Source organism: Macaca nemestrina, chromosome X (assembly GCF_043159975.1).
Source record: "Macaca nemestrina isolate mMacNem1 chromosome X, mMacNem.hap1, whole genome shotgun sequence".
Taxonomy (NCBI): domain Eukaryota; kingdom Metazoa; phylum Chordata; class Mammalia; order Primates; family Cercopithecidae; genus Macaca; species Macaca nemestrina.
The window spans coordinates 45,489,256-45,777,613 of NC_092145.1; the positions used below are offsets into that span (position 1 = coordinate 45,489,256).

Here is a 288,358-nt window from a genome sequence, read left to right on the forward strand (position 1 = left end):
CAACGAAATGGTAGGTAGCCATTAAAAGCAATCTAATAGCCCCAGTTATCAGGGCCAGTCACTTCCCATAGGGCTACTTAAAAAGGTGCCATTTCAGCTGAACTGACCCTATCATCACCTCCACCCCAGCTACCCACCAAGAGTTGGCCTGAAAAGAGAATAGAGTTTGCCTTTTGAAAACTGCAATGAGGATGGGCGTGGTGGCTCATGCCTATAATCCCAGCACTTTGGGAGGCCGAGATGGGCGGATCACGAGGTCAGGAGATCGAGACCATCCTGGCTAACATGGTGAAACCCCGTCTCTACCAAAAATACAAAAATTAGCCGGGTGCAGTGGCGGGCGCCTGTAGTCCCAGCTACACGGGAGGCTGAGGCAGGAGAATGGCGTGAACCCGGAGCTTGCAGTGAGTGGAGATTGTGCCACTGGACTCCAGCCTGGGCAACAGAGCGAGACTCCGTCTGAAAAAAAAAAAAAAAAGAAAAGAAAACTGCAATGATGGTGAAGAGAAACCTGTCCCTATCCCTACTACTCCTCTTCTTGGTGAAGAGAGGCAATGGTGTACTGGTGAATGTTTAACAACTCGTTGGAGGTATCTCTGTTGTGTAAATACTCCCACCATGGCCAATTTCAAGCTAGCAATGTGACATCCATCAACTGGCTAACACATTTTCAGAAAATTTAACAATTGGCTTTCATGAGCTGGGATGAGCTGGTTCCAGTGCACCACTAGAGAGAGGCCTCAGAGAACAGCAGTGGTTAGACTTCCGCTTAATCACCAACCCTGCTTTGCAGACTAGGTAGGCCTAGAGCCACTGGAAATGGGTCAAGAACTCTAGAATAGGGTGATGGAGTTGCCAGGTAAATAGGAAGCAAAAATATTTTCCTTTAATTTCTGGTGTCCAAGAGGCATGGAAACAAGGGCCCTGGAGGAGATTGGGAGCTATGGGTTTTCCAGCTCTACCCTACTCCCAAGAAAAATACACACAGTAGGGAGTCAAGAGGCACAAGCTTCAGAGAAATGCAGAGAGAGGCCAGCAGCTAGAAGATGCAAGGGACAGCCAGTGCTTAGGGGTGTTGCTTAGCATTGATCTCCTCTACAGTGGGCCCAATTGCAGATTTGATGAGAGGAAGTGGCAAATGATAGCCTTCGCAGTGGTGAATTGTTTCCTTTCTTTCTCTGACCCCAACCCCAGAAGTACACATGTACCACAAAGGGAGTGGGACAAAAAGCAGAGAGGGAGTAAGGCGAAGGAGAACTTTGACTCAAATAGGAGATTAAAGAACAAAATGAACTAAGTCTTCAGAACAAGAATGGGCCAGCTTTAATAACCAGAAGTTACTACACTATTATGAATGAGATTGAGCTGGCTCTGGGGAGCTTGCACCCCAGGGGGAAAGCATGAAAAGGCATAGCTGGAATTTTGGAAAAATTAAAACCATTAAGTGGTACATGGAGATAATCTTGCAGTGGTGAATGTATAGTTACTTAACATTTTCCTCTTTGTGCTTTTCTTGTGTTTGCTTATTTTTGCACAACTAAAGTGTATAAAGTAATAATTTTTTTTTTAGCTTAAGGATCCATGTTACTGATGGGGACAAAGATGGCATCAGGAACAGACAAGAAGACCTAAAGTTAATAAAAATCCATTTTCTAGTGAATATAAAGTTTCTGGTAGCACAAGGTACTGGGAAGGAGGCTGGCTTCAAAAGTCCTAGGGGGCAGGCCAGGCTCGGTGGCTCATGCCTGTAAATCCCAGCACTTTGGGAGGCCAAGGCGGGCGGATCACCTGAGGTCAGGAATTCGAGACCAGCCTGACCAACATGGTGAAACCCCATCTCTACTAAAAATATGAAAATTAGCTGGGCATGGTAGTGGGCACCTATAATCCTAGCTACTCAAGAGGTTGAGGCAGGAGAATCATTTGAACTCGGGAGGTGGAGCTTGCAGTAAGCAGAGATCGTGCCATTGCACTCCAGCCTGAGCAAAAAGAGCAAGACCATATCTTAAAAGAAAAAAAAAAAGTCTCAGGGGGCATTTATGAAGAGCAAGGACCCCCTCCTGGAAGGAGAAAGTACCTGTATCACAAGAAGGCAGCTCCTTAATAGCTCTAATCCAAGGATGGAGGTCCCCTCATCCTAGTCATTCCTTAAGGGCTTCAGAGAGGGTGTTTCTGATAAATAGAGCATTACATCTTTAAATGAACAATTAGGTCTTCAAAGCAGCTTGAAGTAAGACGTAAAGGCCTCATGGCCTCTTGAATTTATTACATCACTGGAGAGGCAACATTTGATCTGAAAAGTGTAAAAAATTTTTCTGCGATTTATGCATTACCCAGAAACCTCTTGACTTCCTGGAATTCTTAATATAAATTCTATTTTCTCAGCAACAATGTTCTGGCATTGCTGCTAGCAGCTTGCTTGGCCACAGTTACTGAAGCTGACTAGTTTTGCCCCTAGCAAAAGTAATGTCATTGCCCTTGGCAATGAATCTGAAGAGCAAAGTGAAGTCATGCTTCCAACAGGTCCTTTGCCAGTTCCTTAAAATCACCCAAAACGATCCATCCATTTTTAATATCTCCCTTGGCAGCAACTTCAAGTGATTAAAAAATGTCCTGTCCATTCTAAAGCAGTCCCCAGGGAAATATTTAAATTACTCTGTTACATCTAAAATTTGTTGTAGTGCAGTCAACCCCAAAAGAGCCTCATAAACATCTTGCCTCTGTGTGGGGCCATTCTGAATTTTGAATGCCATCCGGTGATTCTTGACTGGCTGACATGTTTCTGGGATTACCTGTGACAAGGTAGAATTCAGCTTCAGTGAGTATCTGCTCTGATCACTCTCACAGGCTAGGCCTCGTCTCCCTCTCTCTCTCTTTCTCTCTCTCTCTCTCTCTCTCTCTCTCTCTGTGTGTGTGTGTGTGTGTGTGTGTGTGTGTGTGTGGTTTGTTACAAGGTGAGAATAAGTCCTTCTTTCTGTCTTTCCATTTGCTACTTACCGCCTTGGTGCCTCTAAAAGTGACCCTCATGAAAGCAGCTCATCTTCCAAGTCAGCCTTGTTCTCAATTGCCTGTGGAGTTTCCCAAAGTACCCTGTAATTGCCTCAATACTTCCCTTCACTTTAGCAAAATTGAAGTCTGTTGTAGGTTTCCACTTTTATTCTGATCCTTAGGTCTAATTACATTTACAACCTGGGCTAGGATATTTATGTAACTGTTGTTTATGCCTACAAATTCAAAATTATTTATAACATGGTAGATTGTAGAAATTTGATTTGCAAAATCTTTAGAAGACATCTAGAAAATATCATTTTTTGTAGGTTGATTATTCTCTAGGTGGAACATGTAGAGAACAATGGTATTGGAAATGAGAGCAGCTCTTCCCTACATTGCCCAAGAACCTAAAAATGGAAAAAGCTGGGTCAGCCCTCTTCTTCAGCTGCGGAGTCTATCTTTCACAGGGCCTCCAAGGGATGAATTGGCCTCTTGAATGTCAGCTATCATTCATTTAATACTCCATTGTGGGTTTATTAATAGTAGATTTTTCTGTGCTTTTTTTGGGAATGTGACTTATATTGCCAACTTGTGCTGTTCTCATGGTAATGGATTCTCTCCACTGCATAAAATCAGACTTCCCTTGATTTGGTTTAAAATCACCTCATAAACTTAAAAGACATTCTTTCTTTTTTTTCTTTTGAAATTCATTGGGCCGGGCGCGGTGGCTCAAGCCTGTAATCCCAGCACTTTGGGAGGCCGAGACGGGCGGATCGCGAGGTCAGGAGTTCGAGACCATCCTGGCTAACACGGTGAAACCCCGTCTCTACTGAAAAATACGAAAAACTAGCCGGGCGAGGTGGCGGGCGCCTGTAGTCCCAGCTACTCGGGAGGCTGAGGCAGGAGAATGGCGTGAACCCGGGAGGCGGAGCTTGCAGTGAGCTGAGATCCAGTCACTGCACTCCAGCCTGGGCGGCAGAGCAAGACTCCGTCTCAAAAAAAAAAAAAAAAAAAAAAAAGAAATTCATTGTTCACTCCACGAGGCTCTTTGTGATTCTCTAGGTTTCTAACGTGTCCCCTGCCCCAGACACAAGTCTTTCTGATTGAACAGCAGCTAATCTTTTTAAACATGCCTCCTTTATGCCATATGGCAATCCCTCCCCCTCCTGTCCTTAATCTGTTTCTATGCCTTTCTCTAGCTCTTCCTCCAACCCCTCCCCTTCTGTTAGGCAAATCTTTCTGAAAGGGCAGTGACCCAGACTGTCCCCAGGGTATGGCTAATGGGGTGATTGCCCTGACCCTGCACTCTGAGAGTTCCCACCCAGCAGCGGAGGCCAGAGACCAGGTGGTTGGTGGATGCAGGGGGTGGAGGGGAGCAGGGAAGGACAAAGAAGCTGGAGCCTTTACTCAGAGGAGTTTAAAAAGATTAATGTACTCATGAATATATTAAAATTAGTGGCTAAGTTGAGGCAGACTGCTTAGATAATGGCACTGTCTCCTTCCTTTAAACCCTCCTTATTCTGTCTCTATGAGACTCCGTGAAAGCCCCTCACCTTCTTTGGTCTCCAAGTCTCTCCTCCATGCTTATTTACCACATTCAATTTAAATAAACATACTTCTTTTTGGGGGGATGCACGTGGGGCCCACAGTTCACTGGGGGTGGTATACCAATGAAGAATAGCCTGGCACAGACGCTAGTTGTTTCAGATAGAGAGGACCCTGGTTTCTGGACCCTGATGGATAAAGAAGATGAACAATCCCTTGACTACCTTTGTACCCAGACAGCCCCATGGGCCTGAGCTTCTGTTCCCGGGCCTTGGGTATTATGATCCAGTCAAGAGCTACACTGAACAATGTGAGTCAAAAAACCTAGCAAAGTGTTCTAAATCAGCCATGATTCCAGGGATAATGGACTAATTGGTCTGAGCCACAGATTGCATTAAAGATTCCCTTAAAGGACTGCTTTCCAAAGTGACTCAGTGTTTGATTTCCTAAATGATTGTCTGGGTTAGGCTTAGAGGTGAAGATAGGGGTAAGTAAAAGTGGAGAAAGTAAGGAGGAAAATGAGCTGCTCCATGCATACACGTAGAATACACGTTTCAAGGACATCTCTTTCTCTCTGCTCCTCTGTCCTCACACCAAGGAGTCTCTCTCTCTCTCTCTCTCTCACACACACACACACACACACACACACACACACACACACACAGTCTCACACAAAAGTGATCGTCAGGATTCCCTGCAGTAGCATCTAGTCCGCACTGTTTCACAACTCATTTTTTTTCTCTGAATCTGAAGTCTAGGCTTACATGTTAAAGGAATTCCTTTCACTAAAGGCATCTTTCCTTCCTGGAATTTGGGCTAGGTACACTAAGTAGAACTCCCCCTGACACACACTTAGTAAGGCCCCATGACATTTCTCCAACAGCCACCTCTCCTGAATTATGGGATTGCACAATGAACTTACGAAAGCAAAGAATGAACTCCTACAGGAACTTTACCCAGATGTCATTTGAACTTTCCCCTAGTTTTCCAAGGAGATCCTTGTCTTGGCAAAATAGTAGGATTAGGTAAGCTGGGCAACTTTCTATCTTACTATGTTCTACTTAAAAGACACTTCTGATCTCTGGCATATCCAGAATCCCTGATTTCGTCACTTTCAACTCTAAGTTCTGTTTGCCAACTGAGTAAATGATGTGAATTGAAACTTTAAGGTTCATATTTTGTAGTGAAACATCTCCCGAGTCTTTGGTAAATACATATCAATGTTAGATTCATATTTAAGAATTGTTACATACACTTAGCATTTAGATATGCAATTATCCGAGGAAAAAATTCACTATTGTGGCATTTGATGGGTGAAAGATAATGTTATTAGAGTCATAGATAAAAGTACTGTCCTATACATTTCTGGGTTTGGAAAATCTTGGCTTTTCAAGAGAAAAAAATGCTTGTTTCACTTACTGTACGATTCAGCTAAAAAGCTTCCTGTGAACTAGACCAAGTACCACCTCTTCCACGAGGCCTGGGTAAGTTCCATTGAATGTTCTCGGAGTCACATGCTGAGCAGAAAGTTGAGCTGGATTTTCCCTGCACATCCTGGATATTATCCCATTTATCTATTCTAGCCTGATCATGAGAAATAGCAGTAAAGGAAGACAGACTACCAAAAATTGTGAGAACAAATATACTTGCGGACCGTTATTCAGCAGACAAAGTCTTATACCCAGAAGATAGATACACAGTGAGTGTGTATGGAGTTGAAGAATGATGTTTACATAATGAACTTGGTTCTATTTACCTGCCATTCAAATCTTCAGGAGGCTGCCTGGATGAAATGCAATACTCCAGTTACTACTAAGTGAAGTCCCTCAGAGATGCTGAAGAAATCTCCAGAAGATTCAAAGTATCATATTATTAATCCCACCCCCACCACATCCCCTACTGTCTCTGCAGTAAACATAGCTCTGGAGAAGTATAGACTGACCTTGGGTTTCAATTTTCCTTAAAGTTGTCCAAACACCATTTTATTATTATTATTATTTTTAAAAGATGTTTATTTAGCTCAAGGTTCTGCAGGCTGCAAAGTACAAGAAGCATGGTTCTGGCATTTGCTCAGCTGCTGGTGAGGGCCACATTGTAGGTCAAACCATCTCAGGGAAAGTCAAAGGGGAAGTGGACTCATGCAAAGAGATAAAACTAAAGGAATGTCCTGGTATTATTAAAACCCATGTTCCTGGGAACTAATTCATTTCCATGAGAACTAATGAAGTCTCATTGGAGTGAAAACTTACTCACTCACTATCAAGAGAACACCACCAAGTTATTCATAAAAGATATTCCCTGGTGACCCAAACACCTCCCACTACGCCCCACCTCCTGACACGGGCACATTGGAGGTCATGGTTCACATGAGTTTTGGAAACGCTTAATTTTAAAAGCAAGCGCCTGGTCAAATGATATGCATATGGATTTGTCAACCAGCTACTTTGAGTAATGATGATAACCATGAGGGCTGGGGTAGAGGAGGTTGGAATTTGTAATCACTGGAAAAGCAAAAGCCCTCACCACATCCAGAGCGTGACTTTCTGGTACAATAGGCTTCTGGAAATAGATGAATCTGGGTTTTTCAAGGTTGTCATCTTAGCAAGGGATGAACTTGGATTGTTCAGGTTTCCAAGGAAGCCTGAAGTATACCCAACGGTTCTGTGAAGGTAGTGATGATTCTGAGAAATCGTAGAGTCTAAAAGTTTATGGTAGAGTAGGTAAGGTATTCTTATGGTGATGTAATGAAATTGTAACTGGCCAAAATTCCAGAAAGTGTCAATGGTGTCTTCAGCCCAGGAAATGTCTAACTACTGCCCCTTTGGTTCCATGTGATTTAGAACTCTCCTGAAGCCCAAGGTTATTCTTCCGGAGGTAAAGGGCCCTAGGCAAACTATCTGTAGGTCTTGTTCAACAACTCCCACCATTTTCATTTCATATTAAGACGTGAAAAAGGAAGAGTTCTTTTTTCATTCTCCCGAAATTTTGTTTGGATAACTGAAGCAGAAGACTCCAGAGCACCGCACAAACAGAGAACGAGCACTGGGCGGATTAGGAGTGCCATTGTATGTAGGGGACAGAAGAGCATCAGTGCTCCCACTGTTACCATGGGTATGGTAGAAGTGTGGATGTGGGTGTGGCCATGTGACTCTGACCCTAAGAGGATGTGATGTCATGTCAGGTGTTTCATCATTAGCCTCTAGAAGTTGGGGGCTAACACTTCTGTCTGATCTCTGAAGCAACATACATTTCACCTATTCTCAGGGAAAGCCTGAAGCATTTGCCCTTATTTTCTTTTCATGAACAATTTTGAAACATCATGCTACTCATTAGAGCTTTGATCTCAAGGCCTATAACCTTTAATAGATCTGGTGTGAGTAGGAATGACTTGGACCAAAAGCAGCCCTAATTTAAGAAACTAACATTAAACACTGACTAAGGTTTCTACAGGGCAGCTAAAGGGGAAATGATCAATTACAAATCAGTAATAGCTAGCCAAAAGTCAGACTTCTCAGTCACAACCTGGGGGTAGGCCAAAATGTGAAGTCGAACAGTAATGTCACAAATAGTTGACTTTTTTTGCATTTGTTCTGTTAGGAAAGTCTGTCTTGGAAGATTCAGTAAGGCAGCTGGCTGGTTGGAGAAGCCATTTGTCACTTTAGCCAGAGAAGCCTGTAATCTAATAGTTTCAGTTCCCCTGGGAACAAGAGCATAGAGGCATGCCTGCTCTGGAAAAGGCAATTTGAGCAGTGCCAGGGTGCTTGGAAGAGCTTCAAATACAGGCTGTGAGTGCTGGCTCCTCAGAAGGTCTTACCCAGAGAACAGAAGCCTGGGGCAGCCCAAGGTACTTCCCACCACCTTGTTACTTGTGATGTTGAGTCACCTATTTTGCTTCCCCAGGCCTGTCTTTTTACTTGTAAAATGGGGTTAAGGATAGTAACTCATGCTTTGAGTCAGGCAAGGCCAAAGTTCAAAACTTCATTCTAACATTTCCTATTTGACCTTTGGCAGTTACTTACTCTCACTCTGAACCTCTCTGAATGATCGTTTCTTCATCCATAAAATGTGGAAAATAATGCTGATTGTGTGGCTCTTAGAAAATACAATAATGTATGTAAACACAGTAGACATTCAACAAATATTTGTTGAATTAATAGATGAATGATAGTGCCTGGCACATAGTAGGTGATTTTTAGGTGTAGGTTCATCTTCTTTCTTCCCTAACTAGATATGATATGGAATCATACAGTGAGACAAATTATTCTTACTGAGCCACACGATCCAGGTATCAGCCTAATACTCTAGAGAATGTTAAGTTTACATCTTCTAAGTTTTTTCAATTGTTTTTATAGGCACTATTCTGGTCAGAAACATGCCTTAATTGCACTGATGGAAAATATGTCATAGCTAAAGGCAAAAATAAGAAGTAATGTCATGGCCGGGCGCGGTGGCTCAAGCCTGTAATCCCAGCACTTTGGGAGGCCGAGACGGGTGGATCACGAGGTCAGGAGATCGAGACCATCCTGGCTAACACGGTGAAACCCCGTCTCTACTAAAAAATACAAAAAACTAGCCGGGCGAGGTGGCGGGCGCCTGTAGTCCCAGCTACTCGGGAGGCGGAGGCAGGAGAATGGCGTGAACCCGGGAGGCGGAGCTTGCAGTGAGCTGAGATCCGGCCACTGCACTCCAGCCTGGGCGGCAGAGCGAGACTCCGTCTCAAAAAAAAAAAAAAAAAAAAAAAAGAAGTAATGTCATGATAACCCAGCTAATATCAAAAAGGTGAACAATTCCTCTCTATAGAAAAATGTGCACACATTCATCAACACAAAGAAACCCTCACAGAGTTCGGCATGTAACCTCAAGGATCCTCCAAAGCCCCAGGTTAAGAACCTCTGGTGCGCAAGACTGGACAGGTAGGGCAACTGATCAGGTAGTTGGCATAACAACCTTGTAAAATATTTTGCAAAAAATTTTAGGCAGATGCAGATTTTAAAGAATAACATTAGCTTTTCCCTGCAAACTTTCACTCTAGTAGAACCCTGCTTAACCCTTCTTAGCTCCTATCTTTTCTTTTTACCGCCTTCCATTCCTTTTAAAGCTGGTCACAAGTCTTTCTTTAAAAAATGAAAATTACCCAGGCATGGTGGCTCACGCTGGTAATCCCAGCACTCTGGGAGGCCGAGGCGGACAGATCACAAGGTCAAGAGATGGAGACCATCCTGGCCAACATGATGAAATTCCATCTCCACTAAAAATAAAACAAAAAAATAGCTAGGCGTGGTGGCAAGTGCCTGTAGTCCCAGGTACTTGGGAGGCTGAGGCAGGAGAATTGCTTGAACACGGGAGGCGGAGGTTGCAGTGAGCCGCCGAGATTGCACCACGGCACTCCAGCCTGAGTGACAGAGCGAGACTCCGTCTCAAAACAAAACAAAGCAAACAAAAAAAAAAGAAAGAAAAGAAAAGAAAAGAAAATTATAACTGGTTTATAACATTTCCATTTGTCTTTGCTATGTTGAAGTTAGGAAGATCTATAGTTGGTGGTCATTAGCATTTCAATGTAGTTGTATTGCTCTATGTGTTAAATGTTAATATTCTTTATGGTAATTGCTGATTGGTCTCGAGTTGCAACGTATATCTGTATATAATTATATATGTAGATCTCTGCCCATGACCATTAATATCATCCATTCTCCGTATATAAAGGTTGCACTTTGATCTATAGGTTCAGCTTAAAGCTCTTCGAGAGTATCCAGGCCTTTTAATGCTCTTTCTTAGAATGAGCAGCCCTAGTCCTAATCATGGCATACCTTGTATTCTGTCTTTCTGTCTGTTGCAATTTCCCCCGGCAACTGCAGTCTATGTTTTGAAGTCATGACTCAACACATATATAGAATTTTTCTGGCCAGTGCACTGGGTCACGTCTGTAATCCCAGAACTTTGGGAGGCCCAGGCAAGCGGATCATGAGGTCAGGAGTTCAAGACCAGCCTGGCCAACATAGTGAAACCCCATCTCTACTAAAAATACAAAAATTAGCCGGGCATGGTGGTGCGTGCCTGTAGTCCCAGCCACTTGGGAGGCTGAGGCAGGAGAATTGCTTGAACCAGGGAATTGGAGGTTGCAGTGAGCCGAGATTGTGCCACTGCACTCCAATTTGTGCAACAGAGTGACACTCAAAAAAAAAATTTTCTGTTCACCCAGTTTGTGGTTAGCCCACTTTAATCTATCATATTACAGCTGTTTGAATACAGGACAGTTATCCATTTTTCCATCCTCGAGAGGCTGTGTTTTAATGATTATTGTTTCATTGCAAGTAGACGGTCTATGTTCCAGGAACTGTCCTGTCACTGCATATTGAGTACAGTTCCTGTATTATGCTGGTAAAGCAAAGGTCCTTCATTATAGCGTAAATCTACAATGTGATTCTGGGCACACATGACTGCAATTTTGTCCAGTAGCCAATACCAGAAAATTTCTGTTGGTGAATTTTGTTTCAGTGGAAAGCATGATAGCTACCCCAGGCAGCTTTTGATTTTGAAGATGGGGATGATTGCAGACTCTTTCCATACCATATCATTGGTCAAATGCATCAGACAGAATGTCCTGACCGGTTGAAAATTCCCATTTGTGAGTCACTGCTTCCTTCACTGTCTCTTACCAAAAGCTTTCCTTTAAAGTTCAACATTTGTATACTGTCCCTTAAGAGTATGAATGGTCCTATAATACCCTGCTATGTGAAAAAGAATGGTGGGAGGCAAGGAGACTGTGAGCAGCAAATCCCTGATACAGACACAAAGGATCACAGACGGCTTGAAGCTTTCACTCAAAGACCTTTTCTTCATTTTTATTCTTTAAAATCCAACCACAGATAGCTTTTTTTTTTCCCAAGGAGCTTTTGAAAGCTGTAGTACCAGCCTCCAAGAATTTTGCCAGACTGAACTCTGCCAGTCCCAGCCAATGCTAAGTACATGCCTAAATGTAAGCGATAGGGCAAGGGACAGGTGGAAATGAACAACATCTCATATTTTTACTTCCTTCTATCTTTCCCCCCTTCCACTGAGAGCTACATGTCAGAATGTCTGCCGTGGAAGGAAAAGATTGATCAAAGGATTCTCTCAGATCTAAAATCATAATGGCCACTAATGTTTGAGCACTAATTCTTTGTCTGATTGGCAGTATAGTGACTAAGGTCATGGGCTCCAGTGCCACATCCCTAGACTCAAATTCTGACTCTCTAGCTTAGTAACCTAGAGACTTTGGGACAATTGTTTTGCATGAGAGCTCTTGGTTTTCTCATCTTTGATGTGGCATTAATATCACTACCTACTTCATTGTGTTGTTGTGAGGTTTATATTAAACACCTTATATATGTGTATGTATACCTGCATGTGTCTCAAAACAGTGTTTTAATAATAATTTACTAATATTATTATTATTACCAGGGTTAAGGGCTCTTCCACTCTGCCCTGTTCTCTTACTGTCATGAATTCCCTACATTGTCCTTGGATCTTGATGCCATGTTTATTGTTCCAACAGTATCTTCAACTTTGAAGGATTAGACTACACCTATGTCCATGAGAATGTTCAACAGGCTCCTGTCCTAAATCCCCTTTGTTATGGCTCTGGGGGTCCACTTGGGGCCTTAACACCATAGCCAAAAATAAACTCCTTAATCTACAAGGGAACAAACAGAATATAAAGAGCAAGGGAGACAAAAGTCAGTAGCAAATGGAAGGCTGCCTAACACATCAAAATCCCTTCCATGCCAATAGGAAGTAGAAGACCAGAGCTATCCCTCTGGTTTGTGGTTTGCTCACTTTGTTCTGTTCCCCACTTCTTCTCTCCTTCCTATTTCCCCACCCATTTGGAAAAAAAAAAAAAAACAAAAAAAAAAACAGCATGTTGAGGTTGCTGACGCAGAAATTTGGCTTGTGGTAGCTCTTACTGTGTAGTGACTCACACTGAGGAGCAGGAATAATTTGCCTGATGGGGGAGGGAAAGAAAGTTTTGTCTGTGGAGGGTGTACAGAGCAATTGCTGGGGGGGTAAGCAGACAGCTAAAGCAGCACACCAGTCAGCTCTCCTGGGAAAAACCCTCACGGGCCCAGGGCATGGCATCCCCTTGGTGGAGGAAAGGAGTTTGGAGAGGCTGGAAATCCCAATCATCCAGTTTTGAATTTAGGGCAGTCACAGAGGACTTCGAAGCCATGAGACTTTATAGATCTTGGCTATTCCAAACCTAAATCTGGAGGATTTGTACAAAGGAGAACAAAGAGCAGACTAGCGTATGAAGTTCTACTTTCCCCTTCCCCTGTCCTCCAGGGACACAGGGCTTTCATGAGGCTCCGTGCTTCTCCAAACAACTTTCCATTCAGCACCCCCTCTCAAGTGGGCAGGTTCCCAGCCCAAGTATTGCCAAGTATTTCCAAAGTTCATCACAGTGGAAACCATGAATGGGAAGCCTGACCCACTTCATAGCAGGGCCTTAGGCCTCTACCGGGCTGCCTCCTCGGTAACTCCCAGGCAATTTCAGTGTCAACCCGTAGGAGGAGATATGGGCAGGAAGCCACTTTTCCCTGGAGGCAGACCTCCTGGAGGTTTCTTTTCCCCTGGAGGCAGACCTCCTCCCACCCGCTGTTCTTCATACGGTTCATTCACCAGGTTCCTCATAAATACCACTGTCCCCTTTCCCTAGCCTCTCCTCATGACTTCAAAGTATAGGACAACTTAAATGTAGCTCTTTCCCCCAGAGGTGGTCAGGGTTTAGGCCTGCCTTTCTCTCTTTCCCTTATAAAATTTCTCTTGATGTATACTATTTTTCTCAGTCCTCTTTTGAATGACTAAAACAGGTCAAATAATCAAATCCAGGTTTGAGTGATGATGGCAGATAGATAATAGCTCACTTTGCTACTTTTCTCAGGCAACTTATGCATTTTCATAGGATCCTACAATATGTTAGCCCATGTATTGGCACACTTTTTCTGTAAAGGGCCAAATAGTAAATATTTTAGGCTTTGCAGCCCATACAGTCTTTGTCGCAACTATTTAACTCAGCTGTTGCAGTCTGACATCAGCAATAGACAATTCATAAACAAATTGGAGTAGCTCTGTCCCAATAAAAAAAAAAAAGGAATATCATGTTTTCATGTCACAAAATATTATTCATCTCTTGATTTTTTTTTCAACCACGTAAAAATGTAAAAAACATTCTTAGCTTGGACATACAAACAAAACAAAACAAAAAACAGGAGGTGGTCTAGATTTGGTTCGTGGGCTGTAGTTTCCCAAGTGATGCCTTATGAAAGGATTGATTCAAATAAGGGTTTCACATAGTGCTGTAAGTTGAATGGGATGGAGAGAGAGAGCTTTTTAGAATGGGATTAGGGACAACCTCGCCATCCTCTTCAAATCACACCAGCTAGGTACACTGCTGCATACTTGCTATTTCATTCAACACATATTTTTGAGGAACTATATATGCCAAGCACTGTGCTAGGTACTATGTAATACAATTATCATTGACAGAATAAAATATATGTTGTCTATGCCCCCGTAGAATTTAAAGTACAATGGGGGAGATAGATAATCAACAAGCAAATAGCCAATAAACATATCTTTTCAAGTTATGATAGATGTATGAAGAAAACACAGGAGAGAAGTTGCATAGGATGACAGGGGAGGATACTTAAAAGTTGCAGTCAGGGTAGGCCGGGCGCGGTGGCTCAAGCCTGTAATCCCAGCACTTTGGGAGGCCGAGACGGGCAGATCACGAGGTCAGGAGATCGAGACCACCCTGGCTGACACGGTGAAACCCCGTCTCTACTAAAAAATACAAAAAACTAGCCGGGCGAGGTGGTGGGCGCCTGTAGTCCCAACTACTCGGGAGGCTGAGGCAGGAGAATGGCATGAACCCGGGAGGCGGAGGCGGAGCTTGCAGTGAGCTGAGATCCGGCCACTGCACTCCAGCCTGGGCGGCAGAGCGAGACTCCGTCTCAAAAAAAAAAAAAAAAAAAAAAGTTGCAGTCAGGGAAGGAAGATTTGTATATGGAGATGTTTTTTGCTAAAAAATTAGTCTGGTGAAGAGAAGCAAGCAGTAGGGGAAATTAAGTAAATTCCAGGCAGCATGCAGAAAAACCAGCATGTGTAAGGAGCCTGAGACAGGAAAGAGCTTACCTTGCTCACAGACCTGAAAGTAGACATATAACTAGTAGGACTGGAGGAAAGTGGCTACAGAGGATGTGGGAGAAGTAGACAAAGTCCAGGTTATTTAGAGCTTTGTAGTCCATAGAAAGGAGTATGGGTTTCATTTAAATGCAAGGGAAACTCTTTTAAGAGCTTACTCTGGCTAATGTGTGCAGAATAGACTGCAGGGAAAGGGAGAGCATAAACTGGGTAATCAGTTAAGTATTCATTACAGTAGTATAGGCAAGAAGTGATGGTGGCTTACAGTAGGGTATCGGCAGTGAAAATTAAAAAGAGTGGATATGTATGAGATTTTTGGCAGAGGAGCTAGAAACTATGGAACTTGCTGATTAGATGTTGGAGGTGAGGGAGATAGCAGAATCAAAAACAATTTGCTATTTCTGGTTTCAATAGCCTGGTAGATGGCTGTTCCTTTTGATGAGATAGGAAAGACTGGGAAAGGAAATTATATATAAATTTTATATATAAATTATATATATATTTATATATAAATTTGGGGAATGGGGGTAGAGAAGACGGTACTAATAAAGAGTTCTATTTCTGGACAGGTTAAGTCTGAGATGCCTTTGAGATATCCAAGTAGATGTCTAACTAGTTGATTGTGTGAGCTTACCATATAAAGTAGAGTTTTGCAGTTGGGGATATAAATATGGATGAAGTCAACATATAAATGATATTTATTTAATACCATGGGAGTAGAGGAGATCACTCAGTGAGAGTGCAGAGAGGGAAGAGAGGAAGCCCTAGAAACTAGTGCTGGGCCACTCAAAAATTTAGATATTGAATAGAGGAGGAGTCCATTGGATAGAGGAGGAGTCTTCAAAATGGACTGAAGAGGAGTAGTCACAGATACTGGAGAATTAAGAAAAATATGTATTGTCACAGAAGCTGAGAGAAGAGACTGTTGGAGGAGAGAGTAGTCAACTCTGTTGAATACTGGTGGAAGATCAAGTTAGATAAGGACAAAAGGAACACTATTGGTTTTGGTAACATGGAGGTCTTCAGTGACCTTGGCAAGAAGTTTGGGTGGGGTGGTAGCAATGACTGAGGTTAACAGAGATGTAAGATCTGATAGGATTAGCCTTGTAAGGTCAGCTGTGATCCAGAATGCATACTTGGTGGTTTGGCAGTTTCCAAGGCAGCTACTCCCTTGGGCAGTATTAAGTGGTACGGTCCTGATGGCATAGCATGGCTTTCTACTCTTTCACGGTGACTTTTTTTTTTTTTTTTTTTTTTGAGACAGAGTCTCGCTCTGTCACCCAGGCTGGAGTGCAGTGGAATGACCTTGGCTCACTGCAACCTCCACCTCCTGGGTTCAAGCGATTCTTGTGCCTCAGCCTCCCGTGTGGCTGGTATTACAGGTGTGAGCCACTATGCCCGGCTAATTTTTGTATTTTTAGTAGAGACCGGGTTTCACCACATTGGCCAGGTTGGTCTCGAACTCCCGACCTCAGATGATCTGCCCACCTCGGCCTCCCAAAGTGCTAGGATTACAGGTGTGAGCCACCATGCCCGTACTCATGGTGGGTTTTAAAAGGAATTAAATGCTCATGTATTTATTTGTTCAGTAAATATTAATTGAGCCATTAATAAATGCCAGGTACTCTAGATTCTGGAGGTAAAGTAGGGAACAAACCCCTAAAACTTCCTGCCCTGGTGGAGCCTATATTCAACTGACTAGTAAAGCCAAATAAACAGGCAAATATAGTCAGTCTCATTGAGTACTATGACATAGGAAGATACATTAGTCAAGGTAGTTCATTCTGACTTCCGTAACAAACAACCCTCACATCTCACTAGTTCAACACCATAGAAGTTTATCATTCATGTCAGATGCCAATGCAGGTCAAGTAGCTCTCCTGGGATGCTCTCTTCCAAGCAGTGACTCAGGAACTAGGCCATTTTTGTCTCATGGCTCCACCATCCCATAGACCTCTTCAGCATCCTCAAATGGAGCCTCTGTATTCTGTAGGTCAACAAGGAAAGATAGCTCACAGAGTATCATGCAGCATGATTTATGGCCAGACTTGAAATTGAAAGTGACCAGAAGCCAATCTAATGGCAAGGGATGCTGGGAAATATAATCTTCCTCTTTGTCCAGGAAAGAAATGGGGTCAATGAGAAACTAGTCTCCACCAGTGAAGTGTAGGTCAGAGGAAGAGCTTTTTTCTTTTCTTTCTTTCGTTCTTTCTTTTTCTTCTTCTTTCTTTCTTTCTTTCTTTTTTTTTTTTCTTCCTAACGGAGTCTTTCTCTGTCACCCGGCTGGAGTGCAGTGGTGTGATCTTGGCTCACTTCAACCTCTGACTCCCGGGTTCAAGCAATTCTCCTGCCTTAGCCTCCCAGGTAGCTGGGACTACAGGGGCATGCCACCACACCCAGCTAATTTCTGTATTTTTAGTAGAGATGGGGCTTCACTATGTTGGCCAGGATGGTCTCGATCTCTTGACCTCATGATTCACCCATCTCAGCCTCCCAAAGTGCAGAGATTACAGGTGTGAGCCACCGCACCTGGCTGGAAGAGCTTTTCATATTTACTTAAAGTGTCAGGAAAAGATTCCTAGATGAAGTGACATCTAAGTCACCTGAAAGATGATGAAGAATTAGCCTAGTCAAGTGAGGTTAAGAATATTTCAACCTGAGGAAACAGCAGGTGCTAATGACAGGAGGTAAGAAAGAACATGGTTTGTTTGAAGGGCTAAATGAAGTATGGCAAGGCCAAAGCATACAGCACGAGCTCAGAAATGGCAAGAGATGAGAATGAAAAGGAAGGGTCAATGGAAAGGTGAGTGCAGGCCTTTGGATTTCAAATAGAAGAGTCAAGAGATACTACAAGGTAGCTGGTCCCTGATGAAGGCTCTGGGTAGAAGTACTAGGGCAGAGGTCTCAAACATAAAGGCCTTCAGGGGCTAAGCGGAAAAGTTGAGCGTTGAAAACAGAAGAGAGCAATGGTGCCTACAGTAGGTGGAGTGTGTATTCCATGCCTAAATATGTTAAATTCAAAAACAGAAACCAACCAAAAATCCACTGCGCAGAACAAACAAACTGCATCTGCTATGGATACCGTTGCTGGTCTTAAGTTTGTGAGCCCTGGTAGAAGGTTTCGAGAGAGTCTTTATAGTCACCAAGGAGTTCAGGTCAAAAATAGGAGATGGGGATACACCAGACATGTCAGGAACAAGTCTATAGTTGCCAAAGTGCTGATTTGCAAAAGCTTTCATATTTCTTCCTGCTATTTTCAGTTAACTGGCTGGTAAGATTGCACATTTTTGGACAGTAATGGGATTGTATTACTTCATTCCAATAATAATAATAACAACAACTAAAATGCCAGGCGCTTCTTTAAGTGCTTTAGTAACCCACTAAATCCTCAAAACAACCCATGTGGTAGTTACAATGATTACATCCGTTTTTAGATGAGAAAGCTGAAAGAGTAACCTAATAGCAACTTGCCTAAGCTCACACAGTTAGAAAGTGACAAGGTAGGGATTTGAACCAAAGCAAACTGATTCTAGAGTCCATGCTCTTGCTAAAGTCTGGCTCTTCACAAACATTATTCTACACTGTCTTTCAGGAAATATTTACTGGACGCCAACTATGGGCACTGAGGCTAAATCCTGAAGAAAACGATGAATAAGACAAACCTCTACCTTCAAGGAATTATCAGTCTATAGCACAGGCCCACTGACCATGCTGCTTGTTTCTCTATGGCCCGTGAGCTAAAAATGGTTATTACATTTTTAAATTGTTGAAAAGATAATTAAAATAATAATATGACATATGAAAAACAATATATATATCATGACACATGAAAATTATATGAAATTCAAATTCACTATCCATAAATAAAGGTTTATAGGCTGGGCACGGTGGCTCAAGCCTGTAATCCCAGCACTTTGGGAGGCCGAGACGGGCGGATCACGAGGTCAGGAGATCAAGACCATCCTGGCGAACACAGTGAAACCCCGTCTCTACTAAAACTACAAAAAACTAGCCGGGCGAGGTGGTGGCGCCTGTAGTCCCAGCTACTCGGGAGGCTGAGGCAGGAGAATGGCGTAAACCCGGAAGGCGGAGCTTGCAGTGAGCTGAGATCCAGCCACTGCACTCCAGCCTGGGCGACAGAGCGAGACTCCGTCTCAAAAAAAAAAAAAAAAAAAAAAAAACGGTTTATTGGAACACTTCCACATTCGTTTATGGATTATCTATGGTTGTTTTCATGTTACCACCAGCAGAGTGGAATAGTTAGAGCAGAGGTCCTACTGTCCACAAAGAATCAAATGTTTACATCTGGCCCTTTACCAAAAATATATGGTGACCTCTGATCTATTGAGTCAGATGGATACATAAACATAATTTCAATACAAAATGAAGGAAGACAGTGTTGTTTGGTGTGAAAGTATGAGCTTTGATTCAATGGAGACTGACAGACTTGTATTTGAATCCCAGCACAATCTCTACTAGCAGTGTCGTTTTGGGTGAGTTATTTAACTTCTCTGAACCTGTTTCCCAGATAACAAGGCTAATAATGTATTTTTGCATACGTTTTTGAGAACTAGAGCTAATATATGTATAGTGTTTGACAATACTAGTAGCAATAATACAAGGGGACTTCAAAAAGTTCATGAAAAATGTGTATTATGAAAAAAACCACACATGGATTTCATTTGTTTTGCATCAAAATAAATTTGTACTAACTTGTTATAATGTGTCTGAATAGGATCTAATGTGAGGCACTAAGAAGAATAAGACATCGGTTTGAAAAGAGCCCCTATCAGAGCAACAGGACAGGTATTCTGCTAAAAGTGAAGCAAGAACAAGCACGAACTTTATGGTGAGATCACTGATGTTTCATGAAAAGTTTGTGGGGATAGTGTTCCAAAGAAATCAATAGTTTCCAAATGGACAACTCGTTTTAAGAAGGGATAAGAAGATGTTGAAGATGGAGTCCACAGTGGCAGACCATCCACGTCAACTTGTAAAGGAAAAATCCAGCTTGTTCATGTCCTAATTGAAGAGAACTGACAATTAACAACAGAAACAATCTCCACACCATAGACATCTCGGTTGGTTCAGCTAACACAATTCTGACCGTAAAATTAAAGTTGAGCAAACTTTCCACTCCATGGGTTCCCAAACGATTGCATGCAAATCAGCTGCAGACAAGAGTAGAGCTTTCAATAGAAATTTTAAACAAGTGGCGTCAAGATCCTAATGCATGTCTTCAAAGAATTGTAACCAGAAATGGAACATGGCTTTACCAGCACGATCCTGAAGACAAAGCACAATCGAAGCAATAGTTACCAAGAAGTAGAAATGGGCAAGTCAAGAGCAAAGGTTATGGCAACAGGTTTTGGGGGATGCTCAAGGCACTTGCTTGTTGACTTTCCGGAGGGCCAAAGGATGATAACATCTTCATATTATGAAAGTGTTTTGAGAAAGTTAGCCAAAGTTTTAGCAGAAAAATACCAGGGAAAGCTTCACCAAAGTCCTTCTCTACCACAACAATGCTCCTCCCCATTCCGCTTATGAAACAAGGGCAGTTTTGTGAGAGTTTTGATGAGAAATCATTAGGTATCCTCCTTAATGTCCTTATTTGGGTCCTTCTGACTTTTCTTTGGGTCCTAATATTAAAATATCTTTACAGGGCACCAATTTTCTTCAGTTAATAATGTGAAAAATATTGCATAACATGGTTAAATTCCCAGGACTGTCAATTATTTAGGGATGGATTAAATGACTGGTATTATAGCTTACAAAAGTGTCTTCACCTTGATGGAACTCAGGTTGAGAAATAAAGTTTATATATATATTTTTTTACTTTTATCTTTAATTCCATTTTTCACCAACTTTTTGAAGTCCCCTTGTAAAGTTAATAACATGTTGTGACAGAGGAGGCAAGGTGCAATGTGAACCTTGTGCATGGACACCTAAAACAGTTTAGAGGGTTTACAGAAAGCTTCCTGGAGGAGGTGACCCTTTGAGTTGGCCTCTGGTGTCAGATAGAGCTATTTTGAATCGCTGATCTTTCATTTACCAGCTGTGTGTCCCTGGGCAAATTACTTTAACTTTTGGAGTCTCATTTTCCTCGTGTGTAAAATAGGGCTAATAATACTGATAGTGATGAGTTCATAGAGTCATGATAAGGATGAAATGAGATGATGCATACGCAACACTATGTGCTTTGTTTGGCACACGTTGAGCATCCAATAGAAGTCAGTTGTCATTGTTGTGGTGGTGGTTATTATAGTTTAGGACACAGATTTTGAAAGCAGGGAGACCTGGCTTGAACTCTGATCCCGGGCAAGTTACTTAATGCCTCAGGTAGTAATTCTATCGAAGTATGATGGTTATCAGGATTAAATGATATAATTTACTTAACCCAATGTCTGGCAGGTGATAAGTGCCCCATAAATAGCAGCTGTTGTTATTAGGCACAGTGATGGCAACAGTGAGTGCCCAGTAAATATTGCTGAATGACCAACTAACTAGTGGGTACAAAGTATTCATATTCAGTAGTTGAGAGAGGAAACTCCATCAACTTCAGCTTTACTATTACAAATTGGACATGAAACCCTCTCTACCTGAAAAGCCTTGATACCTTATAGTTACTAAAACATTTTCAGAATTTCCTGTTATTTAGTAACTGCTAGTCCTCAGCTGATATGTAAATAAGACTTCCGAGTATGTGTAAAGTTACTAAACAGTATGGGGAAATGGTCCTTCTGGTTATTTTTTTCCATCAATAAATAACCCATCATTTGATGAAGCAACAAGCTCGTTTCCCTTAAAAAAAAAATAGCAGAAACAACATGACTCAGAGCTTTAAAAAGCCCGGTTTGGTAAGCCTTTGTTAAATATATATTTAGATAATGATAAACCAAGACCTTAGGCCAGATTCACAATCTCCTCCTCTGCTTCTGTGGCTATGGTTATGCAAGGAAATGGAAAAAAAATGTTCAAAGAGACCAGGGGCCCCAGTCCAACATTTAGTCTGATTGAATTTCCTAACCCCACTTCCTTCTGTGGTTCTTTCCCAGCCAGGCTAATGACCTCTATACAAGATTGACCCTTAGAAAAGTTATATGCAGGCCAACTTTGTCTTTGCTTCCTCCTAGCCTCCCTTTCCACTCCTCTGTGCTCTGTGTCTCCAGTATCTTCAGGTTCTTCTCCAGCCCCCCAAATCCCTTTCTGCTACGTCCTTTATGAAGTAGCTTTCCAGGGCACAGATAGCCCATGCCCTCCCTCCCATCAAATTGACCTGTCCTGTAGGTCACTCACCCAGGGCTCTGGCTATTGGTTGCTAAGGTGACAGGTGATCAAATTGTAATAGTATGGCTACTTCCACTGCCCCAACTCTGGCATATTAACATGCTCAGTTCCTTACTCCAAAGAACAGGTTCAGGAACTCCTCTATGAAACACTGCTAGGAGTCCCAGGTTTCCTAGTGTCAGGGTGGGGTTGCTGCATGAAACTCATATTAGCCACCAACTGCGCATTCTGCCCACAGTGGTTAGTTGGCTTGTGGCATGCTTTGTTGGAGCTCCTGCTTGGTAAAGTCAACTGGGGCAAGCGTAGGGTGCCAGTGAAATGAAGTTACATGGAGATAAGGATAATATCAACCACCACCCCCATATTGTGATGATTAAATTAACTGATAGATGTAAAACTTTCAGAACAATGCCTGGCACCGTGTAAGTGTCCAGTAAATGTTAGTTGTTGTTACTCTCACCCACTGAAGACTGGGTGGCTAGCCAGCAAGGATTCTGATCCAACACGGCTCATGACTACGAAGGGTGCATCTCTCAGTGTGCCTCTTTTGGAGCCCACTCATCAAGTCCCTCCTGAGCAGGGATAACTCCCACTCAAGGACCACATTTGGGGCTCCAGCTTCCTGCTTTTCCCCACCTCCTAGTCTGTCCTGCCCAACTGCCTGCTGCTAACCTCATTTACCATTGGCACGAAAAGCCCTAGTGCCTTATTTTCCCTCATAACAACCCAGAAATCATACACCAGCAGCAAATAGGTGCTGAGGACATTTTGTTTGGCTGACGTGGTATTTTTTAAAAATTTCAGTTGGTTGACAATATTTAAAAATCAGGAGGTTTCCTATAAAAAAGCTGAGATTTTGACTTCTTTCTTTTTCCTTTTTTTTTTTTTTTTTTGACAGAGTCTTGCTCTGTCACCCAAGCTGGAGTGTACTGGCGTGATCTCAGCTCACTGCAACCTCCGCCTCCTGGGTTCAAGTGATTCTCCTGCCTCAGCCTCCAGAGTAGCTGGGACTACAGGCATGTGCCACCACACCCAGCTAATTTTTTGTATTTTTAGTAGAGAAGGGGTTTCATTGTGTTAGCCAGGATGGTCCTGATCTCCTGACCTCATGATCCACCCGCCTCGGCCTCCCAAAGTGCTGGGATTACTGGTGTGAGCCACCATTCCTGGTCTCTTTTCTTTTCTTTTTTAGATTTTAAGATCTAACAACAGGGGCTCAAATCCCAGTTGGCAAATATCCATTGCCTCTGAGTGGTGCCTGCCCCCTTTAAACCAGCGTTGTACTCTCTGGTTTGCCACTGGCCCCACTGGCCCACTTCTCTCTTTCACTAACACTAGCAATAGCCCTTAGGGCTCACCAGAAAGAGCCTTAATGGCTTATTAAAGCTGGAGCCCTTGGTCTCTCCCCTTCCCTTTCCTGTTCCTTCCCCTCTCCTCAAAAAACAAAACAAAAAAACCAAAAACACAGAAAACTGGAGCCTAAATCAGTAGCGACAGAAATCAAGTTTCTCTTCCCTGGAGGTCAGGAAAAGTGTTTGGCATTCACAAAACTCAATTGCCTATCTCTGCTTCCTGGAGGGAAGAAGAGCTATTCCTTTTATCCTGCAGAAGGTTGCCCTTTACTGGAGATGAGCCAAATGACCTTCCTAAATGCAGAAAAGAAAAAAATACAAAACAAGCTGAAGGGGGCCGGGTGCGGTGGCTCACGCCTGTAATCCTAACACTTTGGGACGTTGAGGTGGGCTGATCGCAAGGTCGGGAGATGGAGACCATCCTGGCCAACATGGTGAAAACTCGTCTCTACAAAAAATACAAAAATTAGCTGGGCGTGGTGGCGCATGCCTGTAATCCCAGCTACTTGGGAGGCTGATGCAGGAGAATCACTTGAACCACGGAGTTGGATTTTGGGTGAGTTGAGATAGTGCCACTGCACTCCAGCCAGGTGACAGAGCAAGACTCCATCAAAACAAACAAACAAACAACAACAACAACAACAAGTTGAAGATGAGCGTGGTGGCATGTGCCTACAGTCTCAGTTACTCTGAAGGCTGAGGCAGGAGGGTTACTTGAGATCAGGAGTTCAAGGCTGTAGTGCTCCATGATCGTGCCTGGGAATAGCCACTGAACTCCGGCCTGGGCAACATAGCAAGACCCTGTCTCTAACAAAAATAGTAATTATAATAAAACAAGCTGAATGTGTGGGTGTATAATACTGTATGTTTTGCATCCTGCTACAAACTCATCTCTCCTCAGATATGTGTCTATTTCAACTAAGAAGTCCATATGTGTCTATTTCAACTAAGCTCTTTCTTCCCCAACAACTAAGGCTTTATCTATGGTGTTTAGAAGGCCATGTGTTATTCAAATACTTTGGGCTGCTTTGTGTATACACTGATGTGCATTCTCCTGGAAAACTTTCTGGAAGCTCTCTAAGAACCTGCAGGGTAGGTTAGGGAGGATACTGAATGTTGACTTATCCAAACTTCTCCAGAGGGCAAGTTAGCCTCTAGGGGAACCAGGGCAGCTGCAACCTCTGCCCAGTAGTCAGGCATTACAGGAATGCTTGTAGGAGTGCATCTGCCCTGAATGTCTACAGCTTGCTCTAAGTCTAAAGAAGGAAAATAGCAGATCAGTTCTCCTGAGCATGAGGGTAATAATAATAAACATGCAGCTTACTATGGTCCAGGCACAGTTTCATTGTCTCACAACAATCCTAGGAGAGAGGTTCCATTACTATCTCCACTTTTATCAATGGGGAAACTGAAGCCCAAGAGGGCAAGTAACTAGCTTAAGGCTGTGAAGCTAATTAGTACCAGAGAAAGGATTCTAACCCAGGCAGCGTGACTGCAGAGGTTGTGTTCCTAACCTCTACACAATGGGTCACACTATGGTCACAGGACCAGCAGCAGTAGCAGCACCACCTGTGAATCATTAGAAATGCAAATTCCTGGGCCCCACCGCATACCACATCAATGAAAGCTCTGGGGGTGGAGTGAAGCAACCAGCCCTCCAAGTGAAGCTGATGTTAGCTTAAGTTTGAGAACTGATGTCCTAGGGGATAAAGACCCCCAATAACTGTAATAGAACACTGCAGATTGTCTGCTAGAAAGAATTGGGATGGCAGAACATACATTCAGTTAGATGAGAAGTGAAAGGGGTATGGCAGTGGGGAGAAAGGTGGGATTGACCCATTAATCCAGAAATAGCTTTCCTGCCAACTTGTCCCAGTGTTTGGGAATTCCACAATTAGGCATTCATTCCTTTAAACTGTGAAGATTTCATGATTTTTTTTTTTTTTTAACGGAGTCTCACTCTGTTGCCAGGTTGGAGTGCAGTGGCGCGATCTTGGCTCACTGCAACCTCTGCCTCCCAGATTCAAGAAATTCTCCTGCCTTAGGCTCGAGTAGCTGGGATTACAGGCATGCACCACCACGCCCAGCTACACTTTTTTGCATTTTTAGTAGAGATGGGTTTTCACCATGTTGGCCAGGATGGTCTTGATCTCCCGACCTTGCGATCCACCCGCCTTGGCCTCCCAAAGTGCTGGGATTATAGGCATGAGTCACCGCACCTGGCCGACTTCATGATTTAGAAGGCATCTTTATTAATAAGTAAATGCCACTGGCAGAAGGAATGCCATAACTCACTTATCAGCCATGGAATCTTATGGAGAGTGACCATTCATTTCTGTCTGTTGGGGCTGAAAGATTTCTGCTGATGCAAGAAATTCTGCAATTAAAGGGGGACAGTCCCATTATCGTTCAAATCTACCCAGGATTAAGGTGGTTCCTTGGAGACAGGACTTTTGGTGTTAAAACCAGGGAAGTCCTACACAAACCGGGATGAGCTGGTCGTCTTATACCATGGAGGACAGAGCTGCATGTTAGAAGCATGGAAAGCTGCGTATTAGAATACAACAGTAGGCATTGTTGTATAGGATGGCTTTAGAAGCCATGCAGCTAAAGGTGCCCCAACTTTAAACATGGGGTTGAGAGGCCAGGCGTGGTGGCTCATGCCTGTAACTCCAGCACTTTGGGAGGCTGAGGTGAGCAGATCACTTGAGGTCAGGAGTTTGAGACCAGCCTGGCCAACATGGTGAAACACCGTCTCTACTAAAAATACAAAAATTAGCCAGGCGTGGTGGTGTGCACCTGTAATCCCAGCTACTTGGGAGGCTGAGGCAAGAGGATCACTAGAACCCAGGAGGCAGAGGTTGCAGTGAGCCAAGATCGCAACACTGCACTCCAGCCTGGGCGACAGAGTGAGAGATCATCTCAATTACAATAAATAAATAAATAAACACGGGGTTGACAGGAAATTTTTTTAGAGCCAGGTTGTGCCAACTTCAGCAAATGAATGAAGGTAACCTTTTGCATACAACGAAGACCCAGAGGGTTATTAGGACATGTAATACCACAGTATAAGACTCTTTCATGAAATTCAGTGCAGAATGATAAAAGATTAAGAATTACTATCCCAAAAAAGTTATACAAATGTCAGTGCATGCATAAGATGGAATATGATGCCTCCGTTTAAATTATGGTAACAAAGACTCCTAAAGGCATGGAAAATGCTTGTGGATAAAATGGTTAAAGAGGAAAAAAAAAAAAAAAAAACAGGCAATAAAATGGTAGCTACAATTTTCAGGTAGTAGAATCTCAACCATGTCAAGAAAACATGGAACAGTAAAGGCCAGGAAAGACATACCTTACTATGTTAATACGGGTTACCGCTGGACGACGGGATTATGCATGGCTGATTCGTTTTTCTGCTTCTTGACCCTTTTGTGGAGCTCTGTCTAAATTTCTACATAACCACATATCACTTTCTAATCAACAAATAATCTAAAATAAATTAATGAGGGAACCAAAAAGAAGACGACTTCTCCATGGGACACTTATTGGAGGACAGTCATGTAAGGTTGGAGGTGTGGAGGGGATGGGGACTTTCTGGGTGAAGACTCTCCCTGGCCTAGCAGCAACTGCTGAAAATGAGGTCCAGGCACCTTTGGCTGGGGCAAAACAGCATACAGACAACTCACAAACCACCTGTGGGAACAAATGAAGGGAGATAGCTTTTCTTGTGCTAGAAACAACCATTGCCTGATCCTGCAGGGACGGCGCTGCTCCGGCTGTTGTTGTTGCCATCAGTGAGGTTTGTTGAAAGCTTATCTGGGAAGCTTGGCTGGACAAGGTAGTTGGGCATAGTTTGAGATTAAGAAGTACCTTTTTTCTTCAGTATGTTGTATTTAATTTTCACAATAACTCTCTGAGTTTGAATGGATTTTCTTATCTATAATAATAAAGGGGTTTTTTTGACTAAGAATTATATTTGTCTTTTGGCCTTTTGTATATCCTGGCTTGGAGGTCAGTTCAGTTAAAGTGAAGCCATGATGGCAACATTGAATGGGGAGATAGATATTCACGGAAGGCTCCGAGGGGGCTCAAGTGCCCAATTTATATGTCCCAGATGTTCTAGCAGGGGCTTTGGGAGATTTTGGAGAAGTACCTACTTAAAGGTGCAGGCAGGACTTTTCTGATGCCCATTCGTCTTCCTGTCCTGAGGAGTTCTGCCACACTTTGATCTCCCTCAAAGGGGACTGTAATAATCTTAGTTGGCCACATGCCTTGCTGTTAAAACCATAGCCTTAACCAGAACAGGGACCGGGCATATGTGGGAATTGGAGAGTGGCCATATAGCCTCACTAAACCCCACTCTAAACTCAGTGAGGGGCACTCTGATATGCATCAAGCTTAGAATATGGGGAATGAAAGACTTCCAGTGGAGTGGGGCTTTGTAGGGACAGGAATAATGAATGGAGCCTACACTTTCTTTCTCCCTGGTGAGTTCTCTCCTTCACTGTCTCCCACATCCATTGTAAACCTGGTGCAAGAGAGTGAAGCAGAGCAAGGAGAGGGTCCAGGGAAAGGAGACAAAAACACACTCTTTGTCTTCCTATTTCAAATCTAACCCTTTTCTTGTTTAGAAAAAAAAGTGCAGCTCACTGCCAGCACTCATTTAATTTTACATAAACACGCTCTTTGAGGCTGAAGCAAATCAGACTCATTTTCAATGCAAAAATAAAATATAAAAACTGTTCTTGCAGTTATTTCTAAACAGAACTAACATCAGAATCATCTGAATCATCAGAATCGTCTGTTTCAGAAAAATCGGTTCATGAAATGAATCTTTGGCCAACAACTGTTCGAGAATGATGTTAACATCACATGTAGGAATGCTACGTTTTCTAGGATTTGACATTTTTGGTGATTTAGAATTACTATACTTTGTAAATGGAAATACCGCTACTAAAAACAGAATGCTATTAATAGAATGATGTCTTTTGTTTCCAAAGTTGACGTACTAGAGCAATGTGAAAATAATAATAAAAGTAAGAGATTTCCTGGCAAAGTTTTCTTAGGGTTAACGCTGCAGCCACAAGTGCCGAGGCAAATGAGAAAAGGGCTAAATCCTTCTGCCTGCCTTTCTCCCCTAAGAATGTTTTACATTTCCAGACCTATCTATAATTGCTTCCCAAGAGAAACCATTTGCTTCCACCAGCCTGCTTACCTTAGTGTCCCCCAAATATGCCATGAAGATCCCCAGTTTCAGGGCTGTTCACACATTCTCCCCTATGCCTAGCCTTTCTCTTTTGATCTATTCTCCCATTCCTGAACACAAAGCCCCAGCAGGCCTTCCATTTAGTCCAGTGATGCATTTTCATTGCTTTATCTGGGTCTTTCTTTTTCACCTGAACCAAAGCTGTTCATTGCTTCAGGGGTTCAGTGAAATTTTGTGACAGGAAGTATTCCTGCAGGATATATATTGTTCTAAAACTGAGTCAGCTACTTGGGGTTGGGGGGGCCACTTCCTGTACACATGAAGTGGGTTGGGTGCCCAAGGGACTGTGCTTTAATCTCACAGCTAGGTAAAGAAATTGCTGAACATCATTCATTTCCTACGGTAAAATAAACAGGCCCTCTGCAGTGGTGGTGGTGTGGGGCTTTGAAATACAATGACTTTTTCATGGGACCTGCCTTAAATAACAATCCTGCAGTACCCAGAGTTTACATAGTCCTCAGCTTCTCAGAAGTTCATGTGTCCCTTCATATCAAAGCATGCTGTCCTTAGTATATGAACATGACATCAATGACCCATTAGCAATAGGAACTAGAGTAGGCAGTAGGCTTGGAGTTGTTTTGCCAACAGCAGGGGTGAGGCTGCTGTCAATCTTTCAGGTTCCTTGCGACCAAGGGCAGCCATTTTCCAGCAACAGTTAGGCCATGAAAAGGAGCAAAGCTAATTGATACTCACGAAGTTCACTCATCTGGCCCTGTGCTCTAACCACCTCAACTAATCACCTCAACTAACCAGCCATACATGCTTTACTGTCTGAAGGCTTTTATGTTCTTTAATTTGTCACATGACTCCAGGAGTGCAGACAGACTCTGGAGTCTGACTATCTGAATTCAAAACCTGACTTTTTTTCTTAATTACTTAACCTTTCTATGCCTCACTTTCTTCACCTATAAAATGAAAACAATAGCATCTATCTCTTAAGGTTAGTTTGAGGATTAAAAAAGATAGTGTGTGTCAAGTGCCTAGAGCAGTGCCTGGCAGGTATTTACTCACTTAATGTTGGTTCTTACTATTATTCATTCTTCCCCAATGAGAATGCCAAGAGTGGAAATATCTTGCCCTGTGGACTTTGGTTTGCCAACCAAGTGAGTGCCAACTTCTTCCCCATCTATATTTATCAACCTAGATTCCTTGACAACCATGTAAGGCCCACCCATAGCCCTCACCCCCTGCCCATCTTGACAACATTGCTCAAGTGCTGTGTGTGTGTGTGTGTGTGTGTGTGTGTGTGTGTGTGTGTGGAGCAGACACTGCCATTGGTACTGTGAAGAAGCACCGAAGAAATTTTATCTCTGTCCTCAACAAGCTTAACATTCACCTGGGGAGATGGGCCAAAAGGAAGGCAACTTCAACAGCATACAAACCTATCACAGTACACACAGCCCAAACCCACTGGGCCTACAGACGTGCAGGCCCAACCCCTGAATGTGCTTTTAACCCAAAGCTGGGAAAGTTACCACAAAATGTCCAGGAAATCTCTTATAAGACATTCCCGGTTTGTAAAAGAAATTTTTTTGGTTAGTTTCCTGACAACGTAAGAAAAATTTATATCCATTAATCACCCAGAATCGTGCTGAGTACTGAGAGAATAGATTATCTATCTTCTATCTATCTATCTTATTTGAGAAGGGTACTGAGCCCTTGAAGGGTTTCCAATCTAGCAGAATCTTTGAAATATTTTTTAGAATAATGCAACAAAAGGACAAACATTATATGATTCCACTTATATAAGGTACATACAATAGTTAAATTCACAGACAGAAACTAGACCAGTGATTGGGGGAGGAGGCCTGGGGAGTTATTCTTTAATAGGTACTGAGCTTCTGTTTGAGATGATGAAAAAGTTCTGGAGATAGACAGTGGTAATGGTTGTACAACATGAATGTGTTTAACGCCATTGATTTGTACACCTAAAAATGGTTAAGTAGATAAATTTTATACTATGCATATTTCACTACAATCTAAAAAAAATGCACAACTGTTTAAAAAAATCTTCATGTGCTAAATTATGCAGCCAATGCTGAAAGTGACTTGTAGCTATAATGAACTCACAATTTAAAAAAAGCTCAAGGAGGGCTGGAGTAACTGAGAAACGTTTTATAGGAAAGGCAAGTTATGGTCAGTGCTGCAATTCTGTGTCCACAATTGGTGGGTTCTTGGTCTCACCAACTTCAAGAATGAAGCCGCGGACCCTCCTGGTGTTACAGTTCTTAAAGATGGTGTGTCCAGAGATTGTTCCTTCAGACGTTCAGATGTGTCTGCAACTTCTTCCTTCTGGTGGGTTCGTGGTCTCGCTGTCAGCAGTGAAGCTGCAGACCTTCGTGGTGACTATTACAGCTCATAAATGCAGTGTGCACCCAAAGAGTGAGCAGCAGCAAAATTTATTGCAAACACCGAAAAAACAAAGCTTCCACAGTGTGGAAGGGGACCGGAGCAGGTTGTTGCTGGCTACCTGGGACAGCCTGCTTTTATTCCCTTATCTGACCCCACCCACATCCTGCTGACTGGTCCATTTTACAGAGACCTGTCGGTCTATTTAACAGAGAGCTGATTGGTTCGTTTTGACAGAGTGCTGATTGGTGCGTTTACAATCCTTGAGCTAGACACAGAGGGCTAGACGGAAAAGGTCTCCAAGTCCCCAGTAGGTTAGCTAGACACAGAGTTAGCTAGATACAGAGTACCGATTGGTGAATTTACAAACATTTAGCTAGACACAGAGTACTGATTGGTGTATTTACAAACCTTGAGCTAGACAGAGTGCTGATTGGTGTATTTACAATTCTCTAGCTAGACATAAAAGTTCTCCAAGTCCCCACCAGATTAGCTAGATACAGAGTGCTGATTGGTGCACAAACAATCCTCTGGCTACATATAAAAGTTCTCCAAGTCCCCATCCGGCTCAGGGGCCCAGCTGGCTTCACCTAGTGGATCCTGCACCCGGGCTGCAGGCAGAGCTGCCTGCCAGTCCTCAGCTGCACTCCTCAGCCCTTGGGTGATCGATGGGACTGGGCGCCAGGGAGCAGGGGGCAGCGCCCGTCAGAGAGGCTTGGGCTGCATGGGAGCCCACCGCAGCAGGGAGCTCAGACGTGGTGGGCTGCAGGTCCCGAGCCCTGCCCCACAGGGAGGCAGCTAAGGCTGAATTTGAGTGCAGCGCTGGCAGGGCAGTACTGCTGGGGGACGTGGTGCAACCTCTGCAGCTGCTGGCCCAGGTGCTAAGCCCCACACTGCCCTGGGCCGGCGGTGCCAGCTGGCCACTCCATATGTGGGGCCCACCGAGCCGGCGCCCGCACCCTCACCTGCCGGCACTCGCACTGGCCCGTGGTGCAGCCTGGGCTCCTGCCTGCTCCTCTCCACACCTCCCCACAGAGGGAGGCAGTTCTAGCCTCAGCCAGCCCAGAGAGGGGCTCCCACGGTGCTGTGGTGGGCTGAAGGGCTCCTCAAGCCCCGCCAGAATGGATGCCGAGGCCGAGGAGGCACTGAGAGTGAGGGCTGCTAGCACATTGTCACCTCTCAATTCCAGCACTTTGGGAAGCTAAGGTAGGAATTCTAGCTGCTTGGGTGGGGTGGGGCCTTATTACAGATGGACCTGAGCAGCAGGCAGACACTTGAATTTGAAACCTTGGGCACTAGGGGTTCGTTGTAGCGTTTGTTTGTTTGTTTGTTTTTTCAGACAGAGTTTCACTCTTGTTGCCTAGGCTGGAGTGCAATGGTGCGATCTCGGCTCACTGCAACCTCCGCCTCCCAAGTTCAAGAGATTCTCCTGCCTCAGCCTCCCAAGTAGCTGGGAGTACAGGCGCCTACCACCACACCCCGCTGATTTTTGTAGTTTTAGTAGAGATGGGGTTTCACCATGTTGGCCAAGTTGGTCTTGAACTCCTGACCTCAGGTGATCCACCCTCCTTGGCCTCCCAAAGTGCTGGGATTACAGGCGTGAGCCACCGTGTCTGACCCATTGTAGTGTTTTAAAATTTAGGTTTTTTTTTTTACTGCTGATATCTGAGCAACGTCTGTATACTTAATTCTAATAAGCCAATGAGTCTGGTTTTGATAATATACAATAATTATGTAAGATGCCACCATTGGGGAAATCTGGGTGATGGGTACAAGGGACATTTCTGCATTATTTTTGCAACTTCTTATGAGTCCAGAATTATTTCACAATTTAAAAAGTTTAAAGTTAATTGTTGAAAGATTAATCTGCTATCTGTGTGCATGATAGTTTGAAAGAAGAAGAAATAGAGAGAAAGTCATTCCAAGTATGTATTTCCTTGCTTAAACACTTACCCATGGTTCATTCAAAAAAGAAGATAGTTCCGGGTAAATAAAACTCTCATTCCCACCATTTAGCTAAGGAAAAGATCTTTAGTTTATTCAGTTTTTGAGCCAAATGCTGTGTTGCTGGATGAGAATGTTTGGTCTTGTGAGTTTGGAATTGAGAGTGACTTTATAGGCAGTCACCTAGAGGTAGTCAGGCTCTGACCTGTTTATAAAGAGACTGAGCAACTCCATCCTCTCAGCTGTTGGACCAGCTAAAATAGAGTTTATTCTCTAGGAAAACACAATGAAAGTACCTCTCAAGGTCTGTAGCTCTACAAAGAGGGTATTGGGTTTGGTACAATCTTCTGCAGCTAGTGAGTGGGCATCTGGCTGAACAATATGCCCATCCTGAGTGATGGAGACTCAGAAGTCGCTCATCCAAACATCATCTGCTTGCCCAACCAAGCCTATTCAGCATCCACAATCCACAAAGGAAAAAGCTGAACACCAACAAGTAAATGTTCTCCTGCTTCCCTTCCTTGAGCTTTTTGTTTTGTTTTGTTTTCAGAGAACAGATATTGTTTGGGGTAAATAGTGAGCTTATATTTACCCCAAATAGTAAATAGGAGTTAGAGGTCATCTTTTCAAGTCATCTCTCTTATCAGGTAGCTAGTCCATCTTCCCTGTGTTCCCCCAGGATGATTGGGACCCATTAATGAGCCACTTGGAGTAAATTCCACCAGCTTGCTGCAGCTGGGTGCCAGGATATGGGCCAAAAGAGGAGGTGGCAGGGTGTCCAGAAGGAATTGGAAACACTTTGCCCTGTTTTTGTCTTTCACTAGCTCTTCTTAAAGTTTATGCCCTTCATCCCATTCTGACCCTTGCTTCAGCATTTCTTTCACAGGGGACAGGGCTCCTGCTGCCCGTTGAGTTTGTTTTCTGCTTTGGATAGCAGCTGGCTCCCCTAATGCTTCTGAGACAGCTCAATTATCTTGATTGTTGCAGTTTGGGCTGCGGAATTAAACCAGCCGGTCATGAATACACAGAGGATTTATCACTTAATAGCTGAATTGCTTGGGTCATTAAGGAGTAGGAGAGAAACAGCCAAGTGATTGTTAATCCTGCAGAAATGTAACAAGAAGATGGCTGTTAGCTTCCTGTTGCATCCTTTAACAGTCCCCTCTGTGAAAGGATGTCTTGTATTTTGCTTTTGTGATCTTTGGGGTGGGAAGCACAGTTTGGCGAGAGGTAAGGGGCATGGCAAGGTGACGGGAAAGCAGTTTTAGACTTCTGCAAGCAAGCTGTGTACTTTGGGTTTTTGCATATCCTGTCACACTAGTGTCCTCCTAAGGTTTATTCCAAAGGTATTTGCATGCTCTCCTGATAATGGTATTTGCCTTCAGCTGGGCGGATAGCTGGGTTCCAATCTTTCCCGCTGCTCCTGTGTGGACTCGGTGGGAGGACAGAATGAGTTTGCCCAGAGGACTCAAAACTTTAATGCTTGCCTTAAAAATTCAGTTCCCATCCACCTGGTGGCTGATGAGAGACCTTGACCCTGAACTATACCAGTGTTCCTACAAAGCAGAACATTTACTCCAGAGAAAAGCCATACACCAGACCAAAATAAAAAATAAAAAAAAAAATCACCTACTCTCAAACTTTGTGCTAGGGGGCAGGGATGGAACTAAGCAGCTTTTGAAAAAGGGGAATTCCTTGAGCACCTCCTAGCAGTGTGACTGTGCCCTCCTCTCAGCCTATGCCCTTTCTTCTGTGTGAGCCAGGTTTGAAAGCATCCCCTTGGGGCAGGAGATGAGTGGGCATCAGAAAAGTCCTGTGTGTACCTTTGTGTAGGTACTTCTTGAAATTTCACCAAAGGAACGTGTAAAAGGGGTGCTTGAACCCCCATCCCCTGACACACACACACACACAGAGACTTCCATGAATATCTACACTTTTAATGTTGCCATGATGGCTTCATTTTAACTAAAATGACCCCAAAACCAGGCTCTACAAAAGGTCGATACAAAAATGTAATCCTTAATCTCAAATTACACCCAACTACCCTGTGCAGCCAAGCTTCCCAGACAAACTTGCAACAAACCACAGATGACAGCAATAGTAGCCAGAGCAGAGCCGTCCCTGCAGAATCAGGCAATGGTTGTTTCTAGCACAAGAAAAGCCATCTCCTCTAGTTTGCCCCACAGGTTGTTTGTGAAAACTGGAAGTCCCTCCCCTCCTTCCCAGCCTAGTTGTCTGTGTGCTATTTGGCCCCAGTCAAAGGTGCTTGGATCTCTTTTTCAGCAGCTGCTGCTGGGCTGAGGGGTAGTCTTCACCCAGAAAGGCCTTGTCCCCTCTGCACCTCCAACACTGGGTGACTGTCCCCCAATAAGTCCACCTTGGAGAAGTCTTCTTCTTCTTGGTTCCCTCATTAATTTATCTTAGATTTGTTGATCAGAAAGTGGTATGTGGTCATGTAGAAATTTGGACCAGTTCCACAAAAGGGTCAAGAAGCATAAAAACCTAGCAGCCATGCACAATATCCCCGTCCAGCAGTAACCAATATTAACATAATAAGGTATGTCTCTCCTGGCCTTTATTGTTCCATGTTTTGTTGACATGGTTGAGATCCTACTACCTGGAAAAGGTAGCAACCATTTTATTGCCCCCTGCTTTTTTTCTCCTTAAGTATTTTATCCACAAGCAGGCATCATATTCTGTCTTATGCATGCACTGACGTTTGTTTTTTAGAACATATGATAACCACAGTGCCATATCTTTCATGAAATGTAATGCTGAAAGGTAAAATAACAATAAGTGATACTGTTAGAGAGCTTCTATGCAAAGTACTCTTCTAAGTGCCTCACATGTCTTTTTTTTTTTTTTTTTTTTTTTTGAGACGGAGTCTCGCTCTGTCGCCCAGGCTGGAGTGCAGTGGCCGGGTCTCAGCTCACTGCAAGCTCCGCCTCCCGGGTTCACGCCATTCTCCTGCCTCAGCCTCCGGAGTAGCCGGGACTACAGGCGCCCGCCACCTCGCCCGGCTAGTTTTTTGTATTTTTAGTAGAGACGGGGTTTCACCATGTTAGCCAGGATGGTCTCGATCTCCTGACCTTGTGATCCGCCCGTCTCGGCCTCCCAGAGTGCTGGGATTACAGGCTTGAGCCACCGCGCCCGGCCACATGTCTTAACTCATTTAATCCTCACACAACTCTTTGAGGCAGGTTCTATTAATATCCCCATGTGAGAGAGGGGGAACCTAAGAAGAGATGAGTGACTTGCTCAGAGAAACACAGGTAGTAAGCAGCAAGGCTGGGCTTTGAACCCAGGCGTTGTGGCTCTAGAGCCTGTGCTCTCAACAACTGCATGCTGGCCAGTATCAGCACTAAATGCAATCATTAAGGCAGCTTACAATCTAATATACAAGATACAACAACATTTTCCAGTCAAGAGAAGGGTTTTCAAGATTCAATATACATTCTTTCATTGGTTTACAATCCAGACTCATAATACTGTTTATCAGCCATAAACAACAGACCTTTCCCAATGCTGTTAGAGAACAAATGGGAAAGAGGATACACAGAGGAAAAGGGTGATTTTGCTTTCTGAAGTATTGCCCTGTATCTGCCAATCAACTTAAAACTTAATTACAAAGAGAAATCATCCTCAAGAGAGTGTGATATTACTGTATAATAGGGAAAAATTTACCATTTATGTAGTGAGCTTCCCTTTCCTCAGGATAGCATTTCAAACACCTCTCTCCCTTACAGGATCCTGTAAGTGAAATGTAGACAATTGCACTTACAGGATCCTGAATGCTCCTTAATTCCCTTTCTTTTCTCTTCTGTGCCTTAAAAACTTTCCCATGTCCCCATCCAGACATTCAACCATTTCCTTCTCTCTTCGCTGCATTCCCATCACTGAACTACTGATGTGGGTATGGGCATTTACCAAAGTCAAAGCCTCCATCCTCTCTCGTGTGCAGAGCTCCCCATAACAACAGTCGACTTGCCTAGCAAATTTCATCACAGTACATTTCCAGAAGTTTTGATTCTCTGGGTATCTCTCTGAATTTCTCCAACCCTGATAGAATTTCAGAGTCTGCCCTACGCTGTTCTGCATTTGTTTCTCATCTCCCCTCTTAGGCACCCTTGTGAATTTGTTCAGCTTGGAATATATGTCTCCCAGAAATGGAGCCCTCTCAAATGAAGTCTGCAAAGGAGCTGTTGCTGAGAAAGGGGCACCAACCTGTGCCCTCACATACCAAGGAAGAACAGCCTTTGTTTCTTCCTCACTGTTCGCCAGGTGAACTCTCCAAATTTTCTGCCCCACATTCACCCTTGAACCTTCAGCAGGAGACTCTCTCTGAAAAAAAGTCTGGACTGGATCTGCTACTGTGGGTGATGCCCAAACTTGTACTGTCAGGGGCCAGGGATGAGCCAGAACACTTTTGTTCTTTCTATTCCTCCTTTTATGTCTTCTTTTCTTCCCTACCTTTCCCCCACTGTTAGCAGCAGGGAACGTCCCCTCCAGAGCTGTAGCTGAGCATGGGACACCATCCTGTGCACTCTGACACAAAGTAGGAGTTGACATTTTATCTATCTCATCCTTGCTTTTGTGCCCCACACTGACCCCATCATTAGCAACTGGAATAGCCTCTGCAAAAATGGTCTGTACCTGAGCTGGGACTGTGAAAGATGCCCAAGCCTGTACTCTCAGAGGCCAAGGACTAGCCACAATCTTTTTGTTCTTTTCATGTCTCCCTTTATGGTGGCTTTTCTGCCCTCTTTTAATCTCCCCATTTGCTGCCAGAGAGGCCCCCTCAAGAGAGGACTGAACTGGACTTGCTGCTGGCAGCAGGGTGCCAGCCGGTGTCTTCCAAGGCTGCAAGAGAACTGTCTTCTCCTTATTATTCCTTCTTTGCTCCCTGCTTTCTTGCCCTGCATTGACATTGACATCGGCAACTGGCAAAGCCCCCATAACATAAGTCTGACTCAGAACTGGGGCTGCAGAAGATGCCCGAGGCTGTAGCGTCCGAGGCCAAGAAAGATACACAACCTTACTTTCCTTTCTATTCCTCCCTTTATGGCTATTTTTTTTCCTTACATTTCCCCCATTATTAGCAGCAGAGGACGCCCTCTCCAATACTGTGTGAACCAGAGCCACATTTGGGCCTGAGGAACCAGGCACTGTACTTGGACACAAAGTAGAATGAGACATTTCTTCCATCTCATCATTCTCTTTTTCACCCATGCTTTTCTGCCCATTTACCCCTTGACTGATGATGGGCGGAGCATCTTCAAGTGGAGTCTGAACTGGAGGTGCCACCTCTGAGGGTACTGCTGCTGTGGCTGGATCTGTGTCACTTGCCTTGGTGGTCAGAGCCTCCATATGAGCTAAAATGTCCTTTTTCATGTTTCTCTTCCTTCTAACTTTGCTTTGCTTTTGTTTCTGGATCAGGTGGAGTGTTTACCTGGAGTGGAGAGAGCAGAAAGTAATCCAAGAGACAAATATGAGTTGTAGTCAACACAAGTAAAATGTCCTTTCCGGAAGAACAGTTATAATTAAGTATTAGATCTGAGGGCTGAAATCAGGATTAGTCTCTAAGGATACCTGAAATGAGTACCGTAAAAATAGGAACTCAGTACAGGTTGAGGAGGCCATAAACAAGATAAGGATGTCAGAAGCCTGTCCTCACTGGCTGTTGATTCTTTGGTGTGGTGCTAAACCTCCACAACCTTCCACAAAATTTTCCTCTCCCACTACAGTGAATCAACTGTGGACCCTGGATGCCCTCAATATACCGATGCGTGGCGCAGTTTCAATCTTCATCAGCTTTTGAAATCCTCAGTGTCTTCTTTGAAAGCAGAGGACAACACTGAAACAAACAACAAAAATCCCACAAAGATACTTGGATAAATATTCCCATTTTCACCTAAGGGGGATAGACACATCACTTATTGGTCAGGTAAAGACTTTAGCACTGTTGTTACCTTTTCATACTTCAGATTTCAACCTCAGGAGACCAAATCACACGTGAGAAAACTATGGGTGAGCCTGTAAAATCAGAGAAAGAAAGTATCATCAAAATGAGCCTGAGAAGGTGTCTGGGAAGCCACTCTGACAGAATCTTACCTGACTATCCTAGAAATGTGGTGTCCACGTTTCTTCTCAAGCTCACTCTCTTTTCGGTCCCATGTAGAGGAATTGGTATACATACAGATGACCCAGACACTATATAATTCTGTACCACAATAGCTTTAGCAATTGATGAAGAGATTCCATTTAGGTCTCCTTCACTGATTTCCGATTCTTTGCAAGTTGAGAATCCTGGTGTGGGCTTGTGGGGGAGGGCTCATTCCATTAACCAGCCCAATTCTTCCCTCATGCATTCAGATAAGCAGACCTATAGACAGTTTCTATTTCCCAAATTCGTAAACTGTCTGGCTCCCCTGTGAATTCCAGCCCTTTTTTAAGCTTTCCACTGTACTATATATATGCGGCATAATCTTGGAACGGGCTAATTATTTACATAATCTCCTTTCTCTCTGAGCAAACATTTTTTTTTGTTGTTGTTGTTGACCTTTTGACCAAAAAAAAAGAAAAAAAGAGAGAGAGAGAGAATAAATCAAGATAGAATCAAACTTTCTTTCTGTAATTATGACTGACACAGAAAGCTTGATGAGGCCCCTGTGTTTTCCTTTGATAAGAAAGTGTAACCACACATCAGAGCAAAGCAAGGCCTGGCATTGACCTGGCAAGTTCAGAAATGGAAAACTTGTTTTTGTTTTTTAATCTGGAAAATGTTTGTATCTAGAGCAAGAGATGCATCAGTGCCTATGTGAATATGGTGTCCTCCTCAATGGATATCGGAGAGGGCTCTCTAGACCTTCTGTTGGTGTCATAAAGCGCCTAGGGCTATTTTTGCACAGGCAATATTCTCACACAATCCTTGTTCAAGTGCTCCCAATATATGATTGTAGAAAGAGGAATCACACAGCAAAAATTACATACACTTATTATCTAGCAAGATTTCTACTCTTTTTTTTGTTTGTTTGAGACGGAGTCTCTCTCTGTTGCCAGGCTGGAGTGCAATGGCGCGATCTGGGCTCACTGCAACCTCCGCCTCCCGGATTCAAGCGATTCTCCTGCCTCAGCCTCCCAAGTAGCTGAGATTACAGGCGCCTGCCACTACGCCTGGCTAATTTTTGTATTTTAGTAGAGATGGGGGTTTCACCCTATTGGTCAGGCTGGTCTCGAACTCCTGACCTCAGGTGATCTGCCCACCTCAGCCTTCCAAAGTGCTGAGATTACAGGCATAAGCCACCGTGCCGGCGCACGATTTCTATTTTTTAAAAATTTTTAAATTTTTTAAAATTCTACTTTAAGTTCTGGGATACATGTGCAGAAATGTGCAGGTTTGTTACACAGGTATACATGTGCCATGGTGGTTTGCTGCACCTATCAATCCGTCATCTAGGTTTTAAGTCCTGCATGCATGAGGTATTTATCCTAATGCTCTTCCTCCCCTTACCCCGATTTCTAGTTTTTAAATGTCTTTCCTGATGCTATGGTTGTTTTTTCATTGCTCCATGTGTAGGTTAAGGTACTTGTGGTGCTAAGGCTAGCTTAGCTCATGACCAATGCAGAGGTTATCACTAGATGAAATCCAGCTGGCTGACTGCCAAGAGGTCACACAAAGTGAAATTTACCTGGTTTAGTGCAATAGGGTCCAAGGTCTGACCCCCTCACTGAGAGTGGGCGTCTGGTGGTAGATGTGTATTAACCAATCACACAGAGCCAGGTCTATCTCAACCGTCTATCTATATCCACATCCATGTTTGTAACTATGTCTATATCTATGTGAGACACACTGTCCCCTGGATTACACGTGGAGGATGACTGCCTGCTTCAAGCTCCTTAGATTTTCCTTGCTGTGTTGACCCTTTTATTCACACAGATTCACTCATTCACTCATTCAACAAATATGTACTGACACTGCTTTATACCAAACATGCGGCTAGGTGCAAGAGAACATATAATTACTTTTCATGTTACTTAATTACAGTCGCATTCCATATGGGTTTCTCGGAGATGAATACTTTAATTGGAGTTTTAAATGTTTCCTGGCCGGGCGCGGTGGCTCAAGCCTGTAATCCCAGCACTTTGGGAGGCCGAGACGGGCGGATCACGAGGTCAGGAGATCGAGACCATCCTGGTTAACACGGTGAAACCCCGTCTCTACTAAAAAATACAAAAAAAAACTAGCCGGGCGAGGTGGCGGGCGCCTGTAGTCCCAGCTACTCGGGAGGCTGAGGCAGGAGAATGGCGTGAACCCGGGAGGCGGAGCTTGCAGTGAGCTGAGATCCGGCCACTGCACTCCAGCCTGGGTGACAGAGCGAGACTCCGTCTCAAAAAAAAAAAAAAAAAAAAAAAAAAAAAGTTTCCAAACCTCAAGTCACACATTTAGAGGCAGTCTCTTCCTTGGCTGTCATAGATGGCTATGACCATTCCTTGTGTAAGGTTTCTACTAGTTTAATTCTCAGAGGCCAACTCAAGTTACCCTTTATTGAGGTTATTGAGGCCTTTATGCACTTTTTCCCCCTGGTACTGGCAATCAACCTGTCTGATTTTTGTGTAAGAGGAGAATAACTCCTAATTCTGGTATCATTCTCTTGCTTTGTGCCATCACCAATTCCTTTCCAACTTTTCAGTAAAGAGGTAGCAACTGTTTGATGTTCATTTATGTGTGTGTTACATAAGAGTCTAATTTACATGTGCTGTAGTATAGGGATTGTTTGATGTCCCTCCTTTGATAGGCAGGAACCACTGAGTGTGGGCCTGATAGGCAGGGTCCTATAGGGGGCAAAAGATTTGAAACCATGTCCTAAAGAGGGTTGTGCACCAGGAAAAGTAGTCTCATCATTTAGGATTCTTTCATTGCAAGTGACCAAAAGATAATAAACTACCCAAACTGGCTTAAGCAAAACGGGCCATTTATGGCTCACTATAAGCATAAATGATTGGGGCAGATCCGACTTCCTGTGTGACTCAATTCAATGTGCAAATTATTTCACCAGGAACCATCAGAAATACTTGTCTTGTGTTGGTTTTCATTTTCAGGCTCTTACTAGAGACGCCTGGTACCTTCAATGTCACAATACTTCATACAGCAGTAGAAGTTGCTTCCCTAGATCAATTATTGTGGTCAAATAGATGGAATGTTCATACACTGAGTCTCTTCAAATTCAAGAGGGAATACCAGCAACTTCAGAGGCTGAGGTGGGAGGATCACTTGAGACCAGGGGTTTGTAACCAGTCTGGGTAACATAGCAAGACCTCCTCTCATTTAAAAAAAAAATTAGCTAGATATGGTGGTGGACACCTGTAGTCCCAGCTACTCAGGAGGCTGAGGTGGGAGGATCGCTTAAGCCCAGGAGTTTGAGGCTGCAGTGAGCCGTGATCACACCATGGACAGCAGAGCAAGACTTTGTCTCTAAAAAAAAATTATTTTAATTAAAAAAATTTAAAAATTTAAGAGGGAAGCTGGAAAATGAGAATGAAAATACATAGAGATGTTTGAGAAGACAGAGAAGGTGAGAAAAGTGTCACATAGAAGTGAAGAAAGCCTAGAGCAATTCCTGAATAGTAATGTAGGCACCCACACTGATCCATTTTTTATTTATTTATTTATTTTTTTGAGACGGAGTCTGGCTCTGTCACCCAGGTTGGAGTGCAGTGGCACGATCTTGGCTCACTGCAACTTCCGCCTCCTGGGTTCAAGTGATTCTCCTGCCTCAGCCTCCTGAGTAGCTGGAACTACAGGGGCATGCCACCACGCCCAGCTAATTTTTGTATTTTTAGTAGAGACGGGGTTTCACCATGTTGGCCAGGATGGTCTTGATCTCCTGACCTCATGATCCACCCGCCTCAGCCTCCCAAAGTGTTGGGATTACAGGCGTGAACCACCACGCCCGACCGACTCATCTTTTAAAATAACTTTTTTGAGATAGGATTCACATACATAAAGTTCACGCTTTAAAAGTTGTTTTTAAGTATATTCACAGAGTTGTGCATCAGTCACCACTACCCAATTCCAAAGCATTTTCATCATCCCAAATAGAAACTCTTCATTTGCTCTCCTGCTCCCAGCTTCTGGTAACCACTAATCTACTTTCTGTCTATATAGATTTGCCTATTCTGGATATTTCATACTGGAACAATATAATCACATATAATTATACAATATGTGACATTTTGTATCTGACTTCTTTCACTTTAGCATACTGTTTGCAACGTTCATCCATATTATAACATGTGTCAGTACTTCATTTCTTTTTATGGCCAATAAATGTTCCATTGTATGGATATATCACATTGTGCTTATTCATCAGGTGATAGACATTTGCATTGTTCTGCCTTTTGACTATTTTGAATGATGGGGCTATAAACATTTGTGTACAGGTTTTTGAGTGGGTATATGTTTTCAGTTCTCCTGAATATGTACCTAGGAGTAGAGTTGCTGGATTATATGGTAACTTAATGTTTCACCATTTGAGTAATTGCCAGGGTCTTCTGCAGGGGATACGCCATTTTACATTTTACATTCCCACCAGTAAGGTGTAATTTCTCTACATCCTTGCCAACATTGTTGCTGTCTTTTTTTTAATTAATGCCATCTTAGTGGGTGTGAAGTGGTACCTTACTATAGTTTTGATGTGCATTTCCTTAATGACTAATGATGTTGAGTATTTTTTCACGTGTTATTGGCCACTTCTGAGTCTTTTTTTTTTTTTTTTTTTGAGATGGAGTTTTGCTAATGTTGCCCAGGCTGGAGTGCAGTGGTGCCATCTCGGCTCACCGCAACCTTTGCCTCCCAGGTTCAAGCGATTCTCCTGCCTCAGCCTCCTGAGTAGCTGGGATTCCTGGCATGCACCACAACGCCCAGCTAACTTCTAGTAGAGATGGGGTTTCTCCATGTTGGTCAGGCTGGTCTCGAACTCCCGACCTCAGGTGACCTGACTGCCTTGGCCTCCCAAAGTGCTGGGATTACAAGTGTGAGCCACTGCGCCCAGCCTCTGTGTCTTCTTATAAGAAATGTCTATTCAAATCCTTTGCCCATTTAAAAAATTGGGCATTTTGAAATTTTTTAAATTATATTTTTATTATTTAGTTGTAAGAGTTTATTATATGTTTTGGATCTAAGTCATTTATGATACATGTGAGTTGCAAATATTTTCTCCCATTTTGTTGCCTGGCTTTTCACCTTCTTGATAGTGTCTTTTGAAGCACAAGTATTTTTAATTTTGATGACATTCCATTTATGTTTTTCTTTTGTTGTTTGTGTTTTCTAAGGACATAGAAAGTTGTCATATTTAAAGTTGTGCTTTCTTTTTTTTAAGTTTGTTTTGTTTTGTTTTGTTTTTGAGATGGAGTCTTGCTCTGTCGTCCAGGCTGGAGTGCAGTGGTGCAATCTCAGCTCACTGCAACCTTCACCTCCTAGGTTCAAGCGATTCTCCTGCCTCAGCCTCCCAAGCAGCTGGGGTTACAGGTGCACATCACCACACCCAGCTAATTTTTTTGTTATTATTATTATTATTTTTTGAGACAGAGTTTCACTCTTGTCACCCAGGCTGGAGTGCAGAGAGCAGTGATGCGATCTCAGCTCACTGCAACCTCAGCCTCCTGGGTTCAAGCGATTCTCCTGCTTCAGCCTTCCAAGTAGCTGGGATTACAGGCATGTGCCACCACGCCCGGCTAATTTTTTTTTTTTTTTTTTTTTGTATTTTTAATAGAGACGGGGTTTCGCCATGTTGGGCAGGCTGGTCTAGAACTCCTGGCCTCAGGTGATCCGCCCGCCTCGGCCTCCCAAAGTGCTGGGATTACAGGCGTGAGCCACCATGCCCGGTCTAAGGTTATGCTTTCTAAGGGTATAGAAAATTGTCATATTTAAGGAATGATGGCCTAAAAAAAAAGCAAGATTTAAGCCTATGTTTTCTTCTAAGAATTTTATAGTTTAAGCTTTTACATTTAGGTCCTTGATCCATTTTGAGTTAATTGTTGTGTATGGTATGAGGTAGGATGTCTCACTTCAGGTTTTTTTTGCACATGGCTATTCCATTATATCAGCACCACATTATTGAAAAGACTATGTCACTGTTGATTATTCTTTTTGCCACACATTGGCTTTTTTTTTTTGAGACGGAGTTTTGCTCTTGTTGTACAGGCTGGATTGCAATGGTGCAATCTCTGCTCACCGCAACCTCTGCGTCCCAGGTTCAAGTGATTCTCCTGCCTCATCTTCCCAAGTAGCTGGGACTACAGGCGTGTGCCACCATGCCAGGCTAATTTTGTATTTTTAGTAGAGACGGGGTTTCTCCATGTTGGTCAGACTGGTCTCGAACTCCCGACCTCATGTGATCTGCCCGCCTCGGCCTCCCAAAGTGTTGGGATTACAGGCATGAGCCGCTGTGCCTGGCCCACACATTGGCTTTAAAAGCAATTATTGTGCTTGGCTGGGCACAGTGGCTCACACCTATAATCTCAGCACTTTGGGAGGCTGAGGTAGGTGGATCACTTGAGGCCAGGGGTTCGAGACCAGCCTGGGCAAAATGGCGAAATCCTGTCTCTACTAAAAATACAAAAATTAGCCAGGCGTGGTGGTGCAAACCTGTAGTCCCAGCTATTAGGGAGGCTGAGGCAGGAGAATCGCTTGAACCCTGGAGGTGGAGGTTGCAGTGAGTAGAGATTGGGCCAGTTCACTCTAGCCTGGGCCACGGAGTGAGACTCCAACTCAAAACTCATAATAATAATAGTAAATAAAAATTTAAATAAAAAATTAAAAGTTAAAGCAATTATTGTACTTAATGTGTTCAAAAGGACTGAAGAAGATTAAACAAAGACACAACATGTACAGGCATGGGACAGCTTTTAAAACAGACATAGCATACTTCATGCATTCCCTTCAAAATTATCATTTTGGGAATACCCCTGAGATATGAGGAATAAAAAAATCAGGGCAAACTTGAGTATGTGAGTAGCAAACTGATCTTAGATGGTATTTCCATAGACAGAACTTGAGGCAGCAAGAGCATCAATTGATTATGCATATATCTCTCCAAGATAAGTACTTTTAAAGAAAGCACTGATTTAGATGCATACATCCTGTTCTTAAAAAAAATTATACTAATTTGAGGCAATATGCCCTAATAATAGAGAATATGGACTTTGAGATCAGACAACCTGGGTTTGTATCCAAACTCAACCACTTATTAATTGTGTGAATTACTTAGCTTTCTGATCCTTACTCTCCTGATATATAGTATAGGATAATAATAGCTATTTCATTTTTGTAAATTTTGTTTTGATATAATTTCAAACTTACAATTGTTTATATTTTGCCCCATTTACTTAATTTACTTTATCATTCTCTGTATGTATGTGTAGGGGTATATATATATGTGTGTGTGTGTATGCATATATATACACATCTCACACGTTTATGTGTGCGTCGATATATTTATGTGTGTGTGGGATGTGTGTGTGTGTGTATATATCCACATATACATATACATTTATATATATGTATGACACACATATATTTATATATTTGCAAAAATATATTTATATATTTGTTTCCTGAATCATTTGGAAGCAAGTTGGAGACATCACGTGCCTTTATTCCAAAATACTTCAGTGTATATTTTCTAAGAAGAACATTATCTTATATAACTACAGTACATTTATCTAAATGAGGAAATTTAAAATCTATACAATACTGTTATCTAATCTGTAGTATACATTCAAATTTTCAATTTTTCTAAATATTATCCTTTGTAGCTATGTTTCCCGGTTTAGAGTCCAAAACAGGATAATGCATTGAATTTAGTTGTCATCACTCTTTAATCTCCTCTAGTCTATAATAATTCCTGAGTCTTTGTGTTTCATGATGTTGACATGTTTGAAGAGTACAGGTCAGTTATTTTCCAGGATGTCTCCGAAATTGGATTTCTCTGATGTTTTATCATGATTAAAATTGAGATTATTTATTTTTGGCAAAAATACCACAGGAGCTATGTTGTGTCTTAGTACATCATATTAGGAGGGAAATCATGTCAGATTGTTCCGATATTGTTAGTATTAACTTTATCACTTGATTAGGATGATGTATTTCAGGTTTCCCTACTGTAAATTACTATTTTTCTTTTGTAATTAATAAGTAATTTATAGGGAGCTATCAGTTGGTTTCCTTGGATCAAATAAGATGACATACATGACATATTGAGCACAAAAGTCCGGGTGCAGTGGCTCACGCCTGTAATCCCAGCACTTTGGGAGACCGAGGCGGGCAGATCACCTGAGGTCGGGAGTTCGAGACCAGCGTGACCAACATGGAGAAACCCTGTCTCTATTAAAAATACAAAATTAGCCGGGCGTGGTGATGCATGCCTGTAATCCTAGCTACTCGGGAGGCTGAGGCAGGAGAATCGCTTAAACCTGGGAGGCGGAAGTTGTGGTGAGCTGAGATTGTGCCATTGCACTCCAGCGTGTGCAACAAGAGCAAAACCCCGTCTCAAGAAAAAAAAAAAGAAAGAAACATTGAGCCCAATGTCTGGTACATTGTAAGTGTGCAAAAAATGTTAGGCATCTTCTTCGTATTATCTTACTGCCACCGTTATTATTGTTAATTTAAAATGTTTTAGGACTTAAACCTAGTATTCTACACCTTGGGTGATATGAAAATAAGTCAGGAACACGGAACAATTAAAAAAATAGTGAGTTCAAGTACTTGGTGGCATATTGCACAAGAATACCTCTGTGACCTTTCAGCCTCGGGATGCTAGCCTGTTTCATGGACTAGGCTTTGGCTGATCACAAGACCCTTGAGAAGACTGTTGATACAATTTAATTTATTTTACATGGTCACTTCAAGTTATCTTTACTTCTCACTATGTTGTATTCCTAGAAATCACATCAAAGAAGGATCATTATAAAGTAGGTTAATGAATTTCTATACTAGCAACATTATAATTAGATGATATATTCCTGATTAAGCTTTGACTTAATCATAGCTATGGTGGGCAAAGCAAGCATGAAATAACTATAAATTCAATTATAATTGTTTTTATGTAAAAATATTTAAAAATCAAAGTATGAACATGTAGTAACATGCAAACAGTACAGGAGATCTTATGATGAGAAGCAACGCCTTCCCTTTCTACCCCAGGAATAGAGGTAATACTAGCAGATACCCTTGTCTTGTTTTTTATTGTAATGAGAAGGCCTCTAAAGTTTCATTATAAAGTATGATATTTCCTTTAAGTTTTGGATTGATACCCTATATCATGTTAAGTAAAGGTTCATTTCTATTCCTGGTTTGCTAAAGATTGTTCTCTTTAAAATCATGAGTAAGTGTTGAATTTTATTAAATAATTTTTCTGCATGTACTGAGTGGTCATATTTTTCTCCTTTAATCTGTTAATGTGGTGATTATGTTGGTAGACTTTTTATGTTGCAACATCTTTACATTCTTGGAATGAACTCTACTTGCTCATGATGTACTTTTTAAAAATACTTTACTGAAATAGACTTGCTAAAATTTTATTTTGGATTTTTCCATTTATATTTGGGTGTTTGGTCTGTAATTTTTCTCATAGTGATCTTATCTGGTTTTAGTTATAATATATTAATAGATTAGATTACAATATATCATATAAAATGAATATTGGAAGCTTTTCATCTTAAACAGTTGAGGTAAAATCTACTGCTAAAACAATTGGGGCCTGCAATATAAGTGGTGGGAGGACTTTTAAATGAAATTCAAATTATTTCTGGTTATTAGGTTATTTAATTGTCATTATTTATTCTTAGGCCAATTTTGTTAACTTATGCTTTTTAGTACAAAATGCCATTCATCTGTCTTCATATGTATTTGCACAAAGTTGTTTATATATTTCTTCATGCTTCTAAAATTGTGACAATTTATGCATGTATACCTATGTCCTTTTTTCATACAAAGAACAGGAATGAAAGCAGCATTAAATTTTACAGCACCAATATTAGAAACCTAGATAAAGTGCAGCACTACTTTCAAATTATTTTCATCCTATAATTCTATATTGAGCAAAGTTAGGCTAAAGTCATTTTCAGTCATGCAAGAATATCAAAGGACTTAAAAATTTTACCTCCCATTTATCCTCTGATTTGAGGATACTAGAGGATTTTCTCCTGCAAAATGAGGTTGTAAACTAAGAAAGAAGACATGAAGTCTAGTAAACAAAGGCATCAATACTGTAACGTAGTGGAGGGAAGTTCCAGGATGACAATAGTGCTGCAGGCCTATGGAACAATTAGTCCAGTTTACAGCAAGCAAATAAAAAGAGAGGCAGCTCCAAAAAGGAAGTTTCCAATAAGTAAAATGGAATTTTTACATTACCAGATACACATAGGGGTCAGAAAAAATGTGGTGGACATTTGACTGATCTGACAAAGCATTTTGATAGGTACGTAGTGTCTAAGGAAATACAATGCTTTTAAGAACTTAAAAACAAAAGGGTACACAAAAAAGAATCATTGAATCTCCTTGGTTCAACAGTGAAAGATACTTAGAGATTTTGACCACTGATTTAGCAGAATGAGTTGGGAGGGTGGAAGAAATGCTCATGTATCCAAATGGGAAGTCACTAGATAATGCGAAAAACTGATAAAAATAGCAATATAAGCTTAGCGATTACATATAGAAATATACAGATAAATACAAGAAGAACCCAGCTGAAAGTGTTGAAAGTAGTTGTCCCTGAGAAGTGTACTGGGAGGTGAGGAGGAAAAATTACTGCTGCTTTTCATTATGAATCTTTGAGTACTATTTTATATTTTTAGGTTTATTTATTTATTTATATCAGTACAGACTTATGTATTTCTATTTTGCTCATGGATTATAATCTCTTAACATAATTATTTATTTTTAATAAATCTTTTAATTTTGGCACACTTGTAGATTTACATGTAGTTTTAAGAAATAATACAGACAGGCCGGGCGCGGTGGCTCACGCCTGTAATCCTAGCACTTTGGAAGGCTGAGGCAGGTGGATCACGAGGTCAGGAGATGGAAACCATCCTGGCTAACACGGTGAAACCCTGTTTCTACTAAAAATGCAAAAAATTAGCCGGGCTTGGTGACGGGTGCATGTAGTCCCAGCTACTCGGAAGGCTAAGGCAGGAGAATCACTTGAACCCGGGAGGCGGATGTTGCAGTGAGTCAAGATCACGCCATTGCACTCCAGCCTGGGTGACAGAGTTAGACTCCATAAAAAAAAGAAAGAAAGAAGGAAAGAAAGGAAGAAAGAATAGAGATTCCTTGAACACTTAACGCAGTTCCCACCAACAGTAACATCTTGCAAAACCATAGAACACTAGTTCCACTAGAAAATTGACATTGATACAGTCAAGATACAAAGCATTTCCATCACCACAAGGATCCCTCATGTCGCCCTTTTATAGCCAGACCCACTTTCTCCTCCCACATCCAGCCCTTTTCTTAACCATTGGGAGCCATTAAACTTCATACATACTGTATGGAATCATATGTAACCTTTTGAGATTAGCTTTCCACATTTAGCATGATTCTCTGGAAATTCATCCAGTTTGTTGTGTATATTAATAGTTCATTCTAGTTCTTTTTTTTTTTTTTTTTGAGATGGAGTCTCGCTCTGTCGCCCAGGCTGGAGTGCAGTGGTGCGGTTCTGCTCACTGCAAGCTCCACCTCCCAGGTTCACGCCATTCTCCTGCCTCAGCCTCCTGAGTAGCTGGGACTACAGGCGCCCGCCACCATGCCCGGCTAATTTTTTTTTGTATTTTTAGTAGAGACGGGTTTTCGCTGTGTTCGCCAGCATGGTCTCGATCTCCTGACCTCGTGATCTGCCTGCCTTGGCCTCCCAAAGTGTTGGGATTACAGGCGTGAGCCACCGCACCCAGCTCCAGTTCATTTTTTGTATTCCTGAGTGGTATTCCATTAATAAATGTACCACAGATTGTTTAAACGTTCACCCATTGAATGTTGTTTTCAGTATGGAGCTATCGTGAACAAAGCTGCTATAAACATTTATCTACATGTTTTTGTGTGAACTTAAGTCTTCATTTATCTGGGATTACTGCCCAGGAGTAAAATTGCTGGGTCATATGGTAGTTGCAATTTAATTTATAAGAAACTGTTTCCCAGTGGTTGTACCATTTTACATTCCCACTAGCAATACATGCATGATCCAGTCTCTCCATGTCCTCAGCAGCACTGGGTGTTGTCACTATTTTTTGTTGTAACCATTCTGATAGATATATAATGATATCTCGTTGTGATTTTAATTTGCATTTCCCTAATGCCTAATGATGTTAAACATCTTTTCATGTGCTTATTTATCATTTGTATAACCTACTGGGTGAAGTATCTGCTCATGTCTTTTGCTCATTTTTGAATTTTTTTATTTTTTGCTGTTGAGATTTGAGAGTTCTTAATATATTCTTGATACTAGGTCTTTGCCAGGTATGTGGTTTGCAAATATTTTCTCCTACTCTGTACTTTGGTTTTGCATCCTTTTCACAGAGTCTTTTACAGAGTGAAAGTTTTTAGTTTTGATGAAGCCCAATTTAACAGTTTTTCATTTTATGGATCATGCTTTTGGCGTGAAGTCTAACAGCTCTTTTCCTAGGCCTAGATCCCAAAGGTTTTCTCCTATGTTTTTTCCCCCTAAAAGCTGTATAGGTTTATATTTTAAATGTGTCTGTGATCCATTTTGAGTTAACTTTTGCATAAGGTGTAATACTTAAATTGTGAATCTCCAGTTACCCCACCACCATTTATTAAAAATTCCAACTTTGCTCCTTTGAATTGCTTTTGCATCTTTGCCACAAGTCAAATGGGCATATTTTTGGGTCGTCTGTTCTCTTCTATTTATCTATGTGTCTATTCCTCCATCAATTCTATGCAGTCTCAGTTATCTTTATCTGGTAGGCTAAGTAATGGCCCCTCACAGATGTCCACATCCTAATCTGTGAATATGCTACCTCACATGGTAAAAAAGGTTTTGCAGATGTGATTAAATTGAGGATCTTGAGATGAGAAGATTATTCTGGATTATCCAGATGGCCCAGTGTAATCACAAAGAAATCAGGATAATCAAAGTCAGAGAGAGAAGATTTGGTGATGGAAGCAGAGGTGAGAGTGATGCCATTGTGAGGAAGTGGCCACAAACCAAGGAATGCACATGGTCTCTAGAAGCTAAAAAAAAAAAAAAAAAAAAAAAAAGCAAGTTAACAGATTCTTTCCAAGAGCCTCCAAAAGGAACACAGCCTTGTTAACACCTTGACTTTAGCCCAATGAGATTGATTTAGGACTTCTGACCTCCAAAACTGTAAGATAACACATTTGTGTTGTTTAAAACCACTAAATTGTGGTAATATGTTCCAGCAGTAATAGGAAACTAATTCATGTCACTATACAATAAGTCCTGAAATTGAGTAGACTGATTGCTTTCATTTTACTCTTTCTTTTCAAAATTGTTTTACCTATTCTAGTTTCTTTGCCTTTCCATACATATTTTAGATCAACGTTGTTTATATCTTCAAAAAGTTATTGCTGGGTAACCTGTATGTCAATTTGGGTAGAACTGACATCTTTACCATATTGAATCTTGCAATCTATAATAAATACAGTACATCTGTCCATTTATTTAGATCTTCATTTCATTTTTCAGCATTGTGTACTTATCAGTATGCATGTCCTATGCATGTTTTCTTAGGTTCACATGTAAGGTTTTTTTTTCCTTGAGCAATTGTAAATGGTATTGTATTTTAAATGTTGGTGTCTGTACTAGTATACATATAGTATATACTCCTAGTATATGCTATATATTCTGTTTGTTAATGGTGTTGTTGAATTCTTCTATAGTCCTGTTGATTTGCTGTCTAGTTCTTCTAACAATTCTATTTTTTTTTTTTTTTTTTGAGACAGGGTCTAACTCTGTCACGCAGGCTGGAGTGCAGTGGCACAATCAGAGTTCACTGAAGCCTCGAACTCCTGGGCTCAGTGGATCCTCTCCCCTCAGCCTCCCAAGTAGCTGGGACTATAGGTGCATGCCTGGCTAATTTTCATTTTTTTGTAGAGATGGCATCTCACTTTGTTGCCCAGGCTGGTTTTGAACTCCCAACCTCAAGCAATTCTCCCACCTCGGCCTTTCAAAATGCTGGGATTACAGGCATGAGCCACCACACCCAGCCTCTTCTACCAGTGCTTGGGAGAGGGGTGTTGAAGTCTGTAACCGTAATTGTGTTTTGTTTGTTGATCCTTCTATCTTATAACTGATATAAGTTCTATCAGTTTTCGCTTCACGTATTTTGGGCTTTTCATTAGCGCATGTAGTGCATATAGGATTGCTATTCTTCTTGGGGGAACCAGTCTTATTATCATTACATAATGTTCCTGAATAGCTCTCGTAATTTTCTTTGCTCTTAAGTGTACTTTGATATTAATATAGCAACTCTTGCTTTCCTGTGATTAACGTTTGCAGGATATAACTTTTACCACCCTTTTATTTCCACCCCACCCACATAGGTATATTTGAAGTGATTTGTTTTTTAGATAGCATATTTTAAAATCGACTCTGCCAATCTCTGTCTTTTAATGGTTGTATTTAAACTCTTTAAATTTAATGTACTTATTAATATGTTAGGCCTGAAGTATGCCATTTAATTTTGGGGGCTTTTTTTTTTTTTGCTTCTGCTTTTTGTTGATCATATCTCTTTGTTTCCTTTTCCTGTCTTCCTGTGGGTTACTTAAATATTTCTTAGAAATTCATTTTTATTATTTATAGTGTTTTGTGACATGTCTCTTTGCATATATATTTTAGTGGTTGGTCTAGGTCCTGTGTCACATATATGTATAAAACGTATCACAGTCTACTGATGTCGTTATTTTATCTGTCTAGGTGAAGTGTAGAAACTTTTCCTCCTTTAATGTGCCTTTATCCTTCCCCGTCTATAATACGATTGTCTTATGTATTTTATCTACATACATTTGGAACCACATCAGAGAGTGCAAGAACTTTTGTTTTGACTGTCAAGTATAATTCAGAAAACTCAACAGAAGATTTTTTTCCTATGTTGAACATACATATTATGATTATGATTATTATTATTAAGACAGAATCTTGCTCTGTCACCCAGGCTGGAGTGCAATTTCGTGATCTTGGTTCACTGCAAACTCTGCCTCCTGGGTTCAAGCGATTCTCCTGTCTCAGTCTCCCAAGTAACTAGGATTGCAGGGGTGCATCACCACGCTCAGCTACTTTTTGTATTTTAGTAGAGAATGGGGTTTCACCATGTTGACCAGGCTGGTCTCGAACTCCTGACCTCAGGTGATCCACCTGCCTTGGCCTCCCAGAGTCCTGGGATTACAGGCATGAGACACCACACTCGGCTAATTTTTTGTATTTTTAGTAGAGATGGGGTTTCACCGTGTTAGCCAGGATGGTCACGATCTCCTGACCTCGTGTTCCGTCCGCCTCAGCCTCCCAAAGTGTTGGGATTACAGGCATGAGCCACCGCGCCCCTCCACAAGGCAATTTTTTAAAAATCAAGTTTGCCATGCCATAGCCCTCCAAGATCTTTAACTGAGCTCTTACATGGAAACTCAACTGAAAAATGTATTAAAGCAAGTTCAGTTGTATATTTGCAAATACTCTTTTGTCATATGGTTCTCAAACCAGTATAAATTTTCTTTTTAATTTACTGTCTAAGGATTCCTCATAGGAGATGATCAAAGAACAGCAGTAGTACAGGTCGGTCTGAACAGTCTGAATTAATTTTTTGTTGTGTTCAGAGCATTGAAATAAGTAAGTCTTAAGGATGCTGGTTCAGATTTGTGTGTGTGTTTGCTTGTTTTAAAGGCCCATCCTTCTGTCATGAGATTTGTGTGCTGAATTTTGTCTTTTTCTTTCTTACTGGCTTTGAGAGCTAACTTCTTGAGTGTGGCATGTGGTCACATTTCTATATGGAATTCCATTTAGATTGGATTACATTTATGCATCTTTCAGCTCTAGGAACCCAAGAAGAGCCTCATGTATTTCTTTTTTTAAAGTTTTAGTTTAGAGTCAGGGGGTACATGTGCATGTTTGTTACATGGGTATACTACGTACCGGTGGGGATTGGGCTTCCAGTGTTCCCATTACCCAAATAGTGAGCATTGTGCCTGATAGGTAATTTTTCAACCCATATCCCCCATCACCCTCCTTACCGTCTATTATTTCCATCTTTATGTTCATGTGTACCCATCGTTTAGCTCTCACTTATAACTGAGAACTGAGGTATTTGATTTTCTGTTTCTGAGTTAGTTCGCCTAGGACAATGGCCTCCAGCTCCATCCATGTTGCTGCAAAAGACATGATTTCATTCTTTTTTATGGCTGCAAAGAAGAAATTTTGTGTTTACATGTATTATTTTTGCTTACTGTATTCTTTGTTCCTTCTTGATATTTCATGTTTCCTTCTTTTGTCATTTCCTTTCTGTTTAGAGAACATCTATTCGCCATTCTTTTAGGGCACGTCAGCTAGCAACAAATTCTCTTAGCTTCCCCACATCTGAAAATGTCTTTAAAAAATCTTTTTAGAGATGGGGTCTCGCTCTGTATTTTTAAGTTCTAATATTTCCATATGGTTCTACTCTGTTTTCTATTTTTTCTGAGATTTTTTTTATTTTTTCATTTGTTTCAAGCATGTTTATAACTGCCTGTCACCCAGGCTGGAGTGCAGCAGCACAGTCATAGCTCACTGCAGCCTTGAAATTCTGGCCTTAAGTGATCCTCACACCTCAGCCTCCAGAGTAGCAGGGACTACATGTGTGCACCACCATGCCCAGCTAATAAAAAAAAAAATTAAAGATGGAGTCTTGCTATGTTTCCCAGGCTGGTCTTAAACTCCTGGCTTGAGCATTCCTCTTGCCTCAACCTCCCAAGTAGCTGAGATTACAGGAGCAAGCCACCATGTCCAGTTGAAAACTTGATTCCCCTTCATTCCTAAGGGATTTTTTTTTTTTTTTTGTGCTGAGTGTAGGATTCACGGTTGACAATTCTTTTCTTTCAAAACAGGAAAAATATTGTTCCACTCTCTTCTGGTCTTTACAGTTTCTGATGAGAAACCATCAACTGCCATTTGAATTGTTTTTGCCCATCGGGGTGTTATTTCTCTTTGGCTGCTTTCAAGATTTTTCATTTGTTTTTAGTTTTGGGGGGTCAATTATATGTCTTTGTGTGGATTTCATTTCAGTTTATCTTATTTGAGATTTGTTCATCTTGTTGATTTGATATGTAGGTTTATGTCTCTTGCCAAATTTGGAGAGTTTTCATCTTTTTTTTTTTTTTTTTTTTTTTGAGACGGAGTCTCGCTCTGTCGCCCATGCTGGAGTGCAGTGGCCGGATCTCAGCTCACTGCAAGCTCCGCCTCCCGGGTTTACGCCATTCTCCTGCCTCAGCCTCCCGAGTAGCTGGGACTACAGGCGCCGCCACCTCGCCCGGCTAGTTTTTTGTATTTTTTAAAGTAGAGACGGGGTTTCACCGTGTCAGCCAGGATGGTCTCGATCTCCTGACCTCGTGATCCGCCCGTCTCGGCCTCCCAAAGTGCTGGGATTACAGGCTTGAGCCACCGCGCCCGGCCGGAGTTTTCATCTTTCTTTGAGTATTTTTTTAGCCTTGCTCACTTTCTTTGTTCCTTCTGGGACTCTGACGACATAAATGTTACTCTTTTGTTACGGGTCCATGAGTGCTTGAGTCTCTTTTTTTTCTTTTCAGTCTATTTTCTTTTTTGTTGTTTTGAGTGGGTAATTTCTCTTGTTCTGTCTTTCAGTTAACAGATTCCTTCCTCTGTCCCCTCCATTCTGCTGTTGAACCCATCCCTTTTTATTTCAATTATTGTATTTTTAAGATCTAATATTTTCATATGCTTCTACTCTAAGTTTTCTATTGTTTTCTGAGATTTTCTATTTTGCCATTTGTTTCAAGTGTGTTTATAATTGCATAAAGAAACAGTTTTATTATAGCTGCTTTAAAATCTTTGTCAGATAAATTCTTACATCCTTTTCGTTTTTTGTTTTTGTTTTTGTTTTTGTTTTTGTTTTTGTTTTTGAGATGGAGTCTCTCTCTGTCCCCCAGGCTGGAGTGCAGTGGCGCGATCTCCAGCTCACTGCAAGCTCCGCCTTCCGGGTTCACGCCATTCTCCTGCCTCAGCCTCCTGAGTAGCTGGGACTACAGGCGCCCGCCACTGCGCCCGGCTAATTTTTTGTATTTTTAGTAGAGACGGGGTTTCACCGTGGTCTCGATCTCCTGACCTCGTGATCCTCCCGCCTCGGCCTCCCAAAGTGCTGGGATTACAGGCGTGAGCCACCACGCCCGGCTTCTTACATCCTTTTCAGCTCAGTGTTGATGTTTTTGCTCATTCGGTTTGAGATTATCCTGGTTCTTGATCTGATGCATGATTTTTTTTTTTATCAAAATCTGGAAATTTTCACATATTAGGAGACACTGTATCCCATTTAAGCCTATTTCAGCTGGCGTTCTCTGATACCCCTCTAGAAGGGGAAGGAGTAGGGCTCCCTCATTACTGTTAGGTAAAAGTAAAAGTCCAGGTTCCCCATTTGGCCTAGGTGACACCTGAAATTGGAGACTACTTGTTGCTCTGGGAAGTTCTGGCTCCCCACAATGGTATCCATTGACACCATGGGAGTAGGAGGAGGGATCATTACTGGCTACTGAAAGTCTGGATTTCCTACTTGGCTTCCTCTGACACCATCTAGGTGGAGATGTTGAGATATCATATTACAGCCAGGTGAAAAGGTAAGTATAAACTTGCCTGTTGAACTTTACTGACATGGATAGGGTGGGTTGGCGGGAGGCGTCATCGTTTTTTTCTGCAGTGTTTGGCGAATGTGGAGCAGTTATTGTCTAAAAGTTTTCCGTTTGGCAAGGCTGCCTCTTTCCTGGTCCTTTGGCTAAAAAGAGCAGGCCTAAATGTTTAGACTGTTTCTTTCTGTACCTCTTGGTGTTTCTGGATTGCCAGCTTCTTCAGCTCCAAGTCTGGGATATGCGAGGCAAAAGGAAAATCTAGGTAAACCACCAGCTGTCATTCTTTGGTCCCAAAGTCCCTAGCTGGTCTGCTTTCTTCTGTTCACCTTTCGGAGTCTTCTTATATCTGTTTTATATGTAATATCCAGGTGTTTTACTTGTACTTGGTGGGAGGAATAAGTAAAAACACATTTACTACATCTTCCAAGAATCAGAAGTCTCCTACTTTATTTTTAACAGTGTTCCTGCTTATTTTTATCTATCTATCTATCTGTCTGTCTGTCTATCTATCTATCTATCTATCCATCCATCTATCTATTGAATGCCATGTAAGGAAGATACACCTAAAATACTTTTTCCCCTTTTGGAAGTGGAGATTAGCAATCATTGCATTTACTTTAACACTGTGCTCAACACTAAAGCAGGTACTTTGATGATAATGATGTGCTTATCACTAAATTTAATTGCTAAGGTACAAACTGACTAATATTTCTGCTCTATATTCTCTCATACTGTAAGATGTGGTTGGAGAAACAATAGTTCAGCTCATGTTGCTAAACGGTATCTGCAAAATACTGGGTACATTGAACACATACCTGAAGCTCTAATTTTGAAAAGAGATAGTATAAAAAGTACACTGAAAACAATTTCTAGCTTTCATCAGATTGCACTGCTTATGTGTATACACTGCTTATGTGTATACTGTGTATACTTATGTGAACACCAAATGAGCAAAGCTAAAGTCTAAGAATCAGTGAATCAGTGAAAGCTTTGCTATAAGAAAATGATACCATTTATTTAATTGGAAAAAAAGAGACAGTCATATGTCTGGTATTTTTTTACTGGGCAGCAAGTTCAAATGTTAGACTGTCTTTGTGAAAACCAGACAGCTGGCAACCCTGGAACCTCACCAGGGAGAGCCAGACCCACTGGAGCAGGGCAGGCAATCTGGGAAGGTTCCAGGAAGTTAAATTCAATCCACATTTATTGTGCAAAGATAGGACATCTGGACCAGTAGATAGCACATGGGTAAAGTCTAACAACAGGCAATAGGTAAATAAATAATTGGCATCAGTGACATCTAACTAGAAATTGTAGGTGGGTCCTCAGTATCCTGGAAGAGCTCATTGATAGAAGCATTTGGCTATACCCAAAGCACTGGAATAGATAATGACTATTAGGAAATTAGTAGAAGAGATTGAAGTTCAAGCAGAGACAAACAACATTAGGAGAGGTATGGCAGGGCCCCAGGCCCAGATGAGTCAGGATTCTGAGATTACCAACTCTGGTATGCAAGGATAAAAGAGCAAAGGGAGCACCAAGTTAAAAGAAACAAGGCAAGGGTCCAGTAATCAAAATCTGAGTACGAACAAAACAAAACAAGAAAAAAACCAGACTCTTCCCTCTACTCAAGCTGTGTTACATGATTTTTGTATACAAACCCACTGAAACTTGTGCTGTGGCTGGATTAAGAAAAAATGTGGAAGGCTTCTGCACTCACTTTATCTCTGGAATTTCTTCATGTTTGATTCCATTCACCCAATTGTCCTTTGTTTATTACTTTCTGGCTGTTCTTTTTTGTATTTACTTTGTTTTGTTTTACCCGATTCTGATTCCGGACTTTAGCTCTTGCACTAGTATAATTTATTAGAATGTTGCGTCTGTAACTGTACATACTGTCCTTTTGTTCATGGGATCCTCTAGGACACCTCGAAAGCCTGGATATGCTCTCTGGCTTTTCACACTATAGCCACAGAGAAATTGTGCTCTGTTATGGTTCCATTAGAGTCATCCACTTGGTCCTACACTTTGTCCAGCCCCCATCTGATAGGGGAGAGGGATCCAGTACACACTAACACCACAGTTGGCTTAATGTTGAGACTCTAGAGCTACCAGCCTAGGATTCCTTGTCTCCTTGACAAGGAATACCTTTGGTCCCTAGGACTGAGATGGGGTTGTCTGCAGGTAGGGTCTAAATGACCCAGTCAGGCAGGTCATTTCACTTACCTCCTATATTTAAAGCTCAATATCAAATTTAAATAAACATCTGTGGAAATAATAATTATTGTTGAATCACTCTTAAACATTTCTGACAGGATTCTATACTTCATAGAAAAACTATATATGACGATTACCCGATGATGATGATGATGATGATGATGATGACTAGAGACGGAGTTTCGCTCTTGTTGCCCAGGCTGGAGTGAAATGGCACAATCTCGGCTCACTGCAACCTCCGCCTCTCAGGTTCAAATGATTCTCCTGCCTCAGACTCCTGAGTAGCTGGGATTACAGGCACCCGCCACCATGCCCAGCTAATTTTTGTATTTTTAGTAGAGGTGGGGTTTTGCCATGGTGGCCAGGCTGATCTCAAACTCCTGACCTCAGGTGCTCCACCAGCCTTGACCTCTCAAAGTGCTGGGATTACAGGCATGAGCCAACACGCCCAGTCAATTACCAGATTATTAATGCAGTGTTACAAAACGTTTCTCATAGAATGCCCAAGACAGACATAAGACTGCATATGGGCTTTTGTCTTGGTATGTGCAAACACTGGTAGTAAATGTTGGATGAATGAAGAAGGATAGCAAAAATTGAAGGGTGAATGTTTATTAGGAACACCAAATGAGCAAAGCTAAAGTCTAAGAATCAGTGAATCAGTGAAAGGTAGATAATTAAAAGCCTGTGCTTTTAGATTCGCCTTCCTTGTCATGTTCTCTCAGCACCAAAGTGCCAGCCAGAATCTTGATTGAAGAAGCTATGCTTTATCTTGCCCACACACCCATATCTCAACTAGGGAGTCCCAAATAGCAACTCTCACTTACGAGACCTCACTGAAATTTTCTGAGATTGATTCATGCCTTAAAAGGAATGTTAAGCTCCAAATCGCAGACAAACTGGATCAGCATCAAGCTCTCATTTGTACCTTTTACCTGTTGCCAGGACCTCTTGCCTCTGTTCTGATCTTTGATCCCATAACTTCTAATCTGGTTTCTAATTCTCCTAACACACTCTTTGTCAGAGTTCCAAGTTCATTCTGTCTAGAGGTGTTCCAGAACTGCTCTCTGTTCTAACCTTATACATTCCTAAACTTTTGCTCTTGTCTGCGTATCTTATTCTGGCCACCTTCTTGCTCTGCCAACTTTGATATCTTGTCCTGATTCCAGACTTCCAACTTTGTCATAGCCATCTATTTCTGTGATCTTCACCAGATGTGACCTTCTTTTGTATCCAGCTTTCCTGGACTTTGTAGCCTTGGCTTTTGTTTTCCAGTCCCAGACACTCATCCTGGTCCTTGATATTGTCAGCATTTATGTTCTTAGTTTTGACACAGGGCCAATTGGATTTGGTTGTGCCATAGGTACATGGCATGTTTGGTACACTACTAAGCCCTTTCAGGATTCATATTGATGACTTTTCCTTCTGTTTCAGGGAGTCTCAGCTCACTCATACCTCACTGGTCCTTCCTGTGTCTGTACTCTTAGGGTATCCCTTGTTTCCAACTTTTCTAGGTTGTTTCCTTCCAAAAAATATTGTGTAGCTTCATGTCCTAATTTCTCACCTATACATTTTTATTCAACTAGTTCATTTTAATAGTTACCTGACTATCCCTTTTCTCCCTGCAAATCTGTATGTAGTCTATATGGGGACCTGATCTGGAAAATGCTTTTACTTGAAAGAGGAACTTTAATTGGACGTAAGGGAATTGTTAGGTACTAAAGTAGGTAGTTGTGGAGAGGCTGAGATGAGGCTCAGCAGATGGCTGAGGCTTTAGGACCCCTATTCAGTCACAGTAGCATATCTACTTTCTAAAATATTAATTTAAAATTTTTAGGCTGAGCATAGTGGCTCATGCCTGTAATCCCGGCACTTTGGGAGGCCGAGGCGGGAGAATCACTTGAGGTCAGGAGTTTGAGACCAGCCCGGCCAACATGGTGAAAGCCCATCTCTACTAAAATACAAAAATTATCTGAGTGTGGTGGTGCATGCCTGTAATCCCAGCTACTCAGGAGGCTGAGGCAGGAGAATCACTTGAAACTGGGAGGCAGAGGATGCAGTGAGCCGAGATCGCGCCACCGCACTCTAGCCTGGACAAGAGTGAAACTCAGTCTAAAATTAAAAAAAAAAAACAAAACCAAAAAACAAAAAACAAGATGTATTGTGGTAAAAGAATACATAACAAATTTTAGCACCTTAACCATTTTAAGGATAATTCACATTGTTGTACAACAGATCTCCAGAACTTTTTCATCTTGCAAAACTGAAACTCTATATGTGTTAAACTGTAACTCCTCTTTTCCCCTTCCCCCAGCCCTGGGCAACCACCATTAGGAGTATACATACTTTTGAATTGAGTTGGCCTCTGTTCACAAAAGGCTCAGTTGCGATATTAAAGGAAGACCACACTGTTTTTTTTTTTTTTTTCAACCCAAAATGATAGATAGTGTTTATGGTAGAGATCAGGGACCTGCTCTACCAATTCCATTCCAACAGGCAGGAATGACCTAAGTAACCAGGCCAGTTGACACTAACTGAAATTTGATGAACTCTAGAGGCAATCAGAAGTGCTGTGGAAGACCACTTAAAAAAAAAAAAAGGTTACTTTGGGTCTTGCAAGTTCTATGATCTTTCTCTAAATTGTAATAATTCATGTAATTATCAACCCTGGTCTTCCTCTATTTATGTAGTTGGCATTTTCAGGACATAAATACAATAATAGGCTTGACGGTGCTGAGCACAGTTCAATAAGAGAAAATAACACTATTAAGTCTATTCAGTGATGGGCATGAACTTGATACAGCCTTTCTATAGGAATTTTTCAGTTGAATTAAAAAGAAGATAAATATCTCTTAATTAGTACATGAAACGCTTTCAGCATCAAGTGAAGAAGAAAATCCAAGAAGACCAAGGGAAAGTTTGCTTGCCCAGAGGGTTTGGCTTTTGAAGCATTAATCTCCTGAAGGAAGCTCTGAATCACCTACCTGTGTGTTTTACCATCTCAGAGGAATGTGAGCACACCTCTAGAACCAAGAAAAAGCTTTAGGTCCGTAGGTTTCACTTGCTCATACTTGCCCTGTGGTAGGCTGAAAAAACGTCCTCTGTCAGGTGTGTTTGTTTTGTATCTTTTAAAATAATATAGCTATGACTTGCCTATTATCCCAAGACAATTTTCAATGATAAACTTCCATATATGAATATTGTCCATATTAATTTTTCTACCAGCCCGCACATTCTTCAAGAGGCTCATTCTGACTTCATCCAAAGCAAAGGCACAAGTGCACTCCAATGTCTATTGTATCTTCACCATGGAGTATTCAGAGACATGAAGACTGCCTCCCATGGCCTACACTTTGGGGCATAGGTGGCGTCAGGGCAGGGGTCATGCAGCAGAGCAGGAAGGTGAGGGATAAGATATTAAAAGTCAACAGAGAGAATGGGTTAGAAGACCAAGAAGTTAGACAAGGTGTGAGGGCTTCAGCCGTTCTTGGGGGAGAAAGTGAGGAGGGGTCCTAAATCCAGAAAGATGGAATTTAAAGAGCAGTGACTATGGGAACTTCATGATCTTCTTGTGTCTCGTTTTATTATCAGTAAAGTAAAATAATTAATCAATGTTATAGGTTAAGTTGTGCCCCCTCCCAAAATAATATGTTGAAGTCCTAACTACTAGCACTTCAAAATGTGACCTTATATGGAAATAAAGTCATTGCAGATGTAATTAGTTAAGATGAGGTCATAGTGGAGTAGAGTGGGCCCTTAATTCAGTATAACTGGTGTCTTTATTAGAAGAAAAGAGAAACACACAAAAAGAACTCCATGTAAAGCTAGACACAGAGATTGGAGTTATGCAGCTGCAAGCCAAGAAATGCCTGGTGTTACCAAGAGCTGGAAGAGGTAAGAAAAGATCTACTCCCAGAAGCTTCAAAAGGACTGTAGCCCTGGGCTGGCACCTTGATTTTGGCCTTCTAGCCTCCAGGACCATGAGAGAATAAATTTCTGTTGTTTCAAGCCATCACAGTTTGTGGTGTTTTGTCATGACAGCCCTAAGAAACTAACACAGTCAACATCTAAGTTTTCTTTCTGCACTAACACTTTCTCACCCTGATTTAGAAAAGAATTTCTGATGGATATTGTAGTTTAATTGTGCCAGGCATATTTAATATTCAGTGAAATATAGATGACTATTCCAGGGAGCCCAATGAAATGTATGTTGATCATGTTTTCTTTTCTTTTCTTTCTTTTCTTTCTTTCTTTTTTTTTGGACAGTCTCGCTCTGTCAACCAGGCTGGAGTGCAGTGGCGTGATCTCAGCTCACTGCAACCTCCACCTCCCAGGTTCAAGCAATTCTCCTGCATCAACCTCCCAAGTAGCTGGGACTACAGGCGCGCACCACCACGCCCAGCTAATTTTTGTATATTTAGTAGAGACAAGGTTTCACCATGTTGGCCAGGCTGGTCTCAAACTCCTGACCTCAAGTGATCTGCCCACCTCAGCCTCCCAAAGTGCTGAGATTACAGGCGATTATAAGTTTTCAAAGCTCATTTTGGAGAAAGCCACATCTTGCCTAAAAGGTGACATTTTATTTGGCTCCCTGTGGAAAAAGCAATGCTTCCAGTTGGAGATGTCATGCTGGAAGATAGCATGCTTGCTCTGGCTCCAAAAAATTAATGAGTTTTCAAAATGCCTATTGTAGTGGGAAAAAAAAGAGTAAAAGTCTGTATGATGTCTCAGGCTGAAGTAAAATAGGAAGCAAGAGTGAGATATGCCTCAGTCTGCAGTCAGGAAAAGGAAATCAGAAGAGGTGAGGGAAGAATAGTCTTTTTATTTGAGTCATTAGGTAATTCCTCAAAAGATCAAATCAGGGTCCAGAGGAAGAAGGTACAGCATGTAATGTGTGCAGATAGAAACAGGGACAAAAGATAAGTTATGTTTTACTCTGGTTCATAATAGTAGATGATAATAAAGATAATAATAATAATAACAGTTGTTGTGAGAGGCAATTCGCCATAGTTCCTGACCATCCCTGCATGCTTTTGTTGTGTATGCAAAGCCTTGCCTACTCTTTACCTGGGCCATTTCTTCTCTCCCCCTCTCCCCACCTGTTTCTCAAGTTTCCAAGGAAGGGCCATTTCTAAGACATTTGTTTGCAGTGTGCAACAGAGAGGAGACATGATCTTCAGGGACAAAGAGCAGGCTTGCTTACTGCCCATTGTAAAAGCTATAAATTCTCCAAGCTCAGTGTTCCTCCACTCTAATGCAAACCCACTGTGTACTCAGCATCTACCTGGGTTCCCTCAACCCTGTGGAACTTGAGGGCAACGGGGAACCAATGCGAATATGTTGATGCTCATGTTACTTGCTGTGCTGTGAGTAAAATCCTTTACTCCTGAACGCTCGTGTCTTCTGCCATCATCCATTAAACTGTGGAAAGCTAATTTGTTAGCTTGCCAGTGGCATAAAGTCCCAGATCCTGACAACAGTAAGTTGTCTTCATCTACTCTGATTAATAATAGTAATAGGTAATAATAATTTTTAAAACACTAATTATTCTATTGAGGACTTACTGTGTGCCAGGCAGTGATTTATGCACATTACATAAATTGCCTCATGTCATACACAGGATAATTTCACTAAGAAGTTAGATGACTTTCCCAAGGTTACATACTCTCTCTCTCATTTATTTATTTAGAGATGGAGTCACACTCTGTCACCCAGGCTGGAGTGTAGCAGCATGATCTTGGCTCACTTCAACCTCCGCCTCCTGGGTTCAAGTGATTCTCCTGCCTCAGCCTCCCGAGTAGCTGGGACTGCAGGCGTGCACCACCACACATGGTTAATTTTTGTATTTTTAGTAGAGATGAGGTTTCGCCATCTTGGCCAGGCTGGTCTTGAACTCCCGACCTCAGGTGATCCACCCACTTCAGCCTCCCAAAGTGTTGGGATTACAGGCATGAGCCATCGCGCCCGGCCGAAGGCCACATACTCTCAAGGTGTCCTGACCATTATCATTATTCTTTTTTCCTTGCCAACATCCTTTTTAATCCCCGAATTCTACCTTCTTCCTGTAATTCCTTGTTCACACAATCAAAATGATCATCGTGTAAATGTAATGTAAAAATCACTGCCCCAGAGAACTCTTTTGTGTACTCCCTTTCTTCTTCTCAGCACAGTTGTTAATAGCCCAGACCCTGGAGCCAGCCTTCACTCACTAGCTGGGTGACCTTGGGGCAAGTTATTCATTCTCTCTGTGTCTCAATTTCCTCATTTGTAAAATGAAGGATAATAACAGTACCTACCTTATAGGGTTCTTGTGAGGCTCAAGTGGGCCAATATATGTAAAGGTTTACAACAGTGTCAAACATAGTAATAATTGAGTAAGAATTAGCTACTCTTCTTCTCACTTTTTTGAAGGTAGAATAGTCCTGAATCATCTTTTCTACCATATAAATGCCTGATTGGTGGTGATGGTACCAATCATCTTCAACTTCATCATCATCATCTTCAACTGAGTGTGTACTATTTGCAAGGTAGGTATTGTGTTTACAACAGAATAATCTATTTCAGTCAGGTGCATTGACTCATCCCTGTAATTCCAGCACTTTGGGAGGTCGAGGTGGGTGGATTGCGTGAGCTCAGGAGTTCGAGACCAGCCTGGGCAACATGGTGAAACCCTATCTCTATAAAAAATGCAAAAAAAAAAAAAAAAAAAGTAGCGAAGTGTGGTGGCACATGCCTGTAGTTCCAGCTACTCAGGTGACTGAGGCAGGAGGATCGCATGAGCTGAGGCAGGAGGATTGCTTGAGCTCAGGAGGTCGAGGCCGCAGTGAGCTGTGGTGGCGCCACTGCACTCCAGCCTGGCTAACAGAGTAAGACACTGTCTCAAAAACAGAAAAAAGAATAATGTTCTATTTTAATCAAATAATCCCTCTTACCAGGGACCTAACATTGCCAGATATAACAAGGAATGCACGTGGTGACTCACACCTGTAATCCCAGCACCTTGGGAGGCTGCAGCTGGTGAATCATCTGAGGTCAGGAGTTTGAGACCAGCCTGGCCAACATGGCGAAACCCTGTCTCTATTAAAAATACAAAAATTAGCCGGGTGTGGTGGCAGGCGCCTGTAATCCCAGCTACTCAGGAGGCTGAGGCAGGAGAATTGCTTGAACCTGGGAGGTGGAGTTTATAGTGAGCCAAGATTGCACCACTGCACTCCAGCCTGGGTGACAAGAGCAAAACCCTGTCTCAAAACAAAACAAAACAAAAAACAAAACAAAAAAAAACAAATAACAAGGAATGCAAGGCAAGTTTAAGGCACTGCCCTGGCTCTAAAGAAGCTTATAATCTCCCTGAAGAGATGAAATTAGCACACATGAAATCATAAATAATGATTGATATATATTGCTCATATAAACTTATATAAGTACAATATAAGTTCAGAGAAGGGTGACAGGAGTGTGGCTGAAGCAGGCAAATACACTTTCATACGGTAGAAGTTATGAATCACAATGAGTCTTAAAGTGTGGGCCACATTTACTTCAGCAGAGGGGGAAAAGTTGAAGATTCCACATTTGTTTAACACTTTCCAGCTTGTAGAATTCTTTATTTTTAAAATTTTTTTAGATGGAGTTTTGCTGTTGTTGCCTTGACTGGAGTGCAATGGCGCAATCTTGGCTCACTGCAACCTCCACCTCCTGGGCTCAAGCAATTCTCCTGCCTCAGCCTCCCAAGTAGCTGGGATTACAGGCATGCACCACCACGCCTGGCTAATTTTGTATTTTTAGTAGAGACGTGGTGTCTACATGTTGGTCAGGCTGGTCTCGAACTCGCCACCTCAGGTGATCCGCGTGTCTTGGCCTCCTAAAGTGCTGGGATTACAGGCATGAGCCACCATGCCCGGCAGCTTGTAGAATTCTTTTCCATATATTTATGTTATGTCAAGCTCTTAGGGTAGATAGAGAGGGCGTTACTATTCTAGCCCATAGGTGGATTCTGATGTACAGAATGGTTAAGTAACTTGCCCAAGGTCTACAACTCTGACTCTGGCAAAGCCTCTGCCTGGAAGGAGCCTGCACTTGTTAATCATGACTCTGGTACAGATATAAAATAAACATGTGTTAAAGATTTTAATTAACTTATTATTAATGAGAGAGCTTGTAAGATGTTATAACCAGTTCAAAGGAGTAGTCAAAGGTACACATATTTGTATGGGATAATGTTGAAGTGAATTTACAAATGGATGGGAAACTGGCTTTTTCCGTGGTGGGGAGAGGAAAGTCAGTTAATTGAACCCACACACCAGACAGAGTTTGTATGCATGTATATGGACAAGAATTATTTTGCATTACTATCAGTTAACTACAACTTACAGAGTTTTAAAATAACTCAAAGAAAATAAAAGACTGGAATTGGATAACCCAGAAGAATCTGTTCTAAATAATGCATAGTTTCCATTGGGGACACTCAGTAATCTTTTTTGCTTTTTCCAAATTTCCCTATACACTTCAGTTAGACATAAACAGAATACAAATAAGGTAACAGCAAGTAGTACATAATCCCAGGGCTGGAGGTGGGGGTTAGGAATACGTGGCACCAAACTTTGTACTCCCAAGCTGGTCTGGAGCTTGTAAGGAACCTAAGTGTGAGGAAAGCAGTTTAATGTGACAAAGGGTCATTCAGAGAAAACTGCTCTAAGCCAGGCCAGTTTTGAGTTCAAGGAGGGTTCAAAGAAAGGTGAGATTTCCAAGTTGCTAAGTGGTAGATGGTGGTGGGTGCATTTTAGGCTGGCCAATTATATGCCACCCAGATTCAGCTCACCATTTAATTAAATTTATTTATAGCACAGCTTTAAAAAAAAAAAAAGAAAAGAAAAAGAAAAAAAAGAAAGGCCAGGCGTGGTGGCTCACACCTGTAATTCCAGCACTTTGGGAGGCTGAGGCAGGCAGATCACCTGAGGTCAGGAGTTCGAGACCAGCCTGACCAACATAGAGAAACCCCGTCTCTACTAAAAATACAAAATTAGCCGGAAGTGGTGGTGCATACCTGTAATCCCAGCTACTCGGGAGACTGAGGCAGGAGAATTGCTTGAACCTGGGAGGTGGAGGTTGCAGTGAGCTGAGATCGTGCCACTGCACTCCAGCCTCGGCAACAAAAGTGAAACTCCATCTCAAAAAAAAAAAAAAAAAAAGAAAGTAGTAATTAATTTTATGAGATTAACATGGCTACATTTTCCTTACTGCCAGAAACTATAAGTACTAGGTAAGCATAGAAGATGTTTTATTGAGGTCTTAATTAATGGTTTGTACAAACATACACTCATGAAAATTGAATTCATATCCATATATATGAATAGGTAGCTCATCTTTTTAAAGATAATTATGTACTTATATAAGGTGATACAAATATTAATATATAGACTTGGCCTTCCATATAGGTAGCCACCTACATGGTGTGATCGTTAGGGTGATCAAAAGCCTCCCTACTTTCAGATATTCCTTAGTGATCTGTTGTCATTTATGACATTCCCACCATTAATGTTACTTATTTGGGTTAAGAGTTAACTCCAGAAGGCATTTGTTAAAATGCAACAAGATTTTTTTTTAAGAAGATAACAAAAAAGTTGGGGGAAAATGTCTACAATGGGGGCAGAGAGGGCAGGCCTAAGAAGGATGCTATGTAGGCAGCTCTGGAAAGCCCTGGAGGTGCCATGGGAGCCTCTAGGCACCTGGAAGGACTATCAGTGACAGGGAAGGCAGGGAATGAATACTGGAAGCATAAGAAGAAAAACTTGAATGTTCCACAAAATTGTGATGTCCCTACCACAGTATCCAATAATACAAATACATTAAGAATTATTCCAGCCAGGCACCGTTGCTCACACCTATAATCCCAGCACTTTGGGTGACTGAGGCAGGAGGATTGCTTGAGCCCAGGAGCTCAAGACCAGCCTGGGCAAAATGACAAAACCCTGTCTCTACAAAGAATATGAAAATTAGCCAGGCCTGGTGACACGTGCCTGTAGTCCCAGCTACTTGGGAGGCTGAGGTGGGAGGATCTCTTTAGCCCAGGAGGTTGAGGCTGCAGTGAGGTGAGATTGCACGACTACACTGCAGACTGGGTGACAGAGTGAGACCATGTCAAAAAAGAAAAAAAAAATTACTTCATAGAATAACCGAGTTTCACAAAGCCAAGTCACGTATTGTATAAGAGACATCTAATTTTCCTAATATTAGTATGTTGTTGAAAAGCATTTGGCTAAGAACTGATGCTCTGGAACCAAAGTTGCAAATCAGGCATTACCAGTAAACAAGAGTGAAAGTGGGAAAACTGGTTTATCACCCAGGGTTAAGGAGCTAAACGCAAATAGCCAAGAGAGATGTTTTTACTGCCATTTGCATCTTCATCATCCTTGGGATTAAAGCAGTCATCAAATACCCGCTGGTGCACTGAGCTGTAGCAAATGAGTAAACACGTGCATGATCTCCTGCCAACATGGGATTTATAATGGTGTTGGCAATTCTGTGGTGGAAGTAGAGTAAACCCATGTAGAATGTGAAAAATTAATAACTTACATTCATTTAGTAAATTACATATTTTAATTGAGTGCAAATAGGAGGGAAAGTGCATTTACCAGAGTTGAGCAAAGGAGCTAGAACAAGGAATTACTGCCACTTTTTCAAGGCTTGTCTTGTGATAGATTTCAAGAGCCGTTTAAATGATGGGAGAAAAAGCTAGTAGAATTGGGTTGGGTGTGCTTTTGTATAATATTCGGAGGTGGGAACTAAATAAATGGTTAAATGACAACTTAGGGGAACCAACATTCCCTTAGACTTGCATGTCCTTGAGGGAATGCACTAGAGGGACGTAGTCTCTCTCCTTGCCCCTCCGTTACATCCTACTGAGTGAAGAAAGACTTATCTGAGTAATGAGTTTTTGAGAATAAATTGAGAATGCTCTGCCATTTTCAAGTAGTCTTTCTAAGAATTTTATTGTGAGGCCGGGCGCAGTGGCTCAAGCCTGTAATCCCAGCACTTTGGGAGGCCGAGACGGGTGGATCATGAGGTCAGGAGATCGAGACCATCCTGGCTAACATGGTGAAACCCCGTCTCTACTAAAAAATACAAAAAAAACTAGCCGGGTGAGGTGGCGGGCGCCTGTAGTCCCAGCTACTCGGGAGGCTGAGGCAGGAGAACGGCGTGAACCCGGGAGGCGGAGCTTGCAGTGAGCTGAGATCCGGCCACTGCACTCCAGCCTGGGAGACAGAGCGAGACTCCGTCTCAAAAAAAAAAAAAAAAAAAAAAAAAAAAAAAAAAAAAAAAAAAAAAAAATTTTATTGTGTTCCGCTGTTAGCTTGTGAGTCAGGCCTTAGCTTGTCCCTCTGTTTCCTAATTTTCTCAGAATCTTGTCCCAAATTTCTCAGAGATTAAATTTGGTGAATAGGTGTGTGAGGCTCCCTGATTCAGAGAGGTAAGGGAAGTATTAGAAAGACCGTTGAGGTTGCACATCTCAGCTACGTCCCCAGTTCAGTTTTATAACTGACATTTTGAGCTGCTATCTGATTCTGGTGTTCGTGTCTCAGTTGCTTTTAAATTAGAAAGAGGAAAGGGGACGTTACTGATCTCTTAAAACCCAACAGAGAAATGAGTAGATTTATCAGAAAGGAGTGGAGACGGCTGATAAGAAAGACAGAAACCCCCCATGAACCTCATGCAGAAGGCCAAATTTCACTATCTTCCATTTTCCTTTCTCCAGTGGTCATCACTAAGATATATTTAGTCCAGTGCTTCCCAAACTATTTTAGTAAAGGAACAGTTTTCCTTTCTTTAAAAGAAAATTCCAATCTGTCATAGACTGATACTTTATTTTAAAAATAAAAAGTTATAAAATGATATTTAATAAAAACCAAACTTGTAAAAATGCAAGCTTAATTTTTTTTAATAATTAGGTTCAACAGACAAGAATATTCTGTTACATTGCTATACATTTTTAAAAAATTCTAACTCTCAGTTTCTGACTAATCTCGTCACAGACCAGCAATGGTCTGTAGCACACACTTTTAGTGTGATTGATCTAGTTAATTTAAGTTCACAGAATACTCATCATTGTCCTCTAAAAATGGGGCACAGTGGTTAAGAGTACAGGTTCTACCAACAGACTTTCAATTACCAGTGAATGAGTGGTGAAGTCAATACTTGCCTCATAGGGTTGGTACAAGGATTAAATAGGAATTTGTTTAAAGCACTTGTCTATGTTGAGCCTCTTGTAAGTGTCAATAACTTGTTATTATTCTGGACCAGTATACATGCTGGGAGGTACACTTCTGCTTAATGTTTGTACCTCAGTGGGTACAAATAAATATTTCCATACCCTGTTCTTTAAATGAATCAGATTGTATTATCTTCTAATAATTGGGGCAATTGATCTTTGTGTTTTCTTACACCCAGAAGCTGACCAAATCTGTACAAGTGAACCAAGCAGCTTGAAGACTTTTGCTTTCAAGGCTCTATTGGTTTATCCTTGAGATAGAAACATGACTTTTCCAGCTAAGTTCTAGATTCCACGTAAGCTAAATAGTCATAGTCAAAGGTCTAGCCTCAGTAAGATCACTGTCTATGTCTCTGTGAACATTTGCAAAGCTAGTGTTGCTGAATACTGCCTCCTAAAATCTCGGTTATGTTTCCTATATAAGAGAAGAAGGCCTGGAAGGCATTCAAAGTACTGGAAAAACTTGGAGTTGGGAGGGGTGGGTTGAGGGTGCCCTGGAGGCCGGAATGTACCTGCTGAGTTGGATCAGGAAGCAAAGTGTGCCAAATGGCCTTGTAACAGGGTTAAGCAAAGATTTATACTTGTCAGAGACGTGGCTAACTGTTCTAACCTCCACCCCCATCTTGGCGTTTCCTATTATGCAATTTTCTAGTTCCAGCTAAATCCACTTCTTTTGATTGTAAAAAAGGTAATAATAAACCTACACCTGAATGGCATAGAACATTAACCGATTGTTTCCCCATATCAAGCAAACATACTTTTCATTAAGGCAGAGCTCATAAAAATCCAATTCACTCTCACTGTTCTGGTCTGTTCAGGATGTAGGGCCAAAACTGAGGCAGTTTGGGTCACGGGGGCTGTTTAGATCATTGCCTCCGGCCTCACTAGGGTACTGAGTTTCCTTCTCTGTGGTGAACCGAACTGACTTCACTTTTTCCAGTTTAGTCTGGTAAAGCTACAAGTTTCATGTTCCAAATTTACTTCAAGTTGCTGCAAAGTCTATTCCTGTGTAGTTGTAAAGGGAATACTATGTATTGAGAAAGGCAAACCAAATTTCTCAGAGGTTCAATTTGGTTTTTAGCAGAAGGAGTAGGCTCAACCACATTTGCAGGGGAAGGGGCGGTTGTAAATTCAGAGCATCAACCGGTGATATATTATGTTCATCTCTGAATTTAACAATTATGAGGCCCCATGATTTCCCACCAATGGTGGGTGTGTGCGGGGCAGGGAAGAGGCCATAAAGGCTACTAGAACGGAAGGAAGTTTGTTAGATTGTTATATTAAAAAGTAAGCTGAGTGATGAGTAAGACATCCTTCCACCTCCAGAAACAAGGCCATCCGGCAGGTCCTTGGCAGAATTGAAAATGAAACAAAGTATTAATTCTCGAGTCCTTGTTCAAAGTTAAAAGCTATTTTGTTCCTCATCTAATGAGTAAAAATGATGCATATTTACCTGGAATATAAACTGCAAATGCTTGTCTCACTGTCTTTGGATTTTTTTTTTTTTTTTGAGACGGAGTCTCGCGCTGTGTCACCCAGGCTGGAGTGCAGTGGCGCGATCTCGGCTCACTGCAAGCTCCGCCTCCCAGGTTCACGCCATTCTCCTGCCTCAGCCTCCAAGTAGCTGGGACTACAGGCGCCCGCCACCACGCCCGGCTAGTTTTTTGTATTTTTAGTAGAGACGGGGTTTCACCATGTTAGCCAGGATGGTCTCGATCTCCTGACCTCGTGATCCACCCGCCTCGGCCTCCCAAAGTGCTGGGATTACAGGGGATTTTTTGAAATGAGTAGGGAGGGTTGCTATTTTAACAATTGAAATTCAATGACTCTGCTGCTGTCACCCTCTTGCTGTGTGGTTTATCAAGCATTCGCGTCGAAATGATCCACTTCTTGGTGGGAAGCCTCACCTGGAAAATTGTGCTCTCTGTAGTCACATAATCAAATGCAGTTACAGAGACAATGAGAAATCTTAGAAGATTCGTTTGAGGAGGAAGTCAGTCTATTGATAAGACAGAACCAAAGAATTTTCCCCAGGAGGCATCACATTGCCTTGTGTCATTTTCTTTTCTTTTTTTTTTTTTTTTTTTTTGAGATGGAGTCTCGCTCTGTCGCCCAGGCTGGAGTGCAGTGGCCGGATCTCAGCTCACTGCAAGCTCCGCCTCCCGGGTTCACGCCTTTCTCCTGCCTCAGCCTCCCGAGTAGCTGGGACTACAGGCGCCCGCCACCTCGCCTGGCTAGTTTTTTGTATTTTTTTAGTAGAGACGGGGTTTCACCGTGTTAGCCAGGATGGTCTCGATCTCCTGACCTCGTGATCTGCCCGTCTCGGCCTCCCAAAGTGCTGGGATTACAGGCTTGAGCCACCGCGCCCGGCCGCCTTGTGTCATTTTCTAAAACAGCACAGCATAGCAAGCCACTAGTGAATGAGAATATCTTGGTTCTGATTCAGTAGTGTCCTTGGATAGTTTAGGCCGCAGTGAGAAAATACTTGGCTAAAATACTTTTGAAACCTAGAGCTGCTGAGTACACTGTCAAAATCACTAATGTTCCCATGGCATTTAGTCTCCACCTACACCCCAAATTCCATATGCCACAGTGATGCACCTGGCTTTGTTTCTCCCGCAACTTAAGTTTTTTGTGGGGGAGATGGGGTTCATTCATTTATGCTTCCTGGTAAGTGGCATTTATTTGTGTGGGAATCCTTTTGGTTAACGTGTGACAATCCCCTGAAGTCTTTCTAGTCTTATTTATTTTTGGTTGTGTGAACGTTCTTAGTAAGGAAGAGTCAATGGTTTTAATACTCCTCTCTCTCTCTCCCTCCACCCCGCCCAGCCGCCCCCCACCCCCAACCGCCACTTCTCTTTTGGGTCTGGATATTCTGAAGTTCTCTGAGAATTAATCCAAAGCAAACTGCCTAGGTGCAGGGTGAGCCCTCTAGATAGGGTAACTATGGTAGAAAGTGTTCCTAAATCTAACTTGACTTCCAGAGGAAATTTAAGAATCTTTTTTTTTTTTTTTTTTTTTTTTTTGAGACGGAGTCTCGCTCTGTCGCCCAGGCTGGAGTGCAGTGGCCAGATCTCAGCTCACTGCAAGTTCCGCCTCCCAGGTTTACGCCATTCTCAGCCTTTCGAGTAGCTGGGACTACAGGCGCCCGCCACCTCGCCCGGCTAGTTTTTTTTTTTTGTATTTTTTAGTAGAGACGAGGTTTCACTGTGTTAGCCAGGATGGTCTGGATCTCCTGACCTCGTGATCCGCCCGTCTCGGTCTCCCAAAGTGCTGGGATTACAGGCTTGAGCCACCGCGCACGGCCTAAGAATCTTTTCAGCTGTTCTTGGGCCCAAGGATTTGGGATGAGTATATTTAGTGATCTAAAAATGATTGTTGGAAAACAGAGGCTAACCACTATGCTACTTGCATGTAGAGAGAAAATATTTTTTGTATTCAACACTTGTATAATGATTTATAGTTTTCATTGTGTTTAAATATTGTATTACTAAATTCCTTCAACCTGTGTGGTGAGGGAGTTGATGATATTCTCACAAGGAAACTAAAGTCAGAAGATTAAATAAGTTCCTCAAATGTAGTATGCCAAACTCTTTCAACTAGAAGGGTGACTTTAGCACAAAATGGAATTTTTTCACATGACTACATGGTACCTGGCAGACCTGAACAGAGAAAGCATTGCCAGAAACCTGAGGTTCAGAGATTTTAATAAGGATTCAAAATTGCCAGAACATTCTCTCTACTCATCTTTATTTTTTCTTTCTCTGCTTGGATTCACTCTGTAGACAGTTTCCCTATATATGGTGAGAAAGATGGTGGGTGGTAGCCTACAGATGTACCCTTACGATTCATGATCAAAGTGAGGGCTACCCTTACTTCAGACACTTTTGGGTAAGACTCAATTTCACTTAGCTTAGATCATGAAATATCTCTCTTGGACCAATAACTGTTTCCTTGGAGGTGCAGTGCTACTGTCACCGGTGGAGGGTGTCCAGGTTCTTGGTGTCTTGAACAAAAAATTGGACAAAATGCACAAAAAAACAAGGAAGGAATGAAGGGATTTATTGAAAATGAAAGTACACTCCACAGTACGGGAGCGGGCCTAAGCATAGGGGCTCAAGGGCCCTGTTGCAGAATTCGTAAGAGTTTAAATACCCTCTCGAGGATTCCATTGGTTACTTGGGATATGCCCTATGTAAATGAAGAGGATGAAGTAAAGTTACAAAGTTAACTTGGCCTATGCCCTATGGAGAGGATATTTCCTGTCATAGCTGAAGTGTGAATTGGCCTTATGTTCCCTGCCTCCAGACCCTATTTTCCTGCCTCACTATGGTAGGACCAGGCCTGGATCATGTGCCCACCCTTGTAGTCGGGTAAGGGTGGGTGCACCATGATTGCCAGCTTCACCTAGAAGACAAGGAATGGGGAAAGAGTTATTCAAAGGCAAAGGGATGATGTTACTGGACAAAGAAGAATGTGTGTGAGGTAGGCAAAAACAGCAAGTATTGCAGCCCACTACACCCAAATTCTGGAAAGTCCAGGTGGCTCTTTCTAAAACACCATGCTGAGAGAGAATGAGGTGAAACAAACTGGTCAAACACAAAGGATAGCATTTAAGGAGTTTTAGAAGTTTGTTTTAGAGGTCTTAGTCACTATTTTTGAGAAGTCATGAAGAATAGCTAGACCTAGTGAAATGAAAAGTCTGCATACAACCCATGATTGAAAAGAGTGATGTTGGGAAAACTAAGAGAGCAGTAGTTCTCAAACATTTTGGTCTAAGGAGTCCTTAATACCCTTAAACATTATTAGGGACCCAAAAGATATTTTGTTTATGTGCTATCACTATCTATATTTATCAAGTTAGAAATTAAAACTAAGACATTTAAAAATATTTAGATTATTTAAAAATAAAAAACAACCCACTGTGTGTTAAATAGTATTTAATGAATAATATTTATAATTTCTTCTGCTTAATCAAGGACATTCTTAAGTGAAATGGCATTTCTTTTTCTGCCAATATGTGGTAATAAAGCACCCAATAACTAGTAGCATAGTTTGGTACCCCTGCCTTAATCCATGCCACAGCACCAGCAGTTTTACCCACCATTGCTTTTTCACCATCAATACAATTACCAACACTCTGGAAAGGCAAATAATATTTTAGCATTATTTTGAAAATAAGTTTGACATCTTCAGCTCCCTAAAAGGGTCATAAGAACCCCCAGGCATTTGTGGACAACATGTCGAGAACCAGAACTGCCGCAGTGGAGATCATCATGTAATTCATTTACCCATAGAGACTAGCATCAAGTACTGGATAGCAGTCAGCCCAGGTTCATATAAAGCAAATCATCCTATGACATTTTTTTTTTTTTTGAGATGGTTTTTCCCTCTTGTCGCCCAGGCTAGAGTGCAATGGCACGATCTCGGCTCACTGCAACCTCCGCCTCCCAGGTTCAAGCGTTTCTCTTGCCTCAGCCTCTCCAGTAGCTGGGATTACAGGCGCCTGCCACCACGCCCAGATAATTTTTGTATTTTTGGTAGAGACGGGGTTTCACCATGTTGGCCAGGCTGGTCTCAAACTCATGACCTCAGGTGATCCGCCTGCCTTGGCCTCCCAAAGTGCTGGGATTACAGGCGTGAGCCACTGCACCCGGCCCATCCTATGACATTTTAATTTTCTTATTTGAAAGAAAAAAATGGACCATGGAGTTAAGAGTGAAATAGTATCATTGTAGTGAAATCACTTTGAAACTGTTTAAAAGTCTTGTTAGGTTTTCACAATCAACATGGAAAAACATTTGTTAATCTTGCAATTCCCTAGAAGTTTTCTGCCCCTTCTAAGAGTTTATAATGTAAGCTAGTCTATATCTACACAGTTCACCACAGGAATAAATCTGTCTAAAAAGCAGATAGCAAAATAAAAGAAAACACCCCAGATTTAAACAATTGAATTAGTATGTCAGATACTCAGATCTGGTTTATTGTCACAGTCCTGTCCATGATACCACCCTCAATAGCAAGTTATAAAGACTTCTCACTATGGACAGCATGAAAGGCCACATCTGTCTGGAAGCCCACATCCCAAAAAAGAGACTATCAGTGGCTCATTATTAATCTGGAATTGGATTGGGCATGGTGGCCCACACCTGTAATCCCAGCACTTTGCGAGGCCGAGGCAGGAGCATTGCTTGAGCCTAGGAGTTCGAGACCAGCCTGGGCAACAAAGTGAGACACTGTCTCTACCAAAAATAGAAAAAAATTAGCCAGGCATAGTGGCACATAGCTGTAGTCCCAGCTACTTGTGAGACTGAGGTGGGAGGATCACTTGATCCCTCAAGCGAGGCTCACTGAGGTTGCAGTGAGCTGTGATTGTGCCACTGCCCTCCGGCCTGGGCGACACGGCAACATCCAGTCTTAAAAAATAATAATAATAATAATAATAATCTGGCATGCTGTTTCACAGGCTGAGTACTGGGGATCTCATATCAAATCCACTCATGATTGCCAAAAAGATATTGATAGAGTAATACACTTGAATGTAGTTTTTATTGTTTTGTTTTTGTTTGTTTGTTTATTTTTGAGACAGAGTTTCCCTCTCGTCACCCAGGCTGGAGTGCAAGGGTGTGATCTCAGCTCACTGCAACCTCTGCCTCCCAGGTTCAAGTGATTCTTCTGCCTCAGCACCCCCAGTAGCTGGGATTACAGGTGTGCGCCATCACACCTGGCTAATTTTTGTATTATTAGTAGAGATGGGGTTTCACCATGTTGGCCAGGCTGGTATCGAACTCCTGACCTCAGGTGATCCACCCACCTCAGCCTCCCAAAGTGCTGGGATTACAGGCATGAACCACTGTGCCGGGCCTGAATGTAGTTCTAACGTGGGCGCCTTGTTAAATTGGGACTGCATTGTGGGAACAGGCCAGGTAACTTTTTAAAAAACAAATCAAACCACTGGACAGAGTTTTGGGACATAAAACTTTTTTTTTTTTTTTTTTTTTTTTTTTTTTTTTAAACGGAGTCTTGCTCTGTCACCAGGCTGGAGTGCAGTGGTGCGATCTCGGCTCACTGCAACCTCTGCCCCCTGGGTTCAAGTGATTCTCCTGCCTCAGACTCCCGAGTAGCTGGGACTACAGGCGCCCACCACCACACCTAGCAGTTTTTTTGTATTTTTAATACAGACATGGTTTCACCTTGTTAGCCAGGATGGTCTCAATCTCCTGACCTCATGATCTGCCTGCCTCAGGCTCCCAAAATGTTGGGATTACAGGCGTAAGCTACCAACCCAGCCAGGACATAGAACTTCTAAAGGCATAACTTTGTAATTAAAGATTTGAGTGTTTATTTGTTCAATGTCTGCTTTTCTCATTCACCACAGTATCCACAGAGCCTGATGTAGAGTAGTGTTCAGTAAATATTTGCTGAATAAATAAAGCATTGATTGCTGCCATGGTCCTTGATAGTCTGACCTGTGCCTATCTTCCCAGCCCCATCTCTCACCATGCTCTGTCTGGACTCCAATCATAGTGACCTTATTTTCATCCCTTGAATGCACCATACTTTCTATTCGAAAAGAACTTATGCTGTTCCCTTTGCTCCAAATAGTTGTTTTATTGTCTAATAGAGCAACTCACTTGTCAGATCTCAGCTCAAGTTTTAGGTTCACGTTTCTCCGGGAAGCCAACCATGAGCTGCATGACTAGAGCCATCCTCCTCTTATAAGCTTTTGCAGGATCGGCCGGGCGCGGTGGCTCAAGCCTGTAATCCCAGCACTTTGGGAGGCCGAGACGGGCGGATCACGAGGTCAGGAGATCGAGACCATCCTGGCTAACACGGTGAAACCCCGTCTCTACTAAAAAATACAAAAAACTAGCCGGGCGCGGTGGCGGGCGCCTGTAGTCCCAACTACTCGGGAGGCTGAGGCAGGAGAATGGTGTGAACCCGGGAGGCGGAGCTTGCAGTGAGCTGAGATCCGGCCACTGCACTCCAGCCTGGGCGGCAGAGCGAGACTCCGTCTCAAAAAAAAAAAAAAAAAAGCTTTTGCAGGATCTAGCATAGGTACAGGTTTAAGTTTGTTCCTGTGATTATTTGATGTTTATCCCCATCCCTGTCTGATTAGATTGTACGTTAAGTGAAGGCAGGGACTAGATCTGTTTTCACTCTGCCTCATAGATCACAACACAATGCCTGGGGCATAAGTGCTTCACAATTACATGTTAAATGAAGGAGACAATAAACGAAGTTCACTGTTCCCCTGTCATCTAAGGCATCTACTACTACTTGGGATGGGAGAGGAAAAGCATTAAATAACCCATTGTTTATTCTTACATTTCTTGAATTATCCTCATTCCTTATATTCTCCTCCCTAATGTATTTGCTTTCTGTGGTTACTGAGCTTAAGTGGCCATTAGAACCCTAATAGACTAGGATCATTATTTGGAGCAGAGGTGGGCAAACAATGACTCATGGGCCAGCCCATTGCCTGTTTTTGTAAATAAAGTTTCATTAGCTATTCCCATTCATTTACACATTGCTGATGAGTGTTTTCGCCCCATGGCAGCAGAGTTGAGTAGTCACAACAGACATTGTCTAGTCTGTAAAGCCTAAAATATCTCCCATAGGGTTCTTTATAGAAAAAGTTTGCCAACTCCTGATTTACAAAAATGTATGGGTTTTTTGAAAGCCTTGTATCCGTGTTTCCAATATATTTCTGGACTTCCTAGTTATAAACTTAAAATGATCACTGTGTATGAGGGCTTGACACAAAACGATAGTCATTCCATCATTTTCACAAAAGAAGATGTTCTTTGATTTGCAGCCAGAGTTGCCTTTTTTAGACTCTGCAAATTTTGAGTCCCTTGTGCAATAATAGCTAACATTTATTGAGCACTTTCAATTTACCAGGTTCAGTTCTAAGCACCTTACATGAATTACCTCATTTATTCCTCACAACTCCTCTGTGGTATACATTTATTATTATTGCTTTACACATGAAGACAGTAATGAACAGAGAGGTTGTACAGCATGCCAGTGTCACACAGCTTGTGGAAGTTCCTGAGCAGGAATTTGATTTGAGCACTCTGATTCCAGACAGGACCTATGCTCTTAACCATTCCACTATCCTGTTTGTATGAATCCTTTACTTCAAAAGCTCCATCTTATTTCTGATTTCTAAATACAAAAACAGTTTATGTGCTATTGTTTCCCAGTGAGACAACTTAAAGTTTTGGGGTTGGGGGTAAGATATAGAAAGGTTATTAAAATCTCAATGCTTGCCAGAGTGCCAGATACACACACAAAAAATCAATCAACAAATGTCTTTATTGTTGTTAGAAGTGAGTTGATGTCAAGGAGGAAGAGGATGAAGACAAAGAAATCTCTACTAGGAGTTTTGTCTCATCCTAGGTCATTGCCAATGAATGAGGACATAGTTGTAGGTACTGGTTATAGTACTTAGGGATCTGGCTCCCTCTAAGCATGGAAGAAGTAGTAGAAATATCTCAATATTTTAACTACTTATACCTTGTAAACAAAAGCCAGGCAGTAATTAATTAACTATAGAAATAAATTAATAAGTTATACTCCATAGAGGTTAAAAAGAATAGACTGCAAAATCTGACCTATTTTATTCAGCTTTCTCATGTGATTTAACAGACTTCATCAGAACGGTTCTATCACAACTACATCCACAACAATTGGTTAGCTTTATTTTTTTCTTTCTATGTTTTTTTCATTGTTCTTATGAGCTCTGGCTAGTTCAGTAGTATACTTATGTTCCTCCATTCTTTTATTCAACAGCTGTTTATCATGTGCCTACTACGTGCCAGGCTATATTATAAGTGCTACGTATACAGCAGTGGAACAAATCAAACAAAAATATCCTGTTCTTATAAAGCTTACATTCTTGTTGGGACGAAAACTGAAAAACAAATATTGGATGTCAGGTGGTGATTAGTGCTATGCAAAATAATAAAGCAAACCTAAGAGGAGGGAAACAGACACATGGCTGGCAAGTGTTAGGGGTATGTGCTACTTTAAGATAGGAGTATTTAGGGTAGTTAAATAGGGTAGTTAGAGAAGGCGTCTGCATCATATCTCAGGCCGCTGAGACTCAAATGAAATGAAGGATGTCAGGGGGAATTGATCGCATTCTGAGTGAATAGCAGCAGTACAAAGACATTTGGTTAAGACAGTGCTTGGGTTATTCAAGGAACAGCAAGAAGGCCAAAAAGGCTAAAGCAGAGTGAGGGAAGGTCAAAGATGAGGGCAAAGACATAGTTGGGAACTAGATAATGTAGGGCCCAGTGGGCTAAGTCAAGACCTTTGAATTCACATTACATAAAAAGAATTACATAAAAAGTAATCTTGGCTTTTACATTTTTTGTTGCAGAGCTTCCATTTGTAAACTGGAACACTGATTAATATAACTGCTTATTTAGATATTCTGATACTTACTTTGTAGTGGTAGAAGCAGCTAGCTGGAAAAATAGAACAGGAATTAATACATCAATGGTGTAACGAAGTTATATCAAGACAGACTAGCTCTTGGTGGACGGCTTCCTTTTTGGCATGATAATGTCTGACATTTAAAAAATGCTTTCAAATCTGTGATCTCATCACACTCTCATAACAAACCCAAGAGATAGGGGGGACATGTGGTATTACTGATATTGAAACAGAGAGAGTTTGTATGGCTTACCCAAAGGTCACTCAGCATATGAATCATTATCAGAGGCATAGACTCCTGACTCTGAATGTATTATCCCCTCATCGCCTGCTAAAAGGACTGTTGGGTAATTTTTTGACTCAGAGGTCAAAAGGTTGAATCAACCAAATTATTAGCTCATTCCTCCCTTCCACTTCCCAAGGGCATAAAAGTATGCATTACAGAATGAAGCGAACAAAGGTGGAGGGGAAGCCCTTGCTTTTTCTTTTTCTTTCTCTTTCTTCCAGAACAGCCTTTATACTTAGAAAGCATAGCTGTATTCTTAGAGAATGACTGCGCATGTAGGACCACAACCCATCTTGAAGACCATAATAGTGGAGGGGCCATCCCTCTTCCCACCACTGTAGAAGGGTACAGCAGTCACTGTGAGTCCTACTTGTTTTGCTCAATATTCTAACAAGTTAAACCTCTGCTGCCGTATGCTCAATTTACAGTATATTTATGATCATCTTCCTAATGATATTTGGTAAAAAACTAAAGTACTCCTCAAAAATGACACAGTCCCCTTAGACAACTGGAATGCTGATTTAAACAGAGGATAGTTGTTTTTTGGGATGGTGCCAAGTAATTGAGTGACCAAACAAACAAACAAAAATTCAGGGTTTCTGAATTCCAGAAGTAGAGAAATAACCCATGTATTGTTGCAACTCCTTTCACATGACAAATGCTGGCTTTTCCTAAGGCCAAGTCCTCAATTCTCTCCCATCTCACTCTATACTGTCTCCCTAGCAAGCTCACCCATAACCACAGCTTAATTACCACTGTCATACAGATGAGCCCAATCTATATTTCCATCTCGGACTGCTCCTCTGACCTTTAAGACTGTATGTCCAACCATCTACTTGATTTCTCCTGTAGGATGTCTTAAAGCCCCCTCAAACTCAACTCACTCTCCAAACCTGGTACTCTTCCAGCCTTTCTTATATTAGTGGCTTGCCCTACCATTTTGTCTAGTTGTGCTTAGGAGTCTTTTGATACCTCCTGTTCCTCCCCTCAACTTGACACTTGTGTTTTGCCAAATTCTGCTTATTCTACTTCCTAACAAAATTCATAATCTATCTACTTCTTTCCATCTCCATTATCACTATTGTACCATCACCTCTCACCCGGAGTACTGCAGCATTTCCTAATGTCTACACATATCTACTCTGGCTCCCCTCCAATCTATTCTGATTATAGTCAGAAAGGTCTTTTTGTAAGGAATGCTTTATCATCCTCATACTTAAAACCTGTATGACTTCCCACCACCCTTACAGTAAAACACAAAACTCTTTAATGTGGCCTACAAGGCCCTGTGTGATCTGGCACATGTTTTGTTTCCAACGTCTCCTGAAACCCTATTACTATTCACACCACAGCTACATTTATCTCTAAGTTATTCATGTCACCATGCTTCCTCCTGATATGGGGACTTTGCATATTTTGAGCTTTCTTTTTTTCAGATGGAACCATTTCTCCTTTTTTTCTCACCTAACATTTATTCATGCTTCAGATCACATTTTGAGCAATCCCTTCAGGGTAACTTTGATCCCCCTCACTAGGTCAATCCAGCTGTTATAAAGTATCATAGCACTATCCTATGTCCTTGGAGCACTTGTCACAGTTGCTTTTTACATTAGTTAGTGTGATTACTTGATTATGTTTTTTCATTAAAAAAATATTTATTGATCAACACAGGGAGTAGCAGCCTGCATGGAAAGTGCCCTAGCCCTCTTGCTTGTCAGGGGCCACAACGCTAATTCCTTAGCAACCACCTGCCACCCCCACCGCTTATTTTATACAGTCAGGGTCTTGCTCTGTTGCTCACACTGTAATGCAGTGGTGCAAGCATGGCTCACTGAGACATGGCTCACTGCAGCCTCTAACTCTTGGGTTCAAGTGATCCTCCTACCTCAGCCTCCTGAGTAGCTGGAACCACAGGTGCACACCTGGCCCTTTTCTTTTCTTTTCTTTTCTTTTTTTGTAGAGGCCTCCCTATCTTGCTCAGGCTGGTCTCAAACTCCTGGCCTCAAATGATCCTCCCGCCTTAGCCTCCCAAATCACTGGAATTACAGCATGTACCACAATGCTCAGCTTGAAGCCCTTCTTTCTACGTGGCTTTGGGCTTACTCTCTGGAAACATCCAAAGAATAGAGCAATGGGGCTCCTCTGTTATGAAGACTCATTGCTGCCCCTCCAGCCTGCCTACCACTGAGCGCTTCTTGACTTCGGAGAATCAACCTTCCTTCAGAAGGGCTGACCTTCCAAGGGTATGCCAAGGAGCAGCTGACCTCGGAGACTAGCATCCCACTTCCTGATTATTTGATTATCATCTGTCACCTCTCACTAAATTGTGAGTTCCTTGAGAGCAAGAACTCACCATGGTATTCCTAGTCTTTATCACAGTGCTCAGCCCATAGTACACTCATTTCTTTTTTTTTTTTTTCTTTTTTTTTTTCTTTTTGAGATGGAGTCTCACTCTGTTGCCCAGGCTTGAGTGCAGTGGCACAATCTTGGCTCACTGCAACCTCCACCTCCTGGGTTCAAGCAATTCTCCTGCCTCAGCCTCCCGAGTAGCTGGGATTACAGGCACCTGCCACCTTGCCCGGCTAATGTTTGTATTTTTAGTAGAGACAGGGTTTTGCCATGTTGGCCAGGCTGGTCTCGAACTCCTGAGCTCAGCTTACCCACCCACCTTGGCCTCCCAAAGTGCTGGAATTACAGGCGTGAGCCACCTCACCCAGCCTGCACATAGTACACTCTTAATAGATATATGTTGCATGAATGACTGAACATGTTTAAGGACATTAGGTCAGTAATTGTTTTCTCTGGGAGCAAAGTACTAAAATTTTCAGTTTTCTCAACTTCTTTTTATTTTCCTTCCTTCCTTCCTTCCTTCCTTCCTTCCTTCCTTCCTTCCTTCCTTCCTTCCTTCCTTCCTTCCTCCCTCCCTCCCTCCCTCCCTCCCTCCCTCCCTCCCTCCCTCCCTCTTTTTTCTTTTCTTTCTTTTTTTTGACAGAGTCTTGCTGTGTCACCCAGGCTGGAGAGCAGTGGTGTGATCTCGGTTCACTGCAACTCCGCCTCCAGGGTTCAGGTGATTCTCCTGCCTCAGCCTCCCAAGTTGCTGGGATTCCAGATGCCCACTACCACACCTAGCTAATTGTTTGTATTTTTAGTAGAGATGGGTTTTTGCCATGTTGGCCCGGCTGGTCTTGAACTCCTGACCTCAAGTGATCCTCCCACGTGGGCCTCCCAAAGTGCTGGGATTACAGGCGTGAGCCATCGCGCCCAGCTATTTTCTCACCTTCTTTAAACCACTGACTGGATTCCATATCCATGTTCAAATAGTTGTGTATATTTTATAACAGTATGTTCTATGATGGTAGAAAAATAGATCTAGTCATGGCTCCCATAAATTTAAATACCAGTTTAAAGAGAGGAATGAATAGAGTTTTGCAACTGGAATTTCTGATGTGAATCTTTGAAAAGAATGTCACCTTATAGTGCCATTAGAATAACTTAAATTTTAACATTTTTCCGTTGTGTTTTGTTTTTCCATTTTGGTTTTCTTTTTTTGAGAGTTTTGTTCTGTCTCCCAAGCCGGAGTGCAGTGGCTCAATCATGGCTCAATGCAGCCTGGACCTCCCAGGCTCGAGCAGTCCTCCCATCTCAGCCTCCTGAGTATCTGGGACCACAGGCGCATGCCACCACACCTGGCTAATATTTTTTTTGTAGAGATGGGGTCTCATTATGTTGTCTGGGCTAGGCTTAAACTCCTGGGCTCAAGCAATTCTCCTACTTCAGCCTCCCAAAATGCAGAGATTACAGGCATGAGCCACCACACCTGGCATTTTTTTTTCTATTTTAAATACATTTTATTGTTTAGGGCAATTTTAGGTTCACAGAAAAATTAAGCAAGAAATTCCAGAGAGTTTCCATATACCCCCTGACCACCCCCAACCCCAGTCTCTCACTATCAACATCATGCACCAGGGTGGTACATTCATTACAATTGATGAAGCTATGCTGACACATCATTATCACCCAGCGTCCATAGTTTACATTAAGGTTCACTCTTGGTTTTGTACGTTCTGTGAGTTTGGACAAAGGTATAATGACATGTACCCACCATTAGCACAGTATACAGAATAGCCTCACTGCCTAAAAATTCTCTGTGCTCTGCCTATTCTTTCCTTCCTCCTCACTATCCCCTGGCAACTATTGGTCTTTTTACTATGTCCATATTTTTTTATTTTCCAAAATGTCATATAGCTGAAATCACACAGAATGTAACCTCTTCAGATTGGCTTCTTTCACTTATCAATATGCATTTAAGTTTCCTCCATGCCTTTTCATGGCTTGATAGCTCATTAGTTTTTAGAGTCAAATAACATTTCATTGTCTAGATTTGCCACAATTCATTTATCCATTCACCTACTGAAGGACATCTTGGTTGCTTTCAAGTTTTAGCAATTGTGAATAAAGCTGCTATAAACATCCATGTGCAGGTTTTATGTGGACAGAAGTTTTCGATCATTTGGGTAAAAGTGAAAGAGCACAAGTGCTGGATTTTATGGTAAGAATATGTTTAGTTTTGTAAAGTGTCTTCCAAAGTGGCTGTACAATTTTGCATTTCCATCAGCAATGATTGAGGGTTCCTGTTGCTCCACATCCTCACCAGCATTTAATGTTGTCAGTGTTCTGGATTCTGGGGATTCCAATAGGAGTGTAGTAGTATCTCATTATTGTTTCAATTTGTATTTCCCTAATGATATAAGATGTGGAACATCTTTTCACATGCTTATTTGCCATCTGTATATCTTCTTTGACTAGGTGTCTGTTCAGGTCTTTTGCCCATTTTTCAGTTGAATTGTTTGTTTTCTTATTGCTCTGTTTTGACAGTTATTTGCATATTTTGGATTACAGTTTTTAAATCAGATACGTTTTTTAGAAATATTTTCTTATAGCCTGTGATGTGTCCTGTCATTCTCTTAACAGTATCTTTTGAGGAGCATACGTTTTTTTATTTATTTTTTTTTTTTAATTTTTTTATTTTATTTATTTATTTTTTTTTTTTGAGACGGAGTCTCGCTCTGTCACCCAGGCTGGAGTGCGGTGGCCGGATCTCAGCTCACTGCAAGCTCCACCTCCCGGGTTCACGCCATTCTCCTGCCTCAGCCTCCCGAGTAGCTGGGACTACAGGCGCCCGCCACCTCGCCCGGCTAGTTTTTTGTATTTTTTAGTAGAGACGGGGTTTCACCGTGTTAGCCAGGATGGTCTCGATCTCCTGACCTCGTGATCCGCCCGTCTCGGCCTCCCAAAGTGCTGGGATTACAGGCGTGAGCCACCGCGCCCGGCCCGTTTTTTTATTTTAATGAAATCTCATCTATCAATTATTTCTTTCGTGGACTCCACCTTTGGTGTTGTATCTAAAAAGTCATCACCACACCCAAGGTCATCTTGATTTTCTCCTATGTTACCTTCTAGGAGTTTTACACTTTTGCATCTAACGTTTAGCTCTATGATTCATTTTGTGTTAATCTTTATGAAGGGTGTAAGTCTGTGACTAGATTCTGTTTTGTGCATGTGGATGTTCAGTTGTTCACACCATTTTTTTTCTTGTTTTTGTTTTTAAAGGTGGGATCTTGCTCTATTGCCCAGGCTCATCTCAAACTCTTGGTCTCAACCAATCCTCCCTGCCATAGTGCTGGGATTATGGATGTGAGCCACCATGCCCAGCTGAAGCACCATTTGTTGAAAAGACTTTCTTTGCTCAATTGTATTGTCCCTGCCCCTTTGTGAAAGATCAGTTGACCATACTTATGTGAGTCTATTTCTATGCTCTTTATTCTATTCAATTAATCTATTTGTCTTTCTTTTACCAATACCATACCATCGTTTTTTGGTTTTTTTTTTTTTTTTTGAGACAGAGTCTTGCTCTGTCGCCCAGGCTGGAGTGCAGTGGCCCGATCTCTGCTCACTGCAACCTCCACCTTCCGGGTTCATGCCATTCTCCTGCCTCAGCCTCCCAAGTAGCTGGGACTGCAGGCACCCGCCACCATGCCTGGCTAATTTTTTGTATTTTCAGTAGAGACAGGGTTTCACCATGTTAGCCAGGATGGTCTCAATCTCCTGACCTCATGATCCTCCCGCCTCAGCCTCCCAAAGTGCTGGGATTACAGGCCTGAGCCACCGCAACTGGCCTACCATACCATCTTAATTACCATAGCTTTATAGTAAGTCTTGAAGTTGGGTAGTGTCAGTACTCCAACTTTGCTCTTCTTCAATACTACGTTGACTATTCTGGGACTTTTGCCTCTCTTTATAAACTTTAAAATCAATTTGCCAATATCTGCAACATAACTCTCCGGGATTTTGATTGGGATTGCATTGAATCTACTCATGAAGTTGTTGGGAAGAACTGATATCTTGACAATATTGAACATGGATTATCCCTCTTATTTAGTTCTCTTTCTTTCATCAGAGTTTTTTTTTTTTTTTTTAAGATGGAGTCTCTCTCTGTCTCCCAGGCAGGAGCGCAGTGGCGCGATCTCAGCTCACTGCAACCTCCACCTCCCGGGTTCAAGCAATTCCCTGCCCCAGCCTCCTGAGTAGCTGGGATTACAGGCACCGGCTACCACGCGCAGCGAATTTTTTTGTATTTTTGGTAGAGACGGGGTTTCACCATCTTGGCCAGGCTGGTCTGGAACTCCTGACCTCATGATCCACCTGCCTTGGACTCCCAAAGTGCTGGGGTTACAGGTGTGAGCCACCGCTCCTGGCCTCATCAGAGTTTAATAGCTTTCCTCATATAAATCTTGTACATATTTCACAAGATTTATACCTGCATATTTCATTTTTGAAAATGCTAATGTAAATGGTATTGTGTTTTTATTTCAAGCTCCACGTGTTTATTGCTGGTGTATGGGAAAATGATTGACTCATGTACATTAACCTCATATCCTACAACCTTTCTATAATTGTTTATTAGTTCGAGGACTTTGTTTTTGTTTTGTTTTGTTTTTGTAGTTTCTTTTTTTTTTTTTTTTTAGAAAAAAACCACAGAGCTTTATTATTCTCAACACCAATGGCAACGGTCTTCATAGGACAAGAGAGTGAGTTCTGTCGATGGATAGGCAGCCCCTACTTGCCGGCGATAAGCGGGTTCCGCAGGACCACGATGACCGAGTCCCTGCGCAGGAACATCTTGGAGATGTAGCGGTCTTTGTTGACTGGCTTGGATTTCTTCTTGCCCTTGCCGCTCTTAGGGACCTCAGTCCACATCTCCTTCACGTTCTCCAGCACCATGTTGCAGTGCCTATCGAAGGCCTTCACGCGGCCCAGGAGTTTCTTATTGTTGCGACAGTTGATGAGCACTTGGGTGTTGTTCTTGACTGACTGAGTGAGCACAGAGAGTGGACCCGTGTTAAATTCCTCCTCCTCTCGCTTCTGCAGCTCCTCTGGGGTCATCTCACTCTTGGGCTTGTTGAGGAGGCTCATGATGGTCACTAAGCTCTCCGTTCACCCCCGTTTCCCTGTTTTTGTAGTTTCTTAAGAATTTTCTACATAGATGATCATGTCATCTGCAAACAAAGTTTTATTTCTTCCTTTCCAACTTACATACCTTTTATTTCTTTTTCTTGTTTTATTGCATTAACTAGGACTTCTGATACAATGTTGGAAATAAGTGGTGAGAAAAGATGTCTTTGTTCCATATCTTTGCAAACAAGCTTCTAGTTTCTCATCATAAACTATGATGTTAGTTGTAGGTTTTTTGTTAGCTGTAGGTTTTTGTAGATGTCCTTTATCAAGCTGAGGAAGTTTTCCTCTATTCCTATTCTGCTGAGAGTTTTTTTTTAAATAATGAATGGGTGTTGGATTTTATTAATTGCTTTCTCTCCATTTGTTGATATAATTATGAGACTTTTCTTTTTTGCTTGTTGATGTAATGGATCACATTGATTGATTTTTCAAATGTTGAACCATCCCTGTACAGCTGGTATATCCCACTTGTTCGTGGTGCATAGTTTTTCAAAAATTCTTTGTTGGATTTGATTTGGTGAAATTTTGTTGAGGATTTTTGCATCTATGTTCATGAGAGATGTTGGTTGTTGTTTTATTTTCTTTTAATGGCTTTGTCTGATTCTGGTATTAGGGAAGAGCTGGCCTCATAGAATGAGTTAGGAAGTATTCCTTCTGCTTCTATATTCTGAAAGATATTGTAGATAATTTGTATAATTTCTTTCTTAAATGTTTGGTAGAATTCACCTTGATAGAATTTACCATCTGTGCCTGGTGCTTTCTGTTGTGGAAGGTTATTAATTATTGATTCAATTTCTTTAATAGATTAAGAAATTCTCTATTCTTATTTAGATTGTCTATTTCTTGTGTGAGTTTCGGCAGATTGTATCTTTCAAGGGATTGCTCTATTTCACCAAGGTTCTCGAATAATTTTTTCATAGTATTTCTTTATTATCTTTTTTTTTGAGACAGCGTCTTACTGTCATTCAGGCCAGAGGGCAGTGGTGTGACCATAGCAGACTTGAAATCCTGGGCTCAAGTGATCCTCCTGTCTTAGCTTCCTAGGTAGCTGGGACTACAGATGCGTGCCACCACACCTGGCTTTTTTTTTTTTTTTTTTTTTTTTTGGTAGAAACAAGGTCTCTATTGCCCAGGCTGATCTCAAACTCCTGGCTTCAAGTGATTCTTCTGCCTCAGCCTCCTAAATGCTGTGATTACAGGTGTAAGCTACAATACTTGACCTCTCTTATTATCATTTTAATGTCCATGGGATCTTTAGTGATGGTTCCTCTTTCATTTCTGATCCTAGTAATTTGTGTCATCTTTTTTATCTTGGTTTACCTGCAAGGACGTTTATTAATTTTATTGGTCTTTTCAATGAGCCAGCTTTTTGGTTTTGTTGATTTTCTTTATTGATTTCCTGTTTTCAATGTTATTGATTTCTGGTCTGTCATTATTTCTTTTATTCTGTGTACTTTGGATTTAATTTGTTCTTCACTTTCTAGTTTCCTTAGGTGCAAGCTTGGATAATTGCTTTTAGATTATTCTTCTTTTCTAATATACATATGTAATGCAATAAACTTCCCTCTAAGTACATTGCTTTTGCTGGATTGTGCACATTTTAATAGTTGTATTTTCATTTCCATTTAGTTGACAATATTATTAAGTTTCTTTTGAGATTTCTTCTTTAGCCCATGTGTTATTTAGAAGTGTGTTGTTTGATCTCCAAATATTTTGAATGTTCAGGTTATCTTTCAGTTATTGATGTTTAATTTCATTGTGGTCTGAGAGAACACGGTGAATGATTTCGATTTTTTAAAAAACGTAATGTGTGTTTTATGGCTAGAATGTGATGTATGTTTCAATTTAGCTTGAGAAGAATGTGTATTATGCTGTTGTTGGATGAAATCATTTATAGATGTCAATTATAACCAATTGATTGATGGTGCTGTTGAGTTCAGCTATGTCCTTAATGATTTTTTGCCTGCTGCATGTGTCCATTTCTGATGGAGGGGGGTTGAAGTTTCCAACTATAATAGTGGGTTTCTCTGTTTATCCTTGTAATTCTATAAATTTTTGCCTCATTTATGTTAATACTCTGTTATTAGACAAATGCGCATTAAGGATTGTTATTCTTCCTGAAGATTGACCCCTTTTATCATTATGCAATGCCCCTTTGTATCCCTGATAATTTTTCTTGCTCTGTTGTCTGCTCGTCTGTAATTAAGATAGCTTCTCAAGACTTTTGATTAGTGTTAGCTTGGTATATCTTTCTCTATCCCTTCACTTTGAATCTATGTGTGTCTTTATATTTATAACCGACATATTGTAGAAATAATCTAACTGGGTCTTGTTTTTTTGACTCATTCTTACAATTTCTGTTATTTAATTGGTATACTTAGATAATTGACATTTAAAATCACTATTGATTAATCATCTGGGTTAATATCTGCCATATGTATTACTGTTTTCTCTTTGTTGCCCTTTTTATTTGTTTCTGGTTTTGTCCTCTATCCTTTTCCTGCCACTTTTGGTTTTAATTGAGTATTTTATATGATCCAATTTTCTTTCTTCTCTTGGCATATCAATTATACATTTTTTGGAGCTTTCTTAGTGGTTGCCTTAGAGTTTGCAATATACTTTTACAATTAATTCAAGTCACATTCAAATAACATTTCACTAATTCACATGTAGTGCAAGTACTTTAAAATGAATTATCCCTATTTCTTCCCTCTTGTCCCTTGCATTATTACTATCATTTATTTCACTAATACACAAGTGTACGTAACTATATATCTATACACACATAAATGTGCATATGTAATCTAACCCTTGTTGCTCTTATTATTTTGAACAACTATTACCTGCTAAATCAATTAAAAATCAGTAAATAAAAGTTTTCCTTTACTTTTATTTATTTCATCTCTAATGCTTTTTATTTCCTTATATAGATCCAAGTTTCTGATGTATATACTTTTCTTTCCCTCTGAAGAACCTTTAAAACTTTATTTATTTATTTATTTTCTTTGAGACAGTATTGTGCTGTCACCCAGGCTGGAGTGCAGTGGTGTGAGCTTGGCTCACTGCAACCTCCACTTCCTGGGTTCAAGCAATTCTCGTGCCTCAGCCTCCCAAGTAACTGGGATTACAGCCATGTGCCACCACACGTGGCTAATTTTTGCATATATATAGACACATATTTATACACAAAAAATATATATATTGTGTGTGTGTCTATATATATATATATATATATATATATTAGTAGAAACAGTGTTATGCCATGTTGTCCAGGTTTGTTTTGAATTCCTGACCTCAGGTGATCTACCTGCTTTGGCCTCCTGAATTACTGAGATTACAGCCACGAGCCACCATCCCCCAGCCTAAACCTTTTTTTTTTTTTTTTTTTTACAAATCACTTTCAACAAATTTTCCCAATGTTTTCTTGTCTGCAAAAGTCATTATTTATCCTGCACTTTTGAAGAAACTTTTTACAGGATACTTAATTCTAGGTTGGTTTTTTTTTTTCTCTCAACACTTTAAATATTTAACTCCACTCTTCTTGCTTGTATAGTTTCTTAGAAAATCAGGCGGCGGGGCACAGTGGCTCACACCTGTAATCCCAACACTTTGGGAGGCCGAGGCAGGTGGATCACAGGGTCAGGAGTTCGAGACCAGCCTGGCCAATATGGTGAAACCCCATCTCTACTAAAGAATATAAAAATTAGCCCAGCATGGTGGTGTGTGCCTGTAGTCCCAGCTATTTAGGCGGCTGAGGCAGGAGAATCACTTGAACCCGGGAGGTGGAGGTTGCAGTGAGCTGAGATGGCGCCACTGCACTGCAGCCTGGGCACCAGAGTGAGACTCCATCGAAAAAAAAGAAAGAAAGAAAATCAGATGTCATTCTTATCTTCACTCCTCTATAGGTAAGATGTTTTTCCCTCTGTCTTCTTTTAAGCATTTTTCTTTATTTTTGATTTCCTGATAATATATGCCTAGGTGTAGTTTTTTGTTGTTGTTGTTTTTGTTTTTAAATATTTATCCTGCCTGACATTCTCTGAGCTTCCTGGGTCTGTGGGATGGAGTTTGACATTAATTTAGGAAAATTCTTAGTCATTATTCCCTCAAATAGTTTCTGTTCCTTTCCCTTTTACTTCTCCTTGTTGTAGAAAGGGTCTTCTAAAAGTTCATGGAAAGTGTATATTATGAAAAACTATATATGACTTAAAAATTTTTTGCACCAAACTAAAGTCATCCTAACTTGTTCTAACATGTCTGAACAGGTTCTAGTTTGAAGAACTAAGAAGAATAAGACGTCGGTTTGAAAACAGCCTCTATTAGAACATTATGAATTCTGCTCAAATTGAAGCAAGAACCAACATTAAATTTGTGATGAAACTCGGGTGGAATAATGGTGGTATCACTGATGTTTTATGAAAAGTTTACAGGGACAATGCCCCAAAGAAATAATCAGTTAACAAATGGATAACTCATTTTCAAAAGGGAGATTATATTGAAGATGATCATGCAGCAGCAGATTATCCACATCAATTTGTGAGGAAAAAATTCACTTTGTCGTGTCCTAATTGAAGAGGACCAACGATAAACAGCAGAAACAATAGCCAACACCATAGACATCTCAATTGGTTCAGCATACACAGTTCTGACTGAAAAATTAAAGGTGAGCAAACTTTCCACTTGACGAGTGTTGAAACCACTGCACCCAGATCAGCTTCAGCCAAGAGCAGAACTTTCGATGGAGATTGTATTATGTTTCTTAAAAATTATTTTTAATTATTGTAGGTACATAGTAGGTGTACATATTTATAGGGTACATGAGATATTTTGATACAGGCATATAATAAGTAATAATCACATCATGGAGAATGGGGTATCCATCCTCTCAAGCTCAATTGAAATTTTTTTTGACATTTTCATCATCTACTTTAATCTCTTCATTTTACAAATGAGGAGAATGCATTGCCTATGGTCTCATAGCAAAGTGACGACTAGGTTGGGACTAGAATCAGTAAAGGTTGGGACTAGAACCAGGTGTTTCAACTAGTCTCGTATGTGTCCAAGTGCACCATACTTGGTGGTTTTGAATTCTTAGAGCTGAGTCTTGTGTGGTTAGGGGGTCATGTGCAACTTCGCTAGTAGGGAGTTCGCTTCTTAAAAACTTTTTTTTTTCAGCTCCCCACACATCTAAATATTTTGTGATGAGATACTTTGAAAGGGTAAGTCTGGCTCCATGAATGTCCCATCTGTATAGCTGCGAGGTATCCTGATTTAGAAGGGTCCTGGGCTCTGGCTCTGTTTACTTTTTTGTTTGTTTGGTTTTTTTTTTTTAAATTATGCTTTAAGTTCTGGGGTACATGTGCAGAACGCGCAGTTTTGTTACATAGGTATACATGTGTCATGTTGGTTTGCTGTACCCATCAACCCGTCACCTACATTAGGTGTTTCTCCTAATGCTATCCCTGCCCTAGCCTCCCAGCCCCCGACAGGCCCTGGTGTGTGATGTTCCCCTCCCTGTGTCCATGTGTTCTCATTGTTCAACTCCCACTTATGAGTGAGAACATGCGTTGTTTGGTTTTCTGTTCTTGTGTCAATTTGCTGTGAAATTTTAAATAAGTGGGATCAAGATCCTGAAGCATGTCTTTGAAGAATTGTAACAGGAGATGAAACATGGCTTTACCAGTATGATCCTGAAGACAAAGCACAATCATAGCAACGTCTACCAAGAAGTGGAAGTGGTCCAGTCAAAGCAAAAGCAGACTAGTCAAGAGCAAAGGTCATGGCAACGGGTTTTGGAGATGGTAAAAGCGTTTTGCTTGTTGACTTTTTGGAGGGCCAAGAGACAATAACATCTACTTATTACGAGAGTGTTTTAAGAAAGTTAGCCTAAGCTTTGGCAGAAAAACTCCCGGGAAAACTTCACCAGAGAGTTTTTCTTCACCAGAACAATGCTCCTGCTCATTCCTCTCATCAAATAAGGGCAATTTTGTGAAGGCTTTGATGGGAAAACATTAGGCGTCCACTTTACAGCCCTGATTTGGCTCCCTCTGACTTCTTTTTGTTTCCTAATTTTACAAATTCTTTAAATGGCACGTATTTTTTTCTTCTGTTAGTTATATAAAAAAGACTACATTGACATAACCAAATTCCCAGGGCCCTCAGGGATAGACTAGATAGCTGGTATTATTGCTTATAAAAGTGTCTGGACATTGACGGAACTTGTATTGAGAAATAAAGTTTATGTATTTTTATTTTTATCTTAAAAATTGTTTTACACAGGGTCCTGCTTTGTTGCCTAGGCTGGCGTGCAGTCGTGCATTCAAAGCTCAATTAAGCTTCAAACCCTTGGGCTCAAGCAGTTCTCCTTCCTCAGCTTTCTGAGTAATTACTACTATATGCATGCACCATCACCCCTGGCTTTTTAAAAAAATTTCTTTTGTAGATATGGGTCTTGCTATGCTGCCTATTTTTATCTCTTAATTCTATTTTTTCCACAAACTTGTTGAAGTCTTCTTGTATTTCTGTTACGCATATGCTATATCTTTGTTTCATAGTTCTTGGACATTCTGTTTCTTTTTTTCATTTTTTTCTTTGCTTTTCAGTTTTGAAAGTTTCTATTGACATATACTCAAGCTCAGAGACTCTTTTCTGAGCTGTGTGTAGTCTACGAATGTGTCCAATAAAAATATTCTTCATTTCTGTTACAGTGTTTTGATCTTTACCATTTCTTTTTTTATTCTTTCTTAGAATTTCCATATCTCTGCTTACATTACTCAGCTGTTCTTGTGCATTATCTACTTTTTAAATTAGAGCCCTTATCACATTAATCATACATAGTTTCTTTGAATCTACCAACTGATAATTCCAACTTCCCTTCCATGTATGAGTCTGGTTCTAATGCTTGCTCTGTCTTTCAAAGTGTATTTTTTTTGTTTTTTAGTATGCCGTATAATTTTTTGTTGAAAACTGGTCATGATGTACAGGTACTGGGTGAAAGAAACTGTTCAATAGGCCTTTAGTGATATGGTGCTAAGGTTTTGGGAGAGGGGAAGCATTCTATAATTTTATAATTAGGTCTCACTATTTTAGTGATGCTGTGCCCCTGGACTCTAGACTTCAAAAGTGCCTCTCTGTGTCCTCCCTTCCCCCTACCTTAGATGGGACAGAATGGCTGGAGGGGACTGGAGCTGAAGTTGGGTATTTCCCTTCCTACAGGCAGAAGGCTAGAGCAGACTGGAGTTGGCCATTTCCCTTCAGCCAGGTCAGCTAGGCTCTGATGAAACCCCAATAGGTTAAGTTCCGGTAAAATAGATTCTCTTGATGGCAGGCCTTGTTAAGAACAGAATGCTCTGGCATATTTCAAAATAATTAGTTTCCTCTGGCTACTTGAAACCCTAAGGAGTTCTTCTCTGATCTTTACTGTGAGAACCTGGTAGAACTCCCAGGAGGTAAAACAAAGAAGTTTTCAGCTCACAGGCTTGTCCACACTGAGCCTCCAACAATTCATCAATTACAGTCTAGGCTTTCCTACCCTGTGCTGGTTCCTGTGGATGTTTCTGCTCAGGTAAGTTGTGATTCTCTGGATTCCCCTGCCTGTCTCTCCAATTCTGGGGGCAGCAGTTTGCACTGTGACCTTACTTCCCTGACAGATGTAAGAAGAGTTGTTGATTTTTCAGTTTGTTCGGTTTTTTACTTATTTTTAGGATGGAATGGCAACTTCTAAGCTCCTTACATACTGGACAGGAAACCAGAAATGTCTGTTGGGTTTTTAATGGCACTTTTCAATGTAGATGTTATCTCTGCAACTCTTAGATAAACATTTAAAACACAAAAGAAAGTAATCTGATCTGTGTTAAAATGTGAATTGCTTACTGAAATATTGGCAAGGTAGAAAGGCACTTAATTGTGCACTAACTGTCAATAGATTAAATAGCTATTACTCTCCATAGGCAAAGGTTAAGTTTTTTTGTAAGAAAAGAATTTCAACATCAATGGGTGGAGCATATAATAGTGGTTTGCTTTCAGAATACAGAGACAAAACATTACTTTTTATGTTTACCCAATTTCTACATCATCATCTGTTCCTTTTGTATTATTCAAAGAGACACTATGGGTAGAGACCTCCGCATGTGAAAGAGTGACTGAAGAGTCTCATTAGTGATGCAGCCCTCTCTATACCGGTGTGCGTAAAAACATCCAGTAATCATTTTTGTGGTTTTTCAGGGTTTAGAGCTCTGAAGTTCTGTTGCAACTTGCAGACTGTCTCTCCCAAACTTCCTTATCATTCTTCCCTGACAAGAATCCTCTGCTCCTTTTAGTCTAGTTTCTGGACTCTTCCCAATGTGCCCTCTTTATTCCCAGTCTCTACCCTTGTTCATATTGTTTTTTCTTCCAAGGATGCATTCTGCCCTGCTCTGTGCCATCCAGTTCAAATCCAGACTTCTCTGTGAAACCCTCCACTATTCTGGCCTTTTTGGACTTATCTTGACTCTTCTAGTCTGCTCCACAGCATTTAGCCTTTTTGTTTTGTTGTATGGCTTCCTTTGTCTTATGTATTCAGAGCCTGTCTCCTCAATAAGAGATTATATCTTGTCTCTTTCATATGCCCCACAGCATTTAGTACAGTGGAAGGCACATAGCAGCTTTTGCTTGTTGATGACTTGCTTAATTGTTGTCTGACACATTGGAGTGTTTACTGCTATGGATGTCTGAAATTCTATAGTTATGAAAAAATTGTCAAAACTTTGCTTTACTTTGACTGTATGGCATTTTCTTGGGGATAGGGGCTACCTGTATATAGTTACCCAACTTGTGCTTGCTATGTGAAAATTGTTGGAATGGGTATCAAAACTATTATAATTCCACTTACCTTCATTCAAAGACTTTTCCGGTTTGTCATTTGATTTTTTTTTTTTTTTTTTTTTTGAGACGGAGTCTTGCTCTGTCACCCAGGCTGGAGTGCAGTGGCCGGATCTCAGCTCACTGCAAGCTCCTCCTCTCGGGTTCACGCCATTCTCCTGCCTCAGCCTCCCGAGTAGCTGGGACTACAGGCACCCGCCACTTCGCCCGGCTAGTTTTTTTTTGTATTTTTTAGTAGAGACGGGGTTTCACCGTATTAGCCAGGATGGTCTCGATCTCCTGACCTCATGATCCGCCCGTCTCGGCCTCCCAAAGTGCTGGGATTACAGGCTTGAGCCACCGCGCCCGGCCTTGTCATTTGATTTTTTAAAATTATTTTTTATTTTTGTGAGGACATAGTAGGTGCATATACTTATGGGTTACATGAGATATTTTGATATAGGTATGCAATCCATAATAATCACATAAGGATAAATGGGGTATCCGTCACGTCAGGCATTTATCTTTTGTGTGACAAACAATCTAATTATATTCTTTTTTTTTTTCCTTTTGAGAGGGAGTTTCACTTTTTGATGCCGAGGCTGGCGTGCAGTAGTACAATCTCGGCTCACTGCAACCTCCACCTCCCAGGTTCAAGTGATTCTCCTGTCTCAGCCTCCCGAGTAGCTGGGATTACAGGTGCCAGCCACCATGCTCGGCAAATTTTTGTATTTTTAATAGAGACGGGTTTCACCATGTTGGTCAGGCTGGTCTTGAACTCCTGACCTCAAGAGATCCACCCGCCTCGGCCTCCCAAAGTGCTGGGATTACCAGTGTGAGCCACCGCGCCCGGCCTGTATTCTTTTACTTATTTTAAAATGTTCAATTAAATTATTATTGACTGTAGTCACCCTATTGTGCTGTCAAATACTAGTTCTTATTCATTCTTTCTAACTTTTTTTTGTACCCATTAGCTATCCCCACTTTGCACCCTCTAATCCCCCCACCACCTATCCCAGCCTTTGGTAACCACCCTCTTGTCTTTCTGAGCCTGGCTTATTTCACTTAACATAATGACCTCCAGTTCCATTCATGTTGTTGCAAATGGCAGAATCTCATTCCCCCCTTTTTTTTTTTTTGACTGACTAGTACTCTATTGTGTATAGGTACCACATTTTCTTTATTCATTCATCTGTTGATGGATGCTTAGATTGCTTCCAAGTCTTGGCTATTGTGAACAGTATACCAACAAGCATAGGAGTGCAGGTATCTCTTTGATATACTGATGTCCTTTCTTTTGGATATATATCTAGCAGTGGGATTGCTGGATCTTGAGGAACTTCAAAACTATTCTCCATAGTGGTTATTTTAATTTACATTCCTACCAACAGTGCATGAGGGTTCCCTTTTCTCCACATCCTCGCCAAAATTTGTTATTGCCTGTCTTTTGGATTTAAGCCATTTTAACTGGGGGAGATAATATCTCATTGTAGTTCTGATTTGTATTTCTCTGATGATCAATGATATTGAGCACCTTTTCATATGCCTGTTTGCCATTTGTATGTCTTCTTTTGAGAAATGTCTACTCAAATCTTTTGCCAATTTTTTAATCGAATTATTAGATTTTTTCCTATAGAGATGTTTGAGCTCCTTATATATTCTGGTTATTAATCCCTCGTGAGATGGGTAGTTTACAAACATTTTCTACCATTCTGTGGGTTGTTTCTTTACTTTGTTGACTGTTTCTTTTACCATGCAGAAGCTTTTTAACTTGATGTGATTCCATTTGTCCATTTTTGCTTTGGTTGCCTGTGCTTGTGGGGTATTACTCAAGAAATCTTTGCCAACTCCAAATGTCCTGGAGATTTTCTTGTAGTAGTTTCATAATTTGAGGTCTTAGATTTAAGTCTTTAATTCATTTTGATTTGATTTTTGTATATGGTGATTTTTGTATATGGTGAGAGATATGGTGAGTTTTTTTTTCTTTTGCATGTGGATATCCAGTTTTCACAACATCATTTATTGAAGAGACTGTCTATTCCTTAATGTATGTTCTTGTCACCTTTGTTGAAAATGAGTTCACTGTAGATGTACGGATTTGTTTCTGAGTTCTCTGTCCTGTTCCGTTAGTCTATGTGCCCATTTTTATGCCATTAGCATGCTGTTTTTGTTACTGTAGCTCTGTAGTATAATTAGAAGTCAGGTAATGTGATTCCTCTAGTTTTATTCTTCTTGCTCAGGATAGCTTTGGCTATTTTAGGTCTTTTGTGGTTCCATATACATTTTAAGATTTTTTAAAAAATTTCTGTTAAGAATGTAATTGGTATTTTGATCAAGATCGCATTGAATCTGTAGATTGCTTTGAGTAATATGGACATTTTAACAATATTGATTCTTCCAATCCGTGAACATGGAATATTTTTCCATTTTTTTGGTGTCCTCTTCAAAAGACATTTTAAAATTATGAAACATTTCTTTCATCAGCGTTTCATAGTTTTCATTGCAGAGATCTTTCACTTCTTTGGTTAAGTCCTAGATATCTTGTTTTATTTGTGGCTATTCCAAATGAGATTATTTTCTTGATGTCTTTTTCCAGCTGTTCACTGTTGGCATACAGAAATGCTACTGAGTTTTGTATGTTGATTTTGTATCATGCATCTCTTCTAAATTTATCAGTTCTAACAGTTTTTTTTTGTGTGTGGAGTCTTCAGTTTTTTCCAAATATAAGATCATATCATCTGCAAACAAATATAATTTGACTTCTTCCTCTCTCATTTGGATACCCTTTATTTCTTTCTCCTATGTAATTACTATAGCTAGGACTTTCAGTTCTGTGTTGAATAACAGTTGTAAAAGTAGGCATCCTTGCTTTGTTCCAGATCTTAGAGGAAAGGCTTTCATTTTTTCCCCCTATTCAATTTGATACGAGCAGTGGGTCTGTCATACATGGCTTTTATTGTGTTGAGGTATATTCCTTCTATACCCCATTTGTTGGGGGTTTTATCAAGAAGGAATGTTGAAGCCGGGCGCAGTGGCTCACGCCTGTAATCCCAGCACTTTGGGAGGCCGAGGCGGGCGGATCACAAGGTCAGGAGATCGAGACCACGGTGAAACCCCGTCTCTACTAAAAATACAAAAAATTAGCCGGGCGCGGTTGTGGGCGCCTGTAGTCCCAGCTACTCGGGAGGCTGAGGCAGGAGAATGGCGTGAACCCGGGAGGCGGAGCTTGCAGTGAGCCGAGATCGCGCCACTGCACTCCAGCCTGGGCGACAGAGCGAGACTCCGTCTCAAAAAAAAAAAAAAAAAAAAAAAGAAGGAATGTTGAATTTTATCAAATGCTTTTTCACCATCAATTGAAACGATGGTATGGTTTTTGTCCTTCATTCTGTTGATATGATGTATCACATTGATTGATTTGCATATGATGAACCATCCTTGAATCCCAGGGATAAATCCTACTTGGTCCTGATGAATGATCTTCTTTATGCATTGTATTGTTGAATCTGATTTGCTAATATTTTGTTGAGGATTTTTGCATTAATATTCATCAGCTATTGGCCTGTAGTTTTATTTTTTGGATGTACTTTTGTCTGTTTTTGGTATCAGGGTAATACTGACTTCATAGAATGAGTTTAGAAGTATTCTCTCCTTTTCTATTTTTCAACATGGTTTGAGTAGGATTGGTGTTATTTCTTCTTTAAGTGTTTAGTAGAATTCAGCAGTGAAGCCATCACGTCCCAGGCTTTTCTTAAGTGGGAAACATTTTATTGCAGCGTCAATCTCTTTACTTGTTATTGGTCTACTCAGGTTTTGGATTTCTTCATGGTTCAATCTACGTAGGTTATGTGTGTCTAGGAGTTTATCCATTTCTTCTAGGTTTTATAATTTATTGCCATATAGATGCTCATAGTAGTCTCTAATGAGCATAGTAGTCATTAATGAATTTCTGCCGTATCAGTTGTACTGTCTACTTTTCAATTTAGGATTATATTGACTTGGGCCTCTGCTCTTTTTTTTCTCTCTTTTCTTCACTCTTTTTTAGTATGTATGGCTAAAAGTTTGTCAATTTTGTCTTTTCAAAAAACCAACTTTTCACTTCCTTGATTTTTTGTATTTTTTTGTTTTAATTTCATTTATTTATCTTCTGGTCTTTATTATTTTCTTCTAATGGGCTTGCTTTGCTCTTGCTTTTCTACTTCTTTGAGATGCACTGTTAGGTTGTTTATTTGAAGTTTTCCTATTTTTTTTTTTTTGATGTAGTTTATATTGCTATAAACTTTCCTCTTAGTACTGCTTTGGCTGTATCCCATAGGTGTTGGTATACTGTGTCTCCATTATCATTTGTTTCAATACATTTTTGATTCCATTATTAACTTCCTCATTGACTCATTGGTAATTCAGTAACATATTATCTAATTTCCATATGTTTGTATAGTTTCCAAAGTTCCTCTCATTATTAATTGATTTCTAGTTTTATTCCATTGTGGCCAGAGAAGATGCTTGATATGCTTTCAATTTTCTTGAAATTTTAAAGACTTATTTTGTGGCCTAACATATGGCCTATCCTTGAGAATGTTCTATGTGGTGAGGAGAAAAATGTGTATTCTGCAGCCATTGGATGAAGCATTCTGTAAATATCTATTAGGTTGGTTTGGCCTACTGTACAAATTAAGTTTGATCTTTCTTTGTTGATTTTCTGTCTGGATGATCTGTCCAATGCTGAAAGTGGGTTGTTGAAGTCTCCAGCTATTTATGTATTGGGGTCTGTCTTTCATTTTAGCTCTAATAAAATTTGCTTTGTATATCTGGGTGCTCCGGTGTTGAATGCATATGTATTTACAACTGTTATATCCTCTTGGTGAATTGACTTTTGTCATTATACAATGACCCTCCTTGTCTCTTTTTATAGTTTTTGTCTTGAAATCTATTTTATCTGGTATAAACAGAGTGACTCTTGCTCTTTCTTGGTTTCCATTTGCATGGAATATCTCTGTCCATCCCTTTATTTTCAGTTTATATGTGTCTTTATAGGTGAAGAGTATTCCTTGTAGGCAGCAGATAGTTGGTTCTTATTTTTTTTTCATCCATTCAGCCACTCTATATGGTTTTGTTTTGTTTTGTTTTTTTGAGACTGTCACCCAGGCTGGAGTGCACTGGCACAATTTTGGCTCACTGCAGATTCAGCCTCCTGGGTTCAAGTGATTCTCCTGTCTCAGCCTCCCCAGTAACTGGGATTATAGGTAACCGCCACCACACCCAGCTAATTGTTTGTATTTTTACTAGAGATGGGGTTTCACCATGTTGACCAAACTGGTCTCGAACACCTGACCTCAAGTGATCTGCCCACCTTGGCCTCCAAAAGTGCTGGGATTACAGGCATGAGCCACCACACCCGGCAACTCTATGTGTTTTCATTGGAGGGTTTAGTCTATTTCCATTCAGTGTTATTATTGATAAGTAAGGACTTACTCCTGCCACTTTGTTATTTGTTTTCTGCTTGTGTGGTGGCATTATCTTCCTTCCTTCCTTCCCACCTTTCTTTTTCTGAAAGTAATTTTCTCTGGTGGTATGTTTTAATTTATTGCTTTTTTATTTTTTGTGTGTCCGTTATAGGTTTTTTGATATGAGGTTACCATGAGGCTTGAAAACAACATTTTAAAACCCATTATTTTAAACTGATGAGAACTTAACTCTGCAAAAACAAAGTAGCAAACAAAGAGAAAACTAACAAAAACTCTACACTTTAACATCGTCTCCCTCTCCTACTTTTTCAGTTTTTTTTTGTTTTTTGTTTTTATTTTGTGGTGATATTTGTTCAATTTGTTGTTCCTGTGGGAAAGACAATTGCTGGATAATTTTTTTTTTTTGAGATAGGGTCTTGGTCTGTCACCCAGGCTGCTGTGCAGTGGCACGACCATGGCTCTTTGCAACCTCCACCTCCCAGGCTCAAGTGATCCTCCCACCTCAGCCTCCTAAGCAGTTGGGACTACAGGTGCATGCCACCACGCTCAGCTAATTTTTGTATTTTTTTTTTTTTTGTAGAGATGGGGTTTCACTATGTTGCCCAGGTTGGTATCGAACTCCTGAGCTCAAGCAATCCACCCACCTTGGCCTCCCAAAATGCTGGGATTACATGCATGAGCCATCACACCTGGCCTAATTGCTGGAGAATTCTATTCAGCCCTCTTGCTCTGCCTCCCAACAAGGATTTCTTAAAGGCAATGGTTGGCCAGGTGCAGTGGCTCACGCCTGTAATCCCAGCACTTTGGGAGGCCAAGGCAGGTAGATCACCTCAGGTCAGGAGTTTGAGACCAGCCTAGCCAACATGGCGAAACCCTGTCTCTACTAAAAATACAAAAAGAGTAGTTGGGTGTGGTGGCACATGCCTGTAGTCCCAGCTACTCGAGAGGTTGAGGTGGGAGAATTGCTTGAGCCCGGGAGGCGGAGGTTGTGGTGAGCCGAGATTGCGCCATTGCACTCCAGCCTGGGCGACAAGAGCGAAACTCATTAAAAAAAAAAAAAAAAAAAAAAAGCAGTGGTCATGTAGCTATTAAAGAAACCTGACATTCAACTCTGATGACCTTTGGATTCATGTTGCTTTAACACTATTTCTGCTTACCTAAATCTCCTCACACATTGAGTCTATAACTTTGGTTTCCTGCTTTGTCTAGAAAGTAAGATTTGGCAATAGTGTTCTGTTGCCTATCTACAGGAATATCTTAGGGTGCTATTTTAAATTTCCATGATATGGACTGGTACATGACCTCAGTAGTAACTATATTTATTTTCTGGATCCTTTGCACATCATCTTGTGAATATTTTCCATGGCACATAGTCAGTCTACAAGAGTACTTAGATCTCATATAAACTCATTTTAATTGAAAGGCAGATTGGAAGCTTAGTCCAAAGACCAATTTGTAAGTTTCTTGTTGGGTTATTAGCTTTTGTAGCCAAAGATAAAACTGAACTTACTATGCAATCTTCTTTCACTTCCTTAGTAATGGGGAAAATGTTCAAGATGCCAACATCTGTGTCCTAACTAATCATGTTATTATGGAATATTAAGTGGATCTTAAATGAATCTTTAAATTCTTAGGCAACAAGACGTGGCTACAGTCCAAGAAATTTGTCTTTCTAAATCTTTTGTTAGCTGGTAATATAGTCTAAATGTCTTGGTGTTCATTGAATTTTTTTCTGTACTTGCCACATGCAGAGAACATGAGTGTCTATTTTTCCATATTAACTAAAGAGTACAAAGAAAAATAGAAAAGGAGCAAGATAATTATTGTAGTTATCTGGGATACAAAAGTCTGGATTTTCAGCAAAGAGTAATGGTCTGAAGAGACCTATTTTCTTTCTTTTCTTTTGAGACGGAATCTTGCTCCGTTGCCCAGGCTGGAGTGCAGTGGCGTGATCTCGGCTCACTGAAAGCTCTGCCTCCCGGGTTCATGCCATTTTTTTTTTTTTTTTTGTATTTTTAGTAGAGACAGGGTTTCACCGTGTTAGCTAGGATGGTCTCGATCTCCTGATCTCGTGATCCACCCACCTCAGCCTCCCAAAGTGCTGGGATTATAGGCGTGAGCCACTGTGCCCAGCCGAAGAGGCCTATTTTCACAGAAAGAAACACTGGTTATTGAAAGGAGCATGTGGCTCCCTGTGGTAAGTGTTTTTAAAAGGATATTTAGAGGCTACCAAGGGGGATAAAGTAAAAATAAGCTACATTACTTTTCTGAAGGAGGAGTATCCTTGTTAACTTAGGGGTAACTAAGGAAGGCTAACTCTAGGGAACTTCCAGAGAATGAGCCTATAGCCACTTACTATGCTGTTAGACAAGATTGCTCAAAGGACTCTCAGTGGAAACTATAATAGTGTGTCTTTAGACCTGGGAGGTAAATGATGGCTTAGGTATGGAGTAGTATTCTTCTAAGATGGAGACAGGTTTAAGAAATCTCAGATCTTGGCCGGGCGCGGTGGCTCAAGCCTGTAATCCCAGCACTTTGGGAGGCCGAGACGGGCGGATCACGAGGTCAGGAGATCGAGACCATCCTGGTTAACACGGTGAAACCCCGTCTCTACTAAAAAAAAAATACAAAAAATTAGCCGGGCGCGGTGGTGGGCGCCTGTAGTCCCAGCTACTCGGGAGGCTGAGGCAGGAGAATGGCGTGAACCCGGGAGGCGGAGCTTGCAGTGAGCTGAGATCCGGCCACTGCACTCCAGCCCGGGCGACAGAGCGAGACTCTGTCTCAAAAAAAAAAAAAAAAAAAGAAATCTCAGATCTTATTAGAATTGAATCCTAGAAAACAAAAATTATATAACCCAAATATTCCAGATTTTTCCTGCTGGTAAGATGAGATCACATGTACACTTGTATCCAAATTTCATCAGCTGCAAGCCCTCACCTACTCACAGAGGAATTTAAAACCCTTCCAAGGACGCTCTAGTTATTTCTGGCTGTTTTCAGAAGAGTTGTTTGCCACATGTGTTTGTAACAAGTTCACTTACATTCTTTTTTTTTTTTTTTTTTTTGAGACGGAGTCTCGCTTTGTTGCCCAGGCTGGAGTGCAGTGGCGCGATCTCGGCTTACTGCAAGCTCCGCCTCCCGGGTTCAAGCCATTCTCCTGGCTCAGCCTCCGAGTAGCTGGGACTACAGGCGCCCGCCACCTCGCCCGGCTAATTTTTTGTATTTTTGGTAGAGACGGGGTTTCACTGTGTTAGCCAGGATGGTCTCGATCTCCCGACCTCGTGATCCGCCCGCCTCGGCCTCCCAAAGTGCTGGGATTACAGGCGTGAGCCACCGCGCCCGGCCACTTATACTCCAGCCTGCTAGCCAAAGCACCTTATCACTGCCTCTGCTGCAGATGCCCTTTGTGCAAACAGCATTGTCTGTATCAAGGGTACTGGCTCCCTATTTTCACAAAGTTTCCAGTCCTTGAGGTACTGGGATCTAGGCCTGTCACCCAACGCTACAATAATTTTCTAACTTTGTACTTAAACAGCATTATTTCAGCCCAGAACCACATAAAGTCCTTCAAGAAAAGACTCCCTCAGCTTTGGCCATATACCCTTCTCCCCCACCAGGCCTCAAATCCAAAGATTCAGCCATAGCACCAGCACTCTACCTTACCTTCTTTTCTTTCCAGCTTTCATTCTCTTTTTCTGTGTGCTCCAGCAAATAACAACAAATGAAAACCAAGTTATCACTCCTTCAGCCCAACCCCCAGTCTCCATGTATATGAACTTATGCAAATAGATAAAAGAAGGGATGGGGGAAGTGTCATCTAATTTCTCTCGGACAAGGTTCTGGCACTACCTTCCTTCAGCCCAGCCAAGACACTGCCACACATATAATAAAACATAGGCTGTGTTTCTATTAGAGCTGGGTGGGAATAGGAACAGCAATTCAGAGGAAGGAAATAGTGGTGTAAAAGGAACCATCACTTCAGAAAGAGGATTACACTTTGAAAACATTAGTGGCGGCCGGGCGCGGTGGCTCACGCCTATAATCCCCACACTTTGGGAGGCCAAGGTGGGTGGATCACAAGGTCAGGAGTTTGAGACCAGCCTCACCAACATGGTGAAACCCTGTCTCTACTAAAAATACAAAAATTAGCTGGGCGTGGTGGTGCGTGCCTGTAATCCCAGCTACTCAGGGGGCTGAGGCAGAAGAATCGCTCGAACTCGGGAGGTGGAGGTTGCAGTGAGCTGAGATGGTACCATTGCACTCTAGCCTGGGTGACAGAGCGAGACTCCGTCTCAAAATAAAAAAAAAATTAAAATAAATTACGTTAGTGGCTCCACTTGTCTTTCTTTTTACTGGTATCTTTAATTTTTTCAGGTTTAATTTCAAGATTGGGTCAAATTCTTTTGTTCCTTCATATTTAGACCCAGAAGAAGGCAGAAATTCATATTCATGGCTGAACAACTACTAGGTAAAAATTTTTTAAATCACAAAATGCTATGGAAAGTGACTGACAGTGTTGGTTTTGGCAGACCATTTCTCCTTAAAATAATTATATTTCATATCTGCAGCTGAAGCCTCTGTTCCATATATTGGTGGAATATCTTTTCAGGGCAAAGCACTCTTAATATTAAGACAGTATCACTCTTGAACTGAAGTTTTTGCAACACTGATGAAGTGCAAGTAGCCCTTTTTATTGTAATCACAATATGCAGATTTTCAAGCTGAAAAAAGTAGTTGAACTATTACCTCATGTCTTGAAGTAGAAGAATTTACAGACTTGATTTGTTAGATAGCATTACCTATGAGGGAAATGACATTGAACTCCACTTCAATTGGTATGTAGTGAATAGACAGATAAAAGTGGAGAGGAGGAAAGTTCTAGAAGCTGTGGGTGAGAACAAAGGAGATCTTAAAATCATAAGAATTCTTGAATATTAAGAGTTGCTGACAACATAGAGGAGAGCTGGGAGTTAGTAAAAATATTGTAAAAGGTGGAAAGTGTTATAATGAGAAAGCAAATGTCTAGATTGACCTAGAACAGTGATTCTTAACTGAAGGAGATTTTGCTCCCTAGGGGAAGTTTGGCAATATCTGAAGACATTTAAAAAATAAACTTAAAAAATTTTTACAGTATTTTAGAGTTACAAAAAAAGTTGCAAACATAGTACAAACACTTGCCTATATCTTGACTCAGTTTCTCCTATTGTTAACGTCTTACGTTGGTATGATGTGTTGTTACAAGGAACAGATATTGACACATTATTAACTAAAATTTATACTTTATTTCGGTGTCCTTAGTTGGTACTTAATGTCCTTTTTCTGTTTCAGGACCCCATCCAAGAAACCACATTGTATTTAGCTAGACTTCTCTTGGCTATAACAGTTTCTCAGACTTTCTTTGTTTTTGATGACATTGACAGTTTTGAGGAGTACTGATTAGGTATTTTGTAGAATATCTTTTAGTTAGGATTTGTCTAATGTTATTATTTCGCTCTGTTGCCCAGGCTGGAGTGGAGTGGGATGATCTAGGCTCACTGCAAACTATGCCTTCTGGGTTTAAGGGATTCTCCTGCCTCAGCCCCCTAGTAGCTGGGAGTACAGGCACCCACCACCACGGCCGGCTAATTTTTGTATTTTTAGTAGAGATGGGGTTATGCCATGTTGGCCAGGCTGGTCTGGAACTCCTGACCTCAGGTGATCCGCCCGCTTCAGCCTCACAAAGTGCTGGGATTATAGGTGTGAGCCACCACACCCGGCCAATTTGTCTAATGTTATTCTGATATGGTATTTGAGGGGAGGCACTATAGAGGTGAACTGCCATTCTCATTATATCATATCTAAGACTATCAACATGACATCACTGATGATGTTAATCTTGGCCACTTATTCAAGGTAGCGTTTGTGGGATTTTTTTTTTTTTTTTTTTGAGACAGAGTCTTGCTCTGTCGACCAGGCTGGAGTGTAATGGTGTGATCTCGGCCCACTGCAACCTCTGCCTCCTGGGTTCAACCGATTCTCCTGTCTCAGCCTCCCCAGTAGCAGGGATTATAAGCATGTGCCACCATACCTGACTAATTTTTGTATTTTTATTAGAGGTGGGGTTTCACCATGTTGGCCAGGCTGGTCTCGAACTCCTGACCTCAGGTGATCTGCCCACTTTGGCCTCCCAAAGTGCTGGGATTACAGGCGTGAGCCACTGCACCTGGCCAAAGTTTCTTCATTGTAAAGTTATTTTCCTGCCTTTCCATACTATACTCTTTGAAAACAAGTCAGTATGTGCAGCCTTTACTCAAAGGGTGAGGAATTATGTACTACCTCCTTGAGGGAAGTGTATCTACATAAATTACTTAGAATTCTTCTCTGTGGGAAATTTGTATCTTCTCCCATATCTATTCATTGAGCCATCATTTCTTTACATCAGTATGGACTCCTGGATATTCTTTTTTTTTTTTTTTTTGAGACGGAGTCTTGCTCTGTCACCCAGGCTGGAGTGCAGTGGTGCAATCTCGGCTGGATATTCTTTACAAACATTTTTTTATTTTTGCAAAAGGACTGGAGAGGGTGCTTCTGGCATCCTGTGGGCAGAGACCAGGGATGCTGCTCAATATCCTATAATGCACAGGACAGATCCTCACAAAAATAATTATCTGGCCCCAAATGCCAATAGTTCCCGAGAGTCTCTGACTACTCTCTCTGCTACTCTCACAGTCTCATACTCTGTTAGGAGGTGCTGCTTATGGAAATGCAACTCTAAGTTTATAATTGAAGTCAGTGAATAAAAGTTGTGTTTTCAGAAAACTTGGTTGGAATTTAGAAAATGAATAATTCTTTTGGTGTTCTGTAGACATCCAGTAGGAGGTTTTGTCTCTTTAAGGCTCTGTATAAACAAAATGAGCTGCAAAGTTGAGGCAGCTACCCAGACTACTCAAATCCAGTGGTATCCTCCACCTACCACCCTGTTATTGAAGAAAAGTTTTGGCTCAGTGTGTACAGATTGGCAGTCGGTATTGGAAGAATTTACTGAATATTTACTTAACACCAGTGTATGTGTTCCAGAGGCTGAGGAATCAGGAGAGGCTTTGGATTGAAGCTGGAGGTGGGAAAGGCAAAATTAAAAAGAAAATGCCACTTCCTTCAAAGTCTACCTCCCTACATGGCATCTATTCACTTTCCTGCCTCGCATTAGAACAATTGTACTCTACCGAGGTCGATTTTGCTTCTATAAGACATTTGGCAATCTCTAGACATGTTTCTGGTGGTCACAGCCTTGGAGAGGGATGCTACTAATATTTAGCAGGTAGATATCAGGGGTGCTGTTAAACATTCTGCAATGTACAGGGAAGCTCCTCCCCAAATTATCCAGCCCAAATGTCAATAGTGCCAAGTTTGAGAAACCTTGGACTAGAAGGAAAAGAAAACAATCTTTCAGTTTGATCAAATTAATTTCTGACAACCAAAGGGAAGTATATGTCTTGGTATATCCCCTCTTAAATGTGTGTGTGTTGTTTGTGTTTCACCAATCCCTTTTATCTACTGCTTTGACCAGATTACTCTTGGTGTTGTAAACATTGCAGAGCATAGGTGTACTTAAATAAAATCAGACTTTTTACCCTGGACTATACTACCCTGAAAAACCAGTCCCTCCTCACCTCTCTGACTTTTTTCCATGTCACCTCTGCCCTTAGTTCTCTAGTTCTCTATGATCCGTCCGTCCAGTTGTACAAGGCCCAAGCCCAGACTGGCTTTATGACTTTTGCTCTTGATGATCCCCCCCTTTTTTTTGTTTTTGAGACAGAGTAGTGGTCGGTCTTGTTGCCCAGGCTGGAGTGCAATGGCGTGATTTTGGCTCACTGCAACCTCCGCCTCCCGGGTTCAAGCGATTTTCCTGCCTCAGTCTCCCAAGTGGCTGGGATTATAGGCATGAACTACCACACCTGGCTAATTTTGTAATTTTAGTAGAGACAGGGTTTCACTATGTTGATCAGACTGATCTGGAACTCCTGACCCCAGGTGATCCACCCACCTCAGCCTCCCAAAGTGCTGGGATTGTGGGCGTGAGCCACCATATCTGGCTCTTGATGATCCTTCTAACTAGACCATTCTCCCCCTGACCTGGGCCTGACTGGGTCCCTTTTATTATTCACATCTTAGCTCAAATGTTGACTTGGCAGCTAGGTCTTTCCAAATCACCCTATTTAAAGTACACCTTAAGGCTAGGCAAGGTGGTTCATGCCTGTAATCCCAGTAGTTTGGGAGGCTGAGGCTGCTGGATCACTTGAGGTCAGGAGTTCGAGACCAGCCTGGCTAGCCTGGTGAAACCTCGTCTCTACTAAAAATATAAAAATTAGCAGGGCATGGTGGCACATGCCTGTAATCCCAGCTACTTGGGAGGTGGAGGCAGGAGGGTTGCTTGACCTGGGAGGCGGAGGTTGCAGTGAGCCAAGATTGCACCACTGCACTCCAGCATGGGTGACGGAGCAAGACTGTGTCTCACATAAATACATAAATAAGTAAATAAAATAAATAAAAATAAAAAAATACACCTTGAGGCTGGTCCAAAGATAGTAATTTATCTCAATTGATTGTTCACAGTCAGTTACAGATCAAACTCCTTGTTCTACTCTTTCACACCTTCTCACTACTACACTAGACTAAAAGAAAAAAAAAGTACAGCTTTACACAAAAATGCACTTTTAATTTCATAGTCACGTTTTATGTTGTCTATGACACATCATTTTCTGAAGTTATCTCATTTGGTTGCCTTATACATCAACATATAAGCTCCCTACGGGAAGTGACCTGTCTCTTGAGTTTGGCACCATATCTGTGTTCCCCACTCCCAGCTGGTCACAAAGTCACAGTTAAATAAATATTTGTTGAATGACTGTATGAATGAGTTTGAGGTAAAGATTTAAAATTTCTTGAAATTCTAAATTTGTGGAACACATTTCTTGTTATTGTTATTTCCTTAGCCTCTTAAAAATGGAAATTTGGGGGCCGGACATGGTGGCTCACGCCTGTAATCTCAGCACTTTGGGAGGCCAAGGAGGGCAGATCATGAGGTCCGGAGATCGAGACCAGCCTGGCCAACATGGTGAAACCCTGTCTCTACTAAAAATACAAAAAATTAGCCAGGCATGGTAGCGGGCGCCTGTAATCCCAGTTACTCGGGAGGCTGAGGCAGGAGAATCGCTTGAACCCCGGAGGCGGAGGTTGCAGTGAGCCGAGAACGCACCACTGCCCTCCAGCCTGGGCGGCAGAGTGAGACTCCGTCTAAAAAAAAAAAAAAAAAATTCTTAGAAAATTAGCCAAGTTAAATGAGTGAGAAAAATACCTCATAACTCTTCAAACCTAAGTTTTACCCCAAGGGAACTTGGTCTACTCCGTTTTATTTTCTGAGATACTATTTTCTGCAGTATCTTCTCTAATGCTTCATTACATGAACTTTTGAATATTGAAAGTTTAGAATCTTTTGCTTCATTGTTTCGATGCAGTTTATTTCTTTTTAATAATAATTTGAGGTGAAATTCAAATAACAAAATTAACCATTTTCAAGTGAACGATTTACTGGTATTTAGGACAGTCACAATGTTGTGCAACCACCACCTCTATCTAGTTTCAAAGCATTTCCATCTCTCCAAAATAAAACTCCTTATCCACTAAGCAATGTCTTCCCTCTCCTTAGCTCCTGGCATCCACTATTCTGCGTTGTGTCTCTACAAATTTATTTTGGAGACTTCGTTTAAATGGAATAGTACAATAAGAGATGTTTTGTGTGTGGCTTCTTTTAAATAACATATTATTTTCTTTTTTTCTTTCTTTCTTTCTTTTTTTTTTTTTTGAGACGGAGTCTTGCTCTGTTGCCCAGGCTGGAGCACAGTGGGTGGTCTCGGCTCAGTGCAACCTCCGCCTCCCAGGTTCAAGTGATTCTCCTGCCTCAGCCTCCTGAGTAACTGGGATTACAGGCATGTGCCACCACACCTGGCTATTTTTTTTTGTTTTTTGTTTTTTGTATTTTTGGTAGAGGTGGGGTTTTGCCATGTTGGCCAGGCTGGTCTCGAACTCCTGACCTCAGGTGAACCACCTGCCTCGGCCTCCTAAAGTGCTGGGATTACAGGTGTGAGCCACTGCGCCTGGCCTAATGTACTATTTTCAAGTTTCATCTATGTTGTAGCGTGTATCAGTACTTCATTCCTTTTTATGGATGAAAAAATTCCATTGTATAGATGTACCAAATTTATTTGTCGAGTTATATACTGATGGTCATTTGGAGTGTTCCACCTTTTGGCTTTTGTAAATAGTGCTGCTATGAACGTGAGTGTACATATATTTGAGTACTTGTTTTCAATTTTTTTTTTTTTGGACAGAGTCTTGCTCTGTCACCCAGGTTAGAGTGCAGTGGCACAATCTCAGCTCACTGCAACCTCTGCCTCCTGGGTTCAAGCGATTCTCATGCCTCAGCCTTCTGAGCAGCTGGGATTACAGGCGTGTGCCACCACACCTAGTTTTTTTTTTTTTTTTTTTTTTTATTTTTAAAAAAATTTTTAGTAGAAATGGTGTCTGCCTTGTTGCCCAGGCTGGGCTCGAACTCCTGGTCTCAAGCAATCTACCTGCCTTGGCCTCTCAAAGTGCTGGGATTACAGGCATGATCCACCACGCCCAGCCTCAATTATTTCGGGTATATACTTAGGAGTAGAATTGTTGGGTTATTAGTAACTCTATGTTTAACTTTTTGAGGAACCGAAGTGTTTTCCACAACAGCCGCACCACTCTGCATTCCCACCAGCAATGTAGGAGGATTCCAATTTCTCTATATTCTTGCTAACACTTATTTTCCAGTGTTTTTTTAAAAAAATTATCATTATAGCCATAAGCGGGTATGGAGTGATACTTAATTGTGATTTTGATTTGCCTTTCCCTAATGTCTAGTAATGCTGAGCATCTTTTCATGTGTTTCGTGGTCATTTTTAATGTAGCTTATTTCTTACATTTGGGTATTTCTGAACTTTTACAGCTTCTGTTATATAGTACAGAAGATGGAAAGATCAGAAGCAAACAAGAATGAGAAAGCTGTTTTTACAAAATTATATTTGTCAAATGCCCCAAATGTCTTCCCGGCCCTAATCCCTGAGAGTGTTACATTTTCTGTTACAATGGGAAGTTCCTTTCTGATATCAAGTCTACAGGCTTGGAATATTTGCTGATATAGTTAAATGAAATAGCAATAATGTCATAAAAGTGGCAGACGGGCCAGGCACGGTGGCTCATGCCTGTAATCCCAGCACTTTGGGAGGCTGAGGCAGGCGAATCACCTGAGGTCAGGAATTCGAAACCAGCCTGGCCAACATGGCGAAACCCCATCTCTACTAAAAATACAAAAATTAGCCAGGCGTGGTGGCGGGCGACTGTAATCCCAGCTACTCCGGAGGCTGAGGCAGGAGAATCGCTTGAACCCAAGAGGCAGAGGTTGCAGTGAGCCGAGATCACACCCTTGCACTCCAGCCTGGGCGACAGAGGGAGACTCCATCTCAAAAACCAAATGAACAAACAAAAAGTGGCAGATAGGAAATAAGAAAAGCAAGCTATCAACTCCATCAGCACGTTGGGTAAGGAGGAGTTTGCAACCTGGAGTGGACGTTTGTTGAGGGGTAGATTAAGCACATCCAGATGATAACAAATGTATTAGAAAAGTTTAGATTTGTTTCCGTAACAAATGATGTAAAGGAGAAGAAATAGTCTTTCTCTTCAAGAATTCCAGTTGCTTCCTCAGACATATTCCATCTTTTCCTGTTTTCCTTAGATATTCCTGTTGATTTTTTAATCCAAGCAAATCAGGGTAATTTAGTAAGTGTGGTTATGATAATTTTGTTTATGGTTATATTGTAAAATCTCTAGAATATGGTATGAGGTCAGTATCAGTGTCAGTGTGGGGTGATCACTGAACTGAGAGTCAGGAGATCTGTGTTGCAGTCCCCAGTTCAGAAATAACAAGTGTTGTAACCTTGGGTAAATTATTTAACCTCTTGGAGCCCCAGTTTCCTCATTTTTAAATAAATAAATGACTGGCCTTTTGATGATCTTTAAAGTTCTTTATTGCTCTATCATTCTATTTGAAAAGTTCCTGTGTCAGGTACTTCAAATTTCACAGGCAAATGCATATCCTTTCTTTGTTTACATTTACAGAAAGTAAAACTGTTGCCTTGATCAAACCTGTATCATGAAAATAGTTTTTTTTTTTTTTTTTTTTTTTTTTAAACAAAGAGGCCCAAGGACACAGTCTTCGAAGTGCTGAAGCCATGCACCTCTTTGTGTACTGGCTAAGTGCCTGGGTACACTTGTACATGTGATGATCTGCCCTCTGCCCTGAGGTTTCTTAATCTAGGTTTTGCAATGTGTGTCATAGATGTTTGTTTTTCAAACATGGTGCAACGGGCTCAGACAGGACATAGCACTGCCTCCTATTCAGTGGCTAAAACACTTTTCATCTTCTGCATTTTTCCAATCTTTCATGCTGTAACTTCTATGATGATCTCAAATGAGGACACTTTGACTTTCACTTAATCTGATGACGCATTTTATTTTCTACAGGAAGGTACTGGGTTTTGAAACTCCCCCCTTTGTTTTTCCATTTGTAGGAAAAGTCATAATAAATGGTGAGGTCATTCTGCCCTGCCACTATAGGGGTTTTCTTCTAACATAGGCCCCAGTGAGCTCTGGGTCATCTCATTGCCACAAGAGTACAACTGGCAACTTTAGTCTATGATGAGGAGTCAGGAGTTTAAGATCTACCTGGGAAAAATTTTGTTGCATTTAGGTACAGCACAGCATGAGTTTGTTCATAATCCTGGGATTAATACAAAAAGTCAATGGAAAGAGAAAGGCTAGCAATCTCAGATGAATGTTGCTGATAGGGTCGATACATTAGTATTTTTTTTTTTTTTCAATTTTAGAGGTTTTCTCATCTTGAACACTGTAGCAGATAAAGGCTCTATTAAAGTTCACTATCAGATGACTTTGTCAGGGAACTGATCTGATCTGGATTATCTGAAAATCTGATTTTGATATTTTTATTACCCCATGGCTATTTCTTTTCTCTTAATTTACAAATGTACTTTGCATCAGTGCTTTCCTTTGTATCTGTATTTAGTCTTTCTTTCAGTCTTAGGTTAACTTAATTTTTTTTTAAATAGCAACTTCTGCAACGCTGGGAAACAAGGTATAGTATGGGGTATGGATAAGGGAGGTATGATTGAAGCTGAAGGGCCTTTTTTTTTTTTTTTTTTTTTTTTTTTGAGACAGAGTCTCCCTCTGTCGCCCGGGCTGGAGTGTGATCTCCCTCACTGCAAGCTCCGCCTCCTGGGTTCACGCCATTCCCCTGTCTCAGCCTCCTGAGTAGCTGGGACTACAGGTGCCTGTCATCACGCCTGGCTAATTTTTTTTTTTTTTTTGTATTTTTAATAGAGGCGGGGTTTCTTCGTGTTAGCCAGGATGGTCTCGATCTCCTGACCTCGTGATCCTCCCACCTCGGCCTCCCAAAGTGCTGGGATTACAGGCATGAGCCACCACACCTGGCTGAAGCTGCAGGGTCTTTTAAGGTTAATGTGTTCTGTTCAATTAAGCTGTCTTTCCTCCCTCTTTTTTTCCCAATAGAATGTTAAAATAGTCTCCTGCAAAAAAACCTCCCCAATTTCAAATACCAAACAAAAGAAATGACCTCTCTCTCTACCCAGAATCAAACCCAGGGTGAACTTCTCCCAAGAGAAGACATTTATAGCAAATACCTTGAGAGTGAATCACAGATTTTAAGAAATTCATTTTTAGCTATTATATGTATCTAATACAGACTGTCTCTATACAGGCAGCTCCCAGAATCTGTGGCTCACCTCAGCTCTTTCTTTCCTTTCTTCCTCCTTTCTTCCTTTCTTCTTCCTCTCTTCCTCTCTTCTTCTTCCTCCTCCTCTCCCCTCCTCTCTTCTCCCCTCCCCTCCCCTCCTCTCTCCTCCTCCTCCTCCTCCTCCTTCTTCTTCCTTCTTCCTTCTTCTTCTTCTTCTCTCTCTCTCTTTTGGCCAGGGTCTCACAGTGTTGCCCAGGCTGCTGTCTTCTTCTTCTTTTCTTCTCCTCCTCCTCCTCCTCCTCCTTCTCCTTTTCCTTCTTCTTCTTCTCTCTTTTCTCTCTCTCTCTCTTTTGGCCAGGGTCTCACAGTGTTGCCCAGGCTGCTGGAGTGCAGTGATGTGGTCATAGGTCATTGTAACCTGGAACTCCAGGGCTCAAGGGATCTTCCTGCCTCAGCCTCCCAGAGTACCTGGGACTCCAGGTGCATGCTGCCACACCCAATTAATAGTTTTTTTTTTTTTTTTTTTAGAGATGACATATCACTATGTTGCCCAGGATGATTTTGAACTCCTGGACTCAAGTGATCCTCCCGCCCCAGCTTCCCAAGTAGCTGGGACTTCAAGCATGGGCCATCACACCTGGTCTTAACCTCAACTTTTTACAAGCTTGTTTCAATGGTGTCTATGAAATAGTTCAACAAATCTAATTTTGTTGCCAAAAGGCAATAATGTAGGTATGATGATCTAGAACAGCTTAGGAACTGGTCCTCCCTAAGACTATACTCTCTTTATTGAGCCATGGTGCAAATAGGCTCTATGTGAAGGTTTCCGAATTCTCTGTAGCTGTACATGACTGTACATAGACTAAATACATTCCTGAAAGGCTATTTGTAAAGCAAATTTTCCTTCAGTAAGGCTCATTTTTCTACTGATTGTCTCTTTATTCTTATTTATATTACAAAAGAAGTGCCTAGTCACTTCACCTCTTTTGCTCAAATAGAAGTGTATAAAGAAGTCTCTGATCCCTTTCTGTAGAGATAACAGCTGTTCATTATCTAGTATAGACCTTTCCAGATGTTTGCTGCACACACGTACTGTGACATATACTTATTTTTTTTTCAAAATGAGAATGAATTATGTGTACGAACTGCATATTGCTCTTATTCGCTTAATAATATATCACAAACATCATTTCATGTCATTATGTTTGCATATAGATATTTAAATAATTGTGCCTCATTCTTTTTTTTTTTTTTTTAACCTAACGCAGTATTCTATAGTATGGATATACCATAAGGTATTAACCATATTCCTATTAATGAACACTTGAGATTTTTGATTAATTTTTCACTATTAAAATAATACTCTGGTTACTATTCCTGTGCATATATCTTTGTGTATTTGTTCAAGTTTCTCTGTATAATAGAGCCCTGTACATGAAAATGTCAAAGAGTATATGCATTTTAAATTTTAAAAGATACTGCCACATTGTCTTTTAAAAAGGCCAGGCTGGGTGCAGTGGTTCACGCCTGTCATCTCAGCACTTTGGGAGGCCGAGGCAGGTGGATCACCTGAGTTCCGAGTTCAACAGCAGCCTGGCCAACGTGGTGAAACCCCATCTCTACTAAAAATACAAAAGTTAGCTGGGTGTGGTGGCGGGCACCTATTGTAATTCCAGCTACTCAGGAGGCTGAGGCATGAGAATCTCTTGAACCCGGGAGGCAGAGGTTGCAGTGAGCTGAGGTCGTGCCACTGCACTCCAGCCTGGGCGAGAGTGCAAGACTCTGTCTCAAAAATAAATAAAATAAAATAAAGGGACCAAAACTATTTACACTCCTACTTAGAATATATGAGTGCAGGCCGGGCGTGGTGGCTCACGCCTGTAATCCCAGCACTTTGGGAGGCCCAGGCAGGCGGATCACGAGGTTGGGAGATTGAGACCATCCTGGCTGACATTGTGAAACCCTGTCTCTACTAAAAATACAAAAAATTAGCCAGGCGTGGTGGTGGGCACCTGTAGTCCCAGCTACTGGGCAGGCTGAGGCAGGAGAATGGCGTGAACCTGGGAGGCGGAGCTTACAGTGAGCCGAGATGGCGCCACTGCATTTCAGCCTGGGTGACAGGGTGAGACTCCATCTTGAAAAAAAAAAAAAAAGAATATATGAGTGCAAGTTTCTTCATATTCTTGCCAAAATTGAATATTATCAATCTAAAAATCTTACCAACTTGAAGGGGAAAATAAAATATATTTAATAACCTTTTATATCTATTTCTAAAAGTAATAATTATTCATTCAAACATATTCTTAAAAAATGTTTTATTTGAATAACAGTAACTTGGCTTGTACCATGTGCCATGTAGGATCCAAGTGAAGCAGACAGTTTTATTACAGAATTTTGGTTTGAAGAGGGATGCTTTGAATAAATATCCAAAGGTTTAATCAGTCCAATAGTCCCAGTGGGACTATTCACTCGGTCTGAGTGAAATGGTCCCATAATTATTTAAGTATAATGATGGGGTTTGTCTATTTCATAGAAGGCATTAGCAATAGGAATATTTGTAGGATTGGCTGGGTGCGGTGGCTCACGCCTGTAATCCCAGCACTTTGGGAGGCCGAGGCGGGCGGATCACAAGGTCAGGAGATCGAGACCACGGTGAAACCTCGTCTCCACTAAAAATACAAAAAAAATTAGCCGGGCGCGGTGGTGGGCGCCTGTAGTCCCAGCTACTCAGGAGGCTGAGGCAGGAGAATGGCATGATCCCGGGGGGCGGAGCTTGCAGTGAGCTGAGATCGTGCCACTGCACTCCAGCCTGGGGAACAGAGGGAGACTCCCTCTCAAAAAAAAAAAAAAAAAAAAAAAAAAAAAAAAAATATATATATATATATATATATATATATATAGGATTATATAGGATTGTAGGATTGATGGGAATGGAGATTAACTTGGAGGTCAGATAGTGATTTAGTGAATGAAGTGGCTGTAGACCACTTCTCAAGGAATTTGTCCTTAGCTGTAAAGAAAGTCACTGAATAAGTAGGAGAATCTGGAGAAAGATTTTTCTGGTTCTAGCTTCCTTTTTCTCATCTGTGAAATGAAGAGGTTGAACTTGGTGATTAATAGCCATCATTTTATACACCCTTGCCATAAATCAGGAATTTTATAGGCATGATTTCATTCCCTCAGAAGAGTCTTATGAATGAGGTACCATTATTATCCCCAATTTACAGAAGAGGCTGAGGCTCAGGAAAATGTTATATAACTTGGTCTAGAGTGGTTGGCTTAAGTCCAAACCCATATGGTTTCCATCCTGCTACTCTGCATCTAAGTAGCTTCCCAGCACTAACAGTGGAAGATTTTGAGTAAGGGACACATTAAAATTTTGTTATTTTACTGGTCTTTTTAAAAATAGGACATATTGGAAGCTTTTTGTATCTTAAAGGGAAAGGATAACAAAGAGACATTTAAGGCAAGTTATGATATCCATGACCTATCTTTTTTCATAATATTACTGGGCTAGAATCACTACAGAGAGTGGGCAAAAATATACGAAAAGCAACGTTCTTACAGATTCAACGACAACCACAGCAGATTTTTCGCATACTTATGGCCTTATGGATAATAAAAATATTTTGTTATTTTTGATCCTTTATAGGAAGGTTGCACAAACAATTTCAAGGATAACTGTGGAGGATTTTATTTAGGGGGGGTTGGAGTTATCTTTAAAAAGGACAAATAAGGAGTTTCATGAGAGAAACTGAAATTAAGTTCCATTAAAATCCTGCTGTGATTTTGACGTGGACCACAATGTCCTGATGGATTAATTTCCAAAGACTTGACTCCATACAATACTGTGTCTTCCTATCTGGGTGCATTAGATGTCTGTTTGTTTTGGTGTTTCCATTAATTTAAAAACCTGAAAAATGTGCCAGAATGAAAAGAAATAGTTATTTTGAAAAAACAAATCGTTTCTCAAAAATAACATTTAGATGTAGCTACTATGCCTTTGATCATTTTTTAAAGGAGTGGCTTAGGTTATTATTTATGTTCACAGTGAGATCATCTTCTGCCTAGGTTTCTGATTTCACTGGTTGTTTAACACAAGCCACTAAAGACAATATTTGGCCTGGTTGTTGGGTCTGCCAAAAATAAGGTTTGTTAATGACAAAATCTAACACAACTTGTCAATGCAAATATTATTATGAAGTCCTGCTGCTTGTATTTGGACCGCAAGAGAAAATTATTATTATTCTACAAACCCGTGAAGTTTAACACGCAAAGGCTTGTTACACAGTCAATGAAGAACAGTTGTTTTTTGCCCTTCCATAAATAACTAATGCCAAGAGCAGCCTGGCTATCTGTTTCAGCTTCTTGTTACAGAATAATAAAACAGGCAAGGCCTAAATATCAGTGCCTCTTAACAGAGCTGTCCTTTAAATTCTGTTTAGCTTCTAACAGACTAATTCTCATGCTTTTAGTACTTACTACATTGTATTTTGAATCTGTCAATTGCATTGTACATTTCCCTAACTCTTCCATTTCCATACGTTTATCTACTCCATTTCCAATTGGTTTGGTAGTTCTGGGTAGGACTCATTACAGAGGCAGCTTGATGTAGCGGCAAGCACCCTGGTCTAGGAGTCATAAGCAGTGTAGTAGGAAATTCAGGCTCTGTTACTAGTTAGTTGTGTGACTGGACAAGACACTTAACCTGCATCTATTTCTTCATCTGTGAAATAGGGATAATAATACCCTATCTTCCTAATAAACAGCGTTGCAAATGTTCTCTTTAAAATGTCAGACAGCTGCTTGGGAAATATTTTGCTCCTGGGCAGTAATTTCTGGAAGGTTTCTGATGACAAGAAATTAAGCAAGGTTTGTTTTGACTCTGAAAAAGGAAAGCTGGAAATAGCGTGGTTATACTTGGTTTCCTTTTTGGAGATATAGTTCTTCTTTCCTCTTCAACTTGGGTGCAGTTAAATGGGGAAGAAGGTGAGATGTGGTAGGTGATGAAGACAGCCAGAACTGTACACACTAACGAATAGTTTAAGTAATAAGAAATCTTGAAAATCCAAGTAGCTTCTTGGTCTGATAAACATACTTATATGTATATCATACACACATTCGTATACCGAAAAACGGATAGTTTCAGGCTATAGTGATTTCTTTCCTTTATGTCTTGTAGAGCTGGAGGAACTTCAGTAAGCTGAAGACTGTTCAGAGGAAATTACCTAATTGAAAATGTCTGGGCTAAGAGACTGACAATAAAGGAAACTGGCAAAAGTACTCTTTAATTACAAGTTCTTTTTCATCTTCATCCAACACATTGATTTATGTGCTACACTGGGTTTGTATTATGTCTATATTTTAATTCCACAAGTAGACACTAACTTTGTTGAGAGCAGCGATATTCATTTCTTCAATTTCATTTGTGTTAAGCCAACTGTAGGTGATAGTGCTCTGTACATCATAGTTACCTGAAAAATGATTGCTGATTTCTGGTATTGAAACAAGATTTCATAAAATAAACAATGCAATTAAACTAGTTGTTTGAAGTACTGAACTTGGTAGGTCAATCTTCAAAAAGGAAGCTACACGACTGTCTTAGCAATATTTATAGGTATATTTTATGTAAGTAGGTAGGTTTCTTGGAAATTGAAATGGTAATATGGCTTTAGAGTAGTAACACACAAAAACTGTAGCTCTGTGCTCTCAGCTAACCACTTTTAGTATCACCTGGACTGCTTATTAAAAATTCAAATTTCTTATCCCTACCCAGATCAGAATAAAAATACCGGGGGGTTGTAGCTCCAGGTACCTACATTTTAACGAGCACCCCAGATAATTGTGATGCACACTGAAGTTTAAGAACTACTCTAGCCTGTAATCTCAGGTGGTAAGGCATTTTATATATACATATATACACACACACACACATATATACACACATATATACACACACAAGCAGAAATGGTAATTCTATGGGAAAATGGAAATCAGCAGGTGAAGTGAAATGTTGATTGCCATCAGGAACAGGAAACTAGTTCACCATTACACATCAGGGAACTGGAAGAATTCTTGAGATTTAATTTTTTGGGTGATATATTCTTGGCAGTTTATCAGGGCTCATTTGCAATTATGGTCTTTCCCTTTTGAAGCCCTCAGATAGTTCGCTGGAATTTTAATTTTAATGGCAATTTCTTGCATCTATTGTAACAGCATTCGTATGACCAGCTTATAAGCAATGATCAGGGCTAGTAAGATGTCACAGAGCTGCGGTGACTTTTCCTTATCAGTTGGGGGTTCTTTTGCCATGAAACCATCGTGGAAATGGAAAGACAACGTGAAAATCCTGCGTCCTTGTGATATTTCATCAGTGGGAGTCAGCGGGGATCTTAACGCAGTGAGAGGCAAGATAAATGGATGAGAGGCATCAGCTCAGGCTTACAGGAGCAAGATGTTTTTAGTCAGAGTGTTTAAGATAGGTCTCTAAACTTGGAGCAGTGAAATACAAAAACGAGTGTCTTTTGAGGGCAGCTGGAAGATGACCTGAGGGGAACTTTTATCCTGGGGTGGAGTCCTGCGAAGCAAGCCGCAGGTGAGGGCGTGGGCCAGTCTTGCGCCTCACTGCTATTAGGCGCAAGGACATTCGGAAACACACTCAACGACACCAGCAGCGAGCCTGACAGAAGCGGCTCGCCAGCGGGAGCAACAACTTGAGGCGAGCCGTTAGCCGCCTCGCCTTCCCCGCAGCACCCCTCCCTCTCCCCGGGAAGCCCGTTCGGCTCCGCCTTTTCGGCTGACGTCCTGGGCGAGCGGGGGCGGGCGCGTGGGTGGGCCGAGCCGTCTGCAGCCAGCGATTCGGCTGGCTCTGCCACACCACCGCGCGCCCCCGCTCCGCCCGCCCCTCCGGGCGCGTCTTTTCCGGGATCGCGCTGAGCCCCGCCTCCGCCGGCTGTCCGGGTGCGCGCGCGCCGCTGCGGCTTTTTCTCTGGCCTCCAAGGCGCGCTCCTCCTCGTCCCAGCGCTAGCGGGCACGCGGTTCCTTTTTGCGAGCTTCCCGAGTGCCAGGCTCCAGCCGGCTGCGAAGACGCGGTGGGCCGCCCCTCCGGTGAGTATCCCTGGCTGGGGAGGCTGCGGCCCCGGCACCCTTGCCCTGTCGGTACCAGGGCCCCATCTCCAGGGTGGGGACTGGCGTACCTCACCTGAGCCGGGAGGAGGTTGGGTGGGCATTCCAGCTGCTGGAATCGGCTCGCTTTTTTTCTTGAGCTAGGGCTATCTATCCGCTCGCCTCCGCTGCGGCCGGGAAGATTCCCTAGGTTACAGTAACCTCCTGTGATGGAGTCTGGGGTCCTCGGAACCCCAGCCTGCCTCTTCCTGCCGCTCACCGCATCCCGAGGGCTAGAAGTCATCTTCCTGATCGGGGTAGTAGGTTTTGCCACGGCCCTTTCCAGAGGAGACCATGAAGTGCTTGCTAGACCTCCAAACGACCTTTAGGATGCCCCTAAACCTCAACTCCATTTTGTCCCCTCCCAGTCGCTCTGTTAAAGAGGGCCAGGGAGTCTCTCTAGCCCTAGGCATCCGCCCTCTCGAATTTGAGGGATGCCCTCGCTTCCGATATCTTCCTTGCTTCCAATATCTTCCTAGCTTCCGTAGGATTAGGTATGTTAGAAAACAGCTGGATCCTGGCGACGCGTGCTTTCCTTCTTTCCCCCACCCCCGTTCTTTCTGTCTACATCCCTGCCTTCAGTGGGTGCTATATATTTAGTATGAGCTTTATTCACTTCCTCTTCCTCTCGTTTGAGTGCCCGAAAGAACTGTGGCTGATGTCTATAGACATAGAAAAATCTAGGAGAATATGATTCATTGTCTAACCCCATCAAGGGGTTACATATTTTAAATAAGACGTCATTTCTCCTCTTCACTCCAGCATCTCCTCCTTCAAAGGCATTTTTCACCCTCTTGAAATTAATTTGCTCTATTAGCTCTTTTCACCTAAAAAAAAGGTCAACCGTCGCCCTGAGAAACAACAGTGAGATGCAAAATAAGGGTAAAATGGCATTGAAATGAATCCCTTTGAAAAAGTAAGCGGTTTGCTTTATTAGTTAATGGTCTCATCAGCGCTTCAGTTTCCTCTTCTGCAAAAATCAGTCTGTTGAACTAGAGCATAACTAAGGTTCCTTCTAGTGTTTTGATTCTAGGACCTCTAAATTCATGCAGGCTGCTTAATGCAAATTTAACCTGATTAAAGCCTTACTTCTCATAGTTGCTTGTCACTTTAGTTTTTCTTTTATTTTGTCTCTAACAAGAAAGACTTTTAAATGTTCTTGATACATAAGACAGCAGGTGAAGATTCAATGATGGTACTGCCATTGAGCATATCAATCAAGATTTTAATAATGTAAGGCCTCTTCCTTAAATTGTAAAATAGCTCATCTTTTGATTGAAACTGCTAAAGTGTAAGACATGTAAGATTCCTGTTAGAATTAACACTCTGCCATTTAGGTGGGGGAATGAAACATTAAACTGTCAGTATACTTGTACCTTAGAATAAAGTACCTTATGTCCTGATATAAGAAATAATTTGACAACTAAAAATCCATGGAAGGTGTAATACAGCAATTGAAAGCTTGAGTAAATTCAGTTTTGTGGGTTTTTTTTTTTTTTTTTTTTGGAAAACCCCCTATTTAAAAACACAAGTGATTTAGATTAAGATATTTCTTTCAGTATTTTTGGTAGGGGTGAGATGGGTGAAGAAACAAGAGTCTTGTTCAATTCAAAGACAAGAGAAATGAATTGGAACTCTGAAGAGGCTCAGGTTCTAGACCCAGCTCTAGTTAGATATATAACCTTGAACAAGTCACTTCACCTCTCTTAGTGTTTGCGTCTGTAAAATAAGTGTCTTTATGGCTGTTGAAATGATCCACAAGTCCCCCAATTTGAATGATATATTCTTAAAATGAATATATATGACAAATATATATGTATACACACACGTATATAATGCCATTTGCATTAAGGCTGTCATAAATCCTGTTATACCCGTTGAGTAGAATGTTTTTCTCAAAGGTTTGTGTATAGTGGTTTCAATTTAGGTATACTTAGTTCTTAATTCATCCTGATTAAATAAATTATTATATGTGAAAATCTGTAAACTCAGAAGCATTTTACAAATGTTGGGTATTACGTTAATTTCTGCTTACAAATGAAATGTGTGTTATACAGCACTATTTTTTAAACGTCCATGGCTTTTAGAAATTTGTAAGGGAATGGCTAGGTGCGGTGGCTCACGCCTGTAATCCCAGCACTTTGGGAGGCCGAGGCAGGTGGATCACGAGGTCAGGAGATCGAGACCATCCTGGCTAACACTGAAACCCCGTCTCTACTAAAAATACAAAAAATTAGCTGGGCGTGGTGGTGGGTGCCTGTAGTCCCAGCTACTTGGGAAGCTGAGGCAGGAGAATGGCGTGAACCCAGGAGGCCGAGCTTGCAGTGACCCGAGATCGCGCCACTGCACTCATATACTGCCTTACAACTGTAATTGGCTAGGAACTTTAAAAGAATATGTGGGCATCTCATTCGTTTATTAATTCATTCAACTGTCTTCTTCCTTCATCTGTCACTTATGTCAGGCCCTCAGTACATGATGGTTAAGAAGACAAACCCTATTCTATGAGTTTATACTTTGGGCTGATGGAGATGGTTGTGAGGCATGTGGAGAGACAGATGTACATGCAGTTTATTTTTATTAAAAAGAACAACAGTCAAATCAAGGACAAACAAAATTCTGGAGAAGTTAAGGCTCCATAGGGAAGGAAGATAAGATTCTATTGTATCCTGTAGACTCTGTGACATTACCTTTTTCTCCATCCTTTCACTTTCAATTGCTGAGCCTTTAGCAAAAGTAAAAGCTTTGTTTTTCCACTTCTACCATTGGCTGGTCTTATATACTCTTTCCCTTTTAACTTTTTATTTTGAGATACTTGTAGATTCACATACAGTTGTAAGAAATAATACGCTTTATCTAATTTCCCCCAATAGTAATCTCATGCATAAGTATAGTGTAACATCACAACTACAAAATGGAAATAGATACAATCCATCAACCTTACTTAGATTTCGTCAGCTTCAATGCAGTCATTTGCATGTGTGTATTTAATTCCACATAATGTTATCACGTGTATATTCATATAAGCACCACCACAGTCAAGATACAGAACAATTGCATCACCACAAGGATCCTTTTTGTTGTCTTTTTATAGATGTAGCCATCTCCCTTCTTCATCCCTGACTCCTGGCAACCACTGATCTGTTTTTCATGTCCATAATTTTGTCATTTCAAAAATGCTTATATAAATGAAATCACATAGTATATAACCTTTGGAGACTGGCTTTACTTCACTCAGCATAATTCCTTGGAGATTAGTTCAAGGAATGTACCCTTTATCAATGGCTTGTTCCTTTCCATTGCCGAGTGGTATTCCATAATATGGATTTACTGCAGTTTGTTTACCAGTCACCTGTTGAAGGGCATCTGATGTTTCCAGGGTTTTTGTTTGTTTTACTTATTTATTTATTTATTTATTTATTTATTGCCTGTTTTGAATAAAGCTCATATGAACAGTTGTCTACAGGATTTTGTATGAACATAAATTTCTGTTTCTGAAATGCCCAAGAGTGTACTTCTTGGGTGGTATAGCACTTGCATGTTTAATTTTATAAGGAACTGCCAAACCATTTTCCAGAGTGGCTGTACCATTTTACATTCCCACCAGGAATGTGTGAATGCTCCTCATCCTTGACAGCATTTGGTGGTGTTACTATTTTTTATTTTAGCCATTTTTATAGGTGTGTAGTAATATATCCTCCTAGTTTTAATTTGCACTTTTCTGATGGCTAATGATGTTGATCATCTTTCCATGTGTTTATTTGCCATCTCTGTATCTTCAGTGAAATGTCGGTTCATGTCTTTTGTCCATTTTCTATTTGGATTTTTTTTTAACCTGGTGAGTTTTAAGAGTTTTTTATTCTTTTTTTTTTTTTTTTTGAGACGGAGTCTCGCTCTGTTGCCCAGGCTGGAGTGCAGTGGCGCGATCTCGGCTAACTGCAAGCTCCACCTCCCGAGTTCTTGCCATTCTCCTGCCTCAGCCTCCCGAGTAACTGGTACTACAGACACCCGCCACCACACCTGGCCAATTTTTTTTTTTTTTTTTTAGTAGCGACAGGGTTTCACCGTGTTAGCCAGGATAGTCTCGATCTCCTGACCTCGTGATCCACCCGCCTCGGCCTCCCAAAGTGCTAGGATTACAGGCGTGAGCCACTGCGCCTGGCCTTTTTATTCTTAATACTAATCATTTGTCAGGTAGTGGTTTGAAAATATGTTCTCCCAGTCCGTAGCTTGTCTTTCCAACCTCTTCACAGGGAATTTCACAGAGCAAAAGGCTTTAATTTGGATGAGGTCCAGTTTTAATTTTTCCTCTATGGACTGTGCTTTTGGTGTCAAGAAATCTTACGAACTTTTGTTGTTTAATTTTATTCCTTTCTGTTCTGTATAACATCCATTATTTCTGCAAGCTACTTGAGTATTTTCTCTTTCAACAATTTTAGAGCTCAAATATATTCTGTGAACAAGTAAGTGGCCTTAATGGCTTAGAATGTCAATACATATTCACACATGCTCTCACTATATTAAAATGGCTGCCTTAAAAATATAATGTCTACCTCACCAGGCTGTCAAATGAAACATTAAAATTTGTATTTTAAAATTAAATAGATGCATGATATGCTAAAGAGGTTTTTGGTCTCACTTTCTAAATTAAAAATATTTTGGCAAAGCTGTATCATTTTCCATCAAGGATTTTGGTTAAGTAATCCAAAAAACAAATTTGTGTTCTTATTTAAATGCAAAGTCTACTTCTGCATTTTCAGTAGTGAAGTTATGATTCATGACCATGTATTTAGCACTCTTTTCTACTCACTGTTGATTATGAGAATAATGAATAAAAGATCATTGTATTTGACTGTCTAGACTGCATTTTTCCTTTTATAGCAGCTACATAACACTCATTGTAACTGTTTTTTGAAATAAGTATTAGGTTCAAGGTGATTACAGTTTTATATTTTGAAAAATGTATGTGCTCATATGAGAAGGACTTATAGGAAAAGGTTAGTGATTAATTTTGAGAATATTCATTTCTGTAAGGCAGTACTGAAATCATTATTTGTCCCTTCAGTGTTACTATATTTACTCAAATACGTGTGCAATGAGGGAAGTAGATTCTTATTTGAAAAAGATAAAACATTGGTGTAAGGCAGGGGCTGGCAAAATACTGCCTGTGGACAAATCCTGCCCACCACCCGTTTTTGTAAATAAACTTCTCTTGGAATATAGCCACATCCATTCATTTATGTATTTTCTGGCCGCATTCACAATACAACATCAGAGCTGAAAAATAGACCTTATGGTCTATGAAGCCAATTTTCTCTCTGGACCTTTATAGAAAAAGTTTGCTGACCCCAGAGATGAGGTAACCTTATAAATTGTTGATTTACACACACACACAATTTAACAAACTATCCTGACTTTTTATATCTTCTGGTTCCATTTCTAGGTGATACTGTGATTCAGGAGAGTGCATTCATTTTCTTTACTAAGTCTCCAAAGCACTGTGTTCTAGGAGCAGCAATAAGGAATGCACAGAGAATTGAGACGGTTGGTTTGTTGTTAAGTGTGGGTTATTTAAATGTGAATGTAAATTTACATGTGTGGCAACCAGTAAGCTGCAGATAGACTAATATGCAGTCTATGATGTCTTTTGGAGACCCTGTTGTGAGCCATAGCGGTAATGAGAGAGCCAGGCATAGTCATGTTTTTGCTCCTGAAACTGCTATGTGATCCTTAACTACATAGTAGTAAGAGCCTATCAAACTGAACTTAGACTGTTGGTTTATTATTTTGTTTGTACAACTTCCTTTCTTATAACTAAGCGGTTGACACTTTAGTTCTTTTAAGTGTTCTAAGTGTGATGCTGAAAATGGAAGTTGAGTAAAGACAGGTGGCTGTGTATTTAGAAAGTAATACATCTCCATCTCTCATCATACATAAAAATAACTTAAGGACATATTTTAAAAATCTAAGTATATATTAAAAAAAAATCTTCTGGAAAGCGTGAGACATCATAACCCAGTTAAAAAGACAAGTGATGGCCGGGCCCTGTGGCTCACGCCTTTGGGAGGCCGAGGTGGGAAGATTGCTTGAGCCCAGAAGTCTGGGCAACATAGTGAGACCTTGTCTTTACAGAAAAAAAAAAAAAGGCCAGGCATAGTGGCATGTGCCTGTAGTCTTTGCTACTCCAGAGGCTGAAGTGGGAGGATCCCTTGAGCCTGGGAGGTCAAGGCTGCAGAGAGCTATGATTGCACCACTGCACTCTGGCTTGGGTGATAGAGTGAGACCCTGTCTCAAAAATAAATAAATAAATAAATAAAAATGAAAAAGCTTCTACATATGCAGTAGAAGCTTTAATTGACCTCCACTGACTCACCACATTGAATAATTTTTATTTCCTTTGTAAAATACAGTATACACTGAATACTTGGTATTAGTTGGTGGATCTCCAGTACTCCAGTGTGCTTGTGTACCTACCAGTACAGTAAATTTTTTTTGTTACTAAACCTGTATATGTTGGTTGTATTTGTTTGTTTGTTTGTTTTTGAGATGGAGTTTCGCTCTTGTTGCCCAGGCTGGAGTGCAATGGTGCAATCTCAGCTCACTGCAACCTCCGCCTCCCAGGTTCAAGCAATTCTCCTGCCTTAGCCTCCCGAGTAGCTGGGATTATAGGTGCCCACCACTATGCCTGGCTAATTTTTTTTTTTTTGTATTTTTAGTAGAGATGGGGTTTTGCCATGTTGGCCAGGCTGGTCTTGAACTCCTGACCTCAGGTGATCCACCTGCCTCGGCCTCCCAAAATGCTGGGATTACAGGCGTGAGCCACCGCGCCTGGCCATCTAAAAGGGTTTTATACTCACATTACTTTTCAAATGTAAAATCAATGGGCCTGGAGTTAGAGAAAAAGGTCTTGGCCTCTTGGCCCTATATGGAAAGTTTGAGGCTGGCATGGTTGCTCATGCCTGGAATCCCAACATTTTTGGGGGCCAAAGCAGGAGGATTGCTTGAAGCCAGTTCAAGACCAGCCTGAGCAACATAGCAAGATCCTGTCTCAAAAAAAAAAAAAAAAAAATTAGCTGGGCGTGGTAGCACACACCTGTAGTCCCAGTGACTCAGGAGGCTGAGACAGGAGGATTGATTGAGGCCAGGAGTTCAAGGTCACAGTGAGTCATGATCACATCACTGCATTCCAGCCTGGGAGACAGAGTGAGATCCTGTCTTTAAATAAAAAAACAAAACAAAAACAAACAAACAAAAGACCCAGGTCAGGTACAGTGGGTCACGCCTATAATCCCAGCACTTTGGAAGGCCAAGGCAGGCAGATCTCTCGAGGCCAGGAGTTTGAGACCAGCTTGGGCAACATGGTGAAACCCCATCTCTACAGAAAATTGTTGTTACTATTTTTTGAGACGGTGTCTTGCTCTGTCACCCAGGCTGGAGTGCAGTGGCGTGATCTCGGCTCACTACAACCTCTGCCTCACAGATTCAAGCGATTCTCCTGCCTCAGCCACCCGAGTAGCTGGGATTACAGGTGCTCACCACCACACCTGGCTAATTTTTGTATTTTTAGTAGAGATGAGGTTTTGTCATGTTGGTCAGGCTGGTCTCAAACTCCTGACCTCAAGTGATCTGCCTGCCTCAGCTTCCCAAAGTACTGGGACTACAGGCGTGAGCCACCATGCCTGACCCAAAAAATACAAAAAATTAGTTGGGCATGGTGGCGTGTACCTATGGTTCCAACTACTGGGGAAGCTGAGGTGGGAGGATTGCTTAAGTCCAGTAGGTGGAGGTTGTAGGGAACCGTGATCACTCACGTCACTGCATTCCACCCTGGGTGACAGAGGAGACCTTGTCTCAAAAAAACAAAAACAAAAATTAGCCAGGCATAGTGATGCACACCTGTAGTCCCAGCTGCTTGGGAGGCTGAGGCAGGAGGATAGCTTGTGCCCGGGAGGCAGAGGTTGCAGCGAGCCAAGGTCACGCCACTGCATTCCAGCCTGGGCAACAGAGCAAAACCCTGTCTCAGAAACAAACAAACAAAAAAGCCCCCCCAAAATAAATCAAAACCATACACACAAAATGTTTGGTGAATGAGTGTATATATATACACCACTGATGAAAGGAAGGTGAAATGTTTGCCATACATATTTTTTATGATCGTTTACCTGAAATTAACCCTTTAAATTATGTAACCAATTGTTCCAAATCACATTAGATAAAAAGGGTTTCTACTGCATAATATACATAATAGAGAAAGAGCTCCTACAGATCAATAAGAGAAAGGTACCCACTACAAAAAGCAAAAAGTGGCAGAAGATTATATGTGGGCATTTCCTAGGAAAATAAGTACTGGTGAATAAAAAAAGATGTTCAAATTCACTCTGGTTATTAGGGAAATGTAAACCATTTTTCACCAGACAAATTGGCAAGAACTTAATATAATATCCACTTTTAACAAATAGGCATTCACATACACTGTTAATGAGAGTTCACATGTATAACTCTTTGCTGAAGAATACCAAAATCATCTCATTTTTAAATGTGCATACATTTTGACCCAATAGTTTTATTAGAAAACAATTCTAGGGAAATATCACATGTGTATAAATCTATGTATAAGGTTTCGATGCAGTGAAACTGTAACTGAAAATTTGGCAGTATCCTAAATAGCCATCAGTACGGGAATAATTCAAATAATGATACATTATACTGTGGAATACCATTGAGCTATTAAATAAAAAAAGGAGAAAAGCCTTTCGGTTAGACCCATATACACTGACATAGGAGTTCCAAAGTATGCTGTTAAGCAGGGGAAGAGGGGGGGAGGGAGTCAAAGAACTGTTGTATACCATAATTCCACTTATCTAAAAATAAACCCTCATCATATGTATGGGTAATACAAAACAATCTGATTGATACACATCAAGAGTAATTATCCCTAGAGGAAAAGGGAATGGTGTTAGAGGAGGGCAGTATAGTTTTACTTTTTCCCTATACAGTTCTATATTATATGTTATAATTTACAATAACTATTTTGATAGTAGGTATGCAGATTACCAATATGAAAGATTTGCACACTGGAGGATGCTTATTATAGGATTCCTTCATTCTACAACAACACTGTACTATAAATGTAATTAAGCCTTGTACTGAACACTCAGGTTTTTTAAAAAAATGACGTTTTCTGCTATCGGTGAAGTACTATTGGTATTTTCTAAATTTTTGAAACCAAAAATATAAAAAAGAATAAAAGCAGTAATTTCATACCTAGAGACATCCATTGTCAACTTTTTGGTATATATGCTTGTGCTTATATGTATGGACACTTGCATGCACATGTGCACACATATATCACCTTTCTACAAAAATGGGTTTTTACTGTACATACTGATTTGTAACTTGCTTCTTTAACTCGACACTATATTGTGAGCATCTTGCAGGATCAGTAACTCCAAGTAAGTGAAAAAGACTTTTTTGGGAAAAGACCAACATCGTGCCATGTAAATATAGTGTTTTAGTTAAAATAACTGGTTTCTAGGACAAACCATAATTAAAAAAAAAAAAAAAGTCATGGTCACCAAAGTAAATAACGAAGGATTTTTAAAGTCTTTAATGTTGAATTAGTTCAGTTCTGTTTTGAATTTAACTATGAACGTGTTATTTATATTGTAGTTACCAATGACGATGTAAAAGTGCAGTGTATTAAAATATCATTAGGAAGCTTTTTTGGGTGGAGTTTGATTTTAACGAAGAATTAAAAACTGAACCTGAATGGTTATTTTTGTTCAAAGAAAAACCAACTGCTGTGGCTAGTTTTTGGTAGAGGTGTGTGTAGTTGTATTCTTTTACAACTTATAAAAGTAAAGAAAATCTAGGTATCTGTAGCAACATTAATCTTTTTCTATGGTATCTCAGTTTGTAGTTTATCAAATTGATTGTTAGGAGAACTGTGTCAGATAATTAAGTTTGATTTGGGCAAGTATGTATGCTACTTTCTCTTGTTATCTAGAAGTATTTGTTAAACAAATTTGCTGAAGACCCATTATAACTTCCTCTGGGTTTATGCTGTAGGATTTAGAGGTGAAAACATCTTACATTTGTTGAAGGCTTTTTGTTACTTATGACTTTCCATGAATTCAACAGTGCCTTTTACAGAAGAAGATTCTACCTGGTAGACAATGGTGTTAATGTGAAAGCCCAACATAGCTATACTCAGGTTTTTGTTATGATGATTGAAACAGTGTCCCTATTCTCCAAAGCCATTTAGGCCTTTTTGGAATTGATTTCACAGTACAGAGGATTTTAGGTGCTAATCAAGTTAGCAGATTTTAAAGGGAATCAGGATAGAGTTTCTCTATTTCTCACTTGATTAATGAGAGGGCATGTGAGATTAAACTTTTAGAGAGGTATTGAAAATGTTAATGGTGGATTCTTGTGGTAGTAGTTATGAGGTTAATGCAGTGGGGAGGTATGGTGAAATACCTGTTTTTTTTTTTTTTTTTTTTTTTTTTGACGGAGTCTTGCTCTGTCACCCAGGCTGGAGTGCAGTGGCGGGATCTCGCCTCACTGCAACCTCTGCCTCTCAGGTTCAAGCGGTCCTCCTGCCTCAGCCTCCCGAGTAGCTGGGACTACAGGCGTGTGCTACCACACCTGGCTAATTTTTGTATTTTTAGTAGAGATGGGGTTTCGCCGTGTTGGCCCAGCTGGTCTCGAACTCCTTATCTCAGGTGATCCACCCACCTCGGTCTCCCAAAGTGCTGGGATTATAGGCATGAGCCACCACACCTGGCCCCTGTTTTTTCTTAGGTATTCTGTTTTATTACCTTTAATGTGGACTGAAAGTGTTTTAATACTATAAATAATGATAAGGTTTTGAAGGACCAACTCTCCTGCGGATACCTGAATGATGCTTTATCAAAGAAAACCTGGAGAAATAGACAGAGCTGCCACTGCTAAGATGGTGAAAATTCACTGTGCTCAGGATATGTTAGTAATTTCTGCTTTTCAAATGAACTGAAAACTGAAAACTTCCCTCAGTCAGGAGACAGGAACTTGGTGAATGAGGATAAGATTCAGTCATGGTTTTGAGAAGAAAAAGAAGAACTAGCACTAATACCGCATGGCATGAATCCAAGTAAAAGATCCTGTGTTCCACATGACCACTGAAGATACTAAGTTGAGAAGCAGCTTCAAAGAATAGTTGAAAAATCACAACTTTACTGAAGGGTAGAACTGGGCAGAAGTAGCTGTAGCAATTGTTAGATGAATATGTTTCAGACAGTAGAAAAGAGAAGAGAAGGCCTAGGATAATGATATTTCTTCACCTGGAACCACGGAAACTTTCCAAATTTGGTCAACAGTCAATAGCATGGTTAGTCTAGGATGGTTTAAAGTCTTTAGTGGAATATTTGGGGTTCAGAAAGTGTCAGGAACTAAGGTAAGACCCATTTCAGAAGGCATCGGGGTGCCTTCTATACCCAGACAATTCCTTATAGGAATAAGTTAGAATTTCTGTGAAGCAAGTTGTTTCCATAACGTGGAAACTACAAAAGGCAGGGCTCAGGCACACAGTATTGGTAAATTATAGCAATCCGTAGATGGGAAGCTATGTAGTTTTTTTTTTTACTCAAGTAGAAATGTGAATATTAGCATATTCATTCAAATAGAGTTACATGTTATAAACTTTTAAGCAAAATGACTGACCTAAGTATGTTATACAGCTCAGATTTCCGCCCAGAAAATTTTTGACTATTTTACTAAGATTTTATTTTTTAGTGTCAAGTATTAAGGCCAGGGTTTTTATGTGGAAGCAGTTTTTTAAAAATTTATATACACATTGACTTAATTTTAACATCCTCTTGATCATCAAGAGATTAAGTATTAAAATGTTTGTGGGAAAGTAGCTTTTTTTGGAGGCAGAGTCTCTCTCTGTTGCCTAGGCTGGAGTGCAGTGGCGCGATTTCGGCTCACTGCAATCTCTGCCTCCTGGGTTCAAGTGATTCTCCTGCCTCAGCCTCCTGAGTAGCTGGGATTACAGGCCTGTGCTACTACGCCCAGCTAATTTTTGTATTTTTAGTAGAAGAGTGGTTTCACCATGCTGGCCAGGCTGGTCACAAACTCCTGACCTCAAGTGATCTACCTGCCTTGGCCTTCCAAAGTGCTGGGATTACAAGTCTGTGCCACTGTGCCTGGCCAGGAAAGTAGCTTTTTTGTTTGTTTGTTTGTTTTCTGTGAGACGGAGTTTTGCTCTTGTTGCCCAGGCTGGAGTGCAATGGCGCAATCTCAGCTCATCGCAACCTCTGCCTCCCAGGTGCAAGCAATTCTCATGCTTCAGCCTCCTGAGTAGCTGGGATTACAGGCATGTGCCGCCACACCCGGCTAATTTTATATTTTTAGTAGAGACAGGGTTTCTCCATGTTGCTCAGGCTGGTCTCGAACTCCCGACCTCAGGTGATCCGTCCACCTCAGCCTCCCAAAGTGCTAGGATTACAGGCATGAGCCACCGCGCCCGGTGGAAAGTAGCTTTTTAAAGGAAACATTCCCCCAAAGAATTTACTTCATTACAGGTGGTATCCCTTAAAGTACAGATTGTTTCAGAAGAGACAGTAGCAGAATGAAAACTTTCATGGTGAATTCCCGACCTTCTTTTTTATTTCTGTTTTGAAATGGAGTTCCCCATCATCACCATTACAGCTCAGCCATATCTTTGCATTTCTTTGTGGACTTGGTTAGAACTGAATGATTGATTTTCAGCGCGAGGAGTACAAAATAGGGGAGTTGACACTTGCACCAGCCCTGACAGCTGTCTTGAATCCTAGCTCAGTAGGGGTCACTCTTAAGCTGCCGTAGGCGTAACAACTTTTACATAGGTGGCACTTCTGGCACTTTGGAGAACATTCTAATGGTGGGATAGTTCCTTAACCCCTGTCTTATCTCTGTGGTACCCTCCATCTATGCCATTGTTGTTTGGTTACATAAAATGTTTCTGTGGAGTGATTGGCCTATGATTGCAGTGACAATATTTAGTAAAACAGAAGATTTGTTCCTAACACACATTTTACAGAGCTGATCTTTTTATTGAAAAACCCCTAACCCTAAAGACCATGCTTTTTTGTTTGTTTGTTTGTTCGTTAGCCTCATAGGGATAAAGTGCTTCCTTATAATCTTGTTTCCAGTTGTCTTCAACTGAGGAAGTCTATTGACTGTCTTCCTACACCCCCTTTGATTGAAGGATCACCTTGTTTAGGGCCCTGCCAGCTTAAAAGAGGAGGTGGATGCCATACTAGCATATTACCAAAGATGAGGAGGAGTGGCAGTGAACTTATTAGTCTATAGCCAGAGTGTACATTGAGTTTTAAAAACCAAGAATCTGAGATCTAGTCTCTACTTAAGAGACATATTTAAACAACAAATTGTAGACTATGGGATTTCTTTTCTTTTTTCTTGAGACCGGGTTTCACTTCTGTCACCCAAGTGCAGTGGTGTGACCTCGGCTCACTGCAACCTCCACCTTCTGGGCCCAAGTGATCCTCCCACATCAGCATCCTAAGTATGGGGACCACAAGTGCGCGCTACCATGCCCAGTTAATTTTTGTATTTTTTGTAGAAACAGGGTTTTGCCATGCTGCTCAGGCAGGTCTCCAACTCGTGAGCTCAAGCAGTTTACCTCCCTCAGTCTCCCAAAATGTTGGGATTACAGGAGTGAGCCACTGCACTTGGCTGACTATGGAATTTCTTAAGCTAAGTAGTATATTGAGAAGTCTGCAGTATTTCATTTGATGATCAGTCTCCAGTGAAGATTTGCAAAATTGAGTCAAAACTGAATTTGTCTGTCTTTTTCAAAGTTGGGATTATTGTTATATAACACTTACCTGTTACCTTAATGACTTCAGTGAGATGTAAGCAACACGTTTTGAAGCAGCTGACTTTGGGTGAAACAATTATTTTTCAACCTGGAGTTGATTTCTCCAATTTTGCATCATTCCCAGCAAATTGTAACATTAAGGTCATATCATTTGTCCAGTCTTTTCTAAATGCTGTAATGTTTTGTCATGAAATCATGGGAAAATGTTACTTTTGCATTGTGAGGAGTGAGTAGGAATTTGTTTAGGACAGAAAACCAGATCTTAGAATTGTGGACTTTGCTTATGACGTCTACCTCTTTAGTTAAAATCAAAGTTGCACAGTTACCTGTTTGAGTTGCATAAAACTGTTCTGTGGAATGATCCTCTAAACCATGGTTGTCCAACCTTTTGGCTTCCCTGGACCACGTTTGCAGAATTGTCTTGGGCTACACATAAAATATGCTAACACTAATGATAACTCATGAGCTAAAAAAAAAAAAAAAAAAAAAGTGTGTACATAATTTTCACAGTATCTACCACCAGAGATAAGCAAAAAAGTCCTCGCATTCAAAGGGTTGGACACGACTGTGAGTATAAACTATTGGCAATTGTGTCGAGTTTGATTTTTGTCCAGGATTGGGGCCATGTCCTGCTATCGCCGGACCATTTTTTTTCCCTTGCTCTTACTAGTACTGCCCCATTGCTGCTGAAAGAGCAGGGTGCTGTCTGGGCTTGGCACAAGGCTCTGAACCTCAATGTCATTCCCTTCTAGTTTCAGGTATTAGCAGCCCTGAAAACTATAAGATGGGGCTGTTGAAAGCATTTTGGTATTAATCTTTTCTTGTTCTTTTTTTTTTTTTGAGATGGAGTTTTGTTCTTGTCACCCAGGCTGGCGTGCAATGGCGCTATCTCGGCTCACTGCAACCTCCACCTCCTGAGTTCAAGCAATTCTCCTGCCTCAGCCTCCCTAGCAGCTGGGATTACAGGTGCCCACCACCACGCCCAGCTAATTTTTTGTATTTTTAGTAGAGATGGGGTTTCACCATGTTAGTCAGGCTGGTCTTAAACTACTGACCTTAGGTGATTCGCACGCCTTGGCCTCCCAAAGTGCTGAGATTACAGGCGTGAGCCAATCTTTTCTTATTCTTAAAAAAAAATCTGGCTTGTAAGACACGGTCACATAGCCATCAATCAGAGTTAAAGATGTATGGTAAGAGAGAACAGTTTTGTTTTCAAAACTGCCCTCTGTGTTGGCCTTAGTTTTGTCTTTGATGAAAAAGCAAACTACCTTCTTATATTTTATTGCTATCCATATTGGTTGCAGCTGCTTCAAGGAGGATTGAATTACTGCCTAGTTTAAAGGTGCTATATCTTAAATAATCATAGAAATAGCTGCAAAAGGGCCGGGCGCGGTGGCTCAAGCCTGTAATCCCAGCACTTTGGGAGGCCGAGACGGGCGGATCACGAGTTCAGGAGATCGAGACCATCCTGGCTAACACGGTGAAACCCCGTCTCTACTAAAATACAAAAAAAATTAGCCGGGCGAGGTGGCGGGCGCCTGTACTCCCAGCTACTCGGGAGGCTGAGGCAGGAGAATGGCGTGAACCCGGGAGGCGGGGCTTGCAGTGAGCTGAGATCCGGCCATTGCACTCCAGCCTGGGCAACAGAACTAGACTCCGTCTCAAAAAAAAAAAAAGAAATAGCTGCAAAAGGATATCTTAAAGGTACATTACATTGCAGATGCAACAGAAGCTAAATGCATTAGGATACATGGGCAATATCTACTAGTAGGAAATATCAACACTGTTAGGATTACAGCAGTTTTCTTGGCTGACCTTTGTATGGGGATACATAACTCTCCTTCCTTAAATAGTATTTCATTGAGATGGGAAAAAAGACTCCTGCTCTGCTTGGGCTTTTTTAGTGCTCTGGCTCTTCTCTTTAAATCTGTTCTTAGAGTTCTTGTTTTGGCACCATGCAAAAGTGCCTTATACTGAGGCATTTTAAGTACTTAAAGAATGAAACTTCCATTGGCTGTGTTACACAGTGGAACTAACCTATTCCAAACTTTACACTTGCTGGAGTATTATAACCAGACAGCAGCAGTGTTGTTTGTAACAGCTGGCTAGTCTGTAGATGAAATTGATTAAGATGTTTTAGTTTCTCAGTTGGTGCTTTTCGACTCTGTATTTTTCTTCCTCTGTTCTTTCAGAACCTCACTTTCATCCTTTGGCTTTGCATACTATACTCTTCCTTGCCCCAATATTTGAAGGAAGTTTTTAAATAACATTCATTTTCAAAGCAAGCCAGGTGATACCTAAGTAGTAACAGGTATAACTGGTTAATTCCAGAGGGTAACTATTATTTTTAACTTTTAAAAATCATATAATTGTCAGGTTGGGCAATTATTATAGGGTTGAGGATTGCCTCGTGTGTGACCTTCCTTTCCTATTCTACCTACATGTCTAGTTCTCTCTGTTAGTCTACTGTCCACTTAAAATATCAGTTGAACGGTAAGCTCCACAAGGGCAGGGCATAGTATATACTTACTGAGTATTTCTTGAACAAACGCATGCACATGTACCTGTAACTACCCAGGGTTTAGGAAACTAGATTTTTAAAAATATTTTGAAGGAAAAGGGTTGTTACTGGCTATACTTAACTTTTAATTTTTTCTCTCCTTAAATCAACATGTTATTCTTCAGCAATGATGTTTACAAAACCAAATAAAACAGAGAATTAATCGTTTCCCACTTCAGGGAGTCTGTACCCAGTGGGGTGACGTCACTGTCATATTTAGGAGAGGCCAGATGATATAATTGCCTTTATAACTTTCTGTTGCAATTTAAAAGAGCATAGTGACTTACTACCAGAAAAGGTTTGTGCCACCGTATTCTTGCTTATATGTAGGGACCACTTAACCAGATGGATACTTTTGTTTAGATTTTTTAAAAGTTTTAGTTTCATGCCCTCTAGATTTTAAAAATATGATCTTATTATATGATTTATTTTTTTGATCTCTCTCTCTATGTATATATTTTTTTCTTTTTTTTGAGATGTAGTCGGAATGCAGTGGCATGATCTCAGCTCACTGCAACCTCAGCCTCTCGGGTTCAAGTGATCCTTCTGCCTCAACCTCCCAAGTAGCTGGAATTACAAGTGTGCACCACCACGCCTGGCTAATTTTTGTATTTTTAGTAGAAACAGGGTTTCACCTTGCTGACCAGGCTGGTCTCGAACTCCTGACCTCAGGCGATCCTCCCACCTCAGCCTCCCAAAATGCTGGGATTGTAAGCATGAGCCGCTGTGCATGGCCTCTTTTATAATTTTAAATTACAGAAAATTTGTTTAAGATAGTTCAGAGGTCCCGTGTAATGTGCACCCAGCTTCCCCTAATGTTAACATTTTATATAACACTAGTGTGATACTATTGACTAAACTAAAGAATTTATTTGGATTTCCCTTGTTTCTCTACCAAAATCTTTTTCTTTGGTTTCAGAATTCAAAATTATTATACATGTTTATTTTAGAAAATGTATGTTTATAAAAGTGTAAAACAAAATACAGTAATCTTCCTACCCAGAGACAACTACTGATATTTTTAGTATATATCCCTCATTCCTTTTTTTTTTTTTTTTTTTTGAGATGGAGTCTTGCTCTGTTGCCCAGGCTGGAGTACAGTGGTATCATCTTGGCTCACTGCAACCTCCATCTCCCAGGTTCAAGCGATTCTCCTGTCTCAGCCTCCTGAGTAGCTGGGATTACAGGCTTGTGCCACCATTCCTGGCTAATTTTTTGTATTTTTAGTAGAGGTGGGGTTTCACCATGTTGGCCAGATTGGTCTCGAACTCCTGACCTCAGGTGATCTGCCCACCTCGGCTTCCCAAAGTGCTGGGATTATAGGCATGAGCCACCACACCTGGCCCTTCCGTACTTTTTTACATGGAGAATATAAATCCATTCCCCCCAAAACTGTTGAGATTTCCCTAAAAGACAGGTTTCAAACCTATTTCATGTACTGTTTTGCATTTTGCTTTTTTTTTTTTTTTTTTTTTTGAGATGGGTTCTTACTCTATCACCTGGGCTAAAGTGCGGTGGCACAATCATAGCTCACTGCAACTTCGACCTCCCCAGGCTCAAGTGATTCTCCCACCTTAGCCTCCCAAGTAGCTAGGACTACAGGCACTCATCACCACACCCGGCTAATTTTTTTTTAGTGTTTTTTGGTAGAGATTGGATTTTGCCATGTTGCCCAGGCTGGTCTCCAACTCCTGAGCTCAAGGGATTCCCCACCCCACCCACCTCAGCCTCCCAGAGTGCTAGGATTTGAGGCGTGAGCCACCACACCTGACCCACATTTTGCTTTTTTAATACTTAATATAGCATTTAGTTTTTTTGTGAACCTCTTGCCATGTTTGCTGTTTTTAATACATGTAGTTACATAGTCATAGGTTGTTTAATGACAGTGACATGTTCTGAGAAATGGGTTGTTAGGCAATTTCATCACTGTGAACATTATAGAGCATACTTACAGAAACCTAGATGGTATAGCCAACTGTGCACCAAGACTGTATGGTACAGCCTATTGCTCTTCGGCTACAAACCTGTGCAGCATGTGACTGTATTGAATACTGTAGGCAGTTATAACACAGTGCTCAGTATTTATGTATCTAAATATATCTAAACATAGAAAAGGTACTATAAAACAGTATAAAAGATCATAAAATGGTCCAGCTGTATAGGGTGCTTAGCACGAATGGAGCTTGCAGGACTGGAAGTTGCTCTGGGTGAGTCAGTGAATGAGTGGTGACGGACTGTGAATGCCTAAGACATTACTGTACACCACTGTAGACTTTATAAATACTGTACACTTATGCTACACTAAATTTATAAAAGAATTTTTTAGTAATAAGCCTTAGCTTACTATAACCTTTTTAGTTTATAAACTTTTAAATTTTTTTGACTTTTTGATTTTTTTATAACATTTAGCTTAAAACACAAACACACTGTACAGCTGTACAAAAATATTTTTTTCTTTATGTCCTTATTCTATAAGCATTTTTATATTTTTAAAATTGATTTTTTTTCTCTTTAAACTTCTGTGTTAAAACTAAGACACAGTCTAAAACAACAACAACAAAGAAAACTAAGACACAATCACAAACATTAGCCGAGGCCTGTACAGGGTCAGGATCATCAGTATCACTGTCTTTCACCTCCACATCTTGTGCCACTGGAAGGTCTTTAAGGGCAGTAACATGCATGCAGCTGTCATCTCCTCTAAGAAGAGTGTCTTCTTCTGGAATGCCTCCTCGAGGACCTGCCTGAGGCGCTTCTTGAGAAGGTGTCATTCTTTTCAGAAATACTGATACATCCATGGTGGTTTGCTAGATTTGTTCCTTTTTTTTTTTTTTTTTTTTTTTTTATCATAGATATTCATGAATAATGTGCTCTGCTGTGACTTCACTAGTCTACAGGAATTTTTCAGCTCCATTATATTCTTATGAGACTACTGTATATGCAGTCTGTCATTGACTGAAACATTACTGTGTGGTGCATGACTGTAGTTTATTCGCTATTTTTAGATATTTTGTTGTTTCCATCTCTTTGCTCAGTTAATTCTTCATGATTTTAAGTAAAAGGCCAACTGTATGTGTCTTCTCAATCTTTTCCTCCCTAACAAATGAGAAATATGACAGTCATCATTACAGTGGCTCAATAAGCCAGTGATTCTAAATATATGTATATTATGTTGAACCACTTGAAATTGCCTTTTTTTTTTTTTTTTTTTTTGTCTGTAGCAAATTTTTTACTATTGGCAATTTTATGTGGTTCAACCTAATAGCTTAAAAAAGCTTTCTAGGTTATTCTGACCACCCTGCACCCCTGTCCCATCTCTCACTTCCCTGAGAATCTGCACTTAGAATAGTGAGCTGTTTCTGAAGCCTTTGGACTAGGCAACAATGTTGACAAACTCACCTTCCAGGAGTCTCTGATAAACACAACATCCTGAAGACATATCCTTGCGTTGATGACATACGCAGAGAACTTTAACTATAGTGACTTGCATCTGTGTGTCAATACAATGGAGATAGACTTCTGAGTTTTCACCTAAGCTCTGCAAGAGAGCCTGATGTTCCTCTATCCTGGTTCCATATCTGTAGTGACTAGCTAAGGACAGTGGTGCCACCCAGTGGCACGTTGTAGACAAGCTGCTGATGTTGCTCTAGCACTCTTCACTGTATCAAATTCTTCTTTTCTTTCCCATCCCTTTCCCTTCCCTTCTTCCCTTCTTCCTTCCCTCCCTCCCTCCTTTTTTCCCTCCCTCCCTTCCTCCCTCCCTCCCTTCTTCTCTCCCTTTCTTCCCTTCCCCTTCTCCCTTCTCTCCTCCTTCCCTCCCCTTCTTCCTTTTTGTTTTCTTTCCTTTCTCAGAGTCTCACTCTGTCGCCCAGGCTGGAGTGCGGTGGCGCAATCTCGGCTCACTGCACCCTTCACCTCCCAGGCTCAAGCGATCTTCCCACCTCAGCCTCTGGAGTAGCTGAGACTACAGTCATGTGCCACCACGGCCTGCAAATTTTTGTAGAGACAAGGTTTCCCCATGTTGCCCAGGCCAGTCTCAAACCCCTGAGCTCAAATGATCCGCCCACCTCAGCCTCTTGAGTAGCTGGGACTACAGGCACCTGCCATGGCACCTGGCTTTCTTTTTCTTTCTTGTATGCTCTTCCACATTCATGGTCTCACTTTCCTTTTATTTTCCCCACCTGTGCCACTGGTATTTATGCGCTTCATTTTGGCCAGCTGATAATATTCAGGGAGCTACACTAGCCACATAATTTTGCTGTGACACCCTTATTTTAATAAAGCTTTGGAATATAGGATGTGAAATAATAAGTATAAACACCCTGAACACACTATCACTTACTCTGCTTATGAAGTCATGGTTCTTACCCAGAATTGGCATCAAGTTTGTTCTTGGTCAGAATATGGCACTTCTTGGCCAGGCATGGTGGCTCACCTCTATAATCCCAGCACTTTGGGAGGCTGAGGTGGGAGGGTCACTTGAGCCCAGAAGTTTGAGACCAGTCTGGGCAACATGGTGAGACTCTGTCTCTACAAAATTTTTAAAAACGAACCAGGCATGATGGTGAGTGCCTGTAGTCCCAGCTACTCAGGAGGCTGAGGCGGGAAGCTTGCTTGATCCCAGGAATTTGAGGCTGCAGTGAGCTGCGATTGTGCCACTGTGCCACAGCCTGGGCAACAGAGCAGGACCCCATTTCTTTAAAAAAAAAAATGCCACTTCGGCCGGGCGCGGTGGCTCAAGCCTGTAATCCCAGCACTTTGGGAGGCCGAGACGGGCGGATCACGAGGTCAGGAGATCGAGACCATCCTGGCTGACACGGTGAAACCCCGTCTCTACTTTAAAAAATACAAAAAACTAGCCGGGCGAGGTGGCGGCACCTGTAGTCCCAGCTACTCGGGAGGCTGAGGCAGGAGAATGGCGTGAACCCGGGAGGCGGAGCTTGCAGTGAGCTGAGATCCGGCCACTGCACTCCAGCCTGGGCGGCAGAGCGAGACTCCGTCTCAAAAAAAAAAAAAAAAAAAAAAAAATGCCACTTCTCCTGTTCAATGGTGAGACTCCTAATATATGAGAGGAGGCTCTCCTATGTATTTCAAATGTGGAGAGGCATATACTTCTACTCAGATTGAAAGACTTAGCTTGGAAATCCTTTTTTGGTTTCCTTTCTACATAATGTGACTTGTTATTTCATTCCAACTTAATTCCAAAAATATTTATTCAGCACCTACTGTGAACCAGTACTGTGCTAGGCCCCAGGTATTACAGTGGTTATCAAGACAGACATGACCTCTGCCTCTAAGGAGCTTACAGCCTAGCAGGGGAACAGAAACTTAGACAAGTTTAAGTGCTATTCTGTAGAGTACTTTGAGGTCAAATAGTAGAGGCACCTCATATAACAGGAGGTCAAGGAAGGCTTTCTACATATTTCATTTAAATGAAGACCTAAAGGGAAGCAAGAAAAGGCAGAAGAGAATGTTACTGGCAGAGGGAAAAACATGTGCTAGAAGCAGAGATGAGAGATTAAGCTTGATGCTTTTGAGAAATTAAAAGAAGTTCAAGTTCATAATGGCTAGAGCTGTAAGATCAACTCATTTAAGCCTCATGACAGTACCTGTAAGTAATAATATTATGCCCTCCATTTTTACGGTTGTGGCAAATGAGGAAAAGATGTTAAATATTTTGCCCTAGGTCATCCGTCTCTAGTAAAGTGGCACAGCCAGGATTTGAACCCAGGTCATCTGGCTGTAGTATATTGGCTCCTAACTACCATACTGGATTGCCTCTCAGCTGGGGCATAGTCTTCCTTAGTAAATGGAATGGTCTGTCTGGTACTACATATCATAAAACGAGCTGGAGCTTATAGGATCTGGATTAGTTTAGAAATACAGGTTTGCTTGAGTCTTTTATTCTTGATTGGGAATGAACTGCTTCATTTGATATGCAACTCTGAGGCTACTGACACATATTTTGCAGAAAATCATAGATGGGAAATTATAACTGGTTACATATTTTATTACAAAAATAAAATTAGTGTGAAATATGTATTTCCTGCAAGGCTAAGGTTTTTGTTTGATTATTAAAGTTAACTTGGCAATAACCTTTTCTCTTATTTTTAAAGTTAGTTAGGCTGAGTGCAGTGGCTCATGCCTGTAATCCCAACCCTTTGGGAAACCAAGGCCAGAGGATCACTTGAGCCCAGAAGTTTAATACCAGCCTGGTTAAGATAGTGAGATGCTTACTCTACAAAAATAAAAAAAGTAAATTAGCCGGATGCAGTGGTGAGTTCCTAAGTCCTAGTTATAGGAGGCTAAGGCAGGAGAATCCCCTGAGTCCAGAAGTTCAAGGCAGCAGTAAGCTGTGATTGTACCACTGTACTCCAGCCTGGGTAACAAAGCAAGACCCCATCTCTAAAAAAAGAAATAAAAAATTAAAAAATAAAGTTAGTTAAAGGGTGAATGTAACTTATTAAATAGGACTATAATTTTTTTAAAGTCACAAATTAAATACCTATACACGGAGATATTTTCTTACAATGCATGTGATTTATCCTATTTGTGTTTAAGATACAAGTGTGTTTTTTGTGAGATGAGAAATTGACTTCAGTTTGAAGTCATCAGTTAAGGTGTTAATCTAGATTTTAGAAATTAGATTATAAATGTTGCACATAAACTAAGATTGTAGTAATTTGATATCATTGAAACACTTGGAATAAAGAGTCTTGTGTGTATGTGATTAATGGTGTGCAGCTGGTGCTTTCATTTACTTGCCCATCGTATATGACTGTGGATTCAAACAGGAGTTTTTACTTGGAAGTGTTTTTCCAGGAGTGAAGGTTGGCTTCTGCTAATATACCCATGCCATACCTATACTGCCTTGTTCTCTGTGGGACGAAAGTTAGGATACAACTAGGGTCATCATTAGGATATTTTTGCAAAAGAAAGAGGGATTTGATAATTATGCTGGGACAACCACAGGACAGTCCTTGGAAAGCTGGGAAATGTGTTCACCTTTATTTTATTTTATTTTATATTTTATTTTATTTTTTGAGACAGTTTTACTCTTGTTGCCCAGGCTGGAGTGCAATGGCCTGATCTTGGCTCACTGCAACCTCTGCCTCCCGGGTTCAAGCGATTCTCCTGCCTCAGCCTCCCGAGTAGAGGGGATTACAGGCATGCACCACCAGGCCCAGCTAATTTTGTGTTTTTAGTAGAAATGGGTTTTCTCTGTGTTGGTCAGGCTGGTCTTGAACTCCCGACCTCAGGTGATCTGCCTGCTGCGGCCTCCCAAAGTGCTGGGATTACAGGCGTGAGCCACCACACCCGGCCTTGCCTTCATTTTAACCAGTTTATCTGGGGATCAAGTTTGTGACTCTAGCTTCAGAAGTACTGGCTCAACACTGTTTAGTGAACCATCAACGACAGAGGGATTTCCCTTTGGAGTGAAAATGTTAATTTTTGAGTAAATATTCTATTGTATTATTATACTTGAATTGTATGCATAGCAGCTGTATTCTTTTTATACTTTCTAGCATTGTGAACTCCATGCTGCCAGACCGTGCTGGGGTTATTACAGGACACATTTGTAGATGTGTGGGCCTTACAGGAAGTGAAATTACCTAATGATACTTTACCACTGCTTGAAACATTTTGAAATAAAAACTTTTGAGAGAAAGAAATGATTCAGCCTTTTCTGCCTCCTACTTTTTGAAATCAGTTAGTACACATTTGTAATGTGATAGCACCGTTGATTGGAATGTCTGAAGCTAGACGGGTAAGATGATATCCTCTGAAGTTTGAGTATTTGGCCCCAGAACCAGGTTGTAAAGAAGAGAGTACTGATGGAAAGCTCACTTCTGAAATACCCTCCTTTCACAGGCCCTCTGATCACCCGTGTGGAAAGTAGCCCTCTGGGTCTACTAATCACAGACATCAAAGGAATGATACTCATTTGGTTCCTTTTGCTTAAGTTACCTTCTCCTGGGGCAGGCTTCATTTCCTGTAGGGGACTAATTCTGGTCAGTTGAAAAACATTTTCACTATGGGGCAGAAGGTTGCAAGTATGGCATGGTACCTATTCAATCTCGTGCAGATATAATCTGGCATTTGAGTTCCCATTTGTTTTGTTTTAATAGGATAAGTAAGTAGAACTCTTAGCTTTAAAGAAATTATACTTTCATCTGTGCAGAACCCGTCATGATTGTCTGGCTTTTTGATACTGTCTGTTCACTTGCTATTACAGGTTGAGTATCCCTTATCCAAAATGCCTGGGGCCAGAAGTGTTTGGATTTTGGAATTTTTCAGGTTTTGGAGTATTTGCATTATATACTGACTGGTTGAGCATCCCTAATCCAAAAGTCTGAAGTAGTCCAATGAGAATGTCCTTTGTGTCATGTTGGTGCTCACAAAGTTTCAGATTTTGGAGCATTTCAGATTTTGGATTTTTAGATTAGGGAGACTCAGCTTGTACTAGTCAATTTTTGTTAGTCACGTTTTGACATAGGGGACCACAAGGATGCTTAGCTTCAGAAAACAGTTAACCATGGTAGTTATAGTAAGGAAGAAAACCCTCATTTTATTTAGCTTATATATTATATTACATGAGCAAAAGAAGAGTTTATTTTGCTTTGAGCCTAATTTAAAAACAGAAGAGTCTAACCTGCTTTCCTTAGTACAGGTAAATCCAACTTTTAGCTCCTTTTACAGTATTACTTTGCCACTTGAGTAGGGCTAAACACCTTTTGGACCATATTCATTGTTACTATCAATACAGAGACGCACGTTAGAATTAATTGAAAGGCTGGTGCTATATTTTCTACTTTATTATTAAATGATAAAAGTGACATTCACTGTAGAAGTTTTAGAAAATGTAGGGAAATTATAAGGATAAAACTAAAAATAACCTCTAGGTGGGCACAGTGGCTCATGCCTATAATCCCATCACTTTGGGAGGCTGAGGCAGATGGATCGCTTGAGCCCAGGATTTGGAGACCAGCCTGGGCAATATGGTAAAATCCTGTCTCTACCAAAAATACAAAAAATTAGCATGTGGTGGCACATGCCTGTCGTCCCAGCTACTCAGGAGGCTGAGGTGGAAGGATGGCTTGAGCTTCCAAGAGGTCGAGGCTGCAGTGAACCGAGATTGCACCACTGCTTTCCAGCGTGGGTAACAGAGCAAGACCTTGTCTCTATAAAAAAAAAACACCTGTAATTCTACAATCTAGAGATTGACATTTTGGTTTATAGCCTACATAAATTTGAGGAAGTTGATCTTGAGTATGAAGTTTCATCTTAAACCAATTTTACTTCATATATCTTAAACATTTTCTCATACTCTTAAATCTGGCAATACTGCATTTGTTGGCTGTATAGTATTTGATCACATGGATACATTATTTTACCAATCTCCTATTGGGCATTTGAAGTTGTTCCTATTTTTTTTTCTGTTATCTGTACCACCATGATGACTGTCCTCTATTTTTTGTGTGAATCTCTAATGATTTCCTTTAGGATAGGGGTCCCCAACTCCCAGACCACGGACCTGTACTGGTCCATGGCCTCTTAGGAGCTGTGCTGCATAGCAGGAGGTGAGCGACAAGTGAGCATTTCTGCCTGAGCTCCACCATTGGTCCCTGGTGCCCAAAAGTTTGGGAACTGCAGCTTTAGGATATTCCCAGAAATAGAAAGTGAAATTACAAGTGCAGGAAGTGTAACTGAAGGCCTGTTGTCACATATTGCCAAGTTGTTTTCTATTTAGCATGTACTAATTTCTACTTCTGTCAACAGTATATAAAGTGCCTTTTTGTATACTTTTGGCAGCACTGAGTAATTTCTTTATTCTTAATTGGCACTAGTTTTTATGGACCCCCAGCGCATTGCTATCTGTTTTAGTAAATAAAAGTTATTCATGGCAGAAATGAAAGTAAGGATGCAATATTATAAGTAGTAGTCCTGCAAGGAACTGGTAACCCCAGCTGGTACTTTGAGAATTGTCTAAACGGACCATATTTTAACTCTAAGAGTCTGCGTTTCTAAAAATATATTTTTCATTTCTGAAATACTTTATCAGTCTCTAATGTAGAGGAAAGTGCTAATTTTTTCTCCTAAAATTATAATTCCATATGTACTTTCTGCTCATAATGTTAGGCATTTCTCTGTGTGTAAGACTTATGTTTTTGTCATTTTAAACAAAAACAAAACATACCTTCTGGCAAAAATTGTACAAATTTTGTGGGAAGTCTTGATTGTTACACAGGAGTACTTTCTGGTTAAGAACACTTAAGGTAACAAACAATTTCTTCAAGTATTGTTCAGGTCTCTAGTATTTTAATGAATGCCTTGTAAATTCAGATTCATCCATGTATCAACACACTTGTTGACTAAACTTGGAAGGGAGGGAGAGTTGTGGTAAGGTCAGTGTTTGCTGTTATGTAATCTGTTTGTCCAAAATATTTAAAAATCAGTATCATAAGATTCTTGATTCTGAGTCAAGAATTACCAGTGTGACAGCAATTTTCATATATTGAAAGTTTTTTCCCCAGTAGTTGTTTCATAATAATCAAGCTGTTTCTTAGGTGTGGACCTAAAAAAGCATGATCTGTTGATTTTTATGACTTTGAAAAATTCTAACTTAAATGCAATTGATATATTGAGAGCTCATAAAGAGAATGTGCTTTCACTGTTGATACCACTGCTAATTTAATTCTAGGTAACTGAAAGAATAGGAATGGTGTACTTTCTTTTTTTTTTTTTTTTTTTTTTTTTTTTGAGACGGAGTCTCGCTCTGTCGCCCAGGCTGGGGTGCAGTGGCCAGATCTCAGCTCACTACAAGCTCCGCCTCCCGGGTTCCCGCCATTCTCCTGCCTCAGCCTCCTGAGTGGCTGGGACTACAGGCGCCCGCCACCTCGCCCGGCTAGTTTTTTGTACTTTTTAGTAGAGACAGGGTTTCACCGTGTTAGCCAGGATGGTCTTGATCTCCTGACCTCGTGATCCGCCCGTCTCGGCCTCCCAAAGTGCTGGGATTACAGGCTTGAGCCACCGCGCCCGGCCACGGAATGGTGTACTTTCTTGCTGCTTTTTCATATTCTTACATTCATCTTTTATCTAGTCTCAAGATAATCTTAAGAGTAAAGCTGTAATTATAACTGATTAGAAAGAATTTCCTAATTTTAGTATAGAGGGAAGTACAAAGGGTGCTTTCTTAATGTTCCAGAAAGCAGACCCTATTTTAGCTTCTTAGTCATGGAGTAGGGGGAACTGTTTCTTTCTTTTTAAAATTATTTACAGTTATCGTTATGTTCAGTTTTTAAAATTCTTACAACACTCTGTGAGGAAGGTAAAGAGTAGATTAATAAATTTTAACGTCAACCTTGTACTTCACTCCATAATTTATTTGTGTCATAGTAAGTTATTTTAAGCTAGTATATACCCCTATTCAAAAGTCAAGATTTAAATATTATTGCTAAAAAGTAAATGGGGCCTGGCACGGTGGCTCACGCCTGTAATTCTAACACTTTGGGAGGCTGAGGCGGGCGGATCACCTGAGGTTGGGAGTTCGAGACCAGCTTGACCAACATGGAGAAACCCCGTCTCTACTAAAAATACAAAATTAGCCAGGCTGGTGTCGCATGCCTGTAATCCTGGCTAATCGGGAGGCTGAGGCAGGAGAATCGCTTGAGTCCGGGAGGTGGAGGTTGTGGTGAGCCAAGATCGTGCCGTTGCACTCCAGCCTGGGCAACAAGAGTGAAACTCCACTTCTCAGAAAAAAAAAAAAAAAAAAAAAAGGAATTTTCTGGCGTTTAAAAAACTTTCTATTTGTCATTAAATATGAGGGATGGGTGGGGTTGTCGTTAAAAAAAATAAATAACAACACTTTCCCAAAAGGTACATATTTAAACTGAATTTCAAAGCTGAGATAAAAAGTATGGCTCAGAAACTGGAGATTTCAATTAAGCCTCAGGTAAAGGAAGCAAATAGGCAGAATAAACCACACAGACAAAATGTCAAACCAAGCAATGTTTGTCTTTGAGCATCTTCCATTTATTATTTTAGTAGGCATCTCACTGGTTCCCTGTGTCTTTTACCCTGCTCTTTGTCACTGGTAGCAGAACAAGCTAAACTTCCTTAAGCAAAACTGTCCTAAGAAATGTATACTGCGGAGACTTCCTAAAGAGAGATGGATGGATTCATTTGGAAACCTCTGTGTGCACACTCTAATTTGTATTCATTTTTCCTTGAAGAATGATTACACCTATATAATTAAAAAGTTGCCTTTGAAAACTATTGGCACGAAAAATGGACAATAATTAACCACCCATCCCTCATTTTTTTTTTTTTTTTTTTTTTTTTTTTTTTTTTTTTGAGACGGAGTCTCACGCTGTTGCCCAGGCTGGAGTGCAGTGGCGCGATCTCGGCTCACTGCAAGCTCCGCCTCCCGGGTTCCCGCCATTCTCCTGCCTCAGCCTCCTGAGTAGCTGGGACTACAGGCGCCCGCCACCGCGCCCGGCTAATTTTTTGTATTTTTAGTAGAGACGGGGTTTCACCGTGGTCTCGATCTCCTGACCTTGTGATCCGCCCGCCTCGGCCTCCCAAAGTGCTGGGATTACAGGCTTGAGCCACCGCGCCCGGCCCATCCCTCATTTTTAAAAACCATGTTATTGTGGTATGATTGACATACAAAAAGCTGTAAAAATGGAATGTAAACAACTTGGAGAGAATAATCACCACAATCTATGCCATAAACCCATCCATCACCTCCAAAAGTTTCCTTCTGCCCTCTTTTGTATTGTTATTTGTGTGTATGTGTGATAAAAACACTTAACATAAGATTTACCCTATTAGCAAATTTTAAAATACACAATGCAATATTGTTAAGTATAGGCACTATGCTGTACAGTAGATCTCTGGGACTTTTTCATCTTTCTTATGAAACTTTGTATCATTTGACTAATACCATCCTGTTTCTCCCTCTACCCAGCCCCTGGTCACCCTGGTTTCTGCTCTCTGCTGCTTTGAGTTTGACTATTTTAGTTTCCTCCTATAAATGGTATAATGTAGTATTTGTCCTTCTGTGTCTAGCTTATTTCACTTAGCATAGTGTCCTCCAGGTTTGCCCAAGAGAAGAGTTTCTTTTTTAGAGACAGGCTCATTATCTTCACTTTAAAGCCCATTTTGGTTCTAAGAGTCTACAACTTGGTATGTCAGGAGTGAAATTTGTGTGCTTGCAGTTCATTAGGCACTTGATAGATCTACATCAGTATTTATATATCTCCATACTAATGACAGGGGAGAATTTATGTAACAAAATGAATGATAATAGAATTATTAGCTAAGATTGGAATATTTCTCTTGGCATTCAAACTAGACTCTGTCTTTGAGTTTAGATGAAGAGAATGGGTCTAGGATGAATAAGCATTGCTTATTTGCTTTAGTTTTTACCTTACTTAGATAAGAAAAATAAAAATAAATAAACTGCTTCAAAATGGATAAAGTGAAAACTATCAGAATACTGCATATTTATCTATGCAAAGAAATATGACTGTTGTCATGGATATGTAATTTGGTGTCTCAAGCAAGAAGGCATCAGAGAATGTGAATATGGCATAGTTTATAAGATCTTTGACCTAGTATTCATACTTCTAAGAAATGCGAGGGAATAATTTTATAGTCTTGAAGTGGGAAAACGACCCAGAAGCCATAAAGGAGATACATTTTACTACTAAAAACTAAAAAACAGACAACAACAACAAAAAACCCCACAATATTTATCCAAAACAAGCACTCAAAACAGAGAAAAGCTATAATGGAGAAAATATTTGCAATATCTCAAAGGGCTTATTTCCTTAATATACAAAGGGCTCTTATGAATCATAAAAAAAAATGAAAAACCAAGTTGAGTATGGGCAAGGAACTTGAGCAAGTAATTTATATAAGAAATTCAGACATAGTGAATTTTTTTTTTTTTGAGATGGAGTCTCGCTCTGCAGTGATGCGATCTCAGCTCCCTGCTACCTCCACTTCCTGGGTTCAACCAATTCTCCTGCCTCAGCCTCCTGAATAGCTGGGATTACAGATGCCTGCCACCACACCTGGCTAATGTTTGTATTTTTGGTAGAGACAGGGTTTCACCATGTTGGCCAGGCTGGTCTCAAACTCCTGACCTCAAGTGTTCTGCCCGCCTTGGCCTCCCAAAGTGCTGGGATTACGGCATGAGCCACCGTATCCAGCCAGTGAAATATTTTCATATGTTCATTGGCTAATAGTGAAAAGCAAAAAGTTAAGACGATGTTTTTGGTATCTGTCAAACAGTTCAATCTAGTATTGGAGGAGGTATGGGGAAATGGGCATATTAATATACTGCTGGTGGGAATATGAAATAGTATACTCTTTTTTAGAAGGCATTTTTACATTTTTATAAAAAAAATTTTAGACTTACAATAGAGTTGCAAAAATTATACACCATTTCCATGGGACCTTTACCCAATTTCCCCTAATGTTAACATGTTACACAATTATAGTATAATTATAAAAACTAAAAATGTTCCTAATCTGGGTTAATCTAATGTTTTTTCATGATTTGATTGAGATTATGCAATTCGGGCAAGAATACCACAAAAGTGATGCTGTGTTCTTCTCAGTGAATCAAGCTAGGGCTTACATGATATATAGATGCACCTTATTACTGGTGATGGTAACTCTGATCACCTAGTTAAGATGGTATCAACTGTGTTTTTCTACAGTAATGTTATTATTTTCCCTTTTGCAATGAAGTAATATCAATACACTTTTTATTAATACATATTTGGGGGAGATACTTTGAGACCATGTAATGTCTAGTTTCAGCTTTTGCTCACCAGCATTAGCATTCACTGATGGATTTTGCCTGTAGTAATTATTCCTGTGGTGCTCTAATGGAGATTTTCTATTTCCTTTATTCCTTCTACATTTATTAGAATTTTTCTGTAAGGATGATTAGTCTCTTCTCCCTCATTTACTTATTCAGTCGTTCATTTATATTAGTATGGACTCATGGATATTATTTTATTCTGTGGGATATAATCTAGTATTACTGTTATTTGTTGCCCAGGTTGTGTTAATACCAGCTTTGGCCATTGGGAGCTCTTTTCGGGTTGACCCCTGTGTCCTTTTCACATGACCCCATTTAAAAAAATTCAGCCCTCCTTTATTCCTTGGCACCAGATGACACTAACTTCATCTTGACTATTTCCTGCCTCAGACCTGGAATCAACTGCTCCAAAGAGCTCTGGTTCCTTTTCTTAGAGAATTGTATTTGGAACCCAAGATCTGTGTGCTAGATATGCTCATTGCTATTGGGGTATCACTGCTTCTAGGCCTGGAGGGCAATTTTTAATAGACTAAATATAAAATCATACCCTTTTGAATCAGCAATTCTGCTAGATATAAACCCTCTAGAATCACTAGCATAAGTATATTGATAGGGATGTTCATTGTGATCTTTCGAATGATCAGAAATTAGAAAAACCCCAAATGTCTACCAACAGAGAATATGGGTTGACTTAATTGTGATGTGGTCATATAATCAATGGAATGCCATGGAATGGTTAAAAAGTAGATCTGTGTATTCTGCCATGGAAAGACATGTAAGAGAGCCAGTTTTTTGTTTTATTTTTCTTTTTGAGACAGAGGTTTGCTGTTGCAACCTCCGCCTCCTGGGCTTGAGTGATTCTCCTGCGTCAGCCTCCCGAGTAGCTGGGATTACAGGCGCCCACCACCATGCTCGACTAATTTTGTTTTTGTATTTTTAGTAGAGATGGGGTTTCACCATGTTGGCCAGGCTGGTCTCGAACTCCTGATCTCATGTGATCCACCCACCTCGGCCTCCGAAAGTGCTGGGATTATAGGTGTGAGCCACTGCACCTGGCCTGGCCCAGTGTTTTGTTTTTTAAAGCAAGTTGCAGACATGTATAGATGGTATGATTCAATTTTTGTTTAAAAATTTTATGTGTTGGCCAGGCGAGGTGGCTTATGCCTGTAATCCCAGCGTTTTGGGAGGCCGAGGTGGGTGGTTCACTTGAGGTCAGGAGTTCAAGACCAGCCTGTCCAATATGGTGAAACCCTGTCTACTCAAAATACAAAAATTAGCTGGGCACTGTGGTGTACGCCTGTAGTCCCATCTACTCAGAAGGCTGATGCAGGAGAATCTCTTGGACCTGGGAAGTGGAAGTTGCAGTGAGCCGAGATCATGCCACTGCACTCCAGTCTGGGTGACAGAGTGAGACTCCAGCATCTCAAAAAAAAAAAAAAATGTATGTGTGTATTAGAATATGCTTAGAAAAAGGGCTTCAAAGTTACCCACCAAACATAAAAGCTGTTATTTCTAGGTGGTTGGATAAAAAAGGACACTTTCACTTCATTTGATATATTTTGTAATGTTTGAATATTTTTATTTTATTGTTTGTTTATTTGTTTATTTATTTTGAGACGGAGTCTCACTCTGTCAGCCAGGCTAGAGTGCAGTGGTGTGATCTCAGCTCACTGCAACCTCCGCCTCCCGGGTTCAAGTAGTTCTCCTGCCTCAGCCTCCTGAGTAGCTAGAATTATAGGCATCCACCACCACGCTGGCTAATTTTTGTATTTTTAGGAGAGGCGGGGTTTCACCATGTTGGTCAGGCTGGTCTCGAACTCCTGACCTTGTGATCTGCCTGCCTCAGCCTCCCAAAGTGCTGGGATTACAGGCGTGAGCCACTGCGCCTGGCTCACATATATTCTTAAGGGGAAAAGAAAAGTTTCTCCCACAGCTTAGCCTGTGAGCGACACCTTCCATAGTTTGGCTTACTACAGTTTTTTAGTACTGTTTTTAATGAGTCATTTTCTTGTTCCTTTATGGTTTTTAAAATAAATTTTAAGTATACAATTTTTATTTTTGAACATTTTGGAAGACACTAAATCAGCAGAAAAAACCCAAAATATATGCAAACATTAAAACAATTCACCTCTAATCCTACCACCTAGCAATAACTGTTAGTATTTGAAATACATTTTGCTAATTTTTCTATGAATATGTAACACTCAAATATATGTATGTATGTAGAATGGAGTCATACATACTGTTTTTGACCTGTATTATTTCTTGATAACAACATTTCTAAACATTGAAATGTATTTTAGTATGGCAGTTTTAATCTACTATTTACCAATATGTGATTTATGTATACTTATCTAAAATAAGACTTATCAAGGACCATTGCGTAGAGAATTGTTTTGAAAAGGACTTGGCCAGAATTTACTTTTAGATTTGAACATTAAGTGCTAATATTTTTATATTTCTTAATATTTTTTTTTCTTTTTGTTTTGGAGACCGAGTCACTCTGTCACCCAGGCTGGAGTGCAGTGGTGTGATCTTGACTCCCAGGTTCAAGCGATTCTCCTGCCGCAGCCTTCCCAGTAGCTGGGTTATAGGCATGCACCACCACACCCAGCATATTTTTGTATTTTTAGTAGAGACAGGGTTTTGCCATGTTGGCCACGCTGGTCTCAAACTCCTGACCTCAGGTCATCTGCCCACCTTAGCCTCCCAAAGTACTGAGATAACAGGCATCAGCCACCACCCCCGGCCAAAAGCTTTCTTAATATTTTTCCACTGTTTTCTGAAACATTCTATTTTAAACTTACTAAGATCGATTTTTGAGACATTAAGTACAGGACGATGATTTTTCGTGCTTGAAACATTTCCAACAGATGCTATCACAAGTTTAGTATTGACTTTGCTTGTGGAAGAATGTTTTCAAAATATTGGTTAAGAGACCAACTTATTTGCAGAGAGGGCTAGAGCCAAACACATTAATGATTTGTTTTTAAGTCTGTCCCCAGATATGAGGGTTGTCTGAAATTGAACACTGCCTTGTATTTTTATCAGTTTTTACTTTTTTTATATCACTTTTTGCTGTCCTATTAGCTGCATGGACTTCGTTTTGCTCACTGGCATTTGGTGAGTTGGGCTTTTTCAGTGCTGCCTTCTTTTCTAATGGTAAGATAATAAACTCTTGATGCTGTATTATCTCTTTTTTCTTTTTTTTAATGCCACCATGTTACTGTTAGGTTGAAAATAAACAATATATGCTTCAGTCTGTTAACAATTTGCTAGGCTAAGACTTTCTAACTTTCTTATGTTACAAAAACCTTGCGTATATCTGAAAAGTGAAAGAGTCTGAAGTTTGTTTTACAGTTTTAGCTAAATCATCCCAATTCCTGATCGTCTGTAAATGCAACCCGCATGGTGGTAATCTGCCTAGTTTTTTAATATTAAATTGTTTCTTCAATTTGTTTTAATATAATGACTTTAACAGGGAGGTGCTATTTTGTAGGAGGAGACTAGGAGAGAGGAGAGTGCAGGATCAGTTTTTCTGTTGTGTAGAACTAAATTAGGCTAGGTTACAAAATGTGATTTGGTTTCCTTTTCTTTCCTGGGTAGCTGCTACTTTCTTTCACTTTTTTGTGATGAAAGAAATGGCTTTTAAGGTGATAGGCATTGAGAAAAATTACTTCCTTAGCATTAGAGAACCTCTGAGAGTTGCTTCTCCTGCTCAGCCAATTTGGGGCTACGAGAATGGAGATGAGTAGAAGGTTTAAGCTGGGGCTCTCATCCAGCTTGGAGAATTCCCTGACACTCTCTAGTACCAAGGGTCAAGAGTTGACTATCCTTTGCAAATATTTATTTATGGAGTTATTTTCCAAATTAAGCAAACTAGCAGATAGTTTTGTGTTTTCCCTTGTCCCTCTCCCTTGCAACTTCCACCTTTAGATCTTTAGATGATTTTATAGAAGGATGGGTGTTTTTTTTTTTGTCATTTATTTTTAAGTTATTGGAATTATCTATGGGGGAAATGTGTATGTTTTTATATAGAAGTATGAAGTTTTTCTTTCCCAACATTCTCCTTGTGAGCTCTTTGGATCTTATTTTAATATAAGTGCCCCGCCCCCCCCCTTCAATGGCCAGTGTTAGCCTTCTGGAAGAAAAATAAGAACATATGAAATGGCATGACTTCTGTTTATAAGTAGTTTTAACTATTTGTGTTAAGACATATACTGATGCTGTCCCTGGTAACCCCTCAACAAAAGTAGATTGTGGATATAAAGTTGAAAGTAGTTCACTGTTAGTAACTAGTCTTTGTTAGTAATAGGCTTGGGTATAAATCATTCTTTCCTTCATCTCTTTAATAGTAGCAAGGAGAAAATTAACTGTCTGAATTAACACCAGCTAGTTAGTGTGATGATTACAGTTATGTGGATGTTTGTATGACTTCCATGGAGGCATCTAGACTAAAAAAACAAAAAAAAACAAAAAACTCGAAGGGTTATTCTTGTTACGTAATCATATGCAAGTAGTAGTGAATACTGCTGGATGGAATAAAGCCTCAGTTATTTAGAGTATAGCATCATGCCCAGGGAGCCCCAGCTCTGTAGAAAGCAATATCAAATTACTGAAGGGCCTTATTTTACTATTCCAAGTATTCAGATGGTAACTAGTTTATTCCTGCATTGTCCAAAATAGGTCAAACCCCAACCCTAAACTGACAAACATTTCTGATGTATATATCTTTTTCCTTTTCTTTTCTTTCCTTCCTTCCTTCCTTCCTTCCTTCCTTCCTTCCTTCCTTCCTTCCTTCCTTCCTTTTTCTTTTTCTTTTTCTTTTTCTTTTTTTTAAGACAGGATCTCACTCTGGTTACACAGTCTGGAGTGCAGTGGTGCAATCTTGGCTCATTGAAGCCTTGACCTCCCAGACTCAGGTGATCCTCTCACTTCAGCCTCCTAAGTAGTTGGGACTACAGGCATGCACCACCATGTTCGACTAATTATTTGTATTTTTAGTAGAGATGGGGTTTTGCCATTTTTCCCAGACTGGTTTTGAACTCTTGGATTCAAGGAATCTGCCTGCCTTGGTCTCCCAGGGTGCTGGGATTATAGGTATGAGCCACCATTGCCTGGCCCTTTTGGTGTATATCTTGAAAAATGTCACAAAAATGGTGTGTTTACAGACTGAAAGAAGATGGAAATATATTTAGGTTTCTACTTAGACCAGTGTCGTATTTGTATTTGGGAAGGAACCTTGTGTTGTTTCGAGGAACTTACTCGTTTTTGGTTTCGATGGGAGAATAGATGCCTGCAGTCATCTGCGTGTGGGGATGGCTGTCTTGTGTGACTGACTAGTTTGCTGTGGTCAGACATTGTCTCTGTGTCTGAACATGGCTTTGATCCTGACCATGGGGGATTCAGAGATACAAATAAAACCGTTAAGAACATGACTCTTGCTTCTTGTCATTTTTCCATAGGGTTTCAACTACTGTTACTTAGAGTCTGGCTCAGTTACTTTCTGAGATTGTAATAGCACTAATTCTAGTCAGACACTCATCTCTAGTCATTTCTTGCTTTTCCTTTAGTAAAAAGGAAAAGCTTACGAGCTAAGGTGCGCAGATAATGTGAATAAGCACTCAATATTTCTTTTAAAGGGGTACTTTTCTCATGTCATTGTACTCATAAATGCTGTCTCTTACTGCAGATTGAAATCACAGAAGATATTCGTGTTCTTCTTAAGAGAAAAAGAGGACATTTGTAAGTATTTGTCCTTTAGAAATTCTAAATGTGTAATTTTATTAGCTTTTTGAGAAAAGTAAGTGACCATACTAATGGGCATCTTGACTCTTATAGAGGAAAAACTCCACCAATATTTATGATTGTGTTTAAAAAGGCACTATTTTATACAGCAAAATAGGAAAACATTTTACCCTGTGCAGCTTCTAAAATTTTAACCATTTGCCACTCATTTGTAAAAGAGCAAGTGGTAATTAAAATCCAAGCAACATCTTTCTATTTGAGTCCTACCCAAAACTGGATCAGAGATTAGAGTTCCAGTTCTGACTACTGAGGCTTATAGAATATGTGTCTTTGGTAAACTACTTAGTCTCTCATTATCTCAGTTGCCTTATCTTTAAAATGGGTTTAATAGTAAGTACACAATCAGGGGTTCATTATTATTATTATTATTATTATTATTATTATTATCGTTGTTGTTGAGACAGAGTCTCGCTCTGTCTTCCAGGCTTGAGTGTAGTGGTGCCATCTCAGCTCACTGCAACCTCCGCCTCCCCCTCCCGAGTAGCTGGGGTTAGAGACACATGCCACCATGCCCAGCTTTTTTTTTTATATTTTTAGCAGAGATGGGGTTTCACCATGCTGCCCAGGCTGGTCTTGAACTCCTGGCCTCAAGTGATTATCCCACCTCCGCCTTCCAAAGTGCTGGATTATAGGCGTGAGCCACCGCACCTGTCCTCAGTGGTTCGTTATTGTTGATGAAGTTACATCCATAGCAGTTTATGCTTACCCTGATGCATTGAAGCTTATTGTTTTTTTTTGTTGTTGTTGTTTGTTTTTTGCCCCAAGATGGAGTCTTGCTCTGTCACCCAGACTGGAGTGCAGTGGCATGATCTCGGCTTACTGCAGCCTCTGCCTCCTGGGTTCAAGCAATTCTCCTGCCTTAGCCTCCTGAATAGCTGAGATTATAAGTGCCCACCACGGCGCCTTGCTAATTTTTGTATTTTTACTAGAGCAGGGGTTTCACCATGTTGGCCAGGCTGGTCTGAAACTTCTGACCTTGTGATTCGTCCACCTCGGCCTCCCAAAGTGCTGGGATTACAGGCGTGAACCACCATACCAACCTGAAGCTTATTCTTTGAGAGACAGCCACAATGTGTACCTGCGCCAAAGCTTATTGAAGAATAAACTTCAATGTGTTGGGGCAAGTATACATAGAGGCTGTCTCTCAAACTGATTTAAGTGTATTTCTGATCTTCATAAATTTTTAAGTAGATGTTTCGTTGAGGCATCTATTCTAGACTACAATATGGAGTAAAAGAAATACAACAGAGCACATAAAATTAAAATCATAGTGTTTGAGGCTTGGACTTTGAAATTTACCTATTCCTATAATCCCCAATTATCGACTTTTAGACCAGTGCTGGTTAGTGAAAACATTTTCACTGGTCCATGGTGAAGTGAGAAAAATAAGGACAGAAGATCATGAGTTTTTAAAAGCTAAACATTTTCACTTTAAAGGAGTGCTTCTTACGGAATATATCTTTCTAATTTAGGGGAATTAAACATGTTCTTTATCTCGTGAAATGATGGTGATAATAAATGGTAGGGCTTTAAAAAAATTCATGCTCGGCAAAACAACAACAACAACTTGGTAGCTCTGTGTCATTTCCCCCTACGATTCTTCTTTCTTTTACATTTTTTACTGTTTTGTGATATCTTAAAATATGAACCCAACTTCTCATTTTACAGATGAGGAAACAGACATTGAGAGGTTAATTTGTTCCAGGTCTTACAGCTCAGCAGCTTGTGAACCACGACTAAAACCCTATGTGTGATACTGTCTCTCTGGAATTCCTGGTCTTCTGAAAATTGCTTTCATTTTAATAGGTTATAAATTTGAAACTGAAGATATAGTAGTTCTTATGTGCTAATAACTATTTTTGATTTCCAAGTATAAAGAAATTCAAAAGACCATGTTCTTGTATAGCTAAGTGCTGAAGTCCACTGATTAGCCTGCATTAGAAGAATCTTAAACATGGCCAAAGATTTTTATCAGCAGATCAGAATTAGCTGTCACCGAATTCAGCTACTTAGGTGTTACATGCTCCCCAATGACTGACAAAGAAGTTAAAATATCAGTAAAGTTATTATTTCCTTTTGGAAGTTGACAGACTGTACTGCCACTGTGAAGAGTGTAGTATTCAAACTTCTATAGTTAATTTAACTACAGAAAGTACTGTTTTCTCTCTCACAGATACACACCCACACACACACATACATATTTATACCAATCAATCTGCAGCCCATCTAGATTTGGAAGGGAAAAAACTACCAAGGTGAAGAGTAGAAGTTACCAGAAACATTGGCATGAACATATCTGGCCAGTTGTTCTGTTCAGGAGATTGCAGATAGTACTCTGTGACACTTTGGAGGCTCCCCATTAATTGCCGTTGTCTGAACTTTCCCAAAGTGTGTTTCAAAATGGAAATAATTAACTTCCTTATCACCCTTGTCTCACTCATCTTACTGAAACATAAGCCAGATAAACAAATGAATGTGGAGGGAGAGAACAGAATGAAATGTATTCCCAATCCTAATGCGGAGACATTAACTCTAGGGGTACTTTTCCATGGCTTCTTATATTTGGCTTTGTGTGACTTACTTCTTTACGTAGGAATTCTTTAATTTCTGAAATGTCAGACATACTCAAAATGAAATGCTAATAAGGATAAAATGCATTTTTGAATTACCTGCTGTCTTTAGAATATGTGTCCTTCTGTTCTTTACTACGGCTAATATGTGAGCGTTGACTATATGGCCATAAAATTTCAATATCCAGCAGATTATTGAATAATCTGTCTTTGAGTTCTTTAATTAGAATCACTTCTGAGATCCATTTAATACTGAAAAGCAGAATGAGTGTTTTGTTTTTTTAATCACGATACAATTTTGTATTATGGTAGTCAGGCAGCTGAATTATAGTCATTTATTTGGCCATTTTATAAGAAATGGTTTAAGACTACATTGTTGCATAATTTATTAACAGTCTGACATATTGGAAAGAACATTCACAAACTAACCTATTAAACTGGTTCCTCCTCTAGCAGATGGGGAGGGCAGATCATGTGGCAAAAAAGGGCATAGTTGTAAAATTCTCCCTGTAACATGAAGATATTCCTATGGGAAATACTACTGCTGCTTAAAGACTTTTTTGGAACCTACACTCATGGTTGAAAGCCCTAAGTTGTATTACTTTATTATAATAAATATGTAAGATTACAGGAAATAGATGTATAACCTATAGATATTTTGTATATTCTTCACTTGAAGAAAACACATTTGTTATAAAAGTTAACTTTAAAGTTAAATTCTATAACCCAATTATTTTTAGTTAACTTCTGTTAAAATCATCTATATATCCCAACAAAGAAAAAGCACCCAGTAAATTGAAGACTTTGTAGATAAAATTAAGTCTCCACTGTGGTACAATGGGCAGTTTAATTTAGCAGCAAGGTTTTGTGTACAGGGACCTGCAGCAGTTACTCTTTAGCATCAGTTGGACAACATTAACATTGTCATTGTGCTATCTGCTGCCCTTCTACAGCACTGAACCATTTGTATTGCTCTCTAAACGCATATCACCCAGAACTTAGTTTTTGTCCCTTTTTCATTATGTTTAATAAAGTTTGATTATAGCATCATGCTTAGCCAGCAGGTGCCACTTCTAGCCTGATTTATCCTCAAGATTCCTTAGATGTAAGCTTTGGATTAAATTATTTACAACCAGTTATTGGATTAAATTGTATACAACCAATTCCCAGCTTTAGAAATCTACATTTTAAAAAATCAAGTATATCTTGATCACTTGAAATGAGGAATAGATGTGTAATTATACACAGTGTAGGTGAAGTGTGTAGGCAGCAGCATTGACTCCTAGAGCTCCTCATTTTGACATATACAGATAGGATACCGATTATAACATCCTATGACCTAGAAACAACATTATCTGATGCATGCTGGGGATCTTCTTAAGGCATGATGGGAGGGAACTCACTGTAGAGCATTAAAAGTATCTTCAACATGGCAGCTGAGGTGCTTTCTTTGCTGGGAAAAGCTGCAAAGAGACTGGCAGAATGGCGAATTCAGGAGTTAATACCTCTCCAGGTGATGAAGTAAACAGGTTCAGTTTATCTTGTGAGAGACGCACCCAAAGATCAGTCATAATTGTGAAAAGCTTTCAGTCAACCTAGCCAGGCACAGGTGTAATGTGTTGGTATACAGCATCTATATAGTATCTTAGGTTTTGTTTTGCTTTTCTTGGTTTTAAAATGTATTTATTATAATTACTGTGTATTTGAGTTTAAGGTTTGATTGCACAAGTTATTTTATATTGAATAGACTGCTTGTTATTTGCAATATAACAATCTGAATCAGATGAGACAAGTGCTATAATGATACATGTATTTTACATGATTATTTCATCTTGCAGACTGATGAAAGATCTTGTTAGCAACTCTTAATGCCTTTATTTTCTTAAGGTATTGTCATTCTCTAAGTTTTAATGTTAAAGTATAAAGTTAATTGTAATGTCTCTTGTAAAGTTGGATTTCATTTACAAAGTGAAACCATTCTTAACCTAGTAGTTGAGCTTTCTCTTGTATATTTTACAATCATTCCAAAAACAATTTGGAAGTTTTTAATAGTGTGTGAAAGAAAGTAAGATTTTAAGGAAGCACTCCGCCCCTTTACAAAAGTCTTTGTGGTGCAACATCTATTTAGAAATATGATCTTTTAAAGTACAGCAGATATTCTTATCTGTTTAATCTCTTGGAGCTTTTATAATTGTTTCCTGATTTAATGTTTACTAGTTACAACTAATCTGTTTCAGAAGGCAAATTGTCTTTTTATTTGGTGTTTAAATTACTCTTAAATAATGTATAACTTGAAAATGAAACTTTAAAAAAGTAGCACTTATATTGTTAATTGTTGATTTTCAAATTGATTTAAAAACTATTGTAAGATCTTATATCAAGGACAAAGTTAATTTGTCACTACTGTATGTTTCAACGTGGCAGATGCATGGATCCTTGCTTGGTTTAGTTCATTTTCTAAAACTTTTGAAAAAATGTCTTGGCATTAACCAACTGCAGTTCAGTAGTTTTTCTCTTTCATTCTCAAATTGGTGTTGTGTCACATGCTTCTGGGTAAGACGATTTCTTCTTTTAAATTCAGACTTTAATTAATATGTAGTGTCTGTTTACTTTGTGTACTAGAGCTTAATGTATCACTAATGCTTTTTGTGTTTAACCTATCTTGGAGTGTTTGAAGTAACTGGAATGAAATACTTATTAAATCTCACCTCAGAACAAAAATATAAAATTGAATCTGATTTTCACTAAAACTTCTAGTACTTACTGGACATCTAGACAGCCCCCGCCCCCAAACAAAATGTCTTAGGATATAGGACAGATCATTGCTCAAAATTGTTGCCAGTATTTCTTCATACCCAAAGTCTGTCACTCTCACTTATTTAGATTATACCAGTATGACTAGGATCACAGACAACTGAGCTAAAAACATGGACTTTAAAATCAAATCGACCTGGGTTCAAATCTCTACTCAGCTGTGCTATCTTGGGCAACTTAATCTCTCTGAGTCTGTTATATCTTTAAAATGAAGGTACTACCTCAAAGGAGTTTTCTGAAGGATTAAATGAGATAATAGATCTGAAGGACTTAGCATAGTACCTAGCCTGTAGTAAATGCTCAGTACCTGGTTATTACTATGATTCCCATATGGAATGGTGAAGTTCAACAGGAGCAATTAACTATCCAGTGACTGAAGATAATGCCCTGCCTTTTTCTGGCTGACATACAAATACATGATCTCAAGGAAGCGCCAAAGTCCACGTCCTCCTAATGGTGGGATAGCAGTATCACTCTTCATACATGGAAGGACAGCATACCTTTGTGAAAAGTATCAGTGAAGATGCACATAGTGCAAATTGTGTAATCTTCATGCTTTTATAACACCAATCTTTTTCCTCTGTGCAACAGGCAGTTTTTCCAGTTTCATATTTTCTATTAAGCAACTAACAACACATTCAAGTTTATTTTAATTACCAGGGATTTTAAGAGTATAGTATTTCCTAGGATGTTGACATGGACAAGTAATTGTTTTTAAGATGATTAAAGTTAGCTACCTTCATGCTATTATACTTGCATATATTTTTACCTTATAGATTCAGAAGAATTCCGGTACATTCTTAATTCAGTAAACAGTTTGAAGCTAACACATGGAGGCACTGTTCCAGTCACAGATTCAGCATCACATGAGACAAACTCTCTGCCTTGTGAAGCTTATATTCTACTGGGGGCATAGACAGTAAACATGAAAAATAAAACATGGTATATTAGTGAAAAGTACTGTGGACAAAAAATAATGCAAGTAAGGGACATAAAGTGTGGGGAGTCCAATTTTAAAAGAAGGTGGTTGGAGAAATGCCTCACTGAGAAGGTGTTCTTTGAGTAAAGAAAAAAAAAAGAAGCAAGAGAATAAGCTATGTAGGTGTCTTGGAAGAACATTCTAGGCAGAGGGAACATCAAGTACAAAGGCCATGAGGCAGGAACAAATGGGATTGCAGAACAGTGTTCCAGGGAAAGCGTACTGGGAGGTGAAGTCATAACCTTGGGGTAGGGGAAAGATTATATAGTCTTACAGGTTATAGTAAGGACTTTAGCTTATATTCTGGGTGAGTCATATGGGAATTCTTTAAAAGATTTTGAGCAGAGGAATGGTATGATCTAACTTACATTTTGAGAATAGTACTGTGTCTTCTGAGTTGAGAATTTATTGTGGGGGTATGAGGTGGAAGCAGGGAGACTAGATCGGCTATGCCATTTATCCACTTGAGAGATGATAGTGGCTTAAACCAGGATGGTAACAGTGGAGGTGGTGAGAAGTAGTTGAATTAGATTCAACTGTTTTGTAAGTCAAACCATTAGGATTTGCTGATAAATTGCCTGTGGAATGTGTGAGAAAGAGAGGGGGAGGGTAAAAGGGTGAATCTAAGGTTTTTGGTCAAAGCAAGTGGAATATTAGAGATGGGCAAGACTGGGTGAGATAGGATTGTGGAAAGATGATCTCAGTTTTAAACACGCTAAGTTTGAGGTATTTAACTGACATCTAAGTGGATCTGTTGAGGAAACAGTTGAATATACAAATATAGTGTTTAAGGCAGACTTCCAGGCTTGAGGGAGAAATTTGGAAGTCATCACAACATATATGTGGTATTTAAAATTGTGAGGTTCGAAGACCAAGCCCCATACCATTTAAAGGCCAGGAATATGAGGAAGAAGCAGGGGAAAAAAAAAAAAAAAAGACCGAAAAGGAATAGCCAGGGAAGTAGGAAGAAAACCTGAAGAATATGGTCTCCTGGAAGCTAAGTGAAGAAGTTTAAAGCAGAAGAGGGCTCAGCTGTGTTAAAGGCTGCCAGTGGGTCAAGGAAGAAGAGAACTGAGCTTTAATTGACCTCTGGATCTAATAGCATGGAAGTCATTGGAGACCCGGATGAGGAGAACAAGTTTATAGAGTGGTAGGAGACATAAGCCTGATTGTAGTAGGTTCAAGAGAGAATAGGAGAGAACTGGGAGACAGAGAGCCATAGACATGTCTTTCAAGGAATGCCAAAGAGATAGAAAATAAATGGGCTATAGCTGAAAAGAAGATGCAAGGGAGGGAATGATTTTTAAGATGAAAGAAATAACAGCTGGTTATGATGCTGAAGGGAATAGTTCAGAAGAGCAGGGAAAATTAGTGAGGAAGGAAGAGAGGGAAGAATTGGTAGAGTAGCACTTCCATGTCCTTATAAAGACAGGGTGTAATGCACAAGTGAAGGGGTTGGCCTCAGCTTGGAGCATCAGCAGTTCATCCATAGTCACAGGAGAGAAAAACAGCATGTGGCCACAGATGTGATTAGGTGGGTAGTTGTAGCAGTGAGAGTCTGTGGAAATTCTCTTTGGATTGTTGCTGTTTTTTCTGCAGAATAGGTCAGCTGCTGAGAATGAGTCTGGATGAGGAATGTTGGTGGTCTGAAGAGAGTAAAGTATGAAATCCAGAGGAGTGGGCCAGTGAGTGGACTAGTGCAGTGTGGTCTCTCTGCATCAGGGAGAGGCCATTTGAGGTAGCAATCACAAGTTTAAAGTGAGACATTCAGCACAGTTGTGTGTTTCTCACAGCAAATTCAGCTGCATAGGTATAGGTACAGATTAGGTGGAGAATTGGATAGGATAGAACCAGGCTGTGGTTAAGATGATTAAGTACAACCAAGTGAGGGCGTGGCAAGAGAGATGAGAGTATTTATCAGGGACCAAGCATGATTAGCTATGGAATTTAAGAGGAAGAAGACAAAGGTTTCTCCCAAAAGCACTATAAAGGAGGTAATATAAGCAGTATTCCTGTTTTACAAATGAAGCCACTAATATAGACCTTTCTTTTTTAAATTATACTTTTAAGTTCTGGGATACATGTGCAGAATGTGCAGGTTTGTTACATACGTATACATGTGCCATGGTGGTTTGCTGCACCCATCAACTCGTCACCTACATTAGGTATTTCTCCTAATGCTATCCCTCCCCTAGCCCCCCACTCCCTGACAGGCCCCTGTGTGTGATGTTCCCCTCCCTGTGTCCATGTGTTCTCATTGTTCAACTCCCACTTATGAGTAAGAATATGCAGTGTTTGATTTTCTGTTCCTGTGTTTGTTTGCTGAGAATGATGGTTTCTAGCTTCATCCATCTCCCTGCAAAGGACATGAACTCATTCTTTTTTGTGGCCGCATAGAACCACATTTTAAACCCAGATCTGTGAGCCTAGAAAATTTTTGTTGTTTCTCTTATGAGACATTATATTCTGCCTAATGATGGGTACGATGCTCAGCATCATACCCTTACCACCTACTCTTTTTTTTTTTTTGAAGTAAAATGAAATGTTTAAATGTTTTTTGAAATGAATTTATCAATAGACTGAGTATAACACCTGACAAGGAAGTATTATAGTTTATGATGATAGGCAAAACTGGGCAGAGGCTGGCTAGTGTACTTGAAAGAGCACTGGGTGCTCGATTTGTGCTCTACCATTCATTTGCTTCTCTGTAAGATGAGGGATCAGACAGTATCAGTTGTTCAAATATTCAGCTGAACTGGAAGTTCCAAGGAGTACCTTCAGGGGCTGTCATAGCCTCCCCTACCAGAGCAGCTATGCTTTTTGCTTTCATCTACACTTGTGTTTTTATATAAGATTCTATTCAAATGGATGACCCATGACCCCCTCACTACCTGCAGAAAGAATTTGAAAACCTCTAGACTAAATGATCTCTCTGGTTTCTTCTCACCTGAATGTTCTTTGAGCTTTGCCTACTCTGTGTGTGTGTGTGTGTGTGTGTGTGTGTGTGTGTGCATGCAATGTGTGTATGTCTGTACTAACCATTATGAGGATTACCTAGTAAGCATTTCTCTTTCTCCAAGACTTAAGGCAAATATGTATAAAAGATTAAATTTATGTAACATCAATAACTAAAAAACATACAGTGCAGTTTAAATCCAACTAAAGTATAGGCTCTTCAAAAGCTATTTTCTATTTCTTTATATATCTTCAGCCTTAAGTCTGAAGAGTTCTCAATTGAGGATAAGGTGGTACTCACCCCTTAGGGGCATTTTATAAATCTGAAGACATGCTTTTATGTCTGCTAATATTGTCTCTGAGAATGTATGTTTCGAAACAACTATTTTTTAAAATTTTAAATTAGTTTCTTTATGGTACTCTTTTATAGTACCAGTAAGAAATTATTTTTTAAAAATGGTGTGTTGGTAGATTATGACTATCCTTTGATGTTTATGAAGAGGTATCACAAAATATTTGTCATAAGAAAGAGGTATTGGGTTTGATATGGTTGAGAACTACTGGTCTATGTTCTATACTAAGGCACCCAGAAGCTTGGAAGTGATGGTAGTATAATCATATATCAGATTGAATGGTAGATACTGCTAATGATGTGTGAAATTAGAAAAATTAAAGATTGTTCTGGACTTGGGTAGCCATGAAATCTTCAGTAGGAGGAGAGGATTGTTAGAGGGGATCTTACATTCAGCACTATGATTAAACACTTGACATGACACACCTTATCTTGAAGAAATGAATGACCAGACTTGTCCAAGAGACTGAGAAAGTACTTTCCAGGTAGGGTATATCATAGAATTTAAAGCTGGAATGGCCCTAAGAATCACCTAGGCCAGACATTTTTAGTTCAGGATTGTTGCCCTTTGAAGTTCATGGATGGATTTCAAGGAACTTGTGAATCACTTGAAATTGTGTCTATCATTTAGCATGTCTTTCTGAGGGGAATTGGGTTCCTAGTTCTCATTCTCAAAAAGGCCCATCATCTCTAAGAGGTTAAGGCCTACTGATCTAGTGTGGTCCCAGATTCAGACAGATGGTTTGCTCAAGGTTACACAGCCAGTTAGGGGCAGAGATGAGGACTGACACCCAGTGACTTCCAGTTTCTTGCTGATTTCACTATACTCAGCTAAACTACATGAACAAAGGCACAGGCAGGATTAAGCTACGATTTTATATTAGATGGCATAAAAACAATCAACTAGCCTGGGGTCAATTGAATTAAGTCTGTCAGTCTGTTTCTACAAAAGTTGCGGAAGGTTGGGCTTCAGTTTGTCTCTGCAAAGTGAACTAATATTTTGATTTTTCTTGTTGAAATAGGCTACGACTCACCAAAGTAGCTTTCTCAGTTGAAGGTAAACTCTTTGAAAAATATTCCTATTCTTAGGCCGGGTGTGATGGCCCCCGCCTGTAATCCCAGCACTTTGGGAGGCCATCGAGGGCAGATCACTTGAGCCCAGGATTTTGAGAACAGCCTGAGCAGCATGGCGAAACCCCATCTCTACAAAAAATGCAAAAACACTAGCCAGGCATGGTGATATTAGCACATCTGTGTTCCCAGCTGTCCGGGAGGCTGAGGTGGGAAGGATCTTTTGAGCCCTGGAGGCAGAGGTTGCAGTGAGCTGAGATCACACCACTGCACTCCAGCCTGTGTGACAAAATGAGAGCTTGTCTCAAAAAAAAAAAAAAAAAAAAGCAAAATTACTATTTTTGAGCCTGTTTCCGTAGTTTCTTTCCAATGGCACTGTTTTTCTAACCTGCAGCAGCCCCCAGCTTTCTGCGTAATCCAATCAAAATTACTTTGCCTAATTTGTTAAATCTTGTAACTACCGTAGCATATTTAGTCAAGTGTATTTAGCATATTTAGTGTATGCTGTGCCCCAGTCAGACTAGTGTCCTTGCTATTGGTACTTCCTATTCTCCCAAAGTCCTTTCATTCCCACCTTCGTATCTTTTTTCGTACAGTCCCTAAGCCTGGAATGCCTTCCATTCCTCTTTCATTTCTAGATGCCCAACATAAGGTCCAGCTTAAATCTAATCTCCACAACGCCTCTCCTAGTTACTCTTGGCCATTTTGCACTTTCTGTGAACTCCTTTTGCGTTTATTGCTTATACTACTGCCTATACTGCATGTGGTAGTTATGTATTAGTTATGTATTACCACAAGGCTTTTCAGTGGAAGTGCTTTAGTGGTCACCTTGGGAGTTGGGATTCAGGGAATTCTGGTGCAGGACTCTAGACATCCCCAAACCCTGTTTTGGCCAGAGCAACTCCACTTTTTAGTGTTATATATGGGCAGTTTGCAGTAGTGTTTATTAGAAGAGATGGTTTAGTTGCACCCCCTGTCCCCATGCCCCCAAACAGTTTCAAAAACACTGGATCTATCTTGTGTGATAGTTGACTCATAAATGTTAACTTATAATGGCCAAGGGCCAGGAATTAATACAACTTCAGACTTGTATTACCACTCCTAGGCAACTGGTGCAGTTTTGAGCACAAAGTGGACATACAGGAAATGATTTTACAACTGTATTGATCCCATATGGGAAACAGGAGATAGTAAATAGCATTACCTGAGAAATGTACCTTAATGAAGAACTCAGAATAATGTTTCTGGGTTGACCTTTGAGAAGTAAATCTAAGTTGGTAGTTTCTGCCCCCCACCCCCCGCCTTTGGATATAAACTTAACACTATTTAAAGATGTCTAGTTTACATGCACATGTTTAAGAAAAATCTCATTGGCATACCCTATTCTACCACAGTTTTGCCAGACTTAAATATCATATTCATGCATTTGCGTAAGCATTAAGGTTGTTGTTCAACTCACAGAATGATATGCAGAGTACCACTACATCTAGAAATCTGGAAAAAATTAAATTCAGAAGTTGATGTGCTCAAAGACATTTATGTCAATAATGATTACAAATGGAAAATGCCAGCCTTTCAGACCAGTTATTTCAGCTTTCTGTAATTAATTGTGTAAACTAATAAAGACCTGAGTATTTAAATCAATTGTGCTATCAACTTGTTAATACTCTTTTTTTTTTTTTTCTCCTGCTCTCTGCTTGATTCATTGTCATCACCTACAGGCGTACTTTATTGTCGGCTTCCAAAGATTACTAACTTATCTGTATCACTGAGATTGAACTGCCTTGGCTGTACTGCTATTCTTACTGCTGCTTCTATTACTGCCTTCTTCAGCAAAATAAGGCTTTCAAAAGCCAAAGAATAACAAGAAATAAGCACCATTTTAGAAGGCTTTCCACTATGAAACTTAAGCTAAATGTACTCACCATTATTTTGCTGCCTGTCCACTTGTTAATAACAATATACAGTGCCCTTATATTTATTCCATGGTATTTTCTTACCAATGCCAAGAAGAAAAACGCTATGGCAAAGAGAATAAAAGCTAAGCCCACTTCAGACAAACCTGGAAGTCCATATCGCTCTGTCACACACTTCGACTCACTAGCTGTAATAGACATCCCTGGAGCAGATACTCTGGATAAATTATTTGACCATGCTGTATCCAAGTTTGGGAAGAAGGACAGCCTTGGGACCAGGGAAATCCTAAGTGAAGAAAATGAAATGCAGCCAAATGGAAAAGTTTTTAAGAAGGTAAAGTATTTTGGTGCTTTTCATTTATGTTTTAAAGAGTAAGACACATTTGTTTTATTATAAATGGAGTGCGTTTTAAATATGCTGGCATTCTATTACAGTGCTGTGTAAAACTACTCAGAAGCCGTTCGTAGCTTCTTTATGTTCACTTAAGAGCATTTTTAGAGTTTTATGCTTTGGATAGTATTTTAATTGCTTGTTTGAATATACTAATATTAGGGAATGTATCACTTTAACAGTTAATTCTTGGGAATTATAAATGGATGAACTACCTTGAAGTGAACTGCAGAGTGAATAACTTTGGTAGTGGACTCACTGCACTGGGACTAAAACCAAAGAACACCATTGCCATCTTCTGTGAGACCAGGGCCGAGTGGATGATTGCAGCACAGACCTGCTTTAAGTACAACTTTCCTCGTAAGTGCCTTGTGTTTTTGGAGCGGGGAGAGAAGAGTCTTTGCTTGCATGTGAAAATTGTTTTGAGATGCTTCTGTTTTCAGAGTAGGTGTTGTTTAGCCATTTTACACGGAAATTACGTCCACAATACATTTTGTAATATTGCGGCTAAAAGATATCTGATAGCTGCTGTTAAATATAACTTGTAAGAACTAATATGGGAATTGGCAGCTTTAAGGGATATGATTTACACTTTTATTTTCCAATTGGAAATGAATTGTACCTGAAAGAGTTGGAGTTTGGGGGTATTTTTCAGGGATGATATACAAAGAGTAATGATTAAAAGAACAAAAAACCATTTCTTAGGATAATTCAAGTTCATTGCTACACTTCGAGACCTCTTATTTGACTTATTCCAGTTTACATGTGAAATATGCATGTGACAACTGGAATTGGCATTAGCTATGTTAGAAAGTAAAATTGAGTATGTTTCTAATACTCAAGCGTTTGTTGTTGCCACTGTTTAAGAAGTAAACAATGTATTGTTCCATACTAAGTACTCCATTGTTTGTTGAATGAAATATAACACTGTAGGGTAGGATTGAAGAACTTAAATTTCAAACAAAAAATAGATAATATGAAAATGATCCCCTATGTACCCATTACCCACTTTCAACGATCAACAGCTTGTGAAAAGTGGCTATTTTTAACCACGTTGTTTCTAGTTACCAATCTAAAGCTGAATTTTCAGTTCTTTCTAAGTTTAGCAAATGTCCTTTGATTCCAACTGATCTTGGTTTAAGTTTATGTTATCTCTGGTGGCTCCTAAGGAGTAGATCTCCTTGATCTCTCTAATTAAGGTGTGGAGGTCACCAATCACATTGGACATTGGACTCACTAAAGCAGCTTCTTAGAAGGAGTAAGGACATTATCTGTGGCTGATCTTATGACTTAAGATCCTCAAGATTTTCAAGGACTTATCCATTCTTTGGAGGCTATGGCCAATGAAAGTGTGTATCAAGAGGAAGCCCTAGCTGGGCCAGTCTGACCTGAATTAAGAGTTCAGCCAGTACCAATTGGCCTTGAGCATCTTAATTGACAGATTTTTGATCAGCTGTGGCAGTGCGAGTGTTTCTGGGTTTCTTCAGGTTTAGGAAGTGAGAGTTCTGGGAATTTGTAAGGAAAACTTTGGGCTCCGAGGGAGTTTGAAGCAAGGTTAAAGGATGGTGACAGAGACTATGAAATCAAATTAAAATACACAATGTCTTTGTGTCTCTAAGTGTACCTATTATTAAAGACTGACTTCAATAATATCCATTTCTAATAGATGTTTATTACTTAATATTTCTGTTTATTTTTATTATGTAGTTGTGACTTTATATGCCACACTTGGCAAAGAAGCAGTAGTTCATGGGCTAAATGAATCTGAGGCTTCCTATCTGATTACCAGTGTTGAACTTCTGGAAAGTAAACTTAAGGTAAATATGAAATTTTCTTTTAATTCATGGTTGCATTGTCTGGCAGGACAGAAAAATATTCAGTAAGTGAATTTTTGTTGCAGGCTCAAATTTAATAGCTGTTTTTTTTCTTTCTGCCTAACAGACTGCATTGTTAGATATCAGTTGTGTAAAACATATCATTTATGTGGACAATAAGACTATCAATAAAGCAGAGTACCCGGAAGGTTTTGAGATTCACAGCATGCAATCAGTAGAAGAGTTGGGATCCAACCCAGAAAACTGTAAGTACAGCAGTAGAAACAATTTTATTTACCTATTCCAGGTTAGTTATTTCGGTAGGTTAGGGAAACAAGTGATATGAGTAAATCCACAAAAGTTCTTTGACTGAAAAAAAAATAGTTTAAAACTCTTTAAAAACCATCAAGACCATATATGATTAAGATTTTCCCTCCATTTCTCCTCAAAAAAAGTAAGTTAGTAAATTTCACTAAATGGTTGAGATATAATCAGTGGTTCAGACTTTATGGCAGTTGCTGCCAAATGTTTCTTCATTTTTTAAATAACCCACTATAACCTTCCAATTTGGGCCTCATAAAAGAAAAATATTTCAGGCCTTCCATTCAGTAAACTTTCTGAAATAAATGCTTAATGCTAGTTATCTTAAGGATGTTTCAGAGGATGCAAAACTGTTTACCAAGATTAATGCTTGGATGTATTTTACCACTGAAGTGGTAGTTGGTATTTCATTTAAAGCAAGTAAGTGTACCTTGTAGCAAAATGTCAGTTGGCCATCAGGGCAGAGAGTTGAGGAAATTAATACTCCATTTGAAGAGTTTTCTTATCATGTTTAATGCGATGGTCGTAATACCATACTATAATGAGGGAAAGGATACATTTTTGCAGGAGAAAATGTTGGTCGAACCACTACTCAGCTTCTGAACATTTTACTGTTAGAGAATGAACGTGCGTTTATAATAACAGGTATGGACTATAGCTTTCTGCCATGTGTCCAGAATGGCAGAGAGTCTGAGGTTTTACCCTGCTTGCTGGCAAACAGATGAGCCTGCAAAACTTCTTGGGGCCATAGACTTTTGGGTCTGAGATGAGGGACAGTTTTTTACTCACAACAATAGCAGTAGCCAGAGTATCATATCAACATTTGTGTCATAAGAGAGGAACTCTGAGCTTAAAGAGCCTGAATATCTTATTATCTTATTGTACTGGACAGTAAGCATGCCTGCTGTTTGCTCTGGGGAGAGACACTATCTCTTTGCAAATATCCTTGTAAAGATAGTCTGGAACAAAGTCAATGTCTCTGCTTGCAAGATGTGTGGAACATGAGACCCATAGAGAATTATTTCTCTACACCAGGTTGACCCTGTAAGACTGGGATAAACTTGACTGAAAAGTCCTGATTGGTAGGGATCAGTTGCAGTTCTGCTGATTCACCAAAGGGTGTTGGTAGCAAACTAAGGGGTCAGCAGTCTTCATAATTTTGTGTGAGCAATAATGTAATAGGCCACATATCCCGCTTAGTTCTACTCATCTCTGCAATAGATAGGATACATATGTTTTTGTGGTACAGGCAGTTATTATGATGCCACTTTTTTGCATATTTACTTAAAAGTGGGCAGAAGCAAAGTATCACATTATGTGCTTAGATTAAGAATTTAGCTACTGCTGTTGCTTTGGTTAATCATCAGAGGAAATATGCAGTCCTTATTTGCTTGGTTTATAAACTATGACTGTATCTTTAAAAAGCCTTAAAATTAGCCAGTTTAAGTGTAACTATCTTTGTTTCAGTGGTATAGCTCACTGTTTTAAAATAATTTTATTTTAATGTGTATAAAAATGTAAATAATTTGTGTGAAGATTTTAAAATCTGATAATCCTGTTAAACTTGTATTTAATTCTGATGATATATCTGTGGCTTCTTAGCCACTTTGGTATATTCTTGGAAGGAAAAGTGGTTACTAGGTTAGCACTATACACTGTCTTGAAAGTGGAAGCTCCAGGGTGCTGTTTAAAACTTATCACCTTCGAATTTTAGCATTGGAATCACCTTAAAGATCAGATCCAGTGGTTTTCAATCAGGGGCATATATGAGAATCACTTGTGGAGCTTCGTTCTATCCCAGACATATTGAATCTGAATTTTCAGAAAGGGGGTTCAGAAATAGTATTTTATTTAAGTTCTGCAGGTGATTCTGATACCCACTAGTGGTTAGTAACCACAATCTGTCCAACTGTCTTATTTTAGAGATGAGAAACTGAGGCCTAAGAAGTTTATACACAATACTCTGTCCTCCTGATACTCCAAAGTCCCAGAAATCTTTCTATGACATTGCTCTGTATACAACACTGTGGAGAGGCAAAGCACAGACAGGGATTAGGTTAAACATCCAGAAAATGGGCCAAATTGAGTCCAAAATGCTCACTGTAACCAGAATTTGATAAACATTTTTGTTTTCTAGCCCAGGCTGGAGCACAGTGGTATGACCATAGATCACTATATCCTCAACCTGCTAGGCTCACCCAGTCCTCTTGCCTCATCCTCTTGAGTAGCAAGGACTGCAGGTGCATGCCACTGCATCCAGCTAACTTTTTAAGTTTTTGTAGAGACAGAGTCTTGCTATGTTGACCAGGCTGGTCTTGAAATCCAGGGCTCAAGGGGTCCATCCTCCCACCTTGGCCTCTCAAAGTACTAGGATTACAGGCATGAGCCACCTCACCCAGCTCATTTTGATGATTTAAAGCAAATACTGTCTATTGATAGTTTATCATTATGCAAAATGTAAATATTGTATTATTGTTTAGTAATTTAACTTTTGAACTGAAGTAAATGTGGTGTTTTTCATTCATTCATTTAGTGGGCATTCCTCCAAGTAGACCAACGCCTTCAGACATGGCCATTGTTATGTATACTAGTGGTTCTACTGGCCGACCTAAGGGAGTGATGATGCATCATAGCAATTTGATAGCTGGAATGACAGGCCAATGTGAAAGAATACCTGGACTGGGGTAAGATAGTTCTTTAACTTTCTTCTTAGAAATCAGAGTTCATGTTCAGCATTCTCTAAACTCAATCTATATTAAAATGATAAAGTTCTTGGTATTTCTAACTTCAAATGCCTTTTCAAGAATGGTTAAAATATTTCTCTTATTTTGTTTTAGACCAAAGGACACATATATTGGCTACTTGCCTTTGGCTCATGTGCTAGAACTGACAGCAGAGATATCTTGCTTTACCTATGGCTGCAGGATTGGATATTCTTCTCCACTTACACTCTCTGACCAGGTGACAAACTTTTCATATTGGCATGATTATATGATGCTGCATAGTTTGGCTGAGAACATAATACTAGGACACGAGATATTTTAATTCAGCTAAAGCTTTCTCCTTGACATCAAAATAGCTTCCGTGAACAATATGTAGCTATAGGAAATTACCCTGTGGATGTGTTAGCATTGCTTTAGCTATATATTTTTAAATTATTTCTTTTTTCTTTTCTTTTGCTCTGTCGCCTAGACTGGAGTGCAATGGTATGATCTTGGCTCACTGCAACCTTTGTCTCTCGGGTTCAAGCGATTCTCCTGCCTCAGCCTCCGGAGTAGCTGGGACTACAGGCGCCCACCACCACGCCCTGCTATTTTTTTGTATTTTTAGTAGAGATGGGGTTTCACCATGTTGACCAGGCTAGTCTCGAACTCCTGACCTCCAGTGATCCGCCCGTCTCAGCCTCCCAAAGTGCTGGGATTACAGGTGTGAGCCACTGCGCCCAGCCTTACAATTATTTCAGAATGAATAACTATTTTTATCTTTCTCTACTAGATTTTTACTCTTGAGAACTATGATAGAGAATATAAATACAGTGAGCCTTTTTGACACACTACCCAGGAGCATTGGTGGGTTTTCTGGGAGGATATATGTTAGGGTTTTGGCCCAGTTTTTCTGAGATTTTTCTGGAGCAGTGCTGTCTGATACAGTAGCCACTAGGCAGATATTTAAATAAAAATTAAGTAAAATTGAAAAAAAAAATTCATTTGCTTTAGCCATATTTCAAGCGCTCAATAGCTATGTGTGACCAATGGCTACCATATTAGGCAGCAAAGATAAAGAATATTTTTATCATCACAGAAAGTTCTATTGGTAAGGGCTGAGGCATCTCCAAAGGTAGTCTCAGCTCACCATACTAAGTTAGGATTCTTCCTTCTTCCTGTAGTTCATAGCAGAAATCCCAACAATGGGTGGGGCTAACTCATATATGTTATACCCATTTGAAATTACACACCTAATACTATTGTCCACAGTTCTGTTTTATGTCTTCTTTGGAATAGTTGCTGTAGAAAAGCTTCAACCAGGCATAGGGGGAAAAAAAAAGCCACTAAAGAAGCTGTGGGGTTCTGGATGCTGAAAGATAAAGCGAGTATAGGTAGGAATGACTTGTCTATATGTGGCTCTGCTCCTTCAACACTGGGCGCCCAGCTGTTGTTTTTCACACGCCCTGCCCCCCCACCCCCGGCAATGCTGCCTTTTGTTTGAGTCTCCATGGAGCATGGAGTTGGTAAGATATGTCCTTGGTGTTCACAGTTAGAAATTGTAATACTTTATTTGTAGAAATACCATTTTAGGGAAAGGCTAGATAGGTTGTATACTATTAAAACAAAAAATGTTAAATAGTTTTTTTTTTGAACTTGAGATTCTAGTCACCTTTTTTTTGTGTTTTTTTTTTTTTATGTATGACTCAAAGTGCACAAATACTAAGTGTACTGCTTGATTAGATTTAATAAGTACATATAGACCTCTGTGATCATCACCATCTAGATTAGGAAAACAAAGAACATTTTCAATACCCGTGAATGTCCCTTGTGTCCCCTCCTAGTCATTACCACATTGGATTCTCTTTGAAAGAAGAATCCAGCCTCCTTTTAAAGTGGCTTTTTCTGTGAGAAAGCATTCTGTTCCAAACAACTCCTAGGTTTTTACTTTAAGAAACACAATCTTTGTATGACAGGGTGCTGCTGTGTTTGACTATACCACTCAGCTATAAATTCACACTTAAAATCTGCTAGAATAGTAATGGAATGAATAAATACACTATCCAGTTGATAAACAGAACTTGACCTAGTAAAATCAAAGTAGACCTATCAATAAGACTGAGGCTTAAACTCTAAAAAAAATTTAGTAAAATCTCTGATGATTATGTTTTATTGTCATGGGTTTTTCTTATGCTCAGAGACATTATCAAAATGTAGAAAACATTTCAGTAAACTTTGAGTATAATTTTTTTTCCCTTTGTGAATTTGGAAGCTGGGACTAGCCACTCTTTGATTTTTCACTGCCTTTCTGAGAACAATAGCCTCAGTGTGGGAAAGGAGGGACAGTTGGAGTCTGTTGCTGGTCTGACTTAATTCTTGCTGTCTCTTAGGCTAAGCTAGTACATTAGAAGCCTGTTCAATAAAATTCACACCTACTTTTTAAATGAACTATTGTAAAGACTCTCAATCTTTAGGAATCTAAAACACAGGAACTTCCCTCACATAGGAAATCAGAAGGACGCAGGAGACTAGAAGCACCACATTTGGAGCCAACTGATGAGAGCAATATTGTCATAACCAGGATTACTATGATCACAAGAAGACGAAATAACTGATAAAATTACTAAGTAAAAAAAACAAAGAAGGACTTCTTGTGGCTTCTGCTATCCCAGAACTGCTCTCTGTAGCAAGAACTGGTCAATAGCATGCAGAGGGCAACTCTGACCTGAAGGACATGAGAGCCCATTTTGTCTCTGCAGAGCAGCCCTCCTGTGTGTGGTGTACCTGGTTTCTGTGTAGGTTTCCACTTGCAAATTTGCACATCCTTGCACACACGTAAAACAAGTTATTTTATCTCCTTTATCCATATTAAAGAAAAGTAGGAGAAAGGCAACTTAGTTCTATCAGGAGAACCATCCTCTATATGGCCAAGCTGGTAGTTCTTATGGATCACACTGCTTAACAGCTGGTTTTCTTCTTTCCTGTATTAGCAATGGCTAACGTGTGACAAACACCTAAACTTGCAGGCTAATAACTGTGTTATAGCAGATTTTTATTTTTATCTTGCTTTTTCAGTGGGTTACTTTATCAACTTTTCTACCAACTGATCTAACATTTGAAATACCAAATTGTATTTATGTGTATAAGAAAGAAAGATAAAAAGAGAATATGTGCACATTTATGTATATATATGTGTATCTCTACTTTGTCCCTGGCAGTGTTCTCTGTATCTTACCAACTAGGGTATTACCAAATTAGAGTTTCAGTATGATGTTAATTGATGTTCATAGTGGTTTTCCTTTTTTTTTTTTTTTTTTTTTTTTTGAGATGTAGTCTCGCTCTGTCGCCCAGGCTGGAGTGCAGTGGCCAGATCTCAGCTCACTGCAAGCTCTACCTCCCGGGATTACGCCATTCTCTTGCCTCAGCCTCCTGAGTAGCTGGGACTACAGGCGCCCGCCACCTCACCCGGCTAGTTTTTTTGTATTTTTTAGTAGAGACGGGGTTTCACCATGTTAGCCAGGATGGTCTCGATCTCCTGACCTCGTGATCCGCCCGTCTCGGCCTCCCAAAGTGCTGGGATTACAGGCTTGAGCCACCACGCCCGGCCATATAGTCGTGTCTTTAAGATGTGGCTTTGCCTATTGGTTAATCAAAGAAAGTTAAAATCACCTTCAATTTTGTTTTAGTGTTATATCTGTCTTAATCAATTTTTTTTTTAAATGTAGTAGTAGTCTGTGCTGTATTTGATAGTGTGTTATTAATAAGAATGTTTGATTCATCAAAATATCCCATTCTCTTCTTATCCTGGATCAAGGTTTCTCCTCTAAGGAAGGTGAAATGTGCTAGAAGCAGTTATCTGTAGCACTAAAGTACTTACACTTGAGACTTGTAGGTTATGATAGTTGTTAACAGATAATCACAGCGCAATAACAGCTCAAATTCCATGTGTAACTTCTATATTTGTTATTAATACTTGAATTACAACATGTTTTGTTAAGGTTGGTTTTCCTGATCATATTTACTTTTTCTTTAATGTAGTCCAGCAAAATTAAAAAAGGAAGCAAAGGAGACTGTACTGTACTGAAGCCCACACTTATGGCTGCTGTTCCGGTGAGTACAGAATATGAATATGAGCATAAGAGGATCGTTTATTTAATTTATTGCTCGTACTTGGACCTTTTAAAAAGTAATACTCTTAGATATGTCTACATTTTAAAATAATTTTACCTTGTTGAAATCATAGCAAATATGTTCATTAAAATCTTAGGTACCGTACTGGGGAAGACAAAATGGCAAGCTTTTGAAATGTATGCCTGTTTGAGTTTGCTGATACATGAAAATTAGGTGATGAAAATGATCTAGTTCAGATTACCTACTGTGAGAATTGGTCAGACCATTTTAAGATAGAACATACTCTAAAGACCATCTTGTTTAATCTCTTAATTTAAAAAATGAGGAAACTTTAAGCCATCCTAGGGAGCTGAAGAATCATATACAAGGTCGAGGATCTAAGCCCTCCCAACCCTCTTACGGTGATTAAGTAAACTGAAAATTGGAGAGAGCTCCCAAAGGAAAAATGTTTTATTCTATATATTCAGAATCCTCATGTGAAATACTGCCTTAAAAACAAAAAACAACAAGATGTTACATTTTATAGCCTTGTAATGATGAATTTTGAAACATTTAACACCATGTTTCAGATTTGTGTAATCAAATATCTTCTAGCTTTTTTATGCTTCAGAAACTCCAGAAAGACTGTGTGTCGCTACTGCTTATATTATGATCAGACTTGAAATCTTATCCCAGTATCTTTCACAGAATTACTTTGGTATATGGAAAGTCTGAGATTAGATAAGAAAGTATTCAGTCCAGATTTTTCTGAGAATTACAGATGGAAGATACTTTATGGTCGTTTTAGCTTCTAATTGCAAAATTACCAAATAACAAAGAAGTAGAATAGGTCAGAGAAGACTTTGCCTTTTTATTTAGAGGTTCTGTATAATTCATAAAGTTTTCAAACAGAAAGAAGAGGCTTCTGACTAAAACCACAATATAAAGTTGCTAATAATAGCTAGTGCAGTGCTTCCTATGTGCTAGGTAGGCACTGTGCGAAATGCCTTAGATAAATGATCTCACTTAATTCTAAGACTGCAAGGTGGGCCCTGTTACCCCTATCTTACAAAGAAGGAAAGTTGCCCCAAAGCCACACAGCTCATAGGTGATGGAATCAATGTTTGAACTCCACCAATCTGATACTGGTGGAGTATCAGTCTACCAGTCTTCTTAACCACTATGGCTGTCTATTTAGGACTGTTGTATGTTCTTGTTATTATTTCATTTTGGAAAACAATACATTGGCTTTATTATCTAGCATACAGAATTCCGTAGCAAACCTTATCAGATAATATAGGAAGAGGTAAGGGCTGAGGTGAAGTAATCTCCAGTAATGGGATGGCTGGGTCAAATGGTATTTCTAGTTCTAGATCCCTGAGGAATCGCCACACTGTCTTCCGCAATGGTTGAATTAGTTTACAGTCCCACCAACAGTGTAAAAGTGTCCCTATTTCTCCACATTCTCTCCAGCACCTGTTGTTTCCTGACTTTTTAATGATCACTATTCTAACTGGTGTAAAGACACATGCACACGAATGTTTATTGTGGCACTATTCACAATAGCAAAGACTTGGAACCAACCCAAATGTCCATCAGTGACAGACTGGATTAAGAAAGTGTGGCACATACACACCATGGAATACTGTGCAGCCATAAAAAAAGGATGAGTTCGTGTCCTTTGTAGGGACATGGATGAAGCTGGAAACCATTCTCAGCACACTATGGCAAGGACAAAAAACCAAACACTGCGTGTTCTCACTCATAGATGGGAATTGAACAATGAGAACACTTGGACACGGGAAGGGGAACGTCACACACTGGGGCCTGTTGTGCGGTGCAGGGATGGAGGAGCTATAGCATTAGGAGATATACCTAATGTAAGTGACTAGTTAATGGGTGCAGCACACCAACATGGCACATGTATACATATGTAACAAACCTGCGTATTGTGCACATGTACCCTAGAACTTAAAGTATAATAAAAAAAAAATAAATAATAAAAAAAAAGAAGTGATCCCCGATTTTGGGCCTGAAGGATAAGCACAGTTAACACATAGGCTGCTTATCCTCTAACTGCCCGTTGTCTGTTCTTCCCTGCTTTACTTTGTGTCTTGAGGGGCTACGTTCTATGCACAAATTACCAGTGCGTCCTTGCCTTATGACTTCTGGTTGGGTTCGGCCAATTGGAGGCCCTCATGAGAGATCAGAGGGCAGAAAGAGAGAGAGTCTGCACACTTATTACCTTTGCTCCTTTCCTGCTGGGCTCCAAATTTTAGCAGTTGTCAGGAGACCCTGTTGGTTAGTCTCCTTCCCATTGTTTGTAACCAGGTCTTTCCCATGGCTAGAGTCCTCATCCAGGTTCCAATGACACTTTTCTTATTTCTTGAGGCCTTGAGATAGTAAATGGTCTCCTATGTTGCTAGTCCAATGGCACCTCATCAAATATTATCGGGTTTCCTTTTTAGCTCCTCCTATTTCTCCAGAAATAGGCCATTTAAAAGAAATACACTTTTTATTGAGAATTATTTTTGGTAGAGTCTGTTATTTGAGTTTGTTTCTTTCCTGGGTCAGAATGAAAGATTGATTGAATACTATAACATTCACAATGAGAATTCAGAATAAGTCACTACTTATCAGCTGTGGCTCCATTGAACATCATGTAATGTTAGGTTGAGATAAAGGGTGACTTAATGTGCTAACCATAAACTCTGCCAACATGTTACAACTGTGTTATGTTCCTTACTCATCAAGGCCTTGCCTAAGTCTATGATTAGTACCCAGTGCTGGAAAGAACAGTAGACATGGTTCTCACACATCTGTCTCATTCCCAAGCCCCTGCCCCCGCTCCCCTCCCCCCACCCCACCCCCCTTTTTAAAGATCTCATATGCTTTTTAAGAAGGATGGTTACAGGATGTTCAAGTCCTGCTAGGGAATGATTGGGGATTCTGTCACAGATGTAGAGAAATATTTCAGTTATATAGTAGTGACTCCTCTTGTGGAAATGGAGAAAACAATATTGTACCATGCCTGAGTGCTATGTAATGGTAACTTTTTTTTTTTTTTTTTTGAGACAGAGTCTTGCTCTATCACCCAGGCTAGAGTGCAGTGGTGTGATATCGGCTCACTGCAACCTCCGCCTCCCAGGTTCAAGCGATTCTCCTGCCTCAGCCTCCTGAGTAGCTGGGATTACAGGCGCCTGCCACCGCGCCTGGCTAATTTTTGTATTTTTAGTAGAGACGGGGTTTCACCATCTTGGCCAGGCTGGTCTCGAACTCCTGACCTCACGATTCACCCGCCTGGGCCTCCCAAAGTGCTGGGATTACAGGCGTGAGCCACCGCGCCTGACCTGTGGTAACCTTTTTAAGGGATGGTTCTGCTGTCTTCATTTGTGAGTGGCTCTGTTCTAATATTAAAAGAACTGCCCATTAAGTTATTCATTATAGCATACCTTAATTTGTACTGATAATTGATATTTTAAGTATTTGGAAACACGTATTTATAAACAGGTGTGCTTTATGTAATAATTTTTGTTAATTTGTGTTAAATAATTTCAAGATAACATCATTTAGTGGTAGTCTGGGCTCTTTGGTTTTTTGTTTGTTTTGTATTAACCTTGGAGTCAATATATCTTAAACCTGGTCCTACCTCCAGTTTTTCAAGTTTGTATGAGCAAGAATCATGTTCTTTGCTTCTGTTAAAATGTAATAGAAATGCTTAAACTATAGATACTTAGGATTTTAAGAAACTAATGCTTTCTGCTACGCTGTAAGAAGATTACAAAGTTGTAGTAAAAAAAGAGAAAAGCATCATGAATAGATTCAACATAGGTATTTTGGTACTGTTTGACAATAAGTGAATATATTGTAACAAAGAGATTTCTTTTTTTTTTTTTTTTTTTGGTGACAGCTGAGTAAATTCTCTAAACTCGAGCTAACATTTCTTAAAAATGTAGATTAACTTGGCCAGGCGCGGTGGCTCACGCCTGTAATCCCAGCACTTTGGGAGGCCAAGGCGGGCGGATCACGAGGTCAGGGAATCGAGACCAGCCTGGCTAACACAGCAAAACCCTGTTCTACTAAAAATACAAAAAATTTAGCTGGTTGTGGTGGTGGGGGCCAGTAGTCCCAGCTACTGGGGAGGCTGAGGCAGGAGAATGGCATGAACCCAGGAGGTGGAGCTTGCAGTGAGCCGAGATCCTGCCACTGTACTCCAGCCTGGGCAACACAGTGAGACTCCATCTCAAAAAAAAAAAAAAAATTAGATTAACTTAATGTATAGAACTAAAGAAACCCCTATAGCTGTCCTTAGTCTTTTTGAAGTAGTGAACAAGTAGTCAGTGAAATTAATTATATAATTAAAGAAACAAATATGTCCATTATGCTAATGACTTTTACCCAAGATGTTGCAAGTAAGGTATCTTCAACTAAAGACTGTCTCCATTCTTTTCAGATTATTGAATATTTTGTTTAACTTTCAGGAAATCATGGATAGAATTTATAAGAATGTTATGAGCAAAGTCCAAGAGATGAATTATATTCAGAAAACTCTGTTCAAGATAGGATATGATTACAAATTGGAACAGATCAAAAAGGGATATGATGCACCTCTTTGCAATCTGTAAGTACATTTCATAGGCTCTGTGGTTTGAGCCTTTAAATTTTTTTATGGTTTTAAATCCAGAAGATGAATAAATATATGGAAACTTAATTCATTTGAATATCACCACCATGATCATAAGGTTGAATTTCTCTTTTATTCTAAGTCTTACTGTTCATACAGCAAGCAGAGGACTCTGATCTTGGCAATTTAACAGATTTTAATAATTGAGTATATATTTAAGATTTATTTATAAAATTTAGTCTCATGAAGAAAACCTAAAATAGACTTTTGAATCAAGACACTTGAGCTTAAAAAATGTCATTTCTAACTAAAAAAGTGACCTTCATTGCATGAAGGTTTCTGATTTATTGTATTCATAAAATAGTGTTGTAAGTGTATGAACATAACCGTTATTTTAAATGTGACACTGAGGAGTGGGGATGGGGAAGCATTTTTTATTGGAAGCGAGATAACATAAGTGATCATTTACTTGTGTCAGCAGTTTCCCGATACTGCACATTATCTTTCTTCATTTTTAAAGAGTTTTTTCTGGCATTTTTTCAAGGCGTTACTGGTTGTTGCCTTGTTAACCTCTCATTCTCACTGTGATTCTGACATTGAGATGTTCAACCAGTTGAGGAATCTTTCCCAGAGCTTATCAATTAGTGCGTTGCCAAGAATAATGTATGCGTACATTAAAATCATTTATCCTCCGTTTATCAAGGTTACTGTTTAAAAAGGTGAAGGCTCTGCTGGGAGGGAATGTCCGCATGATGCTGTCTGGAGGGGCCCCGCTATCTCCTCAGACACACCGATTCATGAATGTCTGCTTCTGCTGCCCGATTGGCCAGGGTTATGGACTGACAGAATCATGTGGTGCTGGGACAGTTACTGAGGGTAAGCATTATTAATGTGGTAAATATTCTGTATCAGATGCTACTAATAAAATATATTTGCATTACCTTTGGAAACCATGGTAACTTTAAAATACCTCTTAACTAATACCAGATTCATTGCAACTTTAAAATACCTCTTAACTAATATCAGATTCATGGCAAATCAATGTAGTTTTAGTTTATGAATTCTTAGTTATAAGTATCATGTGGACCCTTTAATTTTAAGCCTTATAACTTTTTTTTTTTTTTTTGAGTCGGAGTTTCACTCTTGTTGCCCAGGCTGGAGTGCAATGGCATGATCTTGGCTCTCTGCAACCTCCACCTCCGGGTTCAAACGATTCTCCTGCCTCAGCCTCCCAAGTAGCTGGGATTACAGGCGTGTGCCACCACGCCTGGCTAATTTTTGTATTTTTAGATGGGGTTTCACCATGTTGACCAGGCTGCTCTCGAACTCCTGACCTCAGGTGATCTTCCCGCCTTGGCCTCCCAAAGTGCTGGGATTACAGGCGGTAAGCCACCATGCCCGGTCGCCTTATAAATATTTATGCCACAGTCAGTCCTCAAAATCCTGTCACCCTGGTCCTTTAGTCTTCTTTCTATAAATGATCGCTTCTTTGGAGAACCATACTATTAAAAATGAAGTATCACTTTTATGCTCCCCCTTAAATCTGTGTTCCTGTCCTGACTTCTTTGCTTTCCTGTTTGTTATTTTTCAACAGCCTAAAGCGAATTTTCCCAACCTTGACAATGTTCAGATTTTGAATCCGATGATTCTTTGTTGTTGAGGACTCTTGTATGCATTGCAGAATATTTAGTTGCCAAAGCAGATATTTATGGGCTCACCCCAGCTGTGACAATGAAACGTATCCCCAAACATTGCCAGATATCCCCTGGGGGGCAAAATCACTTTAGGTTGAGAAACACTGGGGTATAGAAATTGTATTTTTGGATAATCTTATTTTCACTTTAAACTCATTGTGTCCAAAATCAATGCCATTATTCTAAACTGTCTCTCTATTGACAAATTATTTGTTTGTGTGAGTGGTATCACCATCCTTAAAGTCATTCCAGGTATCAGTTTTGAAGTCATCTGATTGCTTATTTTAAAATATCTTTAAATGTCATCAGATCATTCCTTCATTAGGTTTCTCCTTTCCCTCCATACCACCTTTGTCGTCCAACATTTTATTGCTCCATTCTGCTCTGACCTAAAACCCCCCCCCTTTTTTTTTTTTTTTTTTTTTTTTTTTGGAGACAGAGTCTTGCTCTGTCACCCAGGCTGGAGTGCAGTGGCACAATCTCAGCTCACTGCAACCTCCGCCTCCCAGGTTCAAGCAATTCTCTTCCCTTAGCCTCCTGAGTAGCTGGGACTACAGGCATGCGCCACCACACCCAGCTAAGTTTTGTATTTTTAGTAGAGGCGGGGTTTCACCATGTTGGCCAGGCTGGTCTCGAATTTCTGACCTCAGGTGATCCACCCACCTCAGCTTCCCAGAGTACTAGGATTACAGGCATGAGCCACTGCGCCTGGCCTGACCTAACAGCCTTTTAACAGCTGTGTCTGCCTACATTACATCACTTCTAATGTATCCTGTATCCTTCTGTTAGATACATCCACCTCACCCACTGCTTGATATCTGATGTATCAAATCTAAACACCTCTTTACCTAGCTTTCAGGACATCTTTAATCTGATGCTAGTGTACTTATCCAACATCATTTTCCATTATTCCCCACATATAAACATGCCTGGCTCTTCTCTCCAGACCAGCCAATCTTCTTACTGTTTCTCATGAAGGCATTCTTGGTCTCACTGCTCTGTATTTTCTTTACCCTTCTCTTGGAATGTCCTTTTTGCTAATTGATCACAACCATCTTTTAATGCCCACTTTTCTTTTTTTTTTTTTTTTTTTTTTTTAATTAATTATTATTATTATACTTTAAGTTGTAGGGTACATGTGCATAACGTGCAGGTTTGTTACATATGTATACTTGTGCCTTGTTGGTGTGCTGCACCCATCAACTCGTCATTTACATCAGGTATAACTCCCAATGCAATCCCTCCCCCCTCCCCCCTCCCCCCTCCCCCCTCCCCATGATAGGCCCCGGTGTGTGATGTTCCCCTTCCTGAGTCCGAGTGATCTCATTGTTCAGTTCCCACCTATGAGTGAGAACATGCGGTGTTTGGTTTTCTGTTCTTGTGTGAGTTTGCTAAGAATGATGGTTTCCAGCTGCATCCATGTCCCTACAAAGGACACAAACTCATCCTTTTTGATGGCTGCATAGTATTCCATGGTGTATATGTGCCACATTTTCTTAATCCAATCTGTCACTGATGGACATTTGGGTTGATTCCAAGTCTTTGCTATTGTGAATAGTGCCGCAATAAACATACGTGTGCATGTGTCTTTATAGCAGCATAATTTATAATCCTTTGGGTATATACCCAGTAATGGGATGGCTGGGTCATATGGTACATCTAGTTCTAGATCCTTGAGGAATCGCCATACTGTTTTCCATAATGGTTGAACTAGTTTACAGTCCCACCAACAGTGTAAAAGTGTTCCTATTTCTCCACATCCTCTCCAGCACCTGTTGTTTCCTGACTTTTTAATGATCGCCATTCTAACTGGTGTGAGATGGTATCTCATTGTGCTTTTGATTTGCATTTCTCTGATGGCCAGTGATGATGAGCATTTTTTCATGTGTCTGTTGGCTGTATGAATGTCTTCTTTTGAGAAATGTCTGTTCATATCCTTTGCCCACTTTTTGATGGGGTTGTTTGTTTTTTTCTTGTAAATTTGTTTGAGTTCTTTGTAGGTTCTGGATATTAGCCCTTTGTCAGATGAGTAGATTGCAAAAATTTTCTCCCATTCTGTAGGTTGCCTGTTCACTCTGATGGTAGTTTCTTTTGCTGTGCAGAAGCTCTTTAGTTTAATGAGATCCCATTTGTCAATTTTGGCTTTTGCTGCCGTTGCTTTTGGTGTTTTAGACATGAAGTCTTTGCCCATGCCTATGTCCTGAATGGTACTACCTAGGTTTTCCTCTAGGATTTTTATGGTATTAGGTCTAACATTTAAGTCTCTAATCCATCTTGAATTAATTTTCGTATAAGGAGTAAGGAAAGGATCCAGTTTCAGCTTTCTACTTATGGCTAGCCAATTTTCCCAGCACCATTTATTAAATAGGGAATCCTTTCCCCATTTCTTGTTTCTCTCAGGTTTGTCAAAGATCAGATGGCTGTAGATGTGTGGTATTATTTCTGAGGACTCGGTTCTGTTCCATTGGTCTATATCTCTGTTTTGGTACCAGTACCATGCTGTTTTGGTTACTGTAGCTTTGTAGTATAGTTTGAAGTCAGGTAGCGTGATGCCTCCAGCTTTGTTCTTTTGACTTAGGATTGTCTTGGAGATGCGGGCTCTTTTTTGGTTCCATATGAACTTTAAAGCAGTTTTTTCCAATTCTGTGAAGAAACTCGTTGGTAGCTTGATGGGGATGGCATTGAATCTATAAATAACCTTGGGCAGTATGGCCATTTTCACGATATTGATTCTTCCTATCCATGAGCATGGTATGTTCTTCCATTTGTTTGTGTCAATAATGTCTTTCCCAACTACTTCATTTTACATTGATTGTTTGAGTCTCTAAGCTGCTATTGTGCTCACCTTCAGTGCCATGCAGTTTAGTATTTAAATGTTCTCTGAATTGTTTCACATGCATTTCTTCCCAGTTCATTCCTAAGGTCATTGAGTGCAGGGTCTTCTTATCTCTCCTGTGTTTTCTTCACAACAGTTAATATAATGCTGTTTACATAATAGGCTGTCCATAAATATTTGTTTATTGCTAGCAATAATCACAAATTGCAAAGGGATATCATCATCATGATGATGTTTGATAACAATAGCTAGCATCTTTTGAAAGACTAGCTTGTGCCAAGAAGTGTTAAGCATTGTCCATCTCATTGTATCATCTCATTTAATCCTCACAGCACATCCCTGTATGAAGTAGCTTTTGTTACTATCTCCATTTCATAGATGAGGAAGTGGAGGCTTAGAGAGGCTAAGTTACTTGTCCATGTTACACAGCCAGTGAGTGGTAGAGCAGGAATTCCGATTAAAATCTATGTTACGACAATCTTAGGTAGATAACGGTGGAGCCATCTCTCCTCCTTTAACAGATCTTTGTACTTACATAAAATATAACCATGAAAAGCAAAAATGATGTAACAACAATGGAATCCATCGCACTATTGAAATGGAGTTGAAATACTGAAAAGTGATCACACTTTCCACTCCTTCTTTTGTCATTTTTCTGACTCTGGCTCTAACTCTAATATTCCCAGTACATTGGTACAAATCTGTACATTGGTACATACATGTGGTATGTTAATCTCTCTGTTACTTTTTCCCTCACAGTAACTGACTATACTACTGGAAGAGTTGGAGCCCCTCTTATTTGCTGTGAAATTAAGCTAAAAGACTGGCAGGAAGGTAAGAATTTTATGAAAAGCTCTAGTGATTCAAGATATGCTGAAAATTACTGTCAGCTTTATGACTTTCATTTCGTTAAAGTATGGGGAAGCAAATAATTCTCTGCTGGTTTGCTATTGCCTGTCCCCATGCGTTCTTTTTCCTTAGTGATATCTTTAGGTTCCCAAGAGGAAAATAAAATCTCTAGAATCTAGGATTAATGATTCTGAGCTTGACAATACTTGAAGGTAAAGAGAAAAAAAATTCTTACTGGAGCTTTCTGGGTTTAGAGAAGGTGAGGATCCTTGAAACTTGACTTTACTAGTGACAATGTTTGGGCTGAGAAAGAAACCCCAGATTTTTAGGGGATAGAATGATGGGTTGCAAACATACACCAACTTCTTAGATCTTGATCCCAGAAAAGATTTTCATAGTTGAGACTCAACTGTCCAGCTATTTGTATAGTTTAATTTTTATATGTGCCTGCAGAGACAAGCCACTTAGAAGAAACCTAGAGATATTGGTGATCATCCTTTCTATAAATTAGCTGAAGGCAAATATCAACCAGTCTTCTTAATGAAAGATACTAAACATACACAGTAACTACAATAAAGTAGATTGTTAAATAAAACAAATAATTAACAGCCTAGCCATGTCAGATAAAGGAATAATAATTAAAATGCTTAAGATTTTAAAAGAGAATATATACCTTAGGATGGAACCACAGACTAAAAATTTAAAGTACAATTTACCTTGTAGGACGTAACCCTTAGGTTGTCCAAACCCTAAGAAAATGAATGCGTTTTTATCTAACATAAACTTTAAGTTTCTAAAGCATTTTTTTATTATGTGTGTTATTGTCAGTGCTCTATGAGCAAATGACTATTTGTTTTTTAAAAACACATTTTAAAAAGCCAGTTGCATTCCCAAGAGTTTTACACCTTGAGACTTAGTCTTCCCTTCTTCCATGGTAATGGCATTCCAATTTTACCATGAAAATCTGAAGAAAATAGTATGTGTGTATGTGTTTTGGACATCAACATCAGAATTATTTTATTAGGTAGGTTTTTATTTGTTAGGCAGTGGAATCACAGAAATGTTTAAAGGCAAAAATCTCCTCGACAAGTTTTACTATAATTTTTATTTTCTGATTTCCTGGTACTGGGCCTTAATGTCAGTTTTGGGGAGTAGGTCCATTGTTGAACATGTATTTGGAGTTTTCCTTGCTATGAAGTCTCTGGCTTTATACTGTAGGAATGATCTCAGTTTTTTTTTTTGTTTGTTTGTTTGTTTTTTTTTACATACAATGGGTTTTATCATGTTGAAATATTGAATAGTTTTATCAGAGCAGCTAACAGCTGAAAGGAACCCTGATTTTAATCCTTTTATGACACAAAATCTAATCTATATCTTAGTTTACAAATTTAGATTTTTGTATATTTTCCTTAAAGTAAGCCTCCTTCAGTAATACAGAGGTAATGAGTAGTGATAAAATATATTAGTAGTTATTGTCAATTAGTTTAGTGTTTGAACTTTTAAAGTCATGACTGGCCGCAGGTAAAATTAATACAGTTTTCTTCCTGTTTCCCATAGTCCCCCCTTTCCCTCTCACTTTATGGTGCTACCATTTTTGGGTACTTCATGTTTTTTTTTTGGTTAAAACCTCCTTAGAAAAAATTTGAAATGCATTGATATCAGTATGTTAGTAATTTACGTATAACAGCTTCAAGTGTTACTCTTCCTGGGGGTGATTTTATCTTAACAGAGCTCTATGAACACTAAGCTCCGATGGTGTTCTAAGTGTGAAATGTTATGGTATGGGAAGGTTTGAGATGGGTGATTGTTGGTAGTGATTATCATTGAGCCTTTCTTGGTGTTTTTAAAATCACAGTCACCCAGTATCCTCATGTAAATCTTAGTAAATATAAACTAATGTTCTCTCATAAAGTGGTATAAAATTTGATCAGCAGAAAAATACTAACATACAAGCTTTAAGAATTAATGAAATTTGTTGTAGAATAATAACTAATTTACTTTTATGATTTCCAGGCGGTTATACAATTAATGACAAGCCAAACCCCAGAGGTGAAATCGTAATTGGTGGACAGAACATCTCCATGGGATATTTTAAAAATGAAGAGAAAACAGCAGAGGATTATTCTGTGGATGAAAATGGACAAAGGTGGTTTTGCACTGGTGATATTGGAGAATTCCATCCCGATGGATGTTTACAGATTATAGGTCAGAATGTTTTCTTTTTATGGTTTTCTTTAGTTTTATAACTTCAATATATATGAAAGGTAGTATTGATCAGTAATTAATAAAGTTGGTGGTTCCATGAGTTCAAACTCTGGACAAGTTATTTAACTTATGTATGAGCTTCTCCATCAGCAAAACAGGGACAATACCAACCTTATAGGGCTGTTGTTAAGATTAAATGAGTTGATAGATGTAAAAATTCTAAACAGAGCCTGAACCTTAGTGTAAGTACTAGCAGCACTAGCCACAGCAACATTGAGTGTAGAGAGAATGGACAGGGAAATAGCAAATTGGTAATGAGAAAACAAAAAGAGCTCAGAGGAGGTCTTTCTTGGTCAACCACATGTGATTTTATATAACTATTTCCTGTAACATACTCTATGCTAGGCCTTCCTCACTCTTTACCTCTCCACCCATGGGGCAGCATGGGCTCATTTTTTTTTTTTTACTGTTGGCTATTTATATGGGTCTAACTAGGCCTGAACCTTAGAAAATTAGTATCAATCCTTAGCACTAGTCGGTTCTGAGAATGTCAGTTACTTTGGCATTGTCCTTATTGAGTCTACTGAAGTGGACCTTTATGTTCAAAAAATGACTCCAAAATGGGCTGAATGTGCTGTTCACTTGGATGAGGCAGAAGTTAAAACTTGCTGATGAGGACCACTCAGCAGGATCCCAGTCAGGTCTTTTTTAAGACATAGAGTTTCCTCACCTATATCCAGTGACCGATTTCAATCCATTGCTGGACCTCACGATATCTGACCTGAATATAGTTAGAGATTTCCTGGGAAAATTGGTTCTTTATCTAGAAATTTGATCTGCTGGGGAAATTCCTAGGAACCGTGGTTCAGTTGAGAAACAATAAGCTTATTTTCCCCTTGTTCCTTAATTGCACTGGAATCAAAGGTTATTTCTGTAGACTGGGTTCCCAGGCTATGGGTAGGCAAATCAGCACTCATACGAAGGTTCCAAGGCCATGTGATGATTATTCAAGCTGTGCCATCCTGTACTAGCACTTTCTTAGAGAACTGTCATTTTAACAAGATAATGTCAAAAGTGGAAAAGGAGAATTAACATGTGTTAAATGTGTTCTATATGCCAGACATTGTGGGATATATCTGTATGAGGTAGGCATCATTATTCTGATAAAACTTGAGGATTAGGAGGTTAACTGACATGCCCAGGATCACTTAGCTAGTATCAGGCAGAGTTACCATTAAAATCGAATGTTCCAAAGTCCTAGTTCCTTCTATTAAATTGATTATAATATTTAAGATTATAATAAGATGCTAAAGCTTTGGGTATAAGGTGTAACTTTTAGCCAATACTTATTTAACTAGGCATTTTCTTTTTAACTGGTGTGTATGGGCAAGCATTATATATATGCAGTTTTTGCCATTTTAAAAGTAATGGCAAAAACCACAATTACTTTTGCACCATCCTAGTAATAATTTTAGAAGAAGTAGTTTTGTAAATAACAATTAAGGCAATGATATTCAAAGAAGACAGTCAGAATTGCATATACCTTAGTAAAACAAACTATGGCTGACTTAACATTCTTTATGACTTACAGATCGTAAGAAAGATCTAGTGAAGTTACAAGCAGGAGAATATGTATCTCTTGGGAAAGTAGAAGCTGCACTGAAGAATTGTCCACTTATTGACAACATCTGTGCTTTTGCCAAAAGGTAACTTTCCAAAGTTGTATTTTTTGTTTCATAAGTCAAAAGATATTTAGAAAATAATGTGATTACGTATTATCATAAGGGTAACATAGACTCCTCTTAGAATTTTCATCAGATCTGGGGAATTGTACATTTATGAAAGTTATTGAATCAACAGCTCGAAGATCATTTGAGATAACTCAGACATGTTAACTATGTTTTTGGACACCTGCATCTTGCTAAATACTTAGCTATGCGACAAATTATTTCGTTTAACATCCGTGACAACTGAGACTTAGCATAAGTAATTTTCCCAAAAAAAGTAACACAACTACTACATGTTGAGATGGATTTTGAACCCAAGTTTTTCTAAATCAAAAGCCTGAGACTGAGCCATTTTCTTTATATGTTGATATGTCTTATTTTTATGGATTTTATTCTTTTTTAAAAATTGTAATTGTGGTAAAAAGCATATAGCATAAGATTTACCATCTTAACAGTTTCTAAATGTACAGTTCAGTAGTGTTGTGTATATTTACATTGGCGTGCAGCCAATCTCCAGACCTTTTTTTCTTGTAAAATGGAAACTCTATACCCATTAAACAACAACTCCCATTCCTCCTCCCTCCTTCCCCTGGGAACCACCATTCTACTTTCTGTTTCTATGAATATGACTTCTCTAGAAATCTCACATAAGTAGAATGATACAGTTTTTGTCTTTTTGTGATTGGCTTAATTCCCTTAGTATAATGTCCTCAAGGATTATCCATGTTATAGTACATGTCAGAATTTCCTTCATTTTAAAGGCTTAACAATATTCCATTGTATCCATTAATGTATTTTGTTTATATATTCATTGTCAGTGCACATTTTGGTTGCTACCCCCTCTTGGCTGTTGTGAATAATTCTTCTAGGAAAATGGGTATGCAAATATCTCTTTGAGATCCTGCTTTCAATTATGTGGATAGATACCTAGATGTGGAATTGCTGGATCATATGACAGTTCTATTTTTAATTTTTTAAGGAAGAGCAATACTGTTTTCCATAGCAACAGCACCATTTTTACATTCCTGCAACAGTACACAAACATTCTAGTTCTTCCACTTCTTCATTAGCACTTGTTTGTTTTATATAGTAGTCATCCTCATGGATGTGAGGGGATATTTTGTTTTGGTTTTGATTTGCATTTTCCTAATGATTAGTGCCACTGAGCACCTTTTCCTGTGATTGTTGGCCATTCATATATTATCTCTGGAGAAATGTCTATTCAAGTTCTTTGTTCATTATTTAATTGAGCTGTTTGGTTTTTTGTTATTGAATTATGGAAATTATATATTCTGTTTATTAACCCCTTATCAGATATATGATTTGCAAATCTTTTTTTCTATTCTATAGATTGTCTTTTTACTCTGCTGATTGAGTCTTTTGATACACACAAGTTTTTAATTTTGATGCAGTCCCAGTTATCTGTTTTTGCTTTTGTTGCCTTTGCTTTTGGTGTCACATCCAAGAAATATTGCCAAATCTATTCTCATAAAGTGTTTCTTGTGTTTTTTTTTTCCTAGCAGTTTTATAGTTTTATTAGATTGGTGCAAAATAATTTCAGTTTTTGCCATTAAATGTCAATTACTTTTTCACCAACTTAATAGCTCTTCAATGTTTAGATTTTTGATCCATTTTGAGCTAATTTTTGTATATGTTGTAAGGTAAAGGTTCACCTTCATTCATTGCATGTGGATATCCAGTTTTCCCAGTACCATTTGTTGACGAGACTGTCCTTTCCTCATTGAGTGGTCTTAACACCCTTGTCGAAGATCATTTCTCCATAGATACAAGGGTTTACTTCTATTTTCTCTATTCCATTGGTCTGTATGTCTGTCTTTATCCTGGTACTATGGGTTTTATTGTTTCCTAATGAAACTTTATCTGTACTGTACTGTTTCATTGACTAATTTATGAATAACTTTTCTCAATGCTTTCATTTCTATTTTATTTTCTATTTTTTTAGTGACCAGTCCTATGTGATCAGTTTTGTGGTTCCTAATCAGAAAAGGTTGACACTCTTGGCACAACAGAAAGGGGTAGAAGGAACTTGGGTTGATATCTGCAATAATCCTGCTATGGAAGCTGAAATACTGAAAGAAATTCGAGAAGCTGCAAATGCCAGTAAGTAAGAAATTGCTAGACTGGTGTAGTCCCTAAAAGTCATCTAATGATGTCTTTTGCATTAGGCTCTTCAAGATGTTCGCTTTAATAATAAAATACAGGATTTTAAGAAACCTGTTTCTTAAATATGTATAATGGATTTCCATGTTGGAAGGATCCTTCAGTGTCGTATGGTAAAATAACCTATCTAGTTCTTTATTGCATGTTTCAACATCTTTCCCAAAGTGGTCATCTAGCCTGTGTTTGGAATGGTCCATCTTTGGGTAGATCTGTTATATAAATCTACTTTGTGTCTGCAAAGCAGAAATTAATAACTCTAAGTTTAGTAAATAGTGTTATAACCATGATTATGCTTTGTGTGTATACTTTGGCTCTGTAAATGGACTGTCTCAGATGGTACGTTAATAACCAATTGGAGAAAATCTGCTTATATAGTATATGCCAGGAATTGTGTTACACACTAGGAATACAGAAAGTAGTAAGACTCATTTCTTGCTCTCATGTAGTTCATTATCAGGTGAGAGCGGCACATGAGAGAGACAACAATCTTAACAGCAATAGAGAGATGAACGGAGAATCATGGTACCACAGATGGGGGTGCCTAACCTACTTGGGAGGACATGAAAGAGATGTCACTTAAGCTTATTCTTAAGGGTTAATTAGAAGTTAACTAGGTTGGGCATTCTAGGCCAAGAAGCAACATGAGTAAAGGCAAATAGGTATGAAAAGGATGATGTGTGCAGGGAACTTCAAGGTGTCTGGTGTTACTGGTACAGTAACAGTTAACTGTACAGTAACTGTACAGTTACTGGTACAGTAACATACAAAGTATGAGGTAAGGCTGTAGAGGTTGGCAGAGGCCAAGTTGTGTAGTACCTTCTATGCTGTGTTCAGAAATTTGGATGTAATCCTGTAGGCAGTGAGGAGCCATTGGCAGGTTTGACTAGGTTAGTGGTGTGGTCAGGTTTGCATTTTGGAGAGATGCAGTCACTCTGGAGGCCATGCTGAAGATGAATTTGAGGGGGACTGGACTGAGGCAGAAGGCCAGTTGAAGAGGACTGTAGGAGATACCTAGACTGGGGGGTGGTGAGTAATGAAGGCCGGAAGCAGGGAATCAGGAAACGTTTATGAAGCAAAATTGGCACACTTTAATTATTAATTGGATAATGTAGATAAAGGAAAAGAGGAGTCTAGGATAGCCCCCAGATTTGTAGCTGAAGCGACAAGGTAAATACTACTACTGGTTGAGCTAGAAAATACAAGAGGAAGAGCCAGCATATACAAGAAGATGATGAGGTCAGTATGGGACACACATAGTTTGAAACATCTTTTGGATAATCAAAGTTAAAATGCCCAGCAGGCGGTTGTGTATAGTCCAAATTTTATTGGGAGAGGCCTGGACTATACTATAGACTCAGGGATAATTGAAACCATGAAAGAAGATGAGCCAACCTTGGGCGAGATTGTAAAGGGAGAACAGGAGGCTGCAGATGGGTCTCTGGATAACACCAGCATATAAGGAATGGATGAAGAAAGAGATGTGTGTGGGAAGCATGATTGGCAAGATGCCAGGAGAGCAATGCCCATGCAGAGCACTGCTAAGAGAGTTTCAGGAAAGAGAGTAATCAGCAGTTTAACATTAGCAGAAAGGACTGACAAAGCTTATTGGAACATTGATTGGAAAATTAAAGAGATTAAAAATTAATGCTCAAGTTCAATAGTAGGCTTTTTTCCCCCTTTTTCCCAACAAGGGATTCCATTTTTTTTTTTAAGTTTCAATGTTGTCAATATAACAAGTATATATCGTTTTAAAAATATCAGTATTATGGACTTGCAACAAAAAGCAGCCCATATTGTATCCCTCTTTTCCCCAAGTCTCATCTGTCTTCAACTTTAGTTGTTTTTTTTAAAGTTTCTGGCATTCGTCTCCATTTTTCTAAAGAAAATGGTTATATTGCTCCTTCTTGAATTTCTCATTTATGATGTTGTAGACTTTTATGGACCACTAACCATAGAAGATGATTTACCTTTCTTATTACCATTCTCCTCCCCTTCCCCACCACACTTTTTCTTTTCCAATATATAGTACAATTCGCATTTTATCCCCAGGTTTCCGTTATGACTATGAAAATATTCACAGCTGAATTACATAGTGTTTTATGATTATATTTCCTTTCTTGGACAATTTTTTGTGTTTCCCTGGATCTTAAAATTTCCTCTCTTCATTAGTTTTTTGTATACCTATTCTTAACTCTTCCTCTAAACTCTTGATAAAATTGTAAAAATTCTCCCTAATACAGGAAAGGATAGTGTGTCTGTATTTTTGTTTTCAGAGACATACTTCTTAGAGTCCTTTATCCTTGTACTGAAATTTAGACTATTTGCTCCCCAAGGCTTCCCTTTACTATCATCCTGGGAATTTCCTTTGCTTCTCTCCTATGTTGGATCCTGTTTCCTGGATCTCATATCTGTCTTTTTCCTGGTTTACTTGCCAGTTTGGGTAGAGCATATCCTTCAGCAGCTTCCTGAGAAAGGTGCATGGGAGGTAAATTCTTGAGACTGTGCTTGCATGTCTGAATATGTTTTTATTCTGTCCTCACCCTTGTGATGTGTCTTGGCATAGCTTAGAATGATAAATTCTAAATCATTTTTCCTGAACACTTTGCAGACTTGGCTTTGTTGTCTTCCAACTCCAGTGTTGCATCTTGATTCCCATTCCTTTGTGTATGATCTATTTTATCTCTCGTAGCTTTCAGAGTCATTATGTTAATTTCTGGTGTTTTGATAGTTCATAATGATGTATCTTGGTGTGGGTCTTTGATCATTTATCATTGCGCATACTTGGGGTGGGCCCTTTCAGTATGGAGATCTCTGCCCTTCAGTTCTGGGAATTGTTAATTTATCTTTTGTTTGTTCATTTGCTTTTTTCCCCATAATTCCCCCCACCCTGTATGTCTGTTTCTGGGACTACTTTTATATGGCTGTTGGACTTCCAGCTTTCATCCTCTAATTTTATTATCCTTTTTAAAATTGTTTATTTCTCTTCTTGTTTTATATTCTGGCAGAGTCTCTCAACTTTATCATCTCTTCTGTCTACTGAATTTCCAATTTCCAATATCAGAATTTTAATTTTCAAGAGCTTGTTCCTGTCCTCTCAGTGTTCCTTTTAATAGCACCCTGTTGCTCTTTCATGGATGCAGTCAATGCATTGTCTCTTATTCCTCTGAGGATACTAAAAGGAATCTTTTAATGCAGTTTTCCTCTCCTGTTATTGTCTCTTTTACCTCCAAGTTGCACTTTACGCTTGCTTTGGTCATTGAGTTGCAAGTGTCTGCTGATCCTTGTATGTCCGTATTTAAGAACCAGGTACTAAAAAACTGTTTGGAAAGCTTACTGGGCTTCACTGAAAAGGCATTCCAATGTTAGTGTCTTTTTCTCTTAAGTCATTCTATTTCTCCAAAGGAGATTTCTCCAGTCTCTTGCCCGGTGATATTAGCCTGACTGCCAGAATTCTGGTACCCAAAAGAGGTAAAGGAGTTACTGGGGGGATGGAAGAGCAGTGGTTCTCACCCTCACTGAATCCTTCTCTTTTCAGCTTTACTCCCTCCTTCTGTTGTACCTAATGTCCTGGAGTCCCGAGTCTCTGCTTCAGTTTTTCCAAAAAGTAGACCTGCCTACAAATGGCTTTGGGAAGAGCAGCACAGGGTGAGGGAGAACTATTCTCTAAACAGGCTGGAGCCCGGTGCTGCTGTTTCCAGCTTTACCCCTCATCTCTATCTTCAGAAACACAGGCTTAGAGGGCACTTGCCCAGGCTCTACTGTGAGGGCAGTTTGCTGCTTGTTGGCAACCTCTTTTGTTGGTAGTTGCTTTGGATCCCTCAGCCTTAACTTAATTACCAAAAATTCCTTTGCTTTTTGTCTTCTAAGATTTTGTTGCACTTTCTCATTCAGTGCCCTTTTTCTCTTGTTTCACTTTTTGCCTGGTGGTTAATACCTTTTTCATTTTTAAATTATTCTAAACAATTTAAATTCTTTTTTAGGCAGAACAGAGAAAAACTGTATACTCTTCATGTTCTGTTGGAAGCTCTTAACCTAGTTTTAACCCATTGTTTTTCTCTTACAAATAAAAATATCATTTTTTTCTGATTATAGGTTATCTATACTCATTATAAAATATTGGACAACAGAATATTATAAAGAAGGAAGTCAAAATCACTTGAGAGTAGTTTATCTTTGGGTGGTGAGATTACATTTTGGTATATATACTTAACCTGTCAACATAATCAAAGTTTTTCTATGTCAGTAAATAGAAAATTACAGTATCATTTTAAATACTAAATAGTCCCAGTACATAAATAGCCATTTAAAGTCCCTGTTATATTTTTAGGTGAGTTTCACCTTCTTCCCCATCACTGTAAACAAATATAACACGAATCTTGTATACTCAATTATTTTCTTATGTGATTATTTTCTTAGTGTGAATTCCTAGAAACAGAATTTCTGAGTCAATATATATAGAGAATATATATTTTAAAGACTTTTTTCCTCATTGCCAAATTGCTGCCTCTCCCCAGGAAAACTGAACCGGTTTATATTCCGATCAGAGATACATGAATATACCTATTTCCCTAACTCTGGACTCCTATTATTTTTATTTATTAAAAATATTAACTACTTAGGTTCCATTTGGGATTAAAAATATAGTTTGTAGTAATAGTTTTTCTATCCGAAAACTAATTTCTCCCCAAGAATAATTTTCTGAATTCTAGATACTGTAAAGTTTTAAATGACAATTGCCTATTAACATAAAATTGAAAAAGCTTATTTTATACCTATAAAAACAGTGTAACATAATATTTCCTTCTTCAAGATAGTTTTGTTATAATATTATTGACATAACACACTTTCATATTAATGACACCAAGCTCCCAGAACCTTTTTTGATACAAAGCCTGATTTGCCTTCAATATAGTATTCCCAAAAATATATAGTATTTTCTTTAAGTATTTAAGTATAGCATTTCAAATATAGTATTTTCTTTAAATATAGTATTTCAAGAAATATATAGTATTTCAACCAAAAGGCTAACCATCAGAGGTGCACTGTCGTTATTCTTAGCCATCCTCTGAATATATTAATGGATTAGAATGTGACTTGAATAATTTTCCATTGCATATTTAATTGTGTAAAAGCAACAATGGGGGAAGTCAAGCTGTATCGCACTTTGTTAGAAGGCAGAATAAAATCCTAGGACCCACTAGGTCCTCATAACTTTCCTGTGCTTGGAGTGAGGCATGTAACTCATGATTTGGATAATGAGTGGTAATCATGAGCTAAATGTATAAATCATAAGCCTTTTGTGCCACAAAGGATTTATCTTGCCAACATTTTGCAAATTATAATTTCGGAGACTTATGCAAAAAAGTGTAAAATAGTTTTGATTATATTCAGCAAATCTGTCGGAAGTTATACATCTTTCATAGCAGGCCTCTTCATATTTTAAGTATAATTGTGTGAGGTATACATAGTATCATAAGAATGCAAAATACTTGTTTTTGGGTGATTTGAGCGACTTCCAATGGCTATGAAAATCGATATTTGCTGCCACCTGCAGGTCACATTTCATAATGTTGTAGTTAATTCAGATAAAAATGCCACATTTTTGTTGGTTTTGTTTGTTTTTCCTTCCCCTAACCTTTCTCACTTGTTGGCAATTTATTCTATTTACGGGAAACTGTGATAGCCCATTGCTTCCTATGGCTTGGGGTATTAGATAATGTTTAGGAATTTTCAAGATGAAACCTCTATAGCTGTCTTTATTTCTTTGGCTTTAAAGCAGGAATTTAAATAGAAAGATTGTTTTCAGCCTGCTTTCATTTGCTTGTGTGCAACTGAAATAATGTGCTTGCCTTGTCCCAATCTTGTCAGTGTTTCTGGACTAGTACCTAGGTATGTAAGAAAAGTAAAATGAAATAAAAAATTGGGGGGCCAAATCTATACCTGAGAATTTAACTGTTTACTTGAGTTCTAAATGTGACCTTGGGAGCAGATAGGCTCATTTTATGAACCTCTGTGTAATTGAGCTGTACTTTATTAACAGAGTAGACTTGGTTAATTCAAGCAAGTTTTATGTTCCTTTATGACCTATTCAGGCATTATTTGTAGGAAGTTGGTTCTAAGTTAGATTTAAAATATATTTTCATACTCAACTTTATATTTTTCTGTCATTTTAGTGAGAAACTCACTAGTTCAACCAACCTTTCATAAAACAGACTAGTACTAGAAAAGAACTTCGGTGAATGTGAGTTCTTTGTGCTTGCCACTGAAACCAAATCATTTCTAAAGTCATCTAGGCTATTTTTTAGTAGTTTTTAAAAATGTGCCAATGTTTGCTTCTTGGCAATTGCTGTTTTAAATAATCACATAAAACAAGGCTCATCTATTGATTAACATTACTGTTAATAGGCCTCCATAATTTAAAGAATTACCCTTGTAGTCATAATAAATAACTTGATGGCATATAATTTATGGAATTTGAAAGTATTAATACTACATTAATTATCTTTATGTCCTTCCTTATATTTTTTCCAATATGTATTAGGTTGTCTAACTCAAATACAATATTCATTGCATCAGTTTTATACCATTTAAATATATGAAATTCACAATCCCCTTTTTTATCTGTATTTGAATATATACTAAAATTTATAAAGAATATTTGTCTAGAGAATTTTCTGTAGAATGAATTAATAAACTTGTATGTATTTATGGAGGGCTCTCAACCCTATGGATGGCAGTGAAAAAATCAAAGACCTTGCTTTTATGGAGCTTACATTTTACCTCCATGGCGAGACAAATATATAATATGTTGGGTGGTGATAACTACTTTGAACAAAGCATAGTGTTAAGAAGATATAGAGAGACAAAGGTACTTCTCTTTTGTTATGAGTGATCAGGGAAGTCCTCTCTGGGGAGGTAGCATTTGAGCAGACATACAGATAAAGTATGGAAGTGACACACAACTGTATTGAGAAAGACCATCTCAGGCAAATATAAAGTCTCTGAAGAGGAAGATGTGTGTGTTTGTGTGTGTGTGTGTGTGTGTGTATAATGTGTATATGCATGTATATTAAAAACCACATAGACTAAAACTATCCAACTGAAACAACTTATGTATACTTTGAGAAATATGAAATGAAATTGTAAGGTAGAAGTAGCATTAGTAAACTATCTAGTATACCATTAAATAAGTTTGTGGTGATTGGTGATTCAGCACCTGAATCATCTAGGTAAATCCTGAAAAACTCATATTTTATTAATTGTTTCTCCTTCCCCTTCTTTCCCTGTCCCCACTCCTTTCTCCTCTCTTTCCCCCCGTCTCCTTTTCTCCCATCTTTTCCCTTCTAATTTCAGTGAAATTGGAGCGATTTGAAATTCCAATCAAGGTTCGATTAAGCCCAGAGCCATGGACCCCTGAAACTGGTTTGGTAACTGATGCTTTCAAACTGAAAAGGAAGGAGCTGAAGAACCATTACCTCAAAGACATTGAACGAATGTATGGGGGCAAATAAAATGCTCTCTTATTGACAGTTGTGCAGGAGGTAGCCTGGTGGTTTTTCACTTCTAGAATATTAAGCCTTTGTTGAGCTGTTAGAATGTAAGGTATATCATTCTAAAGATACAGTAAAAAGAAAACAAAACCAAAAGTTATTAAAATTGTTGTCCAGTTTACTTTAACTTAGTTTTGCATAGTTCTAGTGCAGCTGAAATTGAAAAGTTATTTCCCTTTAGCTGTGTTATTATAGAGCAGAAATTCTGTTTTTAAAAATTAGCCTAAGATATACTTGTTTTTGTAAAGAAAAATATTTAATGTTGAACAAAATAAATCGGAGTTGGAGTAGAATGTAGTTTGAGGAAATTCGCAGCTTCCAATGCCTCTTGTCTTCCTATTTCAGAAGAAGTTTAAATATTAAGCATGACAGAAAATATGTATTAACACTACTCAAAGCAAAAGTGCTACAGGGCTTTAAAATTCTCTTCCAACCATTTATCTTAAAGGAAAAATTCAATAGTAATATAATACACAAAATCAAATAATACCTTAGAAGGTATTAAGATTATAATTGTTGCATAGGTTAGATATAGAGTCATTGTAATGTTGTGAATAATTACAGTGCCTAAAGTAAGAATAAAACAACATATACAACACCAAAAAATATCTAGTAATATATTTAAAGGGAAATTGAGCTGCTTTTTTGAAACTTTGAGATCTAAAAATAACTGTAATTATTTGAATGACTTAAGAGGAAAGTACATTGTTTGAAATGCTGAAAATTGCCTTTCTGTGTTTATTCAAACTGAAAAGCTGAGACCAAGAGCAAAATGACAGGAAGGTAAAAAGTTAACAGGCAAACATTTTCTCTTAGAAAAGATGATAAAATCGTAAGTATTTGGAATTAGAACCCTTGCACAGCACTGAACCTGGGAAAGAGATTTAAACTCTGAATTTATCTTTGATAACAGGGATTGCTTTTAAAATGTACATGTAGTAAATTACATTTGTAATTTAAGGTCTGTTTGCTGTTGCTGATTTGATTCTTGATCAGTAGTTTGCATTTCAGGAAGCCTTTCATTTTGCTTTAATTTTAGCAAAGCGGGTTATAATGAATGACTTCCCCAATATCTTGCTTGAACTTACAGGTGATTAACTTGGATGAGTTTTGGGAAGTTAAAGGGAAGAAAACACTGTTACCATTTTTTCCTGTTTGGGAAGAGCTTAGAAACTGGAAATACTAGATTTGGGAGAAGGGCAGAGTTACTTGATAAGGGACTGATGTTTGTGCAGTAACTTGGGAGTGTGGTTTCTTTTTGAATCTTTAATTAAAACCTGGGATTATATATCCCTGATAAATATTCACACTTGAACCATAGTTACTGTAAAACACAAAAAATCTTAATACTGTTACTCTTTGCACTTTTTCTTAATCATTTTATATATATATGCATATATACATATATATATGTGTGTGTGTGTGAGTTGCTTATGTTGTTTTGTACAGATGTGGGCCACCATTGCAACAAAATAAATTCTTTTTGCTCTAAAATATTTATAAAGAAAATACTTAAATGTTATGCATATGGTGGTAATAAGGGAAAAATCAAGTATTATAAACAAGAATGAAGGTTTTTGTAAAGATTTCTGTTCAGTGTTTTGCAAGGTAAAATTTTAGGCAAGTTTTCCCTGGAGTTATGTGTATGTGAGTATTCTCATTCTTCCCAACTTGCCTTTGAAGAGTGAAAAACCATTATCATCAAGTAGACTACTGTTCAGCTTTTATTCCTGCCCTGCTGTTTACCCATTAAGAATGAGTTTCTTAGACTTTTCCAATATGTGATTTTTTTTTCCCATTTAGAATGGTGATTTTAAATGTGTGAGTGCATGCACTGTCTTATCTCAGATATTTGCACCCTCGCTCCACCCCCGACTCCCAAAAGCTGGAACACTGCCAACTGATCTGTTACATAGGTCCTGTAGAAACACATCATTAACACTTAAGGTTGGGTGCTGCTAATTCTTTGCAAAAATCCAAACATTGTTAAGGGACCAGGGAGATGCCACTACCCCTTGATTTTCCATCCAAAAATATACATGTTTATGTAAGCAAATCTTTCCATATTCATAGTGACTTTTCAAGTATTTAAGACTAAAGATTTTGATCTCACATTTTTATACTGTTTAAATTGCTCACAATTATTACATATATGTCAGCCATCAAATAAAGTTGTACTTTAAAAATTTACTACAATATGGACATTTCTAAGTCAAACACTTGTGACTTTTGCTTTAATTCCGTGAATGTTCCTGCCTCCTTGATATTTGTATTTATTCTTTTTTTCTCTAGAGTGGAGGGTATAATTGTGTGATATTTCAGAAATATAGATAAATGATTCAAAAAGTCACAGTTAAGGAGATTCATGTTTCTTTGATCATGAATAACTGATTAGTGATTCTTGCCTATATTTTCCTGATAGCATATGACAAATGTTTCTAAGGTAACAAGATGAGAACAGATAAAGATTGTGTGGTGTTTTGGATTTGGAGAGAAATATTTTAATTTTTAAATGCAGTTACAAATTATAATGTATTCATATTTGTACTTTCTGTTAAAATGCACGATTGCAGAATTGTTGAGATTTTGTGTTTATTCTTGATGAAAAGCTTTGTTCTTGTTTTTAAGTTTGCACTCAAATCTTAAGAAATAAATTCACCCATGTTATCAAGCCAATTTGTACTTCATTATGCATTGAGAGAAAATCTCCAAGTCTGAAGATTATTAGCCAACGTTTTAAACACATATTTTTGAAGTACTCATCTCCAAGTTTGTGGAATTGCATTAAGCAGTTAAACAGGCTTGTATAGTCCCATCCTTTAGTTCAGAGTATTTGAATCCCAAACTGTTACTTTGATCCAGTCAATAGAGTAAAACCCCTTTGTAACACTGATACTTTGGGACAAAACATGGATTGTCAGTAGGTGCTACCAAATTATAACTGCTACTTTTAGGCTAATTAATATTTTAGAGAGAAATTAATTTGAGTTATATGAGGGTGTGTATAAAATGGCATTAAGAGCTCTATTTCCTGGCTTTGCCACTGTAGTTTTTGGCAAATTGATTAACATTTTGGAGCTGCATTCCTTCATCTGGAAAAATTGGGTTGATAGGATCTGCCTAATAGGATTGTTGTGAGAGTTAAAATGTAAGGTGTTTAGAAAAATAGCTTATGCTAGCTATTGTTATCATAATTATTATTGTATCTAGACACTATTCATCAGTCAGGTTGTTTAAAGTATTGACTAGCATACTCAGGGCCTTCAAGAACTGACTTCCCCTGAAGATTTTGTGAAAAAAGTTCTAGATCTAGAGGTCAGGAGACCTGGGTTTATTGACACCAGCTTTGTAACCATGGGCCAATCTCATAACCTTAGCCTTAGCCTCAGTTTCTTCTTCCCATTAAAAACACACACACACACACACACACTTCAAAAATGATGCCTTTTGCAAAAAGGGAAACACAAATGACAGAAGAAATAGGGAACACGATAGTCCTTATGGTCCATCATGTCTAGCTTTAGTATTGTGATCTTACTGTTCTAAGCTCTATTTTCTTAAATGATGCCCTAGGTTCTGAGTTTCCTATAGGGCTGTGAGACTATGGATCACAAGAAGTTGAGGATTCTACTAGGTATAAGGAGTCTGTGACTCTTATTTTTTAATTATTTATGTATTTTTGTCTTGAGATAGGGTCTCACTCTGTCACCCAGGCTGGAGTACAGTGGCTCCATCATAGCTCACTGCAGCCTTGAACTCTCCTGGGCTCAAGCAATCCTCTCACTTTAGCCGCTGAAGTAGCTGGGACTACAGGCACGCACCAGCATGCCCAGCTAATCAATTTTTTTTTTTTTTTTAGAGATGGGGTCTCGCTATGTTGCCCAGGCTGGTCTTGAACTCCTGGCATCAAGCAATCCTCCCACCTCAGCCACCCAAAGCGCTGGAATTACAGATGTGAGCCACAGTGCCTGACCCTTATGTTTTTTAAAATTTTAATCAGGGTTTTGCACACATAATGTAAAGGAGTGCTTCCAAACTTCTTTTTATTGTGATCCACAATGCTGTACACACATTTTATGAAAATATTTTGTGAAAAAACAATACTAATGAGGTGCACACTGGTTTTCTATTCTATTTCATTTACTTAAATGTTGGCTGTGACTCACTAAATTGATTTAATTACCCTGTAAAATAGTGCTGCTCAGTAGAACTTTCTGTGAAGTTGAAAAGATTCAGTATCGGCACTATCCACTGTAGTGCATGTGGCCGTGGATCATTTAAAATGTGGTTATTATTGGCCATGCCCGGTGGCTCGCACTTGGCAATCCCAGCACTTTGGAAGTCCAAGATGGGAGGATCACTTGAGGCCAAGAGTTTGAGACGAGCCTGGTCAGCATAGTGGGACCCTAGCTCTAAAAAAATAAATAAATAAAAATAAAATAACAAAAATTTAAAAGATCTTTTAAAAAATAAAATGTGGTTAGTATGACTGAGGACCTGGATTTTTATTTTTATGTCCATGTTGGACAGCATCACTCCAGAGAGATTGTAAGTCACGGTTTGAAAAGCACAGGTTTAAAGGCAGCTGTTACACAAAGTCGCTGAAAAACAGCTATCCATTGCCTTCATCCTCCCCATTTCCTCTGCCTCAGAGGCAACCACTTTTAACTCTTAGTTGATTATTTTGGTATTTACCCTCTTGTATCTAAATAACATGCTTGTATCCCTGCTTCTTAATTTTATCAACTTTTCAGTGTACACAGGGACACTTCTCATCCTCTCAATATAAATGCATAGTTGGATCAATAAGTCTTTACATTATAATAACTGCTATTCAGAGCTGAAAAGTAGTGGGAAAACAATGATTCATTTTCTTCTGCACTTTTAAACCACTGGAACTAATAATTGTCTTTCTTTCATTTGCTTGGTTTTCTATGCACTTACTGCTAATTCTACCGCAGGCTCTGCAACTAATTGCTTAAATCTCTCTCGACTTCCAGATAACAAGAATTCTAACAATTTCATCTGGAAAAAAATCTCTCCTAGAACCAGATCATTTGCCCTCCTTTCCCTGGTGCAGGGTCTCATCCTGAGACTTCCCTTTACCTTCGTCATGTGTTCGATCTCCTGTTTTCTGTATCCCATGTCTTTTTCTTACTTGGATTATCACTTCTCCTTGATAGAATACATTCTACAGTACCTTACTGAGAAGGGATAAATGGGAAATAATTGGAGACCTTAACTGATAATTTGGTTGGGTATAGGATTGAAAATTTCCTCTCCATGTTGAAAGCATTATTCCACTGTCAATAAGCTTTCCATCTTCTCTCTCCAACAGGAACTTCCCATTCTAGTTCCCTTCCTTCCTTCCTTCCTTTCCTTCCTTTCCTTCCTTCCTTCCTTCCTTCCTTCCTTCCTTCCTTCCTTCCTTCCTTCCTTCCTTCCTTCCTTCCTTCCTTCCTTCCTTCCTCCCTCCCTCCCTCCCTCCCTCCCTCCCTCCCTCCCTCCCTTCCTTCTGTCTTTAGACCAATTTATTTTATATCCTTTTAAAATATCATCCAACAAAAAACAATGAAGTTTACATCTAGGGCAGATATACGTAACTCAAGGCACTTGTAGTCCATCATGCCCCTTGAATAACAACTTTGCTGTTGAAATTTCTTAAAACTTACCAAGTTAAAAAGCTGAGTGATGCAAAAGGAGGAGTATTTTAGTGTAATCTGTAAATTGGCTTTTCTAAAAAAGGAAATACATCCTGTTTCCCCAGATGGGTAAATAAGCAAGAGCTACATGCAGCAGTGTCAGTAGTAAGACATTTCTCAAGTCTTTTCAAATGAATTCAAATGAATCAAAGGTGGGTATGAGATAGGAGAGAAAATTGATAGAAAAACATTGACACCATAGCAATATATTTAGATAATTTAACGTTTAAAAAGGCAAGAGGCGGCATTTCAGTAGCAAAGTGCTTAGTAAAGAGTACATTGTAGAGAGTCATACAAGAAAGTATGTCATGCCAGTCACAATGGCGATTATTAAAAAGTCAGGAAACAACAGATGCTGGCAAGGCTGTGGAGAAATAGGAGAACTTTTACACTGTTGGTGGTAGTGCAAATTACTTCAACCATTGTGGAAGACAGTGTGGTGATTCCCCAAGGATCTACAACCAGAAATACCATTTGACCCAGCAGTCCCATTACTGGGTATATACCCAAAGGACTATAAGTCATTCTACTATAACGACACATACACACATATGTTTATTGCAGCACTATTTACAAAGCAAAGACTTGGAATCAACCCAAATGCCCATCAATGATAGACTGGATAAAGAAAATGTGGCACATACAACCCATGGAATACTATGCAGCCATAAAAAAGAATGAGTTCATGTCCTTTGCAGGGACATGGATGAAGCTGGAAGCCATCGTTCTCAGCAAACTCAGGAACAGAAAACCAAATACTGCATATTCTCACTTATAAGTGGTAGTCGAACAATGAGAACACATGGACACAGAGGGGAACATCACACACTGGGGCATGTCGAGGGGTGAGGGGCACAGGGAGGGAGAGCATTAGGACAAATACCTAATGCATGTGCAGCGTAAAACCTAGATGGTGGGTTGATAGGTGCAGCAAACCATCATGGCACATGTATGCCTATGTAACAAACCTGCACGTTCTGCACATGTATCCCAGAACTTAAAATAATAAACAAAAAAAGGGGCCAGGCATGGTGGCTCACGCCTGTAATCCCAGCACTGTGGGAGACTGAGGTGGGCGGGTCACGAGGTCAGGAGATTTAGACTATCCTGGCTAACATAGTGAAACCCCGTCACTATTAAAAATACAAAAAATTAGCCTGGCGTGGTGGCATGCACCTGTAGTTCCAGCTACTTGGGAGGCTGAGGCAAGAGAATTGCTTGAACCCGGGAGGCGGAGCTTGCAGTGAGCGGAGATTGCACCACCGCACTGTAGCCTGGGTGACAGAGCAAGATTCCACCTCAAAAAAGAAAAAAAAAGAGGGCACATAAATGGCTCAGCAGCAGGATAGGTAAAAGCCTCAAAGGAAAAATGATGTCCTCGGTGTCATTGTTCTGGGAGGAATAACACATTCTGAATCTGGAACTGTCTGGAATAAATTTATTTCCCTTGTATTTACATATTTGAAGACGATGACTGAAGCAGTATTTCCACAACAATAGCAGTAATTAGGAAATGCATAACTTTTGTGTAACAGAGGTGTATATAGCACCTCTGTAGATGTGCTCAGCAGAAGAGTTTTAAGTTGTTGATATAATAAATTCATTGTGATCTTTAGTCCAGTATGTTCTCCAGTATGTTAAGCTCATCTCTCCCAGTGGTTCTTCACCCTGGCTGCACTTAGGAATCACATGGGAAGGTTAAAAACAACAACAAAACAGAAAAACAATTTCGATACCTCATCCTCCCTCACTGGCCAATGGAGGCCATACTGCTAGATATTTCAATTCCTTTATTAGCATTTATCTTTAGGATTAAATAATAAAATAATTCACAGAGGAGGCGACAGTCTTCACGGTTAACCAAGGAAGGAGGCTCCTAGTTAACTGTTGGCTCTTCTAACTCTTCCTTCTTGGTAGGATCAATTTTTCTTTCACTTTGGCAGGTGTATTAGTCTGTTTTCATACACTAAAAAGAACTACCTGAGACTGGGTAATTTATAAAGGAAAGAGATTTAATTGACTCACAATTCAGCATGGCTAGGGAGGCCTCAGGAAACTGACAATCAGGTCAGAAGGTGAAGGGGAGGCAAGGCACCTTCTTCACAAGGCATCAAAAAGGAGAAGTGCGGAGCGAAGGGGGAAGTGCCCCTTATAAAACGATAAGATCTTGTGAGAGTTCACTCACAATCACGAGAACAGCATGGGGAAACCACCCATGATTCAATTACCTCCACCTGGTCTCTCCCTTGAAATGTGAGGATTATGAGAATTATGGGGATTACAATTCAAGATGAGATTTGGGTGGGGACACAAAGCCTAACCATATCAACAAGTTAGCTAGCTATTTCCTTTAACACTAAAAAGAATGAGAGATTCTGAGAGGATGAGATATAGAATCAGAACATTTCTTGGAAGACACTCCTAAGGGTATCACAAATTAAAAATGGGCTCTAGTGGTGGTGGAGGGACACTTGGGAGTGCTAAACATCGAGTTTCCCAATTCATATTTTTGCCTTGAGGTTATAATAAATAAATCAAACAAAAACAAAGGGAAAAAAGAAAAGAGAGAGTATGCTGAAAATTCACCCACGCATGTGTCTCTCTAGAGTGACTTTTGCAGTAGAAATCAGAAAATAATTCTTTTGAGGTCAGGTATTTATTTTTGCACCTGGCTGTTTGCTAGCCCATGAAGTTATAAGAAGCTTCAAATTAGATATACTTGTACATACATGTAAATTACAGACATGTCCACATATACTTTCTTCTCTATGGCCAACTGCTCTTCTTAGAAATGACTCTCTCACCTTAGCTGTATCTTCGACATTCCTTACTATAGGGCACTTCATGCCCCACATTCAGTTTTGGATGTTGAATAGCAGGTATCAACATAGGAAAGTGGCAAAGTGGCTCTCCAAGAGTAGGTGAGGGACAAGGCCAGAAAGAAAAATTAGGAAGCCCCTCCTGCCTAGATACTGACTGAGGGAGAAATATAGAAAGACAAGCTGAAATTGCTCAAGTGTGCTCCCCAGCCTTCCTCTGGGTGGCATCATTTCTCATGCAGTTCTACATTTTATTGCCCATCAAGATTCATGGTGGTGACAGAATTAACCTTTCTCAGGGAGTCCAAGTGAAGGAAAGGATATGGAATCTTCTGTTACATTTCAGCAGGAGTCTTTGTCTGCAAGAGGCCCCCAGGCTCTCTTTGCTTGTGAACTCTTCCTTTTTGCTTATGGTATAAACAATAGCGCTCTGTATCCCATCTCCTGGGGTTGTGGGCTATCTTGGTTGGCCTTTGGTTTTGCTCAGAGAAGACAAACTCCAAAACCAATTGGCCTGGAGCTGCAGGGACTCAGCATTCTGTTTCCAGAAGTAAGGTTGTACAAATATGTTTGCTTGAGCTGTTGACTTCATTCTCTCTCTTAAAACTTTGGGAGTTTCTCTTTTACAAGTTTTAAAGACAGATTGAGCACTGGACTTTTCTTAGGTAGCAAAGCCATTTTTGTTTTAAAGCTCTGTGAAGTTCCAATACTCTTAGATTTCCTTCGTCTTAAAACATGGCACTTAAATGCTTCTGGCCCTTCTTGTGTAGTATTACTAGGTGTTATGAAGAGACAAAAAAGTTCTTGTGCTATTAGCACATGATGTCAGACCATGGGGGTGAGTGAGAAGCTGAACTGTGAGCTGAAGAGTCTACATATGTAGGAATTTGGAAAAGACAAACAGTCTTTAAGGATTCAGTTGCCTGAGACGGCCTCCAGTCTGAGCCTACTATTGAAGAGGCGAGAGTGACTTTTACCAAATTCCAGATAATAACAAGGAGCATGCACTCACTCAAAGCAGCATCCTCTCTGCCCACTGCATCATGAAATTCCTGTTGCTTTCACCCCATGTATAGTCCTTGAAGGCCCCATCAGTCTTCATGGACTACATGGGGTGAAAGCAATAGGAATTTCATGGGTTACAGCTTGAGGTTCTACACCAGAGATCTCCAAGAGATTCCTCATGCACCTAAGATATTGATGCCTTCTGCCTTTGGGGTGGCCAGAGCTCCCTGGCAGGTTGCTTTTTTATCAATTTATCCCAGGGAGCCAATATATGTTATCTATGTGTGCTATGTGGTAAAAACTGCTAGAAAGCACTATTTCAGATGTATCCCTCTTCTTGGAGAGCTTTGGTAACACATGGTCTCAATGATTTGTTTTCCTGTCTGTAGTCCAAGTTACACAGGCTCTGTCAAAGTAGAAACTGTGTCTGTCTCATATGCTGTTATATATCTAGTGCCTGCCACTGTGCCTAGCTTGTAGTACATGCTCATAAAATATTTCATGAATGAATGAATGAGGAAGTCTAGGCATTGAAGAATGAGTAAAATTCGGATAACCTGGAAGGGATAAGGGTTTGCAAGGGTGATGAGCAATAGGAATAGAGTCAGATACGTTTGTAGTGTATGCCAGGCACAATTTGGAGGCAATGGGAAATTATCAGGCCCCATCATGCCTATTTAACATAATGCTGGATGAATAAAGAGCCACTGAACATCATTGCCGAAGAGCAAAGTAGAAATTAGAACAAACAGATGGTAGTTGACACAACCATGTTTCTCTTAGCATCTAATTTCAAGTCAAACTCTGTGTGTTCACTATGGAAACAATTTCTAACGTGGTCTGGGGCCTAATTCCAATAATTCCTAAATGTTCCCATACCATCTTCCAGCTTAGAAGCCCTCACTGCAACCTCTGGTACCCCAGAGGCAAAGGAACACTATGCTGTCATCCCTCACAATGTGAGATTAGAGGAGTAAACCCTATTGTTTATTCCCTACCAATGTTACAGGCATTGTTTTCCGCATGGAGAAAGGAAACTAGTGGCTATTTCCTACTCAAAACTTATGTCAGTTGTCACATGCTTAGGGAAATGTGCCCTGAGCTCTCTGAGGTTGAGTTAAATGCTCCTCTCTGGTTCCCACTGCACCATACGTTTAATGTTAATGAAATAACCACAGCCAACATTATTGAGCATTTCATATGTTCCAGGCACTATGTTCAGTACTTTACATGAATTATCTTACTCAATCCTTGCCACAAAATCCCATGGTAAGCATGGTTATTATCTCCATTTTACAATCGAGGAAACTGGAGCAAAGATAAGATGAATGACTTTGCTTAAGGTAACAGCCGGTAGGTGGCCAAGCCAAAATGTAAAAAGGCAGGTTTGTTTGAGGCTGGAGCTGCTGTTCTTAAGCACTATGCTCTATTAACTTCTAACAGTGCCTTTTCCACACCTTGTTGTAATAGTCTGGGTAGCATCTGCCTTTCTCCCACCCCCTGGAATGTTAGCAACATCACATCAGTAACCAAATTACCAAGTCTCATCTGGATCCCAGCAAATAACACAGGGCCTGACACAGAAACATTTGAGTAGGAAAACTTTCTGCAGCACTATTCACAATAGCAGAGTCTTGGAACCAACCCAAATGTCCATCAATAATAGACTGGATAAAGAAAATGTGGCGCATATACACCATGGAATACTATGCAGCCATAAACAAGGATGAGTTCATGTCCTTTGCAGGGACATGGATGAAGCTGGAAACCATCATTCTCAGCAAACTATCGCAAGGACAGAAAACCAAACACCACATGTTGTCACTCATAAGTGGGAGTTGAACAATGGGAACACATGGACACAGGAAGGGGAACATCACACACTGGGGCCTGTTGGGGGTGGGGGCCTGGGGGAGGGATAGCATTAGGAGAAATACCTAATGTAAATGACGAGTTGATGGGTGCAGCAAACCAACATGGCACATGTATACCTATGTAACAAACCTTCACGTTGTGCACATGTACCCCAGAACTTAAAGTATATATTTTTAAAAAACCCCTAAAAATAAATAAACACGTATGAATTAAAAGATAAGAAAAGAAAAACATTCTGAATGAGGAGAAATGAAAATTCCAGGCCTCCACCAGATGGTGCTGTGGGAGTCCAAAAGAAAAGTGCCCTCGGACCTTTTCCTTTCCCACTCCTTTCCCAAGAATACTCCAAATAGCCACATTTTTAATTTTATTGTATTGTATTTGATTTTCCAGAGAAGCCTGAGTGGGTGAGAGAAACATTTTCAAGATAATGTTTAGGCAGGAATTGACATGTGTTTGACAATTTTATTTATGACTTTATGTTTTGGCCCAAAAGGCAAGGTTGACCTTATTTCACTCCACCCTTTTAGATTCATGTACTTATTTCAAAGATCTCAAAGTGGTTTTTGCACCCTTGTCACCATTACAAAGCTGGAAATAAAATGTGAATTGCCAAAAGCATTGGAGGAGGCCGTGCAGTGGAGTGAAAAGGTTTCCTGACATTGAAGCAGTCAGCAGACTTGGCTTCTGATGGCTCTGCCATTAACTAATGAGAGACTCCAGGCCAGTCCCTTCTCCTCTCTGGACCTCAGTAGCTCCACCTTTACAATAAGAGGGTTAGATGAGACTTTCAAGCGTGAAATGTTTTATTTTCCCTGATAGTTTCTATACAAAGGACAGCAGACAATAAAAAAGATAACTGACTCTGGTTCAACTCTCAGCTTGACCACCTATGAGCTAATCGACTTTGGACAAGTTACTTAACCTCTCTGCAACTTAATTTCCTCATCTGTATAATAGGAATGCTGTTTTACCTACCTCAGAGGGTTGTTGTTAAGGATTAGGTGAGATAATGTATGTAAAGTGTCTAACACAATGTTTGCCACTTTCAGTAAAAGCTATTATCACGTAGAGCTTACCCTCACAATGTAGTAATTTCCTGGAGCTTGGGTGTTCATTTAGTAGTCATCAAAATTGGGGGAAGTTTTAAGTACTAAGCCACAAACAGTCAGGCTTGGCCCTTTTATAAGTACAATGATAAATGCATCTCATGGGTGCACTGCAAGGCTAAGCATGCAATTGAAGCAGAGAGCTGCACAAGTAACCATAAACAATTGGAATCCTCTTACACTGTTGGTGGGAGTCTAAAATGATACAAGCCACTTTGGTAAAATGTCTGGCAATTTCTTATAAAACTAAAGTACATCTTTCCCTTGACCCAGCATTTCCACACCTAGGTATTTACCCAAGAAAAAGGAAAACATATGTCCACAAAAGGACTTGTATGAGAACATTTGTAGCAGTTTTATTTTTAATAGCCAGAAGTTGGAAACAGACCAAGTGTTCATCAGTAGGAGAATGGATAAACAAACTGTAGTATGGTCACACAGTGGAGTACCACTCAGTAACAAAAAGGAACAAACTACTGATACTTGCAATGGCATGTATCATGATTTATGTATCATATATATGAATTATGTATCATTATGTATCATGTATTAGCATTATCCTCAAAAACATTAAGCTGAGTAAAGGCAGTCTTATTCAAAAAAGTTCATGCCTTATGATTCCATATGTATGAGCTTCTATAACAGGCTAAACTAATCAATGGTGGAAAAAAAGAACAGTGGCTGCCTCTGGGGGTGAAGGGAGAGGATTGCCTATGAAAGGACAAGAGGAAATGTTCTTGAGTAGTAGTCTATATCTTAGTAGGGGTTACATTTGCCAAAACTCAGAAAACATGCAATTAATATTTATATATCTCATTGTATGTATATTTTACCTTAAAAGGAAAAAAGAATAATAAACAAATATTGGACTATAGTTAATAAGTATGGAGAAAGTGCTTAGGAGTGAAGTGCATGCTGATGTCTGCAACTTAAAAAAAAAAAAAGATAATGAATAGACAAATGGAGGGAGGAATGGGTAGGTGAGAGATGAATAAAGCCAGTATAGGAAAATATTAGTGGTAGAGTCTAGATGGTTACCAGATATCCTCTGTATAATTCTGTCAATGTCGCTATATGTTTGAAATTTTACACAATATTGTTTTGGAAAAATGTAACTTCAATGTTTCACATTCCCCACAGAGTCAATCTTTTTCAAAGCTGGAAAGTTTCATTGCAGGAAGGCAGACCTCAGACCTAGGTAAATATTTCCTGAGCACATACTATGTGCCAGGCACTGTGCCAGGCAGGCACGGTGAGGGATACAAAGAGGAAGAACACAGCACCTGCCCTCAAGAGGTCTGTAGGGGCCATCTGATGAGCCCATCCATCACTATTATTTTACGCTATGAGATTGCTAAGGAGAGTGAGATTTCATCTAGTTGAGAAGGTGTGTGCCATTGAAGACATTTTGGGTAATTAGTGCTGTAAGTAGGGTTGGACAGCGTCTTCAAGCCAGAGCACAGAGAGTCTTGAAGGCCACACTAAGGTGATCATTTGGAAGTCTAGTGGACCCATTCAAGAATTTTGAGCCAAGGAGTGACATCTTTAGGAATCTACTGGGAGAAAGGGGCAGGTGCAATAGATGCCATTGCTTTAGGGGGGTTGGCAGGCAAGGGAGCTTTTCAGGTACCTGCAATGAGCAACGGGAGCAGGTGGAAGCATCCATAAAGAGAGGTTCAGAATGACCAGGACAGCCCCAAAGCCTAAGGAGATGCGATCTTGGTTTGATCCCCTGGGAAATGGGAAGCCATTTAGTCCGTGCCTGTGTCCTACTTCTTTGCCCAATAATGTTGTGGCTCTGTAAGGCCATACTGGTTGTTCACAGTCAACATCTATTCTGATGGTTTGTTAGTCCATTCTGATTGATCAGCATTGAAGACATACTGCTGTTGAATCCATACCTGCCCACCTCATAAGGTTGTTATAAGGTTAATTAGTATAATGTATGTAATATGCCTGGCATATGCTAGACACTTGATAAATGAAATCAGAGACCAAATTTGATGCTTCAGTATGTGGCCTGAATAGAGGGGGATATCAGCACAAGCCCATGACGATCTCCAAGAAGTCTCTAAGTAAGGCATTTGAAGCTCCTGAGGCCCATTCCAACCTACAATTATTGTGATCTTTATCAAACCCCAGTTAGTCTGAAATGCTGTGTATATTCCCATGGAACAACTGAGAAGCCCCAGTTGGATTCAGGAACCGTCTAATTTACATTCTCATCAGTCTTTTGAGAACAGACCTACTGTGGTGGCTTATGGCAAACCATATCCTCAAGATGGTGCTGCTAGGAGGAGGTAGAGAAGCTTGCAACATAGCCTGGGACAGTGAGCTCAGACCACCTGGAGTCTTCCTTTTTCCAAACAAGGCTTTGAACTCCAGTGCTCAGAGATTGGGCCCAGAGTCTCAGTTCTCTCCAAACCAGAATTCTGGCTGGTCGTCCTGCCCACTACTTACCCAGCTCCACATCTTGGCACTCCCTATTTGTCCCCAGTTCACAAAGAAGTGTCTGTGAGAGTTATAAAGGCACAGACTGTTCACCGATGTGACTTGCTCACCGATGTGTCTCTAGGACCCAGCACAGTGCTTCACACAAAGTAACATGCAATAAATATTTGTTGAATGAATGAATGAATGAATGATTCTTTCTCAGTCTTTAGTTGGTGCCTCATGAAGCCTTCTTTCTTTCTCTCCTTTAGAGCCCACAGTGGCTTTGCCAGCCTTCTGGATTCCGACAGTGCTTACCATCTGTGTCTGTCCTTTGGCAACTAGCCAAACTCAACTCAGTTCAATTCAACCAACTTCCATAGAGCTGCACTTTTGGCAGGAAGCACTCACAGTCTCAAGGAATGGGGAAAGCATTTCCTATCCATGGCGCCTCAATTGTACTTTTAAAGCAACCTTGGCATGGAAGAGAATCTTTCCTGAGACTCTTTGAAAGTCTAAATACATGATTGTAAATTACTTCCCTTTGTCAACACCCTTGATTACCATTTTGGAAATGAGTTCCAGGTGATGGATAAACAGATGATTATTTGACAGGTATGGGGCTCATGGAAAGTGAGGGTGGAGGGGTGGTAAGGAATGAGAACCAGTGCCCATCTGTTGGATTTGCAGTTTCATTAAGTGTGGTAGGGAAAGGGGTTGGCATCTCAGCCATTCTAGGCTGGCCCGGAACTGAGATTTAAAAGATGCCCAGAAGCCCCTAGTGTGAAAAGAAAGCCAGAATCCCCTCCGCCCCACACCTGTTGTTTTTTTTTTCGGAGTGTTGGGCCTTTTTAAATTCTATGACTATTCTCGGTTTGTTTCCACCCGCTTCTACACATCTATCCCTCCCCATGCCATTCTTTTATAAATTAGTAGGTTGATTTCTCTCTGGTAATGATGTCTTTCAATAAAACTAGAAGTAGCATTGTGTTTATTAAAACATTATTTTAATAGCAAAACCTGAAATAACATAAATATTACAATAAATGGCAAAGTTAAATAAATTATGGCAGATCCATAGTCTGGAGTACTGTGTAGACAAAAAACGCTATGGAGAAATAGTAAATGACATGGAAAAATTTACAGTACGTTGTTAAGGCCATGAAACACGAGAAAAAGGCCATGAAACACGAAAGAGAGAGAGAGAGAGAGAAAGAGAGATTTGTCATGAGTATGCACTATTGGTAATTTTTTGTCCTTTTTTCTTGTCACTTTTTTGTGTTTTCCAAGATTTCCAAAATTTTTCTTGTGCTTTTTTGCGTTTTCCAAGATTTCCAAATTTTTTCTTGTTACTTTTTTGTGCTTTCCAAGATTTCTGCATTGAATGCTGCAAAGTAAAGCTCAGAAGGGTGCATTGTGAAGAATCTGAAAGCACAAACGGGGATACAGCAAGGCTTCTTTCAGTCAGCAAATTTTGAGGAAGGCAAAATGCACAGAGTATTGCAGAGGAACTCCAGGAAGATGCTGTTTTTCAAATTTAAAGGGGAGAAGATGGTGTCTATTGGTAGTAAGGACTTAAGTTCCACCACAGAAGACTAAACTCTATTAAAGAATCAATGAGTAACAACTCCGGGGTTTCTGAACATAGGGCTGAATTGATGGAAGTGGTGTTGCAGAATTATTCTAGCCATAACATGATAGATTCGGCTGTAAGCCAGGATTCTCTGTTTGCATATTTGACCTGCGGTAATGAGGACATGGATTAAGCTTGTGGCAATAAAACGAGAAAGGAAGGAGCAGAGGGATCTGAGACATGCTACCAAGAATCAGAGCTAGAGATTCAAATTTGGCTAAATATATGCCAAGTGGTAGGTGAAACCATGTAAAGAGACATTCTTCAAGGAAATGGGTGTTGAGACAGAATAGCTGAGGACTGAGTCTTTGGGGATTCCAATAGTAAATGGGAGAAGGAAAGAAGAGGAACCAGCAAAGGAGACAGAGAATGATGGGTCAGAGAGATAAGAAGAGAAACCTGAGAATGCAATGCCACAAGAGCCAAGGGTAGGAGAGTTGCAGGAAGGAGTGGGTGGTTGATGGTTTCAAATTCATCCTCGAGGTCAAAGATGCAAAGGGAGCAGAGACCCCTGAATTTGACCGGGAGGTCACTGGTGAAGTGACTTATGGAAAGCAGTCTTGGCAGAAAGCACTGGACTCTAGAAGGTTCAAGAGGAGGGAGAGGTGGGAAAATGGAGGTAGCGCTTGAATACCACCCACGTGACGCAAGTAATGTGTTAGGACTGAGAAGAAGAAGGTCAAACTTTATAATTCCAGTCCTGCTACTTACCCAGTCTGAACCTCAGTTTCCTTTTTGGAAAATGAGAATCTTATTCGCTCATAAGGCTGTTTAAATTAGAAAACAAGTTTAAATGATTATTTTTATGTTACAGTAAAGAGGCTTCTTCCTCCTTTCCTCTAAAAAAAAAAAAAATCCCTAGATATTTCTAGGTATGTTTTAACACAGCAGACCCAACATTTTTGGCACCAGAGACTTGTTTTGTGGAAGACAATTTTTTCCATGGACATTGGGGAGGGGCAGATAGTTTCGGGATGAAACTGTTTCACTTCAGATCATCAGGCATTAGATTCTCATAAAGAGCATGCAACCTAGATCCGTGGCATGCACAGTTCACAATACGGTTTGAGCTCCTCTGAGACTAATGCCACCGCTAATCCGACAGGAGGTGGAGCTCAGGCAATAATGCTCACTTGCCCTCTGCTCACCTCTTTCTGTGCGGCTGGTTCCTAACAGGCCAGGGTCCAGCAGCCTGGGAGGTTGGGGACTCTTGTTTTAACAGATAACAGAAGTCTTTTTAGCTCAACAGTCATATCACTAGGTTAGTACTGCTTTGAAAATTCTCTAGCTGTGTTCTCTGGCATTCATCCTGCCAAGTTGCTTTAACAATTCTTTCCTGAGCCCCTCTGAGGTGAGAAGATTGAGGCAAGGTGATTAGAAGGCAGCCAGTGTCAGGGTCATGCGGAATGTCTCTGAGGCCTGTTTAGAGGCTGTGAAGCAAGGCTCTTTTTGAGACCCTGGATACAGTTTGATGCCAGCCTCACCTGAACACACAGAAGGCTACAGCCCCTGGGTGGATGGTGAGCTGAAGAACGGTTGGGGAAGAGGCATCGGAAAACCTTCCTTTTTTAACCCATGGCACCTATAGATGGAATGGTCCCTGGACTGAACGGTCTTGAACAGGCAGCATTATTTTCAAGGTGTGCATAAGGTCATACACTTTTCTTTCTTTCTGCTCTCATTTGGCAACTATGGACAACTACACCTAGCCAGCACTACCTAATTTTTTCTACCCCACCATTTACAAACCAACCCTTTTCCTTTGTGAAGCTCAGTCTGTTTCCAATTTAACATATCTGGCCTGATCTTTGTCTTGGTGCCTTGTTTTCCCCTAAAAAAAGATAGCCTCTGAGAAAAAATGGCTGTCCTATAAGCCATTAGGGCCTAGACCTGTTACCAAGTCTAGAGAGGCACATAGCTGTGTACTGGCCTAACTGGGAGTAGGGTGAGCATATTCTCTAGAACTGGCACTTTTCAGATCCCGAGACATCTACAGAGTGTATTCAAAGGGCCTTTTTTAATGTGCATGCTACTCTTACTGGAAGAACTTGGTTTCACTTCTGGGAAGATGGCTTATTTACCCATGGGAAACAGGGTCCCATTATGAATAGGACATTCATGTGCTAAGATGTGTGGACTTTTCAAAAAGTGTCATAGAACATCAGAGCAGGGGTGCTTCCAAGAAGGCTGTTACATCACTTATATCACCAGAAACCATTTTGGATAACCAGGGAATTCTACTCTGCCTTGGCCTTCTAGCAGGTGCCTGTGCACTCAGTCACCAAATTCAGCCTAAACATCTTCTGAATGAGATGCTCTCCTCCGACAAGGTGGGAGGGGGGTGAGAAGGGGGGCAGGGGGAAAAAGAAAGGAATGAGGACTAAAAAGATAGGCCTGGGTCCTCGTATATGGGAGTAACTTCCATAAAATGTGGACAAGGGGTCTCTGCCGCAGAAAGGCGTCTGCCCTCTCCCTTGAGCGCCCCAAGGCAGAGCTGCCTTAGGGGGCCAAATGCTGTATCTGGGCCAAAGCCTGGCCTACAGGGCAGGTGGCCAGAACTTGGAAGGAATTCTCTTCCGCAGCCCAGGGTCCAGGCTTGGCCCCAGCAAGCTGCCCTGCCAGCCTCTGCTGCCCGGGGCCTCGCGCATTCCGAGCCCCCGCCCCCTCCGCCCGTCTCTCAGCCTCGCCCCCACTCTTGTCCCCTTCTCCTCCCCCCACCAGCTGTCCCCTTTCCCTGGAACAGCGAGACAGCCAGAGCCTGGGAAGAGGCGGCCGCGGGCCGGAGGGGGCGTGGTGGGGAAGGGGAGGAGGGGCGGGAGTGAGAGAATAAGGAGGCCCCGCGGTCAGCGCCCCCAGCCACTGCGAGACCGCCGGAGAGCTGGGTGCCACCGCCGTTGCCACCGCTGAGCCCTGCCCGCCGGCCGGCCCGCTCGCTAGCTCGCTTCCCCTCGCCCAGGGGGAAAGGTCAGCAGCGTCCTGGAGCCGCCGTGTCACTCCCCGAAAGCCATGAACTGCAGCGAGAGCCAGAGGCTGCGAACCCTTCTGAGCCGCCTGTTGCTCGAGCTGCACCATCGGGGTAACGCCAGCGGCTTGGGCGCAGGCCCTGGCCCCAGCATGGGCATGGGGGTCGTGCCTGACCCTTTCCTGGGCCGCGAAGTGACCAGCGCCAAGGGCGACGACGCCTATCTCTACATCCTGCTCATCATGATCTTCTACGCCTGCTTGGCCGGAGGCCTCATCCTGGCCTACACCCGCTCCCGTAAACTCGTCGAGGCCAAGGACGAGCCGTCCCAGGCTAGCGCCGAGCATGAATGGGCCCCAGGAGGCGCCCTGGCCGCCGACGCCGAGACTGCCGCGGACTCCCCGGCCGAGGGCTGCCGCCAGCTTGCCCCCGGGGGGCTGCCTGCCCTGGCCCAGGGGGCTGAGCGGGTCTAAAACCACAGCCCCAGGTTGCTGGTTCGCGCCCTCCTCATCTCGCTCATCCCTGGGCGCGCTTCCCGCCTTTCACCCCCCACTCCCTTCCAGGGTTCGCCTCATCTGAGGCCCAAATAATGGTGAGAGGCCAGGAGACCTTGTCTGGAAGGCCCTGGAAGGAGAAGCACCACCTTACCCATTCCTGGCCAGTTTCTCCCTCTTCACCCCTGCGCCTGCACCCCTACCCTGCACATCCAACTGCACTAAACTGCCTCTGCTCTCTTGTCTTCAGACAGCCCTGACAGCAGGCTCCAGCCCTCTGGGAACTGAATCCAACACGTCCAACACTTGGCATTGAACTGAAGCAATGCATTCTATCAGAACTCTGGGCCTTCTAACTGGCAGCTGCTCCAGGGGCTGCCAGCGACTGCTCACTCTGTAGAGCCAGCAGGCTTGCCAGGCCGACTGCAGCAGCTCCAGCTTCCAGTTGCCTTAGGGACAGAGACAAAGGAAATGAAGAGACCTCAGACATCTTTTCCCTCCCTCTCTCTTTCAGTAGGGAGCTAGCAGGACACTAGGAACAGTCTATGGGATAGAATGAACTTAATGGGGGACGGAAGCGGGAGGAGTGCTCAACCGGGAGGGAAATGATCTATGACTGCAACTGTATGGTTTTCTCGCCTCCCCAGTTTTCATCCCAGTGGTAACTTCCCTGATTTCTGGTAGCTATGCCATCTTCTGCTGAGGGTTACCATTACTGGGTGTATCACCCCCGTACTTCCAAATGCCTCTCTTCTATTGATTCAGTTGTTATTGCAGTGTCTGCTTCATCCGTGGAACTTGAGGCTCAGATGTTCCCTGCTCTGTAACCCTGGGGAATGTCAGAGGCAGGTAATAAAGGTTGTTTAAACAATAACGCAAGACTCTTCTCTCAAAGATTCCAGCCTTAAGACCCAGTACCATATGGAGAAGGAATCCTTTTTCTTTTGCTTTTGGAAATGAAGTTTGGATTTGGGGGTTGGGTGGTTGTGATATTTGTATCTATATATCCAGTTCCAATTTGATACGTGTGATTGTGGGTGAAGAAAATGTTTATGTGGCTAAATGGGTTGTTTCTTCAAGTGTTTCAAAAGTTATACCTACTTTATCACTTACCCCTCCTTTTTTCTTATTTCTGAAGCACTTTCAAAGATCACAATGCAGTTTTTCAGGATGCACTTTAAAAAAAACCTCTAAGACCCATCACTTTCAGCTATTATCAAACCTAATGTTTAGAAGCCGCCTTAATAACTTTTTATTTTACTTTTTTTGAGACAGAGTCTCTCTGTGTCACCCAGGGTGGAGTACAGTGGCACAATCAAGGCTCACTGAAGCCTCTGCCTCCTGGGTTCAAGTGATTCTCCTGCCTCGGCCTCCCAAGTAGCCTCCTTAGTAGCTGGGATTACAGATGTGCCCCACCATGCCCAGTTAATTTTTGTATTTTTAGTAGAGACGGGGGTTTCACCATGTTGGCCAGGAGGGTCTCGAACTCTTGACCTCAAGTGATCCGCCTGCCTTGGCCTCCCAAAGTGCTGGGATTACAGGCATGAGCCACCGCACCCAGCCAATAACTTTTTTAAAGTGGCTTATTAACAGACAAGGAAGCCACCAAATAGTATAAATCTGAAGTCAAAGAGAAAATTCTTGAACTGAGCAATCTTAACCAATGATGGGTAAAGTTAGAGGTATGTGTTGTACTCATCTGTTCTCCTTGTCTCAAAAAGGTTGTCAGAAACTTCCCTGCTTACAGCTGAAATGCTTATATCTGATGATGGCTGTTTGGGCTTCATCAACCACAAATAAAATCACCTCTTAGAAGTAAGCCAATTTGCTTAAATATAGCTGGGTTCTCTGATAATGATAGCAGGACAAATATATTACCAGTCACTTAAATGCACTGGTAACACACAAACCTCATTCAAGGCATTGGGTCTGACCTTCCAGCCCATCTAGCATTTTATTGGAACTATTAATAAGTGAACTTACCTTTATTTCCAGGATTCACTCCTTGAAGCTATACTGGCCTTGCCCCATTGGCTCTTCTCCAGTCCTTGTTCCAGCCATAAGGTCACTCTTGAAGGTGAGGGCCAGGGATTGGGCAGGAGTCCAAGACGATGACAGAAAGAGAAGGGAAGCTGTGTGAGCCATTTCAAGCCAGGCAGGAAGGCCTGGGGAGGATGTGGAGGGAAGGCATAATATACAGCAATGCTGAGGACATGTGACGGGGCAGTCTTCAGTCCTGTGTTCTAAGTAAAACAATGCCATTCATTTATCTGGCATAATGGGGACTCAAGGTTATTAATTTTTAGAACTGAGATAGAGTCTTGCTCTGTCGCCCAGGCTGGAGTGCAGTGTCGCGATCTTGGCTCACTGCAATCTCTGCCTCCCAGGTTCAAGGGATCCTCTTGCCTCAGTTCCCGAGTAGCAGGGTAGCAGGGCTACAGGCTGCGCCACCACACCGGCTAATTATATATATATATACACACACACACACACACATATATATATATATATATTTTTTTTTAGTAGAGACGGGGATTCATCATGTTGGCCAGGTTGGCCTCAACCTCCTGACCTCAAGTGATCTGCCCACCTCGGCCTCCCAATGTGTTGGGATTACAGGCGTGAGCCACTGCACCCAGCCTCAAGGTTACTTTGATAATGAAGCATAGTCACTGCTTCAGGTGTTGAAATTTGGTACACATTTGTACCATTTTCCCATAGACATTTAAAAGAATATATTGCCAAAAATAAAAGAAGCTGGGAGCAGTTGGGACAGTGCCCATACTATGTATTAATGTGCCAGCTGTGGAAAACAAATCCCATGGAAAATGTTCCTGCTTTTAAAAACATTTTAACCTTTTTATGATGACTTAGGGTACCCATGAAGAACATGTAGCGAGAGTAGCTATAGAACCCTCCTGGTGAGAAAAGTGACGTGGGCTGGGAAGAATGATTTAATTTACTTTCTAGTGGCTTTTTTCAAATACTCTCAGACTTTCAACTGTCTCCCAGATAATGAAGTTTTTCAGAAGTCTGGACACTCAACTTTTACCAGACAGTGGAGGTGTTAACAGCATTGAAGTGATCATATTGTGGTCAGCAAAAGATAGGGAGAAGAAAGAAGAACTGGGTGCTGCTTGGCCAACCCCTGGTTTTGATAATGTATCCCTGAATAGCAATAGCTGACTATACAAGTTGGGAAAATGTTAGCTTTGTCCTTAATGTGATTTTAAAGATGTTAAACATTCTAATAGAATGATTTTTTTTTTTTTTTTACTCCACCAAGCAGTCTGTTTCTCCTCTGCATAACCAGATCCTCTTTCAATTCAGGTTCGATCTTCACTTCAAAATAATAATGAAGCAAAAGACCTTTGCTTCCTTACTTGTAACTTGAGGCTTTCTACAAAGAAGAACTAGGGGAATGTTTTGAGTTTCAATGTCTGGAATTACTCATCGACAGTGCGAAAAGAAATGCTTTTCTTCTATTACAGACACAATTCTGTGTTGTCAATTTTACTTTTCTAGAAGGATATAAGTGGGGTCTTTTGTTTGTTTGTAGTTACCATCTTCTCTTTTTCAATTTGTCATTGCTTTTATAAACCCAAGGTCTGCACATAACTTGTATCATCAACAACAATAAAAGGGTCTGGGCTGCTTTCCAAACAATCTTGCCTGCCGGCTAAAGCAAATACACCATGATGTGGAGAGAGCATAGGACCAGAAATCAGGAGAACTTGGGTCCAGCTCAGGCTTTGCCAATTAACCAGCTTTGTTTCTCAGAGTGAGCTGCTTAACCTCTTGGTGCCCCAGTGTCTACAGCTGTGGGGATTTGAGGATCAAGTGAGATAATAGATGGGAAAAGGCTAGGAGAAGTATAGAAGCTATAGAAGGTATTAAGTTTATACTTTTCTTTCTTTGGAGGAGTGCTCTTTGCACTTGGGTAAGGGTAGTGGGAGGAAGAGAAAAGTTTCCATTATGTAGTTTCTACTGTTAACGCTCAAAGAAGAGGATTGCTGATACTTAGCCACTGGCTCCCACATTTTCAAGCTTATCTACCCCATTCTCAGGATCTTGGCTGAACAGGAAACTGCATAACTGTCTCACCATTCTACTCTACTCTCGTTTACCTGCAAGCCCATGGTGCTCTTTAAAAAAAAGTATGACAGTAGCACTTTATTTACAATGCTCCACCAGGACTGGAGTCTAGACTTTTGAAGACAGGAGTCCTCAGGGATTGGTAGCGAGCATAAGAGAAAAGAATGAAGGGTAAGAATCATGGGTGCTGGGCTTCATAAGGGAGGTAGGAGGAAGAGTGAACTGGAATGTTCTGTGACGGTAAGAGAGTATGACTGAGGATCACCAAAGGTGAACAGATTAGATTGGTCAATAGTCAGCCTAGATGAACTTGACCTTTCCATCAAAAATGGCCTTGGGAGAAGCTGTTGGATGAGAAGTCACTTTTCAGCCCTTTTGTTCCTACTTAACATAACCTATAGGCTGTCCAGGAAGACAAATAATGTGGTTAAGCCAATTCCTCTTTCGGTGCTAGGCCTCACAGCATGGGACCAGGTGGCCCCAACTAGTCCCCCATCTGCTATGTTTTGAAAGAGGACAGAGTCGTGGTCAAAGCTGTGGCCTGTGCCTCTTCCTCTGAAGAGAGTGCAGCCAGAGTAGACAGGGAAATCCCTCAGATACATTTTTTAGATTGTGGTAAAATACACATTATGTGATATTTACCCACATAGCCATTTTTAAAAGTGTACTGCTCAGTAGTGTTAAGTACATAGACATTGTTTTACCACAGTGCCATTTTCAGTCAGAGAAAAACGAGAACGCTTAAATTCCCTCAAATAGAAGTGGCATACTTAATCATTGCTTTAGATGGTACCCCTTCCATGGATATTCACATTTTATAACAGATCACTTAGGATAGTGTAAAGGTAAAGCCCCAAGAAAGAAACTCCAGTTGTGGGGTTCAGTGGAATATGGAAGAAGATGTACCTTGAAATGTTTACAGATGTCAGGCAGAGTACACAGGTGGGTATGCTGGACTTCCCACAGCTTCTCAAGTCACATTCTACTCTCACTGCCAGATGCTCTTGGAACCCTGGGGAGGATGGAGGTGGCCATGAATGACTGGATTGCAGTACAAACTCACTGGATTTCCACATACCTGACTCATAAGATGTCTATTCAAGAAAACACTTCAGGTCCCTAGAAGAACAGGGGATCTCCCCTTGGTTCTTTTTAGGATCTAACTGTGATCCAGTAGGGGCTACAGCTCCAGCAGGCCCAGCACAAGAAAGAATGGAGACAAAGGACTTGTTAATTTCAATCTTCCTCTTTTAGGACCACTTCTTTAGGGGCAATGTGATTAGGATCAGCTTCTGGAAAAACTATGGGATTGGTATTTATCTCATTTTTCCCCTTCTTGTTCCGAGCTCACTCTTGCTCTCCCTAGTCCCAGTATTCCCAAACTATCTCTTTCCTACTGCTAGGATCTAATGATCTTATTCATTTATACCTAATCTGCGATTCATCTCAGCGATGATGCAAGAATATATTTTTAATAGTGGCTTTCAGACACTGAGTGAGGGAGAGGGGCATGAAAGAGGGCTTGTCCTAGGACACTCAAATATGATATGGGTAAGCTAACTCTGGCAGTCACAACATTGTGATTAGCTTCTCAAGGAAAGGACTTTTTTTTTTTTCTTTACTCCACTGCTTCTAGGGGATTTTGGAAGACTGCAACATTCAGCCTAGGAGGGCATCTTCATTTTCATGTGAGGCTCCTATTGTGGGGGATAAGATGGGGGTGGAGATGGGAGTAATTGGGGCAGATGGAAGGGGAGAGAAGGCCTTGCCCTGCTTCCCAGTTAGCCCTCTGTCCACTGGAAGGCCACCTTAGCAAACATAACACCAAGAGGAATGGCTGAGGGGAATGAGGGAAGAAATACTAGGATGGGTCCCCTGAGGACTGTAAGAATGGAGTTGCCATCATTTTCCTGCAATCTACCTATAAGTCTCTACTAAATCAAGGCCACAGAGAAATGACAAGCCCTGCTTGGAGGTAGCTGCTCTGAAATCAGCTGGGTTAGTCTCCATCCTGTGTACCAAGTATCTGGCACTATCCCATGGAAGTGTGAGCCTCTCCTCTAGCAAGTCCTGGTGGCTGGTACGTTCAAGATCCCCCACCTTCTTATTTTTTCCATCTTCCACTAAGGCAGAATACTGTGGTGCATAGGATGTAGGTGCTAGTGCCAGGCTGCATGGGTCCAACTCTATGGTTTTTCACTAACTGGGTGATGTCAAGAAAGTTACTTAACCTCCAAGCCTCCTTTCCACCTCTGTAAAGTAGATGTAGTACCTACTTCCCCAGGGTTGCTGTGAAGATTAAGAAGTTAACATAGTGCCTGGCCCAGGGGAAGGGTTCAGTAGCTACCATTCTGTACTTCCCTCTCATCTTGACTTCCAATCCCTCCACTGCTATTGCTATTTTTCAGGATATTATTCTTCTTCTGGCTCCATTTGTTTCATTTCTTGCCAGCACACAAAATATATTAGGCTTGTTCACCTTAAAAACAACTCTCTTGCCCTTCTTCCTCCTCCAGCTGTTGCCCTAGTGCTCTTTTCCCTTTTTGAGTAAAACTCCTCAAATGAATGGTCTACACTCTGGCTCTGTTTCTCACCTTCCAATCTTGTCTCAATCCATTGCAATACGGTTTTCAGCTCCTCACACCAATGAAACTGCTTTGTCCTGGTCACCAATGACCTACATGTTGCCAAATCTAATGCCCAATTTTCAGTCTTTATTCTTTGTGACTATTTAGCAGCATTTAATGGAGTTGATGACTCTTGTTGAAACTCATCTTTTTACTTCCATAACACTTCAGTCTCCAGGACTGTCTCTTTCTTCACTAGCCCTTTTTCTTCTCAGTCCCTTTTAATGGTGCCTTCTCATCTCCTCAACCTCTCATCTCCTCAACCTCTCAATGTTGAACTGCCCATGACTTCATCCTGGGACCTTCTCTCTTCTCCGTCTTACTCTTTCTCCTTTGATGATGTCAAATAGTCTCAACATGAAAAATATTATCCTCACATATAAATACAATCTTTACAATTATGACTCCCAAATTTATATAGTTTTTATCTATTGAAACCCCTACTCTTCAGACTTGCATATTTGACTGCCTACGTAACATCTCTCCTTGGGTATCTAAACCTTTCTCAAAGTTAACACGTCCAAATTAGAGTTTTTGAGTTCCTTTCTCCCAAATTTGCTCTTCTATGTGTGAAAGAAAAAACAATCCCTGACATCTGGGAACTGATGTGACATTTACATCTAGTTTCACTCTTCTTAGAAGCTTGCCTGATGTTCACAGGTAGGCCATGTTATTTTCCTATTGGACATAAGCAATCTCACCAGTACCAGATAAGTCCAATGGCAAGACAAGACATGTCTTTGTGACCATAACGAAGTAAGACAAAACAAGATCATTTCATCATGTTATATATGCACAAACATAAGGTTAGCGTGAAACACAAAACACCAAACATCCTCCTTTCCTAGCTAATTTGAGTGAATACTGTTGCTCTAGAAATTACACCTTTGGTCTTTCTGTGTAGTCTTTCCTGCTTCTAGATGAGACTTATTAAGATACTTAATTATAGGATTACCCTTATTGATAGCATCCATTTTTGTAAATGGTACTACCACCAACCACCCATTTGCTTATGCCAAAACAGAAGTCAGATTGATTCTGCTCTTTCCCTCATCCTCCCACAGCCAATCTAGGAGCCAAATTCTTTCCATTGTACCTTCAAAAGAAATTCTACATGTAACCACTTCTCAAGATCTCCACTTCTACCACTGTAGTCTATATCCCCATCATTTCTTACCTGAACTAGCCTAACACTTCCTAGTTGGTCTTCCTACCTTTACCATTGCCCCCCACAAGAATCAGTTCTTTATACAACAGTCAGAACAATATTGAAGCATAAAGTAGAACATGTCTCTTCTCTATTTATGTTCTAATCATATGGGTAATCCAAGGCCCTCCATTGGGTTACCCATACGATTAGAACATAATCTCAACTCCTTACCATGATCTATAGCCCCTCATGATCTGACCCTAGCCAACCTCTCTAAACCTCATCTCCTGATACTCTTTTCTCCTTGCTTACTAAACTCAGGTGACACTAGTCTTCTTGCTGTTTGTTCCTTGAACACTTCAAGTTCTTTTCTGCCTCAAAGTCTTTGCATGTTGTTTCCTCTGCTTGGAATGTTCTTTATTTACATCATCCAATGGCTGTTTCCTTCTCATCATTCAGGACTTAGTTCAATGGCAATTTCTCAGTGGCCTTCCTTCACCATCCTATCTATAGTTGCTCCTTTTTCCCACTCCCACCCTATTGTCTATCCCATTGTCCTATATATTTACTTTACAGCAGCAAACAATGACTAAAATAATCATTTTTATTTACTTACTAGTTTACTGTCAGTCTTTCCCATGTAGTCTATAAGTTCCATGAAGGCAGAGATGTCATGGTCAATTTTTTTATTTTTATATTTTATTTTTCTATGGTCAATTTAAAAAAATTTATTTTGATAACTTTTTTGAGGTATAATTGACATGCAAACAGTGCATACATTTAAAGTGGATGATCTGATGGGTTTTGACATACAAATGTGTCGATTTTGAATATTGAATATGAATTTGACATATGAATGTTGTCTTGATTCTGTGAAAACTCACCAAAATCAAGATAATGAACCTACCTATCACTCCCCAAAATTAGCTTTGTGTCTCCCTCCTGCTGGCCCAGACAATCAATGACCTGGTTTTTGTTGCTGTAGATTAATTTGCATTTCCCACAATTTTATACAAATGTAATAATGCAGTATGTACTTCTTTCATTCAGTATACTGATTTTTGAGATGCATCTATATTGTTGCATGTATCAATAGTTCATTTCTTCTTATTCCTGAGTAATTTCAGGTAGGTATCATAGTTTGTTTATGCATTCACCTGTTGAAGATTATCTGAGTTTCTAGTTTTTCACAATAATGAATAAAACGTGTATAAACATTTGTGTGCAAGTCTTTGTGTGGGCCTGTGTTAAATATAGGAATTTTGTGTGTACGGTTCTTTTCAGCATCCCTAATGCCCAGGCACTTGTATAATATGTATAAAATATATGGTGGTTAAATATGTGTTGAAGGAATATAGATGAACTTCCTTTGCAGCCCAGGTCCATGGACTGTTCCATGGTTCCTGTACCCATCCTACAATCCTTCACTATCCTACCTTTCGTCCCATTCTTGTCTTTCCAATATGCAGCCCTGAGTGACCCCTTGAAGGTGGCTGCTTCCACTCTTGGCTCGTTTGAAAAACCCTGCACTGGGTTCTCTGCCAATGTGTGCTCTCTAAGCTGGCTTCTCTGGCTGTTCAACAATCCGTTCATTCCTCGCTTGCTGACTCCCTATCACATTCCCTACAGCAGCTGCTCCAAACTTCCTGCCCTCTCCTCAAGCCCCCAGCCGCATCCCTCCCCTTCATTCTCAGGAGATGATTTCACCTCCTTCATTTCTGAGAAGATTGAGGCCAACTAACAGGAGCTTCTTCAGCTTCTATCTGAGCCATCTCCACACAGCCATCTAAAATGCTTCCGGCTCTGAGGAAGATGTGCTCCTTCACCTTGCCAGAGTTAAGCTCTCTGCCAGTGTGCTTGATCCTAGCCCCAACTTTATGATATTAATAACAGCAGCAGCAAAAAATGTACTTAGCTTTTGATATGTGCCACACACTGGGCTAAGCACTGAGGAAACAACTCTGACATTTATTGAAAAACTATGTCATTAACATGTATCATTTCTATTTTTTCTAAGCTTAAAAACTCATTAACTTTTTTGTAAAAGTGCTGTAAATACATAAATACTAAGCACTTTTTGTGTGTTATCTAATTTAATCCTCACAGCAAAACTGTAGGGTAGTACTATTATTTTAACAGGTAAGGAGAGAGAGGATGAAAACAGGTTAAGTAACTTACTTTGGGTGATATAGCTAGTAAGTGGTAGAGCTAGGATTTGAGCTAAGGTTTAAATCCAGAGCTCTCTTTTCCTCTCTCTCTCTCCTCTCTCTGTCTCTCTCTCTCCTCCTTGAATTTCAGAGAAAATTATCTTAATCCTACTTCTCAGTTCATGGCAAATGATCATCCTTAGTCAAAATATAAAGCAATTACAAAGAAGAAGTCAAATAAAGGGGAAGAGAGTCACACTAAGGAGAAGACATGAAAGATCCTGCCAGACTAAGGAGTTTGGACTTCATGCTGTAGTCAGTGACTCCCAAACTTTCTCTCTGGGGTACTTGTTAATAGGGCAGATTCCCAGGCTCCCAACTCAGACCTCCTGGATCAGTACCTTTGGGGGTAGACAAAAGCAGAAGTATAAAAGACCAGTTAGGAGGCTGTGACAGTATTCCAGAGGAGAGATGACAGTTGCCTGGACTATGACAGTGGCAATGGACGTAGAGAGATATGGTCAGTTTTTGGTTGTTGCTGGTTTTTATTGAGACAGAGTCTCATTCTGTCACCCAGGCTGGAGTACCTTTGGAGTGGCACAATCTTGGCTCACTGCAGCCTCAACCTCCTCATTTTTTATTGTAGTAAAATGCACATAACAAAAAAGTTACCATTAGAACCATTTTAAAGTATACAATTCAGTGGCATTTAGTGTATTCACATGGTATGCAACCATCACCACTATCAACTCCAAAACATTTTCATCATCCAGATTGGAGAATTTTTAAAGGTAGAATTGGCAGAGTTATGCAACCAGTAAGATGGTGAGTGAGAGAGAAGGGTCAAACCCATTAGGGTTTTCTTTTTCTTTCATCCCATACAGAGCTGAAAAGTCTTGGGTTTGTTTTTTGTTTTGTTTTGTTTTGTTTTTGAGATGGGTTCTTACTATGTTGCCCGGACTGGTCTTGAATTCCTGCGTTCAAGTGATCCTCCCACCTCAGCCTCCCAAGAAGATGGGTTTACAGGCATGTGCCAGTATGCCTGGTATGCTGGTATAACAGCATGCTGATGAGGATAGTGGTGATATTTGACAGAGATGAGTAATAAAAGGTGGGATAGGAAGAAGGAGACATACAGGCAATTATGGACATGGTGAGTTTCTTAGAGATCTTTGGGGAAAGATATGAAGAAACCAGTTGAAGTGGGCCTGGAGTGTAGGTGAAAGTTAGGGCCTGGGGGCCCAGACTATATAAAAGCAAACACTTGCATGAGGCTTACTATCTGTCAGACCCTGGTTCAAATGCTCTATATACATGATCTCAATGAATCCTCATGTTACAGATGAGCAAACAGAGGCATGGAGAAACTTGCCAAAGTTATTAGCACATGATAGAGGGGTACTGAAATTCAGGCAGCCTGACTTTAGAGTCAGTGCTCATAGCCACTATGTTATGCTGCCTCTCACTGAGGCATTGCATCTTGAATCTAGGAGAGTGGAGGCAAGGTGGAGGGCAGAGCCTTGAGAAAAATCCACATCTATGGAGAAAGGCATTAGAGCAATCTACGGAAGAGGACAGAGAAGGACAGATAAAAAAGGTAACAGGAAAGAGGAAAAACTGCAGAGAACAAAGGAGAGAAGCATTTCAAGAAAGAAGGAATATCTGACTCTGAAGACTGGTTGCAACTGAAGGCTGAGAAGGAGACATTTGATTTGCTGATGACTGTCACTGGTCACCTTCCAGATGCCTAGTTAGTGGGGAACAGGGAAAGCCAGAGGGAAAGGGTTAAGCAGTGAGTTGGTGGTAGGAACAGAAAATAGCCAGTATGGTCTATTCTTCCAAGAATGGTGGACATGAAATAAAAGGGAAGGATTATCAATTGATAAATCTTTGGAAAGAATCAGCATGGCATCTTGGATCATGCAGACAGATCAGACTTCCTGTTCTGTCACTTACTTGCTCAGTGACGTTGGGTAAGTGATTTAACTTCTTGGAACCCCAGTTTCCCAATGATAATATTAGGGCCTACCTATCTCAGAGGGTTGGGAAGTGAAATAATGCATGTAAAGTACACATAATTAGTTATTGTTATTAGTCACTCAATAAATGCCAATAAATACAGTTCAGTGACTTTGCGTGTCCAGAAAACTCCCAAATCCTGCCTCCTCAGGGTCTTTGAGATCAGTAATAACTGGACTGCTGTCTCCAACTGTTGTCAATAGAAGAAGTCCTCTTGAGGTCACCTCAGGCTGGAGCCAAGTTGTAGGGGTTAAGCTCAAAGCACGGCAGCTTAATTTAGATGGCCCTTCAACTTAATGCCTCTGTACAGTGAACTGGGTAAACTTGTGTAAATTCCACATGTGACTGGGAAGAGAACCAGAGCTTCCCTTTAAAGGAGAAATGAATAATCACATCCACTCCCCGACCTGGTTTCTCTAAGCACCTAAGGAAGTAAATAAATGCCTAAAGCTTCTTGGCATTAGATGTTTAAGAATATTGTCCACTTGTAAGATGGAAAATTCCCTCCCTTTTTCCCTCCTCCTCTACTCTCCTAAACATTACCAAGTTTTTCTTTCAGAATTGGGAATACATTTAAGGATCTTGCAAAACCTCAGAAATCCAGAAGCATCTATTATTAAGGTGGGTATCTCTAAGAGCTGAGGAAAATTTTCCAGAATCTGAATTGAATCCACATAATTCCTTGACAGCTCATTTTATTTTTTAAAAAGTCTCTCTCCTGCCATCTGCTTCTCCACAAACTTTAGTGCATGATGACCCAAAACCAGGTTTTTAGTTATTTGAGATTTTCAAGTTCAAGATCAAGAGGAATTTATCAGAGCCATGTTTTTCCACGTGCTGGTGGTAGGGGAATTCCATCAGTGCTCAGGGCATACAGCAGCGGTCATGAAGTCAATCTGCTGGGACTGGCAACTAACTTTAGTGCTCACTTTACAGAGCTACAGAGAACAAGTACTGACTGAATGCTCTCTGGGCGACATGTAGGCCCCAGCTCCTAGGAGTTTCTGTCCAAAAGCATCTTACATGAAAAGGGATGTTTTTGCTTCTCCTCTGCATTTTTCCTCTTTATGCCACCCCATTTCTTTATCTCTCTCTTTGTTCTTCTGCTCATTCCCCTTGAGTCTTTGGGGTAATCACCCACAATTAAAACCTTTACTGCTCCCTCAGCTGGGTTAGCCTCAGAGCTGTTTGCCACTTGGAAAGACCTCTCTTCCATGGCTGAAGTTGCCTGTGTATGTCTGTTGACACTCACTAGAGTTTTCCTAAGTGCGAGTCTGTTTCAGCAGAGAACTGAATTCAAGCAAAATGTCTGAGAGGGGAGAAGTGGAAACAAGCACTTTTTGCAGCAGAAGACTGCCACTGAGCCCTGTCAACTGATCATTTGCTTCAGGGCAAAAAGCCTGCTCTCATCTATCTATAGAAAAGCAACATTTCTCCGCCAAGCCCAGGCCCCAATCCAAATACAATGTGACAGAGCCTACTTTTCATCTTATTTACTCCTATGGGGAACAGAAAGGCCAATCCAAAGGCTGCTAGGGCCTTGTCCAATATGCACTGGCTACCCTTTGGGAAAGAAGAGTTAGTTCTCCCTTTGGATACTCTCTGAGTGATGTGTATGGTCCTGAGTAGACTCAAATGCCTTGTGGCCCTTTTAGCTTGTGACTCTGGGTCACATTTATAGCTATACTCAAGTTTCTATACTTCCCCATCCCTCAAGTGCTCTAGGTAGGTAGGTAGTTCCCTCAGAGAGTTCTCTGCTTGTATCTGAGAATCACTCAAAAGGATGCTTCCCACGTGCCTATAAGCTGATCCGTCAGTTGCACTTACTATCCTTTTTTTTCTTTTCCTCCAGAACCCACTGTCAACCCCAGCTACTGTGGCTAGATGTCATCATAAGCATACTGGTGTCAATGCCCAGGGATCTGTCTGGCACCACATGCTCCTCTGGGAGGCACTGGAGATCTGAGTTATGAACAGAGGCAGGACTAACCATCCTTTTTGTAATTCTTTTCTATACTGGCTTAGTGGAGCCCAAAGCCAGGCTTATTTATGCTTGGAGTCTCATCAAGTTGCAAGTGAATTGTCTTATCAGCCTCTGAACCTCAGTGCTCACTGAGAAGCTTACAAAGTCTCTATGTGTTTCAAGAGGGACTTAAATCCAGCCCGGTGGGCCAGAGGGGGAACAGGAGCCAGGCCAGTCTTCCAGGTCAATCTCCTCTCTCCTCAGCTAAAAGTTTGTCTCCTCCCAAAGCAGCACTGTCTCCCCTACAGCAAGCAATACTTTTTTCTTCCCTTCAAGATAGATTTGTAGCAACTTGGCACCACATATACAGCATCTTAGACCTCTCAGCTCCAAAGCAAGGTCTTTGCTTTTACAGTTGCATTATTAGAAGAAGCAAGGTGGAAGACGACCTAGGATTGAAGAAGTGTGTCTGTTTGCTGCTATTTCTTTTTTTTTCCAGACCAATTAAATCAGAATCCTGGGAAAGGGGTATAGAACTCGGTATTTTTTAATGATCTCATGGTGATTCTTTTTTTTTCTTTTTTTAAATTAAAAAAAATTTTTAAATTATACTTTAAGTTCTGGATACATGTGCAGAACATGCAGGTTTGTTACATAGGTATACATGAGGCATGGTGGTTGGCTGCACCCATCAACCCGTCATCAACATTAGATATTTCTCCTAATGCTATCTCTCCCCTTGCTTCCCACCCCCCGATAGGCCCTGGTGTGCGATATTCCCCTCCCTGTGCATATAAGTTCTCATAGTTCAACTCCCACTTATGAATGAGAACATGCAGTGTTTGGTTTTCTGTCCCTGTGTTCGTTTGCTGAGAATGATGGTTTCCAGCTTCATCCATGTCCCTGCAAAGGACATGAACTTAGTCTTTTTATGGCTGCATAGTATTCCATGGTATATATGTGCCACATTTTCTTTATCCAGTCTAACATTGATGGGCACTTGGGTTGGTTCCAAATCTCTGCTATTGTGAATAGTGTTGCAATAAACATAGATGTGCATGTGTCTCTATATTAGAATGATTTATAATCCTTTGGGTATATATCCAGTAATGGGATTGCTGGGTCAAATGGTATTTCTAGTTCTAGATCCTTGAGGAATCGCCACACTGTCTTCCACAATGGTTGAACTAATTTACACTCCCACCAACAGTGTAAAGCGTTCCTATTGCTCCACATCCTCTTCAGCATCTGTTGTTTCCTGACTTTTTAATGACTGCCATTCTAACTGGCATGAGATGCTGTCTCATTGTGGTTTTGATTTGCATTTCTCTAATGACCAGTAATAATGAGCTTTTTTTCATATGTGTGTTTGCTGCATAAATGTCTTCTTTTGAAAAGTGTCTGTTCATATCCTTCACCCACTTTTTGATGGGGATTTTTTATTGTAAATTTGTTTAAGTTCCTTATAGATTCTGGATATTAGCCCTTTGTCAGATGGATAGATTGCAAAAATTTTCTCCCATTCTGTAGGTTACCTGTTCACTCTGATGACAGTTTCTTTTGCTGTGCAGAAACTCTTTAATTAGATCCCATTTGTCAATTTTGGTTTTTATTGCCACTGCTTTTGGTGTTTTAGTCATGAAGTCTTTGCCCATGCCTATGTCCCGAATGGTATTGCCTAGGTTTTCTTCTAGGGTTTTTATGGTTTTAGGTCTTATGTTTAAGTGTTTAATCCATCTTGAGTTAATTTTTGTATAAGGTGTAAGGAAGGGGTCCAGTTTCAGTTTTCTGCATATGACTAGCCAGTTTTCACAACACCATATATTAAAGAGGGAATCCTTTCCCCATTGCTTGTTTTTGTCAGGCTTGTCAAAGATCAGATGGTTGTAGATGTGTGGCGTTATTTCTGAGGTCTCTGTTCTGTTCCATTGGTCTATATATCTGTTTTTGTACAAGTACCATGCTGCTTTGGTTACTGTAACCTTGTAGTATAGTTTGAAGTCAGGTAGCATGATGCCTCCAGCTTTGCTCTTTTTGCTTAGGATTGTCTTGGCTATACGAACTCTTTTTTGGTTCCATATGAAATTTAAAGTATTTTTTTCTAATTCTATGAAGAAAGTCAATGGCTGCTTGATGGGAATAGCATTGAATCTATAAATTACTCTGGGGAGTATGGCCATTTTCACAATATTCATTCTTCCTATCCATGAGCATGGAATGTTTTTTCCATTGTTTGTGTCCTTTCTTATTTCCTTAAGCAGTGATTTGTAGTTCTCCTTGAAGAGGTGCTTCACATCCCTTGTAAGCTGGATTCCTAGGTATTTTATTCTCTTTGTAGAAATTGTGAATGGGAGTTCACCCATGATTTGGCTGTCTGTCTGTCTGTTATTGGTGTATAGGAATGCTTGTGATTTTTGCACACTGATTTTGTATCCTGAGACTTTGCTGAAGATGCTTATCAGCTTAAGGAGTTTTTGAGTTGAGATGATGGGGTTTTCTAAATATACAATCATGTCATCTGCAAACAGAGACAATTTGACTTCCTTTCTTCCTATTTGAATACCTTTATTTATTTCTCTTGCCTGATTGCCCTGGCCAGAACTTCCAATACTATGTTGATTAGGAGTGGTGAGAGAGGGCATCTTTGTCTTGTGCTGGTTTTCAAAGGGAATGCTTCCAGCTTTTGCCCATTCAGTATGATATTGGCTGTGGGTTTGTCATAAACAGCTCTTATTATTTTGAGATATGTTCCATCAATACATAGTTTATTGAGTGGTTTTTTGTCATTGGTTCTGTTTTTGTGATGGATGACGTTTATTGATTTGCATATGTTGAATCAGTCTTGCATCCCAGGGATGAAGGTGACTTGATCATGGTGGATAAGCTTTTTGATGTGCTGCTGGATTCAGTTTGCCAGTATTTTATTGAGGATTTTTTCATCAATGTTCATCAGGGATACTGGCCTGAAATTTTCTTTTTTTGTTGTGTCTCTGCCAGGTTTTGGTATTAGGATGATGCTGACCTCATAAAATGAGTTAGGGAGTAGTCTCTGTTTTTCTATTGTTTTGAATAGTTTCAGAAGGAATGGTACCAACTTCTTTTTGTGCCTCTGGTATAATTCAGCTGTGAATCCATCTGGTCATGGGCTTTTTTTAGTTGGCAGGCTATTAATTACTGCCTCAATTTCAGAACTTGTTATTGGTCTATTCAAGGATTCGACTTCTTCCTGGTTTAGTCTTGGGAGGGTGTACGTGTCCAGGAATTTATCCATTTCTTCTAGATTTTTTAGTTTATTTGTGTAGAGGTGTTTATAGCATTCTCTGATGGTAGTTTGTATTCCTGTGGGATTGGTGGCAATCTCCCTTTTATCATTTTTTATTGTGTCTATTTGATTCTTCTCTTTTCTTCTTTATTAGTCTGGCTAGCAGTCTATCTATTTTGTTAATCTTTTCAAAAAAACAGCTCCTGGATTCATTGATTTTTGAAGGTTTCTTTTTTGTCTCTCCTTCAGTTCTGCTCTGATCTGAGTTATTTCTTGTCTTCTGCTAGCTTTTGAATTTGTTTGCTCTTGCTTCTCTAGTTCTTTTCATTGTGATGTTGGGGTGTTGATTTTAGATCTTTCCTGCTTTCCCCTGTGGGCATTTAGTGCTATAAATTTCCCTCTAAACACTGCTTTAGCTGTGTCCCAGAGATTCTGGTATGTTGTATCTTTGTTCTCCTTGGTTTCAAAGAACTTTTTTATTTCTGCCTCAATTTCGTTATTTACCCAGTAGTCATTCAGCAGCAGGTTGTTCAGTTTCCATGGAGTTGTGCAGTTTTGAGTGGGTTTCTTAATCCTGAGTTCTAATTTGATGGCAGCGTGGTCTGAGAGACTGTTATGATTTCCATTCTTTTACATTTGCTGAGGAGTGTTTTACTTCCAATTACGTGGTCAATTTTAGAATAAGTGCTAGGTAGTGCAGAGAAGAATGCATATTCTATTGATTTGGGGTGGAGAGTTCTGCAGATGTCTATCAGGTCCACTTGGTCCAGAGCTGAGTTCAAGTCCTGAATATCTTTGTTAATTTTCTGTCTCATTGATTTGTTTAATAATGACAGTGGGGTGTTAAAGTCTCCTGCTATTATTGTGGGGGAGTCTAAGTCTCTTTGTAGGTCTCTAAGAACTTGCTTTATGAATCTGGGTGCTCCTGTATTGGGTGCATATATATTTAGGACAGTTAGCTCTTCTTGTTGCATTGATCCCTTTACCATTATGTAATGCCGTTCTTTGTCTTTTTTGATCTTTGTTGGTTTAAAGTCTGTTTTATCAGAGACTAGGATTGCAACCCATGCTTTTTTTGCTTTCCATTTCCTTGGTAAATCTTCCTCTATCCCTTTATTTTGAGCCTATGTGTATCCTTGCATGCGAGATGGGTTTATTGAAAAGAGCAAACCTATGTATCTTGACTCTATCCAATTTGCCAGTCTGTACCTTTTAATTGGGGCATTTAGACCATTTACATTTAAGGTTAATATTGCTATGTGTGAATTTGATCCTGTCATTATGATGCTAGGTGGTTATTTTTCCCATTAGCTGATGTAGTTTCTTCATAGTATTGATGATGTTTACATTTTGGTTTGTTTTTGCAGTGACTGGAACCAGTTTTTCCTTTCCATATTTGGTGTTTCCTTCAGGAGCTCTTGTAAGGCAGACCTGGTGGTGACAAAATCCCTCAGCATTTGTTGTCTATAAAAGATTTTATTTCTCCTTCACTTATGAAGCTTAGTTTGGCTGGATATGAAATTCTGGGTTGAAAATTCTTTTCTTTAATAATGTTGAATATTGGCCCCCAATTCCTTCTGGCTTGTAGAGTTTCTGCAGAGAGATCCATTGTTAGTCTGATGGGCTTTGCTTTGTGGGTAAACTGACCTTTCTCTGTAGCTTCCCTTAACATTTTTACCTTCATTTCAACCTTGGTGAATCTGATGATGATGTGTCCTAAGGTTCCTCTTCTTGAGGAGTATCTTTGTGGTGTTCTCTGTATTTCCTGAATTTGAATTTGAATAGCAAGGCCTGTCTTGCTAGGTTGGGGAAGTTCTCCTGAGTAATATCCTGAAGTGTGTTTTCCAATGTGATTTCATTCTCTCTGTCCCTTTCAGGTACAACAATCAAACATAGGTTTGGTCTTTTCATATAGTCCCATATTTCTTGGAGTCTTTGTTCATTCATTTTCATTCTTTTTTCTCTAATCTTGTCTTCATGCTTTATTTCAGTAAGTTGATCTTCAATCTCTGATATCCTTTCTTCCACTTGATTGATTCGGCTATTGATATTTTTGTATGCTTCACGAAGTTCTTGTGCTGTGTTTTTCAGCTCCATAAGGTCGTTTCTGTTCTTCTCTAAACTGGTTATTCTAGTTAGCAATTCCTCTAACCTTTTATAAAGGTTCTTAGCTTCCTGGCATTGGGTTAGAACATGCTCCTTTAGTTCAGAGGAGTTTATTATTACCCACCTTCTGAAGCCTACTTCTGTCAGTTTGCCAAACTCATTCTCTGTCCAGTTTTGTTCCATTGCTGGTGAGGACTTGTGATCCTTTGGAGAATAAGAGGTATTCTGGTTTGTGGAATTTTCAGTCTTTTTGAGCTGTTTTTTTCCTCATCTTCACGGATTTATCTACCTTTGGTCTTTGCTGTTTGTGACCTTCAGATGGAGTTTTTGCATGGCCATCCTTTTTGTTGATGTTGATGCTACTGCTTTCTATTTGTTAGTTTTCTTTCTAACAGTCAGATCCCTCACCTGCTGGTCTGTGGGAGTTGGCTGGGGATCCAGTCCAGAGCCTGTTTGCCTGGGTATCACCAGCGGAGGATGCAGAATAGCAAAGATTGCTGCCTGCTCCTTCCTCTGGAAACTTTGTCCCAGAGGGGCACCTGCCCAACGCCAGCTGGAGCTGTCCTGTATGAGGTGTCTGTTGACACCAGCTGGGAGGTGTCTCCCCATCAGGAGGAGTAGGTAGTCTGTTCCTTGGCAGAGCTTGAGTGCTGTGCTGGGAGATCTGTTGCTCTCTTCAGAGCTAACAGGCAGGAACGTTTAAGTCTGCTGAAGCTGTACCCACAGCTGCCCCTTCCCCCAGGTGCTCTGTCCCAGGGAGATGGGAGTTTTATCTATAAGCCCCTGATTAGGGCTGCTGCCTTTCTTTCAAAGATGCCCTGCCCAGAGAGGAGGAATCTACAGAGGCAGTCTGGCTACAGAGGCAGTCTGGCTACAGAGGCTTTGTGGCCGTTTGCTTCTATTTCTTAGGAAGGGAGAGGCTTGTGCATGTTTAAATGCTGTTAAGAGAGTAAATAGAGAGGGAGAAGGTGAAGGCACAGGAAACAGAGGGGGATATTATTGGAGCCTGAACTTCAGTGGAAGGCAAAGGGTGGAATATCCTCCCCCACCTCTTTTTGACAGGACAAGAGAGGGGGACCCTTTACTTAGACAATTTAAGAGTGATAGCGTAGGAAGTTGAGCATTCCCACCTGAAAAGTTTTATTTTCTCTGTGAGATAGGAGAGGGACAGAAGTGAGGGATGGCGATCAGAAGCTTGGTAAAAATGAAGAATGTTTTAAATTGGCATTGTGGAGGAGGATTGAAGAGGCTAATGAAGAAACTAATAAAATTGTGTGGCAGCAATAAGGGCCCCACTGAGATTGGTCATGACTCTATAGTGTGTCATTTAGTCTATCATATAGTGTGTCATATAGTCTGCCCAGCTGTATATTTTTACATGAGGGGTTAGCAGTCATGGAGAAAGAAGCTTCCTTTCTCTTATGTGGAAATAACTCCTTCTGCTCTTTCCTGGCAATGGAAAAGGTACTAGACTAAGAGTGGAGAGACTTGGGTTCAAGTCCCAGTTTCATCATCATCTGTGTGTCCATAAGGCAACTAATGTGACATTTCACATCCATTACTTTACCTGGAAGGGCTGTTATGTGAAAGAAAGCAGGTGGAGAATGACAAAAGCCATGCACAAGGCATGAAAATGGCAAAACCAAAGAAAATGAAAAGCAATTCTATCATAAGCACCTTTAAAAATAAACTGCAGGAAAATTTTATACAGAAAATATTTGCAGCACATGATACAAAGGGCTTACTATACAAAGAGTTCTTACAAATCAAAAACAAAGCACAAAAAATGGGCAAAAGGAATGAATAAGAAATTAATAGAAGAAATACAAAGAGCCAATAAACCGAAAAAAATGTTCAACTTCACTAACATAGAAGTTAAAATTAAAACAAGCAACAATTACTAATCATATTTCACCTGTCAGATTGACAAAAATGAATCAGTATTAAGACATTATTATCACTGTAGACCACACTTTTCCAGATTTCATTGGTTTTTCCCCTAATGTCCCCTTTTCTGTTCCAGTATGCCATCTAGGACACTACATTACATTTAGTTGTCATGTCTCCTTAGGCTCCTGTGGACTATGATAGTTCCTCAGATTTTCCTTGATTTGATGACCTTGACACTTCTGAGGAGTGCTGGTCTAGGTATTTTATTAGAATGTCCCACAGTTTAGGTTCATTTAATGTTTTTCTTATGGTTAGACTGCAGTTTTGTAACTTGTCAATATTTACAATACTCATGTTTAACATTTGTAATCATACTCAATAAAAATACACATGTTAAGACATGATGGTGGGTGGTGAGACAGCTGACAGTAAGTAGCTAAAAAGAAGAATGTCTACCTGGAGCAACTTGCAGAAAATACATGAGGATGTGGAAAGCCATGGTTGCCCAGAGTGGTCCAAGCTGATCTTATGCTGTCACATCCAGCAATGGCTATAATCTGCCTGAGAAGGTGCCAGCAAGAGGAGGAACATGGTGAGCGGGGAGAGTGAACAGAGATTCCCCAAGGGGGACTGAGATCTTTCCGTAACAAATGTCTCCTAAATCAAGAAGCTTTCTAATCTCGAAGGACTGACTATTCAGCACCACATCAAGTGAGAATTCTTTACCACCTTCTGCGCAGATAGCGACTGGAAGCTGGATAGTGAAACCAGTTCTAGGAATGCCCAGGCATGAACACAGCCTCAGCACTAGGTCTATTTTTGGGAACATTTGGACATATTGGATATATTCTGCAGCATCATATTCTTTGGCAAAACAAAGGTTTAAGGAAATAGTCCTTGTCTTCCCCCTTATGCCCTCCCTGTTTGTCTATAGAATGGCATATTCTGAGCAGAGATGGGGAGCCAGGCATGGCTGGTTAACCATCATGAAAGTTGGCCATCTGCAGGAATCGACCTGGATTTGAAAGAGCAAGTGCCCCGTTATACAGGGTTAATGGTGTCAGAGAGGGATCAAGTCAGTGAAATGTGAGAGAATCAATATGCGGAATGCTTGACGATAGCACATTCACACATTTCATAGAGGAAGGAGGCTAGGGTTACACCCAGCAACTGCAGATGCTTGATTTAAAAAACCAACCTTAAGTATTTGCTATTTGCTATTTGCTGGCTGCCTTGGGGATCTCGAACTGCCCCACAAGCAAGCCTCAATATTCTTTCTCTGTTCTCTCTGGAAATCTGTAGCCTAAGACTGCTCTCCCCCAAACCTCTCCAGCTCCCCACCTCAGTTCCACGTGAACTTAGAGAAGGCTTGGGCAGGGCGGTTTCACTCTCTGAGTGAAAGTGTTTCCCAAGAGAATGTGTGCCTATGTATTGGGGGCGGGGAACAGCAGGCTAGTGGAAAATGAGCAAACAGCTGGAAACGCTCCAAAGCAAGATAGGCTTTTAGATCCGGCACTGGTGGGGGCAGGAAGAAGAAATGGGGAGGGCTTGGAGATGGTGAAAAGAGACGGAATCTAGGAGCCTCTGTGGCTATTAAAGCTCGGCATCTGGTCTAGGGCTGTGCACACAAATGACACATTAATTAATGTTCTAATAATAACTAGGATTTATTTGGCACTTACGTTTTCCCGGGTGCTATATTTCATATGCATTATCATCTTTAATATCTCAATACCTCATGGGAGGGGTAATACTATTATTGTTCCCTCATTTTACAAAGAAGATACCCAAAGAGGTCAGGTTGGTTGTCCAAGGTCATAATTAGCAAGTGGTAGAGTTGGGATTTCAATCCAGAGCCCGCTGTGCTCAAATTCTTCCATTGTGTGAAAGGCCTCAATGTGGTCTGTCAGGATTGGCAGGACGAGGGGGCTTGATATTTCCAGCTCCACACTCTTCCTTCTCAGAGTCAGGTCTTCCTCTCTTGCCAATAACGTTCCTCACCATTCCTAACCCTTGGGCCTGCCCATCCCTAAGGGTAGCAGAGAGAGCAGCTTTCCACTGACTCCCCTTTAAAGGGCAGGGCGCAGTGAGAGGCGGAATGAGAATAACTGGCTTGTTTCTCTGTCCAGCTCCTGTCCTCCTTGATCATCTGCGCTTCCTCACCCTCCTCCTCCAGATTATCATCCTCTTGGAACAAGAGGTACTTGCTGCATTTGAGCTTAATGGCTCAAGAGGTGGGTGGCGCAGCCGGAGCCTTCCCCTGGAGCCTCACAAGCCAGCTGACCCTGTGGATGGGCAGACTTCCCACAGCCTGGCTTTGCAGGCTTCGTCTGCCTTTTTTTTCTGGTCTGCTTTCTGCAACAGTCGCTCCCATCGATATATATTCAGAGCCCCACTCTGTTTCCCTTAGGTACAGTTTCAATGACTGTGAAGTTCTGCTTCTTCCCACATTACTGGAGCGCCCGCCAGTCCAGGCTGCTGCAGGAAGCTGGCCACAGACGCGCGGGGATTAGCAGCTCCAAGCCTTGTGGCTGCGGCTGACCTCAGGTGCCTGCCTCTCCGCGCTGCTTAGATCCCATCCTCCTCAATCACCGACTGCAGTTTTTTTCTCTCTTGCCTTTTGTCTTCTCTTCTCTTTTCTCTTCTCTTCTCACTCTCTCTCACCTGTCTGTCTTGCTGCTTGCAGTCTTTCTTGCGTTCTCTCTCTGCCCTGAATTTCTCTTTGCTAAGTGAGGGTTTAAACGACTTGTTCGTTTTAAATTATATACGAAGATGTATTCGGAAAAAACAGTTTTCCCTTCCTATACAACATCTGGGGTATAATCAGTGTTAACAGTTTGATGTGGGTCCTTTCAAATTTTTCTGAAGAACCCTATTAAAATTGATAGGAGGCCACTGGTTCAGACTGAGCCCTTGCGCTGGGCCCAGTAGACCAAACCAAAATGGAGTTACTCATGCAGAAGTTTCATGCCACCAGGTCGAAACTACGTTATTTGTCTGACTTTCTGACAAACCAAGAGAGGCAAAGATAATAGCCAAATTCCCAGACAGGCCAGTTTTAGCCAGTGTGATAAGAAAGTCCCCTCTATTTTAACCTTTACAAGGAAAATAATTTGGAAATGACCCATCATTTTTTGTTCACTATTTCTTTCTTCAGCCCTTTTCTGCCTATAAAGTTAACCTCTGCTCAGTTCATGGAAACCTTCACTTTGTTTTCCAGAATCACAAAAAAAGCCAATTAGATTTTTAAAAAGCATTTGTTGTAATTTTGTTTTTTGACAGTATACATACACATACACACACAAACACACAAAGTTACTTTAAATTTTGATATAGGCTTTCTTTAAACTTGAATACTTTACCAAAATTGTTTTCTGTCATTTGAACGCTTACCAGTGTGGTTTGTTACATGTTCCTTTAATAAATATACCAGGAGAGCCACAATATCACACTCTTTTAACAGAAGTGAAGTACTTTGATTTGATAGAGAAATACACGTTTACCAAATAATTGTTCCCTTGTAGTCTGTTATACAGAAACATTTCATGAACTACATTCAGTAGAAATTCAGGGGGATCTGAAATTATATGTGAATGTGGGCAGATTCTTTTCTGAATTCTACTAAATGCAGTTATATATGCACCCAGATGTATGTGGTTCCTTTCTCCAACTATTTTAAAATAAAGATACCATCATATTATGAAAAATACTCTGCATCTTTTTTGAAAACAACAACAATACATCATGGACAACTCTCCTGGCCGATAGTTAGAGAGCTATCAACTTGTGCTCCATTTTAGTATTTGAGTGTATAGTTGCCTGCTAACTTAACCATTACCTTTTTGATAGACCTTCAGATTGTTTTCCTTTGTGTGTGTGCTAATACCTACGGCAGTGAACATCCTCAGCATAAATCAATACTGACTTGTGAAAATAATATACTAGGAAGAATTTCTAGAAGAGGTATTGCCAGATCAAAGGTCTACACATTTAAAATTTTTCATAGTTACTACCAGATCACCTTCCAAAAAGGTTGTGGCAACTTACTCTTCTACTATAGGTAAATGTAAGGTAGTTGGTGTTCCCCATGTTCTGGCCAGCACAGAACATTATCAATATTTTTAAATGATGCCAATCTGCAGGGTAATAAAAATGCTATCCCATCATTTACAATATTTTGTATCCTTGACTGCCTATAAAGTAGAAACTTATCATATGCTTGTTGGTATCTGTATGTCCACTTCTGTGATTTTCCTGTTCGCAACCTTTGCCATAATTTTTAGGCTGTTTTTTTCATAAAAAATTTTAGGGCCGGGCGTGGTGGCTCACGCCTGTAATCCCAGCACTTTGGGAGGCCGAGGCGGGTGGATCACAAGGTCAGGAGATCGAGACCACGGTGAAACCCCGTCTCTACTAAAAATACAAAAAATTAGCCGGGCGCAGTTGTGGGCGCCTGTAGTCCCAGCTACTCGGGAGGCTGAGGCAGGAGAATGGTGTGAACCCGGGAGGCGGAGCTTGCAGTGAGCCGAGATCGTGCCACTGCACTCCAGCCTGGGCGACAGAGCGAGACTCCGTCTCAAAAAAAAAAAAAATTTAGGAGCTCTTTATATTATATGGCTATTAATCTGTTTTCTTTCACTTGATTTGCAGATATTTTCTCAGTGAAGTTTTTACAGAGTCTTTTGAGCCGCAGAGAGTTTTAAAATTTTATGTTCTCAAGTTGTTCAATCTTCTTTATGGTTTCTAAGTTTCCTATCTTGCTTAACCCATTTATGGGCCATATCCATTCCAAGGTTATAAAAATATTCTCTTTATTTTCTTCTAAAATTTTCATGTGAAAACTTAAATTTCTAATCCCGCTGAAATTTATTTCATGTGTGGCACAAAGTAATGATCTAAAATTTTGATCCGGGTTACCTAGATGAAGTACATTCTTTCTCAGTGAAACACAGTATCTATTTGACCATATTCATTCTAGCCAGCAAAGCTGAAGCCTACGAGGCTGCTTACAGATAGCCCAACCCAGAGGGTGTTGCATTCAACCACCAATACAGACACAAGTTTTCCATTTATCTTTTATTTAACTATATTTAATTTTATGTAATTGTATGCTTAAATTTATTTTTTGAATCATAATTGACAAAGAATAATTGTATATATATTATGGGGTTATAGTCAGGATTCCCTAGAAGGACAGAACTAATAGGATTGATCTCTCCCTCTCTCTCTCTCTCTGAGAGAGGTTTATTAAGTATTAACTTACACGATCACAGGGTCTCACAATAGGCTGTCTGCAAGCTTGAGGAGCAAGGAGACCCAGTCCGAGTCTCAAAACCAAAGAGCTTGGAGTCTAATGTTTGAGGGCAAGAAGTATCCAGCACAAGAGAAAGATGTGGGCTGGAAGGCTAGGCCAGTCTCGCCTTTTCACGTTTTTCTGCCTGCTTTATATTCACTGGGCTGGCAGTTGATTAGATTGTGCACACCAGATTAAGGGTGGGTCTGCCTTCCCCAGCCCACTGACTCAAATGTTAATCTCCTTTGGCAACACCTCCACAGACACACCCAGGATCAATACTTTGCATCCTTCAGTCCAATCAAGTGGACACTCAGTATTAACCATCACATGGGGTACAATGTGATTTTTTTTTTTTTTTTTTTTGAGATGGAGTCTTGCTCATTCGCCCAGGCTGGAGTGCAGTGGTGAGATCTCAGCTCACTTCAACCTCAGCCTCCCAGGTTCAAGCAATTCTCCTTCCTCAGCCTCCTGAGTAGCTGGGATTACAGGCATGCACCACCATGCCTGGCTAATTTTTGTATTTTTAATAGAGACAAGGTTTCACCATGATGGTCAGGCTGGTCTTGAACCCCTGACCTTGTGATACACCCACCTCAGCCTCCCAAAGTGCTGGGATTACAGGCGTGAGCCACCACACCTGGCCAATGTGATTTTTTTTTTTTTTGACAGAGTCTCACTCTGTCACCCAGCCTGGAGTGCACTGCAACCTCTACCTCCCAGGTTCAAGCAATTCTCCTGCCTCAGCCTCCTGAGTAGCTGGAATTACAGGTGTGCACCACCACGCCCAGCTAATTTTTGTATTTTAGTAGAGATGGGGTTTCACCATGTTGGCCAGGCTGGTCTCTAACTCCTGAGTTCAAGTGATCCACCTGCCTTGGCCTCCCAAAGTGCTGGGATTATAGATGTGAGCCACCACACCTGGCCACGATGTGTTATTTTGATATATGTGTACATCGTAGGAAGATTAAATTAAGCTAACATATCCATCACCTTACCTACTTTTGTGGTGGTAAGTTTAAAATCTACTTTTTTAGTAATTTTGAAGTATGTGTTATTATTAAATATGGTTATCATGCTGTGCAATAGACCATTAAAATGGATTCCTCTTGTATAATAGAAATCTTATGACCTTTGACCAGCATGTCTCTTTTCCCATCCTGCATATATATTTATATGTGTGTGTGTGTGTGTGTGTGAGAGAGAGAGAGAGAGAGAGAGAGAGAGATCATGCAGTGTTTGTCTTTCTGTACCTGGTTTATTCTATTTAGCATAATGTCATTCAGGTTCATTTATCTTAATTCTTCTGGAGACTGAGGTCATTCTCAGACAGGCCTGCTGCAGCCCACGATTGATGTTACCTTTTTTTACTCACAGTATCTCATAGTATTCGTTGGGTTTTGGCAAACAGTCTATCAGATTGAGGTGTTTTCCTTCCATGTTTGTTTTCTTTAAAGACTTTATTAGCCATGCCTGATGAGTTATGAATACTTCTTCATTACCTCTTGATACAATCGTATAACATTTATCACCTTTAATATGTGGATGGAATGAATAATATGGATAGATTGCCTACTTTAGCCATATCTGCATTCTTCAAATATAAACCCTGCTTAATCAGAATGAATTACTTTTCTTACTTCTATGCTGGAATCTATTTGCTAATATTATATTGAAACACTTTGCTTTTTAATAATCACCATTTGGTGCAAGGCTGTGGAGAAATAGGACCGCTTTTACATTGTTGGTGGGAGTGTAAATTAGTTCAACCATTGTGGGAGACGGTGTGGTGATTCCTCAAGGATCTAGGTCCAGAAATACCATTTGACTCAGCAATCCCATTACTGGGTACATACCCAAAGGATTATAAATCATTCTACTATAAAGACACATGCCAATGTATGTTTATTGCAGCACTATTCACAATAGCAAAGACCAATGCAAATGCCCATCAATGACAGACAGGATAAAGAAAATGTGGCACATATACACCATGGAATACTACACAGCCATAAAAAAGAATGAGTTTGTGTCCTTTGCAGGGACATGGATGAACTCGAAGCCACCATTCTCAGAAAACTAACACAGGAACAGAAAACCAAATACCGCATATTCCCATTCATAAGTGGGAGTTGAACAAAGAGAACACATGGACACAGGGAGGGTAACATCACAAACCGGGGCCTGTTGGGGTATGGGGAGCAAGGGGAGGGAGGGCATTAGGACAAATACCTAATGCATGTGGGGCTTAAAACCTAGATGACGGGATGATAGGTGCAGTAAACCACCATGGCACATGTATACCTATGTAACAAACCTGCACGTTCTGCACATGTATCCCAGAACTTAAAGTAAAATAAAAAAATAAAATAAAAACATTTTGCATCTATATTTATAAGTAAAAGTGACCTACAGTTTTTTCTTTGTTGCATTCTTCCATCACATTTTAAAAAGGTATGTGCAGAAAACATTTGGAAGTTTTAACCAAATCCGAGACAGTTTGAGAAATGTGAAAAATACTTTCTTGAAGGTTAAATAAAACTCAGAAATATCCTATTTTTTCCCTATAGTTATTGGTCTGTTCAGATTTTCTACCACTTCTTGAGTTAATTGTGATATTCTATGTCTTGCTAGAAATTCGTTCATTTCCTTTAGATTTTCAGACTTGTTGACCAAGTTGCATATAATTTTTGTCTTATCATTATTTCAATCTATTAAGTGGTTAAACCTCATTTCTTACTCCTAATAACATATATTTTCATCTTTGCTCTTTTTAAAAATTAGGCCTCTGAAGGAGGGTCTCTTCTATAGATCTGTTGATTTTGGTTTTAATTATCCATTCTCCTTTGTGTGTCTGTGGTAGGAGGCAGGATGTGGGGCTGTGTGGTGGTGGTAGTTTCTATTTCTTTAATTTTAGCTTTTATCTTTACTAACTCTCTGCTTTCTTTAAGTGAATGTTTTTCCCTCCAATTCATCCTCTGAAAAACTATTTATTTATTAATTATTAGTTTTTTTTGAGATGGAGTTTCGCTGTTGTTGCTCAGGCTGGAGTGCACTGCTGCGATGTCAGCTCACTGCAATCTCCGCCTCCCAGGTTCAAGGGATTCTCCTGCCTCAGCCTCCTGAGTAGCTGGGATTACAGGCATGTGCCACCACACTTGGCTAATTTTGTATTTTTAGTACAGATGGGGTTTCTCCATGTTAGTCAGGCTGGTCTTGAACTCCTGACTTCAGGTGATCTGCCTGCCTCGGCCTCCCAAAGTGCTGGGATTACAGGCGTGAGCCACCACACCTGGCCAGGAAAACTAATTTTGTTTTCAGCGGTGACTATGTGACTATGTCTCTATTGAAGTTTTAAATTTGGCAATCATATTTTATTTTAATTTCCAGAAACTCCTTTTAATGTCTTCTAATGAAATCTACTATGTATCAGTATGTTTGACACTAAATGTATAATAAAATCCAACCGGGTTATTAAAAATCTGAAGACAAAATTGGAATGATATTTAGAGGAAGGGACAAAATAAAAAAGGATTTTGATTATTTAATGCAGACTAAAGGTACAAAAGAGCTTACAGAGGGAGAAAATGTAGGCAGAAAAAATAGAAGTTCTATGCCATAACCTGAAAGGCAGGAAGGAGGAGGAATTGGTATCTGCATCAACATTGAAACTTTAAGCCATCATGTCACACTCATTCTCCTACCATTCTATAAAATGAGCCACTAATATCCAACATTGTTCCTGGCAAATATTCCACCACTCCCCTGGCTCAAAGATACTCCTTCATGTTTTCTGACATGCTATTACTTCCAATATATAACAATCCAATTTAAAAATCAACATCTTGTTTGTGACCCCACTCTAGTCCTTGCAACTGGATGTTGCACCTTGTCTCACTAGTTCTTGACTCTGTTCTTCCTCTCAAAGACCTGGACTCGAACCGGACTACTTCCTCTTCCATTCCCTACTCCTCCTTCTTCTCTTCCTTCTCCTTCCTCTCTCTTTTTGTCCCACCCTTTCTGTTTCTCTTCCTGATATGAGAAACCTGGAGAATACTACTTGCATTTGGGCCTTCTTGTAACCCAGCCTCAGACTTTGGTCCACCAACTAGTACACAAGCCAGTCTACTCTATGAGTGTGGGAAAATTCCAACAGGTTTAATGTGATGGGTTTTTAACAATGGGCAGGTTATGAGAGGAACAGAAAGAGCAAAGAGCTCACCATGGGGATAAGAGTGATGTGTGTATGTGTGGGGGAATTCTCTCAGTGAGGAGTTAGCTTTATTTGAATGGAAGGTTTAATATAGAGGCAATGTCCAAGAACTTCCTCCAACGGGGAAGGAGTGGGAGACAGAAGTTGAGATGTATAGCTGGAAGGGTTCTTCAGGCTCAATGCTGGTGAAACAAATGTTTTTCCCTAAACCGTAGGGCAATGTTAAAGTCAGAGCAGTAAAGGGTTAAGAGTTGAGTCCAGTCAATCAGAAAGGAGATTTGGACCAATTCATCAAAACTAAGAGGTTAAAAGATGATATCAAGAGCAAAAGTCAGGGATTGGAGGTCCAGGAAGATAAGCAAGCAGCAGCAGATTAAGAGAATCCAGGAATAGGCTAAGGAGATTGCTTGCCAGTCTTTGCTAACTTTTAGGTACTTGCTACAATGTGGTATGTGGACATGCTCACGAAGTGAGGAATGGAGGGTGGGAAGAAAAAGGCCAGATTGTTCTGGGTCTTGAATGTCAGGCTGAGTAATTTAGATTTGAAACAGTGAATGACAGGAAGTTATCAATGGATTTTTGAACAGGAAGGTGATATGATGTATACAATGTTTTTGCGAACAGATATTTAGCAGTTTGGAAGGCATCAAAGGAAGGGAGACTGGAAATGACCTTGAAGATCATTTAGGAGGTTCAGGTGTGAGATGTGGAGAATTCAGACTTGGTTATTGGAAAGTAACAAAGAGTGACACATCCAGGAGACATTGTGAAAAAGCATTTAATAGGATGTTTGGGTGGGCTAGGTGAAAAGAGAGAAGGAATCATCAAAGTTAAATATGAGATTTTTTTTGTTAGTTTGGAGAGTCTACAAAGCAGAGTTGGGAAGGTTGGGTAAGTCTAATTTGAAGCAATGACTAGACACTCACTTGGTGGAAAACACTATTTGATTTTAGTCTATGGGTATATGGTCATAGAAGGCTGCCGTTTTGGCTTTTGATGTCAAGCTGCATCAACATACAAATGGTCACTGAAACTATGAGAGTAGATGAAAGAAGAATGGAGAAGGAGGGCTGTAGGAGCAGCTTATCGAGCACTAGGCAAACATTCATATTTTGCAAAAAGGAAGAGGCAAAGGAGATATTGAAAGAGAAATAAAAGACAAGAAATTAGAGATACTCAGGGATGAGACATCTAAACAAAAGGAGGTGGTTAAAGAGCTCAACTATAATGGGGTGGGGGGTTGGTGGTCTGCCAAGGAGAGTGATAAATTTAAAAGGCTTTGGGTTTGGCTAGACGAGTGATTTTCAAACTTGAGTGTGCATCAGAACCCTCTGGATAATTTGTTAAAACAGATTGTCAGGCTCCATCCTCAGAGTTTAGAATTCAATAAGGTCTGGGTGGTACCCAATAATTTGCATTTCTACCAAATTTCCAGATGATGCCAAAGCTGCCTCTCTAGGAATCACTCTCTTGAGAACTACTGGCCTAAAAGAGCTGTTCTCACTTTTTTGTTGCTGTTCTTTTCTATCCCAACATATCTGAGTGCTATGATACATTTCTATTCATATAGCAAATGGTCACCAAAACAGTGATACTCACCTAGTGGCAACGTGCTAGCAGCCCTAGCTCTCGGCGCCTCCTCAGCCTCCGCGCCCACTCTGGCCATGCTTGAGGAGCCCTCCAGCCAGCCATGGCACTGTGGGAGCCCTTCTCTGGGCTGGCCAAGGCCGGAGCTGCCTCCCTCTGCTCCCGGGGAGGTGTGGAGGGAGAGGCGCCGGCAGAAACCCGGGCTGCGTGCGGTGCTCCTGGGCCAGTGCAAGTTCCGGCAGGCGTGGGCGCAGGCTCAGCGGCTCCGCACTCGGAGCGGCCAGCCGGCGCCGCTGGCCCAGGGCGGTGAGGGGCTTAGCACCCCGGCCAGGAGCTGCAAAGGGTGCCGGCAGTCTGGCACTGTGCTGGAGTTCTCACAAGGCCTTAGCTACCTCCCCACGGGGGAGGGCTCGGGACCTGCAGCCCGCCATGCCCAAGCCCCCCCTCCGCCTTGGGCTCCCGCGCAGCCCAAGCCTCACCGACGAGCCCCGCCCCCTGCTCCGTGGCGCTAGGTCCCCATCAACCGCCCAGGAGCTGAGCACTGTAGGTGCAAGGCGCAAGACCGGCAGGCAGATCCGCCTGCGCCCCCAGTGAGAAATCCGCTGGGGGAACCTAGCTGGGCTCCTGAGTCTGATGGGGACTTGGGGAACTTTTATATCTAGCTAGAGGATCGTAAATACACCAATCAGTACTCTGTGTCTAGCTCAAGGTTTGTAAATACACCAATCAGCACCCTGTCAAAACGGTCCAATCAGCTCTCTGTAAAGTGGACCAATCAGCTCTCTGTAAAATGGACCAATCGGCAGGATGTGGGTGGGGCCAGATAAGGGAATAAAACCAGGCTGCCCGAGTCAGCCACCAATAACCTGGTTGGGTCTCATTCCACGCTTTGGAAGTTTTGTTCTTTTGCTCTTTGCAATAGATCTTGTTGTTGGGCACTTTTTGGGTCCAAGTTGTCTTCATGAGATGTAACACTAACTGTGAAGGTCTGCAGCTTCACTTCTGAAGCCAGTGAGACCACGAACCCACAGGGAAGAAGGAACAAACTCTGGACACACCATTTTTAAAAACTGTAACACTCACCATGAGGGTTTGTGGCTTCATTCTTGAAGTCAGTGACACCAAGAACCCACCAATTCTGGACACACTAGGACTGAGGACTAGTATATCTGGTTTTCCGAAGTACTTCCCTCACCTTCAGATAATTTCAAACACCCTTCACTTGGGAATAATTACTGAGCTGATACATGACATTAATAATTTTTTTTTTTTTTTTTTTTTTTTTTTTGGAGACGGAGACTCGCGCTGTTGCCCAGGCTGGAGTGCAGTGGCTGAATCTCGGCTCACTGCAAGCTCCGCCTCCCGGGTTCACGCCATTCTCTGCCTCAGCCTCCCGAGTAGCTGGGACTACAGGCGCCCGCCACGTTGCCCGGCTAGTTTTTTGTATTTTTTTTTAGTAGAGCCGGGGTTTCACCATGTTCGCCAGGATGGTGTGGATAGCCTGACCTCGTGATCCACCCGTCTCGGCCTCCCAAAGTGTTGGGATTACAGGCTTGAGCCACCGTGCCTGGCCGACATTAATAATTTTTAAAAACTAAGTTAAAACAACAATGGAACCATAGTAAAACAGGTAATTCTGTCCTTGGTGATCCAGAAGGTACTTAGGGATCTGACCTGTTTCAAGATATAGTTACATGTAGGTGGTGTCCCTTCTATCTTGACTTGAGGTGAATTTCTAGCTACCACTGATGGGGGAAGCAGGAGAAATGGACTTTACTGTCTCTCCAGCTGGATTGCCATCCATGAGTAGATAATCGTTGTAACCCTGACGCCCACAGTTGTTTGCAGGTAGGCACTTCTTGCTACCCCATAGTCCATAATGAGGGTGCTGTCGATGTCCATGGAGAGAGCAAGGCAGCTATTTCGCTCTTTTGCTCCCTGTTGTGCTGCCACATTTGCCTTCTCTAAAGTATACCATGTACCTTGGACCCTAACAAACCCTTAAGCATTTCTCAGAGATCAGGTGATTGGTCCAAAGCCACACCAAGCTGAGAATGAGGGCAGGCACTGTAGCCTTAGCTGAGCTACCTCATTCCCTTACAAAGGCACAAGGTCTCAGTGCCTTGGTTCTTGGGGGCATCACATAGAAAAACTCTCCAAACCTCCAGAGGTTGGCCATCCTTCCCTGATTTGGTCCTTTCTTTACCTTCCTTAAGTCCTCTCCCTTTTACCCTTTCCTTCTCCCATGTCCCTGCCTCCTCTTTTCTGGGAATGTGTGCCTCACCCCTCCCGACAGAAATAAAGCCTTCTGAAGTCTGCTAAACTCCCCCTCCAAAAAAAAAGGAAAAAAAAGAGGTGATCATGTCCCATGTGTCTGCTTCCTCCAGTGTCTGCTGAATGTCAAAGTTTTCCCTCTCCTGACCAATTTCTGCTAAATATGCAGAGGGTAGGGGTGAGCTCAATCTTTCTATCAGATTTAACTTTTTAGGAATGTTCACATGATAGTTGAACAACTCAAGTGATATAGAGGTATACAAAGAAAACTATAGACCTCTTTACCCTCATATCTTAATTCTACGTCCTAAGTAACCAGTGTTAACAGTTTGGTGTGTATCCTTTCACACCTTTCTCTATACCCTTACAAATGTGTATGTGTGATTGTGCTTGTTTCCCTTATGGTAGATAAAATACTTAAATTAGATTATATCCTATGCATTACTCAGCAACTTGCCCCTCCAAACAATATATAAACCCATTGTCTTTTGATTTTGTGAGTAGTGAGATTGAATTAATTCCCGTGGGTGAGGAAAAAGCCTTCCATTCTAGACTCTGAATTCTACAGGATTAATTTCCTTCTGGACCCCCTCCAATCTGGTTTGCAAGAGAGATTCATATTTCTCCTTTTTAAACATAACTTAGAACTTGTTTCTTGTTCTAATCAGCACTCACCTGACCTCTCTCCTCTAACTGCCTGATGGGCAGATGATTGCTACAATATATCACCTTGACAGCTGCTTCCACCCTATTCCTGGCTGCCCTGAGGCTGGACTTTATATGGTGAAAGTGATCCTTGTTGTTTTCTACCACATACAGCATGCCCTTCCAATGCTCAGCTATCTTAGACAGATTTAGGATGCCCAGTTTCCGCAACTGGACCCAATCTCCGGTCCTTGACTCCTGGCACCGTACCTGTGTATCAAGTGCTTTTTTTGTCTTCCTAGGTTATTCTGGGCTACTTTTTCCTTTGGCCCAGTTGCATATCTGTTAAGCCTGTTTCCTTCTTTGCCCTGCTCCCAACTCCTAAGCCGAGGTCAGTGGACAGCTGCGGATCCGGCACAAATATCCATAAAGGGGGAATCAAGCTTGTGGAGTCCTTCCTGGTGACATTTGTGGGCATTGCCAGAAACGGCACATGCTGACTTCACTGCCCCTTTTGCTCAGGGTGCAACATCCCCACATGTTTAATAAAGTTATGTGACCGTAAGGTCAATTTCCCACTGACCCAGATTGGAGTACTGTTATATTCGGGATCCAATTATCCAACACTACAAGCACAGGTACAGATTCTTCTCCTTCACCCCATTAGGTGTCCCAAAGTCCCCTTGGATATTACAGTGGTCCTAGTAAGTAGGCCTCTCATGGAGTAGTTGTACAACATTGGACTGAAGATTCACAGGACATTCTCTTGAATAATTTTCCCAGTTTAGGGGGCCTGGCATTTAGACTTCTTTCTTCTCTCTACATTCTTCTGCCTCTGGCCCCTGCCCACTTTATCTTCCCAAACCAAAACTCTTTCTTTCTTCCTCTCTCTTTTCACATAATCTTCAATGGTCAGATCTGGAAGCTTCTCTTATGAGCTCATTCAAATACCAGCCCAACTCACAGAAAAGCTGGGAGTTTTCCACCTGCACCTTGCAGGGTGTGAAACCTGATTATAATTATCTGAGTCCAGAACCTAACTCTGTGTTAAATAAAAACACGAAGTAGCTTTTAAAAGTTTCAGTATATACTGAATTTTCCAATTATATAACTACCATGTAAAATGAGAGAAAATCGTGCTTTGTTTTGTTTGCAATTTTACCAAGAATTACTTACCATTTTGGAAAAGCACAACACTGATTAGTCATCTTATTTGAGTTGACAATACCACAAATCTTTATCAATCTGCAACTGTGGCTGCTACATTCATGTTTTCTTTGACATAAGGGCATAAACAGCTCAATATTTCAATATTTCTTTAATCATAACCACCTATATACATATTGAAATATGAATTATTTTATTCTTCACACTTTTAATTTTTATCTCTTTAAATGTATTATTTGATATGTAAAACTATGTAACACATATATATATTAAAATGCATAATAATATAATGAGTATCAATGAATTCACAATGCCATTCATGAAATAGAACACTATATTAGTCCGTTTTCACACTGTTGATAAGGACATACCTGAGACTGGGAATAGAAAGAGGTATAATTGGATTTACAGTTCCGCATGTCTGGGGAGGCCTCAGAATTATGGCGGGAGGCAAAAGGCACTTCTTCAATGGCTATGACAAGAGAAATTGAGGAAGATGCAAAAGCAGAAACCCCTGATAAAACCATCAAATCTCATGAGACTTATTCACTACTATGAGAACAGTATGGGAGAAACTGCCCGCATGATCTAAATGATCTCCCACCAGGTCCCTCCCACAACATGTGGGAAGTACAGGAGTACGATTCAAGATGAGATTTGGGTGGGAACACAGCCAAACCATTTCAAACACTATTAATAATTCATACTTGCCTATCCCATCCTACCCTTTCCCTAAACCCAGAGGTAATTAGTATCCTGAATTTTGTGTTTATTATACCCTTGCCTTAAGGAATAGCTTTATTACATAAGTGTGAATGTCTAAATAATATTTATGAGGTTTATAAAAATGATATTCTACTGCATATGGTCTTGTTGGATTTCTTTTGTCCGGAACATAATGTTTCTAGGATTTATCCACACCATCCATGTTGCTTAATGTAACTGTATTATATTTTTACTATCACATGATATTTCATAATATATTAATCCATTTTCTTGTTGATGAACATTTGTTTGCCGCCAAATATTTGCTATTATGAACAGTACTTCTTTGAATATTCCTGTTTTTGACTCCTGGTGCACATGTGCAAGAGAACAGTCCAAGGAGTAAAGTTACTGGGTTGTAGGGTATGCAAATATAAAGGCAAATTGTTTCCTACAGTGGTTGTACCCATTGACAATCACACCTGCAATGTATGAGTTCCTGTTGATCCACATCCTCATCAACATTTGGTATTATCAGACATGTTAATTTTTTCCATGGGCATAAAGTATTGTCTCCTTGTGGTCTTAATTTGCATTTTCCTGATTATTCATGAAGTTTGGCATCTTTTCATATGCTTATTGACCATTTGTGTTTCTTCTGTCAAATGAATGTTCATGGTCTATGCCCATTTTTACATTAAAAAAATCTTTAGGAATTATTTATATTTATATTTTTGGATAGGAATCTTTTTTCGGTTGTATATGTTGTAAATATCTCCTCCACATTTGTAGCTTGTCTCTCCATTTTCTTTATGATGCCTTTTGTCAAACAGAAATTCAAAATGTTGATGTAGTCTAATTAGTCGGTCTTTATTTTTAGGGTTAGTGCTTTTTGAGCCTTGTTCAAAAAATCCTTTACTACATTAAAGTCAGCAAAATATTCTCTTATGTTTTCTTCTAAAAGTTTAAAATTTTGCTTTTCACATTTAAGTCTTCAGTCCATCTGGACTTTATTTTATGTATGGTGTATAATAGGGATCTAATTATTTTTGGCATATGGATAATCATCTGTCCCAGAACCAGTTATTGAATAGTCACTCCTGCCTCAATGATCTGCAGTGTCACCTCTCTAATATGTCACAGTTCCATGTATTTATGGATCTATTTCTGAGCCCCCATTTTGTTCCATGAGTCCATTGGTCAACTCTTGCCTCAATAGCATATGTATTGTCTTATTTACTGTAGCTTTTTGTTTGTTTGTTTTTTTTCCATGACAGAGGTCCTGAGAACATATGCCCCTGTGGCTTTATATTAAGTCTCAATATTTGTTCAGGCAAATCTCCCTACTTGATTTTTTTTCTTCAGGAATAGTCTTCACTATTCTTGGCACTCTGTTCTCCTATATAAAAAATTTGTTGCCAAATTCAATGAAAAGCCCTGTTGAAATTTGAATTTAAATTTCACCGACTCTAGAGATTAATTTGAGAAGAATTGGTATTGAGTGTGCCTAATTATGAACATGATACATTGTCACATTTATTTAGAGCTTCTTAATGTCTTTTTATAAAGTTATTTACTCTTCTTGATTGACTCTTACACTCTTTTTTAAAATTTAGTCCTAGCTGATGGCAGCAGCAGCCTATGAGCAGTGGCTACTGCGAAGATGTTGGTTGCAGTAGGGGAGGTACGGGTGGGGTTGTGTGTTCTGTGTGGCTGGTGGGATCCAGGAACAGGCAGGAGTACTGCCCCCTACCAAGTTGTCTGGGTGGGAGCCCTGCATTCCCAGGCACAGCTGCAGCCTCCCAACCGTGGCTTTGGACCCAGGCATCCCTGTACTCTCTAGGGCCCAGGAAACCCCTGCCCCTGCAGGCTCGGAAGTGCCTGCTCCTGCTGTGTGGTGCAGAGCAAAGTTGTGGCAGAGCCCCAGCACTATTGAGACCTGGCTGGGTGTGTGTGCACTTGGGGCAGTGCTGACATGCCAGCCTCCTGCCACCTCAGCCCCCTTTGGACTTTGGGTGTCAATGAGCACAGGAGGGAGATGGGGGGGTGTTGAGGGCAGCTCAGCACAGGCCTGCAGGTGCCCCTTACCATGAACAGCCTGGGCACTGTGGATGACATGTGGATGGTGTCAGGAGGCAGTCTCCTGGGCGGAACAGTGTGTGTCCTCAGCGAAGCCCCACCTTAAAGCCAGGGAGGGCATGAAGCATGGCGACTGGGCTATCAGTTCCTGGTGGAGTCTGCAGACCAGAGTGAGAACTTATGGTACTTTTTCCTGGCCACCCATGGCTGCCCATGGACCAATCAGCATGCACTTCCTCCCTTCCAAGCCCATAAAAACCCCCAGACTCAGCCAGACTTGAACAGATATCAGGATGACTTGCTTGCATAAAGGAGCTACCCACTGTGGGTTTCCTGCGAGCTGTTCTGTTGCTCAATGAAATGCCTCTCTGCCTTGCTCACCCTCCAGTTTTCCATGTACCTCATTCTTCCTGGAAGCGGAACAAGAACTTGGGACCCACCTAATGGCAGGACTGAAAGAGCTGTAAAACCAACAGGGCTGAAACACAGCACCCCCCCACTCACCATGTTGCAGGCAATGAGAAGGGGAGAAGAGCTGCGGCACCTTCGAGGAGCCTAGCCCTAGGGACTCCCCAAACCAGTGCTGTGACACCTCCGTTGGGGCTCTGCAGTTCCTGGCATCTCCAAGCTTCATGGTGTCACTGCATTGCCCTCATCCAGATGCAGATGCTCACAGCAGAAGCCGCATGCAGTACATCTGGTCCATCTGTAGCCTCATATGGAGCCAGCACCTGTGCCAGCACCTGGAGCTACCCACCGTGCTGTAGCAGCCAGAACGCCTGGCTGTGTACAGTGGCCAGACCCAGCGCTTGCTCACCCACACACCCCTCACTGCTCCTTGCCTGGCTTGCCCTTGACAGGTGTGGGATCCAGGCCGGTAGCGCAAGTCCAGTCCAGTCTGCTGGGCTAAGTGGGCAGAACAAGCCCAGTGGGCATGAGCAATACTTAGGCAGAAGGTGCCACGGGCCACAGAGGTTTCCGGCTGACAAAGTGATACCTTAAGGATCCTGTGACATAGGTACCTTGTAGTTTTCATTGCTATTGTAAATGGTGTCTTTTTAAAATATTAATTTTCTAATTCTTTGGTGCTGACATAGAGATGCAAAGGATTTTTGAATATTGCTCTTATAGCAGGTCATCTTGCTCAGTCTCTTATAATTTATCATTTGCGGATTGTTTAGGGTTGTTTTAATGAAGATGGTTGTATTATCTGCAAATAATTATGTCTTAGTTTCTTTCTGTCTAATGAATACAGGTAATTTCTTCTTTCTTTCCCCTTCCTTCCTTCCTTCTCTCTCTCTCTCTTTCTCTCTCCTTCTCTCTTTCTTTCTCTCTTTCTCTTTTCTTTTCTTTTCTTTCGAGTCTTGCTTTGTTACCCAGCCTGGAGTGCAGTGGCATGATCTCTGATCACTGCAACCTCCGCCTCCCAGGTTCAAGCTATTCTTCTGCCTCAGCTTCCCGAGTAGCTGGGATTACAGGTACATGCTAACATATCTGGCTAACTTTTTTTTTTTTTATTTTTAGTAGAGACAGGGTTTCACCATGTTGGCCAGGCTGGTCTTGAACTCCTGACCTCAAGTGATCCACCCACCTCGGCCTCCCAAAGCGCTGGGATTACAGGCATGAACCACCAACCCTGGCCATACAGTTAATTTCTTTATTTTACTTTACTGACTTGATCCTCCAGTATAATGTTGAATAGAAACAGTGACTGAAGTCATCCATGTCATGTTTCTGATTTGATCAAAATGCTTCCACCATTTCCCTATGAAGAATAAACTTTGCTGTTGGTCTTGTTTTGTTTTTGTCTTTAGTAGATAATCTTTACCACATCAAGAAAGTTATTTTTTCCAGTTTGCTAAGACTTTTTATCATGAGTGTGTACTGAACTTTATGAAACATTTCTTCCTGCTCTTATTGAATTAATCATGATTTATTTTTCTTTCAGTTTTTAGCATGAATAACATTTTATAGATGTCCTGTCATTAAACTACCCTTGAATTGCTGGGATAACTCAATTTGATTATGGTATATTATCTTTTTTATAAACTGCTGCACTCAGTTTGCTAATATCTATGTTTACAATGTTTGCCTTTATACTCATGAGGGAGAATGACTTATAATTGTCCTTCTCATTCAGCCTTAATTTGGTTTTGACATCAAAGTCATACCTACCTCACAGAATGAGTTGGAGTGGATTCTCCCCTTTTTCTATTCTCTGGAAGACTTTGTATAAAATTAGATAGTCTGTTTCTTCAAAGTTTGATAGAACGAACATTTAAAATCATCTAGGCTTTTTGCTAGTTTGGGAAAAGGATATAATATACACACACGTAAATACATATACCTATATATATTTCCATATCTATGTGTGTAGGTATATATATACACACACACGTGTGTATATATATGTGTGTGTATATGTGTGTATCTATATATGTAATATATGTATAGATACACACACACATACAGTTTTTGTTAAAGTAGAACATAGATACAAAAGTACACAAACCATAAGGGTATGGCTCCATGAATTTTTGCAAACTGAAGACACCTGTATACTCAGCATTCAAAGTTATGGGGTCTAATACCTTAAGTGTTGGTAGGTCTATTACCTACTACATTCACTCAACATTTTGATGTAGTTAAGTTAAACCAATTAGAGATAGTCTTTCAAATTATAATTATTATACAATTATTCAATGTAACACAATGTTGTCCAACATAAAATATTACCTAGTCTATCTAAAGTAAAACTTTATGTGGATTCACATACCACACAAACACATTCTTTAGGATAAGAGTAGAAAGTCTCATTACCTCAGTCTGTTTGTGGGTATAATGTGCTCTCTCTCCTCAGTGACGGCATAGGCCTTCACTATGGATTGGATCTGCTATGAGGGCTATCTTTAGAATGAAGTCAAGAGTTTCTGTCCAGATCATTGATCTTGCAGTGTTAAGGAAATTGGAAGGACTCATATATCCCTGCAGCGGGAGCAAGCATCATTGACCTGTGAAAGCTCAGGGTTTGAATAGTTACTGAATCTGAATGTGTTGGTCCTAAATGTTAATATGATTTAGTATGCATACTGGCTCTACCCCTCTCTCCTCCAATTAGCTCACACGGGCTGAGCTTGATAAGATAGATCAAGGGTTCTTCACTGGTTCCAGGCAGCACTTACATATTGGTACTGATAAGATGCTGTGGTCCAAAATAAGCCCAAAATAAGACTTAGAGTCATGATTTAATTTCTTTTTATGGCTAAATAATATCCCAATGTATGGCTATACAATATTTTATTTATTTATTCATTGGTGGATAGACATTTGGGTTATTTCGAACCTTAGGCTGTTAAATGAATAATGCTGCTGTGAACATTTGTGTATAAGTATTTTTGTGGACACGTTTTCAATTTTCCTACGCATACACCTAAGATTGGTATTACTGAGTAATATGGTAACTCTATGATGACACTTGGAGAAATTGCCAAACCCTTTTCCAAAGTTCCTGCACAAATAGCAGTGTATGAGGCTTCTAATTTCTCCACATTTTCACTATCACTTGTTATTGTGTCTTTTCTTTATTATAGTCATACTAATGGGTATTAAGTGGCATCTCATTGTGGCTTTGATGTATATTTCTCTAAAATCTAAAGACATTTGTTCTTTGATCCATGAATTATCTAGAATAAAAACATTTTCCAAATTAATGGGAGATGTTTTTCTGTTGTTATTGGTTTCTAAATGAATAGTTTGTTGGTCAAAGAACGTGATCTGTATGATACTCATTTTGGGGGTTGTTGAAAATGTCTTGTACATAATTAAAAAAAAATTTCATGCGTTTAATATATGTTTATGATATTAACCTTGTTAATTATGTTCTTCAAATCTTATATCTTTACTGATTCTCTGTCTTTTTGAATTAATAATTGAGAGAGGTAGCATGAAATTTTCCACTTTGATGGTGGATTTGTCCATTTCTTCCTGTAGTTTTATCAATTTTGTTTCATATATTTGAAAACTACTTTATTTAATATATATGTAGGTTTAGGATTGCTATATCTTCCTAGTGAATTTAATCTTTTATGATTATGTAGTAGTCCCCTCTATCCCTAATACTGCTTCTTGTCCTAGTGTCTAATTTTTCTAATATTAACATAGCAATTCTAGTTTTCTTTTTGTTAGTATTTGTTTGGTATATATTTTCCCAGCTGTTTAATCTTCAACTTCTCTGTGTTATTTTAATTTAGATGGGTCTTTTGCAAATAGCACATAGCTGCATTTAAAAATTAAATTCAATTTGACCATCTCTTTTACGCAGTGAATTAAGTCCATTTGTATGTATTGTGGTTATCCAAGTATTTGAGCTTTAATTTTTTATGTTCCTCTTCCTTTTCTCCTCTCACCTTGTTTGGAGGGATTGATTTTATTGCTATTATTGTTCATTTAAAATTATTTTTTCTCTATTGGTTTGGAATTTATATTCAATTTCTGTTCTTTTAGTGGTTAGTTCTGAAATTTTACCAGGCATATTTACCTCAACGAAGGCTAAAATTAGGTAATATTTTCACCCCATCCCAATCAACAGAAAGACCTTAGAACACTTTAATTGATCACACTCCCCTGACTTGTAATTTGGTTCTTTCTACAACACCAAAATGAGACATTTGTTTTATTATTTTATACAGGCCACAGTGACCCATGGTCATGCCATTGCACTCCAGCCTCAACAACAGAGTAAGATCTTGTCTCGAAAAAAGAAGAAAAATGAAAAAAGAAATAATGGGTAAAATTCCTCAGGTGCAGTCCAGCTTCTTCCCCACAACTCCAGTTTTTCTCCCTGAGGCCAGTGGGACCGCAGGTGAGGATACTCAGCCTAGACCAATTAATTCAGAGTCTTTGAAAGGAGTCCACCATTGATATGTTTAAACTGCTTTCCAGATGATTCTAATGTACAGCCCCAGTTGAGAACCACTGATGTGGTGGAATGGTGGAAGGTGTGTGCCAAGATGAACCATAGAGTGAGTCTCCAATAACTATTATGTTTTGGTTATCGTGTGAGCTGACAGTCCCTTAGAAGAGCAGATAAGATTGAACATTGTCGTGAGTGCAGCGTCTTCCATATCTGGCGGAAGGAGATTCAGCCTAAAGTTCTTGAAAGTGACAGCGGGTGTCATTGAGGTGGTGGGCACAGATGTGTTCAGATCCAGCAGGTCTGATTTCAGTGGGTGAGTCAATTGGAACTACTAGAAAAGCAATCTATTTGGAGGCATCAAAAGCTGTCAAAATAGTCAGGTTTTGAGAATCCAAGAAGTTAGAGAAAAGGGGACCACGGAGACCTGACCCACTGCTTTAACTCTTAAGGCATTTGCTAACTCTTGCTATAGAGCAAAAGGGTGAGAATCTGGATCACACCTAGGTACATCATATTCAAATTTCTGAAAACTAAAAAAAAAATTATTTAAAGCATCTGAAGGAAAAAAGACACGTCACATTCAAAGGAGCAATAATAAGATATTGGTTGACTTCTCAAAAGAAATAGTGGAAGCCAGAAGACAAAGTGCCTTTTCAGTACCTTTAGTACTGAAAAATAACTGCCAACCTTGAATTTTATAATATATATAGTCAAATATTCTTAAAAACAGAAGGTAAAATAAAGACTTCTCCAAACAAACAAAACCCAAGAGAATTTGTCACTAGCAGATCCACACTAAAATAAATACTAGGACTGGGTGCATTGGCTCATGCCTGTAATCCCAGCACTTTTGGAGGCCAAGGCAGGTGGATCACCTGAGGTCAGGAGTTAGAGACCAGCCTGGCCAACATGGTGAAACCCTGTCTCTACTAAAAATACAGAAATTAACCAGGCATGGTGGCATGTGCCTGTAGTCTCAGCTACTAGGAAGGCTGAGGCAGGAGGATCACTTGAACCTGGGAGGTGGAGGTTGCAGTGAGCCGAGATCACTACACTCCAGCTTGGGCGACAGAGCGAGAGTCTATCTCAACAACAGCAACAACAAAAATACTAAAGACTATTCTTTGATAGAAGGAAAATTTTCCTAAATGGAAACATGGAAATGCAGGAAGGAATAAATGGTAATGAAAATGATAAATCCAAATTAATATCAACTCATAAAACCATAAAAATAGTATCTTGTGAGATTCCAAATATATGTCAAATTAAAAGTGCATGATGACAGTAACAAAAGTCAAAATGAGGGGAAATGGAGATAAAGCGTTTTAAGACACAGCTTCCATCCTGTGATCTAAGATGGCTTCTCCAGCTCTTATCGTCATATCCATATATCTGTTCTTCTTATCTTTTTTTTAAATTTATTTATTATTATTATACTTTAAGTTGTAGTGTACATGTGCATAACGTGCAGGTTTGTTACATATGTATACTTGTGCCATGTTGGTGTGCTGCACCCATCAACTCATCATTTACATCAGGTATAACTCCCAATGCAATCCCTCCCTGTTCTTCTTATCTTAAAGCTGCTTTTCAGAAGTTTGAATACATCACCTCTGCCTTTATTCCAGTAACATGACCTCAACCTAGGTGCGAGGGAGGTTGGGAAATGTAGTCTTCATCTGAGAAGCAAGGTTTCTATGCTTAAAGAAAGAAGTGAAGAGTGGATATATTCAGAAGGTGTGGTGGGGGTGGGGGTGGTAAATATCAGTTTCTGCCACATTGCCCCAGTGCCTGTGTACAATTGATTTGTACAGGTGTAAAAATTCTAGGTGTGGGCAGACTGCATGATGCCAACAGACCAACTAGTCAATGGACATTTTAGCCTTTCAAGAATTCAAATATGGCCTTTATACTACACACAGATACTATCTTGAAAGGCTATGCTAAAAGTTTCAGCCATGAAACCTTTAATCCTAAACTGACCACCATTTCACCAAATGACGATAGAGAATTAGTGCAAAGCTCAGTGGATAATATTCAAGTGTATTCAGTAGTGGGAAGGAAAGAAGTAGCCCTGTTGGTGGTAAGGAAGATGTGAACTTACTCTACTGGCATAAGAAAGTTCTTCTCATAGGAATGGCAAAAACTATCACTAATGAACAGTCCATTTGTAGGATACTATGGCATCCCTCAGATGTACTACAGCAGCAGATATTATAGCCTAAGAAATAAAGTTCCAGAGTGTTAATGGCAGTGCTTTGGGGAATGGAACAGATGCTAGAACTAGTTGACGGGTTTCTGTTTTGCTCCAAATAATCAAGGATATTCAAGAAAAAATTTTCAAATGGACTGGATGCATTCACTGGAAAATATTTCCCATGAAGAAGAGTTTTTGGGAGAGATCCCAAGGATCCTAGGTAACATGCCAGTGGAATTCCCTCACCTCACACTGGCAAAAGGAATGCCACTAGCTTTACTCACTCTTTCTTGATGTTCAGAGGGAAGCCTAAACTGCCTTGTGTTGCAAGGAGCTCAATGTGGGATGAGAGCCTTACCTGCAGTCAGCTAAATTGAAAGGCAAAATCTGAGTTGAAGATTTCCCTGGCAGCCTGACATAATAACAGGAGTCAGGAAAAGCACTCTAACCCATTTTTTCCCTGAAACATACGGGCATAAGGTTGACTACTTGCTTAAAAAACAGAGAAGGGAAATGGAGGAAATGAGGAAAAAATAAAACTATAACTTCCTATCTCAAAACTGTCATCTTTTCACAGAAGTTGAAGAGGGAGTAAAAATTGGACTGATTATTTCAAGCACAAGATGTAATTGCATGATGAAATGAAGGGAAGGGGGTTAAAAAGGAAGACAAGAGGGAGGTAAAGAGGGGGACTTCTAGGAGCGCATGTACTATGGACATGGTGCTGGCTAAAAGACTCCTTAATGGAAACAGCAAAGCAAAATTTCCCATCATCCTCTAAATATGAGAGTATTCAAGGCTCTGAGTAAGAGGAAAATTTTCAAAGTCATGAATTGAGCCTGCATAATCTGAAAGGAGTCTGTTGTGCATACAACAGTTGGGTTACACTAATAAACAAATATGTAATTATGAATTGTGATACTTCTTCTGAAGAAAGAAACAGGGTGCTGTAACCATGAATACTTGATAGGTTACTTTAGCCAGAGGGGTCAGAGAAGGTTTCTCTGAGGACATAGAAATTTTAGCTAAGCTCTCAAAGTTGAGAAGTCAGCCATTCAAGGAGCTGGTCAAAAGGTTTAGGCAGAGATTGGAGCAAATGCAAAGACCCTGAGGAGCAACTGGGTTCAGTATATTCAAAAAAGAGCAATAAGCCCAGTGTGGCTAAAGCAGAGTAAGAGAGAAAGATTATGATGCAGAGACAAGCAGGGGCCACATTATGCAGGGCCTTGTAGGCCATGGTAAGTGTGAAGGTTAATTTTATGTGTCAACTTGACTGGGTTAAGAAATATCCAGATAGCTGATAAAACATTGGTTCTGGGAGTGTCTTTGAGGGTGTTTCTGGAAGAGATTAGCATTTGAATCAGTAAACTGACTAAAGAGGATCCACCCTCACCAATGTAGGCGGACATCATCTATTCCATTAAGGGTCCAGCGAGAACAAATAGGTGGAAAAAGGGCAAATTCACTCTCTTCTTGAGCTGGAACATCCGTGTCCTCCTGCCCTTGGACATAGGAGCTCCTTGTTCTTGGGTATTTGGACTTCAGAACTTATACCAGTGACTCCCTCCCCACCCCAGGTTCTCAGGCCTTGAAACTTAACCAAATTACACCACTGGATTTCCTGGTTCCCCACTTGCACAAAGCAGATTGTGGGACTTCTTGGCTTCCATAATCATGTAGACCAATTTCCATAATAAATCCCTTTGTGCATATCTATCCTACTAGTTTTGTTTCTCTGGAGAACCCTAATACAGTAAGGAATTTGTATTTCACTCTAAGCACAACTGGATACTTTCCCCCAGTGGTTTAGTGAGGGAAGTATTATAACATAAAATGACTTAATATTTCAGAAGGCCACTCTGGCTAATGTGTGGAGAATGGGCACTAGTAGTACAAGAGTAGAATCAAAGATCTCATTCTAGAAGACATTGCAGCAGTTTAGGCAAGAGATGATGGCATGTGGCTTGGTCTAGGGTAGAGGTTGTGGAAATTGAGCGAAGCATAGTTGATTATCATTATTTGTGGTAGTTATGTTCTACAAAGTTGCTGTGAATACAGCATTAATGAGTACCAAACCATTTGGGAAACAGAGTTAGGTTTCTACCAGCGTCTGATCACAACGTTTTTTTCAACTGATAAATACTTAACTTTGTTTTATGTGTGTTTCTGTTTTAAAACATCTGCTTTAACATACACTGTTGACTAATCCACATTGGACTCACAGCCAAGATAACTATAACTCATGCCTGAATGAAGCTTGTCTAACGCATGTGTTTTCTATCATCATGGCCTTCTTTTGCTTAGTTAGCAATGTTAGAAGGCACTTCAGTACTATGCTTCAGGATAATTTAAAACAGTGAAGTCATTAACCAAAGCACAAAAATGTGAAAAAAAAGTGGCACTAAATAGGCTCCAAAAAAGATACTTCTTTACAATATGAAAGCTGAAACAAGAAGGCAGAGCATTGCCCTTTTTCATCTCAGCTGGGAATGTGCACGTCAGTTGACTCGCATTTTTCACCTCCCTGCACTAGTCTGGGAATGATCTTGAAAATGCTGGAAAATTGGGCTTACAAATAAATTTTAGCAAGTAGGTGAATTCATAGATACAGAATCTGTGAATAGGGAAAATCAACTGTAGAAATTTTTGAGATGTATTGTAGAGATATAAACTGAAAGGAGTTCATAATGGATTGGATGTGGAAAATGAGGGAAGGGAAGGTGTTAAGGTGGATTCCCAGGATTCTTGAAACTAGGCCTCATAATTCCTAAGCCTCATAAAATTTAGAAAGCTTGGCCATCATGAAACTTAAACCCCAGATGGCCACGGATAGCCCCCCGATGTTCCCAGAACCCAAACAGAAAGACAATTCCGGGAAATAGCCTCATGGGGTCCCACCCTGATAGCCTCATGAGGTCCCACCCTGATAACCTCATGGGGTCCCACCCTGACTCAATGTCCCCGATGTTCCCGGAATCAGCAATTCCAGGAAAGAACCTCCTAAGGTCCCACCCCAACCAATCAGAACAAGATACCTTGCTCAGGCCATAGACAGACCCAATTACCACGCGCCTAAAGCTTTGTTTGAATTTCGCGCCCTAAGCTGTGTTTGAACTTGTGTTTGCCTATATAAACAACCTGTAACAAGCACTCGGGGTCCCAGGGCCAACTTAGAGCTTGGGACCCTAGCGCGCTAGTAATAAATAACTCTCTGCTGTGAATCTCATGTCGGTGATCCTTCGCGGCGACCCCTGCCCAGGAGGGAATCGACAGTTCGGTTCCAACATTCTGAATGAGCAACAGTGATGCCACACATTGAGGAGGGACAGGTTTGAAGGGGAGATGGCAGGTTTAATTCTGAGCATTTTAAGTTAGATATGGTGATTATCCATCCAAGAAGAGATGGCAATCAAACAGTTGGATATATGAGACTTGAGCTCAGAGAAGAGATCTAAAGGAAAGACAGACATTTGGGAGTGGGTGTCACATGTGTCCGTGTGAAGTGAGTCCACCAACAGGTTTTGTGTGAGCAACAAGGCTGTTTATTTCACCTGGGTGCAGGTGGGCTGAGTCTGAAAAAAGAGTCAGCAAAAATCCCACCAAAGGTGGGATTATCATTAATTCTTATAGGTTTGAGATAGGTGGTGGAGTTAGGAGCAATTTTTTGCAGGCAGAGTGTGGATCTTACAAAATACATTCTCAAGGGTGGGAAGAATATTACAAGGTACCTTATTAAGGGTGGGGGAGAGTATTACAAAGTACCTTCTCAAGGGTGGGGAGGGTGTATCCTACAAAGTACATTCACAAGGGCGGGGGAATATCACAAAGTACATTATCGCAAGGGTAGGGAGGGTGTGTTATCACAAAGTCAATTGATCAGTTAGGGTGGGGCAGGAACAAATCACAATGGTGGAATGTCATCGGTTAAGTCAGGAACTGGCAATTTTCACTTCTTTTGTGGATCTTCAGTTGCTTCAGGCCATCTGCATGTATACATGCAGGTCACAGGGGATATGATGGCTTAGCTTGGGTTCAGAGGCCTGACAGTGGGCAGTATTGTTAGTCCATTTAGTGTTGCCATAACAGAATCTCAGAGGCTGGGTAATTTACAAAGAAAAGGAATTTATTTGGTTCTTGATTCTGGTGGCTGGACAGTTCAAGATTGAACAACTGGATCTGGTGAGGGCCTCAGATTGCTTCCACTCATGGCAAAAAATGGAAGGAGAGTGGGCATGTGCCAAGAGATCACATGGTGAGAGAGGAAGCAAGAAAGAGAAACCAAGGAAGTCAGACATTTTAACAACCTGATATCATGGGAACTGATCTGTTTCTGCAAGAGGGAGAACTCCCTAACCCCTGTGAGAGGGAATTAATGTATTCATGAAGGATTCAACCCCATGACTCAAACACCTCTTACTAGGCCCCACTTCCAGTACCACCACATTGGGGATCAAATTTCAACACAAGTTCTGATGGAGCTATGCCACATCCAAACCATAGCATTCCACCTGTGGCCCACCAAAATGTATGTCTTTCTCACATGCAAAATACAATCATTCTATGTCAATTGTCCCAAAAGTATCAACTTGTTCCGGCACCAACTCAAAGGTCCAAAGTCCAGCTATGAGTTTGTAAAATCAAAAACAAGTAGGCTGGGCATGGTGGTTCACAACTGTAATCCTAGCAGTTTGGGAGGCCAAGGTAGGTGGATTGCTTGAGCCCAGGAGTTTGAGAACAGTCTGGGCAACATGGCAAGAACTCATCTCTAAAAAATAAACAGATAAACAAACAAAAGTAAAAAGAAACTATTTACATCTAAGATACAACAGTAGGACAAACATTCGGTAAACAGTACCATTTCAAAAAGGAGAAATAGGCCGAAAGAGAAAAATGATAAGCCTCATACAAGTACAACCCAGTAGAACAGATACTAAAACTTAACACTCCAGAATAATCTCCTTTGACCCCATGTCCTGCATCTTGGGCAGACTGGTGTGAGGGGGGACTCCAAAGACATCAGGCAGCCTTACCTTCATGGTTTTGTTGGACGTGGGCCATGTAGCTACTCTCACAGTTTAAAGTCAAATGACTGTGGCTTTTCTATGCTGAAGTTGCATGCTGCCGGTGGCTCTACAATTCTGGGGTCCAGGTTGTAGCCCTACCCTGCGGCTCCATTATTCATTTGAAACTAGGCCTCATAAAACTTAGAAACTAGGCCTCATATAGAAAAAATTAACACCAGGTGGCTCTGGATAGGGTCCCACCCTGCCTTGATAGGGACCCACCCTGATAGGGTCCCACCCTGCCAATTCCGGGAAACAACCTCATGGGGTCCCACCCTGCCAATTCCGGGGGTCCCACCCTGCCTCGAAGTTCCCGGAATCAACAACTCCAGGAAAAAAACCTCATAAGGTCCTGCTCTAACCAATTAGCATAAGACACCTTGCTCAGGCCATAGCTAGACCCAATCATTTTGCGCCTTAAGCTTTGTTTGAATTTCGCGCCATAAGCTGTGTTTGAACTTGTGTTTGCCTATATAAACAGCCTGTAACAAGCAGTCGGGGTCCCAGGGCCAACTTAGAGCTTGGGACCCTAGCGCGCTAGTAATAAATAACTCTCTGCTGTGAATCTCGTGTCGGTGATCCTTCGCAGCGACCCCTGCCCAGGAGGGAATCGACAGTTCGGTTCCAACACATTACCCTCATGGGGACCCTCTGTAGTATCTCCTACTCCACATTTCTGGTTAGCATTGCCTTAGTACAGGTTCTGTCTACTGTTGTAGTGACTCTGCACTACAACAACTTTCTGCCTGGGCTCCCAGGCTTTCTGATGCATACGCTGAAATTTAGGTGGAAGCCACCGTATTTCCATTACTCTCATATTCTGCATGCATGCAAAATGAGTACCACATAGACACGAATGCTGCCAAGGCTTTCCAGTTGTGCTTTCTGGAGCAGGGGCATGAGCTGCATATGGGGCCACTTGTGCTGTGGCTGCTCCAGCCAGGGTGGTCAGGATGCATAGACCAGTGTCCCGAGGTCACCAGAGCAGCAGCCCTCCAAGTCTCTCCTCCAATACATTTCTATCATCCTAGGTCTCTGGGCCCATGATGGAAAGAGCAGCTTTAAAGTTCTAAAATGCCTTCAGCGTTATTCACCCATTGTCTTGACCATTAACACCTGGAACCCTTTTAGCCATGCTAATCTCTTTAGCAAGTCTGCCATTCCCTTGGATTCCTCTTTTGAAAGTGCTCTTTTTTCTCTATTAAACGGCCAGGTTTTGAGTTTTCCAAATCCTTCTGTTCTGTTTCCAATTTCTGTAGCAAATCACCATAAACACTTAGAAGTAACCATGGCAGCAGCCTGAACACTTTGCTGCTTAGAAATTTATTCCATAAGATATGCTATTCCATCAATCTTAAATTCAGCTTTCCACAAAACCCTAGGGCATAAACACAATGCAGTCAAGTTCTTTGCAACTATATAAAATGATGACCTTTGTTCCAGTTTCCAAATAAATATTCCTCCTGTCCATCCAAGACCTCATCATAATGCCCTTGACTGTTCATATTTCCATAAGCATTTTGGTTACAACCACCTAACCAATCCCTAATAAGTTCTAGTTCATTTTCTAAGCCCCCACCAGGACTGTCTTCAATGCTGTGTTCACTGTAATATTTTCTTTTTCTAGCCTGTACCTTCAAACTCAACTTCTGCCCATTGCCCAGTTCCAAAGCCACTTACCCATTTTCAGGTGTATTTATAAGAACACCCTACTCCTTGGCACCATTTCTCTCTTAGTCCATTTAGTTTTGCTATAACAGAATACCAGAGGTCGAGTAAATTACAAAGAAAAGAGGCTTATTTGGCTCATAATTCTGGTGGCTGGATGCTTCAAGAATGAGCAGCTGTATCTGGTGAGGGCCTCAGGCTGCGTCTACTTATGGCAGAAAATGGAAGGGAAGTGGGCATGTGCTAAGAGATCACATGGTGAGAAAGGAAGAATAAAGAACAGAGGAAGCCGACTCTTTTGAATGTCAACTGTTAATCCAAAAAAATAACACTAGAGAAAATTACCTCTAAATATGTGGGGTTTACTCAGAAATAGAAATAGAAAGAAAAAAAAAAGGAAATAGGGATTATAATTCAGAATGCTTGGAATCACAAGTCACCAGTACTTTCAGGGAGGGAAAGGGAAGGGGAGTTTTAGAGCAAAAAGAGATTTACATAAGCTGCATAGAAAAAGAGCTCATTGGTTCCCCAGGTTCAATGCCAGAGTTGTCAATCTATTGGTGGAGATGCAATTACTGGAGAACTGTTCTTCTGAGAACATCTTATTGGAATTATTGCAGTCCTAAAGAATGTCTAGTGATAAGCCTCATCAAAGTAGGAGATATGTAAAGCGTTTTTAGAAAGTCCTTGAAAATAGTTCTTATCTCAGACATGTAAGCATGTGCCTCCTCTCCTTTGGTCCTTCCTGGTATTATTTTGTCTGGATTGGACAAAAGTGATTTCATCCTGGTATCTGCAACTTTAACGCAACCAAGAAGAGGTGAAAGACTAGACTGCAAAGCAGTAAGACAAGGCATTTATTGGGGTCGTAGGAATTGCAATTCAGGAGACACAGATTCAGTTAGAAGCCAAAATGTCTTCCAAAGGGAGGAAGGAAAGTAGGGGTTTTTAAAAGGATGATGAGGATGATTACCCAAGTTGTTTCAAAAGAATTATCATTTGTGGAGGTGGCTGCCTGAGTAGTTCATTGGTTGTTTCTGATCAAGAGTTATAGCACTGGAATAATTCAGCTGTTTTCCAAGATGTTGTGGTTGTGGTGGTTTAGCCCAGTTCAAAGTTCAGGCGGCTGGGCGCGGTGGCTCACGCCTGTCATCCCAGCACTTGGGGAGGCTGAGGCGGGTGGATCACTGGAGTACAGGAGTTCGAGACCAACCTGGCTAACATGGTGAAACCCTGTCTCTACTAAAAATATAAAAATTAGCCAGGTATGGTGGCGGATGCCTGTAATCCCAGCTACCTGGGAGACTGAGGCAGGAGAATAGCTTGAACCCGGAAGGTGGAGGTTGCAGTGAGCTGAGATTACACCATTGCACTCCAGCCTGGGTGACAAGAGCGAGACTACATCTAAAAAAAAAGTTCAAGCAAGTTCCTGTTTCACAAGGTTGCAGGTTGTGCAGGTAGTACTTTTTTGAGTGACTTCTCAACTGCATTATACATCTCTGAACCAGAATGACATCATTTTGTAGATCACATTTCACATTCCCCTGTTTTGATTAAGATCTGATGTGAGGCAGCATCGATGATCAATTATTGATTGGTCAGCTACAGATTTGTTATTAGTTTCCCTCAGATCTGGAAGTACCTGTTTCTAGAGTGTTACGTTCCATGGAGTGGGGTTGTTGAAAGTCAGTGTGTATCCAAGGCTTTAGAAACTGATCGAGTTACAAGGGAGCTATTTAAGTGAGGAGGCCCACATTAGTCTATAGTAATTAGCTGTATATCAGGAGAGGCATTCATTTTAACCATGTCTAAATGTTATTCCTCATTCTTCTTTTCGGAAATAGATGAGATTTCAGGGTGGGCATAGAAGGCAATTGTGTTTCTTCTGGAAAGGAACTTTCTTGGTCAGATAAGGAAATTCAGAGAGTCCTTCCTGGCCCTTGGATGGGAAGAATAAGACAAGTTTAAAACGACTTTGATTCTGAGGCTAATTTCTTGGGCCTTTCAATTTTCAAAAACACTCAGCATGCCAAAGTGCCATATTATGGGGGATCATTTTCTGTACTCCAGCATTCCCCTGTCTGATACTTCCCTAAGATTTTCACACACTAAAATCTGAGTTGGTGTCTGTGGAGAAAAAAATTGAGTCAATAGCTGAATGACAAAGGATCCCATTAAACTAGTCCTCTATTTCTTGGAAGAGGCCAGGCCACTTAAACAGTCGTGTCTCAGTTCAGGAGATGGCATTGCAAGCAGGCTCTCAACAGAAGAAAAACAACAGCTATTGTTTGGAATAGTCTATAAACCAGTTTCCTTGGAGTCTGTAGAGCAGTCAGTTGAGGTGTCTAGATGTTACACTTGAAAAACCCTCAATTAAAGTGGAAATAGGCAGTGGCAATATGAAAGAATTTTCTGGTCTGCAGTTTGTACGTCAAGGTCATTTATACATGAGCTTTAGTTTGCAGATCCTAAAAACAAACCTAGTAGCAATTTCAGTGTGTTTCAGTTGGAAAAATGGAAGAACAATGTGGCACTGTTAGTTTGGAGACCTGTAGCCAGGAAATAATTCAAGATTCAGTCTAAATTGTATGCAAATAATAAAAACTCAAAAAAATAATGGTCAGGGTTAGAATCTAATAACAGATGTTCTATAGTTTTCTTCTGAAACATATTTTTTCTCTCTTCAGTTCCCCACTTTTACCAAAGATGAATCATAGTAGGGCCAAGCTATTTGAAAAATAACTTTTGGTCTTACCATACTTGGCCTGATTTGCATAAAGTATAGCAAAAATAATGATTGGTCATATATGTTCCTTTTAAGTTGGCTTTGCTGAAACTTTTTTGTGTGTTGTTCCAGCAATGCAGTTTATTAAATAAAATTAAAAAGTGACTATTCCCAGGAAAGAAAGCATCAAAAATTAGTTTTGAGAAAGAAGATGAAAAGCTGAATCTCTAACTCCTGGATGCCAGGAAGCAGAGTTTTTCAGAATCTAAAACAAATTAAGAGCTCACAGTCCCACCCCTCAGGGGTCACATAAGTTGGTACTGTTGCTTGTAACTAATTCCATATTTTAGTTTTTTCTTTACCCAAAATTAAAACTAAGGACATAACACTCTTCAAAAATACAAATACACTGAGATAGATCATTACCAGAATCTACATAGGGCTTTGCTATTTAGGTACAGTTAGTAAAATTCATATTTGAAGTCATTTCATAAAAATAACAACTGTCCCGATCTTACAAGTTTCATTTCCTCCTATCATGGTCCCCAAATCAATCTCTATTGTTAGGATTCCTCATTGTGTGAAGGTAGAAACTGCTTAGTAAAATTCTCTAGCTCATTTTCAAGTTGAACAGCTTTATTTCTTAAGAGCTTTAAATTGTTTTGTATTTTCTCCAACTGATCTATTCCTTTGGGTAATCTAGCAATTTCTTCTTCCAGTTTTCTTTGAGTAATATCAATTTGTTGGCACAGGTGAGCAAAAGTGGTAGCCATTTGTTGTTTTACTTGGTAGATGCAGTTTGCACTCATGAGCTAACAATCATCTTCAGTTTTTCAGTTGCAAAGTTTACAAACTGCTGTTTAAAGGCTCTCTCCTTGGCATGGGTGGTCCAGGACAGTCTTTCATAAAGATACAAAGCTCCATACATAGTTATTGAAACAGATATGAGTTTTCAGCCTATAGTTTTCCAAATCACCCCTCCAACAGTATCGATGCCCATGGAAGTTCTAGATGTAAGAGAAGCCAATCCTGTTACCAATGTAATCATGAGTTCTTCCTCATGATTATCTGGCATTGCTGGACTGGTAGGAGCAGTGGGAGTAGAAGCTAAAGATCCAGGGAGCTGAAAGATAGGCTCTGATAATCCTAGGAGCACCATTTGAGCATTTCTAGGGCCCAAAAATCGAGGTACAAGGGAAGACCAGCCCAGGGAAAAATGAAACACAATATCTTCTTGAAAATCTGAACATAACTTATAGTAATTTAGATTATAACTGAGATCAGATTTCTTGCAAGGGATCACTGGATGTAGTTTATCCTGTATACCAGCTGGAGGTAATGGCTTCAAATTTTCAATAATTTCTTGTTGGAACTGAAGCACTAAGGTGTTTACTTCATTGGTGCATTGATCAGCCAAATTTCTTCCCATACCATCCTCTATATGCTTAATTCACTTTTATATATTTTTAATACATCTGGAGTAGGATGAAACTCTGAACAAAATTCATCAACCAAAACAGACAGTCAACAAATTTCATCTGTCATTGCACATGAAACTTTGTTTGCCACCTCCTCAGTGACCTCCTTGGTTTTTTTCTTAGCATCCAGTGTTAAAAGGTTCATCTGGTTTCAGATAAAGTCCAGTCTATCAATTTGGTCTTCCCTCTCTTCTGCTGCATAATGCCTTTTCTATTCAGCTGCCATGTTTATTGAATCCATTATATTTTTTCACAAACATAGATAATATTATTCACAAAAATAGATAGCTAGTATCCGTTTAGCTCTGATAGTGTGCTGTTCAAACTTTGTTTTCACTGCTGACTGTAAGATACACTCCTCAAAGATTTGTTCAAAATTCTGAAATTCCTGTAATCTTGCCTGAAATCCTTTGGCACGTGCCCCACATCTTCCATATATTCTGGCTCTGATGCAGAGGTATCCCAACGATTATTGAGAATGAAAATATTAGGCTTGGAAAGCCACTCATTCACGTTGTGAAAAAATGTTTTTCTGTATTCATTAGTGTTGATTCAGAATTGGCAACCAAAACGAAGACATCAGCATCTACGCAAAACTTATCAATCCAGCTATCCAGCTCTGTAGTAACATCTGTGCCTGGACTGTCTACTAACACCAGGTAATCTCTCAAGAGGGCACATTTTGCTTTTGGCCAAAACACAGGTACAAGACAGCCAGCTTTCAAGTTTTTGTCCATGTGAAGGGCATGGGCCAGTTGATTAACTGTCTTTACACTCTTTTTTTCATCTGATCCTTCTGTCATAAGATAGGCTTTATCTCCATCGGTTCCTTCAACACTTAGGAAGCAGTTGGTTATATGGCCAATCCCACTAGTGAGAACTTTATCCCACAACATTGCATTGATAACAGAGCTCTTCCCACTGCTTGGTCATGATATATTAATATAAGGTCCTTTACAATCTGGCTTTTGCTTACAAAGTCTCTACCCACTTCTTTTGCTACTGTTTTGTAGCACCTTAAATTTAACTACTTGAGTTCTCCAAACACACTGTGGTCTCTCTCCCCTTTTCTATTTATGGCTTTATGCAAGAAATGGGCTTTTGGACCTTTTTCACATCCAAAACTATACCTATTTCTCATTCTCTTTTTTTTTATTATTTTTTTTTATTTCTCATTCTCAGTAGGACAGTTGAGTCCTCACCTTCCCAGGAGGCTCTTCCTTCCTACTCCCAAAACTTTAAAAAATAGGAAATACCAGATTTGATTTTTAAAAGCTTAAGTGTAGGAAGCCAAGCTAAGGATTCACCATCGGACTTGTGCTTGTAATACTTGTATGAATTGGGTGAATTCTCTTTTTTAAATACTTTTTTGAGATAGGGTCTCACTCACCCAGTCACCCAGTCTTTACACTCTTTTTTTTTTTTTCTCTTTTTTTAACACTTTTTTGAGATAGGGTCTCACTCACCCAGTCACCCAGTCTTTTTTTTGAGATAGGGTCTCACTCATCCAGTTACCCAGGCTGGAGTGGCAAGATCACAGCTCACTGTAGCCTTGACCTCCCTGGCTCAGGTGATTCTCCCACCTCAGCCTCCAGAGTAGCTGGGTTCACAGGTGCATGCCACCACACCTAGCTAATTTTTGTAATCTTTTGTAGAGATAGGGTTTCGCCATGTTGCCTAGGCTGGTCTCAAACTCCTGGGCTCAAGCAATTCACCAACCTTAGCCTCCCAAAGTGCTGGGATTACAGGCATGAGCCACCACACCCAGCTGAATTCTTCTCTTGTTAGAGTCGTCAAAATGCCTTGAGGTTTCTGGACCTATTAGAAAGTGACATTCTTTAAATACTGAAAGGTCAGGAACCCTGTAGGGGAACGTGCAGACAAGGTACCAGGCCAGTCTTTTTCCACATCCATTGGCTTTAAAGTCAATCTCAATTTCTCAAAGCAGTCTGGTCACATTAAAAAATATGATATTCCAGTCAAAACCTTGGTAAAATAACCAGTGTCTCAATTGTATCCTGTCACAGAAGAAAACAGATTCTTATTGAACTTAGGCAGACAACTGTATTGCCATAAAATAAAAATACTCATGAATAATGTGTAGATTCTAGATAAATCAGGTAAAGAGAAAGGTAAATGTCTCAGTTTTGTTCACAAAAGTATACATTACCCATTGATATAAGGTAAAAATAGCGTAAGAGGGAAAAAATATTTCTTAACTCTGGAAAACAAAACCATAAAAACATTTAGCAATAGTTCTAGCAACAAGTCATAAAAATCATTTCAGTCCTTCATCAGTTTAGTCTCATGTAATTAATTCTTGTTCTGCTTAATGTTGGGTTACCAATTTTATGAATGCAACTTTTTAAATTAGAGTTTTAAAAAAAATTTTACCCAGTACAGTTGAATAATTTCAATGTCATAAGCAGAGTTTTGTATTTCAGAGTATCTGTCAGACCGTCTTCCATGAACCTCCTTGAAGACACAACACTTTAAGATTTGCAAAGACCTTTTAGAAAAAGAGCGTCAGAATATAGCAA

General features: G+C 40.4%; 2 protein-coding genes, 1 long non-coding RNA gene and 2 pseudogenes across 11 annotated transcripts; 3 read left to right on the forward strand and 2 right to left on the reverse strand.

The window, feature by feature from the left end:
• Positions 1-90,004: 90,004 nt before the first annotated feature.
• Positions 90,005-90,492, reverse strand: LOC105490466 (small nuclear ribonucleoprotein Sm D2 pseudogene; annotated as a pseudogene). Its single transcript, XR_011618092.1, has one exon. The product of XR_011618092.1 is annotated as a small nuclear ribonucleoprotein Sm D2 pseudogene (transcript).
• Positions 90,493-97,980: 7,488 nt separating this feature from the next.
• Positions 97,981-124,025, forward strand: LOC112428137 (uncharacterized). The gene is made up of 3 exons (XR_003020042.2): positions 97,981-98,059; positions 109,169-109,262; positions 123,811-124,025. It is a non-coding gene; the product is annotated as an uncharacterized lncRNA (long non-coding RNA).
• A 1,556-nt stretch (positions 124,026-125,581) lies between these two features.
• On the forward strand, positions 125,582-211,192 carry LOC105490468 (acyl-CoA synthetase long chain family member 4). 8 transcript variants are annotated; one of them, XM_011756118.3, is made up of 17 exons: positions 125,612-125,735; positions 131,236-131,336; positions 162,745-162,797; positions 175,323-175,851; positions 176,091-176,268; positions 177,616-177,725; positions 177,850-177,988; positions 180,577-180,727; positions 180,881-181,004; positions 184,784-184,855; positions 189,337-189,476; positions 190,183-190,355; positions 194,769-194,843; positions 196,872-197,063; positions 198,655-198,769; positions 200,754-200,911; positions 208,325-211,192. In XM_011756118.3, the coding sequence occupies exons 4-17, from the start codon at positions 175,501-175,503 to the stop codon at positions 208,480-208,482; spliced, it is 2,136 nt and encodes a 711-aa protein (XP_011754420.1). In that variant the 5' UTR covers positions 125,612-125,735; positions 131,236-131,336; positions 162,745-162,797; positions 175,323-175,500; the 3' UTR covers positions 208,483-211,192. The 8 variants fall into 8 exon arrangements, with proteins under 8 accessions (XP_011754419.1, XP_011754423.1, XP_011754424.1 ...); XM_011756123.3 differs by having other exon boundaries at positions 125,613-125,735; positions 175,612-175,851; XM_011756124.3 differs by having other exon boundaries at positions 125,613-125,735; positions 175,615-175,851.
• Positions 211,193-227,948: 16,756 nt separating this feature from the next.
• LOC105490465 (potassium voltage-gated channel subfamily E regulatory subunit 5) lies at positions 227,949-229,424 on the forward strand. The gene has a single exon (XM_011756115.2). It carries the CDS (start codon positions 228,101-228,103, stop codon positions 228,527-228,529), a length of 429 nt encoding a protein of 142 aa, XP_011754417.1. The 5' UTR covers positions 227,949-228,100; the 3' UTR covers positions 228,530-229,424.
• Positions 229,425-284,903: 55,479 nt separating this feature from the next.
• LOC105490507 (mitofusin-1-like) overlaps positions 284,904-288,358 on the reverse strand; it is a 12,958-nt pseudogene continuing 9,503 nt past the window's right edge.

What these genes read in the sequence shown, in the direction of transcription:
- LOC105490468 (XM_011756117.3), top strand. Translation starts at nt 175,501, where the DNA reads ATGAAACTTAAGCTAAATGTACTCACCATTATTTTGCTGCCTGTCCAC. An exon ending in TTCTGGAAAGTAAACTTAAG is followed by an intron (nt 177,726 to 177,849) that starts GTAAATATGAAA and finishes TCTGCCTAACAG; the next exon opens with ACTGCATTGTTAGATATCAG. An exon ending in GCTAAAAGACTGGCAGGAAG is followed by an intron (nt 194,844 to 196,871) that starts GTAAGAATTTTA and finishes TATGATTTCCAG; the next exon opens with GCGGTTATACAATTAATGAC.
- LOC105490465 (XM_011756115.2), top strand. Translation starts at nt 228,101, where the DNA reads ATGAACTGCAGCGAGAGCCAGAGGCTGCGAACCCTTCTGAGCCGCCTG.